The following is a 278,309-nucleotide window of genomic DNA, read 5'->3' as shown; positions in this document are numbered from 1 at the left end:
ATATCTAACAAAATCACTTATCCCAATTCTGGCAAGTAAAGAAGAAATGGCTCAAATAGCAAAAAGAAAACATGCTAAAGACCCTGTGAATTCAATAAATACATAGGACCTAGATGAAGGAAACTTTAAAGTGCTGCTGGGGGAAAATAAAGAAGAGGGAGGGAGCTGGAGAAAGAGAAACTGGAAATAATCAGTGTTCATCAGTAAAGTACTGAACAAATAAATTATGGTCCGTTCACTCAGTACAGTGCTATGCAACTTATCTGCTGTGAAGGAGATTTAAATGCTAATGTGAAAGGAATTCCAAATTACAGTATGTGAAAAAAACGGGGTACATTATAGTGCATATAGTGTGGTTCCTTATAGATACATGTAAATTAAAGCTTTTTCATTTTTTTCAGGATGGCATCCCTGTGGAAGGGAGGCTTTCACTTTTTATTTGTACCTTTCCAAATGGATTGACAATTTCTAATCTTACCCATGTGCTGCTGAATATATTAACAGAGATTATTAAGGTAGGGCAATTATGGCCTCCTCTTCTTTGCTCACTTGTTTTTCTCTGAATTTGCAATTGTAAAAACAAGAAACAAAATTATTTGAAAATTAGAATAATATGTGGTAATATGAGGATGAAAATTATTGTACAATTTAAATCTATTTGTATGGGGCGCTTGGGTGGCTCAGTGAGTTAAAGCCTCTGCCTTCCGCTCAGGTCGTGATCTCAGGGTCCTGGGATCGAGCCCCGCATCGGGCTCTCTGCCCAGCAGGGAGCCTGCTTCCTCCTCTCTCTCTGCCTGCCTCTCTGCCTACTTGTGATCTCTGTCTGTCAAATAAATAAATAAAATCTTAAAAAAATAAAAATAAATAAATCCATTTGTATGTGTTTAATGTTTCCTTAATTATCATATGTTCTATAAGGCTAACTATAAATTATAAGTTAAGTGCTTAAAATCAAAGTTTTTCAAAAGTTGAAGTAAATATTAGGGTGAGCTTCATCAGAAGCCTATGTTATATATGTATATATATATATGTGTGTGTGTATAAATATATAAAGGTTTTCTTTTCATGAAAATGTGAAAGATAATTTCACATACTGAGCTCCTTAATATACTACAGCACTAAAAGAATGAGAAACAGGCTCTGATTTAAATATTCTAATTTCATGGGAAAATAAATAGATGCATGCGGAAGAGAAGCATTCTTACGTACCTACAGAGGAACTATGATGTAGAGTAAAACATGAAGATTCTTACCTTCCAAGTAATGGTTGAAAGGAGGGCCTCTCCCAAACCCCCCTTTTCTCCTTTGCATTGTTATTTAAGATTTCTTGCTCTTTGGCTTCTGAAATAAGTGAAAATAACAGTGGTCACTGTGGCTTCATCAAAATATAATATGATTTATTAAGCCATGTCTGGTGAGTCATAGAATAGAATTTTCCACCCTCTCTATTTTTACTGCATGAATAGCAATAGCTCCCATTCCTTAACATTCAAATTTATTGATATGCAGGCTCAATGCTAGATCTTTTTAATATGCTCTTCTTATCCTGATAACTACCCTGCAGCATAAGGATCATTGCCATGTTATCATGTAACTAGTAATTGATTGATTGTGATTGATGAGTAATCCAAGACTAAGAAAATCTTTCTAAGGATATATGGATAACCTTAGATCACATAGCTAGTTCCAGCTATTATTGGCAGTTAGTTCTCAAATTCTACTACTGCGTCCTCTGTTTTGGTTTCGAGTTGTATACATTTCCCACTTGGACTGTAGGCAAAAACTTTTGTAGCTAAACATTCAAATGCGTTCTTTGCTGGTATTGGCTGGATACGGTTCTTTAATGCCTCTACACTGACACTAGCATTATTTTTCTGAAACAGATCGGGTCTATCACTTTTTGCTTTAAAAACCATGTTGGTCATTACTGAAGAAGAGAACTGTTTAGTATGATACACACAGGCCTTCATAATCACATCTTACGGTGTCTCTCTAGCCTTATTTCTAGTCATTTGCCTGTGATTGCCACATGCTAGTGTTTTCTGAGTGACAAACACATCACAAACTATACCTTGGCTCATACAACCCACTCTTCCAGGAGGGTCTCCTCCGTGAAGCTAGTAAAACCCTCTTTGTCCTTCCAGCTCCGCTCACACAAAACAAAAGGAGACGGGCCCCATGTAACACTGGCCAAATTCATTCCACACAGCAGCTCATCAAGGACCCCGTCATCATTACTGCTGGATGCTGGGGTTCACAGGTCACCACACCCACACTCCTGACCCAACACGTAGGGTGCCTCCACGGCACAACTGCCAATGCCATCTCTGGAGACCATGTTGCTTAAAACTTTACCGTTCCTGAAGAATTCTCCGCTGTCTCTGCTTTCTGTGCAGCTTTCTCTAGTTTCAGAGTCTAGGACAGGTTCTTCTGATTGGCAAAGCTGAGATAACGGATTTGTGCCCGTTGTCAGGGGAACTGAGCAAGTTATTCACAAATAGAAAGAATATTCATAGACTGTGTCACCCCCTGTCGCACACATACACACCCACATATATGGCAAATGTCCACCCAGTTGATCCCTGCAGGTGGATGATATTAACATGCACTCTTCTTCCCATACTTATCCTTAAAAAATATTTTTGCCTAATTTAATGTAATTGATCTACCCCTTAACCAAAATCTCACTTACTTTATCCCCTAAGGAACAACCTAAAATGGAATCTTTTTTCTTTTTCGCTCAAAGTCAAATTTCTCTCTGGCTTCGTTATGGTCTTTCCCCAATATCATGTAACTTATGGATTAAACTGTAAATTAACCACAAAGACTCGCCTTTTAAAAAGTATTATTCAAAGAAGATGACATAATAGAAAACAGGGTTAAATGTCAGTTTTTACTTCTGCAACTGTCACAGACCTGTACCGGCATATATGATTTCTATTCTTTCCATGATCCTTTGTCTTCAGCCAACACATCCCCTGACCAAAGTTCTTTATCCATTGAGGAACCCAGAGTGTTTCTGAAAGAAGCAGGACATCTGATGGATCTGGCTGTATTAAGTTACTGTACTTTCCTTGTAATTTTGCCCCAGGACATGGGGTCCTAACAAGTGCTCAGGGAATTCTTCAAGTTCTGTCCCTATTTCTTTCTAGCTATATTATGTAGCCAAACTCAACTTCCCCTGTATGGTCAGGATTGGTTACTCTGCACAACCATATGGTTGTTCAACCAGTGCCCCTGGGAGTCCCATCATCCAGTTCAACTGGGACAACTCTTACTACCCCTGATATGTGTAAGATCTCTTGGGTCTTGACACATTGAGTCACAAGAGCTAAGCTCTGCAATAACGTGCCTCTATTCTCATACTTTCAGAAGCCAATAGACATTCAAGCAACACAGAATCACAGAATCCCAGAGTCAGTATCAGCAACAGTGCCAGGCTTGGAGACAAAGAATAACATTTTTTGCAAGTGGGTAATAAATGTAATAAGAGATGCCATTCCTACCTACCTCCTTTATCCTTCATCATCTATTCTGGCTATGGGAGAAACAGGACAAATATTGACCTCCAGGTTAGAGGAGAGCATGTACCCTAAACTTACGAGACGTTGTCTTCTGGCTGTTGTGGTAATAAATCATTAATAGCTTCCATCACTATTTTGTAGTTGCTTCTTTATAATGGAATATATCATAAGACCAATGAATTTCATAGGCATTACATTATTTCTTTCACTATAAAGCAATTTCCTAGGTGAGAAACAATGTTGCATGTGAAATCATGGTGGTAAATAAGGCATTCAGTAAGTCAATGGATGGTAGAAAAAGGAGGCAAATAGTAGTTCGGTAGAACAAAATATTTCTCCCTACACGAGGGAAGGAATCTAATTACACAAAGATGGCTAGTTCTTCCGGGGTATGTTAATATCCCAGAGACTCAGATTTGGTTGCAGCTGGCAAATTTGGGCACTCAGCAAAACTGATGGGCAGGTGAAAGGAAATTCACATTGTTGCAACTGCCATTGTCACCATTTTTCTTTGTTCATGGGCCCAAGTGAACAAACCTGTGGGTGGTTAGGAAGGAGGATGACTGACATCCATCGAGTTGGCCATTTTGTTCATCTGATCATGAAGAACTTCCTTTGCAGTGGAGACCACATGGTCCTCCAAAGCCTTTCCATTAATAGGCATATTATTCCAGAGTGACCACAGGTGATAATTTGATTAACTTAGTCATTGCATGCCATAGGCTCCTCAAATCCCATCCCTTAATATTAGCCAGTTTTGTTTTGTTTTTAGAACCAATAACACCAGGTAGAAAATACTAGATTTCCCCATCTTTTCCTTAAGGATTAGTTACTGTTGGACAAATCAAAGAATCCTCGTGAAAACTGGAGAATCAAGCTCAGAAAACAGGCAGAAACAGAGGAGAGCCATGTAGCCAGACATATGGTTGAAATTACTCCAAGACCAATTTATTGAAATTGTCACTAGCCCCCAAGCTGAACCCCAGATGATTCCATACATCTGGCCTACCACTGGCCACTGGCCACATTGCCTCTGCTGCCATTAAAGGAAGTAAGAGAAACCCCCACCCTGTGGAGCCCTGCGTGTGGTGCATAAACAATGAATCCTGGAACACTGAAAAAGTAAAATTAAATTAAAAAGAGAAAAAAGAAAAAAAAAGAGCCAGAAAAAAACAAAACAAAACAAAAAAAGAAAGAAAGAAAGAAAGAAAGAAAGAAACAGCTGTGCCGTCTCTGGGAAGAATTTTCCACAGTGCCAGTTCCTTTGTATCCTTGGATTGTGTTTCTATGTTTGTGTGTCTGATTAGTTGAACCTAAAGCATGTGTCCATGCTCTACTTTATGGAAAAGCTGAGAAATCAAGAAATCAAATCATTTTTAGTTAAATCAGTTTCTCTGTGGAAGTCCTACTCCTAACATGTTCTGTCTTTGCTGCATATTTCTCTCAGGGACTTTGAAGTAATGATCCCATGTTTCCTACACATCCTTAATAAGGACTTCTGGCCCTTTCTTCATACCTCTTAATATTTTTTTAAGATTTTATTTATTTATTTGAGACAGAGAGGGGGAGCGAGAAAGAGAGAGAGAGAGAGAGAGAAGATCCGAATGGTGAATGATGGGTGTGGTGCAGAGGAAGAGGGAGACATAGACTCCCAGCTGAGCAGGGAGCCCAACTCGGGGCTCAATTCCAGGACCCTGAGATCATGACCTGAGCTGAAGGCAGACATTTAACCAACGTGAGTCACCCAGGCACCCCATTCATACCTCTTATTATTTGACCTTACTGCTCAGTCCTCAATTTTTAGGCATTGAGTCTTCTGACATTGAAAAATATCCTGATTTCTCTATCCTCTTTGATGTACCATGAATTTTGAAAGCTGCCTCAAGTTTCTCATTTTCTGTTTTTTTTCAGGCATATGTCCTGCAGTACTTCTCATCCTTCAGTTTGTCCTTAAAATTCTCTGGACCTTAACAGTCATGGGTGTAATAATCTCACACCTTGGTAGCAATACAGTGATTTCAAACCTTCTTCAAGTGAAATTGAAAGGACAGATAACAGTGTGGCTGATCTGACTGAGGCGTGGGTTAGGACTCCTGCCCTTTCTCCCCTAAGTACAGCCCCTTCTTCATCAGTACAGCATCCTCTAGGCTGCCTGGGTCACGTGGAGTTTGGGGTTGCAAAATAACTGACAGGGTAACTTATTGGGAGGATCTGAAGCCTTAAAGGACTGAAGGGAAGGCTAGAGACTCAACTGGGAACCAGTAGCAATAGATCTCAGTGGGGGGAACCACTTCTTGTTTAGGGCACTCCTGCTAATTCTGGTGTGTGTGTGTCTGTGTGTGTGTGTGTTTTCATTTTTTGTTGTTGTTTTTAATTTGCCTTTGCTCAACATTAAAAGTCCTGAAGCAAGTCCACTTTGGCCACATGCCCATCCACTGGTCAGAACATCATGATTTACGATCCCAACAACAGCACGCAACACCAGAAAGGTAATTTTGGCCAACTGAACAGCAATAATCTGTAGTCTGGGCAACATATAAGGAAGCAATCTATATAAGAAAGGTGAAAAATCAACTAGGTAGTAAAGATATTAGTTATAACTACAGCACAGGGAGAAGTGGGCACTGTCCTGAAGATTTCATTAACTTTGAGCTGACAACAGAGGCTAATTGCAACTGGGTGGGGTAAGGATTATAATTAGGCAATTATATTTAGGAAGGAGTTACAGTACGAGTTGTGTCAGAGTCTGGTAAAAATAAAATGGCTTCAAATAGCCAGATGAAACCATTTGTGAGAAAATGCGAGGTTTGAAAAGCCTCTTTTCTATATGAACAGGTTTGGTATATTAACAGGCAGCTCAGGTAGTTATTCTGGATATTACCAGTATGTTCCAGGTCCCTGTCCAGAATCTCTGATCATCATCTGAAATTTTTTGAGTAAAGAGATGATAAAAGACTTAGTAACACCAGTAAGATGTAAAAATAACCAGAGAATAAAGAATGACAAAATCAAATCCTTGGAATCGGTATATCTATAACAAATTTAGAACATTAAGGGGAAATACAGGTGACCACAGCTGTGGAAAATAAATGAAAAAGAAAATGGAAAATTTGAGCAGTATATAATCATCTGAAAAATGTGTGTTGCCCTCTTTTTAAATCTATTAAATCTGTCATATTAAACTTACAATTTTAATTTAAAGGGATTTTTTTGGTGATTTTTAAATTTAATAGGTATAATATTTGATAAATTTTTACCAGTTTTTGTCAGTTTAAATAAATCTAAATCATCAAATCTTTATTATTAGATTTCTAAGTATCATGTAAGTACTTAAGAAAATTTTGTGTATTAGATTTATAATTCCACTTCTCTGTTTAAAGTACTTTAGAAAACCAGATATATTAAATATTTGAAGTTGAAAAGTTTCAGATAATTAAGGCAATCACATTTACAAAGATCTTAAATTATTTAGGAGAACATACAATTTACATGACTTTAATGTGAAATGTTTAACATAATATATGACTTAAATTTTGTAAGCTGTACTTAAGAGCTTGGGGAAATGTAATATCTTGCATTAAAAAATGAACTGAGTACTAATTAGCAACCACTAGGTTTATAAGTGGATTTACTTTATATATAAGTTGTATCTACAACTACAAAATTTTTTTAGGTTGACTGTTAATGAAAATGAATGCAGATTGAGGATTTCTTTCTGCATACAAAAGCTATTCATACTCATGTAAGCAAAAAAAAGAAAGAAAGAAAGAAAGAAAGAAAGAAAGAAAGAAAGAAAGAAAAGAAAAAACCCTCAATTATCAAAACATAATTCTCCAAAACAATTGATGGAATGTTACCGCAGGAAGAGGGAATGGTGCTTGATGGCCCACAAGTTACGGAAGTCTGCCACACTGCCCCTGATGCTGAAATGCAAGACCCTTAGACCTCCATGGAGCCCCTTTGAAAACCGCTGGTGAGGTGGTACTTGCGTGGTCTGGGAGTGAGAAAACCCAATTTGAGTCTCACCTTGCTATGGCATGACATCGGGCAGCCCACCTTTTGCCTGCAAATCTTAGTCTCACCTGCAAACTATGGCAGCACCACCCGACTTAAGAAGTAGGGGGGATCTGAGGACATAAACTGTGTGCAGGGTGTCGCATATCATCCGTGAAGTGACACATACTCGCCACGTTTATTCTGAGCGATTGCACACCACCACCAGCGGAACTAAACAATAATCTTTCCTTTTTGCCCATCTCATGCAACGGTTTCACATTTTCAGGCAGAGCACCTATAGTTTCGCACATCTCCTACCCTCTTTCAGCCTCACGTTTCATCTGGCACACATGTAAATACACGCTTTAATAGTACGCTGTAAGCATCCATGTACTTTCTGGAGCTCTGGTTGTGGCCTCTTTCCCTATATGGATGCATGTGTTCTCTAGAAACAAGCTTCTAATTGTGTTTGTCTGTTCCCGTGGGCCTCATCTGCAGGGGTGCCTGCTAACCTCTCTCATTTAACACCGACCCCATTTAATAACTGGATGGTAATGTCTCCAATTTCAATAGCCACAGTTAAAATTTTCATTGTTCACCTTCTATGCTGCAGCGTTAGGATAGAAACCATATCTTTTTCGTTCATTTTATGTTTTCATTCTGCATAGACCTGATAGCCTTCCACTTTTCATGGATTGCTATTGATTTTCTTTTCAGAATAGATGAGCCCATGACCTCTTAGCAGAATTAAGCAGTCCACCTGTCACAGGGAATCTGATTTCTGTTGAACTCCTTCTGCTTGAGTGTCTCACATACCTGCACTATGCCTTGGCCACTCTGTCCCCTCTGCTAGCCACCAGCACGTAGTCATTCTTTTACTCTTCTGCAGAGCCTCATGTTCCAAAAATGTTCCCACCCAGGCCAGGTGGCCCTTCCATGTGCTTGCAAATCCCCGTACAGATGGTTCTGTAATTGCACATCTCCCATTATACATAATTATCGATACATTTTTATTATTCCTACTAATCTGTGAGCTCCCTGAGGCTAAACAATCTCGTTTATCTTTGGATACTTGACACTTTATGCAGTTTCTGAAATATAGTGGGAGTTGATTAAGCGTTTTTGGAGCAAATTAAAAATTAATATGAATAAATGGATAGACAGATTTATTTAAATAAACTGTGACCCAAATGGGAGAAAATCTATTGTCTTCTAAACCAAACTGAAAGCATAGTATTTCTATTTTTGTCGGAAGGTCCTCATCCTGCGTTCAGTTATCTGGAGAAACTCACGGCTACCTTTGGTTTGCCTCTGTGACTCCTCTCCCTTTCTCTAGTAACAAATCACTTACTGGAATCCTGCAGATCTTACCTCCACAGTATCTGAGGCCTCTAGCTTCTCTTTCCAGTTTCCACTGCTTTCTCCTTTATTCAAGCCCTGAATTATCTCAACAAATTTATCAGTCACCTCCCTTCTTTCTCCTTTACAGTTCATTATCAAATAGTCTCTTTTTTTAGTACATCGGTACCATTTTTTCCCCTACAGTTCTTGATTCTTGCAATTTCTCGATGTACTGATGTATCACTTCCTGGATCAAAACCTCTAATGAATCCCTCATCCAAAATGTAGAGTGGTGGTTTCTCAAAATTTAAAAAACTATCACCCCCCTCTCAGGTAAAACCTTTTGAGAATGTGCTGTGTACAGACACGCACGTGTTATAAGTGTATATTGAAGTTATGATTGTCCTAATGTATTAGATATGTTCTTAAACAGACATAAAAATGTAAAAAGTCGAATTAAGAGATAATAAAACATTTGAATAATTACTTCATTAATGTTTCAGAGAACATTCTAGCTCTCTAAATTTTTATCATTAATATTATATATGTTTATTTAGATAGCATATAATGTATCATTTATGCTTAACAGTTTTATATGAGTAGATTTTGTGTACATTTATTCATATTTATGGCATATACATGACTCATTATTTCTGAAATTTTGGTTAATACTTCGTGGTGCAGTAACTGATGTTGCTGTTCCTGTTCCAAGTTCATTTTATTTAAATACCTACTTTACGGACTTCCCTCGCGAAAAGAAAAAAAATATGCCTCAAGATTTCACAAAGGTATCATGTATCTCATACCATTTGTGGGAGGATTCATTGTAAATAAAATCAGATCTATACCCATATGTCAAGTATCATTTTTTGGAACAGTTATTTCTCGTGGGATCTGTATTTTCTAACGTGGCTGCCGAACACCTTGCCCTTAGTGTAAAAGGAGCACTGTTTTTTATTTATCTGTGATTGTATCATTAGTCTTGTCTTCAATCCGTGGGTTCTTGAAAGGAATTCTTTAAAACTGTGTGTCATTTTGTGAGCACACATTTAGTTAAAATTAGATGCCAAAGTCTATAAATCCACCTGGGACCCCAAATCTGCAAACTCCCTGAAAGGCAGCGTATGTCGCAGTGAGCAACTCACCAAAAACTAGCAAACTGCTCAGCATTCTGGGACACTCACTCTTCCCAAGGGAGTAAATTTTAGTAATGCTTTTTTTTTTTTTTAGTTTTTAAGATTAAAAATGAAAACTCACTGGACTTTCGATGTCTCTTCACACCCCAGTGCATTCTCTTCTGTACCTCACAGAGCTGACGCCCCACCTTGGAGAACGCTGGTGTAGAGGATCAAATCCATATGGCTGTCTCTGGCTCCCAGGTACTATGTGATTGGATCCCAAGCCATCTGAGAAAGAAAGCCTTTTATTTCACTCACATTTTTATTTTATGCCGCATCCCAGGTGTTCTACTCCTTATTTGTAAACACACCCAATATTTTTGTCCTCACAATGCACACGCCCTCCCTTCTGCCTCGACTGTTCTCCCCACTTGACCTCAGTATCTCCACCTATCAGGCTTCTTCTCCATGCAACCTCTTTCCATTTGGTGATAGTTCCTTTTTAACCTCATCTGAACAAAAGTTCATAGAACTTGAAGATTCTCTTTGGCACACGAATTAGAAATAAATATGCACATGTACTACTTCTTCTATGAGCAGATGATAAACACCTTAAGTAAAGGCACTGGGTGTTTCTGTTCCTAACAATTATCCTACAAATTTCTTGGCACGCAGTACGCATGCTTTAGGAGGCATTGTGATGCCAGAGAACAATGTGAAACTGGAAATCACACAGACCTGACTCACAGAAGAATTAGCATTTCGGTGAAAATTTTGGAAACAAAATTACCTTCCATCATTTAGCGCTGCCCAATAAGAGAATGGTTATACATAAATTCATTCTCACTGGGAGTGGCAAAGCAGGAGCCAGCTGATAACCCCTTGGGGAGATGCAGAAGAGACTTCCCATTTGGTGGAACATCAAACTGAAGTTCCCTTCAGTGGCCTGACTCTATGATTTGGAGGAGAAAGAGATACCAAATCTCTAAAGGCCATTTCCAAGGAACATGCTGTGCTATTTTGAAGTCATCTGCCATATCTCAATTATGTTGATCATTTCCATTCTTATTTATTGACTAACACTTATAGAAGGTACTATTTTAAAAACAAAAAGGGATGTCAGATTTTGATAGGTAGGTTTGGCCCTATAACATATTAACTAGTTTTTCATATTAACCAGTTCAGTAATTGATTACATACAAGCTGATTTTTGAGGACTGGCTATCTTGTTGATAACAAGAATTATTAAGTTGATTAATTCAGTGTGATGTCATCTAGCCATGGTCTATTGACACAGACAATGAAGGCAATTTAGGTAATGGAAGTTACATCATTTTTTTGCAGGGCTGACTTTGTCATCTTCCACATTAAGTTTTGACTGTAGCAATCAGAAGAACTAGTTGCAAACATGGTTTTAAGACTAAGACTGTTACGGGGCACCTGGGTGGCTCAGTGGGTTAAAGCCTCTGCCTTTGGCTCAGGTCATGATCCCAGGGTCCTGGGATGGAGCCTCACATCGGGCTCTCTGCTCCGCGGGGAGCCTGCTTCCTCCTCTCTCTCTGCCTGCCTCTCTGCCTAGTTGTGATTTCTCTCTATCAAATAAATAAAATATTAAAAAAAAAAACTAAGACTGTTACTAACCTACCAGCATAAAAGTCTAAAATACACACACACACACACACACACACACCCCTATGGTGCTTGAAATACATCAGAGAGTCTTTTCCTAGAGATAATGTAGCAGTGCACTTTTTAATTAAAGCTGATGCTGGGGCGCCTGGGTGGCTCAGTCAGTTAAGTATCTGCCTTAGGCTCAGGTCATGATCCCAGGGTCCTGGGATCAAATCCCATGTTGCATCAGGCTCCTTGCTCAGCAGGGAGCCTGCTTCTTCCTCTGCTTGCCGCTCCCCTGCCTGTGCTTTCTCTCTCTCTCTCTCTGAATCTGACAAATAAATAAATAATCTTAAAAAAAGAAAATTGGAAAATGTTTGCTAATAACTAACATACTATAAAAAATACATTACATGTTATTACTGAGATATGATGGATTTTGAATATGCTAAGACCACAAAAATCAAACACAGATGGTCAAGAGCAATTTTTTTCATGATCACAGATTTATGGCCCAGTCAATCAATATTTGAATTACATGTGTGTAACTCCGTTGTTAAACCGTTTCCCTACAAACTGCAAATTAATATTAATGAGAAATCCAATAGCATTCAGCAGGAGCATTCTGTCACTGTGCTAGAGTAATCATCGATTTTAATTTTAAATATTAATGTAATGCAATTTTTTTGTCAGCTTAAAACATTAAATGCTCAGAAACAGCAAGACCTAAATCAGGTGAGATTCTAGTGTGGGAGATTTGATAGCAAAGATGTCAACGGTACCTGGTTAGCAGAATTTCAGTTGTGCTCTCCAGCAATTGACATATGATTATGAATGATTACATCCCTCGTATTGAATAGCTGACCCCTGGGGTTATTCTGTTGGCAGTTTACAGCCCATCCATTTAAAGAGCTGCCTGGTGGCAGGGCTGGAGTTCTTCCTTCCCAACAAGAAATTTGATCATGAGACTAAGGAACGAAGCGACCCAAAGAGCTGGTGCTTGGTACCAGGAGAAAGAAGAGCACAGCAAAGATGGAGAGGAGTGACTACAGGTGAACAGTGACCTTTGTGAAGTCCCAGCATCATAGTGAGAGAGGTCTGATAAAATATGGACCCCATATTATTGATCCCAGCCATATTCCTTATGCCTGAAAGAGGAAAAAGTGTGTTCTAATAATCTCAGGTTAGAGAAAACAGATTTCTCTTTCATCAGGATGAGATGATTCCGAAGCCTGATTAACAAGTTATAGAACAAAAAGCAACCAGATCCTGTCACCCCAGGCAGGGGCCCCAAGCCTGACCCATCTCTCTTTGGGACCTCAGCCCTAGAAAACATTACTGGATGGTTGGTGATACACAAAGAGAAATCCCCTGTTTCTCCTGTGTAACTCTAGCCTGGCTCTTCAGAGTCCTGTTTCTAAAGTCCATCTCCTTTCTATTTTTTAGGGTAAAGTATAGGCAATATGATTATTCCTGTTACTAACAATGAAAAGCTTATAAATCCCTAGACTCTGATAGGAAATTGATGTCAAGACAAAAACTAACTCATGAAGTATATGTCTACATATTTTCCATACTTGACACAGATTTATGATGGAATTTTAAACTAAGAATATCTCTTAAACTTATTGAATTGATGTTCATCTCCATTTAACTTTCTGAAGCAACATAAAATTTTTGTAAACTCCCATGAAGTTAATATCAGCCTTTTGAAATTTTTTTATTTTTATTAAAATATAATGTATTATTAGCCCCAGGGGTACAGGTCTGTGAATCACCAAGTTTACACACTTCACAGCACTCACCATAGCACATGAGTTTGTTTTAATTCCATATGTTAATTAGCCCTTATTTCTAAAGAGATACATATCAATTCACTGGATAATTTTCTTGAAAAATAGAAATTAACCTTATTTTTGAAATTATATCTTTCAAAAGGTATGAGATAATTTAAATTAAGTATTACGAAAGAACATCTTGGTAACTACCTGTAACTCCTTAACAATAACATTAATGATTTAACAAGGAAGCTCTTCCCCACCAGAGAGAGGAGAACAGAATACAGATATTGGGCAGAAAAATTAATGCATATTATAGCCTAATAGTTCCATTTGTTAGCAGTAGGAGGCAAACAGTATACTTTGATAAAACCTTGTGTTTAATTGAAAGAAAGTACTTTTCCCCAATTCCTCATATTATATTTGAATTGTGATGAGAAATAAACCTACCCACACTATTTCTACCTTTAAAATGCTATAATGGTTGGGTGTATTTAATATATTTTGAATTTTGGTCTACTGTATGGAGCTTTGATTAGTGAGTTAATGGTACATTAAATGTTTTTTGGGAAGAAGTAGTGTAGAAATATTAAATATAAGTTATAAATTATGAAAATGTTAATGGGAACGTATTTTATATATTATATATAAATTTTTGTTTGCCATAAATAAATGATTTTATATATATACATTATGTATTTATAAATGATAATATAAGCAGGGGGGAAATAGGTTGTTCGAGAAGTGGGAGAGATTATGTGGGGAAAGGGGGAATGCATAGAAAAAAAAAGTCTTCATTAAAAATAAACACCAGCGTATCTTCTTATTTTTGTAAAACTATGAATGTGTAGATGGACAAATTAGAGATAAAAGTTCCAGCCATAGCTATCGACTTACAGAAAATCCCATGACAAATTACCAAATAAAAATCAGATTTTAAAGTTGATAGAGTGTGTCACATAACAGTAAACACAAATAATGAAACAAAAGAGAGAAGCCAGAGATATGTATGTATAAATGCCTGTTTAAATGTGAGAAAATAGGAAAGGGTGCCTACTGTTCTATTAAAAATGGATCCCCCTGGAGACTAGGAAGATGGGAAAGTTATTAGTGTTTCCTGTAAACATCGGTGTATTATTTCACTTATACACTATATATATATATATATATATATATAATATATATATATAAACGTATATATATATACGTTTTTTTCACTTGTAAATCTTCTGCTAAAATACAACCAAGGAAATGGCTCATATCTTAAGTATTCAGCCCAACAAATTATGAAAAAGTGACTGCAACCATGTAACCACCACCCAGATTGGAGAAGAAAAATAAATAATAATTGGTATCTCAGAAGCCTTCCTCTTGGTCCTACCAGTCACTACCGCCAGGAGCGCTCTCTCTTTCATCCTTCCTCTATCTCCATCTGGTTCTGTCCGCTTTTCAATTTTATATAAATGAAACAGTACACTATATATATGGTCTGTATGTGCAAGCGGTCATTTCACCTTATGTTTGTAAGATTCAGTCATGTCGCTTTATGTACCAGGAGTTCATTCCTTTTCATTCAGGCAGGAATACACCGTAATTCACTTTGATTCTCTACTGTGATACTCACTTTGATTCACTGTCTTCTCTAGTGATGGATGCTGAAGTGGCTTACAATCTTGAGATAGTAGGAATAATATGAATACTGCCACAAAAAGTCTGTTACATCACACTCTATCCCTTTGTATATTCCCAGGTTCCGTTGGCAGTGAGCAAGCCTGAGGGATGAGGTAATGTTCTGGGCAAAAATCAGTCTTGCTTAAGGTTTGCCATGTAACAGCAGGTACCCCAAGTTCAGTGTTGCTCTCTGTATCACCATCCACTGTGCAGGTGCCGTCTAGACTCTCTGTGTTGCCCCCATAGGACTTGGGGGGAAAGGGGAGCAGACACAAATGAAGTTCGTGCTGCTTCCTGTGCCGTGAGTAACAGATTACTTTGTCTCTGATCCAGAGGTCTTATGTCTTCTGCCAGCATCAGTGAAATAGCAACAAGCTAACCAGTTAGCTTGTAGTAAAGAAACATCAAATCCCAAACAGATACCCACCACACCAAATATTCCAGGGTATATTTCCCACAAACATAACCACAATAAAAACATCAGAATCAGGAAAATGACATTAAAAATGGACTGGCTGTGTATATTTGCTGACTGTGTCCTCACCATCCCAGCACCACATCCTGGTGGAGGATATCTACCGGCGCAGGGAGCAGATGAAGTGGGTGAAGAATTTGGAGGACTTGCCCAAGTGCTGATAGGGAACAAGGGTGGCCTGGCTGTGGGCACCATGGTACAATGTTCCCTACATGGAGACTTAGGTATGCCAGGGCAGCCCCTCTGGCTCCGGCTCTGGCTCCAGCTCCGCGACACTCTGGGATCCTCGGGACAGGTATGACCCAGTAGCCCCCAGAGCTGGCATGGAGGACCACACACCTTCTACTCACCAGGTATGAGATGGGGCAGCACAAGGTGTGTGAGCTGAGCCCGTCCGTCCAGGCAGTGCAGTGCCTCCTCTCCTGAGGTTGTGCCGGCCCTCTGCAGTCCTGCTGGACCTTCGTGTCCCACCTGACCTGGGCTGGTGGGGGCCAGATGCAGCGAGGAGACACAGATGGAGGAAGAAGGAGGGTAGCAAAGGGAGGAAATGCACTGGAGCCGGGCCAGCCCAGGGACTGCAGACAGAGGTGACCACAGACCTTTCCCCAGATGCCTTGCTCAAGCTGTTACGAACTGTCCCAGATGCCCAGCCCTCCAAGCCAGTTACTCTTCTCTCCTCCCTCTCCTAGCCCTTCAGGCATAGGCTGAATCGCAGTACATTATCTGATAGGCTTGAAAAAAGATCCTCAGATCCCACTGAAGTTTCACTGAAGATATAGTTCGGAATGGCACGATGTCTTTATTTCTCAAGTCTCTTTATTCTCCTCCAGTCTGGGATAGTTTCTCCACCTTTCCTAACTTTTATGACTTTGACATTTTTGAAGATTATAGGCCAGTTATTTTATAGAATGTCCCTCAGTTTCACTGTCTCTGTTTCGCCCTTCAATATGCATTAGTGGTGGGACCATCACTGTAGTTGATGCTATGTTCTTATTGCATCTTATTTGGTGATACAGAATTTTAATTTGTCCAATTTACTGATGCTGTGCATCTTGGTCATTTGATTAATGTGTTGTCAGGCAGTATTCTTCACTGTAATAGCATGCTTTTCCCATTTCTATTTAATAAGTGTTTCATGGGAAGTAATTTGAAACTATGTAAATACCCCATTTTCCACCAAAATTTAAATTTATTTGTTTAGGACTTAGACTTTTTTTTAAAATTTTATTCAATGAGTCATAATCCATTGCTATTATTATTTATTTTTATGCTCAAATGGTCTCAGCCTTGGACAGTGAGGGGGGGCATTCAAATTGGTTTCTGTGTCTTTTGGATACAATACATCTGAGTTTTTGCTTGCTTCCTGTCATAATAATACATTCCAGGCCCATCTCATACTTTCCCTGCCAACATCGATATCTACATATCCATTTACATATGTTGAAAACCGTGAGCTCACATCAGTCGTTCTATTTCCATCAACACCACAGGGATCATTCTAGATTTCTATCTTTCTGTGATTATAACTCCCTCCTCAAACAGTAAGAAACTTGGCATCTACAGTCCCTAATATTACTTATTTGTTCAATCTGTCCTATGTAACCTAACAGAAACTGGGCAAAGGACTTAGACAGGCAATTCACAAAAGAGAATATCTACTTACCAAGAAGCATTAAAAAAAAAAAAAAGGCACTCAACATCACTAATGACCAGAAAATGCAAATTCAGATCACAGTGAAATTTCATTACACACCCAACTGGGTGAGGATGGAGAGTACAATATCACTTTATGCTAGTCAGGTATATTTTTTATTTTATTTTCTTTAAGTAGGGTCCACACACCCAGTGTGGAGCCTGACATGGGCCTTGAACTCATGACCTTGAGATGAAGGCCTGAGCTGAGTTTGAGAGCCAGAAGCTTAACTGACTGAACCACCCAGGTGTCCCTATCCTAGTCAAGTATAAATTAGCACAACAATTTTGGAAAAGATTTTGGAATTCATTATGAAGCTTGATAGAACAATTCCACTATTAAAGTACATCCAAAGAGTAATGGATCTTCATAATGAATCAAACTGAAACTACCTGAAAGTCCATCGACATCTGAATCCATGAATAAATCGTGGTATATTCATGCAAAGAAACATTATACAGTGATAAAAAGGAACAAACCCCAACACAGACTAATTTCACAAACATAACATTGAGCAAAGGAAGGATGACCTTAAATAATGGTATCATATGAGGTTTTACAGAAACCCGACAGAACCGAATGTCGACATAAGTGGTAAAAGTCAGTTTGAATAGTACTTGCTTGCAGAGCTGAAAGTAAGAACCGTATTCAAGGAAGGGAGGAGGGCATTTCTGAAATGCCAGAATGTTCTATTTCTTGCAATTTTCTATAGACATATTACATTTTATAGTTTAAAGATGTTCAAACTCATTGGCCCTTCCTCAATGTAAATAATTGATGTAAGGTTTTATTGTGTAATATACCGGATTCAAACTGTCAGTCAGGCTTTTAAGTCCTCTTAAATCAGACCTAATTTATTCAGTGTCATCTCTTAGTTCACTATGATATGTATTCTATAAACAACCAAGTCACTGCCAAAGAAAAACTGGGAAAAAGTTAAGAAAAGGCAATTCACAAAGAAGAAATAAAATAAAAACCACTCTAAAAAAATCAACCTCATTGTTGAATAAAGAAGCAAATGTTCAACATATATTCCTTATTTAGTAGATTGGCAAATTAATGATAATATCCAGTGTGGTAAAGGTATGGGGAAATAGGAATTCCCATTTAAATCTAGATAAGAAGAATAATTAAAGGAAAACAGAATATAATGGGATGATCAAGAAATCAGCTGAGGGGCACCTGGGTTGTTCAGTCTGTTGAAGATTCTGCCTTCAGCTCAGGTCATGATCCCAGGGTCCTGGGATTGAGTCCTGCTTCTCCTTCTGCCCGCTGCTCCCCCTGTTTGTGCTCTCTCTCTCTCTTTGTCAAATAGATGAATAAAATTTTTTTAAAAATCAGCTGAAAGCAATGAAGTGATGTTGATTGAAAAATACACCTAAAACGCAAAGGGGAGAAACAAATTCAGTCAATACTGGAAAAAAAAAAATCACTGAGAGAAATACCCAGACCATGAAATCCAAACCATATATAAATGTCTATTTTTTTCCCCTAAAGTCATCATCCTTTTCCCAAAGTGCTTTGACAATGGTCAGTTCCCTCCTTGTCTGTCTCTAAAATTCTTTGCCAGGGGACAGGGATTCCATAAAAGAAATTCAGAACAGAAAAATACTCTAATAATGAAGTTAATCCTTGAATAACTTGAGATGAGAATTATAGATGACCCTCCTGAAAGACTCAAATATTGCCTTGGTTATTTCTTAAATTAACAAGTAGAAGCAACTAGAGGTTCATTCAAGCTCTGAGATGTCTAGCAGAGAAGCAGCTAGGTAAGAGTAGGTGGGAGAACAGAGGAGGAGACTTCCAGAGAAGGAAATGACACTGTCGTATCTACTCACAAAACTAAATACAGGCAAAATAATGACAAAGATTGTACTTTCTAGCCTTTTCAATTTCCAATGTCTAATATAGAGCTCCCTTCTTTTTGTCCTTTTATTAAAAAGTTAAATACGCTGAGTTAAGGCTTCCCCCCATATTGCTGAAGATGTCTCACTGGATGCATTTTAACCAGGACTCTGTGTCTAACTAAGGAAGAGATTAACATCGCTCTTTAGCTGTCAGAAGAGATATATATGGTGGGGCTTTTGTATGAGTTCCATTTGTGAACTTCATCTACAAGTAATCCTTGCCTCTTCCTCAACATCTTGACATCTGGAAACCAATCCAGGAGAAGAACATTCCATCAAAGTGAGACAGTCTCCATCTTCTTGTCTCAAGATTTAGGAAAGGAATAATGACTGCCCACTTGAAGTATCATTAGATGTCACAGTCAAGGGCTGCTCAAAATCAAGTCATGAAGTAGAAGCTTTAATTTCAGAACCCAACACAACTTTTGGTTCATTCTTATCCCAGATTAGTTCCTCTAATCTGATATGCTCTACTCAGTTTCTTCCTATCCTCACAACTTACCTACCCAACAGTTTCAAAGGATCCAGTGTTGGGGTGCCTGGATGGCTCAGTCAATTAGGCGGGTGGCTCAGTTGGTTAAGCATCTGCCTTCAGCTTGGGTCATGATCTCAGGGTCCTCGGATCGAGCCCCACATTGGACTCCCTGCTCATCAGTGAGCCTGCTTCTACATCTGCCTGCCACTGTTCCCCCTGCTGTGTGTGTTCTTTCTGTCAAATAAGTAAATAAATAAATAAATAAAACCTTTTTTAGAAAAAGGATCCAATGTGCTCGCTTCGGCAGCACGTATACTAAAATTAGAAAAAGGATCCCATGTTATCATTAACATTAAGTTTACTCACTAATAATAACCTAGTGTGTTACTTTCTAAGAGATCTTTGCATTTTGAATACAGAGAACTTTTTTAATTCAGAAGAGGAAGATTCAGCACTGGAATTGCTGAGATCAGCTCCATATTGGAGGACAAGTGTCTCTTCTAAAAAATTCTCAAAGCAGGTTTATTTTTATATTAGTCTTGACATTATTGAAGTCAGAGGCTGTGAAGTGGCACATTTGGCCAAATTTGGGCCATATACATCTTACTTAGCCAGCATAGAATTTGAACTACATCTAAGCCAAAACCTAAAGCCTAAAAATTTAAATGAATTTCCATTTTCTCTTGAAGAAGAGGAAGAGAAAGAAGGAGAAGGAGGAGGAGAAGAAGAAGGGGGGGGGGAGAAGAGAAGAAGAAAAAAGGATATTGGTAAATACTGACATTAAATTTCCACAAGACAACAGTTATTTGGAACAAAATAATTCTGCCCGTTTAAAGAGACCTTTCCAGCTTGCTGCACTTCACATCACACCCTCGTTCCCATGAAAATACTGAGGTCAAATGTCAACAAGCACCATTTTGTTTGTAATAGGAAAACATCAGTTTCTTTGGGAAAGTAGAAAGTAAAAAAATAAGAGACAGTGAGGGCCTCTTGACTTTTCCTTTGCTCAGGCCTACTTTACCCATTTATATTCATTTGCTGGTCTCTATAGACATTTGAGATTGAGATTTTTAACTGAAGTATTTTAACATGTCTATCCACATTGAGCCATTCAACCAAGAAAAAAAAAATTAAATTTGAGGATTAAACAGATTGGGTAGAAAAATTTGTAAGAAAACAATCAGTGGGAGAGTCATTTTATATATAGCAAAAATATGTATGTATAGTTCTAATATTTATTCCCCCCCCAAAACAAAGAGAAAAGAAAAAAACAGTATGAAAAGTGCTACGAAAGAGCAGAGGTGGAGGATGTGGTCCCTCGACGCAGAGGGGAGGCTGGAGGAAGGACTGACAACGTTAATTCTTAAGCCAAGCCTTAAAGGATCAGAGAGATTTTTCTTGGCAGAGAGAATTTTATTACTTCGTGATGAAGTCTGGGAGTAAATGTTGGAACTTTGACTTATTCTTTCCCATTTCCATTTTTTTCTTCTCATGGCATGAAGTAGAAGCTTTAATTTCAGAACCCAACACAACTTTTGGTTCATTCTTATCCCAGATTAGTTCCTCTAATCTGATATGTTCTACTCAGTTTCTTCCTATCCTCACAACTTACCTACCCAACAGTTTCAAAGGATCCAGTGTTGGGGTGCCTGGATGGCTCAGTCAGTTAGGCGGGTGGCTCAGTTGGTTAAGCATCTGTCTTTGGCTTGGGTCATGATCTCAGGGTCCTCGGATCGAGGAAAATTACAATTTTCCACACTTAAGTCCTCATACAGAGGGGACAGGATCACATGGATACACGGAATCCAGCAACATCGGGTCAATCAGTCATGCCCAGTGGAATCACTTCCATTAGAATTTAAAGCTGACAAACCTGTGGGTGTAGAAAGAGCCTGTGGCTGGGCTGTGGCCCTGCTTCCTCCTCCCTTTGCTGACTCTGAGTGGGATGAAACTTCTCAGCTTCCTCTTCTTTAGGTTAGATGGAAAACGTTCATCTCTCCTGTCTTGCAGAGCTGCTAGGGGAGTTTAAAGGAAAAGTATATGAAAACCCATTTTCGTCTGTGACATGTTCTTCAAATATGAGGTGTGATCCTGAAAAGCGCCCAGCATAGAAACGGACACACAGAAGGTCCTTGAGGTGTTTTTTTTTTTTTTTTTAAATACATTTTTTGTTTGTTTCGGAATACTTGGAATTTAACAGAAAATTTTGCAAAGAGAATTCAGAGTATTCCCTTATACTCCTCATCCAATATCAGTTTTCTGCTAATGTTTTCATCTTACGTACCGTGGTACATTTGTCAAACTAAGAAATCAACATTGGCACCTCAGCATTAACTAAACCTCAGATTTATTCGGATTTCTGCTAATGTTCCTTTTCTGTTCAGGATCCCTTCCAGGAGACCATATTGACTTAGCCATGTGTTTCCTTCATCTTCTCTGGTCTTTGACAATTGCTCAGTCTTCCTCATTTTTTTTTTATAACCTTGGCAGTTTTGAGGAGCATTAATCAGCTATTTTGTAGAATTATCCCCAATCTGAGTTGGTCTGTGGTGATTAGACTGGGGTTGTGTGTTTGGGGAAAGACTACACAGAGGTGACGTGGCCTTTCCTCACATCATATCAGGGGTATCTGGTATCCACTCGTCACTGGCGATGTTCACCTTGGTCACCTGAATAAAGTGATGTAGGCCGGCCCTCTCCCACTGCAAATTACTATTTTTTTCCCATTCCATACTCTATTCGAGTCACTGAGTTTAGCCTGCCCTCAAAGGAGTGAGAGAAGAATAAATTCCACCTCTCGGATAGGGGTGGGAGTGTATCTACGTATATGATTCGAAGTTCTTGAGGAAACTTCCTATTTTTTGAATCATCAAATAATAGAAACAACGTGAGATTAATTTTTTATTCTTTTCATCCTTGTTACTGAACCTCTGGTATGAACGCTAAGATTAGACTTTTAGCCAATCGGCAGACACTGGGTAAGGGAACGAAGAGGCACTAAAGACCTACAAAATCCACAAACGAGAAAATAAGCCTCTTTATGCCTGAGCGTTAACTATAATTCCAGCCACTTCAGTGCCAAGGAGCCAAGCTTCTTAGTGTGGCAAAAGCTATACTCCTGGGTCACCAGCAGATGGCATGATTGAGTAAGAGCCAGGAGGGTTCCCCTGCTACCCTGCCTTTGCCTCAACAGTAAACTCCCTGTAGACCAAAGAAAACAGTGCGCTTGCCACACCCATTATTTTCATTTTGCCCTGGAAGGATTTTAATTTTAATAATAAATTTTAATTTTATTAATTAAATTTTAATAACAAAAATAACATTATTTGGTTTCTGAAAACTTATCCAAATAAAATGGTATCTGTGGTTTCTACAGCAATTCTAAAGTCTGAAGTCTATTTTCGTGGGAACAATCTCTTCGTGTGTTTGTAGTCAGATGTCAGGCTCTAGTCTCACAGCGGTCAACAATGTGAAGAATGAGACGGTCATAGATGTTTTTGCAGACTCGTATGCTTTGTGTTTTATCCATTAATTGTTATTAATGGATAAAATATTAGGTCATTAGTTATTATTAGCTAGGACTTACATAAATCAGGAAGTGCTATATCACTTAGAAGCTGATGCTATTTAATAAGGATTTGGAGATGTTATTGACATGCCTTCCCTATAGAACCCAAATATATATGTCCCCACTAAGCCAGATTGTCAAGATAGACTCAGAGGTGGGGAAGGAAAAAAGAAAGAGAGAAGAAGGAGGGCATGGTGTAGAATTGGACTTGATTAGAGGTAAGAAAACAGACACACAGAATCTAGCTTTGGGGGGCTTCAGCCTCAGATTTCCTGAGTTGAGAGAAAATGTGTATTTCTACAACATCCCCAGTGTTCAATTTTCATTAATTTAATGTATTAAAGTACCAAAGATTATTTCCATTGGAAAACTTTTGGGGGCTGCCATTTTGTGCTATTTTATATCGCACACTGGTTGAATTTTATAGAGCATCGAAAGTCGGGATACATTTTGACAAGTTTATTTATATGAAAAACTTGGTCAGAATCTGTCTTCTCTTTTGAAAGAAAGCCTGGAAAACATAACAGATTGTGTATTGAATAATCCTATTTGAAAAGAAATCTCGCTATAGTTTTTATATAGCAATCCATCTTAAAAAGGCAAACCTTTTTTTTGTAGGTTTGAATGTGTTGGATTATTTGTTACCGAGAGAATTCTAAGACTAGAAAAGAAGTCTCACTAAAATAATAGCTTCAATCACTTCTATTTGTGGATCAGGGACTATGTGCTTGGCACCGTGGTCAGTACTTTATACATACTATCTCATTTAGTCTTTAGAATAACACCATGGGAAGGTATTATTATTTCCATTTTACAGGTGATAAAACTGAATTTTAGATGGGCTAAATAACCTACTTATCCAAGAGAAGAGACCAGTAAGTAGCTGAGCCTAGAATCTGGGATGTTGTAGAAATACACATTTTCTCTCAACTCGGGAAATCTGAGCCCAGAATTCTAAACTGTAACAAGCCTTCCTCCTCACAGGAGGTTCTTTTCTTTTTTCTTTTCTTTTTTCTTTTCTTTCCTTTCCTTTCTTTTCTTTTCTTCTCTTTTCTTTTTTTAAGATTTTTTTTTATCTATTTGAGAGAGAGAGAGAACGAGAAAAAGGGCAGAGGGAAAGGGACGGAATCTCAAGCAGACTCCCTGCCGAGTGTAGAGCCCAATGCAGGGCTTGATCTCATGACCCTGAGATGATGACCTGAGCCAAAATCAGGAGTCTGACACTTAACTGACTGAGCCACCAGGCACCATCCCCCACCCCCATAGGACGTATTTCTATGGCTAAATCGAATTCAGATCAGTCCTGCCTTGGTGGCAGCAAGTCATTATGCTGTACTTTATATTTCTCTTTACCTTTATTATACATCAACATTTAATCCAAAACACTCTGGAAAACATCTAGACCAAAATCAATACCAAAACAAAAACAAAAACCCTTTTCTCTTTACTATAAAAGAAGAAAGGCAGTTGGATTTAGGTCCATTGTCCTTTGTTATGACCTCTAAAAAGGGTCCTGGTCTTCACATGTTCCTTGGCAAACGCATGTACCCTGAAATTCATCTTAAAAGGGTAGGTCAGACTTTTATGGTAGGTTTGAACATGTTGGATTTTTTTTTGTTACTTAATGAATTCTAAGATAGAAGAAGAGAAATTCTACAGAATCTGTCTAGGGAAGGAAATGATTCAAAACTGATGACTTAGATTGATTGACCACATTGGAAAGCTTGACATTGGGTTGTTCTGACATTACCCAGGCCTGGTGAGTGCAACTGAATGGTTATTAAGGCTTCAGGGTGTTTTATTTAACTGCGTATTTAAGTGTATACAAGTAAGTGTAGGAACAAGAATGAGGAAAAAGTTAATCCCTGGCAGAACGGTGCGTCTTTTCACCTATATAGCTGTGGGGTTTTACTTCGTATAGTTCAGAAGTTTACCTCGTATAATTCCGGCTAACAAGTTACAGCAGAGCATTTCCAGATACTGGCCTGATAGACTACTGATAGTCCTGTTCCCGGTCTCATTCCAAAACCATAACCATGCAGCCTTTTATTTCCCCCTGAGGAGAAAACAACAGGATCATCAGATCGCCCATTTTACACTATAACTTCCTCAAGATCAAGGGCCAATTTAGCAGCTAAACCGAACTCAGAACGGTGTGTTCCTGACTTCAACCCCTGTGTTCAGATCTCCTGCTGGAGTCTGTACCTCTCCCTTTCCTGCCTCCTCACAGACCAAAATGAAGGTGAGAAGCATCCATCAAAACCAGATGTTTATTCTCCGTCTCTTCTGTTTAATGCAAAGGCTCCTCTGAATCCAGGAAGCCCCATCTTTCCTTTCTTCACTGCACCGTGACTGTTTCCTAAGCAACACTCAGGGTCAAACAAGGCTGTTGGATCAAAAGAAGTTGGTAAGTGAAGACTTAAAGTTTAGCAGTGAGTACATTATACATAATTTCTTTTAAGATTTATGTATTCATTAGAGAGAGAGGGTATGAGAAGGGGGAGGGAGCCAGATGCAGGACTCGATCTCAGGACTCCAGGATCATGACTTGAGCCAAAAGCAGTCACTTAACCAACTTAGCCACCCAGGTGCCCCCATTATACACAATTCCAGATTAGGCATGATGGCCAGGTAAGAAACCATGGCTATGTATGAAAAATCCAAAGAAGAAAAAGAATTGCCTCGTCGGGGAATTTATAGCCAAGAGAGAATTTGGGCTCTTCCTGGCTTAATGCCATTTTCAATATACCTATAACCGAACCATGTCTGCTCCCATGTTAATGTGTGAGGAGTGGAGACACTGGGATGCTAATCAATTTCTAGCAGAAAAGTCACACAAGCTTGGGTGACAATCTAATTCACCCTTACGTAACCTAGAGGAAAAACTGCTGAAGATCCAATCTCTGGCTTGCTGTCTTTCTGCCACTAGGAGGCCTCTGGTATAAAGAAATAAAACCTAACATTCAGGAAAATCACATTCTAACACAGGCATGACCATTAATTCAAGATCTACCCCTGACTAAAAGGAGTAAGTTAATTGATTGATTTCACCTCAAGCAAGTGGTCAGAGGACAGAGAAGGACCTGATGAGGCAAAGCCATGGCATTGGTAAATGGGCCATGACAGAGCTGACATCTGAGACCTCGTCACTCAAGATCCAGACTCTGAATTTGAACCCAGGTCTTCGACTCCTTATGGAGTGCTCCTTACACAGCTGGACACTCTGGGTTTTGATTTTTTTTTTTTAAGTAGCTTTATTTATTTATTTTATTTATTTATTTGACAGAGAGAGAGATCACAAGTAGGCAGAGAGGCAGGCAGAGAGAGAGGAGGAAGCAGGCTCCCTGCGGAGCAGAGAGCCCGATGCGGGGTTCGATCCCAGGACCCTGAGATCATGACCCGAGCCGAAGGCAGCGGCTTAATCCACTGAGCCACCCAGGCGCCCCTGGGTTTTGATTTTGATAGAAGCTGGCTCTGATTCTTCTTGGAAAAGATACATTTTTTTTTTAAAGGCAACAGAGTGGTGTATCCTATATATTCTTCCTGAAACCACTCATATGGGCTTTTAATTTTTTAATATTTTGGCTCAAAGTGTCTCTAAGAAGATATGGAGCTCATGGTAAATCGATGAAAAGTTATTTTTAAGGCAATGTCTTTTGGAACATGGTCTAATAATATACTTTAAATAAGCCTGTCTTATTTTTTAAAAAGCAGACCGAGGGGCACCTGGGTGGCTCAGTGGGTTAAGCCTCTGCTTTCGGCTCAGGTCATGATCCCAGGGTCCTGGGATCAAGCCCCACATCGGGCTCACATGCTCAGTGGAGAGTCTGCTTCTCCTTCTCTCTCTGGCTGCCAGCTCTGCCTACCTGTGCTATCTCTCTGTCAAATAAATAAATAAAATCTTTTTTAAAAAAAAGCAGACTGAGGTTTGAACCAGTGAACACCAGAGGAAGGTGCAAATCTAAGTCCCTGAGCAAGAGAAATTTTTTTAATTGGGTCCCAAGGAGGGGGGATTATCACAGTGCCTCTGGCCATGATCTCCCCCAGAGAATGAACACCAGTAGGACAATGGAGAAAGCAAAAATACTCAAACAGTAAAGAGAAGAGACTTACATTTTCCAAGGTCAAGCTGAAAAAGAGAAGCTATGGGGTTCAGAAAAAGTTTGGGGCGCAGGAAGGGGCAAATGAAGGGGGTGTCCAGGAAGAGGGACCCAACTATCTACAGCCAAAGTGGCCTATCGCTTAGCAAGAAGAGAAAAGATGGTCCCCAAGCAATCTGAAGAAATAGGTAGAGCCCTCACCAGATACCGTTTTCAGCTATTACAGAAGGGTTCGAGAAAATGTTGGCCCCAGGACACTGAAAGGAATCTAGTAGAACTTCAGAGCAGATCTGGATTATTTTCTACAACATTCCTGACACATGGATATGCTCTTTGAGTGGACACTTATTATGTTGCAGTTCTCGAGGTTTTGAAATGTATGTTCCCTTCAGGGACAACTCCTACCCTTCCCTACTCTGATCTGAAATACGCTTCTCCATATGCTTTTCTGTCCAATGGGTTGGATTTAGTCATTCTGTGTTTCAGAGACCTCATTCGACTGATAACTGCCTTCTGTTTTATTAAGCATTTTAATTCTGGAAGTGATCTGGGTTATTTGAGGCAGATCAGGAGTACACAGATAAGCCCAATGAAAAAAGTCCCTCAGTCATATTATAAATAATTGCTTATCTGTTACATCAGTAAACACTTTACCTGCAACAATCAAGGAGTGGCTGATGTGGTAAATATATTTGTAGATATCGAAGGATTTCACATTCTGAAATTTCAGTTGTTGTAGAATGGAAATGTTTCCAAAGCACATCCTAAAATTTAGTACCTTTAAAAAACAAAAGATGTACAGTGTAGCCTTTTTAAAAAGATTTATTTGTTTGAGAGAGAGAGAGCACTAGTGGGAAGGGCAAAGGGAGAGGGAGAGAGAGAATCTCAAGCAGACTCCATGCTGAGCAGGAAGTCTGATGTGTGACCTGATCCCACGACACCCGAGGTCACGACCTGAGCCGAAACCAAGAGTCAGATGCTTAACCGACTGAGCCACCCAGGTGCCCCTGTCATCTTTTTTGATATGATGGTATCTCATCAATCATGGTATCAGGTATTTTTTAATCAAGTGTTTATTCAGCACTTTCTGATCATCTCATTGATGAGAGAGGGTCCCTCACCCTAAGTAGCATGAGATGGTGAGCACCTGACACCTGGCACCGGCTGGACGAGATGTCAGAAGTTGACTGGTCAATCAACATGCAGGCTGGGGGAGGAGGATCCTGCCTGGCGAGGTGCGGGCCATACTTGGGCTGTATCTGGGAGCAGACTGAACCAGCAGGGGCAGTGGGAGGCAAGGCTTGGAGTAAGGAGAGGGGTAAGTGCCCTGGGTTCCCGCAGGAGGATGCGATTAACTTGTTTGAATAATTCTGTGGGCTGGAAGGGAGCTGAGAGCCCAGGTTGAGGACCCCAGGAGGCACAGCTCGTCTGGCTAACAGAGAAGCTGGTCAGGAGAGCAACTTCTCTGTCTGGGTGTGAGGCACATCTGGCAAGAGTACGGGACTCACAGGGGTACCTGGGTGGCTCAGTGGATTAAAACCTCTGCCTTCAGCTCAGGTCATGATCCCAGGGTCCTGGGATCGAACCCTGCATCGGGCTCTCTGCTCAGGGGGGAGCCTGCTTCCTCCTCTCTCTCTCTCTGCCTGCCTTTCTGCCTACTTGTGATCTGTCTGTCAAATAAATAAATAAAATCTTAAAAAAAAAAAAAAAGGAGTACGGGACTCACAGCCAGGCCTTTGGGGCCTACCGAGTCTCCAAGATATCAACGCAGTCCATGAAATTTTAGGCCCCACACTGTAAGCACCTGCTATGTGCTTAAAAGGCTGAGTAAGGCAGGCCTTGAGGAGCTCACGATCGGATCTGGGGTACGCATTCACAACCAAATAATTATAAATGCATTGTTGTAAGCTCTGTAGTAGAAGAGGTCTACATTGGTCGGAAGCATGGAGGAAGGACTGGCTGATTGCCTGGGCACTTGGAAAAGGCGTCATATCAAACATCAGTTATGATAGCGGGTTGTTACTGTAGGAGCTGACAGAGGGCTGGGAAAGACAGCCCTCCTTTCCCTGCACAGAGCCAAGGCCCTTCGACCGCTAGTGCTTCCTAGTTGACATGTCCTTTTCCTGGCACACAACTCCCCACGGAGTAATGATTGAGCCGTTGGGTCTCTATTTTCCCAGCCCTCACCAGACATGGCAAGAACCCTATGCCTGTGCCTTCGGGTAGAGGACACAGAAGTCCTATTCACCCTCTCTCCCTGGAAACGAAGCAAAACAAACAAAACCAAAACAGAGCCGTTGTCTTCTATTTCTCTCTGCCTTTCCCTGCCTCTGTTGCTCTCCTCCCCACTCCCTCCTCCCTCTCTCTCCTCCCTCCCACTGCTGTTAGTACCCCACCAACACTTCCAATGTCTGTCTGCTGAGTGCTAGATGCTGTAGACTGCTCTTACTGCTATTGTTATTCTTGCGTCTTCTGCTGCTTGTCACCTCGCCCATGTTCTTCAGCTTTTAACCCGCAGGGACATCGATCTTTGGAAGGCATAAGTAGCCAAACAGCATTCTCCCTCATCCACACGTGTACAAGTACTCGAGCTTGCAAGTCAACCAGACCCCATCTTTGACAGTTCAGCTCATGGCTGACTGCTGAAGTCAGCTCTTGTCTTTTCCCCTGACCCCGTTAGTACAGACCCGGTGTTGCTGCCGTTATTGGTCACAGAATAGTCGTATTTAATTAGTATTTCAACATGCTTATGTTCAGTTTGTGATAGTTCCTATTAGGATCTCTGACAGGGGCCAATAAATAGTGCATCTCTTCCCCGCTGCAATCTGGACAAATGAAGGGGAAAAAGTGGCAGATGGAGACCAAAAGGTCATGGCTATTACTAATGGAGGCTAAAGTGAAGGATGTAGCTTAGTGCGGGGTAAACAGCCCTGCTAAGTGGGCCCCAGAGCTCAGCAGATTTGCCAACTCTTCCAGGCTCTGCTTTTCTCGAGTCTTGCCCTGTGTGGGACATTCACCCGTGAGAGAAGGGCGGCCCTAACTGAGCACACAAAGGGGGTTCCCCCCCGAGCCTCCAATTACCCCAGCTGCTTGGATGAGTGGAGAGAGACCAGGTGCATTTAAGAAAAATTTCTCCTGAGGAAAAAAAACTAGAAAAATGGGAGGAAAGCATGTCTCCTCTACTGTTTCACAATGGCTGTGATGTGAAATTATGTACTTCAGGAAAACCAGAGTTTGTTAACTTCTCTGTGTTATAATACTAAGTTAACTGTTTAAGTTTTGGTTTTCTTCTCTTAGATCACTCTATTAGTATATTTAATACTTGCAGTGCATCTTATTTTGATGAACAGGGATTTACAAATTTAAAATGCTGCAGAAACACATCTTTGTGAATTTTCTCGGAAGGTGTCAGTGATTGGCAGCAAATATTATTACAAAAAAATTCTTACCTCTTTCTATAGAACTCATTACACTCCTCTTTCTACATGTTTTGGGAAAATTTTAAAAACCGATAAGACATAGTCATAACACTGAAAAAGCCCGAGATTATTTTTGATACAAAAAGAAAAAAAAGAATTTAAAAGTAGCAAACGCATGACACTGATTCAATATTAAACATAATCATGTACTACTTGAAAATGCTTGCTGGGTCATTTAGCAAAAAATATATATAATGTATTATGGACATTTCCCATTTTGACAGCTTAATGTGAAATATTTGCTATGTAAAATGCGATTTAACACTTCACATTTTTTGCTTCTTATGAATAAGTTATTGATTTAAAATTTGTATGCTGCTTTAATTCATAAAAGAATAATATAGAGAAATTATATGGCACTTTAGATTGCCAAAGTAGTGTGCAAACTTTAAATGAATAATGCAGACAGCACCCCTGGGAGCAGACCATGGACTCTATGCACCTTATTTCCATGAGCGTTCCTGAGGAATACAGTCATACAAATCACTATGTTTAGAAATTGTACATAACTAGACAGACACAATTTGTATGGAAGACAGGCCTTGGGTCTATCAAACACATGACAGAAAGCTCATAGAAAATGAAATAGACAACCTCCTTTAATAGGATGTTAGGGCAGCTATGGTAAATGTACGCATCACCATGTATGCAGAGAGAAAGAGTATTCTAAAAGCAATCCATGATCTCACTCCGAGACTACTTGAAACAGAGACCAGGAAACCTGAGAGCTCACTTGTCTTGTGAAAAAAAAAAAAAAAATTTTTTTTCCCCCTGTATACAAGATGGACACCATGCAGTAAAATACCATAGCAATACCCACTTAAATTGGTCTTGAGAAGAGATTCATGGGGCACCTGGGTGGTTTAGCTGGTTAAGTGTCTGCCTTTGGCTGAGGTCATGATCCTGAGGTCCTGGGATTGAGCCCCGCCTCGGGCTTCCTGCTCAGCCGGAAGTCTGCTTCCCCCTCTCTCTGCCCCTCCAACCCTTACCTCTCCAACACTTATGCGTGTGTGTGCACACGCACTCTCTTTCTAATAAAGAAATAAATTCTTTTTTTTAAAAGATTTTTGTTTATTTATTTGACAGAGAGAGAGAGAGAGAGAGATCACAAGTAGGCAGAGAGGCAGGCAGAGGGAGGGAGGGAAGCAGGCTCCCCGCTGAGCAGAGAGCCTGATGCGGGGCTCGATCCCAGGACCCGAGATCATGACCTGAGATGAAGGCAGAGGCTTAACCCACTGAGCTACCCAGGCGCCCCAAGAAATACACTCTTAAAAAAAAGAGAGATTCATGAGGGGCAAGGGTAGTTCAGGAATGAACAGAGGAAAGAAGCGGCAAAAAGAATGAACTTACCATGCTCTCCAATTGTTTATTTTACATCCTCTGTCCTGTGATGAGTTTTCAGCTAGTGGAGCCTCTCTTCAGTGCCTCTGTGGAGGAACAAATGACATATTCTGATACAGAACTGACCAGCTCTAGGCCAGGAGCAGTTAAAGAAATCTCCCTTCCCAGGCTCTATTTAGAGCCTCGCTTTTGTTATGCCCTAATTCTCTTTTACACACTATACTTTCCCGCATCTCTCTCTTGCTGGCCTGTATTCAGAGGTCCTTCTTGTGGCAGGTCATTTGATAATGCTGAGAATTTTGGCCTTTCTTAAATTTCTCAAGGTTAGGATTTTAAGGGGAGCTATTTTGTAAACTGTGCTCATGGCTATTCCTGTTTCTCTTGCCAGACTTTAAGAAGGGTCCACACCTTCTCCAATACATGCTATAGACAACGCATGCCCACTATAGCCACCGTTAGCCAGAGAAAAGAATGGTGCCCCAGCACTCTTTCCTCTGCTCTGGGGCCCCTCACCCTGTGTCTAATCCATCTTCCCATGGTGCTGGCTTCTGGACTGCAAGAGAACAGGTATTTCAGTAGTCTAGTGGGTGCCTGTTTGTTGCCAGTAACAGAGACTTAAACAGGTAAGGGTGCCTGGGGATAACAGCGCAGCCTAGTGGAAAGACCAAGCATCCAGACTCTTGGCGCCATTTTACTCCATCATTCTTAGAGCGTTGGCTTTTGTCATCATCCATCTCACCTCATGGCTGAAGAATGGCTTCTGTGTTTCTAGGTGCCATCACATCTGTTTTCAAGGCTGGAAGAAAGAGGAAGAGGATGGGGCGGCGGAGGTGGGTGGGGGGAGGTGCGGCACCACTCCACTTTCATCGATGGCCAGCACTGACACATGGCCACTCAGACATCAAGGGAGGCTGGGGAATGGAGATTTTAGCTTTCACTGCTTCTGTTGCGGAGAAAGAGATAGAAGAGAGGGTTGGAAATGGGCATTGTATGAGCCGAACTATAGCTTTTATCACAAACATCAGCTGAAGACGTCCCTTTCCAAACTCTCCCATATAGTCAGAAGTGATTGATTCCATGGCGTTTTCTCTATCCCGCTATCCTACTTCTTCCCTAATTTTACGTAGCACACCCTATTTGTTTGAAAATTAAATACACGCTCTGTAGGCTGCACTGGAACAAGGATAATAATCACAATGATATTGATTTGTTCATTAATTCTCCCAGTTAATGTTCAATTATTGAATGTTTATCTTTAACTGCGAAGCACTCAGGTACAATGCTGGGTTTCCTGGCATTGAGCATACGTCTTATCTGTATGGTACTTCATCGATTAGGAATGCTTTCAGCTACTACAAGCAGAAGATTCAAATAACAGTGATTTAAACCATATTAACAATCTGTAATTTACTTTTAAAAATTTCAAAAGGAGGTGTGTAACTCCACCTGGGATTCTGTCTCTGATTCTCCTCATGGTTGTCAGAAGGCTGCCACAGCTTCAAACACCTCATCCTTCAAGAATGTGTCCAGGGGCGCCTGGGTGGCTCAGTGGGTTAAAGCCTCTGCCTTCGGCTCGGGTCATGATCCCAGGGTTCTGGGATCGAGCCCCACATCGGGCTCTGCTCCGCGGGGAGCCTGCTTCCTCCTCTCTCTCTCTGCCTGCCTCTCTGCCTACTCATGATCTCTGTCTGTCAAATAAAAAAAAAAAAAAAAAAAAGAATGTGTCCAAAGACAGCTGTTCTCCTTTATCAGAGAATACAATCTTCCCTGAGGCTTCCTCAGTAGACTCAGTAGCTAAAAAGATCACGTGATCACCACTAGCTTTAAGGCTGTTGGAAGGGAGGTATTTACCTAGGGAACAAGGACAAGGAGTTGGGACTTAATCTTGGTTGGGACTTAATCTTGGATAGCCAACCAAGAGCGTTGTCAGATGCTTTACAGCTTCCTGATCTCATCTTGTGACTCAACGAGACGACTATCCTAATGTACTAGAAACTCAAACCTGGAGTAAGAGGTGCAAGCCGCCTCTGCTATGTGGGAACTTCTGACTGGGAGATAATTTAAAGATCCTTTGAAAGTGCAAATTTAATACAAGGGTTTTAAAGATATTACAATGCATTTTGCCTATAAAGTATATACACAAGAACCCAAGGAGTACTTTAGAAGATTTTATAGTTTGGGAACATAATTACATGGTGGAATGAGAAGGGAAATCAGGATACGTGGATTCTAGGCTCAGCTTTGGTTAACACACCAGAAGGATTCTGAGCCCCCGCTTCCTCATCTGTTAAATGTACTTAAGCAAAATCAGATGACTCCCAGACTCCTTCTCAAATACATGAATACTTCTATGATCATGACGCTAGAAGTCATGAGCTAGGACAATGTTAAAAACCGTCTATTACAGGTGGCTCAATCAGCTGAGCATTGCTCAGCACAGAGTCTGCTTGAGAGTCTCTCTCTCCCTCTGCCCTTCCCCTCCCCCTCCATCACTAAATTAAAATTTATAAAACCGTCTATTACAGTCTCTTTTTACAAATGAGAGAACTCAGGCTCGGAAAGGTCACCATTTGTCCAAATGCATTCATCTAATTTAGAAATTTGAGTCCTACTGCATAATGTACTATGCATTCACAAATAATTGATATATGCATCCTAATAAATCTTTTAAAAATTCAACCTCTTCCTCTATCTTCTTTTTCATTTTAGGCAGAATCTCTCCAGTAAGCATTTTGTTCTATTTAATAGGATGCAGATAATGAGTTGTTTTATTTTACTTTATTTTAAAGATTTTATGTATTTATTTGGCAGAGAGAGCGTACACAAGCAGGGGGAGTGGCAGGCAGAGGGAAGAGAAGCAGGCTCCCCGCAGAGCAGGGCGAGCTTGATGTGGGACTCAAACCCAGGACCCCAGGACCACAACCCAAGCCAAAGGTAGTCGCTCAACCAACTGAGCCTCCCAGGCGCCCATGAGTTATTTTAAAGTCCACATTTTAGCTGTAAGCTCTCGGACAAAGTACGTAACCTTTCTGTAAAATAATAATTACACCTTCTTCATAGTTTTTTTTTTTTTCCTCTTCTTTTTTGAGGACTAGATAAAGTAATCTAGTAAGAAAAGTTAGTATAGGGATTGACACAGCAAGGATGTAATCCCAGCCATCCACCTCAGTGCTTAAAACTCTTCCCGATGTGAGAAATGTCCTGGACCAGTTTCCCCAGCAGGTTGTGTGGAGGGTGAGGCCAAATCTCATGACTGTAATTTTGTCTTTATATGGTTCTATCTTCTACCTTCACATTATATATCTGAAGGCTCTGGGTAATAGCTACGGGCGTGGCACTAACTGGAAGTCAGACCCATCATTTGAGCCATCCCGGAGCTAAGTAACCAGTGATTTGTATGAGACAATTTAAATCACTTGAATCAGGGATTCTGAACCTGGGATTTCAGGGATGAGCTACAGGCGAACAGGGAACCACCTGACACTTCATTGAAATGGGTTTTCTTAACCTTAGCACTATTTACCTTTTGGGCTGAGTAACTCTGAGCGGTTGTCCTGTGCATTGCAGGGTGTTTAGCGGCACCCCTGGCCTCTAGTAGCACGTCCCTCCTCGTGATAATCAAAACCCAAGAGATTACTCAAGTCCTTTCAATACCATGATGAGAGAATACGTATCTCCCGCTGTAGTTGCGGGAAGAATGTCCACCATTATGGCTGACTAAAATGACGCAGTTTGAAAATTTATTATGAAATATTATATATACCTACCCATTTATTACTTCTAACTCCTTTGAAAAAGCACTTCACAGACTATCCCGGGAAGTATCTGCTTCACATACTGCTATTCCTACACGGCGGGGTTCTTCAAATACGGTCTTCAACAGAGACTCCCACAGTCCTCTACTGAATGTAGCTCTCAACTTCCAAAGAGGTGAACGAGAAGGACAAGCTAAGACAGAAATCTAATGGTATTGATTCCAAGAGTGATTGGATGGAGATATGGAAGGGAAGGAGGGGAGGAGGGCGTAGAGGGAGAGGGAAAGAGAGGCAGAAAGAGAAAGAGAAAAAGAAAAGAGAGAGGGAGGGTGAGATAAAGAGGGAGGGAAAACGAGGTTCCCAGAAAGGGTATCTCTGGGGAGAGGCTTGCTCGCTGAAGTCTCCCCCTGCCTTCTGCCTGGCCTGTCTGGAAAGACGCTTGCCAGGCAGAATCCCTGAGCTTAGTCTTCCCGTTCTTAACTCTCAGTCCACACTGGCTTTTCTCACTCCTTCCAAAGTGACCCCATCCCAAGGACCTCCTCAAAGCTCCAAAGGGTCACTTTGCCCAGTGTTGAGGCGCTCCTTTTCATCTGCGCCTCCGGTAGGAAACGGGCGCTTAAGTCGCAAACCCCAGCCCCAGAAAGGCAACCAGGGGACGTGTCTGGTCTTCGCAGCCCCTCAGGAGCACCGAGAAGACCGGCAACTTTCTCCCCTACTTCTGGGTCTGCGTGCCTCCCCGCCCTCCCCTTGGCAGGAGTCGCCAAGAGGGGAGGGCGGCGGGGGGCTCGGGCTGGGGGAGCCGCCAGAGCTGCCCCCCCCCCCCCCGGGACGGGCGGGGACTCCCGGGTCCCGGTCGGCTGCGCCGCGTCCCCATTCCGCCGGCCGCGGGTCCCCGGGCGCGAGGGGAGGGGACAAGAGAAAGAGGAGGGCCGGGCCGCCGAGCGGAGGAGGCGGTGCGTGCCTCGCCTGCCAAAGGGAGCTCTGTTCCTCTGCGTGAGAGCCCGGGCGCCCCGCGCGTGGCCACCGCGCTCCGCCCGAGCCACCGCCGGAGAGCGCGGGCAGCGGGGGCTCCGCGCGTGGCGGCGCAGTCCGGCCTTCGGGAGACCCTCCGCCTCCCGCCGGACGCCACTCTCCGCCCGGGGGTGGCCGCGGCTGTGAGGGACAGCGGCGAGGAGGAAGGACGCGCCGGGCTCCGTGGATGTTCCGCCCGCGGAAGACAGCAAGTTGAGCGCGCGCCCCGGCCAGCCGCCAGCCGTGCGAGTGAGTAGAGCGCCGGCTGCCCGGCGCCGCGGACCCCGCGCTCTCCCCGCGCCCCCCGCCCCCGTGCCGGAGTCGGGCTGCTCCCGGCTCCGCACTTCCTGAGCCCCGCGGCGCGGTCGGCTCTCCGGTCGCCGCGTCCGTTGTCGGCGGCTGCCTCCGGGGGGTGCTGCCTTCCCGTGCTTTCCCCTCCCTGCGCGCGGGCCGGCCGGAAAATGCCCCTCTCCCCCTTCGGGGCTCCGGGAGCACAGGGTGTCGTCCGGGGTGGGGCCGTTGCGAGGGGCCCACTGTGGGCTTGCCCTCCCCTGGGGCGCCAAACCCTAGCTGCAGAGGAGGGCCTTCCAACCCCCAGACCGCCCCTCGCAACCTCCCCCAGCCTCCTGGCCCAGGCGCACCAAGTTCAGCGGCTAACGCTGACGCTGACTGCAGTTGACAAGATTAAAAAAAAAAAGTAGTTGAAGCTCCCCCGCAGTGACACACTGGGCTGGAACCCGGGCGGCGGGTGGAGAGGAAAAGGTAGGGAAATGGTAGGGGTGAGGACTGGGTGCGGGAGAGGCGAGGGAGAGGGAATTTGCTGTGGACACTGAAAAGCTGGAGTTATAGGTTCTGGGAATGGAACCGTGGAGTGCATGGGCTGCTTCTGTATTCCTTTCTTTATGGAAAGTGTGGGAAACGGTTCAAGAACTCCTTTTGAGAGGAAGGGAGGGGTGGAAGTCGAGGCGCATTGAACTATTTGAATGAGTGGGGTTCCATGTGGAGTACTAGAAAGTGTGGATTACTTTTCAGATTAGACACTGACAATCGTTCCGCGGGAGAGATAGTCCTACCGATTTTTTTATTGGAACCCATGAATCAGAAGGAAGCCCTACACAGGCTTTCTTTCACTTCCACTAGGAGAAAGGGAGTTAAGACTGAAGGAATTCACAAATACTACTGAAGGAGTACAGGGAGTGCCTAATAGTTCCATCCATTCTATGTGCCTAGACAGTCTATAGTACTTGTTGAATTTATGGTGCTCTGCCGCTGTGAAAATTATCCTAATTATTTTGTTTGGGCTCGTGCAGAGTTAATGCACCTAAAGGGACACGGAAAAGTTGCTACAGATTATCAGCATGAACTTGCAAGCCAAATAAACAAACCATGGTATGATTCACTTTATTTTAATATTTGGAATCATGTTTACTGCTAGTAAAAATGCTACGTTACTTTTCCTTGTGAGCATGTGAAATGAATTCACTGACTTGGCAAATAGAAGCCATGCATTTCTTTAAGTAAATAGCTGTCAGAGTTAATTTGGGAGCATTTACAGGAGATAAAGACATGAGAAAGCTTTGAGCTAGTTTGACAAAACTTGAATGGTAGAGAAGTTTCTAGAGAGAATGAGTTCTTCCCACTTTTGAAGTGTTGGGGCAAGTTTGAATGTTTATTCATTAAGAGTTGCAGCCCAGCTACACCGGTGTTATCGCTTCTCTAAAAACATTTCACTTTAACATTCATTATTGTTTTGCCAGGGACCATCGTCCTTACTACAGAGAATGGGAAGTTGATGGTCAGGAAGACTGAAGATCCATTCTGTTGCTAGATACCCCCCATTACAGAAGTGTGGACTGCCCGCGCTTGCCTGGTGGTTTCACGCCTTCCCTGGCTCCTGAAGTCCTAAACAGTTACTGCGGGTCCCCGTTGCCCTGTTGAAAGATGGCATCCAGCCTGACTTGTACCGGGGTGATCTGGGCTTTGCTCTCCTTTCTTTGTGCTGCCACCTCCTGTGTGGGGTTTTTCATGCCCTACTGGCTCTGGGGATCACAGCTGGGCAAGTCTGTGTCCTTCGGTACTTTCCGGAGGTGCTCCTATCCTGTCCACGATGAGAGCCGGCAGATGATGGTGATGGTGGAGGAGTGTGGGCGCTACGCCTCCTTCCAGGGCATCCCCAGTGCGGAATGGAGGATCTGTACCATTGTCACAGGCCTGGGCTGTGGCCTCCTCCTCCTTGTGGCCCTCACCGCCCTCATGGGTTGCTGTGTGTCGGAGCTCATCTCCAGGACAGTGGGAAGAGTGGCTGGAGGAATTCAGTTTCTGGGGGGTAAGTGACTTGTTCAGTTTGATTTGTTTACTAGAATCCCAAAGCAGTATTGAAAATTATGTTCCTTTTGTCTGCTGAAATCCTTATACCTGGCACTTGGAATGCTCTGGAGAAATAGAAATGGGTGGCTTTGGTGATAGACTGCCAAAGTCAAAGTTTGTTGTTGTTGTTTTTTTTTTAACCAGAATTGCTTTATAACTCGAAGAGATCTTAATTTCTGTACATCCTTAGGCATATATATGTCATAGGCCTGCCAAGTACAACCTGAATGAGGGGGCAACCTGGAAATTGTTTATAATGTAGTAGGGGAGATAGTTTAGATTTTATAACTTCCTGTTCTCCTTGTTCGACAGTAAGCAATTAGATTATCTGTGTCTTACTGGCATCTTTAGGTCTTTAGAGATGAAAAGTTGAAAAGCTTTTTGAATCAACATTGCTGTCATAAGCCTTTGATACTCTTTGGCAGGCATAAAATTGACCCTTGACGAATCTTAAACTATATTTCTAAATAAATGATTATGGTTTTAAATGAGAGATCAGTTTTACATGAACAACTATGGATTACATTCCACTACAAATACAGCCATAGGCTTAATTATCTTGTTAGGATTTAACTTCCCTGGATGCTCTTGCTGTGAAGAAAAAAAAAAAAAAAAGCAAATACTGAGTGCTTGTCCCAAATGGACTGGAGAGTCTCACTAACACCAGAAAAGGTTTGATTTTTACTTGGGTTTCCTCCAACAAGTATTACTTCAGTATCTCTGGTCATATGGTTTTAATTATACTTTATATATTTTCCACTGCGCTTTTCACCTCCGTTCTTCAAACTGACAGGCTGAACTTGCCTGATTTATAGTCCATCCTGCTAAAATATGACAACCTGTAGATAGCACAGAATGAAGGGAAATAGGAAGCCAGGAAAACGTATAAAATGTATTTGTAACTTCATTACAAAGTAAAAGTCTATTCCTCTTCCATGTGGAGTTTTCTTACAGTCTTTTGTGAAGAATTCAGAAGAAGAATCCAGAAGAAGAAGAAAAAAATTAAAATGGATAGTTCTCAGACCCTGTTGGAGAAACCCCAACAGATGATTGGGGGTTATTTAATAGAACACTTTCAAGTAACATTTTGGGTAAGAAAATCCTTGTGCTAAAAAGACAAGGGGCAAAAATGATTTGTGTTTTAAAACAAATAACAATGTTGCTTGCAGGTCTTTATTCCTCTACTGGATTAATATTGTTCTCGTCTGTGTTTTTCCCTGAGGGTTTGCACTGCACTCTGCCCTGGGAGGCGGTCTGTGGGACTTAGCTGTCCTTTCTTTGGTGTTTCAGTGTTCAACATTGAGCTGAAGTCATGTGTATGAGATACATATATATATGTGTGTGTGTGTATATGTGAAAAAATATATACATACACATATATATTTATATTTATATAGAAATGTAGTGAAACGATTAGAGAACACAAGGAGGTTGTTGAAAGCCTAGATATAAATCCGGAACTTGAAAACTTTTTGATACCACAGATTTCAAAAATAGAATTTGTGCTGGGAGTATTTAAAAATTTGTTTTTCTTTAAGAGTAAACTTGATTTGCTGTTTGTGTTTCACTTAGCTAAGGAAAAATGCTTAGGCAGTTTCTTTTTCTCCTCTTATGATAAATATTACTTTCCATTTTTCCTTCATTTTAGGGTGGGGACTGCCATTATTTCTAGCAGAACAGAAAAATGCTTACAAAGAGAAATCAGTTTTTATTGATTATCTTTAAATGTATCATGAAGGAAGGCAACAGGAAGTGAATCTGAGACCCATGAGATTTATGCTCCCCTCTCTAAGCTACGTATAGATTTTTTGGAATGATATAGAGCTAAATGTTCTATTTTACAGAAAACTCAAGGGGAAAGATCACTGGGGAAGTTAGGTGTATTTTTAAAAGGACCCTCCCCCCCCTTGTACATGCTTTTCATGAACTCTGCTTGGCGAAAGTCACTGACCTTAAGCTAAGGATACAGTTTATTATCAGCAGTTGATATCCTCTCCTTTCTCATATGTATTTCTCCTACCTGGAAAAAAAATAATGATGAACGTAAAACCTAAAAGAGTTTTTTTCTGAATCAACCTCTTGAGGGCACAAGTAAGTAAATACATCCTGTTAATCAAGATTTAGAGTAAATTTAGAATGAAAAAACGACCCGAGTTCTGGAAAAGGTTTTGAAAAATCTGTCTCCTGTCACTATTGCTTAATGGTAGAAGAGTTGGGGGAAGGGGGAACTTCCAAAAGAATTCTTCCTGTTATTCACTCCATAATTGTTTGGGGTCTTATGCATAAAAACTTCAGTGGTCAGTAATTTTGTTCTATGAAATTTTTCATAAAATGGGCGGGTTTCATAAAGACTGCAAAATATCAAACCAGTGAGTTCTCGAGCCTTCCGTAGATGGCCCTGCTTCCGAAATATAGAGAGCATACAGCGGAGCTCTGCTATAAGGCGGATTCTCTTACTAAAAATGATTCACCCAGAAGGGTTATGTTCAGCTAAAGTTAGGGCTGCTCCAAAAACAACAGGAAGCAGGAGAATGGCAGGGTACAGAGGCGTCCTGCTTACCCCTGCCTGCTGTGTCTAGAGTTTGCACAGATGGTGTAACATCAGGCAGTAAGGCCCCTGCAGTACTTTGGAACTAGTTAAAGGACAAAGTGTCAACCTTAATTTTGGATTGTCTTGCTGTGGTTGGTTAAAGGTTAAAATGTCACCTGTCAGCTGCCAGAGCGAGGCAAGACAGGACGGTCGCGGATGACATTTTCGCCCCGTAGAGGAGTACTTCAATGAATCAGTGACTCGTGCTCTTCTTGGGGCAAGTTGTACAGAAACTTTAATTGCCACTTCTCCGTCTTACGTTGGAAGTCATGTTTCTGTCAGAATTTTTACAGACTGGCCTTGGTTGAGTTTTTACCCTCAGCTGAGTTTTTCAAATGCCCTTGGAGAAATAGAGTGTACGATGAAAGCGGGTCCATGCGTATCTGATAGGGATGGCGCTAGGAGAAAACAGGTTTTCGTGTTGGGTGCGTTTGCTGAGTATTCAATTGTGTGCTTTCAAGTACTGCTTGTAGTCATGAAGTCCTTCCACAAAATTTTTAAGTGTCAGTATCACACTTCTGATGCGTGTGTTAGGAAATGCCTTATTTGCGTGCTCTGTAAATATAGCATGGGGCAACATGGTGAAGACAGAATGGGTCTGTCTGTAAGTTCTCCGGCCGGGGCTTGTGAGTGTCAGGGTCTGTGTGTCTCTCATCCTAAGAAGCCACTGCTGCTGCTGGGATAAAGGGGCACGGAAGGGAGTCCCAAATTTCTACTGTTCCCCATTTCGCTTGAACCTGCATCACGCGTACGTATAAAATGGGTAGAGAGTGCTAATTAGGAGCCAACAGCGACCTTTGCAGTTTGGAAGGTGTTCTGTTCGAGGAAGCCAGGGGAGACCATGTTCTCAACGAATTGTTAGTTACGTGCCCCTGAAGACAGGAATGATGACGGAGCGTTTCTTTGAGCATCCCTTGCTCTGTGTGTGCAAAGCCTTTCCAGATCCCTTCATGGTAGGGTCCCACCTGGACCTGTCTGTCATCCCTCTAGGGTGAGGGCTCACAACTCTCCTTCCCTCGCTCCCCTTTAAACCTGTCTTGTCATGTGATATGCACCTTGTGCTTCCCCTCCCTTCTGGCTATCTGTCAAGTGACAGCTAAGGAATAAGATAAAGGAGGGGTGCTGGCATATTCATGGGCATAGTGGCTTTTTCGTGACCGTGATGAATGGAAAGAAGCTGCTCTGATTTTTAAGAAATCCAGAGACTTCTGAGGCCAGCTGGGAGAGCAGGCAGGGGTCTTTTTGCTCCTCTTTAAGCTACACCTTTGTGCATTGCTCCCTACTGTACTCCTGCTGCATTCAGCTCCCCTCCAACTAAGAGGTAAAGACCAGGGAAGTTGTCTTGAGTTCTGAGCCTATGGTTCCCAAACTTTACCCTGCATCAGGACCACCCAGGGCTTTTAAGACACAGACTCCTGGGGCCCACCCAGCGACTCTGATTCCATTGGCTTGGGGAGGGGCCTGATACTTTGCATTTCTAACAGGTTTCCAGATGATGCTGGTTCTGAGCCCCCAGCTCGAGAACCCTGTTCTAAGTTAACCATTTCGTGTTTTAGAAACATATGACTTCTCGGAGATGGTTTACTTTCAGAAGTTAATGTTTGTTTACTTGCGTTATAATCCAGTATAAACTTCTGTAAGTGGGGGGCACCTGGGTGGCTCAGTGGGTTAAAGCCTCTGCCTTCGTCTCAGGTCATGATCCCAGCGTCCTGGGATCGAGCCCCGCATCGGGCTCTCTGCTCAACAGGGAGCCTGCTCCTCTTCCTCTCTCTCTGCCTGCCTCTCTGCTTACTTGTGATCTCTGTCTGTTAAATAAATAAATTAAAAAAAAAAACACAAAACTTCTGTAAGTGGGCTGTGGAAAGATACGTAGTGTCATGTTGGCTGAGGACATCCTTGTTCTATCTCTCCCTGTTTTTGTCATAAGAAATCATTTTCCTGAAGTTCTCACTCTTAGTATACAATTATGTGTGTGTGTGCATATATATCTATATATCTATATATATATATATATATATCTCCTTTCATTTGCCATTGCCCTATGACCAAAACAAGATTTTATAGATGTGGAACTCAAAATAAGACCGTCATACACCCTCTGGATTTTCAGTAATGAATTGCTCACTGAAAGACATGAAAACCGTACTGCAGACTGGAGAGATGGGCGAAGACAGCCCTTGACCGACTCCAGAAAGCCACATGTGTCTTGTAAAAGTGGAATGACTAGGCCGGGAGGACGCTCCGGAACCAGCCGGTCAGAGCTTCTGCTGGGAGGCGAGATGGCGCTTCAGTGGGCTCTAAGGAAAGGGTCTCCTGATCTTCGACATCTCTAGGGGAAAAGATGATGCACTCTTGAAGAGTGGTGCTTTCTAGGGCCACAGACACTCCTTTCCGCACAGTCATATGTCCCGCGTACATTGCTCATTGCGAGGAACGGGCTGTGGATGGAAGTTAGGCAGTGTGGCCGTGAGAACCCAGCCTTTGGGGCGAGAGGGAGCAGCAGTGGGGCCAACTGACAGCGAACGCCTCAGGTACCAGTTGCTCTGAGCTCTGGACTCGTTAGAGGCAGTGATGTCAATGAATTAGCTGATCTTTCATAAAACCTAAATACCAAATTTTATATTTGTATTTAATATGTTAAAATTATTATTTTCAAACAGCCAAGGTCACCAATTTTCTTCTTCTTCTTCATCTTCGTCTTCTTCAAGATTTTATTTATTTATTTGAGAGAGTGAGAGTGAGAACACAGGCAGGGGGAGTGCCAGACGGAGAGGGAGGCAGGGATCCTGATGCAGGACTCAATCCCAGAACCCTGGGATCATGTCCTGAGCTAAAGGCAGACGCTTAACTGACACCCAGGAGTCCCACCAGTTTTCTTTTACCTCCCTTTTTTTTTCTTTTTGCCCAGAAAAACTTGTACTTCTAAGGCTTCCTTTGGAAAGTTTTTCATGGTTTTCAAACTTTTGTAGAAAGCTTTCAAGTTCTCCATATCAATCACGGACACCAAAATTCAGTACAATATTCTTTTAATTCTCTAGGTGACCTAAAAGTGCCCTAGGAGTTTATTTCTCAGGGAAAGTTCCGCTCTGTCCCAGAGAGTCGGATTCGTAGGCAGGTCTGGTGGAGCCCAGGGGAAGCTGTTCCAACAGCTTCCCCTGGAGGTTCTAGAACACAGATGGTCCCCAGGCTGCATTTTGGGAAACAGGAACGAATTTTGTTCACTTCGAATCTCACATGATCCCGGTGCTGGGGGCGTAGGCTTATGTCTACTGATAACCTAAGTATGACTATCAATCTCTTTCTATCCCTAGTTATTTTGGGGATCATATGACAGAAGCAGCAAGATACCACAACCAGTGTCGGAGCGGATCAGTTTCTAGCTGTGTTCTCCCTGATCTTAGAGATTTTGGGCATTCCTGATGGATAGTCAGCTCTGTGTATACACTCAGAAAGCAGAAGGACCAAATCTTTTCCACACTGTGCTTAGATAAAGACTATTTTGATTTGTGACTCCACCTGCAAATTACACACCTGCTGTCATTTTCTGTGCCCTGTTTTCCTCCTTCAGCCGGAGAGTGCATTGTTGCTGGTTTATGTTCTCTGCCAGTGTGCCGGGCTCTCTGGTGTCTTCACTGCCAAGTGCACTCCGTTTTTACCTATTTTGGATGATAGGTTTTTTACTTCCCAAGTTTGTATTTGTGAAAAAAATGCTAATGATAATAATTGGTTAAAATGGTGGAGGAAGTGGTTATCCGCCGCACGGGGGCCTATCGTGTCTGCTAGGCAAGACTTTTAACCTGGTATTTAGATTGATGGTTTTGACAGGGTCTAAGTCTTCATTTACTTTATGCAGAGTAAAGTCTTTCCTAGAGAGTCACTTGATTTTTAGTCTACTTCCCTTTGTCACCGCCAGCTAGCAGAGCGTTACATGGATACTGCTGAGGCCAGGGTTAGTCAGCATGGATTAGTTAGCTTCCCTAACGCAGAGGTTGCACGCTGGTTCACTGTCAGGTGAAAATGTGTGTCGTTCACAAAGAAAGCAACTGAGGAATGTGATTCATAACCATTTCTATTTAAAAAAAAAAAAAACCCTCAAAACACGCACTCTGGGGAGTTTTGCATCTTCCTCTGTGATATCAGGAGATGCATGAAATTTGCCCTTGGGACACAGTCATCATTGGTGCCTGTGAGTACTTGACCTCTCCAGCTACCTCCCGCTTGGCAAGACTGTCTTACGGTGTGTGTGCTGATTGGAGTCAGAAAGAATACCAGCATCAGGTTCAAAACTTGTTTGTGGATGTCTATCTTTTTTTCTGAAGATATCACCCTCTATGCATTCTGAGGATCATGGATTGCCGGGTGTACCAATAGACGTTAATAGGAAAGATCAAGCAGGAACAAATTGATTTGAGAAACATTGGGTTATGGAAAATTAATCCATTTATTGTCAGCAAATCTCACAGAGCATTCAGTACGTTGTCTATGACCAGTCTCCCGGGACGAGTGGGGAGGGTATAGTATTAAGTGTTTAATTTATTTGGGCTCAGCACCCTGAAGGGACCAGTCATCTGCTGAGCTGATTCCGTTCTCATTTTAGCCCATTGAGGCAGGCAATTTATTCTTTTCCACAGCTGAGAGCACTGAAATTTAGAGAGTGACGCCCAAAGTTATCCCATTAGTTATTGTTTGTGCTGTGAACGCTGTTAACCCACAGTAAAGTGTGAACTGAAGTTCCACCTTGTAACATATGGAGAATTCAGAATATCTTGTCATTGTGGATAATATGTCTCTTAACATAGGCAAATATTTTTTTATTGTTCCTTGGTCCTCTGTTTATACTTGTAGAACGATAAAACCACTGGTAGGAACGTGATCTAGCAACTTTTGCCAAATCTCAAAAAAGGCATTACAGGGGTGCCTGGGTGACCCAGTCGGTGAAGCATCTGCTTTGGCTCGGGTCATGATCCCAGCATCCTGGAATCCAGCACCATGTTGGGGTCCCTGCTCTGCTCAGTGGGGAGTCTGCTTCTCCCTCTGCACCTTCCCCCTCTGGCTTGCACACGCTCTCTCACTTCTCAAATAAATAAATAAATAAAATCTTTTAAAAAATGCATTGCAGGTTAATGTTAATAATATAATATGCATATAGAGCCATTAGGCGAGGATGCCAAAACATCTGACCACAGTCTTTTAACATTATTTAAGAGAAGAATGTTATCTTTCATTATTACCTGCTGGCAGTTTTCTAGTGTAAGTGCCCTATTGTTAAGGGTAAAGATAATGTTAATGCCATAGGACATACTTCTTAGATAACAAAACCAAGGACCTTGTATCTTTTATAGAAAAGAAGGACAATGTTTGACCTTGTCAGTCTTCATCATTAAAATGTTTGTGATGGAAACAAATAGAGTTCACTGGGGAGGGGTCTAGGGATTTCCCAGGTACTTCTAAATGGTTATTTTGAGAAGATCATGAGGTTGGATTCAACACTGGTCTGGTTCTGGTGCATTGATATTGCTGTTTAATTATTGGAGGATCTAGTTATCTTCTCTTTATATGGTAGATGTCATACCAGCTGGTGTTTTGGTTTTACAGCTCATAAAGCTCAAAAGTAATGTAAACTCCAGAACCAACCTGCTTATAACTCTAGTAAATAACTTCCCTTTCATGTGTCTCATATTTTCAATAATCAGGCAATACCAGCTACTTGGATGTACGGAAACATGTTTAAAAATATTGTTGGATAAAAAGAAAGTTCCATGTTATGGTTCTCTGTTTTTCTTGTATGTCTTATGTCTTCAAATAGAGCAGGAACTAAGACACAATTTTCTTCTAGTCCCACAATGACTAGAATAGCAAATGCCATCTTATATGTTCAGTTAATACTTGATGATGTATTATTTCGTTTTCATTATTTATTAGCAACATTTTTATCTCTAAGGTGTGACCTTGTTCTTTCCTAACTCATAGAACCATTTCAGAGATGAAATAAAGTAATGCTGTGAATATGAGGACATTTCAAGCAATGTCTCCTTATGATGTCCCTGTGTGACATTAGTCCTTTGAGAAAAAAGTGTTCTGTGGTCATCTGCGTGGAAATCATGCTGCATAGTACAAGTCTTTCCTCAACCACACTTTAAAAGCTCTGAGTGAGCTTTGTTGACTTTCTGCAATAAAGAAACCAGTTGCTAAGGTCTGAAAAACGTTGTCCCCCTTAACCCCAATTCATTTGTCGAGGTCCTGATTGCCATTTTGCTGGTAATAAGAGGTGGGGCCTTTGGGCACGTGATGAGGTCATGAGGGTGGAGCCCTCATGAAGGAGATTACTGCCGCTATAACGGAAGACAGGCAGCTTCCTTGTTCCTTCTCCCTCTGAGAAGAGGGCCCCCACCCAGCCACACTGGCGCTCTCATCTTGGACTTCCAGCCCCACGACTGTGGGAAATAAATTTCAGGGGTTTATAGGACACTCAGCCTGTGATATTCTGTTACTGCAGCCCCAATGGACTAAGATACTATCTGCTTAACACTGTGATTCACGAACTTATTTGGGAATGGCAGAGTTCTACGTACCTGTCATAGGCAATAAGATCTCTTTGAATTAATGGTTAACAGAATAAGCTTTGGGAAATGCTGAGTTAAAATACATTGTAAATCAAGGGGATTAGTGTTTATGGAGATTTAACAGTGCTAGCTGTTGGGATACAAATGGAGATAAGGTCCCTGCTATTAAGGAACCCACAGTCTTTTTTTGAATAGTTTTTTTTTTTATTGAAGTATAATTAACATACAGAGTTATATTAATTTTAAATGTACAACATAGTGATTTGTCAATTCTGTATATTAACCAGTGCTCACCATAAGTGTAGTTATCTGTCACCAAACAGTGTTACTACAATATTATTGATTGTATTCTCTGTGCCGTACTTTTCTTCCTCTTGACTTATTATTTTATAACGGAAGTCTGTATTTCTTAACCTTTTTTATCTGTTGCACCTATCCCCACCCATCTATCTCCCCTCTGGAAACCACCAGTTTGTTCTCTGTATTTATGAGTCTGATATTTTTGGTTTTTTTTTGGCTTGTTTATTTGGTTTTCCCTATTCCATGTGTATGTGAAGTGTATATGAAATATACATATGAAATATGTATATTTCACTTAGCATAATGCCCCCTAGGTCTGTTCACATTGTCACACATGGCAAGATTTCATTCTTTTTTTATGGCTCGGTGATATTCCATTGTATATATTCACCACATCTTCTTTATTTGTTCATCCATCCGTGGACACTTGGGGTGCTTCCCTATGTTGGCTATCGTAAATGATGCTGCAGCAAACTTAGCATACTTAGATCTTTTCAAATTATTGTTCTTGTTTCCTTTGGGTAAATACCCAAATTACTGGGTTGTGTGGTATTTCTAGTTGTAATGTTTGGAGGCACTGAGGAGCTCACAGTCTTATGGAGGAAACCAACAGGTAAGGTATAATTACCATCTAAAGGACTCGTGATACCTCCCTATTCTGTTGAATATAGCGACTAGCTGGTGAGGTTCACTCAGCAGCCAAGAGAGGTGCTTGCCTGTTATTTCCCATCCTGCCCTTCTCCTGCTTGGCTCTCTGTTGCAGGAGTCCACATTTCCCCAAAGCCCTGGTACCTGGCATCTGCATTGCTTCAGCCAACGGGAGGCCCTTAGGGAAGATGGGAAGCACAGGGAAGCCAGGGTATTTCTTCCTCTCTAGCTCTTCCTTGGGCAGTATCTTTGGCAGCAGCTGTCCTTTTCCTGGAATGCCCTACCTTCCATGGCCCCAGCTTCCACCGGGAAGCCACTGTGATGATCCTGTCCCAGCACAGTTCTTCCAGTCCTTGGTAACGCCATCACTCCAGTCAAATGGATGGCAGCAGTGTACTCCTGTCGCCAGTTTCTGGGTCACCTCTTCATCTCCTGTTTGGCTTTTTAGCTCTTCCATCCCCTGCATGACCAATTTCCTGTGCTATATTAAATTGTCTGTGTTTGAAATACCTGAGGATAGTTTTTGCCTCCTTAGTTGGACCCTTGCTAAAACACAATACATAATTCAAATTCCTACCTCCGGCAAGTGGACGATCATGTCATACTGTGAATTTTGGGATTTGTGGTGAATAGACAAAAATCACACATGTTTAGTCAAGAATTGCCATAGTCCATTGACTTGTGAACAAAATGCTGAAGGGGCAATGCTGAGGGAATGACCTTCTGTCTGGAGGAATCTGCAAAGACTTCATGGCAGAAGTGCTAATTGAGTTGGGTCTGGAGGGGAAGCAGAAGACTCCCTGGGCCTTCAGTCCAGGGGGAACACCAAGTTCTCAAAGCCATGGCATTGTGACAAGGATCTGATGTGAGTTTAGGGAGTGGCACTGTACTATAAGGAATGGGGCAGGTATGATGTGATAGAGAATAGAAGTGGAGAGGACAGAGTCAGGTTGTGGAAGTCCTTGTTTCTCTTCCATGGCGAGGATTCCATACTTAACCAAACTGAAGCTTTTGAGTGGTTATGGGTAGGATTGACTTGGGAACTCTGTCATCTGTAATCTGTAGTCATGAGGAGTAACACTGATTTGGGGAATGACCAAAACCAAGGAAGGGGAGTCAGAAGCCTATAAGCAGTCTTAGCCAGAGGTGGTGAGAGCCTCACTGAATACAGAGAGCAAGAATTTGAAGACGTTTCTGAGATAGAGGTAAACAGGTTTTGCTGCTCCCATTTTTAGAAGAATAGATGAGTTGACTGAATGGATGTCTCAGTAATTTTAAATTTCTATAATATAAGAAACCAGGCATTTTCAAAACATTTTAAAAAGTAATAAAAATTGTGGTTGCCACCAAAGATAGATATAATTTACTATATAACCACACAATGTGGATATTTCTGCTTTGGGATTGTTCGCACGTTCATCTGTGTGTAAATGAAGGTTGCTGACCCTGCTCGGCACATTTAGGGGTTTCTAAGAAGAGCATTTTGATGACAGCTAAAGGAACTGTCAGCGTCATGAACTTTGCTAGCTTCTCACAAGCAGACATTTTCTTTTTCTGTCCATAAAAGTGCAGGAAATAACAAATGGGTAAATACAGGGCGCCTGGGTGGCTCAGTGGGTTAAGCCGCTGCCTTCGGCTCAGGTCATGATCTCAGGGTCCTGGGATCGAGTCCCACATCAGGCTCTCTGCTCGGCAGCGAGCCTGCTTCCCTCTCTCTCTCTCTGCCTGCCTCTCTATCTACTTGTGGTCTCTCTCTGTTAAATAAATAAATAAATAAAATCTTAAAAAAAAAAAATGGGTAAATACATGAACAGTAAGTAGGTGTCAAATTGATCTTATACATCTTATTTTCATAAAAGTTACTGACATTTTCAATTATACTTTTTTACTTATAAAGTAATAAATGAGTGTTACCGTCACCTGGCTTAGCTAGTCACATCACAGCTGTGTATTAAGGCAGAGCAAGAAGGGAAACTAGGCATCCCTTGGTTATTACCTATAAGTTAATATTATCTGCGATCATTGTCTACATTCCCTGAGTCACCTGCATTGAAGGCCATGAAACACGAAATGTAGTTTTGTCATTCCAGCGAAATTAATAATTCTCACGTAATTAGAATTTATAATTCAAAGAAGTAGCCCTTAAGCTCCAAAATAGTCTAATTCTGTGATTAAATCTAATCCTCATCTATAGAATGCTTCTTGGTGTGAATCACTGTGTAAGACCCAGATCTCTACCTCTCTGCTCTAGAGTTTCACTAAAACACATGCCCCTCACGTTATCTTATGATGACATTACACAGGTCATCGGTGCAGCCATCCACAAATGTGCCTTCTGTATGGGCAGCAGATAGCAGTAGATGATGGGACTGGGCATGCACAGTAAACACCGATTCCCGCTGGGACCATGGCTTTCCAGCGTACGTGTGACTGGAAAGGGCAAGGGTTCACGGTCAGACTTGGTATAGCTTATCCTCATACCTGGCTACCATTGGCTCCCCATAACAATCTAAGCTCCCCATATTATTTCTCCTTCCCTACTATGTGAGCACAGTTGTCTTGGATATGGACATAAGATTTTCCATGTTCTTTTCATGTCCAGAAGGGACCTACCAAGGGGTCATTATTTTCTACGATGTGATGTCTAGATAGCATGTCATTTTTGTTGCTGTTTGTTTTGTGTTGTTATTCCCATTTGATGTTACATAACCTAATTTAAATGGAAAATTATAATCCTTAGGTAAAGCCAATTCCTTTCTAGTCTCTATAGTCACTTCTATGTAAGACTTAATTCTCCTAAAAGTATTTGGAGGAAGAATATCAATTTTAGCCTCAAGAAAAGTTACCCTGGTATTTTTTTTTAAAGATTTTATATATCAATTTATTTGACACAGAGAGAGAGAGCATGCACAAGTACAAAGTAGGGGGAGTGGCAGGCAGAGGAAGAAGCATGCTCCCAGCTGGACAGGGAGCCTGATGCAGGACTTGATCCCAGGACCCTGGGATCATGACTTGAGCTGAAGGCAGATACTTAACCAACTGAGCCACCCAGGTGCCCCAAAAGTTTGCTCTTTATTTATTTTTGTAATTTTATTTATTTATTTCTTCAGTGTTGCAAGCTTCATTGTATATGCAGCACACCCAGTGCTCCATGTAATATGTGCCCTCCATAGTACCCACCACCAGGCTCACCCATCTCCCTAACCCCCTTACCCTGGTATTGACAGAGCTTTAGAGTGTAGACATACTGGATATGACAACATGAAGATATATTTACTATAGTGGTGCTTTTCTCATTTATTCAATAAATGATTTCTAACTGACTATTGTTGGTGAGAATGACCTTCATTGGTGGCTCTCTGTGTTCATATCTTTGTGTGACTTGGAACCAGCCTACCGTCACGAAGAGTGGGATGTCCATAGGAGGCATGTTTTGTGAGGCGAGGTGCTGAGTTTAGTTCTGGACAGATTGTGCTTCAGGTTCTGGTGGGACTTCAGGGTAGAAGGTCAAGTGGGCAGCTAGAACGATCAGGGTTCAATATACAGATTCATGAAAACATGTCTTTGAAAACCTTTGTATGAAGAGAGTCCTACTTCATTTACTTTTCATAAGGCATGGCTTTAAATCCTGACACTCTCTTTTGCCCTATGGCTGTCCTAGTTAGAAAGCAGGCTTCTAGCTACGTCCAGCTTAGTCATCGATTCTAAATCACTGCTTGGACAGTGCCAGCTGCTTAACAGCTGCTCTGCTGGTGAGATGATAGAGAAGTGTGCCCTTGGTAGGACTAGATTTTATTTTTCTGGAAAAAAAAAATCACAAGAAAAAACAAGGTAAGAAGAAAAAAAATTATTCTACATGATGTTCATTAAAAAGGTGACTTGGGGAAGGAAGAGTCTAGAAATGGCCATGTAGTTAAAAAAAAAAAAAAAGCAGAGGTGCAAAGGTGAATAGTTTAACTTTTTTTTTTTTGGTCTCGTGCATAAAGATGGCATTCTATTTTGATTGCTTGGTGGAAGAAAGTCCGTTCGGTTATCTCATCCGCCCACTGGTGGCTATCCTGATTATAGCCTCCTGGTAAGCACCATTTAAAATTCAATTTGGCTGCCTGTGCCCTTGGTGCTCAGTAGGTTTCATGAAATTACACAACAGCGAGGCTCTCCTTCCCTGTGTGGCACCGTTTTATGTACATTGGACTTCAGTGTAATTTCAGACAATTATGCTTTGTGTGGAGTGGTTTTTACCATAATCGTCTTACCGTCCAGTTCGGGCCGATCTGGGACTCTGAATCTGATGAGATTTTAAGACGGTAGAAAATATTGGACGAGGGAAATGTTTTTATTTCTCCAGACTTGCTCTATTTAGCTTGTTAGGCTTGTAAATTGTGGCAGATTGTTTTCGTAGCATCACTTACAGCATAAGATTAGAATAACAACAGTTTTCCCCACATGGGATGCTTCAGAATTTTACGTGCCATCAGATCCTGGAAACAACTGTGTCTGTGGGAAGGAAACATTCGTACTTCTTTCTTGTATTAGCAAATCTTCAAGTGCTGCCTTCTGTTCGCGTGTTCACATTGCTCTCCGGCCATGTGTTGTGTGAAGACAGGATCCGCAAGGACAGGGTTGAATTCCACCACTCATGAGCTCTCGGCCCCAGACTGATAGTAACCCCAATGAGTGGACTTTGTGGAGTTTAAATATGCGTAAGTCGGAGCACTTGGGTGGCTCAGTGGGTTAAAGCCTCTGCCTGCGGCTCAGGTCATGATCCCAGGGTCTAGAATCGAGCCCCGTTTTGGGCTCTCTGCTCAGCAGGGAGCCTGCTTCCCCCTCTCTGACTCTCACTGCCACTCTGCCTTCTTGTGATCTCTGTCAAATAAATAAATAAAATCTTTAAAAAATATGCGTAAGTCATGTAATACCATGATATAGTAGATGCTCACTAACTGGGGGCTATTACTCACAGCTCATTTGATTTAAAATTTCAGACTTTAACTTAAAAAGCTAATATACTTCATTCATTGCACGTATATTTATTGACTCCTGCTCTGTGCTAGGAAATAGTCTAGCTATTGGGGATAAAGTAATGAGTAGAAGCAGATTAAGAAAGAACTATAAAGAACTGTAAGGTGAGAACATTGGTATACTTCCATTTACTTTTACTTGGCTGTTGTCCCTACTGCATTTCTCCAACCAAGTTTTGGACTAATAATCTTACCTACAGGTGACTTACCATTCAGGACCTCGTAAACAGACTTTGTAACTGGCTGTATTTGACAGGCCATTATGTGACGTGAAATAGATATCTGTATGGGTATTCTCAACAACTGGACAAGTGGATTCCTTCCCTCCTTCCCCCCTCCATCCCTCCCTCCTCTCTCCTTCCCTCCCTCCTCTCTCCTTCTCTTTCTTCTTTCCTTCCTTCCTTCTAAAGCATATGCCCCCATATTGTGGGTTTTCTCCATCACAGTGGTTATTTTTTTTATATCATCTATAGGTTCTGTGACGTTTCTTCGTTTAATCTTTTGTGTCTTCTCTGATACACCTCCGTATATTTGTAGCCTGATTACAACTGTTTATATTTTTATCTCTTTGAGTAACCACCAAGACCAACTGAAAGCAAAATTAGTTCTTTAGAGTTCAACTAATGTCGGTTACTTTTCATATGGCATTTTGTAATATGCAGACACTTTTGTACGCATTTTTTCATTTAGTCTTAAAATCCTGCTGCAGCTTTGTTCTGGAAATGGTGATCTCTCTTATGGGAAACAGAGGAGTAAATATAATACAGGCCTGTGACCTCAAGGAGTTTATAAATTCATGGCTTTGGTCACTCGACTCTCCCTCGGAAAGATGTCATTGTTATTCTATCAACAGCAAGCTTCAGTACTGTGTTATATAGCTAGATCGTTATTTTATCTTCACACAATGAGCCCTGCCACTGATATTTGCAGGTGTGTGTTGAAGTGATGTTCTCTAAGATTAGAGCTCAATACAGGGGTTTTGGAGTTTGATCCTCAGGAGAATTGAATTGAGCAAACTAAAAAGAAAGTATCTTTGATGATTGTATATAATTCCTTAAAAACTACCAAGTATATTGTAAGAGGAAGATGAAATGTATTTTGAAATTGAAGATAGAGATGGGGCCAAGAATATGCTGTAACACAGTAAATTATTTTGACATCAGAGGCTGAATCCCGTAGAATGACGAGAAATGTTATCATCTTGAATATACTATGAGAAAGTTAAGGGCATATGTAATTATATGTAACTGAAACATGCTCCACCAAAGTCATGTCCTCTGAGTGATCACTTACAAAGTCATTTGTCGTTAAATATCGTTCTCATTCAGTGTCATGGTACACCATCACATTATTTCAGATGACTCAGAGGACCTATGCCAGTGATGAATGTCTGTCATTCTGGGCTCCCTTTCTACACACCTGCCTGCCTTCTGTCCATCCTCACATGGCCTCCACAGCAGTCCTCTTGGCTGTGATCATGGGCCTTCATTCTCTAAATACCTCAGTTGCTCCCTGTAGGTTAAGGACCTTCTACGGTGTGTTCCCAAGCTGCATTTTTCATGTTACCACTCACTGACATCTTTCCTGTGCGTCCCGCTTTGACCAAACTGGATTTTATTGTGTTTCCTATGAACTTTCTAGATAATTCCACTTTCGTGCCTTTGCTGACATTGTTTCCCTCACCTTCTTCCCTCTTTTTCCCAGACACAGAATCTCTCTGTCTTTCAAAGCCTAATTGAGATGTTGACTTCTTCATATAGTCTCTCTGGTTGTACAACTTGAAAGAATCCTGCCTTTCTTGAACTTCTTTGGAACTTATCTTTTTTTTTTTCCTCCTAGTGGAGGCTTGGGGGGAGCATTCTCTACCATGTGTGATTATCAGCACCCCCAGCTGTCGTCTCTCAGCACACCCTGTACCCATCACCACTTTTACATTCATTTGGTTGATGATTTGCTTAAAATCATTCTGGACAATTTTAAAACTAGGTACTCAATTTAGGGTCAATGACATGTTTGACCTGTCTTCTCTATGTGATGTTATGTTATGAATTACCCCCTTTCTTTTGGGTAGGTCACTTCTTGTGTCCCGTACTTTCACACCTCATTGCAAAAGACAGATGCTGTGGAATTTTCTGTTTTGGATGTCAGTAGCCCTATGTCGAAAATAAAGATATGTTTAAATGTAAACCTTCCTGATTAGATTAATTTCAAACGATGCTCTCATGGGGCAACAGCTTGGCTTGGTCTGTTAAGTGTCTGATTATTGATCTCAGCTCAGGCCTTGATCTCAGGGTGGTGAGTTCAAGCCCCGCATGGAGTCTGTTAAAAAAAAAAAAAAAAAGATGATCTTGTTTTACCTGTTTCTGTTTTAGTTAGTTTCAAACCAGCAGACAGCGCCAAAATAGCGAGCAATAGAAAATGTTACTATGAGATAGTCCACAGCCATGACTCCATGTTGACATGTTGATGTAGGCATTTTTGCCAGAGATCTTTAGTGGGTTGCTTTTGTCCTGCCCCTCCATGATGACTGATTCAGCCATTTACTTTAGATAAAAACTAACTTGTTTGCTCTTCTCCTGAAAAGGAAAAAGAGAAACTGTCCGTGATATGGGTTGGGACATGCTGCCAGCGTGTATTTTAAAGGTGGTGAGTGTAGTACTAAGAAACCTTCTCTTTATTTCAATCTCTGTTGATGGAGAGCATGTCTTATCTGGCAGGCTTCCAGGGCATTCTTTCTTCTGTGTTGCTGAACATTTGTATTTTAAAATATCATCAAATGTAGCTGTCAGTATTGAGGTTTTTTTGAAGGAAACTCATAAGCCATTAATCAATGTGGATAATGTGGTATTCATTGGGGCTGCCCTGCCAGAGAGTCTGGTAGGTGATCACGATATACCTAATGGGACAGTAGCTCTTGGGGGAACATGGGACTTGGCTCTTTGGAGACAAGAGAACACTTGAGTGTGTGTGTGCCCATTGAGATTCTTTCCTTGAGTTTGTATCTGGAGTTGTGCTCCTTTCCAAAATGCCAACTTTTCGAATGTACAAAATGATTTCCTGCAACCGTGAGCAATAGTTGGCCCTCCAGTGTTACCACGTTCTGCTTGGAGAGGCCACACTTCGTCATGCAGTGTGTAGCATGGAAGGGTGAAGGAGAAGGCGCTTCAGAAAACTAAAAGGAGCAGCAAAGTTGGGAATATTCAGTTCAGCTTAGGACTAGATCCTCTTGAACTGCCATGTGGAAGTTTTGTTCAAGTTTTAAATGTCAGTTTAGCATTTACATATTTTTTCCTATTAAAATGTTCTTCTTTTCCATAGTTCTGTTTTTTTCTTTTTCCTGTTAACTCCATGGAGAGAATGACTGTAACTGTCTTGTTAGAGTTTCTCACATCGTTAGCACATAGTAAGTCTCCCAACAAATAGCCACGGAATGGATGAATTCTGTTCATCCAGGGAAGGACAACAGATTAATAGTGTTCATACCTCTCGTGCAGGACTGGTGATGTAATTTGCAGGGCCCAGAGCAAAAGGAGAACATAGGGCCCCTTGTTCAGAAGTTATTAGGAATTTCAAGATGGCAGTAGCAGAGCACTGAGACCAGGTGTGGCCCTGTGCAGTTCCACAGGCTGTGCACCATGACGCTGCCCCGCTCTAATACAGAGAGGAGCCAGAGATTTGAAGTCCTGTATCTTGTTTTTGCTAATGAATTAAACATATTTTGTCCTCTCATTTCTGGTTAATAGTATGAAAGCTTTGCTTCTTTGATTCCTAATGAAATAGGAAGAACAAGTGCTTAATACTAGGACCTGTCACAGCGCAAATTTGAACTAATGCTTAATTTACCATCTTTGAAGTCAGCCCCTGCCAGTGTTCTTAGCATAAAATTGAAAGCAGCAAACTCCACCAACCTGAGCAATCTGTTCTCATCCACGGCACTAGGATTTTACTGACTTCAACTGTGTTGCACTAGTAAATCATCCTGACCCAAATCTAGTCCGTATGAACTCTGATAAAATGATTATAAATTAGAACAGTGAAAAATGAGCTTATTTCCTCTGTAGCTTTGGAGACAGAGGGACAAGTTCAAAACGGGATTGCCGAAGAGTCACTTGTCCCAGGAAGAGGTAAGGGAAACCTTTACATTAAAAAAATTCCCTGGGGTAGGTTTAGTTTACCAGCAAAATTGGATTGTAATAAAGCAGAGGAAGAGGGGTCTCCTCCAAGCCTACTTGTACACTACGTAAACCTGAATGGAAAGTAAATGCTGGCCCCTGGGCGGTCTCTGCAGATGGACAAGTAAATTGGTGACTTTTAATCTGACTTGTCAGCACAGATTATCCTTCAGCTGCTGAGAGCTCATCTCAAGATCAGGAGCTGCCTGTAGCCTGCACCAGGCTGCCCCATGGCTAGAGGTGAGCCAGAAACTGTGCAGCCGGCCAGAGAGAGCCCGACCTGCAGAGGAAGGTGCACGCGCCCTCCAGAGTGGTCCCTCTGGTCCTCCTCACCTCTGGACTTGACCTTGTGGAAGGTCAAATTGCTACTAGTCCTTTAGTTGACTGCCTTTATGGCATGTCGCTTCTTACCAAAAAGATACACCTTTGGGGGCACTTGGGTGGCTCAGTGGGTGAAGCATCCAGCTCTTGGCTTCTGCGCAGGTCCTGATCTCAGGGTCGTAGGATCAAGTGTCCCCCCTTCCTGCCGACCTGTGGGGCTCTGTGCTCAGCGGGGAGTCTGCTTGTGATTCTCTCTCCTTCTCCCTCTGCTCCTTCTGCTTGTCTGCTCTTTCTCTTCCTCTCAAAATAAATAAATAAATGAATCTTAAAAAAAAAAAGACAGACTTTTTGGAATTAAAATGAGGCTAAAAATAAATCTGGCCCCTTATGTTTCTTGATTTCTGGGCGTAAAGGATTAGTCGTGAAGGAGGAAGATGTGACCACAATGATTCATCATAATTATCTGTGGATTTTCATTCTACTAGTCTTTAATTTATATATTTGATGAAGTGCTAGTAGACTGGGAAAAGTGTGTTTGAAAAATCATTACCTCACCGTATGCTGAAGTGTGAAATGCAGGTAAGCATACCAGCAGCTTCTGAAATGATTGTCCTGTGGGCGTTAGCTGGATCACAATCCGGGGTTTATTAACACATTGTCTTTCTGCCTTCGCATCTATGCTGTGTGCTCTGCTACTTCCGGGAGAGCTAATAGAGCTCTGGTCACCCAGCTATGTGATCATCATTGTATTGTCATTTGATGAAATAGAGCAGGGAGGAGGGAATAGAAGTAAAACTTGTTGGACCCACCTCCTTGCCTGAGTCCTGTTTGTACCCCCCCCACCCCCACTGTTCGTGAAGCAGTCTCAGTTACCAGCGACCTCAGCTGGCCATCATCCAACTAAGTAGTGATGCTAGAACCTTGCTCTGCAGTGGAGCCAGGAGGACAAGATTTAAGCACACAAACATAGATCTAAATAAAATGAAATATATATTATGTACCCACTGTAGGCTGGACATTTTCATTTGTAATCTCTATCACATTTCTGTAAGAGGGGGTTGGCCCTATGTCACAGACGGGAAAGCTGAGGTTTCGAGAAGTCAAGAGCATGGAGCAAGTTAGTGGCCAAAATGGAATTGAAACACAAGTCGGGTGAGCCCCAAACTGTTCCTCTCCCCATTATAGCATTTCCGTCCCTTTCTGTGACACAGATGAATTGTGGCAAGACTGTTTCTGTTCTGTTCAGCGGACATCGGAACAGAGACACCTCAGTTTTCCCTGGGGTGATCAGAGAAGGTGCCATGGACCACCTGCAGGTTTGAATGAGGCCTGGAAACATCAACGACTTGAATAATTAGCAAAATGAAGAAAAACATTTCAAGCATCTTATTTAATATTTTACATGTATTTCCTACAAGTATCAAAAAGACTATCTATTCGCCAGCTCATAAATATTAGTATTAGAAAGGATTTACTAGATTCAAAATTATTACCGTATTTTCTTATGGGGCAAGGTAGACTAAAGGTACACTGTCCTTTAAAGACGTGTAGATTTAAAAGTATTTTGTAAGAGGTTATGTAAACATAGACTTAAAAGTTTTGACCTTCGAGCCTGGAATTTTTTTTTTTTTTGAAAAGATTTTATTTATTTTTTTTGACAGACAGAGATCACAACTAGGCAGAGAGGCAGGCAGAAAGAGAGGAGGAAGCAGGCTCCCTGCTGAGCAGAGAGCCCATGGGGAGCTTGATCCCAGGACCCGGAGATCATGACCGGAGCCCAAGGCAGAGGTGTAACCCACTGAGCCACCCAGGCGCCCCAAGCCTGGAAATTTTCTATTCGTGACTGCGGTTGCTTTCCTTAGATGCAGATATTCCTTCTTAAAATGGTCTCCTTTGTATTTTATTAAGACCTCCTAAATATTTCTTAGTCTTAAAGCAAACTCTGTGTGAGCCATTCTTTTTAAAAACACATCAAAAAAGATTTATTTTTATCTTTATCTTGAAGGCTAAGATCTCTGATATATATACTCATGTTTAAACTGTAAAATAATCTATTCCAGGAAGTAACTTGTTTCACCTACTTGTTTTTTTTCCCCTCTTAATAGATACAGGAGTAATAAGAAGAAATAATGAATCTTTCGTCTTCATTTTCTGCTATTTTGACAAGGAAAAATCTAACTATCCCAAATACTATTGGATTTAGGATTGTACCGTACATTTTTAGAAATCTCCAAAAACAGTAGATACGGCTTTGGTTAGATGAAAACAATCTGTGTAATACACTTAGTTTTAACCCTGGTTGTTTTTTCTTTTATGAGAGGATAAGCTAGGAAATTTGCCATTGTCAGACTTTAGACCCTGTCCTTTCCCTTTAATCTCAGTGACATCATTCATTACTCTTCCTGTGGATCCTGATCCCCTGGCCCTAGTTTTATGACCCGGTGACTGAAAGAGCAGGTACACTTGGAGGAGTGCACTAACGGTCACTAACTGACATCTGCTCCTAATCCTGTGATTTAGGAGAAAGATAGTTTTTTCCACCCAAGTTTGATGGCTCAGGCACGGAAACTCAGAGGGTTAAGGTCTGGCGATTTGCACAATAGCTGAAGCTTAGAATGGAAGGTGACAGTCGCAGCCAAAAGAACGTGGATAGGACAGGAAGACAGAAAGGTAGAGACATAAGAGAGGCAATATACTATCAAAATGAGCGGAAGGACGACAAATGACCCAGACCACCCTCTGCAGAAAATCAGACTGTGGTGTGTTGGCCTTTTCAAAAGCCATAGAAGCTAGGTATAGAGCTTTTGCCTCTTAGAAGAACGTTTTTAATAACAGGTGGTGCACATACTGTATCATACAGTTTACTCAGCATTGGCCTGGCTCCTCTAAATGAGGGCTCCTTATTTCACACGTTTATAGATTTTATGTCTGCGCCTTGCATATGCCCATGTGCACGTGTTGCTGGAAAGAGGTCTCAGATTTTCATCGGATTCCCAGCGGGGACTGGTACACACATACAAAGTTTAAAAAAACAACCCTGTGCTACCACTGTGAGCCTTAAGGGAGTAACTCTCCACACTGCTGTGTGCCTCAAATGTTTTATTTTATGCTTGATTGGACACAACTTTCAGTGACTTTCAAGTATTTCTCTGAGAGCGTACTGTCTTGCCGTCTGATTATGACTTATGTAGGACACAGTACTACTCGACTTGGGAATTCCTTGTCCTGTGGTATAATATGATGGTCCAGTTCCTTTCCCCCCCTAATTTATTTTTTTATTTAATAGTATATTATATTTAAGCAATATATCCAAAATAGTATCATTCTACCATGTAACAAATATAAAAATTATTAAGGATATGCTTACATTCTTAATTTCATACTGAGTCTAGGCAATTCAGTGGTCATGAAAACTGCAAAATAACCCCTAAAAATGTGGGGGATACAATTTTAAGAAAAAAGCTAGACACAGATGTGAAGGTGGATTATGAACATCATCATGCCATCCTGTGTATTCATTGGGTTAAGAACTAGAGTAGAAAATGGAAAAAGGAAACAGTGATTTCTAAGGGTGCTAGAATTGTGAAGAATTACCACTCCCCATTTTTTAATATGTTAAAAAACACATAATGTAAAATTTAACATCTTTTTTTAAAGAAAGATTTATTTATTTTAGATGGAGAGAGCAGGGGAGGGGCAGAGGGAGAGGGAGAGGATCTCCAGCAGACTCCCTGCTAAGTGTGGAGCCCAGCATGGGGCTTGATCGCAAGACCCTGAGATCATGACCTGACCATCAAGAATCAGATGTTTAACCGACTGAGCCACCCATGCGCCCCATCAAATTTACCATCCTAACAGGTCAGCTGTATTAACTATGTGCACCCTATTTTGTAACTGATCTTCAGAACTTTTCTCATCTCACAAAATGAGGATTCCATACACATTGAACAACAGTGCCCCTCTTCTCCCTCGCAGCCCCTACAACCACCATTCTATTTTCTGTCTCCGTGATTTCGATTACTCTAGGTGCCTCCTATAAGTAGAATCCTGCAGTGTTTGTCTCTTGTTTTCACTTAGCCTGACATCCCCAAGTTTCATTCACGTTGTAGCATTTGACAGGATTTCCTTCATTTTTAAGAATGGATCTTATTCTGTTGTGTGTATATGCCAGGTTTTCTTTGTCTGTTCAACTGTGGATGGGTATTTAGATTGATTCCTCCTCTTGGTTACTGTGAATAATGTGCACACGGATGTGCACATAGGCCTTTGAGATCATTTATAATCTCTTTGGAGATGTACTCAGAAATGGGACTACTGGATCATGTGGCCATTCTGTTTGTAATATTTTAAGAAAACTCCATCCTGTTTTTCACAGCAGCCACACTATGTTTCATTACCACCGGTACTGCCCAAAGATTCCCATTTATCCACATCGTTGGCAACACTTGTTCTTTTCTGTTTTCTGTTTGTTTATTACATTATAAACTTCTATATATGTGTTCACACATGTTGATTCTTCCGCCTGATTTGTAGTGGGAGCCATCTCTTGAGAGTTCCTAAAAATAATAAGCTTGGCTAAAATTTGGACCATCTGAAGCAGTTTATTGTTGTTTACATTTTCAATCGAAGGGTTATATGGTTGTCCTAATGGGAATTGAGGCTTCTTGTTACTGAATCTGATTGGATGAGAAGATAAAGACTGTAAACCACAAGTAAAAGAAATTATAGGGTTTCTCCCACTTTGAACCTTCCCCGTCAAGAGATAGCCTCATTTATGTTAGGCTATGGTCTGAAACACTTAAAAGGAACACCACACACACATACACACACACGCGCACGCAGTTGTTATGAGACTAATATTTGCTCTGATTTTAAAATGAAGCCATTTTACATCTGCCATAGTCTGTTTAAACTGTGGTTATCGCAAACACTAATTGTGTGGTTATTTTCCTGCTTAGCTCTTTGATTATCATTCTATCGTATAAGGTCCCACCTCCTCTTTTCTTGACATAGTTTTTATGAATCCTGCTGGGTATTTAAAAATTATATAAGTCTTCTCAGGCATGAAGTAAAATTTCAGTTCTTTAGATTTTGTGAGTCTGTGGTTTGGAATGTAGAAGAAATCACTGTGGGAAGTATGAGTTTTCCTTGTTTCAAGTCCCCAGAGCCTTCCGAGAGCATGACTAGGGAATGGGAGATGTAAAATGAAGACTGGGTTGCTTGCATTTACTGCTCATAGGTCCTGGTACAACTTTGGGTCCCTGTGTTCTGTTCCTGAAGAAAAGTTGGCAAACACAGTGTAGCAGTGTGGAATTTTGGTTGAAGAGGGCTTTGGGTTCAAAGTGCTTTTAGGTTGTAGCTCTTACTCTTTACTATATAACCTTGTGAGCTTCACTCTGCAGTCAAGGTCCTCCATAAGGCTGCTTTGAGGAACTTGATGGGGAGATTTGGAAGGGTTTGAGAAGTATAAAGTTATTGTTACGTGTGTGTTTTAGGTAGACCACCTTCTGTCGAGTAGATTTATAAAGAGATACGACTCGGGGTAGAGGTTCATTAGGAAACTAATGGGAGAAAAGATGAAGGTCTGAATTAAAGCAGCACTAGAAGTTGAGAAGAGGACTTGGATTTGAATCTCTTGAGGACATGAAATGATCAGGACCTGGTACTGGGAATGAGTCTATGGTTGTGTCACTAACTAGAATAAAGAGTTCAGGGGATAAAAGTGTACTGAGGGATATTGGTGATTTCAATTTTGAACACTGTTGTGTTTGCAGTGGGGAGGTCTCTCAGGCAGTTGGACATGAGACGGTCATCTACAAAGGAGACATTATGGCAAGACAAGAATTTTGTACTTGCTAATATCCAGTGATGTTAAAGCTTATGAGAGTCAATGAGATCGTTAAGAAAGCAGATAGAAGCCTATGGACCACTAAGCATAGTATATGCTAACTAAGATATGCCTTGTAAGACTTTAAAACATGACATTACAAGAGTCCAGGAAAGGTCAAGGTAAAAAAAATAATTTTGGAGGGTGGATGGGAAGAAGAAAAGTTTAAAAGATAGCTTGTGTATGGGCCTTTGGCCATGCAGTGAATTTTAATAATGGAAGAGAACTAAAATATTAATATAATTAATACAAAATATTAAAGTTATCCTCCAGGAAAAAAGAGAAGACTCAGTGAAGGTGGGAAATTGTAGAATGTGTTTGGGAACTCAGACACAGTATCATTTTGCTGGGTGATAAGTACAAAGGGAGTAAAGAAAGATTACACTTCAAAAGCTAAACTGGAGACAACCTGCATGTACGGTTTCCCATTATGTCATTGTTCCCCTTCCATATATAGTCTATGTTCATAGACTTATGGAATTTTAAAGGGAAAGACACCTCAGAGTGTATTTGTCTCTGGCCATTTTGAGTCGTCACTTCTAGACAGAACCACCTTGTACTCGAACAAGTGCTAAGACTTCTGAAAGTTCTTTCACTCAGTTTATAGTCTTTCTGGCCGGTAGTGTTTTCATTATTTCATTATTTAAACTTGTGCTTTCCTCTCATTTCTTTTGTTTCTAGTTGGACCTCTGTACACACGAGAAGATTAAGATACTAATTAATAGCACTCTTTAGTAATCGTTTTTCAATCAGTTTGAATCCACTTCATTGTCTTGCCATCCAATGTAGACTTCTCCATCTTGACCATAAAGAATATTAACTTGGCAAAGACCCTGCAAAAATGGAGACACATTATGTCTGTAGCATTTCCTTAACTCACCAAGACTAAAAATGAGGCAAATTTAATATTCTTAGTGATATGGTGTTACTTTCTTAGTGATATGGTGATATGGTGATATTCTTAGTGATATGGTGTTACTTTCTGATAATCTTATTTCTCTGGAGTAGACAGTTTGGTTAATAGTTAAATCTGCAGTTTTCTGAGGGGTTCGCAATATAAAATCATTGATCAGCATTTCCAAAAACTTAAGTTTTTCCCTTTTGAAAATGAGAGCAGTCATTTGAAGGGTTCTAAGATCTAGCCATCTAGATTATGCTTGTTGACATCCTTGTCATCAGTTTATTGGTAATAGAGTCCTTATAATTATAAACTCCTCAATCACCATTATGCCAAAAAAAGTTCATAAAAACCTTTATGGATAACACTGTATAGTTTGAAAAGCCAGCACTATTCTAATGCTTGTAGTTTGCACCATTTGCTCCATTCATCCATCCATTTGCCCACCAGCCATATTTACTTTATTTACAGTTTCTGTATGCCAGGCACGGAGCTAAAGCCTAAGGATCTTGGTGAGCAAAGCAGGCATGATCTCTGCTCTCACCTGTTCTACTTGGCCGAGGTTTTCAGTTTTCAAGCAGTAATGAAAACCAGTATGGAAAATGGTTTCAAGCACCAGTGAAAATGGTTATCTCTTCATGTTGAGGAGAATGGGTAAGGGCTCAACAGAAAACCCTTTCTGCTCGGTGAATCCTCTGTCACTAGATCATTGAAATCACTGGATTAAGTCAACTCAGATTCTGAGTTGAGCGGCAAAGTTGTTGGGCAGCAAAGCAGGAGCCCTTCCTTGGAGGTTGTGTTGGCCTCCACCTACTCTAGACAGGGCAGACTGTGGCGGAAGGCGTCGGGGAAGAGCTAGCCACAGCTTGGAGTTTCTGAGATGGGCCAGAAGGCATTTGGACTTCATGCCATCATACGGAGAGAAAGTGAAATACAAGATATGAAAACAATTTCATAGCGCTTTCCAAATTTAATTTCTAGGATAGAATATTCTGTTTATAGAATTGAGATAAAACTGGCTAGTTGGTATATGTAGCTTTTGGAAATGATTTGATTTGGATTCGATTTTTATATTCATATAGGCAGTATGTATGTGTGGTGCTTTGCTTTATTGACATAAGTTTGCACTTTTTTCCAAGGCTTAATGGAAATGGAAGCAACATTTTCAGAACTGACCAGGTCATTGTCCTGAGTCTGTTGAGCCAACTGCATTCTAAACACTATGCAAGTTCAGCCAACATTCATGTACCACAAAAGGGTGTTTTTCTTGCCTAAGTTTATGTTGTATATCCTATTCTGGGCTTTTGGATGGGCTATTTCAGTATTGCTTTCTTTCAACATTTTATAAGAGGCAGTATTTCCTATTCTCTATTGTTACAAAAACACGAAAATACATGCCACCCGTTTAAAGGAACAAATGGATATCTGGAAATTTTCTCTACCCAATGCTCCTTTCATGTATAAAATTTAGTATGTTTTGGCTTTTGTGAAGTTTAACGATGGGGAGAAAAATGTCTCAACAAAGTAACTAAGGCCATTTGTTCTAGTTCTTCCCATAATGGAAAGGAAGAGTGAAAAGTTATATAAATGAAGCAATCTCATTACTCTAGGACAGAGATTAGCAAACATTTCTGTGAAGGGTCAGAGTATAAATATATTTGGCTTGTGGGCCTCTACTATCTCTGTTAAAACTACTCACATCTGTCTTCGGAGTGGGAAAACATCCTATAAGCAATTTGAATGGCAGTAATTGTGTTCCAATAAAACTTTATTTAGAAAAGCAGGCTTTAGGCAGGATTTGGCCTCTGTGTTGTTTTCCTGATTCCTACTCTAGAGCTAGAGTTGGAAATAGCATGTTAGCCAGATCTGATCTGAGGTCTGTTTTTTGTATTGCCTTAGAGACTGGAATGGTTTTCATATTTTTATAAAAAGTTACTAAGCACTGAAGGAGGAGAATGGGGGAGAAGAGGAGGGAGAGAGAAGGAGAGGAGGAAGGGAGAGGAGGAGAAGTAAAAGACCTTTTGTGGCCCACAAAACCTAAAATACTCACTGTTCGGATTTTTATGAAATTCTCTATTGATCCTTACTCTAAAAGACTGTGTACTTTTTCCTTGATAATTTCAAGTTATGGATTGGATTTTTTGCTCATTTTCTATTTTCCTATGGTTAAAGTCTTAGTAATATGGAGTAAAAAAGTTTGTTAGATACAAATACAGAACTTGAAATTTTGACAATACATTGATGAAAAAATAACCCTGATGAGAAAATATCTTTCTCTGGTCACTTCTTTCTTCTAAAATTTAAGATTTTACAGGGAATTTAAAAAATGTAAAGTATTCTCTTATCCTAAAAATGTTTTTAAGTGGGCATATAGAACACCATTATTGCGCCTGAAATTTGGAGTTTTCTAACTTTTATTTGGGACCAAGCATGCTCTCTCAATGCCAAGACCTCTTCAGTAATTGAAATGTTCTCTGACGAAGCCAAAAAATAACACCAGTTAACATTTATTCAGTGCTTACTGTGTGAAAGGCACCTTGCTAAGTGCTTTACATACATTTTCTCACAAATGTTCTGGGAGGTGAGTGTGATTAACCCCACTTTTGAGCCTAAGGCAATCAAGACACAGAGAAGTTAAGCACCTTTTCCAAGATAACACACCAGCTAATGTCAGATGTTGGACTTGAACCCAGGTTTTGGACAACTTCCCCAAGTAGAGGTCACTTTCGGTTTCCCTTCAGTGTCCTTCATTATTTATTACTTTACTACTTCATCAGTCTTTCATAAAGCCTTCACATGTGATGCCACAATAGGTAATATATATTGGGAGTTATTGAGAAAGTACTTCTGCTTTCTAAGGATTTATTATCTCAAAATGATATTTGAGGGATAGCAAGTAGAAAACCTGCTTGCCTTAATAAAATAAAAGCAAAAGGAGGAGCTAGCCAATTAACAATCAAATGTTCCTTTGTTTCTCTCTCCATCTAAATATAATTTCCTCCCTTTAAAAGAGACGGTGCAGGGGCGCCTGGGTGGCTCAGTGGTTTAGGCTACTGCCTTCGGCTCAGGTCATGATCTCAGGGTCCTGGGATCGAGTCCCGCATCGGGCTCTCTGCTCGGCAGGGAGCCTGCTTCCCTCTCACTCTCTCTGCTTGCCTCTCTGCCTACTTGTGATCTCTCTCTGTCAAATAAATAAATAAAAATCTTTAAAAAAAAAAAAAAAAAAAGAGACGGTGCATACTTCCATCTGAAGATTTCCTCCTCTTCCTTTCTCCTCTTTCCAATGGGATAAAATCATGCATTGACACTTTGAACCAGAGAGACATATAGTTGCTATAAAATTATTCAGTTTCTCGAGTTTCCAGAAGCTCTTTCTTGCATTTGTTTGAATTTGTGTTTCAGATCTATTTTGGGGTGGAATAGTTTAAAAATTGAGTTAAAATATCAACAAAATGGCCTTCTGGCTTTTCTTTGATTTGGCCTTTTTTCTTCTTCTTCTTCTCTTTTTAAACTTGGCAACAAGCTTTCTCATTGCGTTTCTTTTGTCACAGAGAACTCTGAGCTGGTTTGAGCTTGGAATTCCCCCATGCAGTGGGTTGGAACTCACTGGCCTGGGAGCCCCAGTGTAGGTGGCAGAGTCCCTGAGTCAATGGGACTGGAATTTGCTCACTTCAGAGTGATAATTCTCATGCAAATAGTTCTCAGATTTTCAAAAGAAGGGCTTGTCAGCCTTATACTTTCAAATTGACTCTGCCAGGAATTTACAGTTTTACTAGATTATAGGGACTGTTCTTTTATAATAATCACATGTTCATTCAGAAATAAGCCAGTAATGCAGACTGAAAAAAAGAAACCTCACTGTTCCCACCAGAATCCCTCTGAAACTGTCCGTCACTTTGCTGCTCTATTTCTTTGGTCACTTTCTCCTCCTTCGGTAGCTTGTTTTCCGCTCTCTGTTATAGTTGTGCCAGATTCTCATCTTATTTATTTATTTTTTTTAAGATTTTATTTATTTGACAGAGAGAGATCACAAGTAGGCAGAGAGAGAGGAGGAAGCAGGCTCCCTGCGGAGCAGAGAGCCTGACGCGGGGCTCGATCTCAGGACCCTGAGATCATGACCTGAGCTGAAGGCAGCGGCTTAATCCACTGAGCCACCCAGGCGCCCCAGCATCTCATCTTATTTTAACAACTACACAAATATAAAACCACAACACCAAAATTACAGTTGGAGCTCCCTTTTGCACTTTTTAAGAACTGTACTGTCATATAAAGTTGAACTCAAAACAAACAGAAAACAACCCCCCCAAAACAAAAAGCGACTCTTTCTTTTTGACCTCAGTATTTAGAAATGACACCCGTGATGACATAAACTGGATTGTTTTCTTAAAAGAACACTTTATTACTCTATGATGGGCTCTATTATAGTTTAATGGCTTCTCTATCTCTTCTTTCTCAGTTTATCTTCTCCTGTGTATAGGATAAGCTGGACGGCTTACTTATTTCAGGACAGGCTGTTTTTTCTTCTAAGTAAATGGTATCTTTTTTTTTTTAAGATTTTATTTATTAGACAGAGATCACAAGTAGGCAGAGAGAGGAGGAAACAGGCTCCCCGCCGAGCAGAGAGCCCAATGCGGGGCTCAATCCCAGGAACCTGGGATCATGACCTGAGCGGAAGGCAGAGGCTTTAACAACCACTGAGCCTCCCAGGTGCCCCATAAATGGTATCTTTCAAACGGCATTGGTTGTTTTGATCTTTGGAATATTCTTAGAACTTGGGAATGTGGAAGACAGCAGAGTATGGAAGTGGTATTATTAACCCATTGTACACAAAGGCTTTATGTTTTATTTTTTATTTTTTTTTTAAGATTTTATTTATTTATTTATTTGACAGACAGAGATCACAAGTAGACATAGAGGCAGGCAGAGAGAGAGGAGGAAGCAGGCTCCCCGCTGAGCAGAGAGCCCAATTGGGGGTGGGGGGGGGTTAGATCCCAGGGTCCTGGGATCAGGAACTGAGCTGAAGGTAGAGTGAGCCACCCAGGTGCCCCTAGGCTTTATGTTTAAACAAGCAAATTTAATCTTTATCAGCGTTTCTCTTTCCCAAAGTCCAAATTCAATTCACTGGCCAGTGGTTAGATGCTTTAAACTTGTATATTTCCCAAATGCCACCTAAGTAGTATACCATAACAATGTACTTTTATGGGCATCTCATTTGGTGTCACAGAAATTCTTTTCGATACACAGTTCACCTCTAGGTGGGGTGGTTACCGGTGATGTATTACAGGTGCAATCAAGGTCATTACTCGGTGCTGTTAAGTTTGTACTGCATGCTTCTCTGACCACTGTTGAGACATTTGAAGAGGCATGGATGTCTGTCGCTCTGGGCCAGTCTGGATGACACCATCTAGATATATAGACAGATAGATATTTAATACTCATTTTCCCTTTACTGCCTCTGTTTGGAGGGAGTCCAAACAGGTCACCTCATTTAACCCTGGCAGTAGACTTTACCATTTTTATCAAATACTCCTTGTTAAGCACTCTATATTTATAATGGTGTGTTAGGTGCCCTATTCAGTGTGCTAAATAGAGTTTATCCCTGGACTTGGCAATTAATCTACTAAACTTGTACTGTATTTCTTTAAAAAAGAAAAAAAAAAAAACCTCTCCAGAGGAAAACAGCTCAGAATTTCCTGTTTTTAATGACTCTCGATGACAGGAAGCTTTCCAAGGCAAGAATAGCAGTCCTTGTTTACTGAGGGCTCACGATGGGCCTGGCCTGGTTCTAGGAGATTCACACAGTTTTGGTTGCCCATGGGGGCATATACAACGAGTGTGTGTTCTCTTATTGGATAGCCGTAGGGGATGATGCCTATTAACCTCATTTTATAGGGAAGGAAGCAGAGGCTCAGAGAAGTAAAGGAACATGGCTTTCTTTATTCTGAATTTGGTTTCCAATCCCCCGAGTTAGCTGTTACACTTTATGACCTGAGATCATGGCTATGATCTGTTACCCTGGTCGGAATAATAAAATACAGAGACGTGACGGTGGATTAATAAGGATCTGATGAGGAACAAAAACCTCCCAATCGTCTTAAGAAATGCTGCTCCCAGGAAAGTAAAAATGATGTTCCAAGTCCCATACCTCTCCTTTTCCTCTTGTTTTATTCTGATGAGCCAAGAAGACATTAAAATATACAACGATGCTGCCCTTGAGAATGCTTCCATCCTGCTGACTTGTAGGCTCCTACCCTCCAAGAACATTTTCGGTCCCTTGTCTAATTATCTAACACCTATATTGAACTGTGGAAGTCACTTATCAACCTGCCGGACTCATTTATTCTAGTCACTTCAGAATGTGTTTGCTTTTTCCTCTGCACAAAGGTACCTTCCTATATTTTGTTACTGTCTTCAGCAGATTTAGTGACTTTGGGAGAGTAGAGTTTCCCGGAAGGTGTTTTCTTATTTGATCCATCTTTGTACCTTTCTGGTTTTTTTTTTTTTTTTTTTTTTTATCTTTATAATTTAAAGTTATTGGAATTTCTGTTCTCTTTTATTTTCATTTCATCCTGATGTTTATTTTCAGCTTATTTAGCCCTGTACTTAAAAAAGCCATGTTTTGGTGGGGGAGTCATTATTGTTTTGCTGGAGAGTTTAGAGATGGTGTGTGTGTGTGTGTGTGTGTGTTTCTAGTATTGTTGCCCTGTGACCTTTATGACTCATTTAATGAGGAATTTAAAAAATTGTTATTACTCCTACTGCATTCATTGTCAGCTAGCAGTCATCAGCCTTCTGCATAAAATAGCTTTTTTCTTTGAATACCCTCTATTTCCCCTCTGTGAGGAATTTATTCTTCCCTTGGTGCGTGGGGACAAATTACGTTCATAACAGCCATTAATGATAATGGGAAGAGTGTGTAAATCTTTGATGCATTGAAAACTGAATGGCGCCCTGGTGGGTCTTTTGCTCTATCTCACCTTACCAGGTTTGGTTTGGCAGCATGTGCTATTGGCTGTTTAAAACGCCTTTCCTCGTGTTTTCCCTTTGCTGTATGCACATGGCGTGTACACACACACACAAGCACATGCACGCCCAAGTGTCATTTTGAAAAATCAAGAGATAAATGAAATAAACGAAGTTTTTTAACACAGGATTTTTTTTTCCCCCCATAGACAGCCCGACCCTACGTCTGACTTCTGGGTCTTTCCCTTCACGCTTGCCCTGCATCCTGGACTCCAGCAAGGCACTTCTCACAGCAGGCGAGGAGTGCTCTTTATTTGTGGCTATCCCCATGAGGGCACAGACTGATTTGGCTAGTCCTTTCATTCTGACTATACTGCATGGCCCACGGCGGCTGCTCAGTAAGACTTCACTGCCCAGAGGAATGAATGCGTGCATGAACATTGAAAGCAAAATGTCTGCTAATCTCACCTGGGCAATAGCCCAATACTGAAATAAGTGTCACGTGAAATATTAGATAAATCCTGGTTCTTATTTATAATGCATGGGGTATAGTAGTATAGGGAGGTGAAAGTAAATAAGAAAATTTGGACCTCATCCTGCTAATTACTGGCTGTGTAAGTTTTAGGAAATTTTCTTTTTCTTTTTAAAAAATGTTTTATTTATTTACTAGAGAGAGAAGGAGAGAGAATGAGCGCAGGGGCAGAGGGAGGGGGCAATGGGAGAGATGAAGAGGCAGACTCCCTGCTGAGCAAAGGGTCTGCCCGGGTCTTGATCCCAGGACCCTGAGATCATGACCTGAGCCAAAGTCAGATGCTTAATTGGCGGACCTGCCCAGGCCCCTCTACTTGTAGGAATTGTTCTTAAAACCTCTAGCCTCAGTTTTCGCACCTGTAACATGAGTAGTTCCTATCTTAGAAGGTTGTTGTGAGAATCAAATGAGATCACATATTCACTCTGATTCAACATTTACAGAGTATTCACTCAGTGCTGGGTTCCGTGCTGAGTTCTGAGTCCTATTTTACCCTCGAATCCATAGCCTGTGAGTGAAGCTCTTCTCCAGGTCTAAAGTGCATCAGAATAAAAGAGACCTTGTTGGCAATGTCGACTCTGATGCTGCGGGTTTGCAGAGCCCGGGGGATCCCTAGGAGATGTCCACCCTGCAGGTGCACGGGCCACGGCTTGATTAGTAAGGCTTTAGGGAGAGGTTGGCAGACAAATATTGAGGCAAGGAGGTAAGTGTCACTATGTTAGCATTCTAAAGGCATGATGGAGGGAGCAGTCAGTGCTGGGGAGTGAGGAGGAGGCTGGTGAAGCTTCTAGATGTGGATCATCTGGGTCCTGAAGAGCTGAGGCTATTGGTGAGGCAGAAAAGTGGGAAAGGGCTTTCAAAGGTCAGAGGAAGCCACATGGGTGTGGACAAGGGCTGGGTCCAACATAAGACCTAAGAAAGCAGAGGGAGGGGAAGGACGGCAAGAGAGGAGGCCAGCGCTTCACTGGGGGCCAGTAGGTCAAGTGTCGGTTCAGTTTGCCAAGCTCAATGCCGAAGCCAACACAGAGTCATGGGGTTTAATGTAACTGTTACATGATGTGTGTAAAACTGCTTCAAGAACAGCCAAATGCTCTATGTTAGGTAAGTTCCAAAACTTAGAGTAGATTGTGCTGGAGTATTCCCAGGTAGTAAATGAAAAGAAGAAATCTGTAGATGAGAGGCAGGCTTGTAGACTTCCACAGTTTGGAGACAAGCAGCAAGAATTAAATTCTATGTCCACTAGAAGGATTTTACCTTCTAGTTATATAACCTTGTGAAAATTTATTTCCTTTCTGGATCTTAGTTTGCCCATCTATAAGGTGGAGGTAATAACTATCTTAGAAGAATTGTGGAGATGAATCATTTATTCACTGAAGCACCCTTTAGACAAAGCATGCGGTTCAGTGCTAACAGGAGGTGTTTGCTAACTTATGATTATTGATAATGTCGATTTTGAGCTCATACCGACTCTTGCCCAGGAAATAACCCAGAGGATCTGCACAGCTGCCGTGTTGATAGACTTCCAAGCGCCTGTTCTCCGCGTGGCAGAGTGATGACTGTGTAGACCAGAAGCTCGGTTGGTCTTTGTGGCAGAGATCATGAGCTGAATGATTCAACAGTGCTCTGAGAAACTTTAGAGGGTGTTTTGTAAAGAACGGGAAGGATTTTCTTAAATGTTTAACATAAGAAAGTCAAAGAAATATTTTCTTCCAAGGGGAGGGAAGAGAAAGGACGGAAGATAGAGGACTGCCGTAGTAATGTCCGAGGATTTAGTTCAACAAAACATATTGAATGTATTTGGGGAGGTTTTCCTGACTTAACCAGCTCCAGGTTAGCTGGCTTTTTCTATGTCCTGCAGCATGAGGTGACCATCTGTAGCAGAGTACCTGTCACATTGGGTCTCTTCCACTGGACCCTGAGCTTCTTAAGGCAGGGACAGTTGTCCTCTTCATTTTTGATTTCCCACGGCCTGGAGCAGGGGCACAACTTTGACTTTCAGTAAATGGCTTTCATCTTCACAATTATTCTGCGGTGTATGTTGTGCTTGCTAGAAAGGAATGACGCTGGAGGAGGTGGGGCTTAAGGAACTCCATCCCATTTGCTTTGGGGATCTGCAGTGTCCTCTTCAATTAGTCTACTCTGTGCCCTCTTTTAGGTGTTGTTTCTGAGATCCACGTGCCTGTCTTGAAACTATCTGCATCCACATCTTGTTTCATGCTCATTAGATCAGTCACGTTGGAAAAAAGACCTTGTCTCCTCCATAAATCCTGTGCCCAGAAACCAGAGGCTGTCTCTGAATCCCATTCTAGGGAATGGGGTCAGTGGGTCTCTGTTGTGTGTAGCTTTCCTGGGAAGGCATCTCTACCTGCCCCTAGAGGAGATGCACTGGGTGCTCTACTCCCTTGGCCTTGAAGCTGATATCACCCTTGCCATGACCCATCACTGAGACGTCTACCATTCCCTTGAATGCTGTGTTTGGTCAGATAGACGGGCTCATCTAAGCATCTAGAGTGACACCTCTCCTACGGGAGCTCTGGTTCCAGGCTCTGCCCCTCTTTGTCTGTTTTGTCAGATTAAACCTAGTGGACCAAGACCAAAGCATGATTACATTAAATTAACAGGAATTTCATTGAAAGGAATGCTTTCTAGAACATTCCTCTGTTTCAAATAAGGATTTTAAAAGCGCAACTCCGCTTGATATATGCAAAGACAGTGGCATTGAGAAATCAGAAAACATCGTTAAGGAAATGGTAGATTCTTCCTTTCCTAAATTAGGATATCCTGCCTAGTATTGAGGAGAGTTAGGAAGATCAAGTGTTTCTACTCTCCATGGTATTTCTACTAATCAGAGTTATCAGGTATAACTTGCTTTCGTATGACAGCATATGACTGAAGCCCAAACTTGTGTCAGATTGTTTTTATGAGTAAATTTATTGTGGCTCTTTTTATGGCATCATCAACCTACCATCTAGTAAACAGGGGAGATAAGTGACTTTGAAGCAAGTGTTATCTGCGAAAATAAAATATTTTAGCATGTGAGAGCATGTTGAGTAATGAAAAACAATAAGAACATTATACAGCGGGGAGGAAACTTCTAATTGTGCACTGTTGAAGTTCTCTTGAATTTTCTTGAGGTTGGTGGAGAAAGAGAAATTAACATTTATTTGGTGTATGTTATATTCTGGTCATTGCATGGACATGATCTCATCCGATCTTTACAACGTCCAACGAGGCAGGAATTATTCTCCCTATTTTTCAGATAATGAAATGTAGATTTGATAACTTGTCTAAGGTCCCACAGCTCATCTACAAAGCTGCAGTTGCTCCATTCTCCATAAGACCAGTGTTTTAATATTTACAGTAGTACTTGGATTAACCTGACTGCATGGTAGAAATGGATTGTTCTTATTAATCGAATTTTCTTTTGTTTCTTTTTTTTTAAAGACTTTATTTATTCATTTGAGACAGAAAGATACAGAGAGCAAGCATGAGCAAGGGGTGAGGCAGAGGAAGAGGGAGTAGCAGACTCCCCACTGAACCAAGGGCTTGATCCCAGGACCTGGAGATCATGACCTGAGCCGAAGGTGGATGCTCAACCATCTGAGCCACCCAGGTGCCCCCGAAATTTCTAACTAATTGAAGGCCATGAAAATACTCTATTTTTCACCTTTAAAAAGATATTATTGTGAACATTAGTTTCAACAAACGCGTGCTTAAAAAATCACTGAGGGGGCGCCTCGGTGACTCAGTGGTTTAAACATCTGCCTTCAGCTCAGGTCATGATCCCAGCATCCTGGGACTGAGCCCAGCATTGGGCTCCCTGCTCAGTGGGGAGCCTGCTTTTCCTTCTCTCTCTGCCTGATGCTCCCCATGTGTGCGTTCTCTCTTTCTCTATCAAATAAATAAATAAAATGTTAAAAAAAAATGCTCAGTGAAAGGGTGCCAGGATGACGCACTTGGATAATCGTCCAAGTCTTGGTTTCCGCTCTGGTGGTGCTCTTGGGATCCTGGGATCAATCAGCCCATGGGCCCACGTCGAGCTCTGTGCTCAGTGTGGAATCTGCTTGAGATTCTTTCTCTCTCTCCTTATGCCCCTGCCCCTGCTTGTTTTCTTTCTGTCTCTCGAAAATAGATAAGTAAATCTTAAAAAAACAAAACAAAAACTCACTGAAGCTTAGTTTTAGTCACTCATTTAACGAAGAATAATCAGGGACGTAGAGGAGTGAAGAGACTTTGCTCAGGGTCCCTGTGTTTCTTTTTAGAGGGGAAATGTGCATGTGATTATAGAACTCTATTCTGAAGAGAACATATGCCTGACAGTAGCTAGTACATGAGTCTTGATATCAACTTATTTTCCTTCTTCTCTTCACAGCAGCATTTAAAAATAAATGGTTTGCTTAACAGAGAGCTCTGTTTGTCAAGGTTTTGCTATATTCAGAAATTACCCTTCACTTATCTGATTCTGCCAAATATGCCAGACAGACAAGGGTGAGAACGGATAGAGATTATAACACTTGTGGTTCCTGATTCTGAATGGATTTAACATAGTCTGTAGTTGTTAGTTTCCTGAATAGGAGCGAAATAGCTGTTAGTGTGTTGTGATATTTAAGTTTAGAATTTTGAAGGAGTCAAAAATTAACTTTCTGCTATGCATAACTTTCTATTTCTGATCGGGGAGTGAAGGGATTTATTTGCCTCACATCTAGATTTGTCTGTTGGCCAGAAAACTGAATTTGCTCTGAACAGCTCCTCTCCCTTCTGAGACCCTAGGATCCCTAGCACATCACACTTGACGTATTAAGCATTGTGCTGGGCACATGAGGGGTGCAAAAACTCACGTGCCATGCTGTCCAAGAGTGTATAACCTTCAAGTCTTCAACTAAGCGTAGATTAAACTGTAAGAAAAAATGACTGTACTAGGGACATGTGCAGGATGTTCCGGGGAAGGACAAATCCACCCAAGGCCCTGGGTTGGAGGTGTGAGCGGAGGGAACCGCAGAAGAGGGTCAGAGAGCAGTCAGTAGTGGAGTTGGTTGGGAGTTGGATAGGAAAGAGGGGCTGAAAATAACATCGCAAAGGCACAGAGATGTAAACGGGTCTGGGCAATAATTCCAGCTTGATGGTACTGAAGAAGTGTAGAAGGAGGCAGTGGGGAGTGACGAAGACGGAAGATTGGGATCAGAAGATGGAGCATCTCAAATCCCATGCTAAGCTGTTCAGAACATTCTAAAGGCAACTGCCAGCTGTTAGAGTTATCTGAGATGGGGACTATGTCCTGACATGTGTCTTACTAAAGTAATTATTTCTATTTAGTAAGAAAATGACTGCCTTAGTGACTAAAAAATATATTCAAGAAACAAAGGGATGAGAAAAGGAAAGCTTTGAGAAGACAAAGAACCTTTACCAGTGGAATGCTGAACGGCTGGAGAAAAGCAGATAGATTTGAGACCTGCCTCTGTACAGAATCTATAAGACTAAGGGCTGATCCCGGGAAATAAGAGAGAGGCCAAGTTCAAAGTACATTGAATAATCAGAGGACTCATAAGACTAGCGATGGTGGTAGTGGTAACTGAGAAATACAAGGGCAGGAAAAAAGAAAGCTACAGAATGAAACTGAAGTTTCTTACTACACTTGGAAAGGTGGGTGACTATATCAGCGAGCTCATACTGCATAACTAACCATCCCCAAATTTCATGACAAAACAAGAACTATGTATTAATTACCCTCACGAGTTTACATGTTGGCGGGGTAGTGCATCAGGTCTCATCTGTTCTCACTCATGGGTCTGCCATCTGCAGACAAGTTGCCAGGTTGGTATGGCAAAGTCTCAGCTGAGATGGCTCTTCTTTATCTGTTTTCCATCATCCAGCAGGTCAGCTCAGGCTAATTTTCATGAGAGCAAGGCAGAATTCCCAGAGGTGCGTGGCCTCTTGAGATCTAGTCTCATGACTGCGTTCTTCTGGCCAAAGCAAGTCACGAGACTAGTCCAACTTCAAGGGGTCAAGCCACAGATTTTCATTTCACGGAGGGTAGCTATAGGGACAAGTGAAGAATGGGGCTCTTATTTTAACCCATTTGCCGCAGTGATTCTGACCATCATGATGATTAAGCAGTTATCACAGGAATTTAAAATTGCATTCCATTAATTGTATTCATCTGTTCCTGATGAAGATTAAAATGAAAACTTTTGTCACGTAAACATTAAAATGTTGGCATTTATTGAAACTTCTCTCTCTCGCTCTCTTTTTTTTTTTTTTTTTGAATTACGGAAATACTATTCTGGCTTCCCTTTGCTTGGTTCATATGGCTTCCTCTTTCTGCATTTAACTCCATTCAAAGGCATTGGTAGAGTTTTCCCCTTTTATTTAAAATTACCCACAGAAACATAATAGGCAAGTATACCACCAAGACTGCAAGCGCCAGCCCCATTCTTGGTCACCACGTCCCCCAAAGCACCCGTGACACAAAAAGAATGCGACTAAATGAGTAAGTGTGCACTCATTATCTCCAGAAGCCCTTCGTTTCACGTGCCTTCAAAACTGCATGGGCTGCTTTCTAAGGTGTCACTGTTGGCAAAGGTGTGCTTGTCTCTGTAATTCTTCTGTATCCTTCTTATTCATGATGTTTTGCTAGCCCCATGCAGAGCCTTTGAGTAATTTTCCCAGAAAAGACCACCCACAGTGAAAATATTAAGCCTATCCAGTGGACTTGAATGTGTGCCTTATGAGGGGGGGATCTTTATGTAAAACAGACACTTGGGAAGTAATTATTATTAATTACAGGCCCTTTCATCACAGCTTTTGATCTTTTGCAGGCACCAATACTCACCACTGCTGGTCCTGTTGGTGGCAGTGGGATAACCCAGCAATGGTGTCAACGCCATTAAGAACAAAGGGACTTTTTGAAAAATATTCAGTTTACCAATTACTGTCATTAAACATAGTCTTTGAATGTGCTGGTGTGTGTTCCTCTTGGTTTGTAGATTCCTCCTTCTTTGAATGCTGGCCCCTGGATCTGACAGCTTCAAGGGTCCATGTGTAAGCTGGCTTGTTGACATTGGGGTTAAGTTACCCATGTGTATAATTTATTTTGATCAAAAAACTTTGTGAAGGAGATAATCTCATGCTGTTTCTGACCCATGAAGGGAACTGTAGCTGGCACAGAGGGTACTGGTTTTTAAAATTTTATCTTCTCATGATTTTTTTCTGATGTTTGAAGAGTTGCCCTATCCTGCAGAAAGCCCAGGTCGACTATAATCAGCGAATTTGCAGATATTAAGGACGTTGACCAAGATATTCTGAGTCATTATGAGGTGGAAACTTCTAAGTACAGGAGGATCTCATTACATTAGTAGCTGAAAATTTAAAAATATAAAAATATTACTTTTTATCCATGTCTTAAGCACATTCTTTAATGTGTCAAAACTTGACTTTGGGGAACAGAGTCGGGGATAGGCAGTGATGGAAAAGAAAATGCCGGAAATAGAAACTGAATTTCCCCTTCGAAAAAAATAAAACAAAGACCTACATAAAGGGAGAGACAAAATATGTCCTTGGTTGTTGGAAGAGTCAGTATTATTAAGATGTCTGTTCTCCCCCAGTTGACCTATAGATCCAGTGCATTCCTAATCAGATTCCCAGCTGGAATTCTTTCAGATTTGGGGCAGTTGATTCAAAAATCTAAATGGGAAGGTAATGGTACTAGATAGCCAAAATAATTTGAGAAGAAAGACCAAAGTTGGAAGACTCACACTGTTTGATTTCCAGCTTTAGTAGAAAGCGGCATCAGTTAAGTCAGTGTGATTGGATTGGTCAGAAGATACCACATAGGTGAATGCAACAGTCCAAACAGCCCAGAACTAGACGCATATATATGAGAGAACAGACGACAACCACCAGGGTAATAGGTTAGCATTAGGTAAATCTGTAAGTGGTATGTAGATGTTCTGTGTACTCATTCTTGCACATTTCCCCTGGGTTTGACACTTTTCAAAATTAAAAAAAAAATTCCATTTTGCTATTAGAAAAATCTAACATGCTTTAAGAAAGTTTACAAGAATAAAATGATTTGGTTTTGAAACATTTCTCTTAAATAGGCAATTAAATTTCCCGCTGCATGTGCCTTTTAAGATTATAAAGCCCGTCATTAACATAATAAGCACATGTAAACTGAATTTATCTTATTCCTAAAATGATAATAAATAGACCCAGAGGTAGCTAACAGCTTTATAAATTGTGTCGGGAAATGCATATTACTGCATTACCTCTTACATTTATTCAAAAATGTTTAAAAAGTGGAATAACACCTCTTCAGTTTTGAAAAATGCTCAAGAAATGTCTGTATTCACTGTTTTCACTAGTTTAGCTAATTTGAGCTTAGTAGGAATGAATTTAAGATCAGTTCCTTGGACAGACTCTCTACATAGAGAAGTACCTGGCCACAGACTGCACCACCCACCTTAGTCAACTACAGAATAAATGCTTATTATTGGTGGATTAAATGGTTCAGCAAGTCGATTTTGATCTCTTTTTGTGCTCAAGCACTGGGCTAGGTATTGGAGAAAGAAAGATGAATGGAGCAATTGGTGGGTAAAACAGATATAAGAAGATAGGCAGAAAAAGACACAGAGGCAATGTGTTGGACACCATGGAATGAAATATAACTCAGCCTTGGGAGAAGAGTAAAGATCTCTTGGAAATGTTTCCCAGAAAACAAGGAAGTCAAAGTTGAAGAACTAGTCAGAATTAGCTAGGGCAGTGGGATGGGGAGAGCAGAATGTGGGGAAGGAGCAGCAGGAACTGAAGCTTAGAGGTGGAAAAATCACAGAATTTGTGGAGGAGGCTACTACGTGGCTTCATGCTTGTAGGCAGAAAGAGGCAGGAGATGGTGTTGTATACAGCTGGAACGGCGGGCAGAGTCAGAGTACAGAAGGGTTCATAAGCCATGCTAAGATGTTTAGCACCAAAAGCTATAGAAAACCACAGAAAGGTGCCTGGTAGGGAAGCGACGTTGTTGGATTTGCAGTTTTAGGGACAGCTCTGGATTGGCAAGTAACAAGATTTAAAGCCCAGTGATTTGGTGGGAGGTTTTTGTGGGACGTCAAGGAGCGGGAGGACAAGACTTGGAATAGAGAAGTGGAGGGAGAGAGAGAGCACAGAATGAAATAAAGGAGAGATAGACTGGAGTCAAAAGAGGCTGTATCTGGATGAGAAGGCATAGATTAGTGTAGCAATCTTGGGAACCACTGGATTATTGGTTCTCAAATTAGGGATCTTCTTGAGTGCTCATTAAAAATGCCAGTTCCTGGGGCATCTGGGTAGCTCAGTCACATCCAACTTTTGTTTCAGCTCAGGTCCTGATTTCAGGGTTCTAGGATCAAACCCCGCCTTGCGCTCCCCACTGGGCAGGAAGTCTGCTAGAGAGTCTCTGCATCTGCTCCTCCCCCCACTTGCTTGCAAGCATGTGTTCTCTCCCTCCCTGTCTCTTAAATAAATAAATAAATTTTAAAAAATGCGTATTCTTTTTTTAAAAATATTTTATTTATTTATTGGACAGACAAAGATCACAAGTAGGCAGAGAGAAAGGAAGGGAAGCAAGCTCCCTGCAGTGCAGAGAGCCTGACGTGGGACTCGATCCCAGAACCCGGGGATCATGACCTGAGCCGATGGCAGAGGCTTCAACCCACTGAGCCACCCAGGCGCCCAAAATATGCATATTCTTATGCCCTAAGATTAACTGAGTTTCAGTTTCTAAGGGTCAGCTGGGGGTCAAAAATCTACATTTTTGATAAAGGCTAGAAGTGATTTCTAATGCTGGTGACACCATAGACCACATTAAACAAAACAAAACAAAATAAAACAAAACCCTGGTCTGGATTAAGGGTGATCTCTAGAGGCAGCCAGACATGGATTGCCAGCTTGTCATCTGGTTTCCATTTTCTTATCTGTAATCTCATCATAAGATTTCATAGTCGAATAACTAATATTTATTGTGGGCTTAACTGTAGGCTAGGCTCTGTCTAATCAGGCTTTCCACACGCTGTCCCCAACCTTTGTGACATTTATGTCATCACTTATGCAGAAATGCTAATGCTAATCATATTTACAGTATATTATTTTATTAAATATTTTCCAGACTTTAGGGGCGCCTGGGTGGCTCAGTGGGTTAAAGCCTCTGCCTTTGGCTCAGATTATGATCCCAGGGTTCTGGGATGGAGCCCCACATCGGGCTCTCTGCTCAGCAGGGAGCCTGTTTCCCTTCCTCTCTCTCTGCCTGCCTCTCTGCCTACTTGTGATCTCTGTCTGTCAAATAAATAAATAAAATCTTAAAAAAAAAAAGATTTTCCAGACTTTATAAAGTAGGTACTATTATTATTCCCATTGTCAAAGTGATGGAACTGAGAGAGGGTAGTAACTTGCCCAAGATCCCAGAGATAATAGGTTCATGCCTATCTATAATTACACCGTTCAGGGTCACTGAGTGTCTGCATGGTGGCCAGTTCTGGGGAGGGGTGTGAGATTTGGCATCCTGACATTGGAGTGCGAGAGCCTTTTTGGAAGGTGTAGGCTGGTGGCGGGTGCTGAGGAAGCACTAGGAAGTGACAGTCCAAGCAGAAAGGACACTCTGGGGGCACCTGGGTGGCTCAGTGGATTAAGCTGCTGCCTTCGGCTCAGGTCATGATCTCAGGGTCCTGGGATCGAGCCCCGCATCGGGCTCTCTGCTCAGCGGGGAGTCTGCTTCCCTCTCTCTCTCTGTCTTCCTCTCTGCCTACTTGTGATCTCTCTCTCTGTCAAATAAATAGATAAAATTAAAATAAAAAAAAGAAATGACACTCTGCACTGTGTGTGTCCATTGTTGCCCTGTTTTTAGAAGAAGGCTTTGTATATTTTTTGCTGCTAGTTCATTCATTCATTTCACCCACTATGTATATATATTTACAGCTCAATAAATTTTTATTGTGTAAATACCACATATCATATACCCTCCAGGTGAAGATAAAGAATATTCCCAGCACCCCTGGAGGCTCCCTGATCTCTTCTTCCATTCAATATTCCCCCACTCCCTGCCCATGGTAACCTGTTCCCTGCATTTTAAATGGGCATCTACTATGTATCCTAGACATTGGAGCAGATACAAAGATGAATAAGGTGATCCATGCTCTCTAGTAGATCCAAGCTCAGATGGAGATAAACAGATAAATAATGGGAGCACTTCTCCAATTCATGTATGTAGCAGGAACAGTGAGAGAGATGATGATCCACACGAGCTGGAGTAGTTAGAAAAGGGTATGCATGACACCTGGGTGGCTCAGTCAGTTAGGCGTCTGCCTTCAGCTCAGGTCATAATCTCAGGGTCCTGGGATTGAGTCCCACATCCCGCTACCTGCTCAGCAGGGGTTCTGTCTGCTTCTCCCTCTACCCCTCTGCTCTACTCCTGATCTCTCTCTCTCTCATGCTTTCTCTCAAAATAAAAAAAATAAAATATTCATAAAAAGAAAAGAAAAGAAAAGGCTGTGCATTAGATGTGAGAATTTAGCTGGACTTTGAAAGATAATCTATAGGATTTGGAGAGGCAGAGTTAGATCACGAAGCCTCCAAATAAGGAGAACACCAGGAGGTAAGGCTCAGAGGCAGGAGCATTGTGGCAGTGGGTTGTAGAGGGTATAAGATCCTCGTGACTGTATAACTGAAGACCTAAATGTCTCACAGGTCGGGGACAGCGTGTGGAGAGCCTTGAATACCAGAATGATGAAACATCAAAATTTAATTTGTTAATTTTTTTTCTGTCCAGAATTTTCCATCAAGGCCAAACATCAAAGAATGGCAGGATTTGGTTTGTGTTCAAGCTGTGTCTCCTGCAGCCACCAAACCAAACTCCCCCAGTGTGGTTGTCCATGTGACCCCTCTCCTTTGCAATGGCCCAGCTGGAGAGGGGAGACGGACGGTGCTCTTAGGAACGATATTTGGTTGCCCAGAGATAGCTTAGTTTCCTGCACTGTGAACCTTGACGGTCACCATTAACACAACCTTTTAACCTGCTAACCTACAGCAGAAATAAACCTTTACTAATTTGGGCCAGTTGGCTCAATTTGTAGAGAAAGTATACATCCAGGGTAACTGGGCGACAGTACTTGCTAAGTATTAGCCGTTCTTGTTTCACTTTAATCTTTTATTCAGCATTGAAATGCTGAAGTGTGTATTTAATGTCCCTCCCTGTTCATTTGTGTTCTAATGTTTGGTTGAAAAAAAAATTGTAAATGCCTTTGTTTACTTTCTGGTAGGCTGTCCTTTATCTGAGTTAATGAAAGAGGTGATTTCAAATTAGCTAAACAGAGATTGGGCAATTTAAAATACTTTGAAAGGAGTGTAACTTTATTAGTTCTCCATTAAAAGATTGTTTTTCAACTTTCAGGTAAATATTGACCAGTGGAAGCCAGTTTTGCAGAAGGATGCAACTGCTTTACAACGATGATATTAATGGTTAACCCAAAAGACTCCCCATGGGTGAAAACTTACTTTATTAAGTAGATTATATATATCCCCAATGATTTTATTTCTCATCAAAAAACCCTTTCCACTGGGTTAGAGCAGAAATAAATCTCCCCTTCTCTCAATACATTTACATAAATTTCAGGGCACAGATTATTGTGGAAACACAATAGTGTTTCTTTCTTTCTTTTTTTTTTTTTAAAGATTTTTATTTATTTAATTGACAGAGAGAGATCACAAGCAGGCAGAGAGGCAGGCAGAGAGAGAAGGAGGGAAAGCAGGCTCCCTGCCGAGCAGAGAGCCCCATGTGGGGCTCTATCCCAGGACCCTGGGGTCATGGCCTGAGCCGAAGGCAGAGGTTTTAACCCACTAAGCCACCCAGGCACCCCTACAATAGTGTTTCTAATAATATATGTATTATATACTCTGGGTGAATACCATGCTTAGAAGCAGATATTTTAAAGGCAAATAATATGTATCTATAAACAACTTTCTCATAAGTCTTAGCAGTAGTAATTTCTTTCTTCTATCTTTCCTTATGTCGGTCAATTTAAATGAAGAATGCCAAAATAAAACATAGAGTTAATTAGAAGACTGTAATGCATTTTTCACAAGTCTCCTCTTTAACTGCCCAATTTGAACCATAAAGTATATTCTCATGAAAAATGTGGTCCTATATATAGCTTTGTATTTTATTTCAACTACTTTTATGACCTTGAAACTTGGCAGGGATTCTACTCCTCCACCCCTGCCCGCCCCCCCCATTTCCGAAGAATTTATAGGCTATCTTAACTCTGTAGGTTTTCGCCCTAAACATTGGAACCATGATTTAGGTTTCTTTTTATTAATAGAGAATCTATATAACATGAATTTTCTCTCAGTTTTTACTCATCATCCCTATGAAACTCCTTTAGGAACTGAATCTATTCGAACTTCATGACATGCCATATTCTATAAAAGTTTATTACATGCAGTTTTAAGGGCAGAGCACAAAGGTGGACAGACTAAAGCTTTCCATTATAGGTAAACTTTTAAAGGGCAGCAGCCTGAACAAATGGTGTAACTTAATTAATTCTCTCAATATTTTGTCCTGGCTTCTGTATTTCTAATGTCGTCTCGAAAAGATATCTGAGTCCGTGGGGATCATTCTTTCTTGAAGGATTGCTCATTTATGAGCATCCTAACAGACCAACCCATCTATTGTATTTGAACCTGTACCTCCTTAGGGGAGGGATACTGATCTCACCTGTGCTGTGTGCAGGTAGTTTATCCACTGATGGTGGTTTACCCAGACTCACGGGGAAACCATGTTTACTCTCCCGCACCACTGGGCCCATGCAGCATATTGTACAGGGAAACTCAGATTTGCTGCGTAGCCAGTGTACCAAGGACTTGAAGGAGTGAATTTGGTTTTAGTGGTGTAATGAAGTGAAGGGTCCAGTGACCATTCCACTTGTCTTCTGAAGCTGGTCAAGGGTTAATCAGTTCGACAGCCAGAGATCCCTGGTTGAGTTTGGCCCATAGATTAAGGAGAAGCTTCTCAGAGTTGAATTTTCTTCTGATACGGTTATTATACTTTATAGGAACACTGATTTGTTTTGTTTTGTTCTTAATGAGATCTCTAGTCACACGATAGAGAAAAGACTAGCTGTGTAGGAAACCATTTGCCAGATATATTGGATCTCAAAGGGAAAATATATACAGCTGCTGGTCCACATGCAAAGGAAGAAAGAACTAAAAGGCCAAGATAATGCCATGTTTTATATTGTGACCAAGGATTGTATTGCTTATGAGCCCAGCATCTGTTTTTAAATGAAGGGGGTACATTGGGGTCAGCAAACTCCAGCCTATAGGCTCCTGTGTTTGTGAATGAAAGTGTTGAAACATAGCCACACACACTTATTTATGTATTGTCCGTGTTTACCTTCGTGCTACCACAGTAAAGTTGAGTAACAGCAACCGTGTCTGCGTGGTCTGCAAAACCTAAAATATTTACTCTTTTGCCCTTTGCAGAAGTTTTCCAGTCCTTGGGGTTGATGAATAACCGTGTGGCAGATGTGTAGATCACATTTTATATACAGATATTTTAAAGTAAATTGCAGATATCCTCACATTCTTCCTCTAATTTCTTCAGTGGATACCTCAAAAAAAATTTTCTATATAGTCAATTTAAAATTATCATGCCTCACAAAGTTAATAGTAATTCCTTAATGTAATTTGATACCAGTTCATATAAAAAATTTCTGAATTGTTTCTAAAATATCAGTTACAACTTTTTTCCCAAGCTGGGAGCCAATTGGAACTATACTTTGCATCCGATGTTTGTGTCTCTCAAGTCCCTTTCACTCAAACTATGTCCCTTTTTTCATGACGCTGACTTTCTGAAAAGGCCATGTTACTGTCCAGTAGGATGGATGTCTCACCTTCTGCAACATATCTGATTGCTTTTGAGGGCTATCAACTATTATCTTCCTGTCTGCCCTGGATTTACTGTCAACTGAAAGTTAGCTCTCTGCTGAATTCAGGTTAAACATGGTTGTCCAGGAATCATAAGAAGTGATCCCAGGTGCCTGGGTGGCTCAGTGGGTTAAGCCTCTGCCTTCAGCTCAGCTCATGCTTAGAAGCAGATATTTTAAAGGCAAATAATATGTTTCTATTCTGTGTCTCAGGGTCCTGGGATCGAGCCCTGCATCGGGCTCTCTGTTCAGTGGGGAGCCTGCTTCCCCATCTCTCTCTGCCTGCCTCTCTGCCTACTTGTGATTTCTCTCTCTGTCAAATAAATAAATAAATAAATCTTAAAAAAAAAAAAAAGAAGAAGTGATCTCAAATCTGCATTGGATCTGAAAACTTGTGCCATTAGTCACACTGAGGTTGACCATCAGCTTAGTCAACAAGTTATTTTAAAAATAAGAAAAATGGTGTCTAAGAAATCAAAAACATAGAATAAGAAGGAAAGAGTTAGAAATGGACCTTGCAATCCACCACTGATTTCCTGCTCTCTGTATTGTTCCAGGCTGACTCTCAGTATGGTCACCTAATCTTGACTCTCCATTGCCTTTTTTAAAAAAAATCAGTTTCTAATTTTATTTCCAGTATAGTTAACATATTCATTGCTTTTCAGAGTGGTTTTGTCCCTGGATCCCATTCTGAATCAGTGAAATACTTTGGTGATGGTTTAGTAAAGTGGGCATCGCCCTATTTTCTTGGTAATTGTATCTTTTTTTTCTTTCTTTTTTTTTTTTAAAGATTTTATTTATTTATTTGACAGAGAGAGATCACAGGTAGGCAGAGAGGCAGCCAGAGAGAGAGGAAGGGAAGCAGGCTCTCCGCTGAGCAGAGAGCCAGATGCGGGGCTCGATCCCAGGACCCTGGGATCATGACCTGAGCCGAAAGCAGAGGCTTTAACCCACTGAGCCACCCAGGTGCCCCTTGGTAGTTGTATCTTGTTTGGATTCTGAGTTGTTGAGGATTTTGCTTTTGTGCCATTTCTTCCTTTGTTTTTAAGTGAAGTGATATTAGAGAAAGACAACAAAATGTATAAAGATTGTAAAGACTGGTAATGAGATGTGAAGGAAGTTGAAAAGAGTTGTGATTGAGAAGATTTAAAAAAAAAAGGGGAAACCCAAGCTCTAAGTTAACGATTGCTTTTAAGTAATTAAAACTATTTAAAAATTTCAATGCAGTTTTAAGGCATTGAAGTTTTGTAACGTGGGAAATGGTAGAGGCTCCTTCTCCGGCATGAAATAAACTGGACATGTAAGGATAAAACTGCCTGAGGCTAACACGAGCTAGAACCTGTGACCTTTGATGCTGGACTTCCATTGTGTCAGTCCAAGTTTTCCATTTTGCCTTATAACTCATATTTCTTTGGTTCATGGACTTTTGTTTTATAGCCCAGGTCTGGTATTTTATGCATCTTAGCTAAAATCATGTAATATTGTTTGGTGTGTATGTTTTGAAACTTGGAGCTCCAGTGACTTAATCTATCCCATTATTTTTAGGCAGGAATGCATTTATGGGTCTTGCAAGAGGAGGGATAGAGTGTGAGATAGAAAGACACTGCAGAGAACAGTGAATGAACTTTAAAGGTTCCCAAGGGGCTCCCGTCATCGGGAAGATAGTTAATCAAAATGACAGATGCAGAGATATAAGCCTGTCAGAGGGAACATGCTGAATAGCCTTGTAATGACCTCAAGGAAGTATCTGAGTTTCTCTTGGATGTTGGATGTATTAGAATAGGTGTGAGGAGGAGATGGCTAGAGATAAGGAGTTGAACAATAACCATGCTTCATTGTTTTAGGACAAGTGACTGCCAAAAAAGAAACTGTCTGTCACCTGCCTATGAAGTCCCAAGTAGACAAAAAGTAAATCAGAGCTGGATTCATGACTGATTGATTGACTACTGTACTAGTTTAAGTAGAGTGTGAACGTCATCCTTTTGGTTGAGCCTGCAAGAGAGCTGAGTTGGTAGGGGGAGGGAGGGAAATGCTGGTGAAGGTTAAAAAGAGAGAGATCGAGAGAAGGTGGAAAGAGCTACCAGACTGGGCCTAGGTCTGATGCCTGTAAAAGAGAAGAGGAAGGAAGAAGGGTTAGATGGGGAGAGCTTCAGACTTCAGTGTAGTTCTGAGAAGACCTCATCGAGACCAGGGGGGAATTGTCCATTCGATGAGTACTGAACTGGACAAGAATGCGTAGACTCAGTATTATCCTCACAGTGCTCAGTCATTGGCTGGGAGAACCTTGGGGAGCCACGGCTCTGGCATTAGGTCAGAGGGTCTGAGGATGGCAGTTGGCATCCTCTGTTGACCTTGCTCTCCTGGGAGAGTTGCAACCTCGTGGCTGTCACAGACAGGATTGTCCACAAGAGCTACCTCTGTCACTCCTTCCTCTCTTTACTCGTGGTTTCTGTAGGATTGCTTCGTTGTATAATTTAACAAAGAGAATGGCACTTTGCGATGCATGTTTTTTCGCATTTTAGACATTCCTTCTGTTTTGATAATGCAAGCTTACTACTTCCTGCTTGTGAACTTAGGGCTGTGACCTGACAAACTGGTAGATCTTGGGCTAACTGGATAATCTATAAAGAGAGCAGAGAGATTACTGTGTCTCATTTTTCCCTTCCTACATAGTATCAAGGAGGGCTGATGTAGGTCATCAATTAATGCTTTGAAAATGGCTGAGTAAATTTATTCTGACCTCTACTTACTTGAGTTATTTATTTAGAATGTTAATGGTCTCTGTCTCACCTCATGCCCCTTCTTTCTTGCGTCCTGACCTTAATTGTTTATTCAGTGTAATGACTGAGAACAGGTGATTGTGACTCAAAGGAAGAGATGAAATCACAGCAGAAGAAGGTGTTTTTGTCTCTAGCAAAGCCTCAATTTAATTCCCTATTTGCTTCAGTTTAGCTATAAAATATAACAGCATACCTATCTGTGTAGGTCAACTTCAACCAGGTAAAAATTGATAGCCAGGAACACAGAGTGTGTGTACTACCCCTGAGTTCATACAGTGACCTGATCAAGTGTCTGATACTCCCATCTAGTGATATTTAATGACCTTCTTTCCCTATTAATGTAGCTGAAACATATCTCCCTTTCTGTTCTTTTTTAAGTTTTTACTTAAAAAACTTTACTTTTTACTTAATTTAAGTTTTTACTTAAATTTCTTCCCCCAAAAGATGCATTTTCATTTTTACAGTGCCAACTAAATCTTGAGAGGAGGACAGGTGATCACTGGAGTCACCCAGCCGCTCTGCTGTGTTGAGCTCCGACCCAAGAGAAGGGGCCGAGAAAGGTCTATAGAATGTACTGGGTGATGATGCAGATTATAGTAGTGTTATGAGCTGATTATGTCCCTCAGAAAGATCTGATGAGGTCAACTCCAGGGCCTGTGAATGTGACCTTGTTTGGAAATGGGATCTTTACACATGTAACCATACATCTGTAAAGTTAAGATGAGGTCATCCTGGACTAAAGCGGACCCGAATTCAAATATGACTGATGTCCTTATAAGGAAAGGGAAATTTGGGTTGACACACACCCAGAAAATGCCATGTGACCCCGGAGACAGATATTACAGTTATGCCACCACAAGCCAGGGAGTGCTTGGAGCTACCAGAAGCTGGAAGAGGAAAAGAAAGAAACCCTCCACTAAAGGTTTGGTAGAGAGCGTGGTCCTGCCAGCATCTTGACTTCAGATTTCTAGCTTCCAGAACTATGAGAGACCATATTCCTGTTGTGTAAGACACTCAGTTTGCAGTATTGGTTATGTGAAATTGACGCATGAATATGATTCACAGTTATAAGTGAGGTGGGAGATCTAGGCTTCCAGGTATGGAATGCGTAAGTCACAGGGATAAAAGGTAGAGCCTGGGAATACAGTCAGTGGTACTGTAGTAGTGATGTGTGCTGACAGACGCAGCTTACACTTGTGGGGAGCGCAACAGAATGCATTGAATTGTCATATCACTGTGTTGGATAACCTGAAACTAATGCAATGTGTGTCCGCTGAACTCAAATACCAAAAAAAAAAAAAAAGAAAAAGAAAGAAAGAAAGTTTTAAAGAAGCAATCAGAAAGGAAAGGAAAGTGAATCTGTCATTAAATGACTTTTTAAGACAGTTTAAAAAAAAACATCAAGAGCTTCTCTTGCTATATTTTCCCCCACCTACCCAGGTCTCCTCTAAAGGACATCCACTCTTAACACTTTCTTCGGCATCACTCTGAAAGTGTGTAATGCATTTATATGCATATAAGAATATCTACTTTCCTTTCCCATCTCCTTTCAAAAAAGGACAGCATGCTCTTTACACATTTTGAACTCTGTTTATTATTTATAACTTTGAGACCTTTGCATCTCAACACTTACAGATCTACTTTGTTACAAGAAAATTTAAATTTGACTTACTATATGGAATTCTTTGTTTATGAAACCCAATAATTATTTCTGTCACTATTCCTTGTTAGTGCAGCACACAGTCATATGTGAAATGCTCAACACAACCTGTCTTGAAAGTTATCATTGGCCACGTGCTATACAAGGTGATTTCATTTTTTTTTAACTTAAGTGGAGGTAGGATTAACAAGAAAGCTTCTATTTCCTTGGCCTAAAGCACATCAAGTAAATGTTTACTATTAGAACAAGATCAAGTTCCATTTGAACTGTAGGCTCCTGAGAAGAATTTTTAAAAAATGGAAATTTTTTTGGCTAGTCACGATTTCTGCCAAACTGCCTCAAGGTTAGTTATATGTTAAAAGCCTTATCTCTTGTCTTTTACTTGTCATTACTGAAAAAACATTACTTTGGTACAATAAATCTTGAGTTTTCTTTGTACAGAATTTATGCTCAGAGCCTGGTTTTGATTTTTCTGGAAGTTCTTAACTAGGATCAAAGCAAGGGTACATATTTTATACTGAGATTGTGAGCCAATTTTTTAAAAGATTTTATTTATTTATTTGAGAGAGAGACAGAGAGACACAGAGCGCGTGATTTGGGGGAGGGTCAGAGGAAGAGGGAGAAGCAGGCTTCCCACTGAGCAGGGAGCCCAACTTGCGGCTCGATCCCAAGACTCTAAGATCATGACCTGAACCAATGGCAGACACCCGGGTGCCCTGTCAGCCAATTACATATACAACCCACTGTGCCATCCTAAGATTACTATGATGATAAGTACTATCCTCAGTTTGAATATGGATTCTTCACTGGAAACTTGACAGCCAGGAATTGGAAGAATGTGGAATGTTGCCTGTCACCTCAAAGAAGTGGGGAAGTATCTGTGGCATTATTGTCCTCCTTCTGACATGGAAATGAAAGACCATATGTCTTCCACTCTGCTGTAGACATCGGGTGAATAGACCAGTACTTCTGAAAGCATACCCAAACATCCCCGTTCTTGGTAGAAACTCCAACAATGAGAGGAGTCCCTTCTGTTTTAACCCGTGATATCTCTGCCAGAGCTATGTGGTGACCCAGATTGATAGTTTTCCAACAGCTCCATAGCAGGGAGCCAAGTTCTGGCTGGTCAATGGATGTAGGTAGAAGTGACGTGGGGTACTTCCAGGCCCTTGAAAGGAATGGGTGTATGCCTTTCCTGTGTCATTCTCTTTGCTCAGATATGCAAGTGATGGTGGGATCTGGAGCTGCCACCTTGGGCTCAAGAGGAAAGCCACATGTTGAGGATGGCAGAGTCACCCTCCCACTGTAGAATATTCCTCAAGGGAGAAGTAAACTACTGTCTTGTTTCAGATACATATTTTGGAGGTCCTCTTTGTTTCAGCACCTTAGATTGTTCCCTAATTAGTACACCCCTATTCCCAGTTACTGGTAAAACAAAAGCAAGAACAAAACCTAGGCTGCCCACATCTCTTACCTATCTTCTGTGTATTGAACTTTCAAATTACCAGTGTTAGAGCAGCATGGATTCCAAGAGAACAAGTCTCATTTCCTTTTAATTTTGTGTCTTAGAAGTGTCTGCAACATGAAGTGAGACTAGTTAGTATTGAGTTGGTTATAGTGATATTTTCCAAACTGCTTTTCAGGAAACCTGCATGAATGGGTTATGGATTCAGTTACCAAATCCGCTGTGCAGGAAGGGTTCCCCCACACCGACAAGCAATTCTCCAACACCAGCTGAGTGTCCTACAGTTCATTTGCATTCTGACACTATTTAACCAGAGATAGCATCGATTTCCATAGGTAAAAGGCTCAGTCCTGCAAGCCTGCCCTCCACTGCAGATGCCAATCACAAGCTTCGGTTGTTACCCGTGCTTCTGACTGACTGCATGGAAATCAGATGTCCCCATGGCCCCCTCCTTGAGTTTGATTAATTTGCCAGAGAAGCTCTCACAAAACTCAGGAAACCCATTTACTCACTAGCTTACCTGTTTTACCACAAAGGATATTAAAGGATTTGAATCAATAGCCCAGTTAAGAGACACCTCGGGCAGGGTCTTGAACGAGGAACTTCTGTCCTGCTGGAGTTTGAGGCTCAGCATGGAAGCTCAAGGAAGACTTCTGCTTCCGCAACTTGGAAGCTCTCAGAATCCCCTCCTATTGGGTTTTATGGAAGCTTCATTATAGAGACGTGATTGATTATATCATGACCACTGTCAACCTCCAGCCCCTCTGCCTGCCTGGAAACCAGGAGGTGGGATTGAAACTTCCCCTTGGCTATTCATGGTTGGGTCCCCTGGCAACTAGCCTCCATCCTTGGGTGCCTTCCCAAAGTCACCTCATTAACAGAGACCCAGTTGTGGTGGTGCAAATGGTCTTGTTCGGAATAAGGAGACACCTGCTTCACCTTTATGGCTCGGACACAATTTCAGAAATGAGGACAAGAGACCAAATATTTTTTTTTTTTTAAGATTTTATTTATTTATTTGACAGAGAGAGATCACAAGTAGACAGAGAGGCAGGCAGAGAGAGAGAGAGGGAAGTAGGCCCCTGCTGACCAGATAGCCCGACGTGGGACTCGATCCCAGGACCCCAGGATCATGACCTGAGCCGAAGGCAGCGGCTTAACCCACTGAGCCACCCAGGTGCCCCTTCCTGTTGCTTTTAAAGATGACTATGTATTTGGGTTGATTAGCACTTTAACTCATGGGGGTGTGCGGTGGAGGGGTGACTTCACACTTAATTTGGCTAGGCACTTGGGAGCCACTGCAGGTGTCTGATCTGGGCAGGAGCATAATTAGTGTTGTTTAAGAATAACAATCTGACATGAGAACAAAAAATGGTTTGGGTTGTCAAATACTGGAGGGAGGCCAGATTATCAAGCAGGAAGCCGCTGCAATCGTCTGGGGCAGAAGGATGGAAGGGAATTTTCAGAATTTCCAATCAGTCCTGCAATCTTTCCGTTGATATTATATTTTTTATAGAGCTGACGTGTGGGCTTTTAGAAATATAAAGTAATAATAAAAGATTGAAAGTTAGAAGCACAGGACTACACCTGAGACTGTAAGAACCACGTCTGTTGTGTGGTTGCCTTTGGACAGCTGCTCATGAAGTCCCTTGCGTGTGGCTCTCAACAGTCTCAGCTCCTGTCCCGTGATTTTTGTCACTAACCCTCCTTTCTTGGGTGCATTGGTGGCAGAGGGGGTTGAGTTATGAAGTCATGTTCTGCCAAGTGCGATTTGTTCAGCACAAGTTATTTACTCTTTAGTTGAATTTCTCTTGCTCTTAATGTGATTGGAACTTCCCTTTGGAGATTTGCAAAGCCTCCAGGCCACCCATAGCCCTTGTTTGGCCGTTGATGGAGGACCGTGGTACTGACAAGGAATCCACAACAAGTCCAGCTAGCTTCTCTGCCTAAAGCTCAGGGTTTGTAAATTTCTGCTCTGAGTGTGGTACTTCTGCGTGGTTCATTTTTATTTCCAAATGTATGTGCTTCTTCGGCCTCACAGCAATGTTTTGATTTGAGTTGTCTGGAATCTTACCAGAGCTTCCAAGTACATTTTGTTAATTTAAAATAACCTTTTCCATTTTATTTAGGTGTGCCCTAATTTTTTTCTTTGTTTTTAAAAGGTGGCATGTCCAAAGGGAAACGGAATGTGAGCACAGCTATCTACGCAGAGATGATGAGATTCATTAATTCTCATCTGCTTGAAAAACACTCCGACCAGTATAGCCTCTTCTATGACAATTTATCTGGAAAGATAAATATACCTGGAAAGAAAAGGATGTTTCCTAATAGTATGGTCCATGTCTAGATTGTTTTTAATACTGGCTCTTAAAGTTAGGCCAATAAACTTTCCTCATAGAGATCATTGGAAAAAGCCATCGTGTGTTCATTAGCTGTAACACACGACCCTGGCATGAGTTAATGTGCAATTAATTTGGGCAAAGTGGAGGCAGTTCAGTGTTGTTTGCTTGCAATACCGTAGGTGTCTCATGAATGCCACCCTTACGACAATTTTTTAATTAACCGAATGTCTTCCTAACTGTAGCATGCAAGAGACAGTGGTTTCAGGTGGAGTTTCCGCTTGAGTCATCACCAGCACTATAGTTTTGACAGTGAATGTCATTTGAGGATCCTTCTTTGTCTCTGATGTTATGTAGTTAGAAATTTGGGCTCTCACTGCAACTTTCAGGCTATTTTCCATATGCTGTTTCCCTAGGTGCGGTCGGAGGTATGTGGTATCATTCATTCATTCATTTCCCTTGCCAGGACTTCCATTTGCCCAATGCACCAGTCCTATAACTATGAAAAGGGTGGTGTGCTTTGGATTTGTGGGATGGGATGATGCCGATCTTGATTCCCTGTACTGTGAACTTGGCAGTGATGGAGTGTCTTCTCATCCCGGTGAGTTTCTGTTCAAGTTCTTCAGCACAGGCAGGTGCGTGCTCCGTGGTCGACCCTTGCCCATCCCTCTAGGCCCTTCTCTTCCTGCTGTTCTCCTCACCTTCTCCCAGCTTCCGAAGAGGAGCTGGGATTTTCTGAGGTCTGCCTATCTGTACCTAGCTCCGTTTTCCTGAAGCTTCTTCCGCTTTGTTCCCCTAAAGAAATCCTACCTATTTGTCAATAATTCAACAGTTCTATACTGAGGACATATCGTGTGCCATGCATTACGTGAAGCACGTAGACAGGGCTCAATCGTAGTCCTGAATTGGGTAAATTAATTAATCCTTGGAGAAACCGCCACATAAAATTACCTCTTCTTCTGGGTCCTTTGTTCAAAACTTCTTTTAAATTATCACACTGTTTTCATTTATGTTGTATTGTGGTTGCTCAGTTTATCTGTACATACTTTTCTCTCTAGACCATAAGTACTCTGAGTACAAGATATTGTTTTTTATTTATTTCACAACAAATAGCTCAGTGAATTGGAAAGAACAAAAATTAGAGTAGAACAGACCATTTGAATTCCAGCTCCACCTCTTACTAGCTGGGCAAGTTAATTAACTTCTCTAAATCCTGGATTCCCCCATTTGTGTATTGGAGATAAGAACATCAAATTAAATCAGTACAACAAAGTTTATTTGTTTTTACTGTGTCCTTAGACTTTAAATGAGAACATGTTTGTCCATGCCTGCTTCAGCGCCTTACCCAGTAAATATGAACATACCAGGTGTCTCCCATGAATAATTCTCTTCTTCTGGAACCCTTGGGAGGAATATAGTAGGAACTCATGAATGCTTGTTGAATAAATGGACAAAACACACAGGGTATCTATCACTAAATATGTTTACATAGAAATTAGGGAATAGGCATGAATTTTATGTATTATTTCTGGGCTGTTGCTTCTCTGCTAATTGGGTATAGGCAGATAATGACCTTGCCCTCCAGCTGTCCTAAGCAGAAACTAACTGGTGCTGTCTTGAGCCATCTTTCTCTCTCTTGATAAAAGAGAGCAATTATTTGAAAGTCTAGCCATATACATTCTTTCCCTTCCAAAGAACGTAAGCAACACAATACATTTATTATTCATTTCGTGTTAATTCTTGTTGTCAAAGAAGAAAAATCAAGGGAATTCCTGGAAGAATATCTGGGGACCTAAAAATAAAAATCATGGTTTTATTTTAAGCTTGTCAACAGGGGTGACAAGTGCAAGAATTGTAGCTCAGATGTGCGGGAAGCAGCTCGTAAATTCCATTTCTCACTGTGTTTTATCTTGCCTGCCACTTTCCCTAAAATGGAACTAATTTTTAATATCAGAGAGAGAGAGATGGGGAAAATTCCACTTTTATTTGTAAAGGTGATACTACAGTGAATGAAAATGTACAGGGACACTTGTTTACTTTAGTGTCTGGCTTCTGGGACAGAGGGATGCCCCACGGTCTGGCATTCAAGCCCTAAGGATGCTACCGGGCCTGTCATCACTGTTCCTCTCCGGCCTCTCCAAGCTGCTGATAAGGGCACTAGCAGGTGATGTGGGACCTGATTAGAAGTCATTTAGTTTCCCTTGCTAAGTTGGCTTGTACAAAATTCAGAAGGCTCATTCTTTTCAACCAGAGGGGATAGGAAGGATTTTTAAGTTGAGGAATAGCAGTAAGTATCCCCTTTGAGAAGCAGATTCAGCCAGGTGGGGGAGTAGGACAGGACTAGAGTGAATCAGTGAGTATAGAGATGGCTTGGACACTGAGGCACAGAATGGAGAAGGGGCCACATAGAGCTTCTGTTTGTGTTCTGGCTTGAGTCATGGGGTGGGCCACTTGGCCTTTTCCTTACCCTCAACAAAAGCTTTTTTGTAAGGTCATCTCAAGTGGAAGGAGATGGGAGTCTGTATGATTTAGAAGGAGAGCACAAGCTAGTGAATCTGTACAGAATAGGAGACAGATCAGATACAAATTTTCTAGTTTAAATTTATTTTCTGGGGCGCCTGGGTGGCTCAGTGGTTTAAGCCGCTGCCTTCGGCTCAGGTCATGATCTCAGGGTCCTGGGATCGAGTCCCGCGTCGGGCTCTCTGCTCAGCAGGGAGCCTGCTTCCCTCTCACTCTCTCTGCCTGCCTCTCTGCCTACTTACGATCTCTCTCTGTCAAATTAAATTTATTTTCTAGCTTAAATTTTTATGACTGCAAATCTTATTTCTAATAGAAGTAACTGGAAGTTCCTAAGTCTAGAATTCTGACAAGAGAGTCAAACCCTTGGCATGTGCAGTAAAGTGTCTGGCATGTAAATAAACACAACTATGAGAGTATGTCCTGTCCTACTGATATTATAATCAGTTTGGGAAGGCTCAAAGCAACTGTTAAAGCTAAGTATAGAGGATATGGGAAAAGAACAACTCTAAAACTAGAAGCATGCCTCAGTTTGAAACCAACATGGGGAAGCTCTTGAGTCCAGTGTAAATCTTGAAACCTGACATAACCTATATATACTTTGTTCTTTTAATGACAGATGGAGCCATGTTGTCTGTAGTTTGAAGGTGAACAAGAGAAATTTCTTATTACTATGAAATTAGGCATAATTGAAACCACTTATTTTCTCTTCCCTAAGTACTATCCTCGCGCCATATGAAGCTGTCATTACTTATTGCACGATGTTTATTACATGTGCGTGTGGTTGAAAGCAGACCACTTTGGACAATAGCATGAAGGTCAAAGCCTTCTTTGCTAGGAATGGGTGTCAGAGCATGGTGGGTTAGGGATTAGTTGAGAGAAGGACAACACCAGGGAGGATGCATATAGCCACCATTTTGGAAGAAATGATTGGACAAAGGAGAATATAAAAGCTTTTAACCCAGAATGCTAATTTCTAGATAGTTATGCTTTTTAGTATATCAAAAGTCATTGAGCTGTATAAGTACTAGCACTTAGTAGAATTTATTGAGCATCATTATGTAGTAGTCCTTGTACTAGGGACTTGGGGAATGATTGTAGCTAAGCTTCTGCGGCTTCCGTCAATCAATGTAGGTGTGGTGTCTGTCGAACAAGATTATAGTTAGATTTCTGTATGTTTGATGTTATGATAATGCATGTGTTTATTCCTGAGCAATACAAAGATAATATAATGAAATAATGTTAGTAGACAAAGGGGAGAGTCTTCATTTAACTGGTAGAACTTGGTTTTATCCAGGATGCTGCCATTTGTTAAGGGCTAACACCTGTTAGATCGAATTCTACTTCTGTGACTGATCAGAAGTATTTCTTTCAACTTTTCTATAGCATATGCTGAGTTTTAAGCAAAGTGAGAAAAGGTTATTACAAATTAAAAACCTTGAGACTTTTTATGAGGATTATGCTTTTACTGTGTTGGTGACAATAAAGCCTTTTGCATGAGTGGAGTACTTGTTTCTCTCCTACAATTATGAGAGTTTCCTAGCGGAGCAGCTTAAAAAGAGATAAAGCTTCTCGAATACATAATATGACTTGGGATACATTTTGTTAGCTTGACCATCCTTATTTTACGTTGTCATTGTTCTTCAGTGTCGAAGGGTGTTAAGAAGAAGATGCAAGGTGATGTAAGCACTTAAGTGGGCATTTACCCATCACCCTCCCTTTCCAGTGGCTGGCTGCTTTTTAAATCACCCCTTGAGCAGCTCATCTGGAATTAGTGCATAATGGTAAACTTACGATGGCTGACATGAGGGCTTAAGATAATATTAAATGCAGAGAAACTCATTACCAAATTGGATAATATCCTTCCAGAAATATAATACTATGACAAAAGACATTCTTATGGAAATGAGTTATTTTATTACTTCCTTTAATATAAAAGTGAAGTCAGAAGGGGAACTATGTCCCAATGCTTTTCAGTTTTGAAATCCAAATTTAAAAAGACAATATCCTTTCTTAGGCAGTGACCCCAGAAATAAACTCATGATGAGGGTATGTAATGAAAATGACTGAGAGGCAGAACTATGATTCATGTCTGGGGGAAAAAAAAAAAAAGGAAACAGGCCACTCAAAGGTTTATATCCAGACTGGAAAGAAAGCAAGTGACAGCTCCTTTGGTTTGGCCACTTTCTGCCCATGGCCCGTGGCTCTTCTCCACTTCCTGTGCAGAGCTCAAATGCCCTGAGCATTTACCAGAGGTGGTCCGCAGATGCATTTTTCTCTTGCTGCCAGTCATGTCCTCTTGCATTTCTGTCAAGTGGGCTTATTTTTTAGCCACAGTTTTATCAGCAGGGTAGAAGTTGCCACATCTGGTACATAATAGAATTTTATTCAAGAAGTTTTCTTTCCTTTGCTGATTTTCTCCTCATTCCATATATTGCAGACTGGACAGAATCCCTAGTTATACACTATGTTAGCATCCCTTTCTCCTTATTTGTGACATTTCCCATGAAAGTAGTTCACTTTTTCTGTACTTGTGTTAAGGTCCACCTCTCCGGATGGCCATGAGAACAAGGGACCCATGGTCTCATTTCCCATTAAACCCACTATTGTATAGCAGGCGTGGAGAAAGGCAGTAAAGACAGCTGATGTTTTATTTTATGCCTTTCCTTCCAGGTGCTCTTAGCTCAAGGAAGACAGAGATTTTCTAAAAGTCAAGGTACCTTTCTCCCCTCATACAAAGGCAATAGTAAATGCAGAATGTTCTGGAGGGTTTAATCCAGGTCTTGTTCTCGTTCCTCTCAGTGAACCTCTGAGTCAGGCAAATGGTACTGTCTCCAAATAGGCTCAGTTCCTGCAAATTACATGACGTAAACTTGTAATGACTTTTGAAAGGCGTCTTAGTAAATGTGGTTCCTATGGAGCCACTTAGAATCTGTGCCCCCCCCCCCCCCACTTTACCAGCCCCTGTTTTTGAATTGCATCTTTCCTAAAAAAAAAAAGACAGCTGATTGAACTATACTTATTTGGAGGAAAATTCAGTCTATATAAAATCAGTATAGACTGGATTTTCTTTCATATAACACTAAAGAGACATGTGCTGAATATTTAATTCTCAAGGATGAAGTGGCATTCCTTAGGCACAATCCTTAGCTGCTTTCTTTTCTAATCTAAGCTTGTGGGACGCCTGGGTGGCTCTGTCGTGTGTCTGCCTTGGGCTCAGGTCAGTCTTAGAGTCCTGGGATCAAGTCCCACCTCGGGCTCCCTGCTCAGCAGAGACCCTGCTTCTCCCTCTCCCTCTGCCACTCCCCCTGCATTCGAGTTCTCTCTCTCTCTCTCTCAAATAAATAAATACAATCTTTTAAAAAATAATCTAAGCCTGTGTTTCATGTTTCATGCCATCAGTATGTTCTTTACATCTTTAAAGTATGACCTGTTTGTATTTCAACCATCCCATCATCAGCCTTAACTTTTTATTATCTTTTATTTGGACATGTGACATCTTTGCCTATTGTTCCCTAATATGATTATTCAAACATCCTTTCTTTTCAGTGTAATGATAATGTTGATGTTCCTTTAAAGTCCACCCAGCATATTTATGGAGTTTCTCTTTGCTCTCAAGACTCAACTCCAAGAAGCTCTTTTCCATCCTTCTCTCATTTTTTTCTAATACTTGCCTGAATTCTAGAATTTTTTACTTGCTTTTTCATCTTTTGTGAACTAAATGGGCTCTATATTGTTCTACCTACTTGAGAGCAGAGCTGCTGTGGTAGCAAATGATGAAAAAGTAAATTCTATACCTAGAATTTCTTTCAGGCCTTTTATGTTTTCTTTTTGACATTCCTGTCGAATGTTCTCCAGAGTCCAGTCCCACAGCCATGTTCTCTGACTGGTGAGGAGTCCAGTTGGCTCATTCCTCTTGTGCTTTGGATCGTCATATCTGTTAATGCAGCTAAAGCCTGCACTAACTTTTTAGTAATCATGTCACATCATTGGCTGGTGTTGAGTTTTCCGAAATCTAAATCCCTTGTGAAATAATGACAATCATAGTAACGAGAAAAACTGCATATTTTCTGTTTAACAGGAACTTTAACATGTATCAGTTCCAAAGCACAAGATTATATAGAGGATTAAATAAAGGCTCAAAATGATTATGTAAATTGTCCAAGGCGATGCAATTAGTATGAATCAAGGCAGGTTTTTTTTCTTCTTCTTCTTCTTTGGAAAGACCCATGAGGTTGTATTTTCTCTCAACCTACATTTTAACGCTGCTGACTCCTGGTCTTTATACTTACTCATTTGATATCCCAGTTATGTTAGTTTCAACCTATTCTTTGAGGTTGATTTTGTCATGTTATTGATTTTTTTATTCCTCTCCTATTTTTGCATCCTCCAATTACCTGATAAATATTCCTTCTTTTTCTGCCTGCAAGTTATCAGTAGGATGGAGTCAAGACAGGACCAAAACCATAAGAAAGTTGTCCACCACCAGAATCTTCCTAATAGAGTGAGCGTCCATTAATGGACACATTTGGGTTAAAAAATGACCAGCTGTTTGTGATTTCACTTAACCATACTGTCATTCAGCCCATATTTCTACGTTGTATTTAAGAACTTATGCAACTGAAATCAAGAAGCATGAGGAACTACATTAGATCGTATAAAAAGGACACACGGAGAAAACTGTCTTTTTGTGGTTGGAGGGGAAGAGGTAACAGACATGTACACAGGTAATTATTAAGTAAAACATGATTAGTTTCCTTTCAGCTGAAGATCTAGTGAGATTTGAAATGGGAGAGAGTAGATCTTGTTTGGGGGAAGAGAGAAGATGACCTCTAGATGGGGATATGCCAGCTGAATCTTAAAGGTGATGTGGAAGGCTATGTGGGCTGAGGGAATATCACCTGTACATGTGGAGATGGATTGGTGCAGGCCATGTGTGTGGAACAGTAAGTCATCTGCTTCCACTTGGGAACAAGGGGTGCATGTTGGGGTAGAGTGTGCAATAATGTTGGAGAGGTCATGGACTGTGTAGGGGAGAAAAAAATTTCCTCTACTTTTTGAGATTCTTTTGGCTGACGTAAGAATTAAATTGACATGAGACAAATTATAGGAGAAAATCTAACTTAATTACATATGAGGGCTCCATAAGAATATGAGTCCCACAGGCAGTTGAGACAATGTGCTGTCCAGAAGTAAGGAGAAGGAAGTAGAGGTAAGGAGAAGAAAGACCTGGAGCAGGTCCCCTATCTAAATTCTTTTAGGCAATTGAGGGGAAAGTCAAAGTTTTTTCCTGAACTGTCTGTTTCTTAAAAATAACCAACCTAAAATAATCTACATTACAAAGAGACACAGTGACCATGGACTCCAAAGCCAGACTGCCTGACCTTGAATCCTAGCTGTGTAACCTTAGGTAACTTATTAACACCTGTTGTGCCTCAGTTTACCTATCTGCAAAATGAAGTTAAAATGTCAGCTATCTTTTAAAGTTTTTGTAGGATTAAATGAGTTAATATTTGTTAAGCACTTACACAATGCCTGCCAAATGGTAGATGCTAAGTGCTTGTTAAAGAAAAAGATTTCGGTCTTTGGAGGAGCAAAGTGACATGGCAAAAGTTGGATGGCAAAATGCTCACTCTGGTCGTGGTGAGAGTGGGTTAGTGGGTTAGTGAGAGGCTGTGTGTGTCCAGGAGGTGGGGTAAGGGAGAGGTTACAATGAAAACAATTAGAAAATCAGTGGAATGAGCAAGAAATAATGAGGGAAGGTTTCAAAGAGAATAGTGAGAGGACCTCTTCATTCAGTATTCCATTCATTCCCCTTCACTAATTGGCTTGTCCTTGTTGTTTGGTCAGAATTAAATCTCAGTGAACAAGCCCTCTTCCTTCACCTTCTGAGAAAAGAAGTTATCAGCAAAATCAGTCAACAGTCAAGAATCCTTTGACTGCTCTGCAGTGGGCACAGTAAGACGTCAATATTTGGAGAGATGATGACTCTTTATCATGACTACATTTTACTTCTGTACTTCAAGGAAAGCATCCAGTACACTCCTCTCTGTGTAAACATGATTAATAAACAACAACACACAAAAAACTCCAGCACACAACATATCTTACCAGCAATCCCATTGCTATGTAAAATCCTGTGTCTGCTACTGACCAGATGATGTGAACTGATAAACAAGCCAGAAATTCTTCATATATAGTAGAGAAATTTGTGATTCTCGTTTTTCAGCTTCTAAATGCTTTTTCATCACATGAGATGTACGTGAAACAGACATCCAGCAAGTGGTAGGTTAACAGTAGAATCTGGCTGTACATAATGCGGATCTTTCAGGACATTTGAAGTTCTGCTTTCTGAGATTCAATTCAAGATAAAAGGAGCACATAAGTATTGTAACATACAGCCCTGGGTAGTGAGGTAGTTTGAAAAGAGGGAGTCTTCAAACTTGGAAGAAGTATTGATCGAAGCTCTGAGCGAGGGCTTTTGTTTCTGTGTCTGATTTGTGTAATGACCTGTCTAAAAGGCTGCAGGCACCTCAGGCTACCTCAGACCTTTGAAAGTAAGACAGTTGTTAGAGGAGTGGGACCGGTGTCTGTGTAGACACAGCTTTAGGATTATGTAGAATCTGAATACAGGCCTCTGGTTTCAGATTCTGCCTGGGGTCCCAACATGCTTTTAATTTTGGGTCCAGTTGCCTTTTCTCTATGGCTTGCATGGCACATGCCCTGCCAGTTCTCCTTCCCAGTACGTGCAGTCGTTCTTAGCCCTGGCTGCACAGGAAAAATCACCTTGAATGCCAATAAATACCAGTGCTCATGCTCCATACCCAGAGAGTCTGGTGGGTCCAGAGGAGGGGGTCCAGCTGTTAGAGATTCTAATGGGCAGAGATGGTTGAGAATCTCTGCTTTAGAGACCATCTAAAGCTCAGGCAAGAGGAATCGAAGGACAGTGAGGTGAGCACTCTGATTCAGCACTGCCCCCCTTATTGTTATTGTCTGGCCTTGATGGGGCTACATTTTCAAAGCTGGTTTCTCTTCCAGCATTAAAGACCCAAATCCCCTTTGACCCTATTTTTAATAACAAGAGTCCTGCTTTCTCTCCCTGGGGTTGAGTTCACACATTGTTAACTTGCCCAGTTCATCACAGTTTCTGAAAGACCTAAACTTTTACTTTTTATTTATTTTTGTGCTGGAGGATTTGGAGCCTTGCTTGGTGAATTGCCACTAGAATTCCCTGGCGTCAACTACATGTTCCATATGGCACTAAAACTGAATGCTTCCTCTCAGTATTGTGCCTCCTAAGATACACTCCTGCTTCTGTTGGGTGTCCCAAACATGGGGGTTGGTCAGAACAACTACTGGGTACCGTGTTCTCACATGGCTTCGTATTGGTTGATTTGACCTGATGCATTGAGGCTGGGTCTTGTCATGCTTCTGCCAGTGTTTGTTCTGAGTGAAAAGCTGGGTCTGGTTCTTGGTTTGGCCCCTTCACATCTACTTCCCTCTGTTCTAACTGTAGGTCATTGAATCTTACATACCCCTTTACATGATGAAAGGTGAATGAATCCATTTTGAAGACCAGGCTCTGGGCATTATGCTTTTGCACAGGAAAAGAGGATCTGTACCTTTTTGGGGATTCTGATAGATCCTGCTTTCTACCAAGCTGACTGACTGACAAGGCTAGGAATTCTTTATAGCACGGACCATTCCTATGACTCTGTCCATCTGGTGAGTCCAGTGGCTGTTGGATGAGCTAGGGGCATCTTAGGCCTGTAGGCAGTAGCTTGGATGTTAGTGATTTGTTTTGGGTAGAGTTTTTTTTAAGATTTATTTATTTATTTTGAGAGAGAGAGAGTGAGCAGGGGAAGAGCAGAGGGAGAAGGAGAGAGAAAACCCCAACTAGATACCCCACTGAGTGCAGAAACTGACATGGGGCTTGATTCCCCGACCCCGAGATCATGATCTGAGCCAAAACCAAGGTCGGGCATTGAACCAACTAAGCCACGCAAGCGCCCCTGCTTCAGGTAAATTTAACATTTCAGTTTTTTTTTTGTCCTTTGTTAATCATACCCAGAGTGCTTCATATATTACCTTATCCATCCTCCAGAAATCTGTTAGGATTTGCAGATGCTCACTCTTTTTTGACATGGAAGAGGAAAGTATGGGGCTCATCTGCAGGTTGCAGGAAGAGTAGAAAGGAATTAAAGCTTCCATTCTCAGCCTTGATGACATATTTCTCATGTAGCATGCTTAGCTTCACAATTTTAGCTGGTGGAAATGCTTAGAAAAAACTATTGGTGTTTGGTAAGTAGGTGCCATGGGATGACAAAAGTCCCTGGTCTAAATGATCTGACATAGATTGCTGATGGAATGTGGGGAAAGATGTAGTAGGAGACAAATTAGCATTTGGTAATGCTTTTAATATTCAGAGTGTTAGGAACTTTGATGCTAACCTCATCAGCAATTTGAAAGAAAAGTCCTTGCTGGCTCCATTGAAAAATTCATATGTTCAAAAACCATACTTAAATAAATTAGTGACTCTTTGGAAGTAGATTTATTTTAGAATTTCTATCATTAGCAAATTCTTCAAACACATATTTGAATTGGACTTGAAAAATTTGTAATTCTGTGTATGTAGAACATGTTTCTATGGACATGTTTATAATCTGTGGTTCTGAGGCAACACAGTAGAAACATTGTAACGATAATATTTTCACTTTGATGAAATGCTGCTGGTCTTCCAAGATTTGACTATTTTATATTATGTGATTTTTATGAGTGTGTTTCTTTTTGTTATTGTAATTTGTTTGAAGGGAATTAGACAGAATCTCGTTATGTTACAGTATCCAAAAAAATTCACGGCATTGCTTTGAGTACCCTTCTGAGTGAAAGCCTCCTTTTATCGTGATCTGCATTGATTTGAGAAATCCTTTGACAGATAGGTTGAACTGTGACCCTGGGGAGAGAAACCTAGTTGAATCAGTTTGTGGAAGTTATGAGTTAGGGAGAGCTGGGATTTGGGATTCACTGAAAGTTGACACAAGGGAGGGTTATCTGACTTCCTTTTTTTCTTTTTAAAATCGAATAGCTTTTAACAGTGTTTTGTGATAACTCCTTTTACTCTTTGGCAAGAGGGAAATGTTTCTGAGAAATTTGGCTTTATGGGTAAAGGTGGATAATACTCATTTACATTTTTGAGCTCTTACAGGGTTAACTATATTGACCGTAATTTTTAGCCCTAAAGAAAACAGAAATGTTGTTAGGGGATTAATGCAAGCGAATGCACTTTGGCCTGCCCCTCTAGCTTTCTTACTTATGTGTATTTGCCTCACAAGTTAACATTGCTGGTATGCATGAATATGTCCTTAAAATTTTCCCTGCACCAACTATATCACTAAAATAAAATAAGTTAAACTCATGGATCATGTGAAACTCAGATGTTCAGGATAGAAATCCGGTTTGAATTCAGCATCTAGTTTTCTCTCAACAGCTTTTTATGTACACAAATCGATAATCTGCTTATCTCCACTGTGCTTTTAGCATGTATAGACATAGTTTTCGGGTTGTATAAAATTTGACTAGTTTGGATAGTATGAAGCAAGATTATTAGAAATAAACCCCAGTTGTAAAATATTTATATACTTTAAATAGTTTATCACATACTTGGGTTCTGACTTTCCAAATAGCTCCTTTACTTAACACCTGATTTATCAATCCATTCTCACCCTGAAAGCCAGTAAGCTTTGGTTCCTGCGTGTTTGCCTGTTCTCTGGGTATTCTGTTACGTTTTGGATGTCACTTCAGCATTGTCCAACCTCAGGGAGCATCAGCAAACATACCTGCCTTGTCTAGGCTTCATCTCTGGAGATTTTGATCTATTAAATCACAGGAGGGGAGCCTGAGCATCTGCGTTTTTGAAAAGCTCTCCAGGGGATTCCAGTATATCTCAAAACTGAGACACTTACTCAAGTAAGTACCAAACAGGTGTGACCTCTAGAGACTTTTCCAACCGGATATTCCCTATAGGCTGGCCTAGTGTGAGGTGTCAGACAGCTTTAGAAAGATTTGGAGAACCTATGAAAATGAGAGAACAAACAGAAAAATACACATTATAAAAGATTTCTTTACCATGCAGAAGGATTTTCTGCAGAGCTATGTCAAATAGAAATCTTCTCTAGTAGATTCAAAATTTAAGGTGTTAAAAAAATTAAGCTATTAAAAATATGAGAAGACGGATTTACAGTTTCTTGAGACATAGCTACTGGGGACGGTAGCCAGATTGGCCCAGATCTCTTGTCTTTTATTTACCAGAAAAGTTCTTTGGGACCTGAAATGTTGCCTTCTCAACACTTCAGGATCTGGGAAAACCAACTGTAAGTTTTTTTTTTGCTTTTTTAAAAAATATTTTATTTATTTGACAGAGAGAAATCACAACTAGGCAGAAAGGCAGGCAGAGAGAGAGGAGGAAGCAGGCTCCCTGCAGAGCAGAGAGCCCTATGCGGGGCTTGATCCCAGGACCCTGGGATCATGACCTGAGCTGAAGGCAGAGGCTTTAACCCACTGAGCCACCCAGGTGCCCCACTGTAAGTTTTTGTTATCATTGTTACTGGGGTGGTTCTCATATGGTTAAATTCAATAACCATGTAATACATTTTTCAACAAAAATGTAAAAACGTGCAAAAAAATTTGTTATTGTTCTCTTTTCTCAGTTACTACTGTTTTTTACTTAAGCTTTTTGTTTGTTTGTTTGTTTCAATTTGCGTCTCTCCCTACTTTCCCTCTTCAGCATTCCAGAGTTGATGTGGCTGGGAAGACCACATTTTGTTACTGAATAAAGTTGCTTCCCAGAGGACTTTGAACTTTAGTCCTCTAAAGCATTTAAGCTTTATTCGGAAAGTAGGCAAAGCCAAGGAAGCAGGGAGGGACCCAATTCGATTTTTTCTTTAGAAAGATCGACCTATACTGGATGAAGTGGAGGAAGGGAAGGGAGATTGTATGCCCAGTTAATAGATTATTTATATTATTTCAGCGGTCTGAGCTAGAGATGACAATGCAGGCCTATCTCAAGCTGGGGTGGGTGGAGTGAGGAGATGGGGAATGTGGATATGGTGTGATCACAGTAATTTATCCTTCCAAACTGGACCTTTCTGAGAGTGAATGGAAGCACCATTAATAATCACCCCAGGGTGCCTGGGTGGCTCAGTTGGTTAAGCCACTGCCTTCAACTCAGGTCATGATCCTGGAGTCCGCAGGATCGAGTCCTGCATGGGGCTACCCGCTCCACGGGGAGTCTGCTTCTCCCTCTGACCTTCCCCCCTCTCATACTCTCTCTCACTCTCTCTCTCCCAAATAAATAAATCAAATCTTAAAAAAAAATATTACCCCAGGACAGCGGTCATCGACCGGAACTATCCCAGACAAACACACAGTGGTAGTAAGTGTGGGGAGAATAGTGACAACTTCTAGGGATTTTCAAGACGTTGAGGAACATGGGACAGCAATTTGGATCTGGAAAAAGTCTGGGCTGGAGACATGTATTTGGGATCTGCAGTATAGAAAGTAGTGGTACAGGTTAATGTTTGGCTTACTGAGATTATTTCAGATTTTGAATAAAGAAAAGAGAGCCAAAGACCTTGTATCTATTTGTCAAATCAGCACCAAAAAGCATTTTTTCATCTGATCGTCTTGAAATTCTCGAATGCTTAGAGCATGAGTAGATAGGATCCTTGTTTTCCCACTGCCCCTCACCCCCAACGGCACCATGCACATTCACCTGCTTAAAGAATGGCATCTTCATTTATCCTCTTTGTACTTCATTTTTTCTTTCCTTTCCAATCAGCGAATTGCATTTTAAATAGTCTTGGGTACCCAGGAATTAATTATATAATGTGGAAGTGTGAAAGTTCTCATTACCCCCCTACAGTCTGCAGTGTTTTTCTTTTGGAACCCTCAGAACGCTTGGCAGGCCTTTCCCTTTAGCACCATGGTAGGGTTTCTTTAAAGCAATTTCTAGGAAAAGGTATTATCTTTGGATCGCATAGGGAGATCAGGATGGTTTTGTTTGTTTGTTTGTTTTTAACCTCCTTCCCTCCTTACAGTCACATGGCACACTCTATTTCCAGTATGGAAGATTGAGATTGCTGTCCTGCTGTGCGCTTTAAGTTACTAGAACGCTAGGCAGGCTGACTTAAGAGACTGTGTAATACGCTGGGCAGTCGAATTGACAGAGCGCCCTCTCCTCCTGGCACTTCTGATGTTTGCTTTGTGTTTTGACTGTTGTCTCCGAGATTGTAAATTACTCCAGGAAGCTCATCAGAGGAAATTAAAGCCAACATCTGATTTGCATCAAGGTTTTTGTCTTACTCAGTGTTACCGTTCAGCTAATTGAGGCTTAAACAGAGGTCAAGTGTCTTGGCCATCGTTGTCCCGCGTGTCAGCGTCTTAGCTCCAGGTGAGTTTTCTTTTAGTCCCCGTTGATTCCTACCTTAGTATTCATCAATCTGTTAATTAATGTCCAAGTCATCCTTTTGCTCTCCTTAGGAACTGGATATGTTTAAGGGCCCTCAACCCCAGTGGGACCTTATGGGAAGTCTGCGTGCTCACGCGCGATCTTTTATCTGTGAATGAGAAACATATAGAGATCAATTATGATAATCTCCTGCAGAGCGGATGCGGCTGTCTAGGGATTTGTTACCCCATGCCAGCAAAATCAAGCTGTGGGCTGCTCACGCTCACCACTAGGATGCCTGTGTGGGGTGGGATGGTAAGTCACGTGCTGTCTGGTATTTGAAGCTGGCATGGCAGAAGGCAGAACGGCTTGCAAATAAATTACTTCATTCCAGGGGCACGGAGCCTTTGCCAGCAGAGAAGTGTTTTGCATTCATTTCCTAGAGGCCTCTGGAAGTGTGGCATAGCTGTTAGACTTTTGTTGCTGCTGCTGTGAAGGGCTCTGTCTGCCCAGATACCAAACGTGAAGCCTGCAGGAATCCAGCTAACCGGCTCTTCCAGAAGGATTAGACAATAGGAACCCATAATCAGCCTCCACAGGCTTATGTCTTCTAGGATATGCTAGAATGCAAAAACGCATTGAAAAATTCCTCTGTTGAAGTTTAATTTAAACATATTAAGTGAGTAGCCTGAAGGGAATGGTATACTGTGATTATGTACAACTTTTGAAAGGTGTGAATTCATCGGAAACTAGACAGTAGCTACAGTGCTCCTCTCTTGTGAAACTGTACTCCCATAGTAATTTTTTTTTTCCTGAAAGCAAATGTGTTCTGTTACTGGTCTCCCCTCTCAATTAATAATATGTTTTATTTAAGCAATTCCTTCAATTTGTGTCTCTCCCGAGCTTCCCTCATCCCCACTCGCATGTTGGCGTGGCAGGGAAGACAATGCTGGTGTCAACAGAGGGGCGCTCCGTGAGCCCGTTAATCACCTACCTCCGCGCAGATAGCTGGGGAGCTGCTCCACTGCGAGGCAGAGATAAATGGGGGAGGGAGACAGATGATTTAAAGCAATACTTTCACATGATTATCAAACAAAGGCAAGCATTTAGGAAGCTGTTAAGCCAGAGAGAAATTCCCAAGAAGGATAAGGTGACAGCCTTTATCTTGCAATAAGGGCAAATGGTAAAAATAAAGTGTCAGCCTCGGCACATTTTCTGTCAATTCAAGTGACTTAAGGCCAATTTGGCACAGCGTGGGTTTAGATCATATCCCGCAAAACGCATGACCTTGTTTCCTGATGCTGACTTATAGCGTGGTGTGCTTCACGCTCTATTTTGCCTTCTGGAAAAATCCTGGACCCTTGACAGAAAAGTGGGCAAGACCTGGAGTGGCTGCGTTAAGTTTTAGGGCATGTGACTTCTTGAAGGCGGCAGGGCTGCGACCCGATTTGGATTGCTTTGTAAGTGGAGCCGATGGAAGAGGACAGCATTTTGTCAGAAAAACCAGAAAGTGTAAAACGGAGTAAGATTCTCCGCAGGTGAAGTGGACAGAGCTGTTAGAGGTGCAACCTTTAAAGGGGTTTCGAGTCTCATCAGGATGAGATGAATGAAGTTCAACAGCAGTGGCTCAGGCAGCCCTCGAGAGAATATGTAGGACGGCTTCAGTAGTTATCTATTGATTTTTCTATTCCTGCCAATGCCTAGAAAACTCCCATGTTCATCTCACACCTTTTTGAGCTTGTTTCAAATTTGTGGCATTACGAGGGGCGAGGCATCCTTATCCCATAGCGCTCACTATTTTTCTTTTGTGTTTTGGCTGTCTGGAATTAAAAATTGTACATCCATCAGTTCTGTCCTTGGTTGGTTTGTTCAGCTTAGGGAATATTAAATTCTTCGTGCAATGCAGAAATGCATTTGCATTTTAGTCCGTGCCTTGCTGCTCCTTCCTTGCCCCTGGTTTCTGGAGCTCTGTGGAGTTGACAAAGGGGTACGCCTTTCCCTCCATCCGTTCCTTGGCAGTCAGTTAGCTTCGTGGAACAATGAGCTACTTAGACGGGTTTTGTGGCGTACACTTCTTTGGTAAATTTTGTTGTCACACGTAGCATGGTGTTCCTGCTTAGATTACTGTGGCATTTGTAACAGGTACAAATGGGGTGGCTGGGCACTGGTGTCGATGCGAGACTCCTTTTCCTTTGTCAGTCAACAGTGAGTCGATGGATCAGACTGGATGAGAGTGACCACCAGTCATTGCCCTGTGGGTCTGCAGGTGCAGCGAGGGGAGGATGAGGCTCTCCTCCTGTTCCTTCAGAAGATGCCCCGGCATTTGGAACCCTGTCCCTGTGGCTCCACCCCTTCTTTTACTCCATTTTTCAGTCCCTTTGAGGTCCACTGGTGGGACTGGACAAGTCATCTCTGCAGTCATTAAATTTGCAGGGGAAGGAAATGACCCTTCTTGCTTTAATTCAACCAATTTATTTTATTTTAAGATTTTATTGATTTATTTGACAGAGAGAGAGATCACAAGTAGGCAGAGAGGCAGGCAGAGAGAGGGGGGAAGCAGGCTCCCCGCTGAGCAGAGAGCCTGATGCAGGCCTCAATCCCAGGACCCTGAGACCATGACCTGAGCTGAAGGCAGAGGCTTAGCCCACTGAGCTACCTAGGCACCCTAATTCAACCAATTTAAATACTCAGTGTCTGAGGCTGGACCAGAATGTGGGTCTCCTGACGGTCCGTCTAGAGCATCTTTCATTCATCACCCAGCTTCTCATGGAGTGGCATCTAACAACCAGGACTAGGGATTATGAATATTAGTTGTTGGATTTCAGGAACCAGGTTGTAGAGTGGGCTTAGGACTGGCCCATTAGTTTTGTTGACTTGTTCTCAGAGATGGGAAGAGGGAACCACTCCTTGGATATTGAGGCTCGAAGTAGTATTCTTTGTAACATTTTTTTATTTTGCTTGGAGAAACCTGACGTCTTGCACTCACTATTAGTTGGGAGGCACATTCTTGGACAAGCCATTGATTTTTTTTATTTGCCTTAGCTTCCTCATGTGTAATATCAGAATAATAGTACTCATTACTATGTGCAGGAGATGATATCAGCCATCTGTTCTGTCCTAAGTTTCTTGTGTGGGAGGCTGTGCATTCTGGGGCTGATCTAAATCAGTGGTTCTCAAGGTGTGGTCCCCACAGCCGGCAGCAGGGGCATCCCTTGGCAACTTGTTAGAAATGCAAATCCTTGGTCCTGTCCCTTACGGGCTATGTCACAAACTCTGCAGTAGAGTGTAGCAATGTGTGTTCTAATGAGTCTAATGAGTCTTCCGAGTGATTTTCATCACACTGAAGTTTGAAAACCCCTGGTCTAAATAATTCTTTCTGCTTTCCTAAAGCCTAGATGATATTCGTGGAACTCAAAGTCAAAAGGAAACACTTACATAAAAATACACTAATAGTCACAGATCACTAATCATGACTTAAACTTTAGGAAGGAGGAAACAAATGCTCTGTAGTCTCTTCTATGAATTTATTATTAACTATATTGGGGGGTGAGGATCTGTATCTACCTATAAGCTCTACAAGGCAGGGGCCACACCTGGCATCTTCCTTATCATTTCTCCAGTGTCTATCACAATATCTGGGACATGTTTGGGACTTAATATTTTTTGAAGAATGAATGAGGGGATGAATGCATGCATGAATGTTAAGAATGCTCTGCACTAAAACATGTGGAAGAAGCATAAAATTGGATAAGGGACAAGTTCAAAGTCCAAGTTTAATCCTCTTCAGCTGGATAGATTTTATTGAGTTTCTTCCTCTAGACTTGAGGGTCCTCGTCTGTGCAGTGGTAAGATGGAGCTACAGTTGCTTTTGAGAGGACCCCCCTGCCTTACTCCCAACAATGAATCATGTGTTAAAGAAGATGCAAAGGCAAGGTGAGTGTAGATGAAATCTTAAGCTCCATTAAGGCTTGCTTTAATTAGCCCTTTTCTCATGGGGTTTCCCATTTCTCCATCAATTCATCAAGACTTTCCTTTTCTACCATATTGATTGTATTTCACTCTCTACTGCCCCCTGCTCTCGCCCCAATTTTTTATGATTACATAGCTCTTAATTGAAAGAAATAGAATACATTCAGATTAAAGCTGTTGACTGCAGGGACTAACTATATATACTATTTATCCCACAATATACTAGTACAGTAGGGATCATATAACACATAGTAAATACTTCCTGAGTGCCTTTGGAGAAAGGCATTACTGAAACTAATGAGAGTCACATTCCTGTTGTGATCCTAAGAGCCAAGATCTTAAAGCTCTGGGTTTAAAGATTTTTTTTTTTTTTTTTGACAGAGATCACAAGTAGGCAGAGAGGCAGGCAGAGAGAGTGAGAGGGAAGCAGACTCCCTGCTGAGCAGAGAGCCCGATGCGGGACTCGATCCCAGGACCCTGAGATCATGACCTGAGCCGAAGGCAGCGGCTTAAACCACTGAGCCACCCAGGCGCCCCAGGCCCTGGGTTTCGATCTTGATTTAGAAGATGTATGGCCTTGGGCAATGAAATTATTCTCTCTGAGGTTCAGTTTCCCACCTGTAGAGTGGAAATAATACTTTATAGAATTATTGTAAAGAATAAATATGGTAACATGAAAGCTTCTCTTGCAGTGCCTGGCACATAGTAAGCTCTCAACAAAATACAGTTTACCTTCCTCATTTTCACATTTCTCCATGAACTAGCTTTCTAAGCAACCATCCAGTAGAACATGCAAGTTTATTTCTCTACTCTCAGAACTCTCCATCTTTAGGTACTTTCAGCCCTTAATATTTTCAAAGTCTGTTTTGAGAGATTCAAGTAAATAAGGCCACTGGAAGATGTGGAATAGAAATATGACCGAGGAACAAGAATGTGTGTAGAAGATGGTGCAAAGTTGGGAGGGGGCTGAGAAAACTTACCTTGATGATTAAAATAAAAGAGTTACTTTAAAAAAAAAAAGATTTTTATTTACTTATTTATTTATCGAAGAGAGTGAGAGGGCACAAGACGGGGGGGGGGGGGGGAGCAGCAGGTTCCCCGATGAGCAAGAAGCCAGATGCCGAACTTGCTCCCAGGGGCCCGGGATCATGACCTGAGCTTAAGGCAGATGCTTAACCCACTGAGCCACCCAGGCATCCCTAATAGAAGAGTTACTTTAGGTCAGAATTCCATGAATGCCATAAGGAACATCATTCCCTTCTACTTCCAACTGGGAGTCATTTGATTTGACCTAAAATGATTAAACCTAATCTAGAACACTCTCCCAACCAATAATCTCCAGGTAGTAAGTTTTTAAGCTTTGTTACTTTATTTCAAAAAAAATGTCTTTTGAGCTTCCAAAGGAAGAAAATTGGGGTCAGGGAGGAGAAAGTCAATAAATAATGAGGATGTTTTTCTCTAATAGCACCCAGCACATTTTGGCTATAGCTCTCAACAAATGTGGTTTCTCTATTGGCCAAAAAGAGAAATGAAAGACAGAATGATGCAGTACACGACTGGGCGGTCCTTTCTAACTCCTGCCTGCAGTCTAAATCCTGCAAAGGCAAGGGATAATTCTCAGAACAAAACTACCGGGAAGAGAGCCTGCATTCTTATCTCATCTTCTTCCAGATTCCAGACATCCCAGGCGGGTCAAGCTACCCTAACTGTTTTTAGAATTGAAAGGCAGTTGGAAGATAGGAGTATTTTCCAAAACAACTTCACTGAGTAAAATAGAGAAGGAAGGCAAGATTGGCTTGATCATTTTGTAACTCATGACTAAGAGAGGAATTTTGATTTTATCTCTCCATATTTTACATACTATGAAAGGAATGAATGGAAGCAACTACTTGATGTTCAGGCAGGGAAACAGACCGGCACAAAGAGCTGTTACTGTTAGTGGGAGATGAGAGGTTACTTGAAGCCAGGGCATTAAGTGTGAAGGGGAAGGTAAGGACTGGGAAGTTGTTGGAGTCACAGATAAACATTGAAAACTCGATATGTTCTTAGTATTACATCTTCAAATAAAAGAAAGAGCATTTTAACTACTCATCTCACTTCAGATTTTATTTATTTGACAGACAGAGATCACAAGTAGGCAGAGAGGCAGGCAGAGAGAGAGGAGAAGCAGGCTCCCTGCTGAGCAGAGAGCCCTATGCGGGGCTTGATCCCAGGACCCTGGGATCATGACCTGAGCGGAAGGCAGAGGCTTTAACCCACTGAGCCACCCAGGTGCCCCTCTCATCTCACTTCAAAACTAGAAAACAAGAGGTGTTGGTACATGGTCTCAGGGAGTCTTGTGAACCCCTTGTCTGGAGAAGGAAATTTCCAGAGAACACATAGGCATTGGCTGGATTGGGTGAGAAGTCTAACAGTTGGGTATGTGCTCTAGAAAGCTCTGGAAAATACTAAGTGAATTACAGGAAGTTACAAGGGAGGGTGAAGTAAGGGACCCTATGTCATTGTTTTATTAAGAAGCATTTTTCAAAGACATTTCTGCACTGTTTCTGTTCCATGAGGAACCTAACAGTAGACAAAATCTTACTATGGAGCACCAGAAAAATAGCAAATACCTTTTCAGTATAACCATAGATCCAGAGAAAATCAGACTTTAAATTACAGATTGATTCCAAGGCATTACCAAAATTCAGACCAAAAAAATAGTTCTTCATTATTTTCCCAACCTTCGTCTTTTTGTTAAACACCTTGGGTTTTTCACAGAAAGAAAGTAGGCTGGCTTGATGTTACTCATTTTTCACAAAGCAAAATTTCTGTAATTATTCATAAAGTCAAACTAATTGGTCTAGAAAGTTCAGTCTTTCCCTGTCTTTAGATTGAACCCTTTGTTTATGCCTCTTATTCATTTGTCAGGAATGGTGATTACATTTTCTTTTTCTTTCTTTCTTTTTTTTTTTTTTTGGACGAATTTTAATCAATTGATAGGGGTTAAGAACAAAGAGTGCCATGATCGATTACCAGTGCCTGTGGAAAGTGGGAGGAAGCATATTTTTCATGTCTTGCAATTTATTCTTATCTGTAAATTTTTAATTAAGAATGATTATTTTAATGTATTATATTAAGAAATAAATGAATTTGGTAAAATGTTAAGATTAATAAATTGGGAAGGGAATAGAGAAATTTTCATTATATTGTCAATGACTTAAAATGTTCATGCTATTTGGTATATTTGAAATACTTCATGCGAAAATATTTAAAAAATAATAATCAAGGATATCAGTTCCAGTAATTTAATTTCAGGCTTAAATCGAATATTTAAATTGCTGCTTTTCTCTTGATTATTATTTTGCTTTACTTAACTTTTTCCACCCAGGAAGAAAAGTTATCAATTTCTGTAAAGAACACTTACTTTCAACTAGTTTCTATGACCCCCTCTTTTCTGCCCCCCTCCTTTTTTCTAGAAAGATGCATGCTGATCTCTTGTTTAACATAGGTTTTTGGTGAAGAATTTAAGGCACAGATCCAGTGATTTCAGATCTATATAAAAAATACAGTTTCCCAGAAGCTCACCATTCCCCAGCTCCCAGCGCTAAAATTAGAATCCTGGAGTAGCAGGAGAAACAGTTTCTTCTAGATTTTGAGTCTCTAGTGACCTACCCCTGGGAAGGGACAAAGCAGTGCTCTCAGCTGTTACTACAGACATTTTCACTCCAGTCTGCCACAGGGCAAAAGCAGTATTTCTGCATCATGTAAAAAAGGTCTTCCAGTTGGAAGAAAAAATAAAACAAAAGATGAAAGAAACTGGAGAAATGTTATTTATCAACCAGCACTGCTCAGAGTGTATAATTTGATAGACCGAAGTCTGCCTTTAATGGATGTTATCTTTAGTTTTTCAGTTTCCAGTGCGGTGCTCTGATTGTGTAGAACTCCAGAACGGAGCATGTAGACTGTATTACCCTTCACTTTTACCACGTGCGGGGCCATCAGTGACCCCCAGCAGATGGGCAAAGGAGTGGGCCTCCGCCTTCTCTCAGGAGGCTCCTTTCATAGAGCCTGTTCGTTGTCTGGTCACTTCTTAGTTGTTACTTTAATATTGTCTGGCTTATGCTGTTGACTATCTTTATTTTAAAATCTCTTGTTTATTTATCGTCTTGGCATTCCTAAAGAAAAAGAATTGCTCATAGAATTGCAGGAGAAAGATGCTTTAAAATAATTGAAAATAAAACATTTTCAAATAGTTGGTGCACCTGGGTGGCTCAGCTGGTTAAGCGTCTGGCTCATGATTTTGGCTCAACTCATGATTTCTGGGTCCCAGGATCTAGCCTTGTGTTGGGCTCCACAGTCAGGAGGGAGTTTGCTTGAGGATTCTCTCTCTCTCTCTCTCCCTTTACCCCACCCCTTGCTCGCGTTCTCTCTCTCTCTCTCTCTCTCTCTCGCTCTCACTCTCGCTCTCTGAAATAAATAAATAAATCTTAAAATTTCTAAGTAGTCAAATATAGAATAGTAATATTAAAATAACCAAATAAAAAACACATATGCAATAAATAACTTTAGCTCACACCTCACACCGTATGCAAAATTAACCAAAAACTTATTCTATTCCTAAATGTAAAATGAAAAACTATAAATAAAACCTCTAGGAGAAAACAAAGGAAGAAATACTTATGACCTTGTGTTAGGCTAAGATTTCTTAGATATAACATTAAAAGCATGATCCATAAACACAAAAAAATGACTAAATCTGACTTTATCAAAATTAAGAACATCTGTTCTTTGAAAAACACTGGGAAAAATATTTGTAAATCACATATCCAATGAAGGACTTGCATCCAAAATCTCTAAAACCACTCAAAACTCAATGGTAAGAAAACAAACAATGTGACTAAAAATGGACAAAATGTTTGAACAAAAAAGATATGCGGATAGAAAATAACCACATGAAAAGATGGTCAGCATCATTTGTTATTAGAGAAATGTAAATTAAAACCACCATGAGATGCCATTCAACACCCATTAGAATGAATAACATTAAAAAGACTAACCATACCGAGGGATAGAGAGGATGTAAATGAAGTGGGATTTTCACACTCTGCTGATGGCAATGCAAAATGGTATGGCCACTTTGGAAAACAACTTGGTAGCTTCTCAAGAAGTTAAACATACACCTGCCATATTTCCCAGTCATGCCACTCCTAATAATTTACCAAAGAGAAATGAATGCATATATTCCTACGAAGACTTGTATATGAATGTTCATAGCAGCCGCATATGTTACAGACTCAAAGTGGAAACAGTCCAGATGTTCATCAACAGGTGAATGGATAAACAGACTGTGGTATATCCATATACTGGAATATTATTCAGCAATAAAAAAGAATGAATTCATGATATATGTGACAACCTGGATAAATTTCAAAATAATTATGTGAAAGAAATTGGACAAAAAAGAGTATAGGCTGTATGGTTCCATTCGTATAAAATTAAATTCAAGCTCATCCACAGTGCAAGAAAGCGGATTAGGAGGTGCCTAGTCGGCTAAGCGTCTGCCTTCGTGGTCCCAGGGGCCTGGGATTGAATCCATTTCCAGCTCCCTGCTCTGCAGGAAGTCTGTTTCTCCCTCTGAGCCTCCTCCCACTCATTCTCTCAATCTCTCTCTCGTTCTCCTTCTCAAATAAATAACTACAATCTTAAAAAAAAAAAAGTTAATTAATGGTTGCCAGGGATAGGCGAGTATGGAATGGGGACTGGGAGATGTTACAAAGGACCAAGGGGAAACTTGGTGGGCTGATGGATATGTTTTATTTTCTTAATTATGATGATGTTATTATTGTTATATACACATTGCAGTTGATAAAGTTGCACGCTTTAAGTTCAGCTTATTATATGTCAGTTATACCTGAATAAAGCTATTAAAAAGGAAGAAAGGGAAAGAAAGGAATGAGAAGGACAAGAGAAAAGAGGGTGGGGTTCAGGAAAGCCTTGGACTGAGAGCCTGAGCCTGGGGCTGGGGTCTTGGATCTGTCATTTACTTGCTGTGTACGCTGTGAGTAAATTGCATTCTTTGAGCCTCAGCTCCCTTTTCTATAAAATGAGGTTAATAATATTCATCTCATGCATAGATAATGTGTACAAAGTATTTTGCAATATGCCAAAATGTCCAATAGATCCTGGCATTATTATGAATATTATTGATAATACTTATCAAGCAGATGCAGCAATTTGGGGCATTTCACACCCACTTTGGGAGGAAATATCTGGAGTCCTTCAGGGTGGGAGGCATATTAAGGTGGTGTGGAGAGGCGAGAAGAGGTAGGGATGTTCATCTTTGGCTGTGAAACAGAATACACACCCTGAAACTTGTTAGACCGCTCACCCCATAGGAAACATACTGCAGCTGTCCTCCTGTTTGGGGTGTTCGGGTCCCAGCATGCAATGCTCCCATGTAATGTGGGCCACGGAGCCCTGCTTGTAGGGACTTGCAGTTTCTGTGGGCTACCCCCAGTAGAGAAACTGAAGCAGAAACAGGCAATAAATTCTTAATGCATTCATTGCACCCATTATGCATCATGTTATTTTTAAACAAAAAGCATATCGTGTGTTTTCCCCATAAGCTAAAATACATTTATGCCTACCAAAAGGTGGCCACTTACTGCTCGGATAATGTAAAAAATATATATATATATACATATATATATATATATGTTTATAAAAGCTTTTTACATAAAGAAATTGTTTGTTTAGAAATATGCACATATGGTTCCAAAAAAAAAAAAAAATTGTAGTTGCTCTTTCTATTAAACACCTATTCCTTGGATAACCCAGAATGTGGAAGTAAATGCAAAGCACTAAGCCATTTAAAATCTAAATCAGACCTTAATAAGGGAATGTCATGTTTCATTTAAAAGGTTCTCTTCACCTCCTTTTCTTGTGCTGTCAAGTGAAAGAAAAGCTAGCTTTATAATTACATGGCTGCCTCAGCTCCAGATTATACGTGAGGTCTCACATTATTTTTCCACACCTTTCTCTCACAATCCCTATCCCACCTCCTCCCTTCTCCGCTATGCACCCCTCCCCCCGCCAGGCTTTCTCCTGCACACTTCCTTTCTTCCTAAGGGGCTGACAGAATGATGGAGTTCTGTTGATTAAGCTGCTGAATGGTGGTGGCCCTTATTAATTTAGGGGTGACAAGCAAAAAATAAAATCAAATAAAATATGATGATTGCGAAATGTGTCTCCCTGTGACCATCCTCCTAGCCTAGCTGGGTAGAAAATTAGGTGATTTTGGTTTCCCTGCTCATCGGAGCGTGAAATCAGATGGAACTTAACTTTGACAGATGTTTACCCTTTTCCATTGAGAGCTGCCTCCCCTGAGGTCGGTTCTCAAGGTTGGGCTTAGCCTTCACCGCCTAACATTTGGATCCCCACCCTCCTTAACTTGGCAAAGGTATTCGCAGCAGGAACAAAAGACCCCCATGCAAATATATGGTACAGTAGCCTCTTTCCCCCCCTGCAATCATGAGTAACTGCCTTGTTGCTCACAGTATAGGAATAGTAAGTCTGCGCAGCCAGTGCTGAGTACTGGAGACCATTTTTCCCACGACAGTGGTTTTGTAACGAAGGAACAGTGTAGAATGGAGCTATGTTATTTTAATGATATTTCCTGCACTGATACACTTGGGGTCATTTTGTCTGGATCACCTTCATGACAAGGTGGTTGGTTTTGATTGTAGGCTTGATCCAAATTTAGTGGCAGGGGCTCGAGAGAGAGATGTGTCACAGAGTCTTTGCAGTGACTGGTAAGGACTGAAGAAATTATGGATAATTTTACTGTGTGGAATGCACCATTGAATAGATGACACTGTTTTTATTTCTACTGTAGACAAAATATTATTTAGACTGCATAAAAAGGAGATATCGTCTGTGACTCTATCACGGGAAGCCCGTAGAGGGAGTGAACTTAATGGGAGAATCTCAGATTTGTAAGGAACCAAGGGAGTTGTTTATTCTCTCCCTGAAACGTGAATTCCTCCACAGCACACTGAGCCTTCCTCTTGAATATGTTTGGTCAGAGGGAACTCATTACCTCAGTGTTACTAGATAGTTCTGTTAGACTGTTCATCTCTCTTATAGCCAGAAGCAGACTCTCAGAGTTGGAACCATGATCCAGCTCTGCATTCTGGAGCTTCGGAGAATAAATTGAATCCTTTTTCTGCCTGCAAGCCCTCAAGTTTTTTGGACAGCTTTTATATCTCCACCAAATTTTTAATTCACCTCGTAAAAACTCTTCCCTTCTTCCAGTAGCGTCTTGCTAAATCTCCTCTAGGGTCTTGCACAAATCCTTGCACATAGTAGGCCCTCAGGGAATGTTCGACTTGACAAAATTCCACACCACTTTGTTCCGAATCCCACTGAGATGCTCCTGACAACTGTATTCCATTGAGAGTCCACTCTATGTAACGAGGAGACCGCTGTGATTCCTGGGATGTTTTGATGCTGAAACACCTGTGTACGGCTGATTTTAAACCTCCTGTTTTCCTCCTGGATTGACTGATCCTCCCTTAGATGGATGTTCCTTTCTCTCTTTAATTTTCACCAAATGCCCAGAGAAGACTGTTAGAAGAAAAAAGGTATCTGTGAAAACCAATCTAAAATGAAAATATCTAGGAATCAAGCCCGAGGTTTGAGTAGAAGTTCTTTTATTCTCCCTAGTTGATGAGAGAAACTAAAAATCTTGGTTGTAGTTAAATTAACTTTAATTAACTAGTTTCTATTACTAGCCAATTCATTTCTGTTTATTTGGCGGGAGGGAACATCACATACATTGAATGTGAAGTCGTATATTTTTCTTTTGGCTTTTGGTTGTGTATATGACAACAGATGAAGATGCAAAATAATACACGTCACTTATTCCCGAGTAGGTTGGATTAGAATCAGAAACATAGGTGGGCTAAATTATGTTTCCCCCAATGTCATATGTTGAAGCCCCGAGCTCTCATACCTCAGTATGTGGCCACTGTATTTGGAGGTGGGGTCTTCGAAGTTAGTTTTAATTAAGTTAAAATGAGGACATGAGGGGGACCCTGAACCAGTATGACTAGTGTCCTTATTAGCAGAGGAATTAGGACGCAGACACAGGCAGGGAAGACCCCATGAGGACATGGGGAGGAGAGAGCCGTCTGTAAGCCATGGAGAGGGGCCTCAGAAGAAAGCAACCCTGCCAGCACCTCGATCTTGGACTTCCAGCCTCCAGAGCTGTGAGAAAACACATTTACATTGCTCACCCACCCAGTCTGTGGCATTTTGTTACAGCAGCCCTAGCAAACTAATACGGTGGGGAAGTGCTGACAGTGTCAATTCTGAAACACGAAGCCAGACTGAGGTGCAAGAATGCTTAAGACCCCGTAAGACACAATTACAGATAATAATTGGGATAATGTCGGGTCCACTAATCTTGTTCCTCTGAATTTATTCATCTGAAATAAAACCAGTGCCGTCCTTTTAACAGTTTTGAAAGGAAAATTCACAAAACATGGCGATTAAACTCTAGGTTTTAAAACATTATTCTTTGCTGTAATCAACTTAATATAATTTGAAACATGTTAGTGTTTCTTTCTTTTTTTTTTTTTTAACATTTTAAAAAATTATTTGTTTTTTTGACAGACAGAGATCACCAAGTAGGCAAAGAGGCAGGTAGAGAGAGAGAGAGAGAGAGAGGAGGAAATAGGCTCCCTGCTGAGCAGAGAGCCTGATGCGGGACTCCATCCCAGGACCCTGGGATCATGACCTGAGCCAAAGGCAGAGGCTTTAACCCACTGAGCCACCCAGGCACCCCTGAAGCATGTTAGTGTTTCTCGTGCTGACTCAAGGACGCCTTGCCTGTTATCCTCGGGTATTTCTCACAGCTTTGCTCTGTCCCCTCAAAGCTAAGTTAGCATTGTGTCAGAGGACTCATATGCCAAAACTTCTGATTTTATCATCTTAGCACCTTTCTTATTTGCTCATGGACGGTCATCACGTGTGGTTGTTTCCCACCATTATGGTCATTTACCTTTGGAAGAAGCTTTTGTCTTTGCCGGTCATATGGCACATGATGAGAATCAGGGCCCTGACTGAAATAGGCACCCAGCAAGTATTGGCAAATGAGCGACAGAATTTTAATTATGTCAGTGCTTCTCACTCGCCAAGTCGAGAATTCTACCCAATGCTTTAATAAAATAAATTAGAACAGAATCGGATTGGCTGCATCAGAGCGCAGTGACGTAGTAAGGTTAAGTGTTGTTGTGTGAAGTCTCGTTTCCATTATAGTCCTTAATTGAGCATGTAGTTATTGAGCACCTACTACATACCAGCCACTGTTCTAGGTGCTTGGGATACATCAGTAGACAAGCAAAGATCCCTCACCTCATGGTGCTTGCCCTATGGGAGAAGATGGTGACTGGATAATAAGCATAATAAGTAGATCATTTGGCATGGTAGAAGGTGATAATGTATGACAAAAAGGGAAAAGTGTCAGAAAGTAAAGGGTATTAGGAATCACAGGAGTGGGGCATGGTAAGAGTTTTAAGTCCGGGCAGGCCTTCCTGAGCCACAGTTTAAACAGAGACTGATAGCGGATGAGGGCGTTGGCCATGTGCGTGCCTGGAGGAAGAGTGTTCTAGGGAGTGGGAACAGCAAGTGCAAAGGTGCAAAGACAGGAGTTCCTAGAATGTTTGTGGGATGGCAGAGAGGCCAAGTATCTAGAAAGGAATGAGTGGAGGAGTGGTAGTGGCCATGAGGTAAGAGTGGACCCAAACAGGGGCACCTGGGTGGCTCAGTGGGTTAAGCCTCTGCCTTCAGCTCAGGTCATAATCTCAGGGTCCTGGGATCGAGCCCCGCATTGGGCTCTCTGCTCAGCAGGGAGCCTGCTTCCCCATTTCTCTCTGCCTGCCTCTCTGCCTACTTGTGATCTCTTTCTCTGTCAAATGAATAAGTAAAATCTTTTAAAAAATGAAAAAGAGCGGACCCAAACATAGAGTACTTGTAGGCCATTGTAAGGATTCTGGGCACTGTGATGAGTGAAACTGGGTATGCCTCAGGGTTCTGGGCAGAGGACTAACATGTGTATGGACTATCATAGAAATGAGTCTGAGTCTCTGAGAAGGCTAGAAGAGACCGACACATCACAAAAGTGTAAAATGCCCATGAAATGGACTTTTCTGTTTTCATTGTGTTGGAATGAAATGACCAAGTTCCATAGATGGTGTCTTCAGTATTGCAGTTGGTTTACCAAGACTCGTGAAAGTGAGAATCCCTTGGAGCCTTTTAAAGATCCTGCTTCTTAGCCTCCTTCCAGACCTGCTGGAGCTGTATGTGTATTCATAAGCAGCTCAGGAGATTTTTTTAAGGATCAAGAACATTGGCAAATCACTGACTTTTTGAAAGGTCTGAGTTCAAGTCCTACCACTTCCTAGAAATGAGGCTTGGTCAAATCGGAGGAGCTGGAGTCCCAAAGCCCAGCCGACAGGGGTGCTCTGAGGTGTTCTTGAGCAATCTGCCAGACGCAGTGAGCACTCGGAATGGGAACCGTGTAAGTCCTGAACATTTTCTCCAGTGCAACAATTCCAACTGGGAATAACTGGTAAAGGACTCAGAAGGGAGTGATTTGTAAGAAAACGAGTTCTGCTGGTGAACAATTAATTATTCACACTGAAGGTCTATAGTGCTGTTTGCTAACTGCCCTCAGAGAGTGAGGCAGACCCACAGAACTCTGCAAGCTCAGGTCCCCTTTGATCTGGCTAATTATAGGGAAGCATGAAAACAATGTTAATTGCTTGACTCTTGGCTCCTGCTTTCCTGAGCATCATGCTTCTGTGCCCTGGCTCACTCTGGGCCGCCCCTTGTCAAGCTCCTGAACACATGGTTGATGCCGCTTCAGAAACTCCATGACCACACTAAGAGCAAATTTCCAGCCTCTGCTCTGTGGAGTGAATGAAAGAGAGCAGGAGACAAGGAATGTTGTTTTCCTCTTGTTTCTGCAAAATGCCACAAATAACCATTCTTCTCCACAGTGCTAATATGGTAGAAAATTCCATAGATAGAGTCTATGAGAAGTCTACTGTATTTTGTGGAAAAACCATTAATAATTGTCAGGGGGTGAGAAAATGGGGCCTATTTTCGACCCAGAACCCAATTTGTTTTAATGCACAGACTTTCTAAAAATGGAATTTTAACTGAACTAGGCTGCAGGGAAAAGTACATTTTGTGATAGAAGGAAATAAAATCTGGGCTGTTCCAAGAAGATAATTTCCAATATTGTAACAGAACGGAGGAATAGCATGAGATGGGAGACAGATAGTTTCAGAGGTTGTGCTGTAGTGAAAGGTAGATTCACCTAAAAGATATGGAAAGTTAAAAAATGTCCAAAGGAGATATTGCCGAGTGAAAAGAATCTCAGGCTTAATCAGAAGATGGTCTGCCTTCACCTAAAAGATATGGAAAGTTAAAAAATGTCCAAAGGAGATATTGCCGAGTGAAAAGAATCTCAGGCTTAATCAGAAGATGGTCTGCCTTCACCTAAAAGATATGGAAAGTTAAAAAATGTCCAAAGGAGATATTGCCGAGTGAAAAGAATCTCAGGCTTAATCAGAAGATGGTCTGCCCACTGTTGTCAACAGTGATGACGATACCCCCAGTGGAAACAGTGTGCATTTACTGTGCACTTACTGTGTACTGAGAAGCACTTCAGTTCTAACCCTTGTGTGAGAGGTGAGGATGTGAGTTCTATAATGGCCTCATGATACGTAAAGAGAGTGAGGAGTCTGAGCAATCAGTGTCACCCAGCAACATGGCAGATCTAGGTGGTCATCTATTCTGTGTGGCTACCAAGTTCATAGATTATAACTTCACATGCTCATAGAGAAGCAGAAGATGAGGTTCTGCGTCCAGACCTCAAAGATGTGCTCTCTTCAGATACAGAATGGAGGGAGGAAGGAACATGCCTCCAGCACAACCATTCTCAGAAGCGGGGTCTTCAATCCAGAGCCTCAGCATCACTTGGGAATGTGTTAGAAGTGCACGTTCTCATGTCCTATCCCAGGCCTGAGAAACAAACACTAGGGGCCAGGCCAAGGAGTCTGTGTTTTCCTAAGCTTTCCAGGTGGTTCTGATGTTCGCTCAAGTTTTGAGAACCACTGGTCTCAGGTACAACCTAGATTTCTTGTCCAAGTTGAATTTAAAAATGCGTATTTAATATTATACCAAATACTGAATTTGGTTTTGGTCACTGTATTTAATTTGTTTTGAAATTTTAGGTGAAATTGAAAGAGCTTTGGAATTTTTAGTTATCAGAAAGAGTAGGGGAAATTTCAAAAGGTTTGAGAACACTCATCATACAAATCATGGGTCTTAAGAAATGTGTAATTGAATTGAGGAATCAGCATCTCCATTAATCTATCATCAGGTGCCTGATGGGTGAGTACAGAGAATGAATGTGCCAGTGGGAGGCAGAAGGAAGCAATCAGTTGAGTTCTGAAAACAGTCCTGAAAGACACAAAGGACTTCTATTTGGGAAGGGAGACAGTACAGGGGTTTGAGGAAATCACTGAGCCAGGTCCTGGAGGGTGGAGGCAGACAGAAACCGGCCTTTCCAAAGGGAGCCAATGGGAAAGAGAGAAGAGTTTGGAAAGGAAGAGTAGACCAGTTCGTACTTTGCAGGCAAGTCTGCTAGAACGTTGACACAAACAATCAAGGAGAGGAGTTTTCAAGTGAGACGGCCTTGCTGGACTTGCATAGGATTGGTCAGTCAGGATCCCTTCAGCTTCAAGGGACGGAAACCTCATTCAAACTGGCCAAATCAAAAAGGAACAATTTATGGACTCCTGTCACTGACATCTAAGAATAGTCCAGAGGCCCCAGCAAGGTCATTACTGATGGGTCTCCTGGCCATTCTCTGTGTCAGCCCTTTTCTCAGGGAGGTCCCTGCTTGGGGCAATAAGACAGTAGCCAGAAGCTTTGGACCTACATCAAATCCCCCAGAAACACAGGCTGTGCCCTAGAATTGAGCTTTGGGTTCAGATCTGCTAAAGCAGATGCATACCCCTCCTGGAAGGGGGGTGGGTAGAGCCACTGACCCCCACACCTTGTGCATGGCACACAGCAGTGCGGGTATTAGAAAGGGGCTGCCTGAGTCCTGGGCAGCAGGTCTCTCCTCTCTGTAGGGACACTGAAGCAAGGAAAGTTCGAGGAAGGAAAGTCAGCAAGGAGCCTCCCGCCGGGATTCAGGTACAGACTGACAAAGGCCTGGCTCAGAATTGTTTCTGCAAAACCTCTTGAAGAGAAGAAACTCTGACCATCACTGGAAAGAAACTATCACCATGGCTTTAAACAGGGCAATTAAAAAAAAAAAAAAGGACACCTGCTCATCTTGCTGGAAGCATAGGAAAGAGATTAGCTGATGCTCTTAACAGCCATAGTGGAGTTCAAAAGTTTGGAGAAATGGCCGAGCCTCCTAGCTTCACACGGAGAAGTTTGTGTAGTTGCTGGTGGGAGGTCCAAGAGCACCATCCCTGCCATGGCCTTTTATCCTTCCCCCTTGAATTCTTTGCCCAGAGAACTGGCAGTGCTTATGGGCCTTTTTGTTTCCTTTGTTAAACTAGATATTTCAGGACTCGTTTACCCCTTCTCGACATAGCGCTAAGCTTAGAGAGCCGGGCTATGTTTGGGATTCCTAACTGCACTCCAGTGACTCTCAGACTTGCACAGTCTGTACTGATTTTCTCTCCCTGATTTTCACCTTTGACATAAATAAATTGCAGAAGGAAAAGTGGCTACTAGGACCCCTAGAATTACAAGCATCCTCGATAGTCCATGTTCCATGTGTAGATGAAAAAGGTGCAAAACACCCAAATGGAATGTGATGAACTCAGGTTAACCAGGTTCTAGAAGCCATAGGGGCTTGGATATGCTCTTAAGCCTAATAGAGCTGTGGACTAGGGAGCACAGTTTTTAGCTGACTCTTCAGAGGGCCTTGGTTATAATTCTGATTTGAGGAATGTCACTTCACCTTGGTAGGTCTTACTTAGGACCCAGACCTCTTACTTACCTTTTGAGAGGTGGTTTGGAAGATTGCCCACAAAACAGGGTAAAGCAGCGAAAAATAAAGTGATCCTGAAATACTACATATGCCGTAGGGTAAGAAGATTTTAGAGCAAAATGGGGATGTTCGGTGGTTTTCAGTCTTCGAATTGATAGGCGCTCTAGCTGGGGTTGATTATCGTGGTTCGCGGCAGGAGCTCCCGTTGCAGCGAAGAGGAGCAAAGCTGCACGCGTGTGTGCTGGCGCTGAAATCAGACAGTGTCTTCATTAGAGCATTAATCGCAGTAGAAGTGGGAATTAAACTTGGCAGCATGACAGAGAAGCTGACATCAGAGTTATTAAATTGAAAAGATTGCCACTCACATCAAATCAGATAATGCTATTACCGTCATCTCCGGCGTTCTTAATGCTGTAAAGAGAGTGGAGAAAATAAACCCTAACTTCAACAGCTGTGTGCTTCTCTCCCTATCTTTGGGATTGCTGTCAAAATACCAGAAGATTAAGTGTGAAATCAAAGCAGGAAGGCTTGTGACTGATTGACTCCTATACAAATATTAAAAATTCATTAGTCAGGAACGGAATTTTTCCCATGGCTGTAAAAAGTAAAAGAAGAACATCTTATTGCATGAGGGAAGTACACTATGCCAGTAAATTTTCTTTAAAAATGCACACTTGGCTCTTCCAAGGGGTTTGTTCCTCGTGCCTGAGAGCATCTCTAGGGATGGCATGAAATTCCTCCTGGGAATTTCACTAGAATTCCTGTAAATGGGAGTGTTCTCTTTTCATGTCTCTCTCTCTCAGACAGGGTGAAGTCAGTAAAATTAGAGCCCATATATCACGAATAAAATCAGCTCTTCCAGTCCTCTCTCACCTTGACCTTTTCCTCTCGTAGTGTTTGCAGTCAATGCCAGTAACTAAAGCCCTTGTGGTTTAGCGATCACCCGACTTCTTACCTCACTTTTGCTTAGCATTACCATAAAACCTGACCTGGTGCCCGGTCTGACCCTTGTGGAGACAGCAGTAAGTGGGTGTTTGGCTTAAAGCCCATTTGTAGATTTAGAAAATAGTTTACTTGCTCAAGATCATGGGCATTCAGGAGGGCATGCTATGGGATGAGCACTGGGTGTTATATGCAACTGATAAATTATTGAACACTTAAAAAAAAATCATGAGCTGAATCATCTATCCCTAAATCCACAGTACTTCCTGAAGTTTAATTGTTCCATCTTATTTTTCTGGCTCCACGATTTACAGCCAGCTGTTGGATTTGGGGTAAAGGTCTGCATTTGGGGTTGGGGAGTGTCAGGAGTCCAGGGAGTACATAGGTTTCCTGGGGCTGCCTGCAGCCTGCATGGCAGAGATGCTCCCAATGCTATGTCCTTTGCTCCTGCGGACTGCAGTACACCCAGAGCTCCTGGAAAGTAATGCTGGCACTTCATGCCCATCGGCCATTGGAAATGCCTGTGGCATGAGGATAAGTTGGTGAGTTACAGAAAAAATTAGTTGAATTACGTCATAGGCTTTTCCTATTCCTGTTCCCTAGCTTGGAGCCACTTAGGAGGCACATTACAAATATTAATTTGTTGCCGAGCAATTCTTGGCAGGTGGTAAGCAATCTATAATATTTGAGCCGTGGGATGACCATATACTTACCAACAAATCCCAATATGGTTGTTGAAAGGAAATGGCGTCCTGTTCCATGTAAGACCACAGCTTTCAGCTCCTCATTCCCGGCCCCTGAAAGTAACATCATCTTCTTTTATGTCCATAACTGAAATGCTACGATCACTCAACAAATGCTCTGAAAACTCTAAAGTACAAGACAAATGATATTATTCTTATAAACCATGATTTCCTAGATGCATTGAATCCTATTAAATGGAATCCCAGGTCAGAGGGCAAGAGGTTAATAAACTAGGAATGTAACTTTGTAAAGAGGTTCTGGGAGATCCACACCCTGAACTCTGAAAAGATCCATCGACTTGAGATATGTTTTCATATTAATAAAATGTGTTAACAAGGTCTGAAGGCAATACAGTGATTGTACGTGGAAAACAGACTTCCGGTTGGAGTCACAATGTCTGCTTCCAAAAGCCTCTTTTTTTGTTACGTCTGAACGTTGATTTAGTGCAACTGTTTTCCATCACTCCCTTCTACCAACAGGTATGAATGTGGAGAGTGAGGAGAACTTGGGATGGGCGAATGGAATGCAGGCGAGTCGTGTTCTAACTGAATGCCTAAGGATGGCATGGAATGTGGTTTCGTGAAGGTACGACCATTCATAGTCACAGAGATAAATGACTTTCCTGCTTCCAGCTCGGGGAATCATTCGTTACACACAGTGTGCTATAAAAGTGGACCGTTCTGTCCTAATTAGTTAGGAAAGGAAATGACCATAATCGCAGTCAGAGAAACATCTATTTTGGCACTAGACAATCTTCTTCCGTGAGTGCCGCAATACAGTAAGTTTGGCCAGTTTTATTCAAATTAAATCTTAAATATTTGGCTGTGGAACCCAATTGAAATGGAGAACTCCAGTGAATGTATGGTTTTGTGAGCTCTATCTATTAAAAGGGGGTTCTGTGAATTATTACTCACTTTGATGTTATTGGGATAATTGTTCACTTTAGCTGGAAATGGCTTACAAATAGATAAGCATGTAGACTTCATTTTGATTATGTAAGCAGTGTTCGGAGCAGAGGTTAAGAGCATGGTGGAGCTGAATGGGGACAAGAGAGAAAAAGCAGAGGAGCCAGGCTCTGGAGACAGACTGCCTGGGCTGAAATCCCACCGCTGATGCTTTTTTAGTAAAGTCCTCAGCCAACCTATGTGTCCGTTCTACCCTTCAAGTTTCCCATATGTAAAATAGGGATATTAATAAACTCTTAATTAATATTTCTTCATCTGCAAAGGGGGGGCGTGAGTGATGAAGAATAAAGGGAACTTCTTAGGACGGCACATTCTTACAGGCAGCAAGTAAGGACAGCACTGGTAGGTGTCCTGCAAACGGTCAACAGTAGCTTTGGAGGCCATTACGCTTCCGCCATAGTTAACTGCCTTTTCACAGGGGAAGCTGTTCCAGCACTAGGGTCACGATTGTAAGCAAATACCACCTGCCCAGTGTGTTTGACTTGTCCCATGGGAGACCCTTGGCAGAATCCCCTGTGGCGTGGGATGTAAGACTTTTTGACATGGTAACACCATGATTTTTCTTTCTAATGGAAAGCAGATGAAGTTAACGCTCTATGATTGTTGTCTAAGGTTTTCAGCAAGGTCACCAAGTCCTTGTGTCCCTCTCAGAAGAGGAATGAGAATGTACACTGTGGTGAAAGTCCCCAAGTCTCCATTTGCCTAGAGCTCCTGCTCACTTGCTTCTCTCTAGAAGAACAGGGACAAACTTGTCTCAGTGTTCTGAACAATTTAAGTAATGTGGATATCACTGTGGTGTCTTCTTTGAGGACACGGTGACAGCATCAGAACACTCTGAGGTCTTAACCACAACACTCAATAGACTCCTTAACAGACAATTATGTCTATTATAGAGCTTTAAGTGTGTGGAAATGTTGGGGATGGAAGCAAATATAAATACTGTTGGTCTCTCAGCCAAGGATAACGGTTGCTAATATTTCTGTATTGTACACTTGGAACTAATGTAATGCTGTATGTTAATTATATTGGAATTAAGGGAAAAAAAAACCTTGTAACATGAGTGTGTGTGTGTAAATATACACACACACACATACATATATATATATAAATTTATATATTTACACATCTGTATATTTTACTCTATGCATATGTCTTGGTTTTGGTTTAAAAACTGGTGCTTATACTACCTATGTAACTTGATATCATGTTTTTCACTTACTCTTATAAGTATTTTCCATCTTATTTCAAATTTTTCAAAAAGAACTTTTATAACTTATTATTCATGAATATAATTTACTAATATTCTTTTGATTATTTGATGTTAAAGCCTTTTAGCAACCTTATATTATTATAAATAATTCTTTGATGCCCATGGAAGACTATTTCCTTAAGATATTTTCCCAGAAGTACTTACTAGCTGTTTTAAGTCTCTTGATACAAATTGCCAAATGGCATTCTAGAATATTGGAAACAATGTAGATGACCAATAGTAGGGTTTTGGTTGTATAAATTATGGTATTTTCACATGACAGAATATTATGCAGCTATTAAGATTGTTTTAGAAAAATGGAGACATTGCTCATGCTATGAAGATTTGCCTTATTTGGAGAAAAATGATGGATAGACAGACACGAAAAAAAGACAGAAAGGAAATATTAATATCTCAGTAGTGAATACCTTTGGTTATGGAATTGTGGATAACTTTTTATTTTCTCCTTTTTTATTTTAATGCATTCCAAAGTTTCTATAAAAAAGTATGTATTGCTTTTATAATCAGGAAATTGCTTTCTCAAAGCATTAAACTAAATGTACCATGGTGTTAAGTTTCTACCATTCATATGAATCTTATGACTTTTTTAAAGCTTTTGAGCAAAAATAACACTACCAGTTTCACTAAGAAAGTGAAACTTCAATTCTTCCAGCTGTTCTGTTCACACACTGTAGTATTTTGATTTGTGTAGCAGTCAAGGAATGAAGTTATAGAGGTAGCCTACAGTTGCTACTTTCACTTATTCAGACATTTTCCTAAATCCAGCTCTTTAAACGGTGGATTCCAAACTGCATAGACACTGTGTTCACGAACTCACTCATTCATGCATTCAATTCCGAATTGAGTACTTCCAGTGTTAGGACTGTACTCTGGGCTAGGAGATAAAAAGATGCATGAATATTCCTGCCCTCCAGAAAGTCACAGCTAAATGTACTTCAACAGGCACTTGACTCATGCCAAAATTTTAGGAAAGCTACCAAAAGTCATGTGAATTTCTGCCTTCTGCTGCTTAAACATTTTTACTATTATTTCTCTTGGTTTCTTTGATATATTTCATGTGTAGTATTTGTTACCTGACAACTGTCCTCTCCATACGGTAGTCACTAGATACGTGTAGCTTTTTAAATTTAAATTAATTACAATTAAATTTTAAATTCAGTTACTTTCTCACACTATCCACATTTCAGGTACTTATTGGGCATATGTGGCTTATGTAACGATGTGCTACATCGGACAGTACAGACAGAGAGTGTTTCCATTATAGCAGAAAGTTGTATTGGATGGCCGTGTTCTAGAAGGAAGTATATCACTCTCCTTTCCCACCACCCCCACTCCACGTCCTCAGCAAGTCCTTCTTGGGCTTTCATTATAGCCCCCTACGAAGTCTCCAGGGATTTCCTTCACAAGCGATCCTGCCCATCCTTGTCAGACAAATAATTCTGAAAGGGCCATGATGAGCTGTGGCTTCCAATTTAAAAAAAAAAAAAAAAAAAAAGTTTGTTGACTTATCTCTTGACTTCCAAATAAATTCCAGACTCTTCAGGCAAGTCTCCTGTAACCCATCCTCCATCTCCCTCCATGGCCATATCTCTGACTTCATCTAATGGCCACCATTTCCCCTCTCTCAAGCTCCCTCTGCTCTCACTTAACTTTGACTTATCCGTCATGCTAATCCAGCTGTCATTTTCCCTCATTGTCCAGACTAGGAATCACTTCAAATGCCACCTCTGCCATGAGTCTTTCTTTAATCCCCATTTGGAAGTTAGCCCTTCCCCCTTCTTGCCTACAGCTCGGAATCTGTCCTGCCTGCATGACATTATTGCATAACAATTGTATCGTATATCTTGCTCATTCCCTTTTCCCTCTTCTAGACTGTAAAGCCTCAGAGTGGTTTAAGTGTGCCTTGGTATGACTCACAAATTTTTGTCGTCTAAATTCAGAGGCACACAGCAGTCACTATATTTTAATAGCAACGTTCAAGTGTGTTAAATACCCATGTGACCCTCATCCTAGTGAAGTTTGGGTTGATTGTCCATTTTAGAGAGCTAACATTTTCCTCACATGCCTGATGCAATTGGAAGTACTGGGATTTAGCACCGATCTTTTTGTAGGACTTCCAGGAACATCAGAGTTCATTAAACACGGAGGAGAATTACATTAAAAATAGAAACATTTTGAATCAGATAAATAGGGATGAATATGGAAAAGCTGTGTCTTTAGCAGCTGTAGTCTTCAGCCTTACTTTTCAAATAAATGAATAATTAAAGACTCCTTGAGGCTTTGTGGTGTTATTGTTTTAATTGTTGCTGTTATCAGTTCACATATCATAGTTGTGATTTTGTGGCAGATACTTGGCTTTACGGCTAATGACGGGCCACAGATGTGGTCCTAATACCAGCCTGAGCTGGAATGTACTTCCCTAACCACTCCAGGAAAGCTGGATTCATCGCATACAGCATCATTGTTTTCCAGTATGGAGACTATGGCTCCCATAGGCCTCCCAATGGCCAAACTAGGACTCTCTCTCCTTTGGGCATCCTATTAAGGCTTATCTATTCATGCACCCATTTAGAGACTCTGATTTTGTCCACCCTGCTTTGTTCCCCTAGCTGGCTTTTTAAGAACCTATTCCGCTCCCGCTTTGTACTTGTATTGGCTCTGTTCTCTCTATTCAGGGCATAAAAAACAGCAAAACAATTCCTGTGGCTTTGGGGATCAGTGAATAGGAAGGAGAGAGGTAGAAGGGGCTGAATCCCCCCACAGAATCCACTTTATTCCATTATTTCATCTGTTTTTTGTTAGCCATTGCTCTTTTATTTGTTGTCTCCAGCTTTCCAACTTCTGGTACAGAAACAGCAGTTTTTATTTTTATTTAAATTAGTGCTTGCTTTTTAAATTTCATGTCTGTCACTTTTTCTTGTTTATGTGGTCTGATTTTGTTGGTTTGTTTCATGAATCTCTAAATAGAATTTTTGTTTATAATGTTGTTAGCCAACATATAGTACATCATTAATTTTTGATGTAGTGTTCAAGAATCATTAGCTTCATATAATACCCAATACTCATCACAACATGTATAAATAGAAGTTTATATACTTTGCTCCAACTCTCCAAAGGTTGCACATTATAATCTTTCTTTCAAAAAAAAAAAAAAAAAAAACCACAGCAGATTTCTCCATTCCTTTAGTATAGTTTATTTTTATTAAAATTTTTAAAATTTTTAAAAATTTAAAAAAATTTTTATTCATTTTTAAATGATTTATTTATTTATTTTAGGAGGGGAAGAGGGCCAGAAGGTGAGGGAGAGTGAGAATCTCAGGCAGACTCCCCACTGACCATGGAGCTTGACTGGAGGGAGGCTCCATGTCACGACCCCGGGATCATGACCTGAGCCGAAATCAAGAGTCAGACGCTCAACCGACTGAGCCACCTAGGCACCCCCTTTAATATATCTTTTAAATATGCATAGTATGAAAAGTCATGGAATCATATTATTACATATCTATTTTAAGATTCATAGGGAGCTAATAGATCATCAGGTTCAACGCTTTTGAAGAAACACTGGCGTAGGGAACTGAAGTACCTTGTCTAGTACCCACTCCTGATCAGGGCCACAGTGGGACTAGAATGCAAGTCCCCTGACTTCCAGGTTAGTGCTCCATGGTGGAGATTCTAGAGGCTCTAGAAATAGAAGAAACTATCAGCTTTGCAAAACAATTCCTCACAGCTCTGTAGTAGTATCTTAGACCTCCCAATGGCTAGTGATCAGGCCTTAACTCCATCGTTCAATGACTTGCGCACACCACTGGTGATATGAGTGTCAACCACAACCACTTGATGGGGTGCCACAAAGCCTTCCACAGCAAAGAACAGATGAGGAATTCACAGACTTGCTGGCAGATCTGTTTTTGTGAGAAAAAACAAAGAGGGGGTCGTTAAATGATACTGTGCAGATCACACAGGAGAGATGGGGCAAACGGAAAGTGAACCCAACAGTCAAGGAAGCTACAGGAGCCACATAACTGGACAGGTTTCCCTTAAGGAGGTATTTGCCTACAACGTCCATGTTCATGATGAAGGACGTGGGATCTGAAATGATCCACAAAGTCACCTGTGCAGAGTCCAAGTAGTATGTATTTGTGACAATGTACTTTTGGAAACTGGTGCCATGATAAATATCTAGACTGTTTTAAAACTAATCAGCACCATTCATTGCATTGTCCTGGAACCGAGAGTATTGTACTCGGTGGATGCTCCCGTTCAGGAAGTGGGGGCCCAGGGCTTTGCACCCATGCTGACAGTCTAACGAGCTCATGTGTCAACATAAAGTTCATTACAGTTAAGAATGAATTATATGGGAGCACCTGGGTGGCTCAGTCAGTTAAGTGTCTGCCTTCAGCACCGGTCATGATCTCAGGGTCCCGGGATCGAGCCCCACATATGGCTTCCTGCTCAGTGGGGAGTCTGCTTCTCCCTCTCACTCTCCCTCTGTGTCCTCTCTGTCTGTCTCTGTCAATTTTTTTTTTTAATGTATTACATGATCTAACAGGACATAATTAGGGCTGCATTTAGCAGTTAAGATTTTCTCCATATGGCTAGAGTGATAGAGGCTCGGTTTATCTAGCCCGAAAAGTCTGCTCAGAGGTTGCATCTTTGTTGGGAGACAAGAATGTGAAACCGTGGAGATAGAGGAGGGCATGGTGACCTTGTGAAGGGTGGGGTTGGGACAAGGACCAAACTTCTGGGATAATAGGAAGAATCACCTCACTGGTTATACATTACCTGTTCTCAGAGCTCTCATTCAAACTGTCAAGAGGCTGATCTTTTACGTGGATACTTTTATAATTCTTACCAAACTGGATAAGATGTTTTAAAATTGCTTTTTCCCCCTGTTCCTCCCTGGGGTAAATAGAAGAAGCAATTGTATTTCTTTTAATGTTACCTAATGTCTTGCCCACAAAGCACCTGCATACACTTATCTTGCAAAACCTCTCAGGTAATTCTTTGGACTATATATGTTACATTAATGTGGGAATTAGCTAACTGCTGTCAAATGCCTTTAAACCATAAAAGCCCCTTCCAAGCCCAATATGATGAATTCATAAAACACTGCAGTGAGGTGCGTAAGTGCTAAGCCTTAATATTGTTGTTGTCATTATCTTTCTTATTTCACAGTTGGACAGACTAAAATGCAAGAAGGTTAAGTGCTTTACCCAAGGTCACTTAGGAAACCAGTGGTGCAACTAGAGCAGGACAGGAGAGCTCCAGGCTGAAGCATAATCCTTTGTTTACTAAAAAATGGAGAGGTTGCTCCTTTTCTACTAAAAATCAAGCCCAAAAGGCACTATAAAGTTTTTGAGAATTGGAGAATCTCTATTCCATCTCCATCCATTGCTTGAATAATGCTGGAGGTGTGCACAGTCTTACCCAAGTGGATAGATGGTCCATTGGTCATTTTTAACACTTTTTGCAAGAAATCTTTCCAGAATGACCCTTTTCTGTCTTTGTGAGAGTTTCCAAAAGCTTCCAAGATTATGTGTTTCATTTCTGAGAAACAGCTCTCATTTCATTGATCAGTGGGTTAAAGTAAATACGCTTTCATTGAGTTGGGTGTTGACCCTTGTGTTGGCGGTGGCTGCCTCTGAAGATAGCCGCCTTTGTACTAAAGTCTCTGTGGTGTGCTGAGTAAGAATCATTGAATAAACTAACAAGAATTGAGGCAATTTTTCCTATCTTTTATAAGCAAAGACACAATTTCCATTTTTTCTTTGGGACAACCCACTTGTTCTAAATTATCGAGGCAGAGAAATCCAGCTAGGAGCTACCCTGTTTTCTCTTTTGAAATGTGACACCCTGGTATATCAGCATTTCTTTCTATTCTGTGCAAGGGGCTCAGAGTGACCCTGCATTTCAAGCTGGCGAGATTGCCCTTCCACTTGTAGTGACAGATTGCGATGCCTGTCCCGCTGACAAATCCATCTTTAGAGCAGAGCAGGACACTCTGCCCGTAGTCCTCACGTTGGCAGTCATCCTCGGGGACCACTTGGGGTAATGCTGCTTACACTCCTGTGTCTGTTCCCGAGGGCCCCCTAGGGTCGATGTGTACGTACACCATCCATTGATAAGTGATAACACAGAGTTGTGATATGTTAAAAAAAAAAAAAATCTATTCTGTTGGTCACAAAAGCACTCATACAGCAACTGCATTGTGGCAGCTTTGCCTTTCTATAGAAACAAAAATGATGCTAAAATAAACAAAATCGCCAAGGAAAATGGAAACACAATCATTACTGCTCGTTGAGCATTGCGCAGGAAACCATGAGGGATGCAAAGATATGGAACCTCTAGGTCCTTGTACTCTACAAGAGTACTAGGTACTCTTGTACCCCTTGGGACTCTCTGCCATCTTCCACTGGATGCTTCATCTCATTAGGAAAGAGGAGACCTGTAGTGAATAGTTACACCTGCCATCGAGAAGTCTCTGTGGAGGCGGTACGGGGATCAGCCAGCCTGGAGTCCAACCCTTCTGTTACCACTGATCCAACAGACTTTGTGGTCTCAAGCGTATTACTTACTCCTGAGCCTTTGTTTCCTTGTCAGTAAAATGGGAATCATAATACTGGAAGGGTTGCTCTACAGATCAGAAACATTGTAAGGTGCCTTACAGAGCCCAGAACTCAGTGCAAGATCAAGAAATACCGACTGTTATTACTAACAGTAGTAATGGCACAAACCAGTATATGTTCAGTGCCGAAAGGATGATACAAGTGTGAGTGCTGGAGGAGGTCAAAGCAAATTGAGTTAATTTCACTCCAGTTTCAAGTTGTTAAAATTGGGCTCAGTAGCCATTTGCTTCAGTTCCACCCCAATTTCTTGTTCCCTGAAAATGTACTGATTTTCATAGCTGCCTTGATATTAGCTAGCCCTCTGATTATTCACCGTGGTGGAGGCCAAGGGCCACATGCATACAGGAAGTTCCAAATCTTACTTTATCTGTTTTCCAGTCCAGTCTTATATTTACTGGAATCCTAATCAGAAACCTAATAAGCAACAAAGTGAGCTATTTTGATGCTCCTTTCCATATTTCTTTCCTGTTGTCCACGGCGCTGCTGATGTCTGCTGAAACGAATAAACAAGGACTTTGGGTGGAAGAACAGATTTCCCTTGAATCATTTATAAATTAGATAATTAGTTGTAAAATACTTGAAATAACCCAACCCATTTCTCCGAATTCAATATGCACAGAAGATTTTTAGAGAGTATTAAAATGCTTCCATGACACAGTTCAGTTACAAAATAGTGGTGCTGATAATACAAACTATGAGATATGCCCCAAATATTCCTTTTTGTGTTTTGTATGCAACACGGTTTTTCCTGCTGATTCATCTTCTTATTTATTAAGGCTTAATCTGATATTAAATGTAGTTGGTATTCCCTGAGCGGTAACTGACTAATGAGGGGGAAATGACCCTGAAGGATAAGAGGTATCAGTAGAAACCTATCCGGAATTGAAAATCAGCCGTGGAAAATCCACAGGCTTATACGAGGATAATTCTGAATTGACTCTAGACGAAAACTGCCATGTTTGGTCATTTGTTTTCATCACTGTAAATATCAGCAAGTTCTCTCTCGCTATGCAAGGAAGGGGGGGAATGCCCATCAGTCATTCTGAAGGGTAGGGCGAAGGTAGGCTTTACATATAGAAATCTCAAGAGAGCTCGCCTCCCCCCCACACAAGCTTTCCATGAAAGTGCGAACTTCTGCATATAATGCAAGGTAATCTTGAGGGTAGTCTGTTGCAAACACAGATGAGGTGAAGGCTGGTATTTAGAACCTTCATAACTGACTACAGCCTCCTCCTAGGATGCTTCGTTTTTTTCAGAGGAAATTCACATTAAGGGGAAAAGAAAAACCCAAAAGTAAGATAAATCACCTTGGTACATGAAAGGAGGGTGGGAAAAAACCTAAGGAAAGGGAGAAGAAAGGAGAAGGGCTGCTGGTTTTCTGTCAGTGACTGCCTTTCCCCCAGAAGATCCACCCCGTTTATAATTCAGGATCTTGTGTTCATTGAAGAAATAACTTGTCTGACCAGCCAGGAGTTCTTCTCATTAAAATTTCTAACAACAACCACAAACGAAAGTGAAATTTAGAAAACTGTTTGTGGAAAACAGAACTGAAAAGTACCTGTGTAATTATGCTCCTTCAAGTGAATCTTTTTAAACTGAGAACAATAATTTGTTACTCAACTAAGAAGGTAACTAATCATGATTGTGGCTGCGGTCAGTGATGTTCTCTTCCTTATGCTATGCCAGATTTTAAAGTCTCTTACAAATGTAAAAAGAGAAATTTCAGTGAGTGTCAAGACACTTTTTTCCATGGCTGGAATAGGGTGGCAAATACTCCCAAGCAAGTGATGGTGGCCTGTCTTAGCCCCTTTCTGCTTTTTAGTCAATAAGTTTGCGTATATTGGCAGCTCTGTCTTTTTACTCTCTGCATTGATTTTTTGGTGCTTTTGTAAAATCCTAAATTGGGTGTACTTGGATTCTGAAGCCAGTGGAGAAAACCGCATCACTATTTCATCTTAAAAAAAATTAAAAGGAAAGAGAATCTAGGCCAATAAACTGTATGTTTCATGACATCATAAAATGCCTTTGCCTGAGGCAGAATTGGATGAAAAGCAAGATGTGGTTTTGTTAAAAAATTGTGACCAGGCAGATAGGGGTGGGATAATGTGGACTTTTTTTTTTTTTTTTTGGTGTATGTGACATTTTTGTGTTAGACTTGAGTTAACAACAAAGAGAAATTCTGTTTTCTGGTTGAGTTCTAGAGTCAATACTGGTGTCTTTTCTTGAGCTGTTGCCCCAGACACAACCCATAGAAAGAAATAGATAAAGAATGAAGTATGTTTGATTGCTGGAGAGCCGGAACAGTGCAGAGATTATGCCATAAAAATACACCCTCTTTTTAATATATGTTCAAATAAATCTCTTATGTAACACTACTATTTTTAAAGTCTTCAGATGTTTCTAGTGTAGTTTTAAGTTTCATTCAATGTTTGGTTTATAAATAATGTTTTGTTTTTATTCTGCATGGGATATATATTCATTACAGAAGCTTCAGAAAATAGAAAAAAGAAACGTTGAAACACCGAAATAAAATTCACCAATAATCCAGCCCATCAGAGATAACTACTACTGAGATTGGCAAGATGAAAGGTGGACGTGCCCCCATGCATCCTCTACAGTGTTCACCCTTTGACCCTCACCTGTCTTCCTGCACTGACTTCCTGCACTTGACCTGCACTGACTTCCCTTTTGTTACAATGGATGAAAGGCGGCCCTCCACTTGAGCGAGCCCTCCTTCAGCAGCTTTCAAACCTCCCTCCTTTAATGAAGCCCTATATTCCCTTCCAACTACTACTGCTTCTCTAAGTTTCATACAGTTGAGTTTTCTGTATTTGCCCTTCTTGCCTCCTTTTCTCCCATTCTTCCTCATTCTGTGTCAGATGGATCTTACTTCTTCACCATTGTATTAAGACTACCATTGTCCAGGTCACCCATGACCGTAATGTTGCGAACCCAATGGTTAATTCACTGTTCTATTTTTTTGGACTTCTGTGCAGCATTTGGCACATTGATTATTCTCCCCACCTGTCTCCTTCTTGAAATAGTCTTTCAGGTCATCTTATAAGGTATCATCTCTCCCTAGCCATCTTGATAACTTGATAACTTACTAACTATTCTTTTTATCTTCTCTGTCCTGTTTTATCTTCTCTGTTAATTGGGACAAGATTAATTCTTCTCAAATATTCTTTATTTTCACTTACTTTTTATGTGATTCCATCCAGATCTATGCTTTTAACATCATCCATATACCAGTAATTCCTGTGTCTCACCAGTCTGATCCTCCTCACTGAGCTGCAGATACCTAGCTGCCCACCAGGCCCTTCCTACGGCATGTCCAACAAAACATGGCCAGAATGAACATTTCATTCTCTAGATCTACGTTCTACCACCCTGAGATGTGTCTCTCCCAGTGATCATCAGAGTATAGCATCGCCATCTACCCAGCACTCTCCATGTTGAGGTGATGCTCGTCATGTCTTCCTCCCTCCAACTTCACCTCCACTCCATCGGCAAGTAGCAGATGATGTCATACCCCAGTTTAAAAGTTTACAATGAATTCTCATTAATTAAAATAAAATGCAGACTCATCACCCTGGCCATGCATGATCTCACCCTTGCCTACTCCTCTCAGTGCCTCCTATACCAGTCTCTCCACCTTCTTGCTCCTTGTGTCCCAGCTCTAAAAAGCGCATTTCATGTAGGGGTCCTTGCCCTCATTGTTACTTATTTCTCTGTGTCCTTACATCTTCACATGCTGGCTTTCCTTACTGTATCGATTCCGTCCCAGATGTCTTTCCCCCAAGCAGCAGTCCCTCAATGCATAGTCTAAAGTAGCTTCACCTCTTCCACTTAACTTCCATTTATATGCCCATTATATTTTCCTCACAGCATTATCTGCATCTGAAAAGATCTTGCTTTACCGCTCTATACTCAAGGAATAGGAGAGTGCTTGGTGTGAAAAAGGTGCTTAGTATATATGGGCTAGATGATTATTGAATGAATATTTCCAAGTATTTTCCTATAGCCCATTTTTACTATGGGCAAAAATACTATTTTGAACCATATCCTATATAGTTTTTCATTGCCTGTCCAGTTGACATCATAAAATTATCATTTTCCTGTGTTATTAGAAATTTTTGTATTTTTTTATTATAAAACTAATACAGTTTAGTTAGGTAAACTTAAAAATATATAGGTAAAGTTAAATGAGAGGGAAAACTGACCCATAATACTAATGAATACATATGCATTCACATATGGACTTATAAATATTTAATATATTAAATTATTCATCTAATAAATACAAATTTTATTTTTATTTTTTTATTATGTTCAATTAGCCAGTATATAGTAGTACATCATTAGTTTTTGATGTAGTGTTCAACTATTCATTAGTTGTGTATAACACCCAGTGCTCATCACAGCGCATGCCCTCCTTAATGCAATTTTCGTTTATTTTTTATTTTTTTATTAACATATAATGTATTATTTGTTTCAGGGGTACAGGTCTGTGAACCATCAATCTTACACAATTCACAGCACTCACCACAGCACATACGCTCCCCAGTGTCCATCACCCCGCCACTCCATCCCTTCCATCTCCCTGCACTCCAGCAGCCCTCAGTTTTTTCCTGAGATTAATAGTCTCTTTTTTAAAATTTATTTATTTATTTTGTTCGTAATCTCCACACCCAACATGGGGTTTAGACTCACAACCCTAAGATCATGCTCTTTTGACTGAACCAGCCAGGTGCCCCATTATGTACCTGTTTTTTAACCTTCAAAAATAATTTTTAATACTGTGATTCTAAGATTTGTTCTTTTAATAATACTGGTAAGAGATAAGCTTGTAGTCTTGTTGAGTTTTCCCCTTCTATTAATCATAATATAATGATACCACAGTTGCCTGATTCTGCTTTGACTTACCATGTCCAAGCCTGTCTTTCCACTGGAATTTTTCTTGAGTGAAAAAGGGTAACCTCTTAAGCCAAGGAGTGTCTGTGAATGGGAAAGACTTGAGTAGCCCCCACAAAATAGTCTTATTATGGCATTTTCTCTAAGGTCTGTTCACAAGCTACCAAGACATTTTTCTGGGTAAAAGTAAATGGCCTTCATCTAAATGGGTTTGGCTTGGTATTCCTCCTTCTTAACAATGCCAGAAAGGACCCTTTGTCTTAGGACGATAGTGGACAAATGACAAGACCAGTTGAGAAGAATCGTAGTAAATAAATGCTGTGCATGAATTATATATAATGTATAATATATTATACATATTTTATTATATATAATAAAATTACATATATTTTATAAAATTCAGATGCATCTATCATGTCTTTTGGGGAGTAAGCACTTTCACTTGAATATACATAAAAACCTTTATCCAAGAGGTTAACATGATGTATCTTACAGTCTAGGTCTAACTTCAGATTTTTTTCTTTTATTTTTCTAGTACTCTTTTCTTTCTTAAGACAAGAACTTCTTTAAATTGGCACCTTTGATGGGGCACTTGAGTGGCTCAGTCCAGTTAAGTGTCTGATTCTTGGTTTAAACTCAGGCTATGATCTCAGGGTCCTGAGATTGAGCCCTGGGCATTAGCTCCCCACTGAGCAGGGAGTCTGCTTCTCTTCCTCTTCCTCTCCCTTTGCTCCTCCCCACACTTAAACACACACGCTCTCACTCTAAAAATAAATAAATGAAATCTTTTTTAAAAGAAAATAAATTGGCACCTTTGAAAGAATCTGTACAAATATTAATGAGGGTTTATCCTTGCTTGTAGAATTATAGGAGGAGTTTCCCCTTGTTTTTATTTATCTGTATTTCCTAGTTTGTCGAATTAACTTGTTTGCAGAGTTTCCAATAACATGGGCAAATGCTAATTTTGGACCATAAGTTAAAAAAGAAATTAGGCTATTGTAAGAAAAAGGGTTATACATATGCTGGGATCCGTGTTAATGGGGCTTTAGCTCTTTAGTAGTCTGCCTTGTTTGGGCCCTTGTATGTCAAAGTGAGGTCAAGTCAGTCACAAGGTACTGTCAATGTCAGTCTGCCCTTAAAACACGTTTTCTGACCCACTACACAAGGTGCTGTTTATTGTGGGTGGCATTTCTGTTACATATTCCTATTTTACCCTTTCTTCTTATCTGTCTCTGCTTCTCTATTCCAAATTGTTATGAACCAGTAGTTTCACGGTGACCCTGACACAACTCTGGAAAGCTCTACAGTCCCTGCCTTACATGGTGGCTGACTGAATTCCCCTGGGGAAGGATCAGAGACTTCTTCTATGAATTTAGATAAATAATGATGCTCTACCCTGTTTGCTTCTGCCTAGTTTCCCCAGGACTCAGAAGATGTTTTCAGGATTACTTCCTCTCTCTCACTCCAAAAAAGACGCTTGTGTGGAATTGCTGGTCTTTGTTCGTGACCACTATAGGTGGATTTTTACTGGATAATTGAACTAGATTTTTTATTTTATTTTTATTTTTTTAAAGATTTTGTTTATTTATTTGACAGAGAGAGAGAGAAAGATCACAAGTAGGCAGAGAGGCAGGCAGAGAGAGAGAGGAGGAAGCGGGCTCCCTGCTGAGCAGAGAGCCCGATGCGGGCCTCGATCCCAGGACGCTGGCATCATGACCTGAGCCGAAGGCAGAGGCTTAACCCACTGAGCCACCCAGGTGCCCCGATTTTTTTTTTTTAAAGACCAAATACAAAAAGTACATTTAATGTGTTATTAGTATACAAGTTATGTGGTGATGCTTGTGCATTCATAGGTCCAGTCGGTGAATTCATTCAACTGTTATTTTATCAACCATTGTATTTCCACCATTTAATGCAGTGCCTGGCACCCCACAGAGGCTCAAAGAATGTTTATAGTTTAGTTGATTCCCTAAAGAAAAAATCCAATAAATGTCTGATCCACTCCACAAAGCCTCCTGTGGATATTCTGCCCACTTCTTGAGGGAAGGGATACTCACTTCTTAGAAGCCCTCTCCCCTTCCTCCTTAGAATGGTGCTGCTGTTTCCCAGGTCATTGCTGTTAAATTGGCATTGATTGGCTTGTATCTTCATAATTTCATCACTTTTTTTTTTTTTAAATAAGTTTATCCATGACTGACGTTTAGGGAAATCAGTACATAGATGATTCACTCTTGGTAGGACCCTCATTACTAGCTACCCAGGTGTTGGCTCCATGACAACCTACTAAGGTGCTTCTCAGAAACCACACGAAGAGTGAGAACTTGAATAAAAAAAAAATCACTTGGTCTTTTTTTTTTTTTCCTCTCTCTCGAAAATGCCACTTTCTTTTCATTTAACCAGACAAGCAAAAGACAACATGTTTCATCTAGGGATGAACTTTTGTGTGCTGCGGAAGTGTCCTCTGGCTCATGTACAGGGTACTCTTTCCTTCTGGATGGTGTCCTAAGGTCTGGGGAATTCAGTAACAGGGTCATGTTCTTCTTCACAGATCCTCCTTGGGACAAAGAGTTTGTAGGTCCGGTTCTACTGCTAAAAATTTTATTCCATAAGTCCCATGGTCGATGTCAAACAGAATTCTAAAAATACTTGTAAGTCCTTTCCTGTGAAATCTACTCAGATAGGCAGAAGCATATGCAGTACTATTCTAAATAAGCAATGTAGTGCTGATTATACACAATAGCGGTTAAGGGAAGGGGGAGAACCCACCCAAGGTGGAATTGCCAGAAGAGACTTTGGAGGCGCAGGGATAGCAGGTGGGGAGGGTAGGGGTGGCGGAGTCTGGGCTTAAGTGCATCATCAGCTTAGAAGCCGGGGCTGGATCAGGGGCAGCTGTTGGGGTTCAGAAGGGGGTTGGGGATTGGGGGCATGGTTGGTTTGGCTGGACAGTGAGAAGGCCAGGTTTTGAAAGCATGTTATGCTCGCTGGAGAGCAAAGGGAAATGAGATTGAATTTTTAAAGTGCCAAAACCTCTCTTTAACTACCCGTGTTTGATGTGTTTGATATTTACAAATATTGTCAACAGCTAATTCAACATTGCCTTTATGTAACTGCAAAGACAATACAGAATTTCCTCTTTTCACTGGAGCAACGGGCCTCATATTTAATGAGACTCAAAGAGTGTATATTTCATTAAACTGAGACACTTCCTATAAGCTTAAGAGCCTTTGTTTGATATCATCTTGAAAGGAAGAAGTTCCTCCCAGGTTCTGGAATATTGAGCACATATCTGGTTTATAAATTCTGCAGACCTGCAGTATTTTTTTTTTTTTACCAGACTTATGTTCCTAGCGATGCTACAGTTGATATAAATTATATTGGAGGCTTGAGGAAATGCATTAAGAATGCACTTTGATCTCAATTCAGTTTTTATTAAAATTTTTACTTACCTTCACCAGAATTCCTTAGGCTCAGCTGCTATTCCAAATTCTTGCTAGATCGTTGGTACAAATTTAGAGGTCATGACAAGGACCAAACAACTCTTTGGCACATGCTGGCTTATTTTAGTTGCAAGCCTTTATTCAAATTTAATATCTAATTGAACTTAAAAGAGAACTTACTTTTCATTTTGTAATTCAAATTTCTATTTCTAATTGAATTAACGCATGTTTAAATAGAAGTAGATGTTCTACAGACTTAAAAAAAGAGAATATATGCTTCATTAGGGTAAATATACTACTGATCATGTGTTTTGTTATAATTCATTGATAGAAATAGTAAATAATCAGTTTATGGAAAAATAATTCATTTTTTTTTCATTTGGATGAAATTTTAAGTTACTAGTAATACATAGTCAGGACACAGACATAAGTTCACACCATTCCCGGGCTGATTTTTCATTTCTTGCACTGTGGAACTCCTCATTGATGGTTGCTCCTCTGTGGGAGATCCAGCCTTTCATTCCTGTGTGCCACGTCTTGTGTGTGAGATCCTTACCTGGTGTAGGGGGAAGCCTCTGACTCTCTTACTGGGACTGGTCACTGGCAATGCTTCTGTTATGCTTTGATCATGGTAGCCTGTTCTTGCCACTCGATGTGGGGCCTCCCTGTGATGTGCACTGACCCCTCCCAGCCGTGGTCTCACCCAGGGCGCAGGGACCCATCGTGGTGCCCTCCAGAAGGTGGGTGCTCTTGTGTGTGGCTGTAGGTGGTGTCTGTGGTGTTTCAGATGTCTCTCAGGAGATGGGCTGCCACTGCGGACCTCTCGCAATTTTGGTGGGCATTTTAAACCACTGTATTCTGACACGAGTGTCTGCATTAAACAACACAACAGAAAAGGCTTTCTTCTTTCTTCATGGCTTTATTTTTAAAAAGGATCAACTAATCAGATTGAAAGGATTGAGCATCAACTTTGTTACTATCAGGAAAAGTTATTAAGTACCTCAGATCTTATTCCTCGTTTGTTTTTTTTTTTTTGTTTTTTTTTGTTTTTTTTTTTGTTTTTTTTTTTTTTTTGTTTTAATACTGAGACGGATTCTCCATCACATTCAGGACCAAGTTCATGCTCTTACGCACGGTGAGCAAGGCCTTCACGGTCGGGCACCTACCCACATTTCCAGCTTCCCCCTCAGATTTCTCGGTGGCTCCGTGCCCATGCGCACTGCCTCGCTTGTATCTCACAGATGGTTCCTCCTGCCTGATCTGCCACCCGCACCCCACCTTTTCCCATCTGTCTGCTTTACGATTCTCCAAGGGTGGTCCTGGGACCACATGAATCGAGATCAGATGCAAAGCTTATTAAAAACACAGATTTCTGGGTCACATCTGGGACATATTTTTATAGGGGTCTCTGGCGGAGCAGAGTAGGACTCTATTTTTAACTGGTTCGACCATTGACCTACAAAATAAATTCCTTCTTTGAAGAATCAGTTGCACCATTGTCCATTTAGGAAGCCCTTCCTTCATTGTCGGGCTCTCTCCTCCCTGGGCTCCTGTGAGGAGGGTCTCTCCCCTGCACCACGCAGCACGAGCTGCCTCACTGCCTGTGGCACCTGTCTGTCCTGCTGCAGTCTACGAGCTCGGTTCCCTTGTCCATTACGTAGCACAAGGGGTTGTGCAGAACACAGCTGACTAAGTGTTCATCTACTTGTTCATGCCAACGCAGGATTAGTGTGCCGTGGCATTATGTTCGTCTAAGCATCCTTTAAGTTCAAGTCACGCTGATTTCTTAATTAGACTCTGGAAGGGTAAGAAAGAAGGTAAAGAAGTATTTTCCTCTCTTTTTAAAAGAGATTCTGTTTTAACAAGTGAGGGGAAAATAATAATAATATTACATTTTACATTACGAGATGAAAACCAGGTATGAGTGAAAATAAAAAGTTGTTACCAGTTTGTCCTGTGAAGTCTCTTCTTATGTGTGAGTTGGCACGTGGACTCAGATGTGGAAAAATGGAAAAATAAGGACCAGTGAAATTGTCTTTATGAAACTGAAAGAATAATTTGCATTGTTATTTTAAACAAACCCATAAAGTGGGAAAGCTGTCTTATAACAACAAGCAGACAATTTGCTCCTTTTCTCTCTAAAGTGGTATTACTAAACCTTTTTTATTACATTTTCACAGATCACAGATACAGAAGGTTTAATACAGGGTCATAAAAAGGCATACCCATAAAATAACCTGTAAGCAGAGGCTTTGTGGCAGAATTCTGGTGTGACAGTTGCTGTTTTACTCAGGAAGAGAAACTCTCCAGCATTGCCCTCGAGTCAATGACTGTGTGTTCTGTAGTTACCCTTTCTTCAAACCGTCATCACTTATTGAGGACATTTTGTGTAATTGGAAAATCTGTGTAAAGTGGTCATCAAATTCTGGGAAGTTTTTCTCTTTTTGTTTCTCTAGAGGAGCAGAGAAAGAAATGAATTGGTTTTAACATGCTCCTGAGACATACGAAAAGAATCCGAAGGAAATTCTGAAGTAGCATTGACGGTTTTATTCAACTTTCAAGCCACTCTTTGCCTGGGCTCTAAGTTACACATTTGGTTACAGGCTTGTCTTTATGAGAATTTGTGTTGGTAAAGGAACTGGCCTAGGAGTGACCTGTGGATGTTTACATCCTCTTGGAAATACCATCCCCATTTGAAACTGTCTTCTTGATTCAGGTGGATGTCTGAACTTCGATATGTCAACCGTTCCAAATATTCTTTTTGTAGAACACGAGCACTTGTGAATGATTTCGAGTTCTGATATAATGTCAGTGGCCTTTACTGTACAACTCAATATAGTATCTGGCCCTCATAAATTCTGAACAATACAACTGTTCTGTGCTTTACTTTCTACCCCTGTCCATTGAAAGGTTGCTTCATACTGAATATTGGTGTGTGACGGGTTCCCATCACTGACTCAAGAAGGACTTGAATCAATAAAATGAGGGGAACTGTGGCCAATGTGTCTGAAAGAAAAAGGACTTCAGTGAGCGCCACTACTTCAAATCTTGTAGATCAACCTAATAAAAAAAGTGAAATTGGACACATTCATATTGGAAGAAATTAAGTTAAACTTGAATAGCATTGTAGGGCACAGAAGCGACATGTCCTTCACCTGAACTATCATTGGCTTTCTTTCCTTCACAGTAGAGTTTCTAAGGAACTCAGTGATTGCCTGCAAGCTTTATAATATATGTATCAGCATGGCATGTTGGACAAATACATTTTGTGTTTAATTTGCATGTGTATGTGCGGTGTGTGTGTGTGAGAGAGAGAGAGAGATAAACAGAGAGAGAGAGAGATCTTGTATCTTGCTGTCCTTATTCTGGAACGGTTGGGCATTTCCCCGAGGCCTTAAGGCACACCTGTTTGAAAGGGCAGATGAGCAGCATCATGGCCGGGATGGTGTGGATATGGAGAGGACCCACCATCTTTAGAACTCAGGTTTGAGAGGAGAGCTAGATGAAACCCTCCATTTCCCACTGAGCATCCTGGCGCTCGGCCCCCATCCACACATCTGCATTCCGGATGGTGTGAGGGTTCCACAGCGCTCTGTTACCTGAGGATACCCATCCTGGCTTTGCTTCAGCCGTCCCCTCTGCTCTGGAATCACCGCTCGCATAATGCACAGTTATCACCAGAGCACTAATACTGTCAAGGGATTTTAGCTACAGGTGCAGAAAGAGCTGTACCCGTGCACAGATTCCTGTTAATAAAGAAGGGGGGAACCTTTCAGTTTCATTAAAAGAATATAAAATGTTCCTCTCTCACTGCTGAGCCTTGGCATAGTCCCCAGGAAATAATCGGAAGCTGTGCTTTGTTTATCAGACTTGAAAGCGGGAATCCTGTAACAACGAAGATTACCAGGAGAATGACAGGCGGGTGGTGGTCTCTCTCCAAAAGGAAGAGCCTTTTGGAAAGCCTGCGGAAGAGGAAGTGGTGAGGGCGCTAGGAACAAAGAAGGGGAAGGCATTTTAATTGGATTAAACTAATCAGTGATTTGAGTCACTCTCTGGTTCTTTTCATTTGTGCAAATGACCGAAGAGTACATATTTAGGATAGATGCTTGGAACAGCAGGGAGCAGGCATGTTTATAAACTCCTAGAAGTCTAGGGTTAGCAAGATGAGGTGAAAGCAAAATGAATGGAGAGGCGGAAGGCCTGGAAGTCCCAGGTTCAGTGTCAGTTCTATCACCAAGCCGCTGCGTGGTTTTCAGAATACCACCTCTCCTGTCTGGAGTGTTTATTCCTTTCCTGTGATACCTGGTCAGAGAGGATAAATGCATCCCAAGGATCCCATCCACGTCATTGTTCTGGAAAGGATAGAATCATTTGGTGGTGAGTTGCTAAGATTGTAAAATAACTCCCTTTCTTCTTGAAAATAACTTTGGATTTTGTGGGATGACCATGAAAGAGAACGATGATCATGTTCATATTAGTTTAAAGCTTTATGCTACAAGAATAACTTCCAATGCCTAAAAGGAGAATTCTAGTCCCTTGGTTAATTTCTCTGTAAGGCTGACCATGTGGTCCCCAGTGACATACACGGGATATACAGCGTCATACCTGCATAAGTAACAATACGTAACAAAGTCAGCCAAAATCCGACTTAGTAGCAGATCAGTATGTACCCTTAATAAATGTGTATATGGGGGGTCAGAGCTGAGGCTGGAGACTTGAGAGAGTCTTGGAGGCAGTGGGACCAATAGAGCCACCATCTTTATAGGACTTCCTGGATGAACTATGGAATGGATAAAAGGCCATTAAGACTGCTGTCTGCCATAGTGCAGTGACAACTTTCTCCTTTCTGCCCTCACTAGGGTCTCACCTTGTCACAGTACCTGAAATCCTCTAGGGAATTCATTTATTAACGTCTTCCAGGTGAAAATGGGGAGGGCCTGAAAAAATGCAATGACAGTGAGGATGGAAAAGATACATTTCAGTGTTTTCAAGGTAGAAGGGTAGAAATGTTAGAAGTTCCTGCTTCCATTGTCTGAAATAGCCTTCTCTCCTCCTTCTGGCCAGCATGTCCTCATCCTTCAGTCTTTGGAAATTCAGTGTAGGCACCATTTTCTCTAGGAAACTTTCTTACTGTGGTTAGACACTCCCCTAGCATCCAGCTTCTGCTTCTACCAGACTTGCCCTGTAGTTCTTGATTTCTCGAGTGTCCCTCTGACTGGTCTCCAATCTTTCCAGGAGAAGGACCCTCTGATTTTACATTATAGCTCATGGCGCCAAGAATAGAGCTTTACTAGTTGTGGTTCCACAATGAATATTTACTGAGCAAATGTCTGAAGGCCTGAATTGGAGAGGGATGTTCAGGTTTCTGTTTGGGATCACTAATAAAAATTTTACTATTTCACTATCTTTATTCTTTTATCTAATTATTTATCACCCTTACTATTATTATGTAATAACATTTTACAAATTGGAAGACATTATCTAAAACCTGCGGAATTATTAAATTTATTTTGAAATCAGTATTTTCCACCCAGATTCTTTTTTAAATTAATGTTTAAGTTTATAAAGTTGTTGAACTAATAATCAGGTTCTTAATGTGTGACTCAGTAGGTCTACCTCATTATTATTTATTATAAATTCTTGCATCCATATGTCATGGAACATGAATTCATGGAAATGTCCATACCTCTGCTTAATAAGTTAGAAGCATGTGTGTGTGTGTGTGTGATTTAATGCAATTCATTAAATCCCAAAAGAAGTTTTCATTTTTATTTATTGAGATTTTTTAAAGTCTGTATTTGTTATAAAAGAAATTTCCTTTTCAGTTTAGTTCTTAACACCCAATGTTTAATTATCCTATAGAAAAACTGACACAAAATGGTAATTAAAAAGTTGACAGTGTGAGAAAAATAGAATATAAAGTAAGAGTAAATTGCTGAGTGCTAAAATGCAATTAAGCTCACCATTCTCTAAATTTGATAGCAACTCTCTTAACAAATGGACACTCAAGATGGTTTTCCTTTAGCACTTCTTCAGACATACCAGACATAAAATATTATACTTGAAATGGGAGATATTGAAGAGGGGTTCATTTTGCCCATTTATTTTAACAAAACTCTGCCACAGGAATTTTCCATTTTAGCCAGCCTCTTATGACTTTGCTTATATATATCATAAAAGTGAGCAGAGACACGAGATGGTTACCTTGATTGTTTAACCCCACATGCCATCTCACTTGAGGTTCTGGAGGTAGCTCTTCCATCAAGTAGGACTTTTTAAGATCCCTTGGGCTCTTCCCCAAGGCACGGTGAATTGCTGGTGCTCTGTGCCCCACCCCCCAACACTGGACATGGGTTTGCACTGTAATAGTGCTGTCCTCGTGGTGGTATCATAAGTGTCTGTGTCTATGACTCACCTGGTTGGAAGAGCCTCATAGAAAGACATAGTACTTACACACCCATCTTTGGTTTCCCTAGAGCCCAGCACAGCAGATACTCAGCAAATGCTTTGTGAAATTATTATTTGATTCTGTTTCACTTTAGTGAAAAGGTAGATGTAGTTTACTTGGTCAGTCGAAAACCACAAATGTCTGCTACAAATTTACTCCATTGGTCTATTTGGTCTTCCAAAGATAGGGCTTATTATATATTTAATGACTTATTCCTGATTTATTTTCAATCCTGAGCACTTACCCATTTATTAGCTCTCAAGGCTAACAAGGAAGCATGGCCATCATCAGAAGGATTTGAGAGACATTCCCAAGTGTAGACAAGCATCCTGGCAATTTTATATGCCCCACAGTTTATATGAGTCAAATGCAGTGAAGAAAGACATCAACCACCTTGGAGGAGGAAAGAGACAGACGACCATGAACTGTATTAATAAAGAAAGCAAAAGGTGGTGACCAGTGGTTTGCTTATGATAGAGTGGGCCAGGACAGAGTTATGAACTGAATGACCATGAGAATCTGAATCTCAGGTGTATTTTGAATACTAAATGACTTTTTGGCCACTGGTAATGTGTTGTAGGAGGAGTGTAAGAGAAAAAAAAGAGAGAGAGAAAGAAGCCAGGTGCCTGGGTGGTTCATTCAGTTAAGCATCTGCCATCAGTTCAGGTCATGATCCTAGGGTCCTGGGACTGAGCCCCACATCGGGCTCTCTGCTCAGCAGGAAGTCAGCTTCTCCCTCTCATTCTCCCTCTGTGCTCTCTCTCAACTAAATAAATAAAATCAAGAAGGAAGGATGGAAGGAAGGAAAAAGAAAAAAAGAAAGAAGGAAAGAAAGAGAAAGAAGCCTGTTGGGGAAGTCAGGAGATAAAAGGCAGAGTCTGACTTGAAGTACTTTGAGGACAGCTCTCCCAGCAAGAGAGTTAATGAATGTCATGCTTCAATGACTGGTACCTTACAGGTGAAATCTTTATGAATATGATTTTGCTCTTGGAATAGCTAGTACTCTTCTAGACTTGACATAGTGATGCCAGCCTGAGGCATACAAACTTAGTTAAAAGATTTCTAGGACAACAAGCAGTGCTGTGGTGTTTCCTTGAAGGGAATGATGAATTTTGAAAAACATTTTTATTCTTACATTTTGGAATTTCCAGCTGTACAGATGGTGAAAAGAGGATGCTAGTCATAACATTAATTCCCTTATGAAGTCAACATAAAGCTTTTGATGGGGCACCTGGGTGGCTCAGTCAGTTGTGTCCGACTCTTAGTTTTGTCTGCGGTCATGATCTCAGGGTCATGAGATGGAGTCCTAAATCTGGCTCTCCACTCAGAACAGAGTTGGCTTGAGGTTCTCTCTCTCCTTCTGCCCCTCCCTCGGCTCATGCTCTCTAAATAAATAAATAAAGTCTTTTTAAAAAAGAAAGACTGAGTTTTTGATGAGAGGAAAAGAAAATATAAAGCAGGGCTCTCTCCAAGAATTTCCATCATTTGTAGGGAAGTCCTAAGTAGTTAGTAATGAGATTATAAAAAGATAATGTTGGATATTTTTGATATAGAAGCTATATTATTTCCTGGAGACTATGAATAATCCTGATAACTTCAGAATACAAATCATGACATTATATTTAAGACATGGCCAAGAATGAAGAGATACATCATGGAGGCATTACGCCGGTAGCAGAAATGTCAAGGTATTCTACGAGTGCTGGCCCAGTTCAAGAAATCAGCCAGATTTTTTTTTTTTTCAGGAACCACTCAATACTGGATGATCTGCTAGGTGATTAGAGCATGAACCAAGCATAAGTCACTGTTTGGAATTAAATGATAAAGGGCAGACAGAAATGCATGATTACTTTACAAGAGCTATAAAGAGATCTCTTTAAATGTTCATTGTCTATTATGGGAAAGTGAAAGTATAAGTAAGAAGAATGAATTAAAGGGTAAAGAACTTTCAGAGAAGCATAGGAGAAAGGCGACAAGGATGTATCAGAAACAGATACTTGCACAGATCTGCTAATATGAATCAAGAAGTTTGCAGTGTGGGACGTAACGGTGAAGATTCAGGCTTATGTGGAAAAGACATGAGTGAGGTGCCATTTCAAGAATTTCGAGGATGGCAGTGATTGGGGAAGCCTTCAATGGCATGCAATGTAAGGAATATGGAACTTAGAGGAATGAGTGCTGCATTAATATGACAGGCAAGAAGAGTCCTTAACCCTGCGGACATGGAGACACCCTTCAAAAATTACGAGAGATGAATGTTGAAAATAGTTGGGAGAAGGTTTGTTAACTCACTCATTCAACATGTGTGTACAGAACGCTTTGTACTAAACATTAGGAATGAAAACACAAATAAGACATGATACCCAAGCTCAGGAAACTTGGAATCTCGAAGCATGATAGGAATCCTAAGTGAATAGAGGCGGTGAAGGGGAACAGGTACTAAACAGTGGGGACCCCAAGGAGATGGTGAGGTTAAACCCAGACTCTCTCTGTAAATAAGAATGGTAACGGCTCAAGCCCTTTTGTCTGATTTTATCAGAACTTACCTTTTGTTCTTTTAGCATCTTAGACCTCTAAGTTGTCTTCATCATTTTGTCATTGGGTAACGAGGCCAGTTGATAAATATAAAAACCGGCATAAGAACAACAAAGGTAATTTATTCTGCAGTGTCATCATGTGATAAATGATTGAGAGATTTGGTCAGAAAAAGTGTTCGCTGATGAACCATGGAGTTTTCTATAACCTTATTTATTTTATAACCTTATTTATTTTTATAACCTTATTTTACAGTGAAGTGAATGAAGAGCAAAGGCTTTAGTTACTGATAAAAAATGCTCCGAAATAAGGAATACTATATTCAGAATATATATCCTATATTATATTTAGAATATAATATATTCTGAGTCATTTAGGGTCACATTATTTGTCACAGATCCTTATTTCAGCCCAGGCCAACTGATTCTGAAAACTGAGCTCCAAACTGCTAATTGAACACTTCCCTAGAAAAGCACTACACAGAGGAGGCTACTGTAAGTGTTTTCTTATTTCTCTGATTCCTCCGTGAACTGTGTGAAGCAGTCTAAGCCGTCTCTGTGAATCAGACTCACAGGTGCTTTGCATCTTCTGTGCAACGTGGTAAAGTATAAATACAGAGAAATGTTCATCCCTGCTTTTCTCACATGCCCAGTGTTTGACTGATATTTGCTGACTTGCATTTATGCTGATCGCCGAGTAGAGGTGACTCTGAATTGGGATATCGTCATCTTCTCCCCTCTTCCTCAGTCTTTGTAACTGAGTGTTCCATTTTTCTCCATCTGGGACTGTCTAGAATTATATGGCAATATTGAGGGAGCCTTAGGAAAATCAATTAGTCATCAGTGAAATTCAGGTGCAAATATTTTAGCTGAGCATCTTAAGATTTCCTAAAAAGGTTTCCAAATCTCTCTTTCTAGTGAAGGGAACAGAGCTGAAGAATGGAGGGAAGTGGCCTTTCTGCATAAAGGTGACGTTCAGGCAGGGGCTTTAATGTTCTACCCAGCAGCACCACACTTAGGACCACAGCCACAAATGTTAGAGGAAGCCTCTGTTGGGCTTCTCCAGACCAGTCTTCTGAGTGTTGGGAAGCAATCTTCCAAACAGACATATTAGTGTGTCATTACTGGCCTCTGCTAAACCAATTTTCAGTGGAAGGAACCCTCTCTCTATGCAGGTGACTCCTCCCTTCTTCATGCTGACTCAAACTAGCTCTTTATAATGCAATGTCTCTGCTCACACAGGCCACTCTGAAATTCTACTCCTTGAAACCATGTAGAATAGCTTTGATCTTTTTTTTTTTTTCTACAGATAAATATTTCAGATATCTTCAAACAAGGATTATGAAGTGATTTTTCAGTTTGTCTTTTCTGGAGGACCATCCCTAGTACCATGGTGTGCTCAGCTCCTAAACATTCTTTCTAGTTTGAACTGGATGCCAGGACATAGGGCAACAATATGGGAGGTATGATCTCAGGACAGTGGGACTCTCATTTTCTTTAACGTAAAATTGCATTACTTGGGTGAGAGCCATTGGAAACCACTGAATATGTTGAGTAGTTTCTAAGTTAAGGGAGTGAGTTCTTTAACAGCCACAGAGGTAGGAAGACCATAGGATTTTGGAGATTTCACTCATGGTGCTATCCAGAAATCGCTTCACCAAACGTCCTCTTAATGATAGATTGGGATGCCCGTTGCTATCACAGGTCACTCTAAAATTAGTATTGGTAAAGCCATTTAAACTTTTCAGAATAAAAGCGGTTGGAAGGTATTATTATTTTATGATTACAGTCAGTAACCTGGTGGGCGTTTTCTTTTTGCAGTTTCTGATTTCTGTGAAATCCCATGAGAATAAGGAATCGTTCAGTTGATCAGATCTTCAACCCTTCCTTTATTGCCATAGCAACCACATCTGTCTTCCGTACTCAAATTAGTTAATCAATGATGGTCCCTGATTTATGTTGTTTGACAGTAGCCATCCCTGAAGATTATTGCCTTTTTGTTCTTCTTTAGCTAATAAGTTCCCCCTTTTAGAAGACAGTATTCCCAGATATAATAGTGAATTATCTGAAGGACTCCTTCAATATGTGAATCAGAAGTCTCATTCTGGTATAATTAGCTTGAAGAACAATTAAGGCCATGTTTTCCCCCACTGTATGTTACTAATTAAGGAGAGAAACAAATTCACAATTTCCAGTTCTCTGGAAACAGGTCATATATTTTATTTCTGCAGTGACCAAACATTCAAAACTCAAATCAAGAAATTCGGTTAAAAAAAAAAAAAGACCTTTTCCCCTAATATTTGAATTTATTAACATTGAGCCCTTCAAATGTTACAGAAATAAAATCATACTTATTTACACCTTTAATTAATAGACTGTTGAATAGAATAAAAGAACTGTCTTCTTTATGTTTTTTGTAACACTTTGTTTTAAACCTTTTTACAGCCATTCTTTCATATGGAGTCAAGTACTACAGTTCCTCCAGAATTCAGTATTAATGGTCTTTTTTAAAAGACTGTAAAACATTTCCATCTGCCTCTTAAAATTTTTTAATTCCAGTGTAGTTAACATGCTGTGTCATATTAGTTTCAGGTGTTCAATATAGTGACAGCAATACTGTGCATTACTCAGTGCTCATTTGATGAGTGTGCTCTTAATCCCCTTCACCAATTTCACCCATTCCCCACCCACCTCCCCTCTGGTAACCCTTAGTTTGTTCTCTGGATTTAAAAGTCTGTTTTTTTTTGTTTGCCTCTTTTTAAATTGTTCCCTTGTTTTGTTTCTTAAATTCCACATATGAGTGAAATCACATGGTATTTGTCTTTCTCTGACTGACTTATTTCACTTGGCATTGTACTCTTTGAATCCATCCATGTCGTTGCAAATGGCAGGATTTCATTCTTTTATGTGGCTAAGTAATATTCCATCATACACACACACACACTCATGAGAAATATATTTCTTCCATTTTATATATTATATTCCATTCCATATATATTCCACTATATTCCATTCCATATGTACTATATTCCAATTTTTATATATGTACGTATGTGTATGTATACATATATATGTATATATATTAAAAAGATGTGATGTATATACTACAACTTCTTTATCCATTCATGGGTGTAATGGCCAGTTGCTTCCATAATTTGGCTATTATAAGTAATGTTGCAGTAAACACAGGGGTGCTGTATCTTTCTGAATTCATGTTTTCATACTCTTTGGGTAAATATCCAGTAGTGGAATTACTGGATTATATGGTAGTTTTATTTTTAAAGTTTTTGAGGAACTTCCATACAGTTTTCCACAGTGACTGCACCAATTTTTTATTCCCACCAGTAGTGCAAGAGAATTCCTTTCTCTCTGCATGCTCATCAGCACTTGTTGGTATCGCTGAGTTCCCTAAGTCTATATTCATTTATTATCATTATTATTTTCTCTTTCCTGTTCAGCTTGATTCCCTTCCATTACCCTGTCCTCCGGGTCACTGATCTGTTCTTCGCTTTCCCTAGTCTACTACTTATATCATCTAGTGTATTTTTAATTTCATTTATTGATTTCATCTCTGATCAGTTCTTTTTTATGTTTTCTCTTCGTTAAGGGTCTCCCTGAGGTCCTCCACTCTTTTTTCATGTCCAGTGAGTATCTTCATGGCCATCACTTTAAATTCTCTAACAAGCATATTACTTGTATCTGCTCTGCTTTGGTCTCTTGCTATGGTTTGTCCTATTCTTTCATTTGGGGGATAATCCTCTGTCTTCTCATTTTGTCTAAGTCCCTGTGTCTGTTTCTGTGTGTTAGTAAAGTCAGCTACAATTCCCACTCCTGAAAGTAGTGTCCTTATGCAGAAGAGGTCCTGTGGGTGCAATGTCATCTCTTCCCCAGAACCTGGTGCTTCAGGGCTGTCTCCTCTGTGAGTTGCATGGGCCCTGCTGTTGGGGCTGAACCATTTTAGCCTTCAATCCAGTCTTTTTTTTTTTTTAGATCTTATTTTTTTATTTGACAGAGATCACAAATAGGCCGAGAGGCAGACAGAGAGAGAGGGAAGCAGGGTCTCTGCTGAGCAGAGAGCCCGATGCAGGGCTCGATCCAGGGACCCTGAGATCATGACCTGAGCTGAAGGCAGAGGCTTTAACCCACTGAGCCACCCAGGCGCCCCAGTCCAGTCATTTCTAATGGCTGTCTTTGCCTGTTGGGGGCAAGATTTGGTCCCTGTGTTGTTACTGGTCCCGTCTGGGTCCACACTGGACTTGAGTTGAGGCAGAACAGGTTTGCCAGAGAGGCAGTACCACCAAACTGTAGGAGAACGTGGGGGCAGGGCATATGGGGTTCACAATGTCTTCAGGTCCGCGCTGTGGGGGAGGACTTGGAGTGGAGGCTGGCTGGAGGAGGCATGTCTGCAGGAGAACCCAGGGTGCAGAGCACTGTTAGCAAGTTAGGTAGCAAGTGTTGGCACTGTTCCGGTTCCGACAGCTGTCTGCATGTCCAGGCTGAGGGAGAGGGAGGGAAATGGTGAGTGCACCAGCTCCTTTGTTCCTGGAGAAGTCTTCCAGTGATCCCTGACTCTTTAGCACACACTCCGAAATAAGTAAGCAAATCTTCCTTTTGTATACCCCAGGGATTTTTCGGACTGCTGCTTCTGTGCTCTCTCTGGGGCTGTTATGTTGTGTTGTCTTGTTAAGAGCGGGAACTCAGTCCCCTCTTGTTCTTCTTACTCTCTGATGAGCCTGCTGGTTTTTAAAGTTCTGGATTTTAAGCCCCACTGATTGTTAAGAATTTGCAAGTTTCGCCCCTCTGGTTTTCAAAGCCACGTGTTATGAGGATTCATCTTCCTCCCCATGTGGGCTCCCTGGTGCGAGGTCTGCTCTTCTCCCCTGGCTGTACCTATAGAGTCCCTCCCTCCCGCTAGGGTCCTGTGGGCTTCTTTAGCTTCCCACTGTGTCTCTGCCCCTTCCTACCCTCTTTGATGGGGCTCTTCTCTACCTTGAGCTATGGAGAGTCCTTTCTGGGTTATTTACACTGATGTGGGTGTTACCTAGCTGTATCCATTGGATGAGGTGAGCTTAGGCGCCAACTTCCTCCCTGAAAGTCCCAATATTAATGGTGTTTAGCAGCTATTAAGGTTATGTGTTTGTCTTTGGTTTCATTTGACTTACATCTTTGTTAGTTATTTTCACTTTTTTAGTCTGGGTGAAATGATGACTATCTTTTGCTCTCTTATACAGAGTGTGTTTGCTAACATCAGTCCCTCATTTCACCAATTTGCATAAAAATTGCCACTGGAAAGATTTAATTGGCCCCCAGATAAACTTTCAGTTCGAAATACCCCACCTATTCTCACTGATGTCTCTATGCTGGACTGGAGTTTTTTTTTTTTTTTTCCATTTTATTTATTTTTTCAGCGTAACAGTATTCATTCTTTTTGCACAACACCCAGTGCTCCATGCAAAACGTGCCCTCCCCATTACCCACCACCTGTTCCCCCAACCTCCCACCCCTGACCCTTCAAAACCCTCAGGTTGTTTTTCAGAGTCCATAGTCTCTTATGGTTCGCCTCCCCTCCCCAATGTCCATAGCCCGCTCCCCCTCTCCCAATCCCACCTCCCCCCAGCAACCCCCAGTTTGTTTTGTGAGATTAAGAGTCATTTATGGTTTGTCTCCCTCCCAATCCCATCTTGTTTCATTTATTCTTCTCCTATCCCCCTACCCCCCCATGTTGCTTCTCCATGTCCTCATATCAGGGAGATCATATGATAGTTGTCTTTCTCCGATTGACTTATTTCACTAAGCATGATACGCTCTAGTTCCATCCACGTCGTCGCAAATGGCAAGATTTCATTTCTTTTGATGGCTGCATAGTATTCCATTGTGTATATATACCACATCTTCTTTATCCATTCATCTGTTGATGGACATCTAGGTTCTTTCCATAGTCTGGCTATTGTAGACATTGCTGCTATAAACATTCGGGTACACGTGCCCCTTCGGATCACTATGTTTGTATCTTTAGGGTAAATACCCAGTAGTGCATGCATCACTCCTTTGAGTTTTAATTCATGAACTACTTCATCACTGAGCATGTAAGAAAGAAATGTAAATCATTAACCTACTTGAAAACTCACCTTTTCTGAACATCTCCTTAGTTCATAATTCCCTTTGTGAACATATGGATTATGACTCCAAATCCTAATTCTTGTCAAAGCCTTGCAGAGGAACAGATGAGGGGTGCCTCATCACAGTGAAGGCCTCCATGTTCAATCAGCTTCAGTGTATTAGGGTTGCTCGATTTGTGTTTCTTCAAAGTTTAGAGCCAGATGGGTGGGAGTAGCAGATGGGGCCTGCAGGGTGCGCTTATATCTGGGATCCATGAGTCAGGGTTTGTTCACTTGCGCGTGCCAATCATAGCATGGATGTGGTATGACAGAGTCCCTCAGGAAACCCATGACTTCAGGGAATTCCTCACTACTAAGAATAAGAACTATGAGATTCCATACCCTCCTGCCCTCTTCTCCTGACTTGTCTGATGGAAAGTCTCTGGCTGAAATCTTAAGACCTTCATACCTCATGGTGACTCATGGACTGTCCCAGGCACGACCTAGAGATTAAGGTACTATGACCTTGAGCTCTACCCAAATTAATACTTGTACGCAAGGTATGTGTTAATAGGAAGTTTTGGAGAGATTAGATCATTTTACATTGGATACTATTATGTTATGTTAAATAGTTTTATAATCAGTATAAACACTGGGTGGCCTCTGATCAGTTTCCGTCAACTATGTCAATATCGGTGGAGTAAACGTAGTTGGAGCCACAGCAGATCTTAGATCTACTGCCCCAAGTTTTGAAAATGGATAAATTACCATCGCTTTATGGCTGGGGAAAAGCTGTAGGGATACTAGTAGGAGAGACTGAAGTCTTATGAGGTTGAAATCATTCGGCCAGACTCAGAACAGCAGCAAAAAAGGAAGGGAGGGCAGTTAGCCTTTCATAATCGATTCTGTACTCTTGTCAGGACCCAGAATCTTGTCAACCCATCACTCTTGATAGTATCTCTTAATCTGCCTTGACAGTTGTGATGGAAACCCATTTCCTGTCGCAGCCTTAGATGGCTTTATGGGGGAGGTAGAGAGCACTTGTGTAGGATGAAAGTTTCGTTTCGGAACAGCCTCCTGAGACCCTGCATGCAGAACCAGAGGGCATTAGCCAGTAAGGACTCATATTATTGCAGCTTGGTTTGGCTTATCTTTTCCTAGGCTGGAAAAGGCCTCGGCTCGCATGTGGCATTTGCTTCGTGCTCAACACCCAGGCTTGCTCCCTTTTTCTAAACGTCCTTGAATGACAGACAGCATGTTGGGATCGTATGGCAGAATATGGGACTATTTTAGAGAAAAATCGTTTTAAACATTCTGACAATTACGTGAGTGAAAACAAAGGCCAGATGTTTTCTCTTCACTAAACTTTCCCAAAGACCCGGTGCATGGACACATGTAGGAGACATGTCAGGGGAGAAAAAGAACAGGCAATCGACGCAAAGGAATTTTAGCTGCAGTCCAAAAGAAGCTCTATCCCGGGAGCAGTGTTTTGTAATGACATTTGATAAATAAATCCTTGGGAGAGTGTTTCTTTTCTTTTCTTTTTTCCTTTTAATTTCTTAGTTTATGTATTTGACAAGTAGGCAGAGAGACAGGCAGAGAGGCAGGGGAGGAAAGCTCCCCGCTGAGCAGAGAGCCCGACGTGGGGCTGGATCCCAGAACCCTGAGATCATGACCTGAGCCTGAGCCAAGGGCAGAGGCTTTAACCCACTGAGCCACCCAGGCGCCCTGGGAGAGTGTTTCTAAGAGTTGAGCCATCTCCTCTCCTTACTCTAAGGGAGTGTTAGCACACTGTCATCCCCAGGCTTTACAAAGAGGGACATAATGAGGGAAGAGTGTCTGCTCCATCCACAAAGAGTTAAAGGATGCACAGCTAGTTCAGTGAGGGAAGGCTGGCCTCCAGGCAGAAGGGCAAGTTCCCCGATCTTCTGAGGCAGGAGACTCTCTGAGGAGGTGTCACCGGGGCTAACCACAGACCTGACATGTAGGACTGACTTTGCACGATACCCGGATGACAGACTCAGCCACAGGGCTTTTTCCCGCAGATCCAACAGATCCTCATCTGCTCTTCTGTCTGTTGTTGTGAGAGTTCTTGAACTCTTTTTTTAAATTTCAGGGATTGCAGATATAGTAATGGTTGATAACATGACAAATACCTGTAGTAAGCTCATATTACAGGAGGAAGAAACTTCAACTGGGTACTACTGTATGCTAGTTTGAGACTATTTATTTATTTCATTATGATTTTATTTATTTATTTGAGCGAGAGAGAAGGGGGGTTGGGGGTAGAGGAAGAGGGAGAAGCAGCCTCCTCACTGAGCCGGGAGCCTGATTTGGGGCTCGATCCCAGGGCCCTGGAATCATGACCTGAGCCGAAGGCAGATGCTTAACCAACTGAGCCACCCAGGCACCTGGTTTGAGACTTTTTAAATACATATCCTTCAGCAGCAGGTTTCCAGGTCGGTTTTTATGTTGGATTTTGCTACCGTACCTCCACTTCAATCTCCTCAGTCTCTTCCCCTGGTGTAATCCACTAAGGGTCTTTTTTTTTTTTTTTTTTTTTTTGTCTTTCTGGGCACAGATGAGCCTAAACCTCTCTGGATACAAACCTCAGCTGTAAGGGAAACTTGCCCAGGGGACAGTGACTTGTGGATGTTCAGGTTCTCCAGATGGGCTGTTGACTGGAGTTATGCTCCCCCCTCCTTGCCCATGTAGCTGTAAACACATACAGATGAGGGTATTGAGTTTTAAAGCATTGGCAGGACCCCAGAGAGTCTTTTCTCCCCATTAATATTTCCAAAGAGCAAACTAAATGTCTACTCCGAAGATGCCAGCTCCTACGTAGAGCATCTGTTAAGAGTTTAAATCACTTAGGAGCACGACTCTTAAAATAACCAACACTGTTTGTATTTGTTTTGCCGTCACATGCGGCGTATTAAGTACCCACAAATGTTGTCCTGGGTTCTGTACCAAGTAACTGAAAAAAACTAGCTCTTGCTCTCTGCGAAATCATAATTGAGAATTGCCGAAAGATGCTATGACTCTTGAGCTAGCTGCTTGTCTGTTGTGTGATTTTCTCTTCTCCTGTTTTTATACCAGTATGCATGTTGTCTTGCAAGCCTCCACCTTTAGTGTTTGCACCGTGGTTCTTGTGTTGAATTGTCTCCTTTGGAGCAGTCATTGGAAAACACTAGGAAAAGCTGGAAGGGGAGAAGCGCTGAGATAAGCAGGGGTGTCATCTTTGACCCAAAGGAAGGGATTGGATTTTCTTATCAATTTCATCAGAAGGTTCTTTGTGATCTTATTTTCGATAACCAACCCTGGGATTCTTAAGCCCTGACTTGTATAAAGATAGACACAAGCTTTACTCTTTCTGGAGCCCCCATGGCTTCCAGGGTTGTATCAGCTAGACTGCTAAGCCTCCTGTGTGAAGGTGTGGTTGAAACACCTGCCAGTTTATGGAGATCAGTTAGTCATAGCGTGGGAAGCAAAATGTCAGTAGGTGCTCAAGGGATTTATTGAATGGCACAAAGTAAGTTAAAAAGAGAAAGGATTGAGATACATAAAAGTGTATTATCTTTAAAAAAAAAAGATCCTTACAGCACATTCTTTCTGATAATTGTGGGAATCTTAAAGAATTGAAAGGTATGTTGATATGCTAACATATTTTCAAACCTACTTTAAGTGATTTCTTGCATATCAAATTCTTGGCTGGAAGGAGACACATTTTTTCCTGAAAATATTTATGTTTTCAGTTGTCGGAGCATTTGTTGTTGCCGCAAATGATTATCTTCGGGTTCACACAATTGTGTTCGCAACCTCAGCTCTGCAGGACCCTCCGGCTGTCTTGTCAGGCTGAGCTTTAAAATCCCAAGCTGAATTATGAAGACGTGACATAAAGGAAATGGGGAGATAAATAATAGTGTATAACTAGAAAATTGCTGTATCCCAAAAGACTTAAATTCCCATAGCTAAATAACATCCTTGCTTTTATACTTAAAAGGATTTATACTGGAGGGTAGAAGAGCCAGTGGTTACTTCTCCTTAATATTAAAACACTGACAGTGACTGGTAAATTAGCTCTCTCCAGGCCAGTCCAAGTTCTGAGTAGAGCTCAACCCATTGTGGTTTTGTGTTCCCCAGCAGCTGGCACAGTGCTCAGCAGAGTGATGCTCGGTGTTTGATGGAAGATAACAAAAGGACGGACGGAGAGAGGGAGAAAAAAAAAAGGATGAGAAAAAGGACTGGGGGAAGGAAGGAACAAAGAAAGAGGATAAGGGAGAAAGACGAGTAAAATAAATGGACAGGAAGAGAGTTTGTTTTGTTTAAACACATGAGCCTACATGAGTGTGTGCACGCGTACACACACACACACACAGAAATTAAGGGACTTGTTTAACTCACATGGTTGCTCACAGACCTGGAACCAGGATACAGGTATGTCTTTATCTCCTTCCTGTCTCTCTGCATGACAGAAGGAAATTATTCCATAAGCATTTTGAATTCTTTGAGGAGAATAATAAAAAAATGCATAAATTAAAATGCTCCTGGAAGAGAAAGCATGCCTTAGATTGAGTTATTTAAGTTTAAGGGAGCCAAATAAGATCTCAAAAGGCCCCAGAAAGGTTCTCTTTCATAGAAGGGAAAAAAATATGTTGAGAACATCTGGAAAGAAATTTAAGTTATTTCTCTGGTATTTCCTTAAAATGTTTTAATTTTATAACAAAATAACACATGGCAGGCTCAGATCTCACATTCCCATCCGAATTTGGACTTCTTACCCCTCCTTCGCTTCATTTTTTTGTCTTTCCTCCTTTGTAGTTTCTATATTTTTTTTTTTTCTGTCCATCCACATTCTGCTTAGTTTCCCACCCTGCTTGCTCTCACGTGCCTTGATGCTCATTCTCACGTCCCTTATCTTCCTCTGTGCTTTTTCCTTTGTTGGCACGCAGCTCTTCCTCTGCTTCTCCCTAACCTCCTTCCACTTGGTACTTTTCTACTGGTTTATTCATTAGCTTCTTCCTGGCTGGTTGGCATTGATCTCCCCGCCGCTGGCTTTTTACTCCTTAGCCTCCAAGGTTTACGAAGGGCAGACTGTCACTGGAGATCCGAGCTTGGACGGGGCTCTTTCTCTATTATGTAATTTAACACACCCAGAAACAGCTGTTCTGTTGCCTTTTTCCCCCTGATGAACATTTTTCCACACACACACACACAAACAGTGCTACTGGTTAATGTTCATGGTGTGGGAAAATAGTTTGCTTGGGTTGGAATTGACATTTTAGGGTCTGCATTTCTGATCGCTTTCTTCTGAAAAATCTCAGCCTCATTATGTTATTCTGGGGTAGTTTTCCTTGGGACTGTGCCATTTGCTTTACTAAAAGACAGCAGATAAAGAGAAATACTTACATAATTTTAATTTTCCTTACTTAGGCATTTCATTCAATAAAATTCACCCATCTTGTAGGGATGAACTATGGAAGTAGGTGGCATTTCCCTTTCCTTCACCACTGCCACTCTCAGGAAACAGAAGGATTCCCTCATCCCAGGAAGTTCCCTCATGCCCCCTTTATAGCTGATCTTGCCCCCTACCCCAGGTCTGCTTTTTGTCACTATGGTTTGTATTTGTGCAGATGGAAGCTTTTGTTTCTTGTGGATACATTTCTAGGCATGGATTTGCGGAGTCAAACGATAAGTATAACTTTAATTTTGTAAGATAAAGTATAACCTTAATTTTGTAAGCTACGTGCCGTTTTCCAAAGTATCTGGACCATTTTTCATTCTCAACAGCAGTAAATGAGTGTTCCATTTACTCTGTACCCTTTCCAGCACTTGATATTGTAAGTCTTTTTTAACCGTAGCCCATGGAATGGGGGTAGCCTCAAAGCTCATCGTGGTTTTAATTTATATTTCCCTAATGCCTAGTGATAATTGAATGTATTTTAATGTATTTATTGTCCACTTGTATACTTTCTTTCGTGAACTGCCTGTTCAAATATTTTCTTTTAATTGGATTGTCTGCCTCCTTGAGTTGTGAGAGAACTTTCCTGTGCAAATATTTTCTCTGTTGCTGGTTATTTTTTTAATTATATCTTTCAAATAAAGTTTTTAGCCTTGACGAAATGCATCTTAGCAGTTCTTTCTTTTATAATTTGTGCTTAAGAAATCATTGTATAGGGGCGCCTGGGTGGCTCAGTGGGTTAGGCCTCTGTCTTCGGCTCAGGTCATGGTCCCAGGGTCCTGGGATCAGGCCCCACATCCGGTTCTATGCTCAGCAGGGCACCGGCTTCCCTCTCTCTCTGCCTGCCTCTCTGCCTGCTTGTGATCTCTGTCTGTCAAATAAATAAATAAATCTTTTAAAAAAATCATCGTATAAGAAATCTTTGTCTAACCCAATGTTACAAATTTTATTATTTTTTTTCTATGCTGTGTAGCTGTTACATTTAGGTCCATGAACCATTTAAGCTTAATTTTTTTTTAAGATTTTATTTATTTATTTGACAGACAGAGATCACAAGCAGGCAGAGAGAGAATGGGAAGCAGGCTCCCTGCCGAGCAGAGAGCCCAATGCGGGGCTCGATCCCAAAACTCTGAGACCATGACCTGAGCCGAAGGCAGAGGCTTAACCCACTGAGCCACCCAGGCGCCCCTAAGCTTAATTTTTGAATGTTATATGAGGTTCAGAGTCAAGGCTCTTTTGTGTGTGTGTGTTGGTTTGTTTTTGTTTTTTCTGTACAGATATCTGGTGGATTTAGCACCATTTGTTGAAAAGTCTTTTTTCTCTCATTGGATTGCCTTGCTGAATTACATTAATTTCCTTACATTTCTAGGTCATGTGCCCATCACTTGGTCATTGCCCATCACTTGTACTAATTGTGTATTTTTTATTCAATTTTAAATATTTTCTTAAGGATTTTTTTATTGGTCTTTGGCTCTGTTGGCCTTTAGTTCTCTTGTAATGTCTTTGGTTTATCAGGCATCAGTGTATTACAAGTCTCATAAAATGAGTTGGGACACGTTCCATCTTCCTCTGTTTCTGAAGGATTGATACTTTTTCTTTGTTTTCAGAAATGTAAAGATAAACCCAAAGAGAATGATATACCGAGCCTAAATATCCACATACCTCCCTCAACCCTTTATGTTTTTGGGTTTGTTCTAGAATTTTAGATCAAAAGTGTCATGTAAGGACATAAATACAGTGCTCTCTTGATTTCCCCAATTTGTCAAAAGTAAAAATTTGTATTTTTGTTATCTAGGATCGTCTTTTTACAGATTTGGGAGTACAGTCAAACCTCTGAATCACAGTCATTTTTGAAACAGTCCTCTGAAGTTGGGAAGGGTAAGTGTATCTCTAAAAGGGCTCAATTCTCTGCCAATGACAAGTTATCCCCAGGAAGACTTGGCTGTGGTTGGTTAATAAGCATCTTTATGCACTGACACTTGTCTACCCGTGAGTCCATATATGTTAGAAATGGCTTTTGCTTTCAGGAGCTTGTGTTCCTCTTTGCGCACGAGTAAATATTTCTTATTTCCTTGTCTACCATGCTAAGTAATTCATTACAGCTTTTGTCACATTCAGCCTCTGGCAGTCAGAACCCTAGGAATCAACAATCTCTTTGAATTTATTTGGGTCCTTCGTAGAGGGTTTAGGAGATGATGATTTTTGCCCGACTGTGGACCTCAGAGGCATCCATATATAGACACACACAGTATGGCTTATGGTAAATTTGATCACATTTCTATAGTCATTTTATTTTTCCTGTGTGTCTTATTTAAACAGCAACACTAGTAGTGTGATTTTAATGTGGCCAGGAAAAAGCAACTTCTTTTTCTCTTCTCTCACATTGGAATCTTGCCATTGATGACTGGAGCAGATGAAATAAATGCTTTGTAACATTTGACAAATACATGCACATGTACTGTGAGAAGTAACACGAGATTTGAAAGCCTTGCTCCCTAGTGAAATAAAACCAGATTATTGTTCTCATAAACCATTCCTCTTCCTTGGGCTTCTGAGCAGGAGTCATTGCTGCTGGGTCGAGCATGGCTTCTTTCTCTGGAACTAATGAAACTACTGGTCATTATTTTTAATAAAATGGAAAATAGGGTTTATTATCCAAATAATTTAATTAGCCTTACACTGAAAATGTCGATGGTATGTGACAAAGAGGCACACCTTTTCTTCTTTGAGGAGAGCAGAGTTTATCTTTGTATTCGATTATTTCGGGATGTGCTGTGTAAACTGCAACTTCTCCACCTTCTATATTCTTCGGTGACTAACCCGGGGTGGGTTGGGGTGCTGATTCTCACCATTTTGTAGCAGCTATAGGTGGAGAGTTCTGTGTACTCTGGCTGTTCCAGTGACTTGCATTAAATGATTGATCATTAAAAAACTGAAAACCACTTGACTTTTACTAACCAAATCTCCAAAGGTACCACAATGAGAAGAAAAAAGTGTAGGGCACTCTGTAATGATACAATGATTACATTCATTTTTCCAGATGAGTTAAAATGCCAGCAGTGGTATGCATTGTGACCTTTCAGATGAAAATATTGTATCTCCATTCTCTAAACAGTATCACTAGGAAGCCCAAAGTGATGAATATGTATAATAATAAATTCATTCTGCCTACAAAAAGCAGCTGTTTAAAGTATTAATGTTGGGGCACCTGGGTGGCTCAGTGGGTTAAGCGTCTGCCTCCAGCTCAGGTCGTGATCTCAGAGTCCTGGGATTGAGCCCCACATCATCATCATTGGGCTCTCTGCTCGGCAGGGAGCCTGCTTCCCGCTCTCTCTCTGTTTGCCTCTCTGCCTACTTGTGATCTCTGTCTGCCAAATAAATAAAATCTTAATAAATAAATAAATAAAGTATTAATCTTAATCAAGTGGTTCCAAAATGAAATTATAGGAAGAAGAACTTCAGTCTTAAAGTGAACCCAGCTCTTAGCCAGGGATCTCTTGGTTGCAACTCTTAAGGCCACATTATAGAGAGAAGATGTAAATGTTACCAACCCACAAGACTAAATGATATTTGGTTATGTTTTAAAGTTTAACCATAGGTCTTGATAATCTTGGTTTCATTATTCTGGACTCTTGACCTATCCTACAGAGGTATACTTTTTTTTTTTTTTTACAACAGAGACAGATTAGAAGGCTATACTGGTATTTTGAGATCTAATATTCCTTAAATTCTTCATTTTACATCATTCTTGAATATCCATAGGGATGGAGGGAAGCCAGGTTGGATTATTCAAAGCAGTTGACAATTCCAATATCAATTGCATTTGCCTGGGGAATGCAGTAAAAGAGTTCAGTGAAGGTGTAGCCAGGCGTGCACATGAAGACATGCAAAACCTCTGGCTCTGACCTTGACTTTGACCTTTTCCCAGTTCTTCTGGTGCTGAGTTTAGCTGGTTTAGTGTTATTGAAAAGAAGGTTGGATTCTTCCTCTTTTCAAGTATATCATACACATGACTTACTTGTTGAGTTCTTTCTCCAGTCATGGTGAAGAAGGGCTTCCACCTGTCTTGTCCAACCCATAGCCCAGGAACTGAATTTAAGATGGGGTGAGTGGGGATGCTTGGGTGGTTCAGCCATTAAGTGTCTGCCTTTGGATCAGATCATGATCTCAGAGTCCTGGGATCGAGCCTGGCATCAGGATTCCTACTCAATGGGGAGCCTGCTTCTCTCTCTCCCTCTGCCGCTCCCTCTGCTTGTGCTCTCTCTCTCTCTCTCAAATAAGTACATAAATAAACTTTAAAAACAAAACACAAAAAAAGAATGCATGAGAAGATGCCACCTCAGGGAGGCTAAGTGCCAAGGCAGAAGCAGAAACGGTCCATTTCCAGTTATGTGGCTTGCTTTTCATGTAGTTTCTGTGTACATCGTCTTGTACTCTTTAATAGCGGATAATAATACTTGCCTTGCTGATACCATGTTTTAATCAACCTAAGATTTTCTTTTTTAATTCAGTTCTATAAAAAACACGCTGCATGAAAGTTTTTATTTGCCTTTCCAGTTGAAGTGTTCTGTATTTTTAGAGGAAAGGCACTACGTGAATTTAAATGCACATCATGGTATATACATCAAGGCTTATTATAAAAATACTACATATGTAGCTTAATTAATCTAGCCTAATTAGCCTGATGCTGCCTTTTACTACACCCGTGTAGATTCAGTGACAAGTTGCATATTTTATTTGGATAAGCCTGATCTTAAGCTGCAATTACAATGTTATCACTTATATGTGGTTTTTCCAGTAGAGCTCTTCAGTGAAAACTGTATTCTCTGAGGTAGAAGAATGACCCAACTCCCAGGGTAAAGCCAAAAAAAGAACAGCCTTGTGTGTTCCTCTGCTCTGTGTATGTGGGGAAGTGAAGTCAGCAGGCTTCTCTTTATCCTAAGTGTCCATGAAAAGCTTTTGAAAGGTCAGGATTCCAGGCCTATTTCTTTGTTGCTGGCATCTCAGTTTTCCCCTGGCTGCCCTTGGCACATGCGTGTACAGCCTCTCTGCAGAAAAGCAATGAGGTTTCTCTCTCTGGGGAGAGGAAACTGGGACAGATGGACAGAGCCAGACAGTGGGTCAGAATGCTAGAGAACAGGGCCAGGTCAGCAGGGAGTGGGCGCTAGAAAGAGTAAAGGACCAGGATGTCCTGTGTCTTCACTGAACTGCCTTTCCCGTTAACAAAATCAGTGGGCGGCTCTGTTTCCCTTCTCCCACGTGCACTGGCCGCCATTCCTGCGACTCTTCCTTGAACTTCAGTTACCGTCTTCCACGTGTTAACTCTGGTATTTGACGGGGAGACTTCAGGAGGCAGCCGAAGAGAAATGGGTGCAAGACGCCCGGCGTGGGGGCATCATAATGGGCCGCATCAAAGCCCCGTACAAAGTCCGCGTGTGACCCCATGCCCGCTGTGCACGACAACACTGTGTTTGCAAAGAAACAGAGGAGCGTCTCCCGCACTGCCTGACCTTGGACTTGAAGGCATTATGGTATAACCAACAACTGTGCTTTTACTTTGGCATTAACTAAAATGTATGGTGCCCTTCCCTTTCTCTCAACGGAAGGCTGTATTTCAGCAATTTGTATCCAAATCCAGGTGAACTGGCCTGCGTCAGAGTGTCTCTTTGAAGGGCAAACACTGAATATTATTAAAATACTAAATTCTGTTAGTACTCCGCAATCCAGGCCGGCTGAAGATTTGCTTTCGGCACAATTCCGTGTGGATTTTCATTTTCTGTGAAGCTATGCCTGGATTAAATCTCAGGTATCCTGTGGAGTGCCTCCCTTCCCTCTGCAGCCTGGTAGGGAGTGGGACCAGCTGGTGTAATTCGATTGACCTCTTTTACACTCTCTGTTTCATACTTTTTTTTTTTTTTCTTTTAACATTTTGTAGCTGTACGTAATGAATTTTCTATGGAAAGCTTTTGTTCCTTTAACATGCAGGAGTCTGCTTGGGGCTCTGTGAGGTCAATGTTCATTCAGTTCATGGCCCTGATCCAGAAATATTTCTTAAGCCTATCTATTCTTAAAAGCGATCAGTAAACACACACACACACACACACACACACACACACACACACACACACGTGTCCTATCGTTTCATGCTTCTGCTTTCTATATTACTACTCTGTTCTATTACTATGCCTAGATTTCTCTCCCCATATTTAACAGGAATGTTTGAATATACTTACATCTTAAGGAATATGAGTGAAGGGTGTAATTGAACAAAGCTGAAAACAAACAGAAAAATAAAACCTATTTGGTTTAGCTCTGTGAGACTTGTTGGAAAGAGAACATTAGCAGGAGGGACACATGCTAATAGAACATGGTAAGAATTAGACTGCCGTTATACTAACATGCTTGATTACAGACTGCTTTATGTACTTTCAAAATGTACTTCTTTAATCTTCTGAATACTTGCAGAGCAGCACAAAACAAACTCATTTCATAGTCTACAAATAGTATGAGTATTTGGTATAGTGGAATCTTACCAACACTTCTCTCTTTGGCTAAGTTGTGTGATAGGTTGAATACAGGTTAGTTGATCAATTATTATAAAGATGATCAATTATTATAAATCTTGATCTTCTTTAATCAAAAAACATGCCAAAGTGGAAAAGAAATTTATCTGCAGTAAAATCATAATACCATTTGATGTTTTTTTTCCTTTGATAATCAGTATCTCAGTGGCTACAGAATAAGCCGAAAGTATTTTGTCTTACCAGAGATATGAGCAAACTTAACAATTTCTTTCACTGGCTCTGCAAACTATTTATAACTACCCTGTGCCCTCCCTAAACAAATAAACAAACAAAATGGAACCCATGACGGGGAGGAAAACCTGACGATTTCCAGTTCAGCTTTGGTGCAAATTTCCTGGGGGATCCTAAGCCAATAACCAGCCCTCTTCTGGATAATAAGAATAAAATCTACCCAAATATTAGTGTAAGTTAAGAATAAATGCTTCAGGGGTGCCTGGGTGGCTCAGCTAGTTAAACCACTGTCTTCTGCTCCAGTCACAATCCCAGAGTCCTGGGATCAAGTCCCATAACGGGCTCTCTGCTCAGCAGGGAACCTGCTTCTCTCTGCCTCTGCCTGCTACTGTGGCTGCTTGTGTGCTCTCTCTCTCGCCGACAAATAAATAAAATCTTAATAAATAAATAAATAAATAAATAAATAAATAAATGCTTCATGCTGAATTTGTGGTACTTGAATGTCCTCATATATGACCTTTCAATATCAACCCTTTTTTTTTTTCAATCATATATTTCATTATCGGGCCCCCACAATCCAGTTACTTTATGTTCACAATCTAATCTAATTTTATAATTGGCCTAAGTAAGATAGGATGTAGAGAAGATAACAGGTCACGAAATGGTCCATAATGCTTTAAATGTACACTATTAGCTATAGCCTTACAAACTTGCTAATATGAAATGACTGCTTTTGACTTATGAAAATGGCATTCTCTTAGATCACACCCCACTATTTCATGGTTCAAGTTAATAAACCACCTACTGAGTGCTTGCAAGACAGAGATCAGAACATGAACTTTGGAATAAATCAGTACATGTTTCTGAGACCCGTCCTGGAATTCTACACTTGGGCCAACTTCTCTACCTTGCCCGACTCCACATTTTCACGGGGAAAACAGAGATAGTGAAGACCTACCTTTCTCTGCTCTTTTGGGAATTAAAAATAACATATGAAAAAAGCCTACCATAGTACGTAGGACTTTATCAACTAATAAACAAGGTTTGATTTCTTTTTATTATTACTTCTGTATTACAAACTCTGCTACATATAAGAAGTATGTAACTAATTAAAAATTGAAGTCAGGAAAAATCAGTTTGAATTTCTAAGAAGGTAAGCATCCCTCTCAATAGATAGGTAGATCGAGCCCCCCATCTACCCACACTTGCACACATACCCACTACACACAGATACTGTGGGAAGCCTTTTAAATGGACACCTTTCAAAAATGACAGCACTTTCATGACTTGTTAAGTGGACTAACCAAACAAAATAGGAACTTTTCTGAGTGAGGGAGGCATCTGACCGGCCATCCATTTGTCACGTATATAATACTGTGCTGTCAGCAGGACTGTACGGGTTGTGGTAGTTCTTACTGCTATCTCCCCAGAATTGTGTGCTTTTTATTCTCCAGTTTTAGTCGCTTTTCTATTTTCTCTATTATCGTAGCCATTATTTCCCTCTGCTCTCCCAGCAAGTCCTAACCTCACTTACTTTTGGCTTCTGGTATTCTTTGGATGTAGAAAATAGGTCACTACGTCCGTCATATTTTTAGGTTAAGTATAAAATCAGATAATCTTTGAAGTCGGTGGTACAAGAGGCTTTCCTCCAAAGCACAGTGGGGATCTTTGTGGCTTGTATTTTGTGGCTTAACTCACTGATTCTCAGTTATGCTCCAAACATGTGAGATTGCTGATGGATATTTGTGGTTAAGTGAGGTTTCGGAGTAAGAAACCCGGGATGGTAAATCTGATGCCGAGCTGGTAGAAATTAAAAAATTATTCCATTTTAATTTGAAATTCTTTTTTATTTTTTCACTTCGTCATCACTGAACCTTTAACTGTTAGCCTTCGGTGGATTTAGCAATTGAATCATAGATACAGTTAGTACCCAGAGGTTGGCATAGTATCTTTCAGTTTTCAGTGTAGCTTCTAATAGTGTCTACAGTAATAAAAAGCTTAGCTGCTTGAATATTTGGCTCATTATCTATACATCCCGCTTATATTTTGTCCTAAAAACAAGCTCCACCGTATTAAATTAAAGATAGGGCAGTGTGTTACATAAACTTAGGCACATTTTTAACTTAATATTAACTTTAATTTAACTTAGTATTAACTTTGAAGTGAATATTAAAATTTCATACTCCATATTTTTGAAATGGCAAAATTGCAAATCAGCTTTTGTAAATAATATCATAGAAACATTATAGTCCTCGTAACCTTGAAATGACTACTTTTCCTGTCAAGATTACTTTCCCAGAAGCCCTACAACAATATTCATTTACGCTCTTGACTATGGCACATTGGGAAGGGTTGGTTGTAACTCTAGCCCTTGCTATAAGTAAAAATTTCTTTACTAGCTTATCTGATTTAGAATTAGGTGTTAATTTCTTGGGCTTGACATTGAAGTACATTTCAAACATCTGTATGCTTCGTACATACTTAAGAGCAACTGTCATGAATTACAGTAAGGGATATCACTGCTCATTCAGCTCAGTCTTAGTTGACCTGGACTTCTGTTTCTATGAGCAGTCGATGGGCGTCAGATGCCTTTAAAAAGCTTTTCCCGGGGTGCCTGAGTGGCTCAGTGGGTTAAGCCTCTGCCTTCAGCTCAGGTCATGATCCCAGGGTCCTGGGATCGAGACCCGCATCATGCTCTCTGCTTAGCAGGGAGCCTGCTTCCCACCCCCCCACCCCCCCGCCCCCGTCTCTATGCCTACTTATGATCTCTCTCAAATAAATAAATAAAATCTTAAAAAAAAAAAAAAAGCTTTTCCCTATAATTGTGAGGTCAGTAGCACCTTCTCTGGCTCTGTTAAAATTGCAGACCAGAAATCAGGTTCCATGTTTGCATCCATGTGGCTGAAGCAGTTTTAGGAAGTATGACCATGTTAGCATCAGTGTTTCCCAAGCTGGATGATTCCTAATGCATCCACTCACATGGTTTTGTCAGCTCCAGCTGGCTAAGTTCCCCTCAAGCTCCTTTCATTACAAATCTAATCCTATTAGTTGTTTTTTCTTTCAGAGACAGAGTATTACTCTTCCTTTTTGTCCTGAAATAAACTCATTAAGGAATTTATTAGAGCTTTCCAGTAAATGATTTCTGTTACAAGCAGTTTTAAAAATTTCCAAACGATCTTGTCAGATTAACATAAGTAAATTAGAATTCATCACCTTTCTGGATTTAGAGTTCTCTCATGAATGATGGTTTAAACAGCCAAAAATTCCATTAAAAAGAATTATAGCCATGCGATTTCTATTAATAAGGCTTTCCCATATCTGAATGGAGAGTAACCATCAGACATTATGATAGCAATTTTGTTCACAAAGTTGTACTTTGTTTATAGAAAATGGAAGTAGAGATATTGGAGGAAATGATGAATTTCTAGTGTATGTAATGACTAGTCTTACTTCCCATCATTATAGAATTTATTCAGTGTGCTAGATTCTTCAGCTAACATCGTTCCACCCTCTTCACAGTACTTCTCCATTTTGTACTGTTCCTCATTTTTCTACATGATAAATAAATGTGCACAGTGCAGTCCATTCAGACAAGGCTCCGCACAGAAACTCTGGAACCCAGAATGTTATGTTATGCTGTTTAAGATCTAAATCCAGCACACAAAAGCCTATTTAAATCAGAATGCACCCTGAATAAACATTCTATCAAACTCAGTCATCTCGTAGAACATTATTTCCATGAAAAGACAGTCTTCTAGATTAAATGCAACCAACAAATCAGGTCTTGTTGCAACTGTAGCTTTGAGATCTATGCATTCTTACCCTTCCCGAGAAGTGGGAGGAGGTGCCCACAAATCTCGGTGTGTAATTGCCAGGACCTGCTACAGTGAAGGAGATTAGGCATTTGGTAAGAGGGTAGAGCCAGGAATTACAAAGAAGATGGAAAGATGTCAGGGGCGTTGGGCTAAGGGAGGAGGAACGGAAAAGCAACCCCAGAGGACTTCCCTTCCCATCCTTTCTTCCTCCCTCCCCTTTGTCCTTTCTGCTTCTCACTTTCCAGCCCTTTCAAAATTATGGGGAGTTTATGGAGGGTGGAAAAGAGCAATGGTCCACCTGCTATCCCAGGTTGAGGATGCCGCTCCCTTGTTTCCGGCTTCCTTCTGTTTTCCTCATCTGCCTGACAACAACCCACCTCTGAAGTGTCTGGTAGGAATGAGAATTGGGTGGCAAGGACTGAGCTTGTGTGAAGAACATGGTCAGCGTGCTGTTGAACAGACCTCAAGTCCAGGAGCACGAGGTTCGGGGAAGGGGCGTCCTTTGTCGGGCTTTCTGAGCTTCCGGATCTTAGCAGTTATAGGCATGGTGCTGTGGCTTTTCATGGTGGACACACTGTCTTTCAGGAATACTTTTCAACTCAAGAATTTGAGGTCTGATTTTGCCTTTGGGTGAGATCGAATGAATCCTGTGAAAAATTGGCACTTTGACTACAATTCTTTTAAAAACCCTGATTCCCAGGTTAGATAGAACATCTTCAAAGGAAAAGAAAAAGTAGCAAAGCATAAGGCATTATATAGGCATTATTATTCAAGAGAATGTCAAGATAAGAGGATGGTTTTCTCTTAGGATTTCATGTCTTTCAGGATCCTCAGAAGGCTTGAAGTGTGCTAAATGAGAGCACACTCAGAATCAGTCCACGTGCACTGTGTGCTCCTTGAAAGGGTCAGCTCAGATTTGTGTTTTGAAAGGATTTGGATCCTAATTTGTTCGTTTAATAGGCTGTGGCTAATTAAGTAACTTGGTTAGAAATCAGCCCTCAAGAGCTGAAGGTCAAGGGTTGAGTTTCCCTGTGGAAAACTTTTATTTTCTCTGTCTCATGGTCATTGATTACACTCCTAATCCCTTATTCAGGTGACTTACAAAGTTCTGTTATTGATTATGGAGAATTGGGTATAAATGAATCAAAGCAAAGCTATTACCGGAGAAAAATGATTGCGTGTAGTTGGCGGGTCAGAATGGCCCTCTAGTTATGATTGTGACGTTTTGCTGTTGGGCAGGATCTCCATGAAACCTGTCCTTTGTCACTTTCCTAGAGAGTATTTGGGAAAGGTGTTTCGCTCCTCTGAGTCTTAGTTTCCCTCTCTACAAACTGAGAATGAAATCAGTCTCATAGGCAATTTAGGAAGATTATCAAGATGTTAGTTGCTATACACAGGGTGTAAACTGATCCTTGTATCCCCTGGCCTTACTCCCCTCAGGTATGTTTCCTTCCACGCACGACGTCCCAGGACCCCTTCCCAGCCCTCCATGATCCAGCCCTCCACCCTTCACTGCTGCCCATGACGTGCTCTAGCCCTGCGCCCTGCCTTGGTTCAGGAACCTGCTGTCCAAGCCATAGACCAGGAGAGCTTGCCTCCGAGGGCAATTTGTTCAATGATTTCATTTATCTAATAGCACCTTTAAACTAAATGGTTCTGCTTGGTGGGAGTTATAGAGCCCAAGGAGAGGATGGGAGTCCCACAGAAATGTACAAAAAGATAAATCAGCCAAATATTTTATTGGAGGAAATTGCATCACTGGGCTCCCAGCTGCATCTGAATCTCCTCATTTCTTTCACATTATCAGGGCTTTCCGGTTAGTTCTTGTCCTGAAGTCATTTTCAACTTTGTGCTCCTGAGGAACCTCGCCGCCCGTTTCCTCATTTGTAAGTTTGTTCATCTTCCATGAGAGGTCGGAAGTAATAGCAACCATAAAAAAGACTCTGCATACAAATTATAAATAAGATCAATAAACTAGGATGGAATGATGCTTTTTAATTCTCCTTCTAAGATTATTAGCTCTTTTTTTGTGTGTGGAGAGAAAAATGCAAATGTGATGCTAATTATGAAGATCCATCTGTTACACTTAAAGTACCACAGGAAAAAACCCCTAAATTTAAAGCTGTTCTTCAGTACCTTGCCATCTTTGAGGACCCGTTTTGGAGAAGCTGTTTTTCTTTCAAACAAACTTTGATGTCCTCTGAGGTAGCTAGTTTTTTTGACGGACGCTGAGCTGCCCTTTGAAGAAGCCGGGTTATTCTGACTGGACCACTTTTTGTTCATTTTATTCTGCAGCAAACATGTGGGCTGTACCAAATATGTACTTACTGGATGACTGAATAACGTTTGGGGAAGGCCTGTCAAGTAGATTCTGGAAAGTGGGTACTACGGAATTGCCATCCCCAGAGTACTTCCTCAGATTACTTGTCTCTTTTAATGTCCCACCTGGAGGGGATTCCAAAGAATACTTTAATAGAAGTTTATTTACATCTGCTCAGTCTTGAGACTGGTCACTTTCCTTGTTAATTTTGGTAGGGTCCATCTTAGTATCTGGGCAGGTAAAGAATCCAACTTCTCCCATCTTGGTTTGTTTTTTTTTTTTAATTTTTTTATTTAAACATTTTTATTTTTTATTTATTTGAGAGAGAGACAGTGAGAGAGTATGAACGAGGAGAAGGTCAGAAGGAGAAGCAGACTCCCTGTGGAGCTGGGAGCCCGATGTGGGACTCAATCCTGGGACTCCAGGATCATGACCTGAGCCAAAGGCAGTCGCCCAACCAACTGAGCCACCCAGGCGCCCTCCCATCTTGGGTTTTTAATTGGCAAAACTGGAAAAGTTATTTTCAACAGGTCTTTACAAAGGCCTGACTTAAAGAATATTTCTAAGTGCTGTTAAATCCCCAAATCTATAGTATCACCCATTTTCGTTATGCGATGTGACATCATTAGGCCTAGAGAGATTTGGAGGTTATGGGTGTAGGAGTACCAGTGGAAGACTCTAGAACAGTGAGTGACTATTCAGGAACTGAGCCATGAGGGCCAGCCAGGGTTAAGGGCAGGAGTCTGTGGAAAGAGACCCTGAGTTGCCCTCACAGTACAAGCCAAGGAAGGAGTTTTCAGAAGGAGATTGTTGCCAGTGGTGCCCACAATGCAGAGAAGTCTGGGAACGTGACACAGCAAAAACTCACAAAGCCAAGAAAAATTAAGAGTAGAATTCCGGAGCTCAAAGACACCTCTGAGATCTTTAATTCCACCCCTTGCGGTGTTACACACGTACTGAAAAACTAAGGTCAAGAAGGGTGAGGCACTTGGGCAAAGCCACACACAATGGATCAGCCTCAGATCCTGGATCAGTGCTGTCTCTGGATTCCCAGGCTGGGGTTTCTGTGGCTCAACTGCCTGCTTTGCCCGTGTGGCTGGTTGGTGCCCACACTGACCCTTCACATTCCGAAGTTTTGGTTAGAGTGATATTTTAATGGGACCACAAATCCTCACAGAAAATTTCCCTCCACATAGAAACATTCGTATTTTTTATTGTTGTTGTTAAAAATTTGCCTAAGAGGTTCTTACATTGTAGAACTTCTTCATAGTCTCTGAATGCTTCGAGACGTGTTTCCAAATAGAAGATAAGGAGAATTGGGGATAACAATTTTTTTTTAAGATTTTATTTATTTATTTGACAGACAGAGATCACAGGTAGGCAGAGAGGCAGGCAGAGAGAGAGGAGGAAGCAGGCTCCCTGTGGGGCTGAGCTGAAGGCAGAGGCATTAACCCACTGAGCCACCCAGGCATCCCAAGGGGATAACAATGTTTTAAAGAGTTTAACAGTATACTTACAAAATTTTCAAGCTTTGTCAATTTGTTTTAGATGACTCTGTTCTCTTCCCTAGCCATGGAAGACTACTTGATATTTAGTGAAAGAGGTCTCTTTTTTTTTTCCCCAGGAAACCTTAATTTGGTAAATGACAAAATTTAAGCAATGTATTATGAAGGGGAGATGTTTTTCTTCCTATATCAAAAACTTCAAGTCGGGGGGAAAAGGCATAAAATCAACTGCCCTGAGTGCCTATAAATTTCTATTTCAGCCATCTTTAAGCCCCTATGGCTACGGTAGGCTCAGGTTCTTTTTTTTTTTTTTTTAAGCCTTTTTTAACTTCCTGATGGAAGTGACAGACTAACAGACTAATAACCAATCCATTTAATCAAGCAGATAGCAAATACCAAAAAGGGATGTAACGGGAGACTGTAAATAAAATGAAAGAAAGGGTCCAGGCATCTGCCCTCTCTTTTTGAAATAAGAGTGTATAGTGTACTCCCCAAAGCTCTGATTCCAGTCAACCCGAAAGACACTGTAGGGTTGGCAGAATTTGTCCTCAAGGCTGTCCTCCCCCACAGCCCCTCATATTCACCTCTCCTCTGTGAGGTGGGACACACCCCTGCATAGTGTGTCCAGGTTGCCCTCTCAAATGTCTCATGGTCATCCAGCCTACAGACGATGTTGTCTCTGTCCCTTCTCTCTTTTTTTTAAAAAATATTTTATTTATTTATTTGACAGAGAGAGAGGTCACAAGTAGGCAGAGAGGCAGGCAGAGAGAGAGGGAGAAACAGGCTCCCCACTGAGCAGAGAGCCCGACGCGGGGCTTGATCCCAGGACCCTGAGATCATGACCTGAGCCGAAGGCAGAGGTTTAAACAACTGAGCCACCCAGGCGCCCCTGTCCCTTCTCTTTTAAGTCATGATTAGACTTCCCCTTTAAAGTTCTGTGTATTCACAGTGAAAAGAGTTACTGAATGAGGTTGAACTGGAAGAGAAATTCACCACTATTACCCACTGTAATGGTGTTTAAGGAAAGCAGGACTAAATGGGGAGTTAACGTCTAGAATTAAGCCAGTAACAATAATACTAATAGTATGATAATAGAAGCACAGCAGCTAGCATTTTATATTGTAATAACTCTGTGAGTTCCTCATTTTTTAGATGAGGAAACTGAAGTTTAGAGAGGTTGTAAAAATTTGCAGGGATACAAAACTGTGGAATTATCCCCCATTCTGTTGGATTCCAGTAGCCTAACCATTGAGCTGTCAGGTGGCTAAGTGGACCAACATGTAGGTCATTCTTCTCGCCCCCTTCTATCATTGTTGGGGCCATAGCTATATTTTATAGCTATTTTTTAAAAGATTTTATTTATTTGTTTGAGAGAGAGAGACAAGCAGAAGGGGAAGAGGGAGAGAGAATCTCAAGCAGACTCCACGCTGATGTGGGGCTCAATCCCAGTACCCTGAGATCATGACCCGCGCTGAAAGCACAAGGTGGACATTCAACTGACTGCACCACCCAGGTGCCCCAATTTTTCTCAACTATTTTTATTATTTTTTAATTTTTTTATTATTTTTTAAAGTTTTTATTTATTTATTTGGCAGACAGCGAACACAAGTAGGCAGAGAAGCAGGCAGAGAGAGAGAGAGGAGGAAGCAGGCTCCCTGCTGAGCAGAGAGCCCGATGTGGGGCTCTATCCCAGGACCCGGGGATCATGACCTGAGCCGAAGGCAGAGGCTTTAACCCACTGAGCCACCCAGGCGCCCCTCGCAACTATTTTTATGTGTGCAGTAGAATGCTGAAATTCAGAATGGCTCAGGAAATTATGTGATCAACACAATTTGTTTTTTTTTTAAGTTTTTATTTGAATTCCAATTAGTTAACATTCAGTGTTGTATTAGTTTCAGGCGTAGAATTCAGTGATTCATCACTTCCGTACATCAGGCAGTGCTCATCACAAGTGCCCTCCTCAATCCCCATCCCTCATTTCCCCATCCCCCGCACCCATCTCCTCTCTGGTAGCCATCAGTGTGTTCTCTATAGTTGAGTCTGTTTCTTGGTTTGCCTCACTCTTTTTTCCCTCCTTATGATCATTTGTTTTGCTTCTTAAATTCCACATATGAGTGAAATCATATGGTATTTGTCTTTCTCGGCGTAACTTATTTTGCTCAGCATAATACTCTCTAGCTCCATCCATGTCAGTGCAAATGGTAAGATTCCATTCTTTTTTATGACTGAATAATATTCTATTGTATTTCTATAACACCTCTTCTTTACCCAGTCATCAGTCAGTGGGCACTTGGGCTCTTTCCATAATTGGTCTGTTGTTGATAATGCTGCTCTAAAGGTCGGGGTGCATGTGCCCCTTCTAATCCATATTTTTGTGTCCTTTGAGTAAATACCTAGTAGTGCAATTGCTGAATCATAGGGTAGCTCTATTTTTAACTTTTTGAAGAACCTCCATACTGTTTTCCAGAGAAAAAAGAATGCACCCATTTGCATTCCCACCAACAGTGTAAGTGGTCTCCCTTTTGTCCACATCCTGATATGACCAGCATGATTTGACATTTGACATGCAACCTGAAGTACATATGATGGGGAAAACTGTAGTGTCACTGGGCCTCATAATAAGTAAATGTAGAAACCAATGACTTCAATAGTTGTTGAAAATCTTCAGGTGAGAGGAAAGGTTGTTTTATAAGAGAAATGGTGGGGCCCCAAGGGTTAGGAAACCCCAACAGGGTAGGGATTGTGGAGAGGAAATATAGCATATCAGGAATTGATTGCTAGACAGAAAGAAAGGAGAGGATTGAATAAAACTGAAGAGGACAATGAAGAAAGACAAGTTTCTTTCCTAACTAAAACTATTATCATGTATGAAACAATTCAGTTATTCATTTATGTTTGTTAGCTTTAAGGTAAGCAAGCTGTACTCCTTTTATAAAAATTTTAACAGAACATTAAAAACAAAAATAAAATTACAGTTTTACCACTTACAGCTACTGTCAACACTGAAGTACATCTTCCTTCAGTCATTTTTTTGATGCATGTACTGTTCTATTTTGAGAATCTTTCTGGCCATAATCTTCTGTAATATTCAGTGGCTACTCTTAAAATTATTGAAGATTTGAAGTTATTCTGGTCTGAGTTACAGCTATTGATATTTACCTTAGTAGAAATTTAAACTGAAAAAGGATTAAAGTATTTATGTATTTATTTATTTATTTATTTAAAATGCTATTAAACCCAATACATGCTAATATAAATATATTTTCCCAAAAAGCAAACCAACCAGTCAATAAGTTATGATTGGCATTGTTTCACATTTTTATAAATCTCTTTAACATCTGGTTTAATAGAAGAGAGGTAGATTCTTTTTTTTTTTTTAAGAGGTAGATTCTCATGTTTGTGCCCATAGTCAGTTGCAGTATATTGTTTTGATTGCATATGTGAAGAAAATCTCTACTCATGCAGATATATAGCCTTCAGAGAGAGCAGTGTTTAATAGCACTGTCAGGTAATTGTAGATATTCTCCTTTGAAGCTACACCAAAGTTGACAAGTGATGGTTTCTTAAAAGTTGGTTGAGGGGTGCCTGGGTGGTGCAGTGGGTTAAAGCCTCTGCCTTCAGCTCAGGTCATGATCCCAGGGTCCTGGGATCGAGCCCCACATGGGGCTCTCTGCTAGGCAGGGAGCCTGCTTCCCTTCCTCTCTCTGTGCCTACTTGTGATCTCTCTCTCTTTGTCAAATAAATAAAATCTTTAAAAAAAAAAAAAAAGTTGGTTGAAATGTGGAGAAGTCCATGAATTCTTCCTATTCTGTTCATTAAAATCCCTCCTCTTGTCTTGTGTTTTGAATGGAGCCTTCACCCATGTGTAGTTTTTGTATCATTATAAGCTAGTCATTTGGAAAATTGATTTACTGAGTTACGTATGTCTTCCAAATATCAATACATTTCACTTTACAGTATATAAAAAATTATATTTATTAATATTACTAGCAACTTCATATGAAAGGTCTTTCAGTTTTGAGAAGATGTCAGGCATACTATGACAGAAACAAATTTCCCCAAACCCTTATTTTTACTTGAAAGCTCAAATTTTATCATTGACAAAAGATGCCACCAGCACCGAGTCCACTTTCCTCATTGTAGAAAAAACGTCTGCCAAATCCTCAAGTCAGAACAATACTTTGTCATTTGTTTTTTTCCAGTAAAAATGAGAGTCTGTGAAAAATGAAGCTAGTTCAGCTTGAAACTCAAAATAACCAATCACACAAGCGTTTTACCTCAAGACAACTATCATACTTTTGTGGTCATCCTTCCCGTTTTGTCCAACAACGTATTACGAAGACAAGTACTCAAGGGTTGATATGTGATAAAATTCATACATTTTAATTCTTTATCAAAGATATTCTTAGTGACACTGGCCTTTTTCTTCCATTGTGCGTGTGTAGTCAGGAAGACTGTGTGTGCACACAGTATAGTGTACGTTGCTGTGGCTATGACCTTGACTCGGGCTCAGGTGCCTGCAATTTCAGCTGTGTTTGTGTACTGTCAATTGAAATGTCAGCACAGTGACTGTGGCTCATAACATTTCAGTGTTAGCATAAAAGAAGATCTGACCTCCTGAATCCCCCTGTCAATGGTCCACAGACCCCACTTTGAAAACCGTGGCAATACCTGGAAATTTCAAAATTAATTTCATCAGTCTCCTGCTTTGGGAGCACACCAGTTATTTCTAAAACTGTAAAGATTTTCTTGGGACATGTTTCTAGAAGTGGAATTGCTGCATTGAAACAAATAAACACTTTTCAAAAGTTCGGAGCTACATTCCCAGATTGCTTAGAAAGTTATAGACGGGCATTAATAACATACTTGTGTTCTTTATTTTTACACGGCCTTTCTGTAATGGTGTAGAGTTTTCATGCTTAGAAAAAATTGCACTTGGCATGAAAATGGTTAAAATATTTCCATCAGTTCGACCACCGTGGAATACACAAAGGGGAAAATAACACTGGATTCACTCAGTCTATAAATGCTTTATAGAGAGACAGTGTGGCAGAGCAGAAAGCATGGTGCCTTCTTTGTATATTTATTAGCCATGTGACTTTTAACTTCTCAGATCTTCTGTCTCTAAAATGTCAATAATAATAAATTTTCTCAGAAAGATGAAGAGGGGTCTCTTGGCTAGACCCACAGCTGCCTCCAAGAGTGCAAATCAAAGATTCCCGTGGTAGGGCTGGTGGCAGAAGCGGGGACGAGCAGTGGGAAGCAAAAAGCCTGATGCGAGAGGGTAAGAGTCACCAGAATAAAAAGAGGGTCGGGAACAGGGCCAGAGAGCCAGGGAAACAGGGGACAGAAATCAATGTGTTGAAAGCAGTAGAAGAAACAAGGCTTAGACCAAAAGGAGACCCCTGGTGACAGCTGGATTATTTGAGGTTTCTGTGGCCGTGAGAGCTGGATTGTAGAACCAGAGTGAGACAGATAGGAATTCCTATACTTTCAGGCTGAATGAGAATTTTCTGGCCAACATGACAGCCTTTAGCAGCAATCGGCTTCAAATTTCCATAAAATCCGAGGTCACTCAGCTTTCACTTAAGTTGCCAGTTCTGTTATTATCTCTAGTGTCCTATTGGATTTTTGGTAATAATCGTTTATCACTGAATATCAGATTGACACTAATTCTTTCTCTAGGGTCTTCTGTACAGATCACTGACTTTTGAACAGATGTGCATGTCCAGATGTCTGTAACCTTGTCAGGAATTTCCACAGTCCTAATTGCTGCTTTTTGTTAGTTATTAAGCACTCTTTGACAAGATGGATCACCAAAGGTCTGTGTGTATTACACACTCTTTATACAAAGTATTGTTAAGGACAGAATTGTAATGCACATGTATTATTATGTAGTTATGAAATTCTTAATCATAAGAAATGCGGGTTACTTCCCACGCTTGGTTTTGTTAGGGTTTCTCTCTCTCTCTCTTTTTTTTTTTTTAGTTTATTGTTAATCGTGTTAGCTAGAGTTAAATCTACTTCATAGTGAAAGTTAGTTGTCATTTGGAGGGAAGAGGATTACTCACCAAATTAATTGTTTCTGAAACTTAATTATCATAGCATTATACTACTTCCAAGGTTACAGAGCTTAGATGGCCAGTTTCCTAATATTACAGAGGAGAAAAACTCCAATCAGTGGGAAAAATGACAGTGTCAGAGTCCCAGTCTAGAAATTGTTATCCGCTTATCTTAGCATCAGAAGGCAAAAATCTTAATGACAAGATAACTCGGATGGGTTTTTGCAAATGTGCTCCTTTGCCTCATGGGAGGCTACATGGAACAGGGTTTACTTTCTCTGGGGGTACATGTCTGTGTATTAACAAGGTATATATCTACATTTCTACATTTCGGCCTTGGAAATTATGGTAAAACAAAACCATATTCAGCCAGTGTCAGTTGATGAGCAGATTGATTGACTGATTAATTGCTTGATTTAACAACCATATGTTGATTGCTTATCATGTGCCAGGCTGAGGTCAAGACCCTGCAGAAACAATAAGTAAAACTGATAAAAATCCCCAAAATCATGGGGTTTAAATTCTGGGAGTGGTGTGTTCAAGAAGGGAAAAATAAGAAAACCAGAAAGGGAAAGAGGAAGTACCAGGGGTAGGGATGTGTTGTCATTCTAAAGGAGAGTTGAGTTTTAGCAAAGACTTGATGTGGGCAAGAGAGTAAACTCTGCAGGTGTTTGGAAGGAGGGCCTTTTAGGCAACAACACTAGCCAGTGTGAGGGCCCTGGGGAGGAACAGCAAGGGAATGGCAAGTATAGGATGTGAGGTTGCAGGTGGGGTTGGAGGGGTAGAGTGGAAGGCATAGATGAAGGGCAAAAACGTTAGAAAGTGTGAGCGGATATGTCTTATGTTTTAATAGAATTACTTTTGCTTCTGGGTTAAAATTAGACCATAGAGGGCAAGGACAGACACAAAGAAGTAAGTTAGGAGGCATTGCATTTATTTCAAGTAAGAGGTAAGGGTGGTTCAGGCCAGAGTGATAGCTTGGAAAGGGTGAGGAATCGTTAAAGATTTTGAAAATAGAGCCAGCAGGTTTGCTGACAAATTCAATGTTGGAATATCGGCGGGGGTGGGGGGGGGGGAGGCCACCAAAATTTTCTCCAGGGCTTTTGGCTTATGTAATAAGTAACGGGGATATTGGAATTTCCATCAACTTAGACGGGAAAGACAATATGTGGGATAGTTTTGGAGTTAAGTGAGCTGAATGGTTTAGACCAAGTATTTAGTTTTAGATATTAAGTTTGAGATTTCCATTAGACATCAAAGTGATAAGAAAAAATAAAAAGTTGAGAAGAAAGATGGATACTTCAGTTTGGGGATTCAGATGAAAGATACATGCTGGAAATATAAATTTATGGGCATCAGCATTTGGATGATGTCACATGTCAACTCTCCTAGGAAGCAGACACTGAGAAGATTTGCACCAGAAGTTTATTGACAAGTACTCCTGAGATCAGTAACTTTGAGAAGTAAAGGAAGCAAGGTTGTGCAGAGGGAAAAGTTAGATAGTAATAAGGTCACAAAGAAGTGCTTCCACTGGGGTGCCTGAGTGGCTCAGTGGGTTAAGCATCTGCCTTCACCTCAGGTCATGATCTCAGGGTCGCGGGATCAAGTCCCAAGTAGAGCTCTACATAGGGTTCCCTGCTCAGTGGAGAGCCTGCTTCTCCCTCTGCCCCTCCCCCTGCTTGTGCATGTGCATTTGCTCTCTCTCTTTCTTTAAAAAAAAAAAAAAATAGAGTAGAACTCCTTCCCCTAATCTTAAGGAAAACTCTAGAGTTGTTGTAATTTATTTCCCCTACATTAACCAGTCGCTAGATGCCCAAGAGTGTGATCCTGAGTGAGTCAGCTCTCTCTGATAAGGGCAGTCCCTCGGCGCAGGTGGGGATTAAGCTCTGAGGTATCAACCACCAATCTTCCCAGCAAGCGAGGAAGAGTGCTGCAGTCCTAAAGAGCAGGGGAGCTGGTACCAAAATCTGCTGCAGATAGTATTTAACTTGATGAGAAGGAGGAGATCCCTAAAGAAATGAATGCAGCTAGAGAAGATGTCCAAGGACCAAGCCCTGGGTATTCTGAAGTTAAGAAGCTGAGGTGATAACGTAGAAAGGGCAAAAGACTCTGAGAAAGGGAAGTCAGGGTTTCCCAGTGAGTGCAAGGAGGTCCTACAAGCCATATAAAGAAACATACTTCAAGGAGACAGTGATCTCCACTGTCAAATGCTACTGAGAGATAATTATAAAGTGAACTGACAGAACCTTCAGATTTAGCAAGACAGTGGAAGTTGTTAACCTTGACCAGAGTTTTTTCAGTGGAATGGTAGGAATGAGATTAGACTAAAGGAGGTTCAAAAGAGAATGGAGGAAGAGGATTTAGAGACAGTGAGTCTCTTCTCTTCCTTTGAGGAGTTTTATTATAAACAGAAATAGAAAAATCAACATCAATAATCACATTGGGAGGTGTCTGGGTGGCTCAGTCAGCTAAGCATCTGACTCTGGATTTTGACTGATCATGATCTCATGGACTTGAGATTGAGCCCCACATTAGGGTCCATGCTGGGCATGGAGGCTGCTTGGGATTCTCCCTCCCCCTCTACCCCTCACCCTCAGCCCTCACTCCCACATGCGCACTCTCTCTTTCATTCTCTTTCTCAAAAAAAAAAAAAAAAAAAAAAGATCACATTGAATATAAATAGTTTCAACTCTCTGAATACAAGGCAAAGACTGCCAGATTGGATAAAAATAAGACCCAGATATATGGTGCTTACAAGAAATGCACTTTAAATATAAAGACACAAATAGGTTAAAAAGATATGCCATGTTTACATTAATCAAAAAAAGTTAGAGTGGCTATATTCATAGCATATAAGTAGATTTCAGAACAAAAAACATTGTTAGGGAACCAGAAGATCATTTTCTAATGATAGAGGGGCCTCTTCATCAGGGTGACCTAACAACAGTCCCAAATATTTATGCACCTAATAAGAGACTTTCAAAATACATGAGGCAAAAAATGATAAAACTGCAAGCAGAAATAAAGAAGTCTACAATTACAGGTGAGAGATTTCAATACATTCTTCTCAGTAATTGATGGAACAATTAGAAAGAAAACCAGTAAGGATATGGAAGACTTGAGCAACACTGTCATTCAACTTGACCTCATTGACATTTTTAGAATACTCTGCCCAGCAACTACACAAAGAATACATTTTTTTTAATGCAAAAGGAACATTTACCAAGATACACCATATTCCAGACTATAAACAAGTTTCAATAAATTTAAACAGATTCAAGTTTTATAATATATGTTATTTAAACACAGTGGAATTAACTTAAAAATAAATAACATCAAGATATCTGAAAATTAGCAATTATTCAGAATACAAAAAGACATTTCTTAATAATCCATGAGTGAAGAAGAATTAAAAAGTGAAGTGAATGAAAATAAGGACAAATATATCAGAATTTGTGGGGTGCAGGTAGTGCAGTATGTAGTGGGAAACTTACCCTCATAGTATATTACACTATTAGAATTGAGAAGCCCCAAATCAGTGACTTCCATTTTCCAAGAGAATCAAATGAGAGTAAATGAAATCCACAGTGAAGAATGGGACTACAAAAGAGACAAAATAATAGAGAAAATTGCTTTAAAAAAAAAAAAAAAAAAGCTTATTCTTTGAGAATGTAGATAAAATTAACAAAAAACTCTAACCAGACTAATCAAGAAAAAAAGGAGAGAAGATGCTAATTACAAATACCGGGAATGAGAGACATGCTATCACTAAAGATTTTTATCGTTATTAAAAGAATGAAAAGCAAATATTATGAATTATTTTATACCAATAAATTTGACAACTTAAATGAAGTGGAAAATTCCTTGAAAAACAGACAGCTAAAGGAGAAATAGAAAAGATAAATAGCTCTGTATTTTTTTTTTAATGAATTTATAGTTAAATATCTTCCCGTAAGGAAACTCTAGGCCCAGTTGGTATCAGTGATGAATTCTACAAACGTTTAGAAAAAATGATGTAAATTTTATAAATTTCCTCCCAGAAAATTAAATAAAATAGAATACTTCCCAACTCATTCTATAAGGCCAGAATTATCTGTAGGTCCTGACAAAGACATGACAGGAAAAGAATATAGTTCACTATCACTCATCAACGTAAGTGCCAAAGGTCTTTAAAAATTTCAGCAAGCTATACCCAATAATATATGAAGTATAGTAATATCAGGACCGAGTGGAATTTATCCCAGTAAAGCTGGGCTGGTTTAACACTCAAAAATCAACCTGTATAAATTACTTTATTTTTAAAACTTTAAAAAATTATAGCATGTGATCATTTCAATAGAAGCAGTAAAAACTTTTGACAAATCCAATATTCAGTACCTGATAAACACTCTCAGCAGACTAGGAATAGAATGGAATTTCCATCGCCTACTAAAGATCATCCACAGGACACCTATAGTTAACGTCATTCTTAATGGTGAAAGACTGAATGCCTTCCCTGAAGATCAAAAAACAAGGCACAGATGTTTTCTTCCGTCCTTTCATTCAGCATTGAACTGGAGGTTCTAGCCAGTGCACTAAAGTAAGAAAAAGAAACATGAAGCATCCAGATTAGAAAGGAAGAAAGAAAACTTTTTATTCTCAGATATCATGTATATCCATGTAGAACAGAGTTGGAATCCCCCCCAAAAACTTCTTGAATCAATAAATTAATTTAACGCAGTTGCAGGATACGAGATCATATACAAAATGTAATTTTATTTTTATGTATTAGCACTAAACACATACATGGACAACTGATTTTTGACAAAGGTGCAAAAGTGATTCAGAGGAAAATACAATTTTTTTAATAAATTAGGCTGGAACAATTGGATATTCATATGTAATAAAATGAACTTCAAACCATATCTCACACCATATACAAAAAATTAACTCAAAATGAGCCAAGACCTAAACATAAAATCAAAACTATAAAAATTATAAGCAAACAGGAGAAAATTTTAAGATTTTTAGCTAGTCAGGGCGCCTGGGTGGCTCAGTGGGTTAAAGCCTCTGCCTTCGGCTCAGGTCATGATCCCAGGGTCCTGGGATCAAGCCCCACATCAGGCTCTCTGCTCTGCGGGGAGCCTGCTTCCTCCTCTCTCTCTGCCTGCCTCTCTGCCTAGTTGTGATTTCTCTCTGTCAAATAAATAAAATATTTTAAAAAAATTTTTTTTAAAAAAGATCTTTAGCTAGTCAAAAATTTCTTAGGTATGACAACAAAAATGATGAATAAAAGGAAAACATTGATAAATTAGACTTAAGAAAAATAAAAATCGTGCTCATTCAAAGACTGTTAAGGAAAAAAATATGATATTTACATATGGAATATTATTCAGTCATACAAAGAAATGAGGTTTTGATACATGGTACATGGATCAGCCTTGAAAATGTGCTAAATGAAAAAACTGGAAAAAAAGACAAATATTGTATCATTCTCCTCACCTAAAATGTGTAGAATAGGGAAATTACAGAGTCACAAAGTAAATTAGAGGATACCACCGGCTGAGGGAAATGAGAGTTGGGAAGTTACTGCTTATGGTTACAGAGTTTCTGTTTGAGGTGATAAAAAAAAGTTTTGGAAATAGTAGTCATGATTGCATAACATTGTGAATCTAATTAATGCCACTGAATTGTATGCTTAAAAATGGTTTAAATAGCTAATTTTCTATTATATAAATATTGCCACAATAAACATAAAAATAAGAAAAGACTGTTAAAAAAATAAAAAGACAAACCTGGTGGGGGGAGAAAATATTTATATATCATATACTGATAAAGGACTTGTGTCCAATATATAAAAAACTCTCAGAAGTCAATAAAGAAAGCAGGGGTGCCTGGATGGTTCAGTTGGTTAACCTTCTGCCTTGGGTTCAGGTCATCACCCCAGGGTCCTGGGATCAAACACTGCCTTGGGCTTCCTGTTCAGTGGGGAAGTCTGCTTCTCCCTCTCCTTCTGCCCCCTGTCACCCTCACTCATGTTCTCTCTATATATATATCTCAAATAAATGAATAAAATCTTTTAAAAATTGAGAAAGCAAAAAATAGATAAATAATCCATTAACAAAAATGGAAGGAAGATATGAACAGACACTTCACCAAAGACAATATATGGACAGGGGCACCTGGGTGGCTCAGTGGATTAAGCCTCTTTTTAATAGTTTGATCTTACATTCGGAAATTGAATGAAAAATCGAAAAACAAAAACAAAAACAAAAAACCAACCGGATTTTCATTTTAGAGTCCCAACCCCACAATTTGGAGGAGTAGAGTTTTAAGAAATTTTAAATAAATGGAAGTTGTGAATGTGAGAAGCACCAAGTAGTTCTGAACTTAGGGTCATGACCTTAGGGTCCTGGGATCGAGCCCCACATCAGGCTCTCTGCTCAGCGGGGAGCCTGCTTCCCCCTCTTTCTCTGCCTGCTGCTCTGCCTACTTCTGATCTCTCTCTGTCAAATAAATAAGATCTTTTTTAAAAAAAAAGACAATATATGGACAGAAAATAAGCAGATGATATCATGCTGTGCATCATTAGGCATTAGGGGAATGCAAGTGAAAACCACAATGAGATGCCAGATGGACCCTAAAACGTGTGGGTATGGATGTGGATGCACTGGAACTCTTGTATGCTGCTGGTCAAAAAGTGTAATGGTAAAGCCACTCTGAAAAAACGCTTTGGCATTTACTTAAGAAGTTAGCCATATACCCATCATATGATCCAGTTATTCGACTCTTAACAATATTTTCCCAAAGAAAAGTAAATATATGTCCATACATGGGCTTCTGTACAAATGTTTATAGCCCCTTCGTTTGCCATTGTAAAAAATGGAAGTAACACAAAAGTTATCAACAGGTGAATGGAGAAGCCGACTGTGATGGATCATACAATGGTTATTCCTCCACAATGAAAAGGAATGAATTGCGGACATATGCTAAGACACGGATAAATCTCGAAATAATGATGCTGAGTGAAAGACGCCAAAGAGTGCATACTCTGTGATTCCATTTATGTAAAACTCTAGAGAACACAGACTACCCTGGTAGTGACAGCAAGCCCATCAGGGGTTGCCTGTGGAGGAGAGGTGCACAGGGAAACTTTGAGGAGTGACGGATATGCTCATTATCTTGATTGTGACCATGGTTTCATGGGTAGGTACATGCCTGAGTTTATTAGATTATGCATTTTAAATATGTGGAATTTATTGCAAGTCTCTTATACCTAGTAAATCCATCTAAAACAATTTAAGGGTACAAAATAAAACTTTAGTAGTCAAAAAAAATGCTAAGATACTTCTCCTTATTACTTTTAAGAGTTCTGGGAGATATTCTAGGAATGTCTGGTGCCCTCTCTTTAAATTTCATATCAATTTATGACAGATAAAAATGAGAAAAGATAGCCACATAGCTTCCAGATGTTGGAAATTATACCAGGACAGGGTCATCATTTTGAAAAATTACAGTAACATTTTTTAAACTCCAAATCTCCATAATTTTAAATGCAGTGTTATCTGGCTACTTATTTATGGTAACGTAAATTGGCACATAAGTAAGTGATCCATTTTTCTGTAGTTCTGCCTTGCTCTTTCCTTTACTCATGTGCCCTTGGACTTTACATTTGTGCAGTACGAATGTTTCCTTCACAGACCACGTGACTGTTATCAGGGTGAAGAGGCTGAGCTTGTGATGCAGTTGTTGACAGCCTGTTCAGAACTACTTGGTGCTTCTCACATTCACAACTTCCATTTATTTAAAATTTCTTTTTTTTTTTTAATTTTATTTATTTATTTGACAGAGAGAGATCACAAGCAGACAGAGAGGCAGGCAGAGAGAGAGAGAGGGAAGCAGGCTCGCTGCCGAGCAGAGAGACCGATGCAGGACTCGATCCCAGGACCCTGAGATCATGACCTGAGCCGAAGGCAGCGGCTTAACCCACTGAGCCACCCAGGCGCCCCTATTTAAAATTTCTTAAAACTCTACTCCTCCAAATTGTGGGGTTGGGACTCTAAAATGAAAATCCGGTTGGTTTTTTGTTTTTTTCGATTTTTCATTCAATGTAAGATCAAACTATTAAAAACAAATCTTTTCATTTTATTATCAAATTTCATATAATTTTATTTATATTTTTATTTTGATGCATAAGCCACTTGAGGAAAATCATTTTAGGTAACTGTTTTATATGGAGCTCTTTAAAAAAAAAAAGTGGTTTACAGAAACTATGGTCACTTACTTCCCTTCTACTGACTTTATTGTAGATCAGACCACTCTCCTCCGTGGACTACTGCTATAATCCCCAACAAGTTTTACCAGGTTTCATTTCTACCTCACTCTGGCTAATCTAATTTTAGCCAGAGTGAGCATTCTAAAATGTAATCATGTCCCAGTACTTCCTGCAGTCCTACAACTGTTCATTGCTTTGGGAAAAAGAATGCAGACAGCTCACTGTGACTCACATTAAGATCCCACGTGCCCTGCTGGCCTTGCTCTATCGCGTCTCTCTCTGTTCCCTGTCTCAGACTTGACTCATTCTCTGTTAAAATTCCTTCAGGTCTTTTTCACAGATACTCTGTGTTGTGTCTGGGATCACTCCTTCCCACCTCCAGTTCTTACTAATCTCTTGTGTCTCAACTCATACATTACCTTTCCCGAGAAGCCCTTCTTTTCCCAAGCTGGCTTTGCACTTCTCCTTCATGCTTCTCGAAGCACCCTGCGTTCTTCCTATCAAAACCTTTATTGGAGCGCTGGAATGCTCCGAGAGCTGCTTCTCCCACTGTACCATGAGCTGTGTGTGAAGTTGGGGACTCTGTCTTAATCACCATTTTATCCTCCGGGACTGCTGAGCGTAATATCTCATATAGGACAGGGTCCAAAGAACCACTGAATTATCTTGCAGAGGAAAAAAGGGCACACATAAGAAACTAAATGGTTGCGTGATCATTTTGGAGCAAAAAGTAAGGAGGACTCCTGTTTTCTCTTCGGAATTAAAGGCACCCAAAGCCAACAAAAAGAAGGCTACAAGATAAATAAAAGCCAGCTTAATTAGCTTGATGTGTTTATTTCTTGAGATAAGTAATCATTATTCTACTTGTGCCTTTTAAAATTAAGCCAACCTAATTCCACTTATACAAGGTATCTAGAATAGTCAGATTCACAAAGATAAAAAGCAGAATAATGATTAGCAGGGACTGGGAGGAGGGAGGAATGGGAGCTATGCTTTAATGAGGACAGACTCCGTTTGAGAGGATGACAAAGTTCTGGAAATGATGGGGGTGATGGCTGCCCAACAGTGTAATGTGCTTAATGTCACTCAACCGTGAACTTGATGGTACATTCTTCAGTCTTGCATTATAGTCAATTCATTTTGAAGTTTGAGAGAGGAGACAAAAAGGAAAACGGAAGACACAGAGAGACAGTCATTGAGAAACACGAGGCAAAAAAGTTCCAAGGTAAACAGCCCAGGTCGCTGAGTTTTTTTAGATAAATACATATCATGCAGCTTCTGTGTTCAGAAGGCTACAGCATTTGAATCAATTATCTCAAATTACTGTTTTCCTCTCTGATTTTTTGTGGGCTTTTAATACCTAGAGAATTCACCCATATTAGCTAGGAAACCACATGTCTTCCCACAGCAATGATGGTCAAGGAAATGGATGAATTGTCCGACAAGGAGAGGATGGAAATTTTGGCCCTGATGCTCTGATAATGAATTAGACACTGGGAGTTTCCATCTTGTCCATGAGACTACAGATGATTCTGTGGTTACCTGGAAATGAGAACTTGGCATTTGTGAAATCCCATGCTGGCTGCACTCTGGGACCTACAGTCCAGATAACTTTGAAGATTTCATTGCATTGTGTGTTTGAAAAGTATATGCTTCAAATGTTCCTGAAGCCAGACTGAACTGAAATCTTTTGGCATATCGAAGCGGGGTTGATATTCCAACCCAGTAAATTTGTGTTTAACATTTGATATAATCTAAGTACTGCAAGAGACATGTTGAGAGTTACACACAATGCAACATCCGTTTATTGATTCTTAGATCCAATAAAAGACAACACAAATGAAGCTCCTGACCCAAAATAAATTGCTGTGGAAAAGGAGCTGAAACGAAAGCTTTCCAGATATAAGAGTATATTTTTATATGCAACCTGTGGCTGTTACCCACTGTATTTTCTTCTTGAACTGAAATACTCAAGCATAATTTTTTTTTTTTAGAATGCCTAATATTAAGCACACAAAGTTGCCTGCTGTCATTTTTATAAAAAATAATGATAGAAGGGACATCTGGGTGGCTCATTCAGTTAAGCGTCTGCCTTTGGCTCAGGTCGTGATCCCAGGGTCCTGAGATCTAGCCCCGTGTCAGGCTCCCGGCTCAGTGGGGAATCTGCCTGTCCTTCTGACCCACCTCCCCCCATTCCCCCCGGCACCGACCCGTTTCCCCTGCTCATATGCTCTCTCTCACTGTTTCTCCTCAAATAAATAAAATCTTAAAAAATAATAACAATAATGGTAGTAACATAACTTCCTTTCATAATTTTCCATTTCTTGGTATTGCTCCCCGATTATTGACTGCAATTACCTCTGACAAAATCTGCTAAAGAGGGACATAAGACAAGGTCATCTCCTGAAGATGCATAGCAAACAAACCCAAACCAATTTTTATGTTTATTCCATCCTTCAAATCCACCAGTCTACCTGATTGCCGTCTATGAGAGGTCAGATTTCTCAAATTGGCTTTTCTGTGTGTATTTCACCAGGTGAGGGAACAGAACTCAAATATGTGACAGAAAAGATTTTGTTCATAAGCTAGCCTTCAAATTACAGCATTCTGAAACCACTTTTCAACTTTCCTGCATTCTTCCTCCAAGGTCCTTTTACTGGACTGCTTTGGGTTAAGTAGAAACAGATGACAGTTGTGAGTTTCCAAAATGGCCCCATTAATTTCTCCATTGTTTACCAGCAGGAATGAAGTTGGGACCTTGAATTTATCAGTCCATTAGTATGGGATCTTGCCAAATGAAACTTCATGTGGAAATGATGATAATATTGATCTGAAACATCTGATTTCATACCTTATTAGACAAAAAGTGGAATAGTGGACTATCATTCCCCCAGTGAAATCATCTAAATGACACTGAAAATGGTTTTTAAATTCTTTCAATATGTAAGATCAGTCATAAAGCTGGAATCTATTTCATCACAGTATGGTTCGTATATTATAAACCTAAAGCTTAAATGTTCGCAAATTCAGCATTTGGTAACATTTTTAAGAATAATTTTGAATTATTAGTTATATTTGGCAAAATACTTTTTAACACAAACAATTTTATCGTTAGGAATTTTAAACCAATAACCAAATACGAAGTCTAAACATCGCTTTTTGAAGTGTGTTTTGAAGTTTTACTTTAAATCTTTGGCTTTTCTCCATGATTGACAGCCTGTCTGCTGGGGATCTTATAGGAAAGTAAATGGGCACCCACATTTGTGATACGTTTTTTTCTGTGTGATCTGATAGACAGTTTTAGGTATTGCCACCACCCTTCTGAAGAATGCCCTTCTGGCAAAACAGAAATGATAAAACACAACTCCTTTACAATTCCGTTACCGAGTTATTTCCTAGTTTTGAGAAAAGAGTAACGGAGTCTCGGAATTTAGAGATGAGAGACTAGTGTTTGTCAGAACTGTAGGAAAGGAGGAGAGTTCTCTCCGGTACAAATAACGTGAAGACTACAGGTACCACTGAGGAAGTGCTGGGCAAATACAGAGTGTAGAATTCAGGTCACTTTTTCCCTTGCTTCCAGCTGTCTGTTAACAGTATACCAGGAACGTTCTCTTTCCCCACCTCTCGTCATGTTCAGCTCCTCCAAGAATCTCTTCCAATGCAAGTGGTAACACCATTCTGTCAGGCGTTTCAAATAGCCTTTTGAAAGCTTCCTAACTTTTGACAAAGCCCACCTTCCTCTTTTTGCTGAAAGTCAGAAGGTATTATCTCCCCTACCCAGTGTCGCCAAGCTCACCTCCCTTGGTATTCACAACCTAATTCTTGGTGGACATCTTGAGTTATAGTATGTATAAAAGAAATCCTATAATTTGGATGATTTAAGAAAACTGATGTGGTGGGTCCCAGCTTCAGGCTGTGAGCACTGTCCTCTTTTCTTCCTTTAAAACAATTGTTTCAAATTGCAAAGTCTTCTTTTCCTCCCATAATGCTAGCAACATTAGCTGCTACTTACGAGAGAGAAGCAAAGGGCAATTCTTCCTAAAGAGGTTCAAGTTGAAGTATAGATTACGTTTTGATAGGCATACTCTGTATGTTGAGAATCTTATGATAATCCAGACCCATACTCTTTAGACACTCTAAAGCCTTTGGGAAATAAGTCTTACGTCTGAAGGTGTGGTTTGCATTAACCAGGAAGAGAGCTGTGGAAGAACAGTGCGTACAGACTCCAGAGAGCCTAATTTGAAGGAGGCTTTCCTGATAATATAAAGGCGGGGTCAGCAGAGCAGGTGCACACGCAGCTGGTGATCCAGACCTTCTAGGAACACACCGGCTATTGTGCTGTGTATTTTCCATAAAACCTCTCTGTGCCGTTGGTCGCTTTGTTGAAAATCATCACTCCCTTCATTTTTAACTTCTCTAAAAGAAATGCCTATCTTATTAACAGTTATAAAAAAGCACTTGGATATTTTTAAATATCTCTAGAAAAATTTTTAGTTCATTCTAGCCTGTATTGGTAAAGCTTAACTTGAGAAAATACCCTCAAGAAAAAGAGAAACGTCGTTTCTGAACTCAGTAGGCAGGGGAACATGTGTGATGTTACTGAAATTTGAGACTGGTATGTACAAAACTCATAGTGATTAAAAAATTTCAGTAAAAATGAAGATTTGGAAGGAATTATTAACTTAAACCGCTTTGTCCAATTAGGAATGTAGCAGCTTTGGTAGAAGTTGAAACATTTAAATTGATTTCAGAAGACTCTTATTTTACACATAGTGAATGAGGAATTTATTAGTTGTAAAGCTTTCAGATGAAATAAAATAGCATCTATTTTTATTTAAAATAATTCTTACTTTAGTTCTTTAAGTAAGAATTATAATACTTTATCTCACATTTTCTTTCAAGAGGAGAGGATGGGAATACCAAAGATGTGTTGAAACCAAAGCAGCCTAAAAACGTTCCTCGCTTTGTTTTCACTGATATAAAAGATGTTCACCTTAGACCACTGTGGGTCCCACCAATGACATCAGTTTCAACTTCCTGTGGAGAGGGGGATTGTATTTGTACTTTACAAGAAGCAAGAAGTCCCAGCGTAGAGAAGCAACTGGTTGTTATGTATCGTTTGTTTCACATTTAGGGTTATGTGTTCTCTTCTGCAAGCAAGACTGAGGTCATTCCAAAGGGAGTGCAAAGTGGCCTTGATTTGTGGGACTGGTTTCTTTAATGAACTAATATTTAAAAAGGTAGATGGATTCACTGTTGATAAATTGAAAAGTTTAATTCACCCCCTATGTCTTTAAAAAAAAAACGGAGTGTGTCATATTGTTGAAACATTTCAGAAAAAAAACGAATCTGTTGAATCTTTGTCCTGGTCAATGGGCATCACCTTAAACCTTTACCCTCCAGGCAGCTGGGAATGAATGTTGAGCGTTGACAGGCTACAAAGTCCCCAGGGCTATTTTGCTACTTGGATATTCAATGCCAGAGATTACAAGAGCATAAAATAGGAAAGGCAAAGCTGTTTAATTTCCCAGAGAGAAGACAATATGATGAGGTTTCTGGGAACAAATAAAATATTTTATTTCAATAACTGAAGAAAATGCATTGCTGCTATTTGGAGCTTGAAGGAATTCTGCCTTAATGATGAGGGTCCCACAGATGTCTGTCATTTAAACTGTATGATAATCAATCATCAGGGGCTGCATACGTTCAACCTACTATTAGCTTCTCCAGTTTTTAATATGTGGCCACATGCATCATAAGGAGATTCCCAGATAAAATGTAAAATACGCTAAGTCTATTAAAAATAAGGGAGCAATACAAAAATAAGACAGGGCCAGTTCTTTTTCCTCTGATACTAGTTCTACCACATTCTAAATAAATGAAAACTTTAATCTTTTCTTTTAAGTTTGTATTTTAGGAATCAAGAGTCTATTTTGAGCCAATCAATTATTTAGTTTTGCATCGATTATACTCCGTGTGGATAAATGAGAACACCTAAATTAATTTGTTCTTTAAGTTCACTGAATATTTATATGTCCCTGCAGCATTTTCCCCCCAAATCTCATAAAAAAAAGAATCAGCAGTTCATTCAGCCTTTGCCCCTACATTATTCATAAGGGAAAAAAAAATAATTATAGATGAGACCAGCTGTAGTCAAAAATGGCTTGTTTATTCCATTCATTTGTTTCTTGGGTCATTCATTCATATGCTTATCTTGCCCTGACCCAGCAGAAGCAAGAGGTGGGGTGGGAAGAGTAGTTGTGGGTTTTGTTTTGTTTTGCTTTAATTTGGGCTTCTTTTAGAAGATGTTGTGTAATGCTGTTGGCCTTCTTTTGGAGCAGATCTGCCTTGTGGATTGGGGGCTGGGGCACAGGAATAAATCCTCTTTCTCTCCCTTCATAATGCTCTAAATCTTCCAACAATACTGACTCAATGACTCCAAATCCCATGCCTTTTTCTTCCTTTCTTTCGCTTTCTAAACATGTTTGTGTTATGAATCATACTCAGACACAGGGCCCATTGGAGGGCCGGCCCGGTTTCCTTGTCACCACCTCACTGAATTGGAATGCAGCCCACAGCCTGGCCCCTGCCCCGGCCCGGGAGCTCCTCGGCGCTGGGCGAGAGTTCATTGATGTGCTGAATATCACAAAGACTTAATTCTGCACTGAAAGGTTAAAAAGAGAGGAGGGGGGAGGGGGAAGGAGAGAGGAATAAAGATGAGCTCTGTGGAGGGTGGTGGATTCAGCTAAGGAACTTTTGCAGCAGGGCTCATGGGAGAGAATTTTGCTGAGGGAAACTTTATCATTGATAGGACTCCTTCCCTTCTCTCCGCCCTTTTGAGGGGGAGGAAAGTTGGAGGAGCTGCTGGTGAAAAGATAAGTGGGAACAGAAAGATATATTTTTTTATTTAAAAAAAAAAAAAAAAGGGCAGAACAAAAACTCTGATGTTAGCTTCCAGTGCAGGCTTTGAAGAATGGAAGCCTGAAGCTGCTCTGACCCAGTGTAGCCTTGTTAGTCCGGGGCATCCAGGTCCGAGGATCTGGGGCTACCACCTTGGCTGCCAAGAGTCCGCGCCTTTGGGAGAAAGGCTGGGTAGTTTGTCTTCACAGTAAAGTCCAGTCTCCTCTTTCCCGAGGGATGTGAGGAAGCCAGGGTGGTTGCAAGGCAGAGATAAGACACTGATAAGTCATGCAATAAAGGCAGCTTGGCCTCTTCCACCTTCTTTCCGGAATGAAGAATGTCTCCTTACCTTTGGGCTCTTAAAATTTGCAATAACCTGAAACGTATAGGCAGGAGAGAAGAAATCTGCAAATGACATTTTAAAACAAAAATGTATTCACGTTTACAAAAACAACCATATGTGATTGTACAAAATGTATTCCTCCTTTAAATGCCTGTGACAAATGTTTATATGCCTCCCGGAGGTGACAAGATTAAAAATAGATGCTGGGACCAGCAGAACTGAGGTTTAACAATTTGAGGAGGAAAATTTGATTTGCATGCCATTTACAAATAATTTCTACCACCTCTGACACCAGAGTTATAAAAGTTTAAAAAACGGCACAGTGACTTTATGACTTGCCTATATTTGATTTATGGTCACACAAACTGCAGAAGAGGGGAAGCTGGCATCTTCTCCTTTCTCGAAACTAAGTAATGCATCTTGCATTAAGTAGGCGAATCCGATTTTACTGTTCTCCAGCTTCGAACTTTCTACTCTGTTGCCCAGATATCAAGAGGTTGTATGGAAAAGGAGCTCAAAGTGGACGAAGAGAGAAAACCTTTTATTCTCTATCTTTTTATCCTTTAAACTGCAACAATCATTGGTATCATTGTGTAACACTACAGGTGGACAGAACTGTGATCTCCTGCTTTCAACTGAGAAAATGTAGGATCAATGAACTGGCCAACAAATGCACCTAATATAATAGAGTCTAATGCCCTCCTCTCTCTTCTTTTTAATTGTAACATGTTAAGGTTTATTCATTCATTCATTCAACAAATAAGAATTGAGCATCTCTAATGTGCCAGTCATTGTTCTAGACCCTTGGGATATTCTAATGAACAAATCAGATAAAGATACCAGCCCTGTTGAGGTTTATCTTCTACGGCAGAATCTTGGTCTCAGAACCTGATTCTTATGGCTCAGATTTTTCCCCCTAAATCTTCTCGAAATTCTTAATCCTAGCAAACCCCTCAGTTTTGAATTTTATTTACCATCCCTGTTGGAGCGTCTGTATGCTCGGTGTTCAGCTTTCTGATGTTACCCAGGGAAAAGGCATAATCTCATGCCTGGGACATTTCTTCAACCTCTATCCCTTCTGTTTCTCATTCAGCACTTTCCTTGGCCAGAGAAATAGAGAGGGGATATTGGAAGGGTCTTTCTAGTCCTCATTCTGGATATCCCTAAGTGTCAAATATCCTCACAGGCTAGGTAAATGTATTTTTTTTTTCCTGCCCTCATTTCTTGATGTATTTATCCAAAGCCAGGGAGATGACTTAACTGCAAAGAAGATAGGCCTGAGAAGAGTCAAACTCAGCACTGAGACTATGAAGTTTGTTGTATTTATTCTCCCATGGACTTACTCGTTCATTGATTCTTCACCCAAGTAGACTTTTGGTTACTGTGAGCCGCTAAGGAGAGCAAGCATGAACCAGACAGTCATTGCCCTCTGGAACTCAGTCTGGTCAGGGACCAAGATGTCTCTTTGCAAACTCAATTCCTGAATCCATGTCATGAATGGCATCAGTGTTTCTTCAGCTGGCTTTTCTGTTTTGTTTTGTTTTTTATCTCTTTGGGCAAAGTTATCTTTGCCATCAGAGGACTGAATATACCATGAACATACTGATTACTGATTTGAGTTGTTTGACGGATATATACGCACACGTTACATGCATACGCATGCACACCCACGCACACGGATTTATTTTTTCTCATTTTTGCCAAACTAGCTTTTCTTCAGCTATCTGGCGTGGCAATACGGTGATACACAAGCCTTTCAGAAATCCAGCGGGATTCATGCCAAACTGAATCATTTCATTCTGCACTCTGTGTCCAGTTCCTGGAAATTAACAATAGACCACTTCACTTTGGTCTTTGATCCCACCAGCTCAGTCAGGGTGTTTTTCCAGATGTTTCCATCTTGGGTTGCTGTTACAAAAAAACACAACACAAGTGAAGCCAGGCCAAATTGGCCTGCCCTTGGGGCTGAGGAATGTGCTCTTCTCCAAATAACCTGGTTATGGGCTGCATAAGGGTTAGAAAGAGGGAGAAACCCAAACTTTAAAATCTGAGAGATCCCTTGAATTTTAAGTGTTCTTAGGAAAAATACCGGGCCCAGTGTCTTCACAAAGGCATTGTTTCAGCCTGGTTATAGTAAATTATTTACGTTTTGAAATAAGGTAACATGCTGTTATTATTTTTTTCCCCAGTCTAATTTACCCTAAACTGACACTCTCAAGAGTTTAAAAGCCAGTGGACACGGAAAAAGTCTTTAACTGCCAAGGGATTATGTCATTTAGGTGTTTGGACAGAGATAAAACAAATAACTGGCATCATTATGCCTTCTATCAAAGTTTCACAAGCAAAACTTTCATAGCATGTTTTAACACAAATGGCAGAAAATGAGCCCACAGCAACAGGAACTTGAATCAGTCCCTGTGAAATTAACTTGATTGCTCTAGAAAAAAGAACAGGAAAGTGAAAAAAATGCTAAAAGAGAGATGCCCCAGAGCAGGGCTCCGTGTTCTACCTGCACTCCCGCCAGAATGGCCCTTGAGAATGTCTTTATTTTTAAATGTTCTAATGCACAGGCCCTAAAGCTTGGTGTGAGATTCTCAGAGCAATTTCTTAGAAAATGGCAACAGGAGCCAGTCCTCATGATAGACTCCTCTCCAGCTGCAGCTGAAATCTGACTCTAGGCTGAAATCTGACTCTAGGGGCACCTGGGTGGCTCAGTCGGTGCAGCTTCTGCCTTCTGGTCAGGTCATGATCCCAGGGTCCTGGGATCCAGCCCTACTTTGGGCTTCCTGCTCAGCAGAGAATCTGCTTCTCTCTCCTTCTCTCTCTCTCTCTCTCTCTCTCTTTCTGCCCCCCCACAGCTTTTTCTCTCTCAAATAAATAAATAAAATATTTAAAAAATAAAATAAATTAAAAAATAAAACCTGGGGCGCCTGGGTGGCTCATGGGTTAAAGCCTCTGCCTTCGGCTCAGGTCAGGATCCCAGGGTCCTGGGATCCAGCCCCACATTGGGCTCTCTGCTCCGCGGGGAGCCTGCTTCCTCCTCTCTCTCTGCCTGCCTCTCTGCCTAGTTGTGATTTCTCTCTGTCAAATAAATAAAATATAAAATAAATAAATAAATAAAACCTGACTCTAGAAAGAGTTATGTATGAATGTTGACCTTCTCACAGGCAGTGCTTATTTTATTAGTGCTTTCTGATTTGATGTGTGCTATTACTAACACCTAATATTATGTACTGAGCTTGATTTCCAGGTAAGAAATACCTTGAGATGCCCATGGATTCTCTGCTGAGGTAATTCCTGTCCCAAGTATATTCAAAACAGCAACATACAGATATATGAATGAAAAAACATATAGGAGAGTCTTCACAGAAACATTTTTTGGTAGCGAACAAAAACTGGAAACTATTGAACACCTATCAACAGGAGATTGGATAATATTATGATAGATTCGCACATGGACTGGTAGGCAGCAATGGCAAGAAACTAATTATAATGACACTCAGCAATAGGGATGGCATAAACATTCACAAACAGAAAGCTGAGTGAAAGAAATTGTAACAGAAGAGCACATAGTTTATGATTCCATTTATATAAGCACAAAGACAGGCAAAACCAATCAGTCTGTTTGAAGTTAAGATAATGGTTACACGTCGGGTAGGTGGTGATTCAAAGGGAGCAGAAGGAAGTCTCCTGGGATGCCAGTCCCATTGCTTGTGATCTGAGCAAAGGTTACATACAAGGGCTATTCAGTTTATGGAAACTCTTGGAGCTGTGCCCAGCTTATGTTTACTTCCCAATATGCATTTTAGATTTCAGTACACTGGTACAAATGCAAACATGTGTTCATTTATTAAAGAAGAGTAGCAGTAGAAAAAATTCATTTAAGACATACCTACATTTAAGAAAAAGTAGCTCTGGGTTTGAAATTTAAATAGAAACATACTTTGTGAATATTCAGATCTTGTTTTCTAACTTGAAATGGTAGAAGATTTTCTGATTGCATGTCAGTGTGGATACATCGTGTAGTTATTATTTGACTAGGAACTCTTCAAAGAGCTGGCATAAAATGGTGCTCCATAAAAGTAGGTTGAATTGAATTAAAACAACAGATGCTATTTTCCTTTATAAAACGTCCTGAATTTCTTTGATTAGACATTCTCTCTCTCTTCTTTGAAACTGCACAATATTTTGTATTCCCCTTAGGGATATATAGATTACCTTGTATTATACTTGATTTTCTAAATTCCTTGGGGCAAGGTCAAGTCTCTTATTCATCTTTGAATCTTCTGTGATATTCTAGAGACAGTCAGTATGGTGGTGAGGTTAAGAGCTTATAAACTGGTGCTAGACTGCATGGGTTCAAGTTCCCTCTCTGCCCCTTACAAATTATATAACTTTGGGTAAACACTTAGCCTCTCTGTACTTTAGTTTCCTTCTATATAAAATGGGGATAATTGTGGTACTTGTCTCTTAGGGTTTTTATAAAGATTAAATCAGTTAGATGCATAACATTATGAGAATAGTTCCAGATACATAGTAAATGCTCAATAATTGGTAGTTTCTATTTTTGATAGTTGTATCATTATGATTCTTATAGTGATTTCTGAGAAAAAGAAAAGAAAGACATTGCAAAGACCTAGCCATAGTGGTCCGTCAAGTCTTATATAAAATGTAGAATTGTTTGGTAAAGATCTGCTGATTCCCAGCTACAGCTTTTTTTCTGATAGTCTTCGAATACAGTGTGTTCATCTCTTGTAGCTAAATGTATTCAAACTATTCTAAATCCGTGGGGTCATACACACTTTTTAGGGTTATTTTTGGCAAATATTGGTGGTCTCTTGATTCAGTTAGAAAGACTGCACTGTGATAATAAATAGGCTCCAGATGAATAATTTTGAAAGGCAATGAAAGTTTATATCTAGCTCAGTCCAAGTAAGTATTACTGTTCAGCTGCCACATGATGGTTCAAGGACCCAGGCTCATTCCATGGAGGCACCATTCCCTGAGCCCTATCCTTGTCTGTATCCAGCTGAGAGAAGAGGGAAAAGAATCTGGGAGTGCTGCACCTACTTCTTAAAACCCTGAAACAAAATGGCGCACGTCTCTTACCCTCACATTTCCTTGGCTAGACGTTAGCTGCAAAGGCATCCCATGCAATTGAGAAGAGGCTGCTAAATGGAATTTTCAGTGTGCCCCAGGAGAAGCAAGTGAGTTTTTCTTTTTAAATTTTTAAAATATATTTTTAAAGATTTTATTTATTTATTTATTTGACAGACAGAGATCACAAGTAGGCAGAGAGGCAGGCAGAGAGATGGGGAAGCAGGCTCCCTACTGAGCAGAGAGCCTGATGCAGGGCTCAATCCCAGGACCCTGAGATCATGACCTGAGCTGAAGGCAGAGGCTTAACCCACTGAGCCACCCAGGCTCCCCGAAGCCAGTGAATTTTAGGAACAATTCACAGTTTGTCGGTATAAACTGAGGTAAGTGAAGGTTATCACTTTCCTCCCTGACAACCCCAGGACCAATACCAAAGCACACTCAAAACACTTTTTTTCCACACATACACTTATTAACAATCAGGCCCTAACAATGATAGTGTCTTTTCTGAAGCTCATCAAAATCCCAGCTCTCTGTCAGGTGGGTCAACCACAGCTGACATGAGAGAGTCCCTTTGAGATCAACGCAACACTGTTGTGGGGTCAGGACTTGAGCTGACCTGAGTGATGATTCCATCTGTCCACCGAGGTCTTACGAATCATGTCGGGATACAGCACTCTTGTGGAGTCCAATCTCAGAAGTCCGATTTCAGAGACTATACACAGCTCACTAGACTCTTCTAGCATGACCACGGAAGAGTAGAGATGTCTCAGTATTCTCCCCAATTCACATACCTGGGGCACCAGCAACTTCATTAACGCACACCCTCGCATTTTACGTGCATATTGCCAATTACAACAACTTCTAAGGTTAGTGCGGTGATAAACATGACTAAAGCAAATCTGTAGGGGCACCCTGCGATGTGGCCTCTTGAGGAAACACTAGCTAACTACAGTGGAAGGGTGTATTCCTAGTTACAGCGACCAGTTGCCCCTCGGGTAGAGAGTAAACCGATGACTCACACTTACCTGCTGCCCACGCAGAAATAGGTTTATGATAGTCGACATACCATTATGAGAAGGAACTTTTAGCCTTTTAGTCAAATATCCCTCTAACAGAGATGCCCACCTGGGAAGGTTTCCCTGTAATAAACCACTTAGTTATAATTCTGTGGCTTAACATGTAAGGCTTACTTGAAATACGGAATGTCGAGTGGAAGCCAAGAAGCTGTGCTGTGCTATGAGGAAGTAGTGGATTCCTGCCAGTATTTTTTCTCTCTTCAGAGATTAATAGGGGACAACGACTTCCTGATTCAATAATCCTCATAAAAGAAGGAAGTAATGAAATGTTAGCATTCCTCAATGACTTTGCTCTTGGAAAACATCCCAAAGCCACTGTGCGTTGACTGATCGCCTCAGCGGGGGTGTCCTCTGGGTGGTTTTGTACAAAATACTTGTGTCTAGGTTGTGCTACCTGGGATGGGGGAAGTATCTGTTGTGAATGTCATTCGTACACGGTTTCAGATACTGGAAGAATTCTTATCTCTTCGTGATGGTCTTTGTTAGTTTTGTATCACTTTTGGTCGTGGGATGGATCTGTTTCCCTAAAATGATATTTGAACTGATGTTAACTGGATTCTAGACAGAAGGTTTGTTTCTCAATTGCATTATTTGTTTTCAAGTTCAGTGGTGGTGTCCCAAAGGAATGTTGGAGACCACTCCACTTGTGCTGGGGGCCACTATCTTCATAGACTATGGTTTTCACCATGGCAATGGGAATAGAATTTTCAGCTCTCTGAGCTTTTCTGCATTCTTAAGTAAGCTTGCATAATACTGCAGGGGACAAAGCACTTGCCCGCTGAAAGCCGAATGAATGAATAAATTTGGCCTCGGGATTTTTGAACAGTTGTGAAAGACGTTTTTGTGTCTTAGCTTTTTTTTTTTTTTAATCACAAAATTTTTTTTCTTCAGATAATATCCTTGTTATCCAAAATGTGATGTATAATTCAGATAGGTGCAGATTTAGCACATAAAAGTTATAGATAAAGTATGTGATGTGGCTATCTGAACAATGATTTCTAGTCTATATAGTCTTCTAAGAAATTTTATCTTACATAAAAGCGCTCCCCCTTTAAACATTTGATTGGCATTTGGTGCTGAGCATGACAGTGATCCTATAAACCCTATAGAATCTGGTTGAGAGATCTTGCCATACTATTGAATAACACTGAACGCTACTGAACTATTCTTGTTCTAGAAGATAGATGCCTGAGGCCAAAAGGAACCTGTTCAGTTACAGAACGACTTATGCTGGATTGATTTTGTTTTGTTTTGTTTTTGTCACATTCTCTCTCTCCTAACCAAGTACCAGTTTTAACTACCGTTACCCAAAGACCATTCTAAGTTTTATCCAAATCATTAATGGTTACTTTAGGAAAGGTAAAGAGTTGTCGTGTATGTTGAACTATCATGTCAGATTGTGTACAGTGGAAGGCAGGCGTTTAACTCAATAAAGACTGGTTGGCCAGACACATAAATGAGTCTCTAAAGTGGATCAGGGCTTAGAACACTATGTTGACCAAAACGCCCATCACTGCCGGTCACGCGTAGTATCTCAGCGCATCTCAATTTGAGCTGTAAAGTATTTAGAGGTCTGGTCACCTGAGCCAAGGAGCTATGTCTTGAAGAGAAAACTGACTTAGAATAATGAGTCCAAAGCCATTTGGCCTGTGGATCTAGGTGAGTTGTCAAGATCAGCTCCTTAAGACCAGGAACTCCTTATATTTTTACAGTACACTAAGCTACTTTTCCATAATGGCACACAAACACACAACTAGTTTTGTTGTTGTGATGGCTCTTGAGAAAACATTCGGGTTGCTTTGTGTGATTGGAACAAGTCAAATGAGAAGGCCTAGTTTCTTAAAGACAATTTGATTTAGTTAAATCAAAAAATAATAACACATTTCTCATCCCTTCCATGACTATTGAAAATATTACTATTGAAAATATTTCTCTAAATTATATTTCTGGTCATGCTTCTGGAAGCTCCAAACTGGACCTGCTTCTTCTTTTTTTTTTTTTTTTTGAACTTGGCAGACAGAATGTCATTTGATGGCATCAACTAGTTGTCTTTCATGGCCCACTTCTATTTGAATTTGATTTTTATTTTTCAATAACTTACATCACAGCAGTTCAATCTGGTCATGGGGTTAAAGATAATAATGTTTATTGTGCATTTTGTGCAAAACATAAGAAAACACCATAACAAAAATGGAATGGATCCAAATTATGGCAGAATACATTATTTTTTAAAGCATTTTATCTGCCTATAATGAGAACTGGAAAGTCTCTGGGTATTTATAATTGGCTATATGCAAGCAGTAATACTGGAAGATCCGTATAAGGATCAAATAAATTACACTTAATTAAAGTGATTATGCTAGGAACTTTGTAACATTGTTTTTAATTTGAGGATGAAAAGTTATTTTCATTACTGTGAATAATTCCCTGGCCTTAGTCTGAGGTAGGGGTTCTGTCTAGGTTAGGGCAATTTAGGTTAGTCTGTCAAGGTTGTCCCACCAACAAATAAATTAGCAGTTTTAGTTTAAGGAACTGACTTATTTGGAAGCTTACCTAAAACTCAGCTATTTCTTGGCCTAATTGAATAGCTTATTCAATAGTTTTTGGCATTTCTGGGATTGCATATGTATTGGGTTTTTTAATCGGATAATTAATTTTTACTTATTTACTTATTTTTATTTGAGTAAAGTTGACACACAATGTTACATCAGTTCCAGGTGTACAACATAGTGATTCAAGAGTCCTGTATGTCCTGCTGTGCTCACCACAGCGTAGCTCCCATCTGTCACCATACAGCCTTATTACAGTATCATCACTGTATTCCCTGTGCTGTGCCTTTCATCCTCGTGACTTGTTCATTCCATAACATACAGAGATCCTATACCTCTCACTTCCTTTCACCTCTTTTGCCTATCCCCCTACCCCTGCTCAACTCTGGTATCAGTTTGTTCTTCATGTTTATGGGTCTGTTTCTGCTTTTGTTTGCTCATTAGTTTGTTTTCTTTTTTAGATGCCCTGTATAAGTGAAATCATATGACATTTGTCTTTTCTCTGTCTGACTTATTTCATTCAGCATAATACCCTTTAGGTTCATCTGTGTTGTCTCAAATGGCAAGATCTCATTCTTTTTATAACTGGGTGATATTCCGTTATATATACACACATACATAACACATCTTCTCTATCCATTTGTCTATGGATGGACACTTGGGTTGCTTCCAAATCTGGACTATTGTAAATCATGCTGTAGTACACCTAGGGGTGCATGTATCCCTTTGAATTCATGTTTTCATTTTCGTTGGGTAAATATCCAGCAGTGGAATTACTGGGTCATATGGTGTTTCTATTTTTAAATTTCAGGGAACCTCCATACTGTTTTGCTGCACTAATTTATATTCCCCCGATAGTGCCCAAGCTTTCCTTTTTCTCCATATCCTCACCGACACGTGTTGTTTCTTGTCTCTTTACTAGTAGCCGTACTGACAGGTGTGAGGTGATATCTCATTATGGCTTTGATTTACATTTTCCTGATGATGAGTGATGTTGAGCATCTTTTCATGCGTCTGTTCAGGTACAGTATTGTAAATACGTGTTGTGTTTACTTACTTAATTTCCACTGTTATTTTGTAAAGGATTTGAGATAGCTGAGTATAAACCTCTGGCTTCATATTACGGCACAAACAAAGATAAGTAGTTTTGGCATCCATTTTCACTCCTTGGTTATTATGCAGAAGGAAAGCACAGTGCTGGATGCTGTGTCCCAGACAGGCATCTGGCACCTTTCATGAAATCTCAGAAGGGAAATGCTCATTTCTTTCCAAGAAAATCCAGTACTGTTCACCTTTCTCTAATAATTGGTTTGATGGCTAATTAAATAAGTCAACTTTTATAAAGCGGTTCTTGAAGAAAAAAAAAAATTGGTAGGTCATAAATCAGTTTAATAATCATGTGCCAAGTTATATGTCCTGTGGATTTACATATGTAAATGAATCAATGAAAATTAAGGTAGAACACCCTCTTAAACCAATATTCATTATGTAGAAAAGCATCACCTTTGTAGCTCATGACATTTATTTCCTATTTGCCGCCCAGGTCTTTTTTTTAGTTCCAAGTAGATATTTTCTAGACCTTTTTGAAGTCATTTTCCGTAGCAAAGTTTTGATGATACGACCTAATTCTTCCAGTTTTCAATTTCTGCTTGGCCCTTGCTCCATTTGGCACTTACCTGCAGAGGATCAAGAGAAGTTAGTGAAGATATTTGTAGCTAAAGGTCTGGAAAATGGAAAACTTGCATGCTGGACAGTAATGCCTTTGCCTGCACAAGGTGAACTTCATGCTGAGCTATGTCTAGTATATGAGGCACTCAGGAAGTTGGTCTGGAAGGAACCAGATGCTACCCTAGAAATTCTCAGGCAGAAGATCTGTAATAGTAGTGGAGAGACTGGAAAAAATCACTAACTACTTGGTCAGCACTGACTTTTTTTATTTTCTTAATTTTTTCTTATTTTTTAGAGGGAGAAGGGCAGAAGGAGGAAGAGAGATAATCTTAACCAGGCTTCATGCCCAGTGCATGAGCCTCATGAGGGGGCTGAATCTTATGATCCTGAGATCATTTCCTGAGGCAAAGTCAAGAGTCAGAGCTTAAGTAGGAGCTCCCAGGACAGACTTTTTTTTTTTTTTTAAAGGGAAGGGATTCATTGAATCCAATGAAGAAATTAAGTATCTATGAAACCCAAATAAACACAAATAAATACAATGGAAACAGTGAAGACTATTAGCTTTGAGCTTAATGTGGGTTGCCAAATTCTGTCAGTAAAGGAAAATTAAATAAAGATATGAATTTACTGTGGAGATCTGGGCTATAAGATCACCTGTTTGAAGGGCGTGGTCTTGAGATCCATGTTGGCCTAGTGAAGGTCGAAACAGAACTTCCTTGCCATGTTGACAACGGTGAAGAGAAAAATTGCCCTGGATCTCTTGCAGTTCCAGAGTTTACCTCTAGGCTAAAATCTGCGGGTTGATATTCAGTCACTCACCGTAGTGTGTGGGCTCAAACCTTTTGCTTGTCAGCATGACCACAAAATTGTTTAAGGCGGGGGTATAGCTCAGTGGTAGAGCATTTGACTGCAAAATTGTTTAAGGCAACTTGGTTGTCTTCGCAAGACTCAAAATTTAAAAAAAAAAAAAAAGTACACTGTTAACAAGAATCACCCCTCAATATTAAGTGTTTTGTGTAAAGAAATCTGAATGTGTTTGGCATCTTAAATGTTTGAGGATCTTCACTGAGCCCCGTGATTAAATTAAAAATGGGTAATTGACTGTTTTATTCAGGCTTGTGGTTTTAAGTTGAAATACTGGTAAGTTTATAAACAATATTGAATCATTTGATATAAGTTAAGATTCACAATGTTTAAGGTTTCATTTGTTATATTTATAAGAACTGGTTATGTATGTGGTAAGTTTGTTCTCCAACAATTTAAGGAATGAAGGAAATTAAACATTGTAAATTTGTAAATGTGGTTTAAAATGTTTAAAAAGTTTGATTAATAGGTGGATCTGAGTGGCTCAGATGTGGTTGGGCGTCTGTCTTCAGCTCAGGTCACGATCTCCAAGTCTTGGGATCGAGCCCTGTGTGGGGCTCCCTGTTCAGAGGGCTGTCTGATTCTCCCTCTGCCTCTCCCCACTGCTTGTGCTCTCTGTCTCTGTCTCTCTCTCTCAAATGAATAAATAAAATCTTAAAAAAGAAGAAGTAATGGTAGTAGTAGTAGTAGTAGTAGCAGTAGTAGTTTGGGACACCTGGGTGGCTCAGTCCATTAAGCATATGCCTTCAGCTTGGGTCACAACCCCAGGGTCCTGGATCAAGTGCCCTTCGGATTCCCTGTTGAGTGGGGAGCCTGCTTCCCTCTCTACCGGCCGTTCCCCTTGCTTGTGCTCTCTTGCTCTCTCTCTGACAAATAAATGAATAATAAAAAAAAAGAAGTTTGATTAACAAATGAGAGTAGTTATTGATCAAAGATCCCTTGAAAGAAATTGTTAATAGCTGCTAAATTTCTCAAGAGACAAAAAAAATTTTACAAATTGGATTGAGACACTTCAGGAATATGTATTTTTTAAGAATAACTTATAGGTAATATTAACTATGCACAAAAACCATCCTGGGGGTTACTAAAAGTCACACACTCGTATTCACCTGACACAGTTCTTTCTTCAAACGGTGTATTTGTTTATTGGAAAGAAAAAGCCCCCAACTGGACAACATTTCCCCTAACAGTCTCAAGCCCTGATTGGGAAAGAATTTCTGCTGCCTTTTAGGATGCGGGACTGAGCCGGACCTGAGTGAAACTGTGCGGACGCCTTATTGTCATTTCCCAGTCATCCTGAACTCTGGGGAGCTCAGTGACAATGCCAAAAAATAAATGAACGTCAGTCACACACATAAGGCCTCCTTAATGTTAGCCACTGCAAAAACAGTTTGGACAAATTCCATGCTTTGCTTTAATAGGATGAGTCCCACCATTAATTCAGATTTAGCTTCGAGAAAGGGCTGTTGCTACCTCCAAGCAACTCGGACTAATCTTGCATGTCCTTCATTAGTACTTTTACTACATGCCTTCTTTCATTCCATAGCTCTCTAGAATGTATTCATCCTCTCCCTCTGATGTGGCCAATGAACATATCCTTAATTTGCAGCACCCTGCTTCTGCTACGAGGCATAGGGGCCTGAGAACTTCTTTTGGTCTGTTTGTTTCTATGTCAGCTTGCTGAAATTAGCAAGAATTTATATTGCCCCCTGCCCCCAATTTGGGTTCTGGAGTTATCTATTCAGGCCAGACGCAGGAACTGTGGTTTTGTAGAGACAGCCCCCAAAAGTGTTTACATCATCAAGGATTTCGGTGGAAGATAGGAATACAAATGTGAGGAGAATAAATATTTTAGCGAGCACAAACAAATCTGTTTCTGCTAACATAGCTCTATGATTCACCAAGCTAATCATTTAAATATCATCCCAAAGGCTTTATCAAAATTAAATGAAGATGACAGTCAGTTTACAAGATGGAGATACTTCTTTCCCATTTTATGAGTGAATCTAGTTTTCTGATTCACATAAAGAAAGGGCTGGTGAGGGGTGCCTGGGTGGCTCAGTGGGTTAAAGCCTCTGCCTTCAGCTCAGGTCATGGTCTCAGGGTCCTGGGATCGAGCCCCGCATCCAGCTTTCTGATCGGCGGGGAGCCTGCTTCCCCCTCTCTCTCTACCTGCCTCTCTGCCTACTTGTGATCTTTCTCTCTCTCTCTGTCAAATAAATAGATAAAATCTTTTCTTAAAAAAATTGTATTCACCCTTCCCTTTAAAAAAAAAAAAGAAAGAAAGTGCTGGTGATTTCAGCAGACGCTGCATAAAGTTCAGGAGGACTGGCAGGGAATGGAATTCAAACATCTGAGCAAAACGAGGCAAAGTTGGGATGGACGGTGGCCGGCTGTGCCATGTGACATAAATTTGACTGTCTGGGCCCAAGTTCACTCACAGAAGTTTGGGAGAACCAGTGTCCATATATCTGTGTCACTCACTACCTTGCACTCAATGTACTTTGCATAGGCCCTTGTTTTTTATAATTCTGCCTTTGTCACCTCTCTTATGATTCCTTTGCATTCATCCTATTCCCAAATAGATTACAGTTTGCTCCTATCATCCCAAAGTAGCTGTTAGAAAACTGGTAACAGCTATCTCTCAAACGTTTGGTGAGTTGGTTCATTTTAATTGAGGGGAGACAGTTTCCACGAAGTGGCAAATATTGAATTCATTGATTTATTCATTATTGACAAACAGATATTGAGCATCTCCTGTGGACGAGGCGTCGGACTAGCTGCTTCAGATGCTGAGGTTAGAAAACCAGTCAAGGTGTTGGCCCTGGAAGGACGTCAGTCTAGAGGCTGACAGCACCAAAACAGAAATGGCACAGCTGATGATTACATAAGAAAATGTCGGAAGTTGTAAGACATGGGAAGCTAAATTACAGAGGAACCTAAATTTAGGGGCGGGGAATAATGAAGTCTGTGCTAAGAAAAATGACATTGAAGCCAGTGGTTCCCAAGTGACCGCTCAGTGGAATCACGTAGGGAATCGTTAAAAATACGGACGCCTGGGGGCGCCTGGGTAGCTCAGTGGGTTAAGCCGCTGCCTTCGGCTCAGGTCATGATCTCAGGGTCCTGGGATCGAGTCCCGCATCGGGCTCTCTGCTCAGCAGCGAGCCTGCTTCCCTCTCTCTCTCTCTCTCTGCCTGCCTGTCTACTTGTGATCTCTCTCTGTCAAATAAATAAATAAAATCTTTAAAAAAAAAAAATACGGACGCCTGGCCCTCACCTCCAGCCATCCTGACTAAATTTGCATGGGGTGTGATCCAGGCTGTGGGGTAATTCAGAGGCTGTATGGGTGATTCGAATGCACAGTGAAGTTTGAGAACCAGTGATTTAAGCTGAGACCCAAATGGTACAAAGGAGTTGACCAGGTGAAAAATGAAGAGGAGAATTACATGCCCTGGAAGCAGGAAGGATTGCACTTAAGGACTTGAAAGAAGGCTCTTTGCTGGATCAGGGTGGAAAAATGGGGCAAATGTTAACCTGACCTAAGGCAGTTTGGCCAGGCAGGGTGCTGAAGTTAATTTTGTTAGTTTGGAGTAGTAACCAGGAAGTCCTAAGTAGGTAAGAAAAAAAGTCACTGCCTTATCACCTGCCTACCAGGTTATAAAACGAGTAGATTTCAAACAGAATTTTATCAGACATTAGTTTAACAAAGAGCCTTTGGTAAAGCAGGCACAAAACAGTTCTACACTTTGTTCCTTAAGCTCTAGAAAGTCTCAGCTCTCTGTATTTCTAGGTGCCCTGACCTTCCCTTACAGGAAAGGTGTACTTGAGATAAACAACAGCATTTACAAGGCGGGATTCCGGGCTTTCTACCTGGCATCCTGAATCAGAAATCCTTATACACCAATGGCTGGGCACAGATCCAACTAGGGATCAAGCCACAGGCACTATTTCTCCAAGAGGTACAGGAATCAGGCCTAAGGGATACAGGATATAGGATACAGGCCACGCTGGATTCTTCATGCGACTGTGGGGGCGGAGCTAACTGATTTTTTTTCACACACATATTTTGAATATCTGAAATGTCGCCTAATGAGATCACGTTATTACATCCATTAGGCTAATGAACAAAACATCACGTTCTCCAGTAGACAGGCACAGCTGATATTTATTTGGTATTGGCCAAGTTTCTGCTCTTTTTTTTTTTTTAAGATTTTATTTATTTATTTGACAGACAGAGATCTCAAGTAGGCAGAGAGGCAGGCAGAGAGAGAGGAGGAAGCAGGCTCCCCACTGAGTGAAGAGACCGATGCGGGGCTTGATCCCAGGACCCTGGGATCATGACCTGAGCCAAAGGCAGAGGCTTAACCCACTGAGCCACCCAGGCACCCCCAAGTTTCTGCTCTTGATTGATAATATGGATAATGGCAGAGCTGGTAACTACCTCTAGGCTGTGGCTCTTTCTGATTGGATGTTACCGCTCACTCTGACCTGGGCACTCTCCGTAGCTTGTTAGCTAATGACCCCAGGGCATGAAAGTTTAAGGCAACTAGGATATGCACAATATCACACTGATTATAATGAAGTTACAGACCTCGAAACAAGGGAGTGATGGTCATCCCTAAGCCTAGAAAGATTGGAGAGGAGGCAGGGATAAGATTTTTCTTGGATGTAAAAGCTGACACCGATTAACTTCCCCTCCGGCCTATTTATAGAACACAAGAGCTTATTGTGCGAAAGGACAGAAACTTGGAAATAAAGGAAGGGCTGAAAGCTGGTTGGATATTCCCTTTTCTAAACCGACAAATGCCTTCATTGTCTGGCTGTGTGAATGACTTGAATTGCCATTTGAGAAAAACATTGCTTCTCCCAGGTCTTACAATGTATCGATCCCTAATTTTCCTTATTTCTCAATATCTGGGGATTTAGGTAGTACTCAGAAAACTCTTGGATAATTATCGAATTATCATGCTATCTCCCTGGGTCATTGTATACCTCACTGGGGTAATTCCTTCCAGGAGCCTTTGGCTCTTTTTCAGTAATGAGGTGCCATCTTTGATCAAGAGAAATCAAAGTGAGGATCTGAGTACCTCGGGACTCCCAGGCCCATCCGTGGGCAGATTGTAGAGCCGCTTTCCCACAGTCAGTTCAAAAGACAAGGCAGGGATTCTGAAATCTGTGTTTGATTTCTTTTTGATACTGCTAGATGATGTAGCTTCGGCGGCTGGCTAGCCCTTTATGTTGCTCTCAGTAGTCGAGATATTTATGATGCCTACTCCAATTCCAGCCACTCATCTGCTTTTGTTGCCAGAGGATTCTTTTGCCTTCGGAGCAGATAATGCTTTAGACTCGCTTTTCATGAGTCAGCATTTTCTGAGCCCTTTTGTATTACAGATAGAGCCTGTGATCGTGGTCTGTGGCGTCAATAGAAATAATATGTGGGCCATATGTGTCATTTAAGATTTTCTGGGAGCTCTATGTGGAAGCACAAAAAGAAGCATGAACTAATAATACATTTTTTTGGTAGTCCAATATATCCAAGTAGTGTCATTTCAACATATAATTGGTATAAAAATTATTAATGAGGTTTTCCTTTTTTTCCTATTAAGTCTTGGTGATGCAGGTGTATTTTACTCTGTTAGCCTATCTCAGTTGGCAGTAGCCACATTTCAAGTGGCCCCATAGCTGCATGTGGCTAGCTTGTGGCTATCATCTCTGACAACAGAAGTTTATATACTGTCACCAAGAAATCTGTTCTCTAATTAATCCATTTCCCATTCAGCTTATCATTTGCGTTGATTTTTTTTAAAGCATATGTTTGGATCCTTCCCCATCTTCCCCGTGGTTCTCACCACCAGTGGCGTCTGTTTTTGAGATGCCAGGATGAGGGCGATGGCAGGAGGCAAGCTAATTGGCTTGGAGTTCAACCATGTTACCCTTGAAGCCTTTAATCCCACACCCTAACCATTTTCTTGAACTATGCACCGCAATATAAAGGTGATAGAATTTGGACTGATGGCTCATGGCGGCAGAGTATTGGCAACTCAGGAAAAGTATGAAAATGATTTGGCAGTAGATCTTTTGATATACTACTGAGAAACCTAAATTTTAAAAAATTCAGGGGAAAAAAGGCTATGCAAGTATATCTAAAAAGCTGAGATTTTCATGCTGCTTATCTTTCTGCTTTAGCACCAGTCTAATAATAATGACCGGAAAGAACAGGCACACGTGGAGAATGCCCCCCACTGCACACCTTACTGAATCTGACCGCATGAGCCAATGAGGTCATGTTCCCCTTCTGCCTCCAGTCTCCCTGAAACTGAAAGTGATCATGAAACTGATGAATTTCCCCTCTTCAGTGAAGACGGTGAAGTCCTCACTGGTAAAGGAGAAGGAGGAACAAACTGTACTTGTGTTCTTCTTTTCTAGTTTCTCCCTTCATTCTTTTTTTTTTAAAGATTTTATTTATTTATTAGAGAAAGTGAGAGTGAGAAAGAGAGAGCAGCAGTGGGAGGGGCAACAGGGAGAGGGAGAAGCAGATCCCCTGCTGAGTGTGGAACCGGATGTGGGGCTGGATCCCAGGACCCTGGGATCATGACCTGAGCTGAAGGCAGATGATTAACCAACTGAGCCACCCAGGCACCTCTCTCCTTTCATTCTTGCTTTTATGAGAGGATTCATGCCAATGACTTTGGCATTTGTGTGCACTTCTCTAAAAGTCCAAATAGGGGGCGCCTGGGTGGCTCAGTGGGTTAAAGCCTCAGCCTTTGGCTCAGGTCTTGATCCCAGGGTCCTGGAATCGAGCCCCACATCGGGCTCTCTGATCAGCGGGGAGCCTTGCTTCCTACCCTCTCTCTCTCTGTCTGCCTTTCTGCCTACTTGTGATCTCTGTCAAATAAATAAAATCTGTAAAAAAAAAAAAAGATTAAAAAAAAAAGTCCAAATAGATGTTATAAAATCTCCCATATTTGAGAGGACTGTTGGACTTAAAATGCTCAGGGTGTCTGCTGTAATCTTTACAGTTACACTCCACATAGTGGGAAGGCAAGAAGTTAATGTCATATAGGCTCCATGAAGGAATAATCCAACGTAGTTTTCTATATATTAATTATAGGACAGCATGCTAGTTGTTTAAATTACCTTTTTCTATAATATTTGTTCCTTGTTCACTACCTTGGTGGTTAAGCTTGAAATGGGTGAAACTGAGACATAATATTGAAAAGGAAGGAAAGCAGTTTAGGATGACCCCGATAGCTGATGCTGACAGGCATTCTGGTGTTCGGAAGGCACAGAAGGGTCTTACTCATGCCAGCCATCCTTACAATAGTCTGAAAGATATTCCTTCTCAGACAATGCTGCCCAGTAAAACTGTCTGCAAATGATGAAAATGTCTTATATCTGGACTGTCCAGTACAGTTGCCACCAGCCATGTGTGACTAATGAAGATGTGAAGTGTGGCTAGTATGACCGAAAAGCTGAATTTTAATTTACAGTTGATTGAACTCAGGCCAGTTTTTTTTCTTTTACAAGTTAACATGAATAGAAAATTCCAATTGAAGCAAAAGGTGTCATGCTGAGGTACACATCATTGCCATTCTACTTTTTAAAATTGACTCTTACTCATTCCACATCACTTCGGGGCTGCTTTCCTGGATCAGATGTTAGTTTCTGAATTTCTTTAACTCTGGGAATCAACATCCTGAGATCACCAGAGCTCCTCCAACCCCTTCGGGTGCTGGTAATGATGCAATTTATCTTGCCCAAGATGCAAAAGACAGCATGAGGCAATATTAACTATAACATTTTGACTCAATGAATTTCTCTCTTTTCTGCAGCTTGATTGTTATAGAATCCAGTCTTTCTAAGACTCCATGCTTCTCCCCTTCCATAAATAAGAGTTAACAATCCCTGCCTTGCCTTCTCAATTTTGTTGTCTTTAGCTGCCAATCAAGATACACCTACATAAATGTTTTTGGTAAGAGTTTAGGAAGAACTTGTGCACCTCCCTTCTAATTTTGGCTCCTTCTTAATGGTCACATTTTACTTCTAATAAACGATAACTAATATACATTTCTAGATTTAGAACCTTCTGTTTTAACAGAAGGTTTTTCTTCTGCTTAAAGAAGCTAAGCTCAGTTTTTCTTCTGACTCTTTCAGACCATTTTGAACAGAAATGTATATACCGATACCACCTTTGACTGATTCCCCAACTGTCTCAACAAGATGGCTGCAAGCAGTATAGAAATGTCGTTAGTTACAGATTTTAATATAAGCAGCAGACTAAAGCAGATTGAGTGTTAAGCTGTTTTGGCTTGCAAACACTCGTGTTGAAACTTGGAAGCCTTTGGTTGGAATTTTTATAGCATCTGAGAAACGATAGTTTAAAGAACTGGAATTCTTGCACTAATTATTGGCTCAATGAAAGACTTCGAGTCATAGGCCGGGTTGGCTGCACACATGTCCAGTGACTGGAGAAGGTGCTCAGCGATATGAGAGGCTGGTGGCTCTTGGCTAAATGCGATCAGTCCACACCATCCGAGAGGGCAAACTAGTATCAACAAAACTTCCAGGTTGGTAAAATGTAGCCCTTTGCTGAGTGGCTTCAAATATGAGCTAATAAAGATTTAAGTGCCTGACTCCACCCCGTAGGGAAAAGCTTTAGCTCTTAGCAAATTGAGAAATATAGATATTAACATTTCTCGTTATGATAAATTAAAGATAGAGCCTCCTAGGTCAAGTCCTGAGAACCCAACATCACATAGCATTTTTGTTTTTATTACTCACTTCTTTCTCTAAAGAGCTCAAAAAAATCCACTAATCTTTCTTGAATCTTTGCCTAAGATCCACAGAGGGGCTCAGGAGATAGGCTTGCTTACCCAAGAAGCTCCATAAGAAAACAGGCAAAGGAGAAACAGCCCTGTTTAAAATAGGGGTTGGGGCTAAAGTTCTTTCTTCAGTTTCCCGGAGTATTTTTCCTCCATGTCTCCTAGCCAGGGCATCCTGGGAGGAGCGCCAATGGAACACCATCTGAAAACTGACCAAAAGAGTTACAAAAGATGTGTGTAGTGATGAGATGTCTGCTGAGATGCCGAGATCCCAACTCCACCCCTAAAACACTTTTTATGGCATTGTAATGCCACTTGGCAAGACTATTGCTCCTCTCTCTCTACACACACACACACACACACACTCATGCACACTGAGTCTCCTAAGCCTCAAGATAATCCAAGAGTCCAGGCTTTAAATAAATGGTAATTTCAGAGTAGATTGGGTCTTTCTGAGCAGCCACTCCCGCACCCAACCAAAAAAAAAAAAAAAAAAAAAAGGTGGGGGTGGGGGAACAGGGATAATTTTCTTCTCCCAACAAGGAGCTGTGGGAAATAGGGTTATATAGGAACATGAACACAGCTTCAAAATAAAAGTCTGTAATTTGGAAGAAGAGAAATCCAACAGTGCTCAACACCGGAATAAAGAGACTACAAGTGGCCAAGCTTGAGATGAATCAGAGCAAAGGGGGATAAATGAGTGACCTTTCTTTACCTTCTTCATGGATGGCTTGCAAGGATTAATTAAGGAAAAGTCTGTAAATTTCTTTGAGCCCTTCAGAGAAAGAAGCTATTTAAATATCAATTATGATTACACAGCTTGCATCCCAGACCTTGAGCAGGCTTGGTAAACTGAGCCTGATGTATCAGTTGTGCCTTCTCTGGGTTACAGAGATGAGGATCCCTGGCTGACCTGAGTTCTCTGACTCAAGGGTAAGGCAGAGATTTATGCTGTTACATGTGGGGTCAGATCGCAGTCTGCCTCCTGGGACCTCAGCTTTATGCTTGGAGAAATGGGAGGCATTTTCTTAAGAACTATATACAGTGGGTAGGAGTGGGAATTAAGGGCCCGGTGGAAAAAAAAAAAAAATTTTTTTTTTAAATGCATTTTCCTTTATCAACATATTGCCTAAGAGGGTAAAGAAATTATTTCTTTCCTCAAGAAAGGATTTCTGACTGGGCACATTAGCTTCCTAGGACTGCTGTAAGAAAGGATCACCCACGGGATGGTGCAAAGCAACAGAACTTGGTTCCGTTGCAGTTCTGGAGGCTGGAAGTCTGAAATCAAGGTGTCGGCTGGTCCGTGCCCCTCCTGAAGGTTCCAGGGAGGAACCCTTCCTTGCCTTCTCCTCACTTCCAGTGGCCCCAGGTGTTTCTGGATTGTGGTAGCTTCACTCCAGTGTCTGCAACCATCTCCATGTGGCTCTCTTCCCTCCGTGACCAGGTATCTTCTTAGAAGGACCCCAGTGAGATTGGGTTTTAGGGAGCTGGTCTACTCCTCTATGATCTCATCTTACTAATTACACCTACAGAGACCCTATTTCCAAACAAGATCACATTCTGAGGTCCTGGGGGTTAGGACGTATGTCGTTGCGGGAAGGGGGACATGATTCAGCCCATAATACAGGTTAGGGCAGTTCCAAAAATATTTAGGAACTGAACCTTTCCCTCATGAAAGATCATATGGAAGCCCTGCAGGAGAGCAGGAAGAGCAGCGCCGCCCAGTCTGAGGACAACGGAGCCCAGGGCCTTTCTGTTCACCCCTCCAGCGCTCCGGCCCCTTCCCGCCCTTCCCAAGCCTCCCCTGTGTGCGCCTGCGCATTGGTAAGACGCTAAGGAGCTCCGCCCCCCGCCCCAGGGTTTCAGGGACACAGCCTGAGAATCTGTGGGATTAGATGTGTCATTGGGTTCTTCTCTCACGTAAAATCCCATTCCTGTAAAGCAGCAGCTTTCAGGAGCACCCGCTCTAAAAATAGTCTGTTTGCAAAGCTTGTTTGAAAGCAGTTGCATTTTCTTTGTTTATTGATTTTAATATAAAGGAAATAGAATCTACTCGGAAAGCATACCTCCCTCAGGATCACCTTAGCGTTGTCACCAGCAGCCAAAAACTCAATACAGATGCGGGGTGGGTTTTCTTTTCCCCTGAAGATGCACCTAAAATCGTGGCCTGCAGTTCACCCTCAGAACCTAACGCTCGCCTCTCATAAAGCTTGGAGAAGTAGAAACTCACCCTTGCAAGGATTGAAAGGGACTGATTTGCAGCTCGTCCCATGTCTGGGGTGGCACCAGGTCCACCAACAGAACCAGTTAGGCTCGTGCTGCATCCCGCCCCAGTGAGGGAGCCCCTTGGGAATAGTTAGCTGCCCAGGCTCCTAGGAAGAATGCAGACCCACTTATCAGCCTTCGGGAGGCTGCGATCTCCTCGGCAAGGAGAAAGATTGTGTGTTTTGGATAGCAAGATGCTGCTGGAAGAGCAGGCTCTGGGAAAGAATACACAAAACAGCCCAAGGGGAAAGTCCTAACGTTAACTCCATAAAAGGAGGCTTTAAATGGTCTCAGCTGATCCATATTTTTAGAAAATTGTTTTGACTCAGCCTGCCTGACTATAATACCATTGCCAGAACCAGCAATGAAAGGGAGATAAACACGGTGTTGTGATTTTTCTTTTTATGCCTCCCTGGAAGCCCTTGGTAGTACAAATCACGCTCGACAGGCTTTGATTAGCACCTGCTCAGTTCCACTAGGGAAAGGAGGCATTTGTCTGAGGCTCTGTGCTCTCTTTGTGAATAAGCTAGAAATTTCAATGTGGGGGATAGTTCCCCTGGAGGAAGCCTGGTTTAAGCCATCTCTCTCACACCACTGGAGACTGCCCCAAGGGAGGCAGTGGCTGGCAAGGTGGGGCAAGAGGACGTCTAGGGGCCAGCGGGGGAAGGCTGCGTCTGACTCATAGGATAGTGCTGGATGATGTGCCCTGTGCCAGTCATATCAGATGCTTTCTTTTCTGTGTTAATAGTGTGGTATCGCAGGAGAGAGCTTTGGACAGAGCGGCAAGAAATATTACTGCATTTCTGATTCCTTCACTAACTGTGACTTTGAGCAGGTCACTTTGTGAGTGGAAGCCTGGATTCATTCTTCCAACTGAGTTTCCCATTCGCTGAAAGGGGAAGGGGTGGTAAACTGTGCCCATGTGAAGGCATAGGGTAAACCCCAAATCTCTTTTGGACCACGGATATCTCACACTATTTGGGGGAAAGCAATTTTATACCAATAAATAAACAAATAAATAAATAAAGTTATCGGTGGAGTAGACTGAAAATCCCTTGCCGATTTATCAAGCAGAAGTAAGGAAGCCCTGTTTCAGAGAAGAATTGATTTCGGGTACGACCCCTGACTCCATACGGTGTGAAGTTCTCTCCTCTTCCTTAGGAATGTTTTGATGGAAAAGTTTGAGAAGTACTGGATTAGATCATCTGGATGGTCCCTTTCGGTTCTTACATTTGGGAGCTTAATTCACAGCCGTAAGGTCTCTTTGCCACCTAAGTAAAGGCCAGCGGGCCTTGGCTCGGAATTAACGACCTCTGCAAGAGTCCTTGACCCCATCCTAATTGCTTGGCCATCCCTTTCCTCTTCTCCCTAAGTCTCTCGGTCGATTTCCATCTTCCTCAGATTTGCACCTGCCCATCTGCCCTGTCCTTTTCTTCCTCTGGGATAACTACAACCACTTACTAGAGCCCCTCTCATCCTGCCAGGAAATTCCAGCCAAACGTTGACTGATTTCAATGGCAAGTATTGCTTTTTCTGCTAATATGGCACAAGTACAAGCTTGAAGTGTTGTTTCTGTGTCACTTTTCTCCATCTCCAGTGCTACCGTGAACAGATCTTATCTTCTTCAGCTTTTTAAATTCCTCTAGAGCAAAGAGCGCCATGTTTTGCACAGAGCCAAAGTGTACAGAGATTAATATGATTCTCTCCCTGTGTGTGGATTTCCTCTTCGGGTAACTAAATCAGCAGGCTAAGAATGAGAATTCCGGATTCTGTCTTCTATGAGATCTATTCTGCCAGATGCAGCATTTACCCATGTGGGGGTCTGTTTCTACGTTCATTTTATTAAACCTCTTGGGATCAGCTATTTGAAAAAGATATGAGTGACTTCATTGTGTCTGCTTATGATGGTATTTTATTTTATTTTTTTTAAAGATTTTTATTTATTTATTTGACAGACAGAGATCACAAGTAGGGGGAGAGGCAGGCAGAGAGAGAGAGAGAGGAGGAAGCAGGCTCCCTGCCAAGCAGAGAGCCCGATGCAGGGCTCGATCCCAGAACCCTGGGATCATGACCCGAGTGAAAGGCAGAGGCTTTAACCCACTGAGCCACCCAGGCGCCCCTATGATGGTATTTTAAATACGTAGAGTGTTTTTGTCCATCGTGAAATACTTCGTAATCATGTTTCAATTTGTGTTTTAAAATATTTTATATTTTTTAAATATCAAAAAGACAAGACAGAACGTGGTACTTTCAAAATAGAATTAAAGAAAAAAACAGTATTAAATTGACTGGAAACAAATTTTCAAGTACTTTCAAAACTTGTTTGGAACTGATCAGTAAGTCACAGATGGAAAAGTAAAAAGTTTCAGTTATCCTTGACATTTCAAGAGGGAAAGAAAACAGAAAAGGAAAATCATTATAGCTGTCTCGAAAGAAATTGCTTCCAAATTGTTGTCTGTCAGATATTCCAGATGGCTTTACTGTTTTTTAGTGGAATTGATGGTATTCTAAAAAGACCTGAGGAAAATAAATGAGGTTTTTCTTTCCTGATACCCCAGAAGGTAGATAAAGGAAAAAAAAAATCTTTAAAGAAATGTCTGTTTTAAGTCTCTTGGCCACCTGTACCATCACAATGGCACCCATCAATGATTTTATCATATATTCATACTCTCCATTTTTTTTTAGTGGTAAAAAAGGTGCTTTGGGGTGCCTGGGTGGCTCAGCCATTAAGTGTCTGCCTTCGGCCCAGGTTGTAATCCTAGGGTCCTGGGATTGATCCCCATATCAGGCTGCCTGCTCCACAGAAAGCCTGCTTCTCCCCTGCCCTTGCTTGTGTTCCCTCTCCCACTGTGTCTCTCTCTGACAAATACATAATTAAGATCTTAAAAAAAAAAAGATGCTTTAATGATTATATAAGTAGTGAAAATACCATATATCTAAGCCAGAAAGTTAGTGGAAACCTGTTATAAATGCATTGTAGTCTAGTCCAAAAATCCCACATGCGCATATATAATCTGCATATATTATACTCAAATGACAGTATAGGCTACATCTGTAGTGATATATGGCTTGTGCACATGCTTACATGTGCATCAGTAGGCTTGTATATACAGGTGTGTATGTGTATAAAATAACCTTTACAGCAGCTGTATGTATGGATTCAATTCCTGTTTCACCGATGAGGACCCAGGCTCTCCAAGCCAGAGGGGCACGTGGTCAGATTCCAAGGCCGTGCTCTGAATCGCCCTACAACTCTGTTAGCAGTGTTTGTGGAACGTGTCCAGTGTGTGGTTCTCACTTTGGCACTGAAACCAGTCGTAAAGACAGAGATTTTAAGTCTAGTCTCTGCTCTGGTAGTTTCTCAAGACAAAGCATCTAGACAACTTCAGGCTCTCATTTTTTGTAGTTGTTGTTAGGAAGCCAGCTAATAATATCTAGGACTCAAAGAGAAAGGGCCCCCTCGCTGCCTGGTAGTCTTGTCTTCCTTACTACGTAAGATTTTCCATTTTTGCTCCCTCCATTACATTTTCAGAAGTATTTTAAATGCTCTTTGAATTTGCTTGAGCTTCCAGCCTTCAAGCGGCTCAGTGTGGCAGCCTGTAAGCTGTAAAGGGGCCTCGTCCCTCTCAATTTGTAAAAAGTCTTTCACTAACTGTTCATTTCAGCACATGTAGATTTTACTACTTTTTAAAAATATGCCTGGCATCTGACTTTTAGTGTTGTCATGGGGCCCGTGATTGAAGTACTTAAGGACCTTAAAAATAAATAGGAAGATAAATCATTCTTATCCTGACACTTTTTTTTTTTTTAAGGTCAAGTAGAAATAAATGAACAGGGTTTGGAGGCATGGAATCTGTCTGTTTGTGGGCACTTGATGTATTGGTGAAGGAGAGAGGTTTCACTCTGCCTCCTAAGTGTTGTTATGTTAGAACTGAAACAGGATTCTAAAATAGCACTTACAGGCAAGCCAGAGGAAAAGCCCCCAGGAGCTCATCACTCCTTTGGAGGTGTGTCTGCCTGAGTTCTCCACTGTCTTGGGTAATTTTATGATATTTGGATGTCAGAATTGGGGAGGGTGATATTTCCCTCCAAATACATTGTCCTCCCTGTGGGCTTAAGTGAGTTCTGCAGGCACCCTGCCCTGTCACGCACAGACCTGTCAAACCACCCTTCCCTGGAGCAGCTGCCATGCCCCAGGCAACTCGCGTGCATTTCTTCGGTCACCATGCCATCCCTGAGAGGTGCAGCGGGCTTTATGCACACGGGCCGGGAGGGAGACACTGAGGCTCAGAGTAAGTGATCTGGCTGAGCCACCTCCAGCCAGGGCAGAGTCTGGTTCCACCACTCCTCTTGTTTTCATGGAGCCACTATTGTGGAAATAAGCACAAATGCTGGAATATTGCCTTCCCCTTCTCTTTCCTCATCATTTCGTAAGAGGGAATCTACTTTTATTTGTGCTGCACTGTGCCGGGACATTTCAGCTCCTCCTCTGGATATCTTTGTAGCGAGGCACTGGTATAGCCATCTTATCAGTGAAACTCTTGGGGCTCGAGTGTAATAGCCTCCCTTGCTCAGTCAGGAATCAGTAAGGAGCAGACCCAAGATCCGTGTACAGGTAAGACTCCAAAGCCTTCGTCCCTAACACTTGACCACCTGAATGTTTATCTGACTGGGGTAACCGCAGTTTGCTGACATGAAACTGACCAGAGTCTGGTTTGGAACTGACTTTGCATTTTCAAAGCGGGTGTGAGCTAGGTTAAGTTTGCCGTGTGCATTGACTTACAGCTGGGTTCTCTATTTGCTTGCTTGTTTGTTGTTGAGAGGGTATTGTTGGAGTCTCATCCAGCCCTCTCAGGACACTTGCATGTGGAAATGTGATGATCATCGTTCTTTTCTTTGGCTTCTGTAAGGGGAGGATCAGGAGCAATACAGTTTATACAAAACAGCAGCAATCGTTAAGAGAAAACATGTCCATTGAAATCTCTGAGCTGAGTGGCTGGGCTGGGCTGGAACTTTTTATGTTGTTGTCATTCTGGGCTTTGTGAAATGCCATGTAAAGTTCTTAACAGGTATTTTTGGGTCAAACAGGTGAAGCAAGCCAGCCCCCCAGCTGTTTTGTGTGCAGCTCAGTCTGCAAACACTCGACTGAACCACAGGACTCTGGAAATCAGGACCGTGTCTTTATTCCTCTCCTGCCTTAACACCATGGAACACCTTAGAGTTGGAGAAAATTAGCATTTTTGCTTGTTTCAGAGGTGTTGCTACAGCACTGAGCATTGTTCGCTCCCTTCTCACAATGTCAAAGTGAAGACAGTGAACCAAAGCAGAGAAGTAGGAGGCAGGTACGCTGAGGCCCTTACCCAGCCCTGCCTCAGGCTATCCACTTGAGGAAGCTCATATCTCCCCAAGTGATCATGGCTCAGTATTCCAGGATGTCCTTGCTCTAACCCTCCCTGCCTTCCGTCTAAGAAGAGTATGTTCTCTGAGAGTAGAGGACTCGAAGAATATTGGCTTAGAGTTCATTTAGTCTTTGCAACAACTCCAAGAGATTGATATTATTCCCATTTTACAGATAAGGAAAACTGAGCCCAAAAGAAGTGAAATAGTGGAACCGGAATTCCTTAACTACTAGGGTTAGAAAGACCATTGCTTTTAGGCTCATGTAATTTACCAGAAATCTGTCACATAGAAATGGCAAAATGTTCCCCAAAATTTCGTTGTCTGAAACAACTTGTTTTCTACCAGTGATTGCCTAGGACTCTAGAAAGAGCAACCATGACAAGTCACTCATGGCTGAAATTAGCTTGTGAGGGTTTTGATCTGAGTGAAGAAGCAGGTATTCTGATGTATGTCTTTCGTGTCTTCTGACCCATGAACTGGAAAAGGAGAAGAAATAAGAACCAAGGAGCCATTTTGAAAGCATTGCAAGAAAATCTAAAATATGTTCTCTTCTGCAGGATGTTTTCAGCAAAGAAAAATTCTCATTGTCATTTTTAAAAAGAGTTTTGATGGTTGAGAAATTATCGTATTTCTATTTTATATTTTTAGGGCTTTGATACTATATGCTTTCCTTGGCTCAACTTCTGATGATAAAGAATCCACTTTTCACCTTTATGCCTCGATGTTCTTTGTGGACAGAGCTCTTTGTGTTGTAGAGCTCATGTCCTGGTTCTCCCTCCCTGGCACCGGGGGGAAGGGGGAAACTGTACGGCTCGCAAGAGCCCTTGCCTTTGCATACAGGCAGCAGTAGAGTCAATCCTGGAGAAAACATGACTTGTAATCCTCCTTGATCTTCTGCCCTGTTCTTCCTTTTCCATTTGTATGCAGGACTCAGTACGTGTGTGGACATGGGAGGTGAGCCCAGAGCTGGGACCGTAAACACTTGAGGATTTGGGAGGCATTAGAAGATAGAGTTTAACAATATTGACTTAGAGCTCAGACAGATCTGTGTGTAAGTTTCTGCATCTACCCCTTAGTAGCCCCATGAACATGAGCCTGCTTCTTTAAGCCTCAGTCTCTTGCTAAGTGAGTGCAATGATATATTTCCTATGATCTATTCTATAAAGATTCTATAATTATACTGAGGCTTTTGTATATACTAAATAAGTCATATTACTGCTACTTAACATTGAACAAATATCATGAACCAGTGAGTTAAATGCAAGTAAACATATGGTAGAGCTTTGGCTTTCTAGGAGGTGTAATATTTGAGAATAACTACAGCAAGGTATTATGGCCCAGATAAATGGCATAGGGTGCACCCCGGTAGGAGCTGATGGCTTTGGGGGTGTGATAAAACCTGTTGCTCCCTGTGGGGGCGGCCAGGGCAGCCTTCTTGTTGAGGCTTCTAGACCTTAACAGCTAGTATTTTCATGGTGAAGCCTGAGCATAAAGTAAGGACTGAGAGTATCCCAGAGGGAAGGGATTCAACTTTCAGAGATGAGGCAATTCAAGACATATTCAAAGAATTGAATAGTCCCCAGGCAGAAATGCCTTTGGGACTGGTCAGGGCCACTGAGCCACAAAATGGGAACCACCTTGACTTGGCTCTGTGTCAGCTGCCCAGCTCAGTGCGGGCACATCTTTCAATGATTTGAGACACAAGAAGTGCAGACAGACTTGCTGGTGAGAAGCCCCACTTAGTAAAACAGGATGTTGGTGAAATCCAACACGGCTGTGGCTGAACTCAGGTAACAGGTGGCAAGTGTGTGACCTTGGAGTGGCCTGAGGTCCAAGCAAGCACTGGGATCATGATAGGTGGAAAAGAGCCCTGGCTGGAAATGAGGAGCTTTGGACAAGCCTCTTTCATCCTCTATACCTCGGTTTCCAGAAAGCACTCTGAAGATAGGTGTGATTTCTAAGCCTGTATAAGCCTCCTTCTTACAGAATACTTAAGTGCAGCTGACCCTTGAACAAGACAAGTTTGAACTTCATGGGTCCATTTATGCATGGACTTTTCCCTGTAAATACAGTGCAGCACGCTACGTGTATTTTCTTTTCTTATAATTTTCTTAGTAACTTATTTTTCTCTACCTTAAACTGTAGGAATACAGTCTATTATACCTATAACATATAATTGTTTATGTTATCTGTAAGGCTTTTGGTAAACAGTAGGCTATTAGTAGTTAAGTTTTGGAGAAGTTGAAAGTTTATACGCAGATTTTTGACTGCACGCGGGTCAGTGCCCCTGACCCCTATGTTGTTTAAGGTCAACTGTAGCTTCCTCCTGATGGTGCTTTCAAGGTCTGAAGAGTCGTAATACCGGTCCTTGCTCTTATTTCCACCCTGCCAGTGGATTTGTTTTGTAAAGGGACCGTTATCTAAGGGGTGAGAATGGGTGAGAATTGTGTACATAAATTAGCATATGGAGACTTGGAGATGGAAATGTGCCGACGTCATCCAAAGAGAAATCCCGATAACCAGCTCCAAGACTGAGCGGCTTGCATGAGAAGAGAAAAGGAAACAATTTCCCTCTGTGCTTGCCACAGAAAAGAAGATAAAGGAACTGGAGGATAGATAAAAGTATCCAAAACACATAAAAAGATAAAATGATGGGAAACACTGGTGTGACCACTGAAGGGGCAATAAGTGGAAAAAGTCACAGTATTAAAAAAAAAAACACCTGTGGAAAAAGAATGGAGCGATAGTCATGGAAAGAAGTGAGATCACATTAAAACTTTCAAGAGTGCCTGGAAAAAATAAGGCTTTATGAGTCTAACATGAGGACTCTATTCTTACCACCTGTGGGGAGTAATTGGCATTGGCTGACTAGAGGTTTGTTTTGCCTTCTTGGCAGGAGACGAATTGTTATGTTAATATTCCTCTGGCTAAGTGTTAAATACCGACTTTGAATAGAAAGAGTTTTGCAGAAGGGAAAATTCCCAGCATCTGGTTCTTACTTTGACCACTGGGTTCTTTACAAACTGCAGACTTCACACTTGAATTCTAAGAAATAATTAGTATCATGGCAGATATTTCCAGCATTGTGTGAAAGCGAATAGAGTTTTCACTAGAAACTCCCCCAGGGGTGGTTCATGGGCAGGCAGAATTTTAGGTACGATTTAGGTACAAGAATCTATTTGGGGAGAAAGGTAGATGTCTTTTATAACACAGCATCAAGGCACAGCACCAAGTGCTCTGCTCGTGTCTTTCCATTTATCTGTGCTGTCTCTTCTCCACTAACAGTGACTTCTTAGATGTCATTCCACCAACCTGGCTTTTTAACTATTTTAATTGTCTTGAACGAGGGTGAGACCAGAACCCTAGGGCATTCAGGCTGGAGTGGCGTCATAGTCCAAAAAATGGTTTGGGTTTTGTTTTTTTATTGTTGTTATTATTTAAGAATTAGTGAGTCATTTCTTGGATTATTATTTCCATTCTTTTGGGGAAGCAACATCTCTCTAAATGTCTAAGACCTCCCACAAACTGACCTTCGTGATCTCTTGCCCCTGGATAGCTGATGTCAGCTAGGTGCCAGGTGAAAAGTAAAGTTTGAGCTAATGTACACAAATTTGTGATGTACTCATGACTCCTTAGGATTGCAAAAATAGATTGCTTCTTAATTACAGATGAGCCTGTAGCTGCAAATGATCTCAGACTTCCTCCACCACCACCCCCCACCTCTGTTACCAGCTTCCTGAGGTTGTGGCCTTGCTTTGTACTGTCATTCCTCCCTTCCCTCCTGTAGGCCCAGATTTCCCCAAAATGTGATAACGTGGCTATTTTTTTTTTTTCATGACCTCTTTTATGGCAGTGACAAAGAAATGTGGTTAAAATACCACATAATTAAGCCCCTGGACTTTATAAACCACCAGATTTATAAATCTAATAAAGAAAATCCATGTAGATGGTATAAAAGTTTGTGAGCCAGAGATTCTCATTGAGCCGTATGCTCTCCAGGAGTGAATTAGGCAACTAGAGCTATTAAAACCTATTAGGTCACTAAGATATCCTTTAGGCAACCACCTCAAGTTCCAGAATATTCTCTGAGCCCCATTTCCATAGGCAGTATAACAACTAAGAGGTGTCTAGTTCAGAGATTTTCAAACTACACTTCCATGAAACATTGATTTCTACAACATGGTCTAAGGCTTAACGCGGCTGAAACTGAAAAATGACAGTTTCTTCCATTAAAAAGAGGTTCTTGGGGTGGGTCCAAGAAGGCAGCTAGTAAGACCTTGATCTCACTTCCTTCCTTACAGCAAATCTACACTGACATACGGAGCAGTTCCTCCTCAAGAAGAACTGAAGGCTGATTGAACAGCTTCTGCACAACAAATGGTAGAGAGACCACATATAGAAGAGTAGGAGAGACAGAGACACTGCAGTGACAGAAACCCTACCCCTGACTCAGTGACCTGCAGTCACTGAGGGATAATATCACTGAGGGGCCCATAAACAGACTCTCCCACCTTGGGACACAGCAAAAAATGGTTTAAAGGGCAACCAGACTATAAGTGAAGGAAATTCATTTACTAGCCTTACATCATCCACTGAACCGGTAGGGACTGCTGGAACTCTCTCCAGGGTTGGAGGACCAGTGAGACAATTTTTCATATCTCCTCTTCAGCTTGATCATGTGGGCAGAAGTAGGGTCCAGGCACTCTAGCCGGCCTGCTAGTCTTTCGTATCCTGGGCCCCTGGGGCACATCAGTTCCAGCCATTCCTCCAAGGTGGCCCTGATGTGACATGTCATAGGCCCCCACTCCCATACTCACCCCATCTTCAGTCATCCTATCAAGGTGGCCCTGGTGCTCTTTCCAGCTCTAGCTAGCCTCCTGTCACAGGAATCCTACTGTCTCACCCTGGGATCTCTTCCCCACCTGCCTGTGCCTGTTCCCTCTCCAGCCAGCTTACCCAAGCCACCAGGCACATGCAGTCTACACAGAGAGTTCCTACACAAGTCCACTCCCTCAAGACTGGGAGAAGTAGTTGTTCTGCCTGATTCATAGAAACAAACACAGAAGGTCAGTCAAATGGAGACAAAGAAGTATGTGCCAAACAAAAGAACAAGATAAAACCACAGAATCAAACCCTCACGAAATGGAGATAAATAATTTACCTGATAAAGAGTTCAAAGTAATGGTCATAAAGACAGGTAACAAACTAGGGAAAAGAATGTAGGAACTCAGTGAGAACTTCAACAAAGGATTAGGAAATGTAAGAAAGAGCCAGTCAGAGCTGAAGAACACAGTAACTAAAATGAAAAATACAGGAGAGAGAATCAACAGCAGATTAGATGATACAGAAGAATGGATTCACAATCTGGGAGACAGAAGAGTGGAAATCACTCAATCAGTCCACAGAACAGAAAAAGAGAGAGAGGGAGAGAGTTTTAAAAAATGAGGATTGTTTGAGAGACCTCTTGGGGCACTATCAAGTATACTAGCATTTGTGCCAATGGAATCCCCAGAGGACAAGAAAGAGAAAGGATCAGAAAACATATTTGAAGAACTAATGGCTAAGAATTCCCTTAACCAGGAAATAGACATCCAAGTCCAGGAGATACAGAGAGTCCAAAATAAGATGAATCCAGAGAGAGCCACACAAAAGTGTTCATGAAGGAAAGATAAAGTATTAATATTGTTAAAGTATCCATACTACAAAAACAATCTACAGATTCACTGCAATCCCCATCAAAATACCAGTGGCATTTTTCATAGAGCTAGAACAAAGAATCCTAAAATTTGCATGGAACCACAAAAGATGCCAAATAGCCAAAGCAGTCTTGAGAAGGAAGAACAAAGCTGAAGGTATCACACTTTCTGATTTCAAACTATATGACAAAGCTGTCGTAATCTAAATAGTATGGTACTGGCATGAAAATGGACACATAGATCAATAGAATAGAAGAGAGAGACCAAAAATAAGTCCATGCATATACAGTTAATTAACCTATGACAAAGGTGGCAAGAACATACAATGGGGAGAAATAGTCTCTTCAATAACTGGTGTCAGAAAACCGGCCAGCTACATGCAAAAGAATGAAACCAGATCACTATCTTACACTATATACAAAAATAAACTCAAAATGGATTACAGACTTGCATATAAGACCTGAAACCATAAAATTTCTAGAAAGAAACATAGTAAGCTTTTTGACATTGATGTTAACAATATTTTGGGGGACTAGTCTCCTCAAGCAGGAGCAGCTAAAACTAAAATAAGCAAATGGGATTTTATCAAACTAAAAAGCTTCTACACAGTAAAGGAAAAAATCAACAAAATGAAAAGACAGCCTACGGCATTGGAGAAGATATTTGCAAATGATATATCCAATATATCACTGGGGTTAATAGGGGGTTAATACCCAAAAATATATAAAGAACTTACAAGTCTTAATATAAAACAAAACAAAAAGAAAAGCAAACAATCCAATTGAAAAATGGCCAGAAGACTTGAAAAGATATTTTTTCCAAGAACAGATATAGATGGCTAACAGGCACATGAAAAGATGTCAACTAATCACCAGGGAAATTCAAACCTTAAACAACACAATGAGACATCACCTCACACCAATCAGATTGGCTGTTATCAAAAGGACAAAAAATAACAAATGTCAGCAAGGATGTGGAGAAAACAGAACCATTGTGCACTGTCCATAGGAATAGCCATTATGGAAAATTGTATGAAGTTCTCAAAGAATTTAAAATAGAACTACCCTACAATCTAGCAATTCCATTTCTGGGTATTCATCTGAAGAAAATGAAAACATGAATTCAAAATGATATAGGTACCCCTGTGTTCACTGCAGTATTATTTACAATAGCTAAGTGTCCATTAATAGATGAATAAAGAAGATGTGAGGTATATATCTATAAATATCTATAATGGAATATTACTCAGCCATGAAAAAGAATGAAATCTTGCCATTTGCAACAATATGGGTGGAACTAAAGGTTATTGTGCTAAGTGAAATAAGTCGGAGAAAGACAAATATCATATGATTTTACTTTTATGTGGAATCTAAAAAAAAAAGACAAATGAACAAACAAAATAACACAGAAACAGACTCACAGATCTAGAAAACAGACTGTTGATTACTGGGGGGTGGAGGGGGAATGGGTTGGGAAAAATAAGCCAAGGGTATTATGAGGTACAACCTTTCAGTTATACAATAAGTAAGTCATGAGAATGTAATGTAAAGCATAGAGAATATAGTCAGTAATATTGTAACAATTACGGGGACAGATAGTAACTAGATTTATCATGAGGAACATGTCATAACGTATAAAAATATCAAATCACTATGATGTACACCTGAAACTAGTAGGATATTGTACGTCAGTAATACTTCAATAATAATAATAATAAAAAGATGTTCTTATTTTTATGTTTAATTATCTCTAACTTCACAATAAAGTACTTCGGTATGGGCAATAAAATGCTAGTTGACTACAGTTAACAAACTAGGGACAGTTGGTGAACATTTGGACGCTTCACTTCAGAAAATCATACTCCAGGAAAGGTTAATTAGCATAAATTTCCTAACTACAGACCACACCACAGAGGGTTAACATGAAACCTTCTAATATCAGTCTATACTTGCTGAGGTTTAGTAACCAGCTATATTGTTGTATTAGGGAGAATTTTGCATCAAGAAGATGGGATACTGTATCAATTATAGGGTAGGAGAGAAAACGTATCAGCACGGGTCAGGCATATCCCAGCCAGAGTCTGACCAGTGAAAGAAACCACGACAGGTATTTCAAGTAGGAAAAGATGTAGCCCAGGGATTTAAAGTTTCACAGACTTATTAGGTCTGGGGAAGCAAAGGGCAGAGAAGATTTCAGGAAATACAAGGACAGAAAGAAGCTACAGGTGAGATTTGCCCTGAGTGGGTGCCGCTGAGGAGGAGGCAGCCTAGAAGCCACGCCCACAACCTCATCCAGGGTCTGCAAAAAGGCACGCTACGCCCCTGGTTGCAGCTGCCAGTGGGAAACTGATTGACTTCTCTCTTTTACTTTATGGGTCCCGTAGGAGAGCTTCTCATTGACAGACATGAACTAGAATTTCTGCCAGGGGAGGATTTGAAATATCTCACCTCTAGCCCCATCGAAAGGGAGAATCTAAAAGAGCAGGGATGATTTTTATTAACAAGCAGTATCAAGCTTGGGGTTTAAGAATCTGCCCCACCCAGAATCCTCCTGGAGTAGTCTCTTGGGTCAAGAATAGCTTTCTGCAGCTGTGAAAATGGTCTATCTTTGCCCTGTCCACTATGGTAGCCAACAGCTCCATGTGGCTATCAGGCCCTTGAAGTGTGGCCGGTGCAATTGAAGAGATGAATTTTTCATTTAATTCCAATAAACTTAAATTTAAGTTTGCTACATGGAGCTCATGGCCACTGTGTCGGGCAGGTCTAAACTCTGGTCTTGTGCCTCCTTTCCCATTTCTTTAAATGGAAGGCACTGTCTGGAGTGTCCTGAACCTGCTGGTTGAACATTTGTTATATTTATTGTATGTCGATGGCACTTGTTAGAATGTGTGATGAATCTGGGGAGGAGGATTTCACTGAATTTACAGAATTGGTCATCTGGCTGCTTTCTGTGCCAGGAAAGTAATAGACATCCTTGTATATTGGGCTGAATTTAGTCTAAGACTTGCTTTCTCCATAACATGTAAACAGTAGAAAGATAGTGGGAGGCCACCAGTGTTTACCTGCAGAACCTAAAATTGCACCAGCCAATTAGACTGATGAGTTTGTAACATACATTTTTCTCCCAGAAATGTTTCTGGGTACTTTCACTGTTAGTGATAGTTAGCAGAGGACAAAGCAAAGGCTATATAAATATTAACATAAGAATCCAGATAAGCTAGTTGCCCTCCCCTAACATTTTTTTTTTCATGTGAGCTATGCCCATCGTATTTTTTAAAAAATCATAGACATAACACAAATTTCTTATGTGTAAAATTGTTCTTTACTTATACGGTTGAATCTACATTTCATTGTGTCACAGCGTCACCCCGACATTCTACAAAAGAATCGTGACTGCCAAGTGTTCTACCACTTAGAAAACCACAGGTCAATGTGCTCCATATATAATCTCCTTTCTGTTTAGTTTCTCAAAGTGCCTGGCATCATACTGGACCAAAACAACCATTTTTGTGAGTATATGACACATTTTCCTGCCATCTGAAAAGGACATTAGCAAACGAGACTATTTAATCATTTGTTTGTGTATCAGAAAACGAGAAAAGTGGTGATTTAAATGTCACTATTTTTCATTTTTCTTACATTTGAAAATTTTCTCTTTCCACATTTGTCACCATTAAAACATTGCTCGTGAGTTCTCAAAAAGTGGTGTTACTCATTAATTTAAGAACTGAGTATCATGGCAGTGAGGCCACATTATTTATTAAACCTTCATGGAATTCAATTTGCATAAACCTTGGCCTCCTCATTATCTCTTTACCTGACGGAGGATAACACTAGTTTTGACTTGTCTTCAGAATACTATAAATTCTGTCCTAAGGGGAAGAGCCTAAGGAAACCAGTCACTGGGGGCATTTGCTCAGTCAGCAAAATCTCATACGGTTGTTTTCTGGGTTATTCTTCAGCCTCGACACAATTCATATTTATCTAGTTGCGTAGACAGCATCCTGGAATTCGTGATTTGCACTTTCAACGATTCTTTGTAGGCATCCGCTGGCATCACAGCCTCACTGCATTAAATGGTTGTTTTACTGTTGACCGGGGACGGATGGATTGGAGGGAGGGGCACGTTCCCTCACGGGGAATGTCTCTCCACACAGCTCAGCATAGAGCTTGGGGAGGGTTTGGAAAGCAGTCCCTCCTCGTGCCCATAAAGAGACTACTTATGTGTGGGGGCTTTGATTCCAAGAGTCAGGCACCAGGGACAAGGGGGAGAAGCAAAAGGGCAGCAGAAGGGACTCAATACAAAAATACTGTAAGTCTCTTCTAGAGGCACTTGAGGACCGGTCATTCTGCCTTGACGTTACCCCCCTTGGTGGATTTTTTTCCTCATTTCCAGGGCTCTCTCGTTTAGCCTGGTATAACCCACATTCTCTCAGGCTGGGCTGCTGTTCTCACCCATCAGGCTATGTGTGTGTGTGTGTGTGTGTGTGTTCCTACGGGCTGAGCACTCTTGTGGGACTTCCTGACGGGGACAGTGCTCGCTCATTGACACCGCAAGGTGTTACTTTCTGATTAGCCCTCAGATTCTGGTGATGAGGGCTTCAGCCTCATTCAGCTTCTTGTCGACCCACATTAGGCTTTGATGCAACACAGAAGATGCCAAGCAAAAGCTGGTCAGAGCATGCTGCCATGATGACTTCATATTAAAGTAAAACTGCCACCTTCTTCAGTTCGATCATCAAAACTTTTGGTCTCCACTGCAAGGAGGACTTAAATCATAGAAGTGTCCGTCTTCTAGAGTATTTCTGAGATGTAGGGATGCTCCCGGATTCTCAACTTTCCAGCAGAGTGTTAATAGCAGGGTAGTACAGTTAATGGTCCAATCCTGAGCCCAGGCGGATCATGAAAATCTTTATGCTTTCTCTGCCCTGGTAAAACTGAATGATGCCGAAACATTGTATTTTGATTCTTCAGTTGGAAAAAAAAGGTCTAATGACGAAGCATAACCTATGTAGGCACTTCTGCTTTTTTTTTTATTTACTTTTTTGTGTAGACTGATGGCGGGATTGGTTGGACTTTCACAAGAGTGATTTAGAAAGCGTCTGAATTGTATTTCCTAAACAGTTTGCAAGGCTTTTAATGCTTCGAAAGACGAAGTTGGAACCAAACTGAGCTGTCTATCAGTGTTTTGTTGTTTTTTTCTTTCCTTTTAAGCAGACTTGAAATTGTTCATGGAATCAAACTGACCTTAGATTGCTTACAGGAGCCCTGGCTGGTGCTTCCCAAAAAGCAATCACCGTGATCTTCTGTTATATTACTAATACCAATTCCTCCCTCCCTGCTGCGTTTATCTAGATGGGCAGAGGAATACTGGTAAAGCCCTCTTGGCTTATCTCTTCGCAGGCTTGTTGATTGGTGCTGGCTGCGCCCTGTACCCCTTGGGCTGGGACAGCGAGGAAGTTCGGCAGACCTGTGGCTACATTTCCGGCCAGTTTGACCTGGGTAAGTTTTCTTCACAGATTGCATTTCTTTTAGAAAAGAACCTGATCTGACCTTTCATAGAAACAGAGAGCAGAAGAGCCATACAACCAGCAGTCAAGCGTAACAATACGCAGACCTTCATTTATCTGTTCGTTTAGTGAAGTTATTGGCAATCCACCATCTGCCTGGGCTAGGGGAAGTATTATCGAGACAAAGATAAGAAACAGCCCCTGCTCTAAGCAGTTTATATTCATTGATCAATTCATTCAGAATCATGTGATTATTACTTAGTGCATGTGCTAAAAATAACTCCATGGAATTTACAGGTTGCCTGAGGGGATAAAGCAAACAAAACTCTCAAGGGGTAAGAGGTCCAAAGCAATTTCCCTCCAGAGTAATAGACAAGTTTGTGGCAGGGCTGGGTCTTGAACACAGTGATGCATACGGGCTGTCTGGGAGTAGACAGAAGCACCTGGCAAGCCAGGAATACAGCCCAGCAAAAGCACTAGGGAGGAATGAGAAAAGCCCATCAGGAGACCCCAGAGATGCGAGAAGCTGGAAGAGATGTGAGTGTGTAGTTGAAGTTTGCACGCTGGTGAAGAGCACCTTGTGACTTTGGTTTTGTGTGTACTAATCAGTTTTCACGTGGAGTTATAGTTCTATTCTGTGTTATAGAACATACAGTTATATGTTCTATTTAGCCATCTATAAAGAAGTTTGCAGAGTACTACATTGTTGGCATCGTTATAATTTGTACATTGGATTATTTTCACTTGGCTGATGCACCTGCATTTATTTAAACACTTCCTTATTTCTTGCTAGTTGGGTATTTCATCTAGTCCAGTTTCTGTGATGTTAAGGTGTATTGTAATGAGAAATTTAACAAAGTAAGTTTTTCTTTATTGCATTATTTTCTGAGGACATTTTTCCTGGAATTGGTATCACTGTATCAAAGACTATTGCCAAGCAAATATACTTACCCCTAATATAAGGATAGACAGATTAAGTTTTAGACCATTAGTGTATGGTGAGTTACTAACTTAACATTCACTCTTCCCATTAAATACTTCCTCTAAGGAGAAATATTTGGAGGGAGTTGGTCTAATGTCAGTATTTTATCCCAAATCATCGTTTAAAAATTTGAAATTGGAACTTCTGAGAAAAAAATTTGTCAGATCCTGAGAAAATTGGACAGATATGATATCACATCATAGTTCTCCAATTTTTAAAATAAAGCATTTTTTTTTTTTTTTTTTTTTTTTTTTTTTACTCTGGATGACAGATACCCTGCTTCCCTCAAAATAATACTAGTTCTTTTGGTGGAGAAGCCCGTACATTAAATACTACTAATTTGCATGGATAAAAAGAAAAGAGATTTCTGACTGCCCTTCCCTCCTTGTTCAGGCTTTCCCAAGTCTGGATTTGTTTGTGATTGCTGTAATTGCAGAGAAGGGAAGAAATGCTGGCACAAAGTTGAATGTCAGCTTGGTTTTTGTTTTGTTTTGTTTTTGCCTTTTAGTTTTGGTGGGTTTTTGTGGGGTTTTTTTGTTTGTTTTTTGGTTTTTTTGGAAAGCAAACTGTCCAGGGGAGATATTTTAACACAGTGTTTGGCATTTTTCTTTCTGTAGTGTTTGGGGCATTCTTGGCTGTTTCACACACGCCTCAACTTGATTAGAGTACTGTTCTTGCTAATCTCTTGCTATTGTGTGTTGCTGTATTAATTAGCAGGTTATAATGAAACCCATATCCTGTTTTTGCAGTTTTCATTACTGCATCCCAGTAGTTTGTATCTTCTCAGCATGGTGGATTAAAAATTTGAATGTCAAACTTTAAAAAAAAAAACAAAACTTGCCTCTTTACTGGTGGTAATAATTTCTTATGTGATTAAACACACTAAACCATTTTAACAATTTTAAAACCACAATGTTTTAATTTTTGCCTGTTTCTTTTTAAATTTCTCTTCGTTGGCTGATAAGGGAAAAATAAAACTGGCATTATTCATAGATAAAATGAGCTCTAGGTCCTACAAAAGCATCCTACAAATCTGCTTCTGTTTTTTATCTTTAAAAAGTCGTTACTGTTCCACCAGTGAATGAGTGAAGTCATAGATCATGATGCTAACCTGGGAGAGCCTAGGACTGGAGTCGGGAGCCACAGCATGTGCGTGAGGGGAAGCATCCTCGGAAAGATGCCCACGGTTTTAGCGGTATGCGTGCTGGTTGCCACAGACACGCTCTACCTCTACCACTTCTGAGAACCCAAGTTCATCGCTGCCACCTCTCAAAGGAGTCAGTGTGCAGACATATCTTCCTCCCAAGGGTTGGGAAATGTTAACATTGTTAAGGTTCCGGCTCTCCTTATCGTGGGGCATGGGTCACTTTTTTGGTGCCCAGTTACTGAAATGTTACTGTCTCTCTCTAGAGCACATCCTGAAAGAAACCAGCTTTTGCTTTTGTACAGAAAATTATTTAAGGAGTGCCTTCATTCAGTTATCCAGCCAACAAATATTTATGGAGGCCCCGTGCTAGGTGCTGGGGATACGGCTTCAGTGAGGCATTTTAAAATACCCTGTTCAGAGAACTTAAAAACCCAGCAGGACAGGCAGGTGTTCAAGAAGGCAATATCCCTGGGAGGATGTGTGTTAGGAAGGGAGGGTGCGGGGCCTGGCAGTGGTCACCATATTTGCCTTGCCAGTATTCTTCCATGCTGGGTGGTGATTCGAAGCCAGAGGCTGAGAATGTCTCTGTAAAGAGCCAGCTCGTGACGTTTTCCCCTTTTGGAGCCATATGGTCTCTGTTGCAAGGATTTGGCCCTGCAATTGTAGCAGGAAAGACACTCCATGTATAAATGGGTATGACCCTCTTCCCATAACATTTCATTTACAAAAACAGGTGGTGGGGCTATGGTCTGAGGACCCCTGATTTTAACCATCGCACACGCCTTGACACTCCAGAAGAGAGTTTCATTTCAGATACGCTCCTTAATTGATCCCTTCGGCCGCTGAGACAGCTGGTCAGGGCCTAGAGCAGGGGCTTCGTGGAGCAGCCCCAGCCAATTACCCTAGTATGTGGCGTATGCTCTACACTTCTGTTGTGCTCTGTCGTGAATAGGTGGCAATCACTCTGAATTAATCATCATCATCTTACCTCTTACCGCTGGCTTGGGATGGGAAGCCTGAAGCCCATTTGGACCAGGCATTACGGCAGGAGATGCGTCCAGAGGTTTGGGGAGAAGGGGATCACATGCCTAAGGGAAAGGCACCCCAAGCCATGCTCCCCCTCCCTCCCAGCACCTGCCTCTGCACAGGTAGAAAGGCAGGAGGGAGCAGACCCCAGATGGTGGGGTGGGCAGAGGAACCCGCTGAGGCTCAGCCACCCTTGAAGCAGGCCTTCCCTAGGAATCTTCAGCCCTGCAGATGCATAGTAATTCATTTCCTTATTGGGTCATGTTAAAGGCATCTTTTCTCTTACTGGCTGGAGAATGCAGCCTGATGCTATTTTATTTAGTTGCTATATCACAGGTCAAGCGGACTTGGCCTCCCTTGGGTGTGTCCTAAGGAAGTATTATTTTTAGCTGGGCCTTCAGGGCTCTAAAGGATTTAGGTAGATAGAGGGTGAGTGTGAGTGTGTTTTAGGTTGTAGGATGGGTGGGGAGAAGAGCCAAAAAAGAGCCAAAAGTAGGCATGGAGGGTTAAAAAGGGGGGGGTGGGGAGTAGGAAGGGCCTTCCAGGCTAAGAATATTTAAACTGAACCCAAACACCTAAGTAGTATTTAGGCAAGATGCAGATTTCAGAGAAACTCACGTTTGTGGTTTTAATGTACTGTGGTAGGAGGTCTAATAGAAAATAGTTTTTAAAATGCCTTTTTTCCTTAGCAAGGGGATTTGCAGAGAATTCTTTTATGTGACTCGAAAACAATTTTATCAGGCTATTGATTATTTCTCAAGCATTTTAATACGTTATGAAGTGCAAAGCTTTGCAGCAATTTCACAAACATACCCACTTTTACAAATCAAAGACTGTTACTGTTTACCTTTGGATCATTCTTATTTATGAAGAAGCCAGGAGCATGTTTGAATACACATATTTTCAAAACAGGGAAACAAAAGTACAAGAAAAGGCTGCATAATGAATTCCTAAATTACCCAGCTCAAATCATACGTCCGGCTGGCCTTGACAGTAGCTTTCAGCCTTTAGCATTAAAATCAGAGGTAGGCTTGTTTCTCTCATTGGTGTTTTAAGCAAGAATGCCAGGTGGTTCAGGTGCAGGGGATCAGCAGCCATACTTTGAAACAAAATCACCCTGATTTATATAGAAAATGACTATTTTCTAATTTTTTTGAGTATAGCTGACACACAGTGTTCCATGAGTTTCAGGTGTACAACAGAGTGATTCAGCATCTCTCTGTGTCATGCAGTGCTCACCAGAAGTGTGGCTACCATCTGTCACCATCCAACACTGCCACAGTGCCATTGACAATATTCCCCAGGCTGTGCCTTTTATTCCCGTGTCTAACTCATTACATAACTGGAAGTTTGCATCTCCCACTCCCACCTCCCATTTTGCCCATCCCCTCACCCCCTTCCCTCTGGCCACCATCAGTTTGTCCTCCCTCGAGAAAGAAAGTTCATTTTTTATACTTTGCATAGAATGCAGTTTAACATTCATTTTATTTTTATATACATCAGGGCACTTTCTCTTTAGGTTACAAAGATCTGATTCCAACTAGTTGAAACAAAGAAGATATTTACGACCTCTTACCATAGGAAAGCCAGAGCTAGATGAGGAGAACTGCAGACTTGACTGATTCAAGAGCTCCAGGATGTTGTCCAGGGCCCAGGATTTTCCTGAACTGGAGACCTGACACTTGTGGGTTCTTCTCCAACCTTGGCCCTGTCATTTTTTTTTTTTTTTAATTTATTTGAGAGAGAGAGAGAGAGAGTAAGAGAGATCACAGATGGGGAGGAGAAGGAGAAGCAGGCTTCCCACAAATGGGTAGCCCAACGTGGGGCCTGATCCCAGAACCCTGGGATCATGACCTGAGCTGAAGGCAGACGCTTAACTGACTGAGCCACCCCGGGACCCCATGGCCCCACCATCTTAAGTCTGGCTTCATCTTGAGGCTAGTTCTCTTCTCCTCACAGATGATTGCCTTTGGTGTTTGTAGCTTGTGTTCATGTCAAATAAGAGAGGGTGAGTTTTCCCTCTTCCCAGTAATGGAATAAAAGTTTCCTCAATCTAATTGGGCCAACTTGAATGAATTGCTGCTGTCAGGGGAAACCATGTATAAAATTGGCTTCTACGGTGGAGCTTGCATGTGTTCAGAGTTTTATAGAACCATATTTTACTGAGGAGTACTGTTATTTTTAAGTAAAGATGAGGCTAAGAAGGAAGTCTGTCTTTGTTGTTGTTATTGTTGGCCTTGGTGGCATATGTTTCTTCTCTCATGAAGTATATGGTTGTGGACTAAGGGTCAGTAATGGCTTATGCTGTGTAAGTGTTAACAATGGTGAATTTATTTATTACTTTTTAAGAGAACAAACAATAACAGGTGATAAGAAATATAGGTAGTATACTCTGGTATCATCACATAATAAAAATCCCGTAGATGTTTGCCATTGTTATTCACGTTATTTGTACAGGACAATTTTTAATAAATATTTGCTGATTAATCTTTTCCTCTTTCTTTTACATTTCGTAACAGTATGTTTGGATTTACACAGTAAGCATAAGGTCTTTATAATCAGGTTGTCCAATTGATTTAATTCATGCCTCAGAGATATTTTCATCCACCCGACTTTTCTAATTATATCCTTATGATCAAAAGCACTGTTTCAATTAATTTGTCTTGCTAATTTGCCAAGTAAATTTGAGTAATTTTTGCTTTCACTTTTGCTATTTAATTTGATTAAGAAGCCATCATGTTTCCTGTTCTCAAAATTATGTCCTTGGTTCTCAGGAACAGTACCATAAACTCTGAAAACTCAGAAACTCTCAGCGTTGAAAAAGATGAGAGTCTGTTCCCTCTACATTTCCCATCCAGTGAAGAAGTCTCTTCCAATCTGAGCAACGACCATGTCACATATCTCTTTGGACATGTCTCTTTGACTCCTGACTCATGTTTTCTCTCCTTTCAAATCAAGTCACACTTGAGAAAAAAATAATTTGCAGGTTATCGTGAGTGGGGAAAAAATGGGAACAAAAATAGAAAATCTGTCCAAGTTGCTAGAAGTCATTTGGAAGATCCAGGAGGAGTCTGTACTCCCTGATGTAGCATACTAGTGCGAGAGGAGGGCAGGAAAACAGAGAGGCTGCTGTGAACTCCACCAGGCCCCAAACTGGGTAGACCCATGAGGACTTGCAGGAACACTCTGGAATGTGACTCCAGATGGTGCTGGGAAAAGTTCCAGCAGCAGCAGAAGCTCCATGAAGTGGCGGAGCATTGTCCAGGCACCACCCAAGGAAAAACAACCAGCTTTGCTGGTCACTCAACCTTTATAGGGACCTCTTTTCAAGAGAAGAAGGGTTTTCTGCATTCATTCCAGAAAATGAGGAGAAGAACCAATTCGGTTCGGGGCCATGAATACCAGTGGGACCATGACAACAATAGCTGACCAGGCACATAACCGCTTTAAATTATGGCTTAGTAAATGCTTCTGGTCTTGCTTTAGGAGAAGGTATCCCTTCTGTATCATCCTAGATCCAATTCTGTCTGCTTCCCTAAACACATCTTTGTAGGTTCCAGATGAGCCATGGGACAGGAAGTTTGCAAGTTCAGTGTCTATCTCAGTCTATCTCAGTGTTTGGCCCAGAGAAGTATTCAACAGATTTATTTACCCAATGGGTCTGTATTAAGCAAGTTTTTGGCATCAGAAATTGTGCCACATACTTAGGATGAAATTATGAATTAAGATAAACACGATCCTTACGCATGCCACATATCTGCCATCCCCTGAGTGGTTAAAAGAAGGGAGGGAGGAAGGGAAAGGGGGAAGAGGGGATGACGTGGGGAGAGAGAATAAAGAGGAATGAGGGGAAGGAAAGAAGATGAGAGGCAAGGAAGGAAGAAACCTCACTGCTGATTTGTGACCTCTAAAACGGAAGCTGTCATTATGATTCTGTAGATTCCTGGCCGCTGATATCCTGGTGAGAATTATGGCATTACTTTCTAAAGGAATATGACTTAACCATCTCCCAGAAAAAAAAAAAAAATCAAGTTCAGTGTCCATAACCCCCTCCCCCTTTCCCAACCCCACCTCCCCCCCGCAACCCCCAGTTTGTTTTGTGAGATTAAGAGTCATTTATGGTTTGTCTCCCTCCCGATCCCATCTTGTTTCATTTATTCTTCTCCTATCGCACTAAGCCCCCATGTTGCTTCTCCATGTCCTCATATCAGGGAGATCATATGAGAGTTGTCTTTCTCCGATTGACTTATTTCACTAAGCATGATGCCCTCTAGGAGTTTAAAGAACAAAGTGCCCTGGTAGATGAAAGAGAAATAGCTCTAAATTCTTCCCCTCCTGAATCTTTTTTGGTTTGGTTATTGAGGAGCAGGACCATCACCAATCCTGTAGTAAGCCTTCTTAAAGCCTAATTCAGGGGCTTACAGTGATTTGCAGCAGTGAAATTCAGTGACTGTAGGAAAAGGTAATTCTCTTTAAAAAACCTGGGGGAAATAATATTTCTTAAGATAGGGCCACCATGCTGTTGAGAACAATAGACCAGTCTCCTTTTTAAAGATTCTTCTTCATTTTTTCGGTGCTTTATAAAAACAAAAAAATATAGATACACCTGAGTGGGGTGCTATTTTAGATAGCGCATACTTAAGGAACTTTAGGAAACTGAACTGGCTATTCTAATTACTCTTTTGTATCAGATGCTCTTAACTATTTCATAGTATGTTCCACTTGGATATTAATCTGGCTGTAGAAAAGCACTAATTTTAAATTGAATTGTTTTTGATGTTTTAGGCCCTTTCTCGGGAATGAACTTTGTTCAACTGACTCTATCAGTGATGTCTCTAAGAAAGAAAGGGCCACTAAGATAAATCAGCCCTATGAACATCATCTTGAACAAATCTGTAGATTATATTAAAATTTCCTGGTAGTTAAGGAATTGGGGAATAATCTGCTAATTAGAAAGAAGAGCCTCTCCCCTCCTACCATCCCAAAGCATGCCCCTTTTGATTATGTGATTAATGCAACCCCCTTGAGAAGTCCCCTACCTGCTCCCTGCCCTCAAAGAGATTATAGTTGAGAGATTTATCCCAGATTTGTCTTAGAACATTCTGTTATCAAATAGTAACATGGAGGAAGACCTACCAAGTACTTTTGCTGGGAGATTTCACTATATTAACATTAGAGTTCTTTCAACTCTTGATATCAAGGTTCTTAATCTCAGGAGAACTATTTCTGCCCCAGAACTGAGAACTCATGTGTTTTGTGCCTTTACTGTGTATTGTTGTCTTTGTTCCACTTCCCCTCCTTAGCAGGTCTTCTGTTAAGAAATAGCTACTTGTAGCATTATTGGTTATTAACACATCAAATGTGTTTTAGAATAAAACCAAAAATATAACAAAGTCATCAAAAGGCTGATCTGTCTTCTAACCTGATTTTTAACCTGGTGGAATGTTGACAAAAACTAATTAATGGAGAGACTTTGTAGAGCAAAACTCATTCCTGAGATCTTTTCAGAAAATTTCATATGAATAGATTATTCCAGAGTACTGAATTTTCCCCTTAAAGGAGTAAGTTAATGGGGAAAACATGGACTGGTTTCAATCCCAGTTTTATGCTCCTATATGTTGGATTCTGGACAGGTGTTTGGCCTGTCAGAATTTCAGTTCTTCCCTCTCTAAAAGGCAGTGATAATCGTTACTTCACAGGCCCATTGAAAGGATTAAATGTGATGAGAGGGGAAGGTGCTTTCTACACAGACGACCTACCATAACCAATAGTCCCTCCTTTTTGCCTTAAAGGCCAACACACGTCCTATGTTAATCATGTTGAAATGGTTTGAGGATGTGCATGTGTGATAGCCAGTATCCATCATTTTAGCCAGAATATATGAAACATATAAAAAACAAAAGCAAGCCGTTAAAAAAACATCATTAGCAGTTACGTTCTCATATGATTCAGAAGGAGTCATTCCTAAGAGTGAAGGACGTTTGTAGAGTTATTTGCCTTTACGCTAAATAACTAAGAGTGAAAAAATTTTTGAGTTCCTTCAGTTTTTTGCTGTTGTTTTGCTACAGTTTTATGTGATACTGTCAGCAATTACTCATTGCAGTTATTAATTATGCTTTTCTCTCCTTATTCCCTCACCTCTGATTTGTGTCCTTTCTAACCTAATCATCATAAATCATCTTAAAGTCATGCTTTCAAGGGAATGCAATTCAGGGCACCTGGGTGGCGCTGTTGGTTAAGCACCTGACTCTTGATTTTGGCTAGGGTCGTGATCTCAGGGCAATGAGATGGAATCCCACGCTGGGCTCTGTGCTCAGCACAGAGTCTGCTTAAGACCCCTTCTCCCTCTGCCCCTCCCTCTGGTGCTCTCCCTCTCTCTCTCTCTCTAAATAATCTTAAATAAAGGAACACAGTTCAACTCTGTCTCTGGGCACTGCGTATCTTGGAAGTACTGATTTTTGTATGCTGTGGATAGTTTGTTTGTTTGTTTTCCTTATCTCCTGATTTGGGGTCATGCTTTGGATAGCTAAGAATGCCAGCTACATGGTATCTGGATAGTATACTACTCTGGCTTGGCAACTGGATGTTTCGATGACACGGTAAATGAGTTTGATGTTGCGGTAAGCCTTGTTCCAGAGATTGGTGTCTCCAGATCCTACGCGGGTCCAAAGTCCATTAATAGGCTTCAGAGATTTGTGACCCCACTGAAATTGTGTGCAAATTTATATGCCTATGTGTCCATGCTGATTTCTGGAGACTTTATTCGTAGCTCTTATACAGTATTCAAATACGTTCCTGATGTCAGAAGAGTTAGAACCTCTGATAATCCATATTCGAAGTCTGGTATTAGGAGGCTGAGAAACTTGACCTCTAGACTTTACCTGCCAACAATCCTCAAATCCCCCCAACCCCGAAACTGGAAAGCCACTGAACCCTTTAACTTGATTTCATTATCTGTGGAAGTGTTTGTCGGGGGGATGTTGTAGGGGGAAACTTCATACTTAAAATACTTATTGTTGCAGGGGCACCTGGGTGGCTCAGTGGTTTAAGCCTCTGCCTTCGGCTCAGGTCATGATCTCAGGGTCCTGGGATCGAGCCCCGCATCAGGCTCTCTGCTCAGTGAGGAGCCTGTTTCTCCTTCTCTCTCTGCCTGCCTCTCTGCCTACTTGTGACCTCTCTCTCTGTCAAATATATAAATAAAATATTAAAAAAAAAGACTGTTACATTTATAAAAAAAAAAATACTTATTGTTGCAAATGGGTACTCCCATCCACCAATTCTGCTTTGAAATCATAGCTGTGAAAATGACCTTCCTAGTGAATTGATTATGTTTCCACTTAGACTACTGGCCAGTTGCACTGGTTCCAGGACCAGCAGACAGTTCTCCAGCATGTCCTGAGAGCTCTTGGTCCCCAACTGTCTGGTCCAAGTTGTTTGTATACCAAACAGCTTTGGAACGTATTGAATCCTGCTTGCTGGAACAAAGGACAAGTTTGCTTCATGTTTAGTATACAAAGATAATGTCTCCCTATGGGTCAAAATTTGGGCAGATTTGGGCACCTGGGTGGCTCAGCCAGTGAAGTGTCTGCCTTTGCCTCAGGTGGTCCTGGAGTCCAAGGATGGAGTCCAGCATCAGGCTCCCTGCTCTGCAGGGAGTCTGCTTCTGCCTCTGTCTGTCCCCTGCCTCATGCTCTCTGTCTCATTCTCTCTCAAATAAATAAATAAAATCTTAAAAAAAAAATGGGGCAGATTTGTTTGCAGTCTACCATAAAAAATTGGGGTTCCCTAAGCATGGGATTCCTCAGCTGTGACCCAAACTCCCTGGTTTACCACATCAGCCCCTCTGTGGGGTGGGAGGCGTGGGATGGATGGGAACACAAAGTTCAAGCTGCTCGCTGAGCTGTGAGTGAGGCACGCCTCCACCCCCGACCTGGGAGCCTCCTGGCTTTCCCAGCATCTGTGAAATGAAGGCAGTTGAATTCGCTAGCGTGCAAGTGGAGTAAAATCTCACTCTTCACAGTTCTTGACACCACTGTTATAATGCCTGTGATTCCTTTGAAAATACTTCAGGATAAAGAGAGAGGTGTGATCAGTTAGGGGAAGTCACAACTCAGGTGTGTCTTTCAGAACAGATACTCAAGGCGGTTAACACAGCCTTCAGTTGTCCGTAAGGCAACCAACACCAGAAGCTTGACTGTTAGGATCGCCATGTCAGAAATGGATTTTTATTGGTAGAATTAACATCGCACTGATTACTATGATGAATGTTAAAAATGGATTCTTGCCAGGGAGATTAAAGGCATTCAAGATTGTGGATTAGCTCAAAGAGTTAACCATACTCCCTGTCCTTGAATGATGGGATCTAAGCATCCATCCAAGCATCCAGCCATTATTCTAAGTCCCAGTGATACTCCAAATATCTAACAGCCAGTTCTTCAGAGGCCCTGACCCATCCAAACCGAGGCAGATCTTGGCTACAGCCCTGGAGACCCTGCTCTGCGAAGCATTGTTTCTTGGGGTTCTGGGACGGGAGCCTAGGATTCTCTAGAGTTCTCAGAGGCAGGAAAGGGACAATGGAACACTTGGAGAAGTCGGAGAAGTGCATGTTTACCCACCAGTACTGAGAGGTACCTATTTTCATATTTTAGCAAGTGACCCAGCTTTGCTGGAGTATTCCAGCATCCCTTAGGAATGGCAGCCAAGGCATGATCATCCCTGAACAGCTCAATTCCCAGTCTTTGGGGGATTTCTGGTGTTTTGTTGCCAAAGGGAACAGAACCCTGCCCTAGAACATTGCTCCAGTGCTTCCTTCATGCCAGGTGGTCTCCAAACTCTTAAAGGGTAGGGAGCTCTCTTCTTGGGGGTCTGCTGGAAAATTGGCTGTAGATGCAGGCCACACGGAGGACCGGCAATTAGAGACAATCTAGGTCCCTTCACACTGTCTTTCGTGGCCATTTATGAGTCAGGAGAGCTGAATTTCAGGTTGTTCCAGCCTTTAGAAATGGCAGCGAAAGACAGAAACCAAAGGGTAATCTGTCACCGTACACTGAGTAAGCCCCACGGATGATCTCAGCCTCCCCCCTACGGAGATCGGATTCTGTGTCGGTTCACAGCGCGAACACAAAGGCCACCAGCGTGCACTGTGTATATAGACCCAATGTGTGTGACTTATCACCTTAACAGTGGCATTATCTCTAGTGACACTTTTAGGATGGATTTGGTGTTAAGGGGCAAAGATTGATAACAACTGCACTAGCAGAGACTCAGCTGTCCAGAAGGGACAAAGGGGAAACCGTTTTTCATGTGTAGATCTTGCAAATATCTTAACACAATCATTTACTGGGCCACGGAACAGAGGTCCATATGATTGGTGGGATGGTAGGAATTCAGATGTACTCACCCTACTTTTCTAATACTTAAACTGAGATTTGATTATGTTTCTGGAAGCACCAGGGTAATTTACTTTTCTTTTCTTTTTATTTTATTTTCTCTGGCCATCTTTGTGTCGCGGGAATTCTACGTAGGCAAAGTATCCTTGCCACCTGTTTCATGGTTATGGGGCTTTTATCGGAATTCAGGATGGGAGGATTCAGGGCCTTGAGTCAGTGCAGAGTTTAAGAGGGACCCAAATGGGTCTGATGAAAAGGAAAAACAGTGAGCAGGCTTGGTGTGGTAGGATCAGGAACTCCCCTGACAGCCTAGATGTGAGAGGACGTGAAATGTTCTTTCCCGGGCAACCACACCCAGCAAAATCACCCAGATATCTGTTCTTCGGGTACTCCAGAACCAGTTTCTCTAATGGACTCTGTTCCCTACCTCCAGGTAACACTGCCCCTTTTTTGTGACATTGTGCCAAATGTGTATATAACGTAAAATTTATCACTTCAACCATTTCTAAGCGAACAGTTCAATGGCAGTGAGTACATTCACAATGCGCAATCATCATCACTGTCTGTTTTCTATTTCCAGAACTTTTCCATCATCCTAAATAGCATCTGTACCCAGTAAACAATAACTCCCCATTATTTCCAACCACCAGACCCTAGGAACCACTGTTCTGCTTTCTGTCTCTGTGAATTTGCCTATTCAAAGTAGCTCCTACACAGGGAACCCTGCAATATCTGTCCTTTGGTGTCTGCCTTTTTCCGCTCAGTGTGGTATCTTCAAAGCTCCTCTGTGTTGTAGCACGTGTTGGAACTTCATTCCTTTTTATGGCTGAGTAATATTCCGTTATGTGGATACGCCACATTTTGTCGATCTGTTCATCTAAGCCTGCTCATTTTTTGTCTAGAGATTGAGAGCTGTTTTCACACAGTGATTTATTTATACTGACCACATCTGTTCCACTGGTTTGTTGGCAAAAGAGGTTAATTTTTTCCCCCCTCACAACTTTATAATTCTTTGCTTTGGCTTTGTGAGGTTAACTTTAAAAGTACGGGTAGGTAATGATGTGGTATACATACTCACCACCCAGTTACTCAGGCAGGACTAGATTTTTGGTTAAGAATAACCCAGCCTCGGGGCGCCTGGGTGGCTCAGTGGATTAAGCCGCTGCCTTTGGCTCGGGTCATGATCTCAGGGTCCTGGGATCGAGCCCCACATCAGGCTCTCTGCTCCGTGGGGAGCCTGCTTCCTCCTCTCTCTCTGCCTGCCTCTCTGCCTACTTGTGATCTCTCTCTGTCAAATAAATAAATAAAATCTTTAAAAAAAAAAAAAAAGAATAACCCAGCCTCAGCACCCTGCTTTAGATTGGAACCAGGAGAAAGACTCTCCTACTGGACTTTTGAGAGACCTGGGAAAGTGACCTTGGTCTCCTGAGCTACATTAACGTCACTGGCAAGATACAGGAGGTGACCAGTGTCAAGGGTGTGAGCACACCATGTGGCAAATCTGTCCAGAGCTTGTGTTTTCCAGAAGTTTTATTGGAATGCAGCCAAGCTTGTGTGTTTACTTGGCATCCGTGGCTGCTTTTGACCTAAAATACTTACTACCTGGCCCTTCTCAGAAAAACGTTGCCAACCCTTGCGCTAGATTATCCTTCTCAAATGTTCATTTGCTCTGAAATCCGTGATGCTGTGATAGGCTGGGTGGGAGGAGGAGGAGTGAGGAAAAGTGCCAAGGATGCAGAAACCGAGGTGTGATGCGCCGGTTCTTGACAAGGCTTAAAATGGAGAAAAGCCTCTGCACCGTGCAGGCTGGGTTCCTCGCTGTAGCCCTGACCCCGCGTCCTCCTGACTTGGCATCCCGCTCTCAGCTGGACTCGCCAGGGATGACTTTGATGGCACATAAACCTCCCGTGGTTTTTTTCTTACGGAGCATGTGCTTTGCTCCTGTAAAATCTTATCAGCTGGAAAAGCCCCTCTCCTTCAGTGGGAAGTGTTGTTTCCCACAGGGAGCATGTACAACCAGTAGCCTGAAGGCACTTTGTGGAGGCGAAGGGACCCTCTGTGTTTCTGCTCTGCGCCTCCAGGAGGAGATGGACCCGGGGCTCCATTTCCTCCTCACCTAGACACCTGCATTCTGTCCCTGGATGCCCCTCCCCTAGTGTTTCACACTCTTTTATGATTAATGCTAGAATGTCCTCTTTCTTTTGGTGAGTTTAATCTGCAGGCTCTTGGCTGTGTTGGCTGTGGTCTGCTGGGGCGGGCTGTGCTTGGCGGGAAGGGCATGAGATTTTGTGGTAGGTGGGGTGCGGCTAGAGGGTGGGGACTCCTCAGAACCCCCGCTGAGAGCTGTACTCAGCAGAGTAACTTGTGCAAATGGAGTGGAAGAGGGTGGATGCCTATTTTCACAAGGAAAACTACACAACAAAGATTGCCCTTATGCAGATGTCTTATTTTGCATGCCATATGATCAACGTATTTATTGAGTTCTGGCTCTTTATATTTCTTTACAAGCATAAAAGGTGCCCACTCATTTTATATATGGATGTGTATGTATGTATATGTATATGTATATTTATATACATGGGGGTGTGTATATGTACACGTGTATATATAAAATAAATAGTTAGATTTTTATATTCATTTAATTTTGATTTTGAAATGAGCTCAGATCTATGGACGAGTTATAAAAATAGAACAAAGGATTCTCATATACTCTTCATCCAGATTCTCTTAATATTAAATTTTATCATATTTGCTTTATCATTCTCTCCCACCTTCCTGCTCTATTCTGTGTCTCTCAGATGCGACACCCCTCCAACTCTAGACACTTAAGGGTAAGGGACATTAAAGGTAATGTCCTTTTACATAGAGTACAATTACCAAAATTAGAAAATTAACACGGATGCAATACTATTATCTAATCTAGCTCTTACATTGGTACGTTTTAAGTGTAGAACTATGCATGTGAGAAATGGAATTTGTTTGCTTTTCTCATAGTGAGTATTACCTGTTCTGGATTTTAGTTCTGCTATGTGGTTTTCCAATCGCAGAAAATAACAAACACAAAGTAGTATTTAAAGTCTCCAAATGCTTAAAAAAATGCTCGCTGTCCAAACCTATGTTATGATATTAGGACATATTAAGATTTTAGGAAAGAAGGAATATATTGCTAGTGATAGTAGTAGTAATAACAGTAAAGAGAAATGTCTTTTGTCCCTGATGTATGTCTGGGCTCAGGCTACTGAACTTCAGGGCAAGCCCAGCTACCATTCTGAGAGTCCAGCCCTTTTGTAAATGTGCAGATATGAGACCTCAAATGGGTATTTTCTGGTAAATCCCTAAGTGGATGAGAGCTAGCCCCATTTCCTTGGGAGACAGTACATAGTACTTGGGCAAAAACTCTTCTTTTTTCTTCAGCTCCTCGCCCTAAAGGTCACGCTAAAACATTTCTTTGGGGACAAGAGAGACACAACAGAGCGAGTTAAAGTTACAGCTTTTTAGCAGAATTTTTGTGGCGTTCCAGAAGAGAAATGTATACCATTGTGATGAGCACTGGGTGTCATACGCAACTAAGGAATCATTGGACACTACATCAAAAACTAATGATGTACTGTATGTTGGCTAATTGATTTAAATTTAAAAAAAAATAAATAATTTGTAATTTAGAACGGTTTTTCCCCCCTGCGGTCAGAGACCCACTGGCACGTAGTCGTGATTGAGTGTAGAGCTTGCACACCAGCCACTGCCCTTCGTGCACTCCTCTGGAGAGCCCTGGCCTCGCTCCTCCTGCTCCAGGTGCAGAATGAATGAAGCTGGACTGGGTCAAATTTACAAGGCTGACATATATTTTCGGATCAGAATTCACCCATAACCTGTCTCCTTAGACATGGCCGTTAGGGGCTCTGTGTAGATGCCTTATCTCTATCTCTATCTCTTATCTCTTCCAGAGAGTAAATCCCTTGTCCCTTTGACATTCATGCTTGTGAAAATACTTACTCAGGCCATAGCTTGAGTGTGTCAGTCCTTACCAGGGTCACTTCTACATTTTATGTTCTTCGTGTGTGGAGGGGGGCAGGGGTGGCTTTAGATTCGGATCCAATCTGTTTATTTATTTATTTGCATTTTATATTTTTATTAACATTCTGGTTAACTCTGTGGAGAAAGTAGGGCAAACAAAGAAGGGAGGGTGGATCTCTGAAGACATTTCTTGCCTCCTCTTTTTTGTTGAAGTGGTTCCAGTGCTCAGAGCTAGTTATCAGTCATCGTGCACTGTGTTTGGGGGGAAAGGTCTCGTTCAACTTCCAGAGACTTCAGACCCTACTGTTTAGTATCCTGAGCCTGGAAATGAGGGACAGGACAGGCAGATAAAGTCAGCCTGCTCTGTTTGAGACAAAAAAACCACAGACCTTGAGGAAAAACACTGGGGCCATTCACTGTGTTGCTGCTCTAGAAACGTAGGAGGCATGAACATGGCCGCCCCTTGCTAGGGCATTTTGGGACATTCGGTGCTTAGGATTTGAGGGTTTCTACCATGACCCACACCTCCCCACTGTCTGTTTTTTCAGGAGGTACTAACGGGGCATGACTGAGATCTGCTTTTAGAAAGCACCTCGTGGAGCAGGTCCCTATGGGGTACCCAGAATACAGTACGGCTGGGGCCCTGATCACCCCGGTGGCTCAGTCAGTTAAGCATCTAACTCCTGGTTTCCACTCAGGTCAAGATCAACTCCTGGTTTCCGCTCAGGTCAGATCTCAGGGTCCTGAGATGGAGCCCTGGGTTGGGCTCTGCACTCAGCACGGAGTCTGCAGGGGATTCTCTCTTTCTCTCTGTCCTTCTCGCTCACGCTCTCTCCCTTTCTCACTCTCTCAAATAAATGAACCAGTCTTTTAATAAATAAACAAACCGACAAATAAATAAATCAACGGGGCCCTGAAGCTGTGTACAAGAGAGTTTTTTCTTCCAGCAATGGACAGGCACCAGTCCAGGACCTTGAGAAAGAGCCATACTTCGTGTACTTTTCTTCCTTCTGTCTTTTTACCTCTCCATTTTGTACCCAGCAACCAAGTGTGGGTGTTCATTCTTCTCTTCTCTTTTCAGACATACAAGGGATCATTTTAACCACTTGTTCCATTAAACGTTGGAATGAAAGCCTTTGTAGGTTTGAGGCCGAAGGTTTAAACTTGTTTCTTTTTCACTAGTGACACCTTTGTTCAGTCACTTCACAAAAGAACAAATGGAATTTGGTCCTGCGATAGATTCTTTTCGTTCTTGGTTGTTGTCTTTTTTTTTTTTTTTTTAATGCATATGCAGACAGGATGGTCTGACTATGCAGTGACATGAAGGAATTCATTCAGGAGGAGGAAGACCTATCCAACTTTTGTCCCTGGTATTGAAGAGGACAAAAGTTTCTGTCTCTCCACTGATGGTTCCACCTTCGTGCCCTCATTATTTATACAGCAGAAAGGATGACGTTGAAAACTGCTGCTGCTTTTCTACACAGGCTTTGCGTTAGATCTTAGCCTGGTGAACATTTTAAAATATCACAGAAGAAAGATAGACAACCTTGATAAAAGAAGTCAGTCGTCTTATGATATCTGAACTCAGGCCTTCGTGGCCACAAGTCTGGGAACTTGGGAGTGACCTAGTGAAGAGAGGAGGAAGATGGGATGGGTGAGGGAATTTGCTCAGGTTCAAATGCAGAGCCCGGGGAGGGCAGCACGTGCGGGGTTTTGCAGACAGCCGGAGTGAGAGGGCAGGGTGGCCTGAGCCATACTGTGTTTTCTGCTGTGTTACAGCAATGCTGCAAGCAGTGGGCAGCCCTGGGTCCACAGCTCTGTGCAGAGGTGAGGATGGCATGATGGCTCCTGCCGACTGCTCAGGGTTTCCTGACAGTGCCCTGCGAAGGAAGCTGGCTTGCACCTAGGACCTGGAACCCTCCGTCGGCTCCGTGGGGACAGAGTCAGGGAAGAGTCATAACACGCAGTTTGGGGCACGTTCAGAGCCAGGTTCACGTGGAGGGAGAATCAATTACCTGAATTCATCAAGCACGTTTCCTGGACCCAACCTCTCCACATTCTCTAGAAGGGACGGGATTGCCAAGAGAGTGCTGGTTGGGTTCTGCCATGCTGGGAACTGGGGGCCAAGTCAAGAGGCAGGCCTTTAATAACTAGAACCATGCAAGGCGGACACGGGGATGCGGAGTATTCTAAGGAGACCCATACATTGCAAGGAGTCAGATATATTTTATTTCTCCTTGGCATGTTAAGTTCTAACAAAGATAGGCGATAGTGTTCTAAGAAGGACATTCGGGTTCGAAGCCAATGGCCAAGAAAGAATTCTTGAGACGTCTTTGGTGCAAAAAGGTGGTTTTATTTAAGCATGGGGCGGGACCCGTGTGGGCAGAAAGAGCTGTGCTGGGGTCATGAGGGGTGGCCCATTAAGTACTTTCAAGTTGGGAGAGGGTTAGGGGTAGTGTAAGCCTCCCAAATATTTCAGAAGCAAGGTTTCTAGTACCTTGAGGGGGCTAACTATTTTTGGGAAAAAGTCATTTATTACTGTCTAGTAAAACCCTAGTCATGAGACCCTCCAGATGTATATCAGTGGGCCATCTGCTTGGGGGATGATTGCCACCATGTATCTTGGGAAGCAGAGATAAAGGAAGTTTCCAAAGGAATTTTTATATGTTCAAGAAGACTTACAGGATCATGGGACTTGGACTAAGATTGCCTTTTGCCCTTAGCAATATCAGCATTGAGGCAGCTGAGTCCCTAGAGGAATGTCACTCTGCCTGTTTCAAGGACTTGTCGATGGGCTGCAGGCAGTAAGGAAATTAAATTTTTTTTTCTTTTTCCTTTGTTTCCCACATCAACAAGTACTATCTTAACACATGGAAATGGGGGGAAACATCTGATGTAGAACATCCTAATACATTATCTGAGCACAGGAGAACGTTCTGGAATCACTATGCCCAAGTTCAAGTTGAAGCTTCACCATTTATTTGAGATACTAGACAAGTTACTTACCTTGCATGTAACTCAGTTTCTTCATCTTCACACTGGGAACCACGATGGGAAAATACAATCAGATTTGTTTCTCCAATTTCTGGAAAGCATCAGAGGCAAAAATGATGGAGGAAGAGATGCCCCTTGCAAACTGTTCCTCACCTGGTTCACAGTCGGTATACACGACAGGTGTTACATAATTACGAATTTCAGATTCCTCTTCTCAGCACAAGTACCGTGTCTGATACTCATTCATGCCAGGAACATATAGCCATCATCCACTGTGGTCCGGGCATAGTCCTAAGCACCTGGTTACCAAAGGAGAGCAGGCGGACTCAGTATCAGACAGTAGGCTCTGAAATGTTAATGAGACCAATTAATGAAAAAGCAGAGGTTAAACTGACATTTCCTCAAAAGATGAAAAGATCTCTGGAATTCCATTGTTACTCCTAGACAGGCTGGATTCCTTGTACTTTGTCTTCTGTCTCCTTTACTGACACAAGCCCCACCAAAACCAAACTTGAGCCTCCAGGAAAAAACCAGCCACACCCCATCTCCCCTTTGGTCCTGCCCTGGAACGCTGCCAAGCATCTTTTTCCATTGATTTGGCAGGTGGCCGTGGTTTGCTGCTTTCTGTCCCATTAACCTCTATTTTATCTGTCAGGAATAGTATTCCCCATTGTTGAAAGCAGCAATTTGCCAACCAAGCAAGCTTAGAGTCCTGTCTGATGGAGCATTACAGAGAGCAAAAGGGAAAGTTGAAACAGATTTGCTTCTCTAATTTTCTGAAGGGATCACAGACAGAACTTGCCCTCTAGTAAAATGCTTTTGGTTTGCATTATAATAACAAGCATTTATTACCATGACAAGGGGAGGGAGGGGCCTTGGAAGAATGGCCCCACATTTCCTGGTTTCCTTTAGTCCTTTTACTACTACTCTGGGACCACCATGCCCCTGAAAACATATCAACTTTCCTGATAGCCTAAGGTACTGAAAAAGACTTCTTCCTCTTACTATTGTAAAACATGGTGCTATTTCCTTGTTATGAAGTATGTGGGTTTGAACAATGGAATCATGCTCAAAGAGGAAAAAAAATTCTCCTTTTTTTTTTGGTGTGGAGAACTTCGAGGTGCGGCGTGTTCAGTGTGCAGTTGGAAAGTCACAGAACTTTCACGAACTCTAAATATTTTATATGTGTATTTATGTTTCATGAAAAAAGAATCTCTCTTGTATCTGGTTAATTTTATCCAACTGAACTTCTCCAAAATATCCAAGGGATGGTTTCAAAATAATGCAAGTGACGTGAGCGATCCTTGAGGGTCGGTCTTACTAGAACAACAACTTTGTTAGACTGAGGACCCTTTCGATCTTGTTCGCTGCTGGATCTCCAGCTCCTGTAATATTGCAACACCTGTAATACGTGCTTAAGATTTATTGATAAATGTTGAATACCTTACATTCCTGTCTACCAATACAGCTGAAAATTCTGGAGGAAGTTTTTAGGCTTCAGGCTCTCCAACTTTGGAGGTGGTCATCCCTTGTTTATACCCAAAGTGGCATTCCTTTCTTTCTTGAGCAATGCTTTAACAAGACCTAAATATGCCCCTCTTTCTCCATTTCCCTGCCCCCAAGTGCAAGTACACTCTTCCCTGGCCTTTCACACTCCCACTTGGCTTGCTCCTGTCTTCTTCCAGGTCTCAGCATATATTTCACTTCTAACTTAAGGCTCACCTTCACTGACCATATTCTAAAGATCGATCCCTTGTGTCTTAGCATCCTCACATTTTTTTTCTCTTCAAAGCACATGTCTCAGTTATCATTATATAATTATCTGCATGATTATTGCTTCATACTTCCTTGACTAGGCAAGACTGCTCGATAGAGTCTCTGTATCTATCTTGTTTCCAACAAGATCCCCGCCACCCAGTGATTCCTAGTCAGCGTAGCCACTTAATAAGTATTTGTTGAATGGATGAATGAATTGAGGGAGAGAGGAAGAATGGGAGGAAAGGAATTAAGAATCAAGAATCAGGGGTTGGACGTGTGTGTGTGTGTGTGTGTGTGTGTGTGTGTGTCTGTGTCTGTGTGTGTGTATGCTTTTTTGTATATTCTTTTGAGGATAGTTTGATGGGCTGACTATATTTCTAAATAATCTAAAATACCAGAATAAATCCATATTGATTTAATGATTCTGTATTTTATGAATTACGTAGTAAGAGAAAGTCTTCATATCTGAAATAGAGGACTATTTTTCTTCTAAATCACACTGAACATTTGTTGCTTATTTAGGATCTGAGCCGGTTGCTGAATTTAAATCACAAAATGTATAGATTACACACATAAATTTGCATATATGAGTAATTCGTGGCAATATCTGATGGCATTCTCATTTTTTTTTCCTATGGCACACTTTTTAAATAACTTTATTTAGTTCCCTTTTTTAAAGATTTTATTTATTTATTTGACAGGCAGAGATCTCAAGTAGGCAGAGAGGCAGGCAGAGAGAGAGACGGAGGGAGAAGCAGGCTCCCCACTGAGCATAGAGCCCAATGCAGAGCTTGATCTCAGGACCCTGGGATCATGACCTGAGCCAAACGCAGAGGTTTTAACCCACTGAGCCACCCAGGTGCCCCTAGTTTCCTTTCTTTCTCTTTTCATCTGATAAACCGCTGGTTTGATGAGTCGACTACATGTTTTACGACACAACAAGAAGGGCTCCAAAAACAATTATTAGAAATGATACAGATATATTTAACAAGACATGGAGTTGATCTGTCCTTAGGAAGACAGTAGTGTAGACACCTGGTGCTGAATGCTGTAGGAAATGTTGGGGTTCAGAGCTGATGGTTGAGAAAGAATTCTTGAGACGTCTTCAGTGAAAAAAAGGTGACTTTATTAAAGCACGGGGACAGGACCCATAGGCAGAAAGAACGGCCCTGAAGTGGTCAGGAGTGGCCAATTATCTGCTTTCAAGTTGGGAAGGGGTTAGGGAGAGCGTCAGTCAGTTTCTGAGGAATTTTGGAAGCAAGGTTTCTAGGACCTTGAGGGGGCTAGCTATTGTTAGGAAAAAGTAATTTATTACTGTCTCCTAAAACCCTAATCATGAGACCCTTCAGATGTAAATCAGTGGGCCATATGCTTGGGGGATGATGGCCAACCTATATCTCAGGGGGTAGAGATAAAGGAAGTTTCCAAAGGAATTTTTGTATGTTTAAGTAGATTCACAGGATCCTAGAGGGCTGGGATAATTTAGCCTACAGTTGCCGTTTGCCCTTAGCAGAGTAGTAAGGAGGAAGCTGCTGAGCTCCCAGAGGGAGGTCGCTCTGCCTGTTGCAAGGACTTTGTCAAAGGGCTATTTAAGTCATAAGGGATTTTTTTTTTCTTTTGCCTTTGTTCCTTCATCACTGAAGACTATCTTGTGGGTCTTCCAGCGACAGCAGAGCCTAGGTGGGTTGGGTAGGTGGGTGGCGTGTTAAGCCTCTCACAGTTGAAACTTCGCGAACCTTTATTATGAGAAAGAAAAAACAAGAGAGATTTTGTTCACTTGCCCTTGTCTTAAATCAAGTTTCCCAGACCAGTTGCTGAGACAAGGATGCTTGTTCAAGAAACCAGTAAGGAAATGGGAAATTATGCGAAGGCGTAAATGCCAGGCAAGGGTGCCACTTGTGGTGACGTCCCACCCTCACCCTCACTGGGGCTCTGGAACATTCATTCCACTGCAGAGTTTGTCTCACCTGGAGGTGAGAAAACCGGCTTTCATACTCCTGCACCAGTCAGTCATTGGCTACTGGCCACACCAGGGGGCACTTAAGCTCTCTGAGAGTTGGGGCGAGGAGGCTCCACACTCACGGGTCCTCTGAAGAGGGTTGCAAGCGTAGCTGTTAGGAGCAGAGCATGGTCAGAAGCTAAGGGTGAGAACTCAGGACCAACTAAAAGGTATGAAGGAATTAGGTAGAATATCTATACTATCTGCTACCAGCCTTGCCAGTTAAGAGTCCCTATATTCCTTTGACTTCCCTGGAGAAAAAATAAATGATGCTCTCTCTCCTGGGTCCTCAGTAGTCAGGTCTTTAGTATCTTCTTTGTCTTTTTTTTTTTTTTTAAGATTTTATTCATTTATTTGACACAGAGAGAGAGAGACAGCGAAATAGGGAACACAAGCGGGGGAGTAGGAGAAGCAGAAACAGGCTTCCCTCCAAGCAGGGAGCCTGATGCAGGGCTTGCCAAGACCCTGGGATCATGACCTGAGCCAAAGGCAGACGCTTAACGACTGAGCCACCCGGGCACCCAGTATCTTCTTTTTCATCTTTATTTACTACACATAGCTACTGTCACATGGACTATTTTCAAACAACTGCCCTTAACAGGTACTTTTTCTTGATTAAGTGTCCAATAATTAATAAAGAATTACGTCCTCGGCTTTTCCTGTTAGGTCATGGGACTGGTGTAGGTCAATACCTTGTTATTCATGAATGATTGATTGTGTTCCATGTTATGAGCCCTAGGCTGAATGGATTGCCCACAAATTTTGCTGACTTCTTGAAAGGTTCTAAATTATTTGCCATCTCTTGGCTACCTATTAATTCTCCCTCCTCGATTTATTTAATCCAGATGAAGAATAATTCAAAATGGAGATTATTCCTAAGACTTACAAGTGGAGCTTATTCCCCAGACACCTTTGCAGATGGTTATCAGAAAATTGGATCCCTGAGGGGTACTTTGTTACCCTTGAAAAATACCTGGTACATGTATGAGTATGGATGGAGGTCACTGTGCCCGTGAGACCCACCCCGAGGTGGAGATGTGATCTTTCAGGATCTCTTAACCTGTTCAATTCACACACTCTGTATGAGGCTGTAAATGCTATAAAATTAGTTTGGCAACTTCTCTCCAAACATTCCATGCCAAAACAGGACTATGGTTATTTTTATAATAAATAATTTAGAGTTATTCTTATAATAAAATTCCAGATTTACTGTTTTTCAGGGACTGGCTATTTGCCTACTTTGCTCTCTTTCTTTCTGTTTTTCTTTTTCTTTCCCTTTCATTCAACATTCATTTAGTGAGTTCCGACTATGGGCCAGGCACTGTTGTAGGGGTAGAGACGGGAGCAAAATGCACAAACATCTCCCCTAACTGAAGATTTCGTTCTAGTGGGAGAGACTGAAATTAAAGACACACACACCCATGCACACACATGCACACACACATGGTAGTCACAAACCTTGGTAAGTACTTGCTGCAAAGGCCATAAAGTGAGGTAGAAGAGTATTGTGACTTTGATGAAGCAGGTGGGGGGCGGGGCATACCTTTACGTAGCCACCGTTCAGAAGGAACCAGCTGCCTAATGACCCGGAGTAGAGCTTTCTGAGTAGAAGGAATAATGGGCATGAAGCACTAAGCCAGCAACAAGCCTCATGACGTCCAGAGAGGGCAGCCCAGCCTATTAAGAAAAAAGACAAGAGGGAAGTTGGCCGTGAGTTTTGAGGAAAAGTAGGCAGATAACAGCTCATTCAAGTCCTGATAGGCTGTTGGAAGGAGATGGATGTTTGACAATCCATTTGGAAATTTTAAGTGAGGCAGGGTCTTAACACGATTTATTTTTACAACAATAGCTGCCTGCTTTGCTGTTGGTGATACCATAGCAGAAGCAGGAAAGACAGGAGAGCAGTGATGACAGGTAGGACCGCATGAGGGTGCCGGTGGGCACTTGAGGACTGGTAGTGCAGAGGATACATTTTGGAGAAAGGCAACAGACTTGCCACTGACTAAGTGCGAGTCTTTGGGCAGGTTATTGCATTTTTCTTGGCTTTAGTTTTCCCATCTGAATGTGCCTATCACATCATGTTCCTATGAGGATTCAATGCATTAGTATTTACTCCGTGTAAAGCTTTTCTAACAATTCAGAGCAAGTAGTCAATGCACGTTTGCTGTGTTTAAATGGTTGTTAATATTCGATATGGAAAGGGAGAAATCAAGGATGACACCCAGGGTCAAGACGATACATGGCCTGTTGTCTGTGGCCCCAGGTAGTGTGTACTCTTGAGATGCAGAGGCCCTCAATTTAATCTTCCTGCTGTTGCTTTATGGTGACCCCAAGCTAGTGACTTTCTTAGCTTTGCCTGACCTCACCTTCTTATCTGGAAATGGAGCAAGGATATGAAGTCAAATCGCATGCTACACTTAACAGTCTTTGTATTTTTCAAGAGAAAAGTCATTAATGAACAACAAGAGAAAATGACTGACAACAAGAGAAAGAAAAGGTACAGCTTTCAATCTATGGTTTATGTGTTCAATGACTGAAATCGAAATATCTAGGTGTATGTGTTTGTATCTAATGTAATGTATAAATGATGAAACAAAAGAGAGGAAAATTGTTAAAGCATTTTCTGATGAGATTGTTAAGACTGGCTAAAAGAAGGATTACAATTACAGCAGAAAAGACAATGTTCAATGGAAGATATAGAGGCCTTCCTTCCACGCACACAAGAAGAATAATTTGAATGCTCTAAAAAATTTGGGAAGGGGAGGACGAATGCAAAAACCTATTTTATCAATTCAAATACGATATTCTGGTTTAATGACTTCTTATTCTTGAACATGGAACCCAAGTTTGAGTCTTGGCTCTGAAGGGCATCTTGGTTGCTTTAAAGTCTTGGCAATTATGGATAAAGCTGCTAAAAACATCCATGTGTACATTTTTATGTGGATGTAACTTTTTGGCTCCTTTAGGTAAATACCAAGGAGTGTGATTGCTGGATTATATGGTAAGAGTATGTGTGCTTTTATCAGAAACCACTAAACTGTCTCCTAGAGTGGTTGTTTGATTTTGCATCCTCTCCACCAATTGTGAGAGTTCCTCTGGTTCCATAGACTCACTAGCATTTGTTGGTGTCCGTGTTCCAGATTTTGGTCATTCTAATAAGTGTAAAGTGGTATCTCATTTTAATTTACCATTCCCTTTTGACATATAATACTGAGTATCTTTTCTTTCATATGCTTATCTGCAGTCTATATATCTTCCTTGGTAAAGTGTCTGTTAGGATCTTTGGCCCATTTTTAAAATCAGGTTGGTTATTTTCTTATTGTTGAATTTCAAGTGTGCTTTGTGTATTTTGGATAAGATTCCTTTATCAGATATATCTTTTGCAAATATTTTCTCCCACTCTGTGGCTTCTCTTCTCATTCTCTTAACTCTGCTTTTCACAGAGCAGAGTTGGTTTTTTTTTTAATGTTAATGATGTTCTGCCTTTCAATTAGTTCTTTCATGGATTGTGCTTTTTATGGATTGAGTTATATCAAGAGTCATTACCATACTCAAGGTTACCTAGGTTTTCTGTTACGTTATCTTGGAGGAGTTCTGTAGTTTTAAGTGTTACCTATAGATCTGTGATCTAGTTTTGATTAATTTTTGTGAGGACTGTAAAGACTATGTCCAATTTATTTTTCCATGTGGATGTCCAGATATTGTAGCACCATTTATTGAAAAGATTGTCTTTGTTTCATTTTATCGTCTCTGCTCCTTTGTTAAAGATCATTTAACTGTATTTATGTGGGTCTATTTCTGGGTTCTCTGTTCTGTTCCGCTGATGTATCTGTCTGTTCTTTCTCCAATACCACACTGTTTTGATTACTGGAGATTTATAGGAAGTCTTGAAGTTGAGTAGCATCAGTCCTCTAGCTGTGTTGAACTTTGTTGAATTTTATTGAATATTATGCTGGCTATTCTGAGCCTTTTTGCATCTTCATATAAACTTTAGAATCAGTTTGTCAATATCCACAAAATAACTTTCTGAGATTTTGAATAGAATTGCACTAAATCTATAGACCAAATTGGGAGGGACCAACATCTTGATACTGTCAGGTCTTTCTATTTGTGAATATGTAATATTTCTCCAATTATTTAGTTCTTTGATTCTGTTCGTCAGTCTTGTAGATTTTCTCATATCGATCTTTTACATATTTTATTAGATTTTTACCTAATTATTTCATTTTGGGGATGCTAATTTAAATGGTATTATCTTTTAAATTCCAAATTTCACTTGTTCGTTGCTGGTATATATGAAGCAGTTGACTTTTGTATATTTCCCTTGTATATCCAGCAACCTTGTTAAAATAGCTTATTAGTTTCAGGAGTGTTTTGTTTGTTTGTTTATTTTGTTTTGTTTTGTGGATTCTTTCACATTTTCCATATCATGCCAACTACAAAGACAGTTTTATTTCCTTCTTCGCAATGTGTATACCTTTTATTTTCTTTTCCTGCCTTATTGCATTAGCTAGAACCTTCAGTAAAATGTTGCAAAGGAGTGATGAGAGGGGATAGCCTTACCTTGTGGGAAAGGCACAGCACAGTACAATGGAGCAGTCTTCCCCTGCCTTTTTTTTTACTCTGAAGGTGTTAATAAATTATTGGGCTTTCTTATTGAAGTTTAATGATAACCATATCTAAATAGTTTCATCAAGATCATTGAAATGGCAATCCCTCAAAATTCTTCTGAATTTCTTACAGGCACTAATGAGAATTAATCTGAAAATAAAAAGTTTACGTTTCTCACCATTAGGTATGATATTAGCTGTAAATATTTTTAGATGTTCTTTGACAAGTTGAGAAAGTTTCCCTCTATTCCTAGTTCACTGAGATTTTTTTTTTAATTATGAGTGGATTTTGGATTTTTGTTAAATCCTTTTTTTTGCATCTATTGATATGACCATGTGATTTTTTTTTTTAGTCTTTTGATATGATACATTGTATTAATTGACTTTTTAAAAAAGATTAATTTACCCATTTTAGAGAGACAGAGCCTTGGGGCCAGGGAAAGGGAGAGAATCTCAAGCAGACTCCCTGCCAAGTGTGGATTCCTGACGTGAGGCTGGATCCCATGACCCTGAGATCATGAACTGAGTCAAAACCAAGAGTCAGACATTCAACCAGCTGAGCCACCCATGCACCCCAGTATATTAATTGACTTTTGAATACTGAACCAGCTGTTTATATTTGGGATAAATTACACGTGGTTGTGTGTATAAGTCTTTTCATACATTGTTAGATTCAATTTGCTAATAGTTTGTTGAGAATTTTTTTTTATCTATGTTCATGAAAATAATGGTTTCTAGTTTTCTTGTGTTTTTGTCTGGTTTTGGTGTTAAGGCAGTGATGATCTCATAGAATGTTAATGATTTCTGCTCTAACTCAATTATTTTCTTCTACTTACTTTGAGTTTAATTTTTTCTTCTTTTTATAGTTTCCTAAGGCAGAAACTTACATTATTGATTATAGATCTTTATTCTTCTCTAATATATGCTTTTGATGCCATTCATTTCTCTCTAAGCACTGTTTCCCTTGCAGTCCACAAATTTTGATAAGTTGTGTTTTCACTTTCATTTAATTCAAACTATTCATTTTCATTAGTTCACACTATTTTTTAATTTCTTTAAGATTTCTTCTTTGGCCCTCTGTTATTTAGAAGTGTTGTTTAATCTCCACAGATTTTGGTATTTTCCAGTGATCTTTCTGTCACTGATTTCTGGTTTAACTCCATTTTAGAAAATTTATGTTTTCTATTTTTTTCAGTGTTTAAGGTGAGTATTGTGGCCCAGACATCTTTCTGTATTTTCCGTGTAACCTTGATAAAAACGTGCGTTCTGCTGTTGTTGGTTGAAGTAGTCTGTAGATGTCCGTTATATTCAGTTGATTGATATCACGTGTGTCCTCTCAGATTTTTTTCTGCCTGCTGGATCTGTCAATTTCCAATAGGAAGGGTGTTGAAGTCTCCAACTATGATAATGGATTTATCTATTTCTCCTTGAAATCTGTCAGTTTTTGTGTCATGTAATTTGATGCTCTGTTGATAGGTATACACACATTATAGACTATTATGTCTTCTTGGAAAATTCACTCCTTTATCATTGTGTAATGCCCTTCTTTATCCCTGATAACTGTTCTTGCTTTGAAGTCTGCTCTCTCCGAAATTAAAATAAGTATTGCTGCTTTCTTTTACCAATTATACTTTTAGTATTGTGGGTATGTTGTTATTACCAGGAATACTAATCCAACTCTGACAGGTCAGGGCCCATTGGAACCCTTTTCATTATGTTCTCATTTATGATGTTTTAATTTAAAGGTAAGTATTGACCCCAGAAGAACCTGGGAATTTTTGTTCTTCAATTCAAAAGGTAGAGTTTAAGTCATTTGGCAATTTTATAAAAACAGCAGTATCCATTTTAGCATCATCCTTCAAATGGATCTCCTCCTCAGACTGACCTCTTTGCAGAAGGACTGTATCTACACTTTGATTTTTTTTCATTGTGCATATCAGTTTGAATGATTTCAGTTAGAAATAATACTTCCATCCCCCACCCCCATCCTGATTGCTGTCATTCCTCCTTTCCTTTAGCCAGAAGAGTGGGCACTGGCGGAAGAGAATAGGCTTCTATCCTCTTCACTAGCAGGAGGCGTGGGCCTGAGGTCCTTCTGAAATGCACACAACCATTCTGGCTTTCTTCAGTCTTCAGATAGCTTTCAGCACTTGTTATCATTCCATTTGAGTGAGTACACCATACTTTTCATGTTGGTGTACACTTTTAATTTCAGTTTCACTGCAGTATGCCAGGAACATACACATGGGGAGAAATAACAGAGCATCCTGAAAAATCACCCTGATCTCTGTCTGTTTTCTCTCCCTCTCCTGTGTCCCTAGGGAAGTGTGAGATCGGATGGGCCTATTACTGCACGGTAGCAGGGGCCGCCACCGCCATGCTGCTGTGCACATGGCTGGCGTGCTTCTCGGGCAAGAAACAGAAGCAGTACCCCTACTGACATGGAGCCACCGAGAGCAAACAGAGGAGAAGACAGGCCAAAGGCGTCTGGAGAGACTGAAACATGCAGCTACTATCAAAAGGTGGAACGGTGGTTCTCTGATCCGTACCGCGTTAATGAAACGAAACCCAGTGGAGTGGTCAACATTACATAGTGTCAACGGGTTGTACAAGATTTGCAGAAGAAATGGAGAACATGGAAAAAGAGAGAAGATGGACCAAAGGCTAAAAATATTGTAGGGTGTTGGGTGTTTCTCTTCCACAGAGTATTGTTAATGTAGAACACATGCACACGCCAAACAAACCTATATATGCAAACAAGGGTTTGGGATTTTTTTTTTTTTAAAGATGAGGACTATGAAAATTCAAAGGGCTAGTAGAAACAGTGTTACATTGGGAAGCAGGGTAACCCACAGATGTTCCCTGCAGGTCAAGTCGCTTCTGAAAGCACATACGGACATATACGCATCCACACACATGCGCACGCACAAACATAGCCCTTGTCACACAGATTGTATGGGAGGGTTCGTGGTGCATTACTCCTCTGTTTTCTTTCTAATGTACACTTAAAATACAGTATTATCACTTTATAAAGCATACATTAAACCTAATAAATGGACCAATAAGCCACTCTATCAGTATTTTGTATATCCTGCATAAACTCGTTAAGCCCTGGACATGTGCTCAGTGTTTATGCAGACATTTAGAGTTAAGCCTTTGTATTTCAACGTTATTCAAAAATATGCAAGATTTCCTTATCTGAGTAGCTTCTGCTATGATAGTCTTACGAAGTAAAGAGGCAACTTCCTGTCCATGGGCCGGAAGAGAATTCAGTTGAAGGAGTGAGAGTAATGAGAGACATTTTCCATTCATTAGATCTTGTTTTCTTTTGTTCATTATTGTACTGTGCTGTACCACATTTATTTCAATATTCATTTTGTATAAAAAAAATTTTTAAGTGCTATTTTGTTTGTATTTGAAAAACTCTGTGAATAAATTCTCTTTGATCAATAGTTAAATGAGTCATGGCGTGTTAATTCGGTTGCTGGGTTTGCTTCTTTAATTTTCTAAATATAGCCTTTCAACTCCAACAGTCCTATAAATTTTCCTTTGCCTCCTAAGTCCTCCCATTAATTCTCTCTCTAATCACCCAACAAGGCATTGTTCTAGGCACACAAAGGTATTAAAGGTATGTAAGAGCTCCTGCTTTCAACTTAAATTCTTTGCAACTAGAATTCTAACTACATTTAAATCATGACCGAATTCTTATGAGAGAATTTCAACTCTATTTTGGATTGACTTTGAGAATCTGGACAATAGTCGGACATGGTTTGGGGTAACGAGAGCCAGGTCATGGTTGGGGAGGTGTCTGGGCCAACGATGTCCAGAGTGATGCCAATGTCATGACAAGCCACCTGTGACTTGTGGCCGCCCACCTTCAACACGGTGCTGTGCTTCTTTAGTACTTCTGGGCTGGGGGCAGTTCCCCACCACTGTGTTTTAGGGTTCTTGGCCATTGGAGAAAGATTCTCTCACATGTCTGCTCCCAGCGTAAAGCTTTGACTAAAGAGAAGGATTTGGATCTTTCCATCACCCCATAGCAGAACCAACACTTTGAGGAGCAAAAATTGCATCCTGGGTAATCGATATATTATTTTATTAGGCAACACTGAGTTATTAAATCAAATCCTTAAAACTTAAGTTTCAGTTAGTTTCTAAATTGAGCGTTCTGGTTATTTATACATGTAACTACATTTTCTATTCTTTCTATACATATTTATCAACTGAGCCTGAATATCTGAATGTCACACTTGCTTCTGGTACTTTAAATCATCCAGCGTGAGGCTTCATGCTGGCCTGAAAGAACAATACAAGAATCTGGCCAATAAAATTCTGGACTTTCGAAGGCTTTGTTGCTATGGAAAAAGTCATTCTGCTCTCAGATGCTTAATTCATAATGGGCTGAATGTCCTTTGATTGTGTCTCATTGTCCTCAAAGCAGGGGCTTCTCCACTCTGTGATTTCCTGCCGAGAGGAGATTACACTTTGCTTCCTCAATGAGTCCATCATTTTCATTACTGCTGGTGCTTTTCAAATGTTTTTAACTGCACCTTCCTGTCAGACTAGTATTATGACTTCTTAACTCTCATTATCAAGTGGGAGTTCTCTATGGAATTCACTAACGTTATTTCTTGGACAGATATAATGATGACATTGTCATTTTTATGCGCCCCATATGATTTTGGACATTAGTGAACCTCACTAGAATAAAAAGCTGATCAATCCAACAGGATGCAGTCAAATGGCAGACCCTTGTATCTCGAATCCTGACTAGTCATTTGTGGTTTTGGTTCGAGATGTCCCAGGATTTCATAAGAAGCATCTAAATTATTAAGAATTACCAAAAGAAATTACATGTACTTTCTTTCAAATAAAAATCAGGATTCATAATAATAACAGCAGCACCAATAAAAAAGTCTGTGAAATGTGTCTTTTCACAGGCAGCTTACTGATGTACACTGAAGGGGCAGAACCCCTTCATTTCCATGACCTCATAAAGATTTTTTTGCTTGGACACGCTTGTGAGGTAAGTGGGGAGTTTTCCTTGTTTTCAGAAAATGACATGCAAAAAAGTTAACTGATGAAATTGAACCAACTCTTTTGATTTTCAACACATTCATTTGTGTATTTGGGTAATAAATTGTACTTGAGCACCTGCTACTTGCTAGGTATCCCATTAGATATAAAGAACTCCATAAAACACAATTCCTGCTCTCAAGTGGGTCCCAAGCTTGTGGGGGAAAAGGAAGAAGAAAATAGGTGATTTCCATATCCCGTGATGTCAAATGACTCTCAAGATGGGGTGTGGGGGGGTATTTCCTCCTGGGTAAGGAATCCTGCACAGACAAATTAAAATGGAATAGAAAAAGAAAGATGAGAAATTCCAATTTTCTGCTCTTCAAAAGACATCAAGAAAGTGAAAAAGGAGATTGGAAGCTACTTATCTAGCAAATGAGTAATAAAAAAATGAACAACTCAGTTTTGTTAGGCAGATAAAAACTTGAATGGAATATATCACAAAAGAGGATATACAAGTACCAACAATCATATTGGAAAGGTCCTCAGCATCCTTAGTGCAGAAGAAAATGCGACATAGAGCCACAATGGAACACTGCTGAACATACACTAGAATGACCAAAATAAAAATGTTAACACCCAACATTACCAAGGACAGAGATGCATGGTTGGAAGACCATTAAGCAGTCTCTTAAGAAGCTAACCAAACTAATCCTCCTCCTAGGTATTTAGGCAAAACAAAC

The 278,309-nt window shown here is 41.0% G+C and overlaps 1 protein-coding gene across 1 annotated transcript; it reads left to right on the top strand.

Annotated features, from left to right (window-relative positions):
- The first annotated feature begins 36,787 nt into the window (after positions 1 to 36,787).
- LHFPL6 (LHFPL tetraspan subfamily member 6) lies at positions 36,788 to 275,988 on the top strand. Its single transcript, XM_045978477.1, has 4 exons — positions 36,788 to 37,092; positions 38,601 to 39,169; positions 244,525 to 244,623; positions 274,872 to 275,988. The coding sequence occupies exons 2-4, from the start codon at positions 38,785 to 38,787 to the stop codon at positions 274,988 to 274,990; spliced, it is 603 nt and encodes a 200-aa protein (XP_045834433.1). The 5' UTR covers positions 36,788 to 37,092; positions 38,601 to 38,784; the 3' UTR covers positions 274,991 to 275,988.
- Positions 275,989 to 278,309: the final 2,321 nt, after the last annotated feature.

This window comes from Meles meles, chromosome 14, assembly GCF_922984935.1.
Source record: "Meles meles chromosome 14, mMelMel3.1 paternal haplotype, whole genome shotgun sequence".
NCBI lineage: Eukaryota > Metazoa > Chordata > Mammalia > Carnivora > Mustelidae > Meles > Meles meles.
Note: the sequence above shows the minus strand (reverse complement) of the source record. Positions and strands in the feature narration are given on the sequence as shown.

Excerpts from the sequence above, each read along its gene's own strand:
- LHFPL6 (XM_045978477.1), top strand. The coding sequence starts at position 38,785 with ATGGCATCCAGCCTGACTTGTACCGGGGTGATCTGGGCTTTGCTCTCC. Across the intron at positions 39,170-244,524 it reads AGGAATTCAGTTTCTGGGGG|GCTTGTTGATTGGTGCTGGC; the intron begins GTAAGTGACTTG and ends ATCTCTTCGCAG. Across the intron at positions 244,624-274,871 it reads TTCCGGCCAGTTTGACCTGG|GGAAGTGTGAGATCGGATGG; the intron begins GTAAGTTTTCTT and ends CTGTGTCCCTAG.